Raw genomic sequence first — 288,358 nt, forward strand, 5'->3', positions numbered from 1 at the left:
GATAAGCTGATTTTCTCTTTTTTTACAAATATGTATGCGTTTTACTTTTTTTCTTCTCTTACATTTCTGGCTAAGAACTCTATCCCAAAGTTAAATAGAAGTGGTGAGATCACATATTCCTGTCTTCTGATCTTGGGAGGAAAGCATTCATTTGTTCTCAATTAAGTATGTTGTTAATAGCTATACATTTTTCATGAATACCTTTTCTAGTTTAAGCAAAATCATTTTTCCCCTAATTTGCTGAGATATTTTATCATGAATGAATCTAGATCTTGTCAAATGTTTTTCCCTGTACATATTGAGATGATTATATTGTTTATTTTCTTTATTCTGTTGATATAGTGAATTAAATGGATTTTTTTAAAGTATTAAATCATGGGCCTCCCTGGTGGCGCAGTGGTTGAGAGTCCGCCTGCCGATGCAGGGGATACGGGTTCGTGCCCCGGTCTGGGAGGATCCCATATGCCGCGGAGTGGCTGGGCCCGTGAGCCATGGCCGCTGGGCCTGCGCGTCCGGAGCCTGTGCTCCGCAACGGGAGAGGCCACAACAGTGAGAGGCCCGCATACCGCAAAAAGAAAAAAAGAAAAAAAAAAAAAAGTATTAAATCAAACTCAGATTCCTTGGATAAACTCCACTTGGTCATCATTTATAATCATTTTTATATATTAGTAGATTCAATTCTTTTTTTTGTACTTAAACACTTTCATTTATGTGTTAAAGAGAAATACTGGTTTGTGGTATTGTTATGTATGTATGTGCTTAAATAAAAATTAGGTTGGTCTTATAAAATGAATTAGGAAACATTGCTGTTATTCAACATTCTGAAACATTGTTGCAGGATTGACATTACTTTTATTATTAAATGTTTGAGAGAATTGGTCAGTGGTGGCATCCTGGCTTGGGATTGTTTTATAGGAAGATATTAATTATGAATTCAAAATATTTGATTAGATAATCACATTTATTGGCATATTATTGTTCATATGTTCCCATAGTGTATTTTTAAAGTCTGAATTATTTCTAGTATTGCTTCTTTTTAATCCTGATCTTTTAAATGTGTGTTTTTATACTTTTTAAATAATTAGCTTAGCTAGAATTTTGTAAATTATGTTGATCTAGTAAAAGAACCATCTTTTGTTTTTATGAATATTTCCATTTAACTTTTTTCATTAATTTTGACTCATCTTTATTTTACCTTCCTTCTACTTTCTTTGAGTTTTATTTGCTCTGCTTTATTCTAGTTTTCTTAAGTAGAATCCTACATATTGATTTGAGATTGTTTTTCTATTTAAATTTTAGAGCTGTAATTTCCTTCTAAGCACTGCTTATTTCAATTGTTTTTCTATTTTTACTTCAGATTTATTCTTTGACCCATGATAGTTAATGATGTATTTTTTATTCTGCAAACATTTGAATATTTTTAATATATTTTTCTGTGTTTAAATTCTAGTTTAATTTCACGGTCATCTGAGATACTTTGTATGATTCCAGTTCTTTAAAATGTGCTGAAACATATTCTGAGCCTGTTAATAAATAAGGGGAATTTTAAAAATGTATTTAGGGATGCAGATGTGGAAAACAGACATGTAGACATGGGGGGAAGGGGGTGGGATGAATTGGGAGATTAGGATTGACATATACACACTACAATGTGTAAAACTGATAACTAGTGGGAACCTGCTGTATAGCACAGGGAGCTCAGCTCACTCCTCTGTGATGGCCTAGATAGGTGGGATGGAGGTGGGGGTGGGAGGGAGGTCCAAGAGGGAGGGGATATATGTATACATATAGCTGATTCACTTCGTTGTACAGCAGAAACTAACACAACATTGTAAAGCAACTATACTCCAATAAAATAAAAAATGTATATTGGCCAACATATTTGTGATTTACATCACTCTCCTTTCTTTTGTGTAGATCCGTGTTTTCATCTGACATTTTTTTATTCTATTACATTTCTTGTAGTGCTTGTCTGCTAGAAGTAAAGTCTATTACCTTTTTGTTGTTGAAAAAGTCTTTAATTTGACTTAATTTTAGCAGAGAATTTTCTGTGGACATAGAATTGTAGAGTGACATTGTTCTTCTTTTAATTCTTTAACAATTTCATTCCTTCATTGCCTTGGTTATGATTGTATTAGTGAGATGTATGTGGTATTTTTCTCATGCAATGTGACTTTTTCTTAGACTATTTTTAGGTATCACTTTTATACTGAATTAGTAGTCAAAAACCCCCTAATAAATGAGAAGCCCAAGACCATATGGTTTCACTGATAAATTCTACTAAACATTTAAAGATATAATGCCAATCCTCCTCAGACTCTTTCAGAAAACTGAGGAGGGGGAAACACTTCCAATTTCATTTTATGAAGCCAGCATTATCATGGTACCAAAACCAGAAAAAGACATCAGAAGAAAACTAAAAAACAATATTCCTGATTAATGCAGATGCAAAACTCCTCAATGAAATACTAAGAAACAAATTCAACAGCACATTAAAAAGATCATATATTATGATCTAGTGGGTTTTATCCATGGGATGAAAGGATGGTTCAAGGATATGCAGATCAATCAATGTGATGACACCATATTAAGAGTACTAGGTTTAAAACCACAGTACATCTCAATAGATGCAGAAAAAGCATCTAACTAGATTCAATACCCTTTTATTATAAAAATACTCACTGGATTAGAAGTAAGTTTTCTCAACATAATAAAGAATATAAAACACCCCACAGCTATTATCACACTCAATAATTAAAGACTAGAAGCTTTTCCTCTAAGAACAGAAAGAAAAAAAAAATTTATTCACACTAGCATCTAAGAATGAAATACTTAGGAATAAACTTAACCAAAGAAGTGAAAGATTTATACACTGAAAACTCTAAAATACTGCTGAAACACAAATAAATTGAAACATCCCATGTTCATGGACTAGAAGATTTAACATTGTTAAAATTTCCAAAGTGATCTATAGATTCAATGCAATCCCTGTCAAAATCCCAGTGGGATTTTTACAAACATGTAAAAGACAATTCTAAAATTCATATGTAACCAAGAATGACCTCAAGAGTCAAAACAGCCTTGAGAAAGAACAAAGTTTTTTGAAGTCTCACACTTCCTGATTTCAAAACTTATTACAAAGCTATAATAAGCAAGACAGTATAGTACTAGCATAAAGATAGGCCTATAGACCAATGGAACAGAATAGAGAGCCCAGAAAAAAATCCATGCATTCACAGTCAAGTAATCTTCAACAAAATTGCCAAGAATACACAATGGGAAATTCATGGTCTCTTTAACAAATAGTGTTGGGAAAACTGGATATACATATATGAAAGAATGGAATTTGAATCCTTATCTTACATCATACAAAAAATTCTCAAAATGAATCAAAGACTTAACCATAAGGTCTGAAAAGATAAAATTCCTTGGAGAAATCATAGGCGCAAAACTTCATGTCATTGGTCTTGTCAATGAAACCAAAAGCACAGTCAACAGAAGCAAAAATGGACAGGTGGGGTTACATCACACTAAAAACATCTGCCCAGCAAAGTAAACAAGCAACAGAGTGAAAAGGCAACCTCAGAATGGGAGAAATATTTGCAAACCACATATCTGATAAAAGAAAATATTTGCAAACCACATATCTAATACGATGTTAATGTTCAAAATATACAAGACACTCCAACTCTATAGCAAAAAAGCAAATATCCCATTAAAATGGGCAAAGGACTTGAAAAGACACTTTTCCAAATAAGACGCACAAATGGCTAATAGGTTTATGAAAAGTTGCTCAGAATTACTAATCATCAAGAAAATGAAAATTAAAGCCACAATGTGATATCACCTCACACCTGTTAGGATAGCCAATATCAAAAACAAAAAGGAAAACAAAATAAATTTTGGAGAGGATGTGGGGAAATTAGAATCCTAATATGTGATTTGTGGGAATATATGGAAATTTTCCCCAAAATTAAGATAGAACTACCATGTGATTCAGCAATCTAACTTCTGAGTATATATCCAAAAGAACTGAAATCAGGATCTTCAAAAGATATTTGCTCTCCCAGGTTAATTGCAGCATTATTCATACTAGCCAAGAGGTGAAACAACCTAAATGTCCACTGACAGATGAATGGATAAACAGTATGTGGTATGGGCATACATACAGCAGAGTATTTTTAGGCCTTTAAAAAGAGAGAAATCCTGCAATATGCAGCAACATGGATGACATGGAAGATGTTATGCTAAATTATATTAACTTGTCACAAGAAGGACAAATACTGCATGATTTCACTTATAAGAGGTATCTAAATTAGCTAAATTCATGGAAGCAGAAAGTAAAATGGTGGTTGCCAGGGGTGGATGTGGGGAAAATGGGAGTTGTTCACTGGGTATAATGGGAGTTGCTGTTCAATGGGTATAATGTCTTGTCGTGCAAGATGAAAAAGTTCTAGAGATCTGCTGTACAACATTTTGTGCTTATAGTTAACAATATTGAACCATTCACTTAGAAATTTTTAAGAGGGTAGTCTCATGTGTTTTTTATCACAATTTAAAAAAATGTACTTACACACAGACTCGATTGTCACTTTATCACTGTGTTTTAGTAATTTGATTAATATATGCCTTGTGTGAGTTTCTTTGTATTTATGCAGTAGATACGGATTATACTTCTTGGATCTGTGGTTTTATTGTGCTTCACACATTTGAAAAAAAAATGCTGGTCATTTCTCTTTTTTTTTTTTTTTTTTTTTTTTTTTTTGCGGTACGCAGGCCACTCACTGTTGTGGCCTCTCCCATTGCGGAGCACAGGCTCTGGACGTGCAGGCTCAGCGGCCATGGCTCATGGGCCCAGCTGCTCCATGGCATGTGGGATCCTCCCGTACCGTGGCACAAACCCGCATCCCCTGCATCGGCAGGTGGACTCTCAACCACTGCACCACCAGGGAAGCCCCTGATCATTATTTCTTTAAATATTTTTCTCTGTCTCCTTCCCCCCTCCCTTTTCTGAGATACCAGTTACATGTATGTTAGATTGCTTGCTAATAGCACAGGTCAGTTGGTTCTGGATATTCTTCCCCTTGTGCCTTTGTTTGCTATGTCTTAAATTTAGTGAATTAGAGTTTCTAATCCACTGTAACTAAAATAAGTTATTTCCCCTATTTTATCTATTTCACTTTTCATATCTAGAAGTATTATTTATTTTATTTCATTTCTTTTCACACTAAATTAATAATATACTTTAAATATATGGACATATTTAAAATAAATGTATTGAAGTCCATTTCTAAGTCTTTTCTAATTCTTTTTAAATTGGAGATTCATTTTATTTTTTCATTTCTCCTAGTCATATATTTCTGTTTATTTGAATGTACAATTATTTTTAATAAGATGGTCAGTTTTATTGTTGTATATTTTATATTTTCAAGTGCCATATTATAAGTATTCCTTTAAAGATTGTTGACTTTGTTTTGGGAGTTAATTAACTAATGATTGACAGACTTGATCCTTCTGAGGCTGTTTTTAAGCCTTTTGTTTTTCTGGGGAAACAAAAACTTTTCTTTATTCTAGGGCTAGCTTAATTCTATATTAAGGTATGAATCTTCTGGAATCTCTGTTGAATGCTCCGGGTTTTCAAAAGGACCCTTAAATCTGGTTAGTTGGAACTTCAGTGCCTCCCAGCCCTGTGTGAACTCAGGATTACTCACCTTACTTCTCCAAAGTCATTTCTCAATATTGTGAAATTTCATTCTACATATGCCTATTTGTATTCTGCTAAGGACCCAAAGTGATCCATGTCAAGATTTATTTCATGCTTCCTCTGCATAGCTTCCTTTTCTCCAGTAGTCTGTCCTGCAAGATCTAGCTGCCTTAGCTTCTCAAAACTCCCATATTTGTTTTCTCAACTTAGTGAGATAACTGGCTCATCATCGCTATAAATAAGTATGTATGTATGTACCTATGTATATGTGTTGTACACACACACGTGCACACACACATGTGCACACATACACACACTCAAGGGATGTAGACCTCAGTATCTTCCTTTGTTTTGATACAGGAGTAAAACTTTTTTTTTTTTTTTAGGAGTAAAGCATTTGACTTCTGTATGTCACAGTTTGTGATTGGGAACATGGCTTGTGCTAGACAGCATGTGACATAGCTCCCAGTGGTTCTCACATCCAGGTTTTCCAGCTCCTGTGTAATCCCCTCTTTCTGAGTGTGCACTGGGTGTATACTTGCTTCTAAAAATAGAATATGACAAAGGTGGTAGAATTTACCTCTATGATTACTCTATCAACATACTTTTTATGTTGCTAGCACTATTTCTTGCTAGCACACACTCTGTCTTGCTGGCACTCTCTTACCCTTTCATTTGGTCACTCTGATGAAGCTAGGTGTCATGTAAAATAATCTATAAGGAGGCAAGCCTAAATAGACATTTCTCCAAAGAAGACACACAGATGACCAAGAGGCACAGGAAAATATGTTCAACATTGCTAATTATTAGAGAAATGCAAATCAAAACTACAATGAGATACCATCTCATAGCAGTCAAAATGGCTATCATCAAAAAATCCACAAACAATAAATGTTGGAGAGGGTGTGAGAGAAAGGAACCCTCCTACATTGTTGGTGGGAATGTAAATTGGTACAGCCACTATGGAGAACAGTATGGAGGTTTCTTTAAAAATTAAAAATAGAGCTTCCATATGGTCCTGCAATCCCACTCCTGGGCATATATCTGGAGAAAATCATGGTCCAAAAGGATACATGCACCCCAATGTTCATTGCAGCACTGTTTACAATAGCCAAGACATGGAAGCAACCTAAATGTCCATTGACAGAGGAATGGATAAAGAGGACGTGGCACATATATACAATGGATTATTACTCAGCTATTAAAAAGAATGAAGTAATGCCATTTGCAGCAACATGGAAGGACCTAGAGATTGTCATACTGAGTGAAGTAAGTCAACAGAGAAAGAGAAATATCATTTATAAGCGGAGTCTAAAAGAAATGATACAAATGAACTTACTTACAAACGAGAAACTCACAGAGTTAGAGAACGAACTTATGGTTGCAGGGCAGGGAGGGTGAAGTTGGGGGAAGGGATAGTTAGGGAGTTTGGGATTGACATGTACACACTGCTATGTTTAAAACGGATAAACAACAAGGACCTACTGTATAGAACAGGGAACTCTGCTCAATATTATGGGAGAATTTGAAGAATACATACATGTATATATATAACTGAATCATTTTGCTGTACACCTGAAACTATCACATTATTAATCAACTATACTCCAATGTAAAATAAAAAGTTTTTAAAAAAGAGGCAAGGAATTAGGGGAGGCCTCCAGAAAATGGCTCTTGAAGAATTGAGGCCTCCGTTTAAAAGCCTGTGAGAAACTGAATTCTGCCAACTATCTCTGAATGAATTTGGAAAGAGATCATGTGAACCTTGAGACAACTATTTCCGTGGCCTACATTTTGTGCAGTCTTGTGAGAGATCTTGAAGAAATGAACCCAGCTATGCTATGTCTGGATCCTTGACCGCAGAAACTATGAGGTAATAAGTGCTTGTTATTTTAAGCTACTAAACGTTGGACTAATGGGTTATATAGTAAGAGATAGCTAATATAGGACTACACCTTTGTTCTTGGAATGTGGAATTAATTTTTCTGATTTTATTGTTTCTATGTAGTGTTCTTAATTTTTGGAGAGGGCAATGTATATGAATACCATTTTTACATCTTCTTTAACTGGAAACAAGTCTTTTTTTAGTTTCAAATAATTAGAAAATTATTATTTGCATATCAACAAATGCAAACATTCTTTAGTTAATCACAGTAAAATGTTATGGTATGATGGAATCAAAATTAAAAGTTTCTAAAATTCAATTTTATTTATAAGGACTTAAAATATCAATAATAGCTACTCTTTCCATGTTTAGTACACATGATATACAAATAAATTATAGAAAGCCAATTTTTATAGAAGTGTATTTATACCATATCATTGACCAGACCATTTATCAAAAGAACAAAGTGTAGAAACAGGAAATATTCCCTTCACAGTATATTAATTTGACTAGAATAATAAATTCTACAAAATATCTTTTTGTATGATAACCATGTCCAGCATTATTGTGATCTTTGTCCTTTCTTTAAAATTAAGAAGCCAGATATGTACCTTATGAGAAGATTTTAATCACAAAGCATTTTTTAAATTAATTTTTATTGGGCTATAGTTGCTTTACTATGTTGTGTTAGCTTCTACTGCACAACAAAATGAATCAGCCATACATATATATACATCCCCTCTCTTTTGAATTTCCCTCCCATTTAGGATACCACAGTGCATTAGGTAGAGTTCCCTTGTGACAAAACATTTTTTTATTCTCATGGGGATTTAAAACTGATGCTTGCCTTGGTTAAATTATCAACAGCTCTATATTTACATTTAGGAGATACATAATTATTTAAGCACTATTAGCAATTAAACACAGAAGGTGTTTTTCAGAATTATTCATGTTATCCAAAACTTTCCTTTTGCTCTTTATAGAATTTTTTATGAAACTGCCTTTGGCTACATAGGAAACAGGAAGAATTGACATTTTAACAATTAGAAGTATTCAAATATTTGATGAGATTAGTATTTTATTAACTAGAAAGTTTTAAATTCTACATAACATTTTCAAATATATTTTTGCTAACTTTACAATGTACATATTAAACCATTTCCTTTTCAGAGAAGTGGCTAAAACCTATAGTCAAAAAGGAAGTTATTAAGATTTATGTGTGAGTGTTAGGAATTAAAAGGCTCTGTCACTATAGCAAATGCTTTAGAAATTTGCTTCAAGCATAGAGTTTATCAAGAGTCTCTTTTTAGGGCCTCCCTGGTGGCGCAAGTGGTTAAGAGTCCGCCTGCCGATGCAGGGGATACGGGTTCGTGCCCCGGTCTGGGAGGATCCCATATGCCGCGGAGCGGCTGGGCCCGTGAGCCATGGCCGCTGGGCCTGCGCATCCGGAGCCTGTGCTCCGCAACGGGAGAGGCCACAACAGTGAGAGGCCCACATACCGCAAAAAAAAGAAAAAAAAAAAAAAAAAAAAAAAAAAGAGTCTCTTTTTATTAAAAAATAGATTTCCTGTTGGATATAGAATCCCATAGCTCTCATCCAGACTCTTGGCAGCACTTTACTTTTAATAAAGAAAGCAAAAAAAAGATCTTCAATCTGGGATTTTTATTGCACTTGATTAAATTTCTTTAGTAAAACTTAAAAGACATTAAAATTGTGCATAAGTAATATTAAAACTCACTAAGGCACAAACATACATGAGAAGAGAAATGAAATAATCTTATTGAAACAAATGACTGATATGCAATTTCAATGAGGATCTTGAGAATCTTTGAAAAACTTATAAATTTTAACATTTATTTGCTATTGATAAATTTATTCTTATGAACTTAAAATGCAATTTTACATTAAATCTCTATTATTTAGAAATGATTGTGTCCAGGTGTTAGCACGATAACTGCTCTCAGGCTGTCACATAAAGTAGATTATAAAAAGAACATCAGGGGAATTCCCTGGCAGTCCAGTGGTTAGGACTCTGTGCTCTCACTGCCAAGGGCCTGGGGTTCAATCCCTGGTCAGGGAGCTAAGATCCCACAAACTGCACACTGTGGCCAAAAAATAAATAAATAAATAAAGACTATCAGTTTACAGTAAAGAGTACCTATTTTTACAAGATGCAGTCTTTTTGTAAAAGAATGTTTATGGAGCTTTATTTGAAAAGTTTAAGGTAAATTTAAAACTTTAAAATTTTAAGATAAAAATTCAAATTTTTGTAACAAATGAACTTAGAAAATAACAACTCTTGGGCTTTTAATATCAGGATATCAGGATTATGATGTAGACATTTGAAATGTACACATATACCACCCTGAAGTGGCTCCCAATGGCCAAATCTGGAACAATTTTCACTCTATAATAAATAAATAAAATGAATAATGATAAATAATGGATTATAACCTAACCCATAGAATTATATAAATATCTATGTAATTAGCTAAATAGGGTAAATAATTTAATAAATAAATGGGGAAGATAGACAAACTTTTCCTAAAACTAGAATTACACTTAACACATGAAAAAGAGAAACAAATGCATAAAGAATGAAGGAAATAGAAAAACCACTATGGCATATATTGGAATAGTAATGGCTTCAGAAAAAAAAAATCATCAATAGATGAGAAAAGTAGTGGGTGAAAGTATCATGAGGAATAGGATACTTATTTTGTCCCATAATATCTCAAAATATACTTAGCAATTACAAAAAGCTCTGGCAGATTTATGGATCCTGGGATCAACGGGAAGCTGAGACATAGGACTAGGAGTGAAGTACTGAGTCAGAGTGGGGAAAAGTGTCCAAATCTTCTCTCTCTTCTTCTTGATAAGGAGGTCTTGGCAGAGGTACCTGAAAGAAGACAAGGCCTCAGATAAAGAGACTTAAGAATGAAGCTGCCAAGGCCAGGAATGCAAATATGTGAAGAGCATAACTGGCCAGAGATGCTGAGACCTTGACTATAACTCTCTTCAGATACTGCAGTGCGCTGACTGTGCACTTGGTCTGCTGTGTGGAGGGCAGCTTTTCCCTGAGCCCTGGAAAAGCCTTTGTAATTGTCTATAGACAGGCCTGAAAAATTGCAAATAGGTTTTTAACCAGAAGATGGACTGCTCACCTAGGAATAGAAGTACTTGCATGTAGAGCAGGGAAAGCATTTTCAATATTTCACTGTTACTTATGCTATCAGATGTAGATTTTTGTAGGTGATCTTTTTCAAATTGAGAAAATTCTCTTCTGTTCCTAGTTTACTATAAGTTTTTACCATGAATGGTGTATAATTTTGCCAAATACATTTTCTTTTTCGGTTGCAATGATCAAATTATTTTTCCTTTATTTTGGTAATATGGTTAATTATAATACATTGATTTATAGCTGAGCACCAGATATCCTTGCATTCTTGTATAAACTTTTTGTTCATGATGTATGCTATGTTTTATATATTTTTCTATTCACTTGCTAATATTTGGTTAGTGATTTTTGCATCACTGTTCATGGGGAATACTTGGTCCATAATTTTCTCTTCTAGTAATGTCTTTGATTAGATTTGGACAGAGTGAGACTGTCCTTATAAATAATTTGAGAATTGTTCTTTCTTATTCTACTTTATAAAATATTTTTTATTGATTTGGTATTTGTTTTTCATTAGGTGTTATAAAATATTCACAGGTGAATTCCTCAAGTCTTGGAGTTTACTTTGTGGGAGATTTTCATTTACAAGTCTAATTTCTCTATTAGTTAATAGGCTATTAAGATCTATTTCTTCTTGTGGCATATTTGATAACATTTGTCTTTCAAGTCATTTACCATTTTATCTAAGTTGTCAAATATGTTACAATAAAGTTTATACACACACACCTTTTTCTTTATAATATCTGTACAGTCTGTACTAATATAGCATTTCTTTTCCTTTTCTTATCCATATAATGTATAGTAGTGACCCCTTTTTCATTTCTAATTTGGGCAATTTGTGTTCTCTCTCCCTCTCTTTAGGATCAATCTACCTACAGATTAAAAAAAAAAAAAACTTCACTGTGGTAAGAACACTTAAAATGGGATCTATCAGGCTTCCCTGGTGATGCAGTGGTTGAGAGTCCATCTGCTGATGCAGGGGACACGGGTTTGTGCCCCGGTCCGGGAAGATCCCACATGCTGTGGAGCAGCTGGGCCCGTGAGCCATGGCCCCTGGGCCTGCACGTCCAGAGCCTGTGCTCCTCAACGGGAGAGGCCACAACAGTGAGAGGCCCGCGTACCGAAGGAAAAAAAAAAAAAAGATCTATCATCTTAGCAAATGTTCTAAGTGTATAATATAGCATTGTTAATTATAGACCCAATTTGTAGAGCAGATGTCTAGAATTTATTGATCTTGCATGATTGAAACTTTATGTCCACTGATTGGCAGTTTCTCCTTCCACATACCAAATTCCTGATATCCACTGTTTTACTCTAATTCTATGAGTTTGACTATTTTAGATACCTCATATAAGTAGAACCATGTATTTGTTCTGTGACAGACTTATTCTATTTAGCCTAATGTGTTCCACGTTCATCCATGTTATTGCGTATTGTAGGATTTCCTTCTTTTTTAGCATGGAATAATATTCCAGCATATGTATAGATCTCATTTTCTTTACCTGTTTGTGTGTTCATGGACAGTAAGGTTGTTTCCACTTCTTGACTGTTGTGAATAGTGTTGTAATGAGCACTGAAGTACTGGTATTTCTTCAAGGTGCTAATTTCAGTTCTTCCTGAATAAATACTCAGAAGTGAGATTGCTCAGTCATGTGGTACTTATATTTTTAAGTTTTGGTGATCCTCCATACTGTCTTTCACAGTGGCTGCATCATTTTACATTGCTACTAACAGTGTGAAAGGGTCCCAATTTCTCCACATTCTCTCAAACACTTGTTATTTTTGTTGTTGATGTTGTTTTTCTTTCTGTTTTTGTTATTTTGATAATGGCTTTCCTAACAGGTTTGAGGTGGTATCTCATTGAGGTTTTGATTTGCATATTCCTACTGATTAGTGACATTTAACATCTTTGAAAATACCTATTGGAATATTTTCTTAGAATAAGACATTCCTATTCATGTTTTAGTCTATTTTTTAGCTGGGTTATTAATTATTTTGCTGTTGAGTTATAGGAGTTCCTTATGTATTTTGGATATTAACCCCTTGTCAGATAAGTGGCAAATATTTTCTGCCATTTCATAGGTTCCCTTTTCACTCTGTTTATTATTTCCTTTTCTGTGCAAAACTTTTTAGTTTGATCAAGTCCCATTTGTCTATTTTCACTTTTGTTGGCTGTGTTTTTGGTGTCATCTCAATGAAATTATCTAAGTCCAATGTCATGAAGCTTTTCCTCTATGTTTTCTTCTAGGAGTTTACAGCTTCAGGTCTTATGTTTAAGTGTTTAATCTATTTTCAGCTGATTTTTCTCTATGGTGTAAAATATGGGTCTAAATTCATTCTTTCACATGTGGCTATCCAGTTTTCCCAACATTTGTTGAAAAGACTGTCTTCCCCATTGTGCATTCTTGGCACCCTTGTAGAAGATCATTTGACCTTATAGGTAAGGATTTATTTCTGGGTTCTCTATTCTATTCCATTGCTCTGTGTGTCTGCCTTTATGCCAAAACTATAATGTTTTATTTACTATTGCTTTGAAGTATGTTTGGTCAGGAAGTGTGAGGTCTCCAACTTTGTTCCTTCTAAAGATTATTTTGGCTATTTGGGTTATTGTGTGCTTCCACAAGAATTTTAGAATTTTTTTCTATTTCTGTAAAAATATGCCATTTGGTTTTTGATAGAAATTGCATTGAATCTATAGATCACTTTGAGTAGTATGGACACCTCAGTAGTAATGTTTTCTTTTTTTTTAAATTTATTTTGGCTGCATTAGGTCTTCATTGCTGCATGCATGCTTTCTTTAGTTGCATCGAGGAGGGGCTACTCTTTGTTACAGTGTGCTGATGGCTCATTGCGGTGGCTTCTCTTGTTGCAGAGCACGGGCTCTAGGCATGCAGGCTTCAGTAGTTGTGGCACATGGGCTCAGTAGTTGTGGCACGTGGGCTTTAGAGTGCAGGTTCAGTAGTTGTGCATAGGCTTAGTTGCTCCACAGCATGTGGGATATTCCTGGACCAGGGCTCGTACCTGTGTCCCCTGTATTGGCAGGTGGATTCTTAACCACTATGCCAACAGGGAAGCCCAGTAGTAATGTCTTCTAATCCATGAACATGGGATGTCTTTCCATTTGTGTCTTCTTTTATTTCTTTCATCAATTTTTAATTTTTCAGTTTATAAGTCTTTCACCTCCTTAGTTAAGTTTATTACTAAGTATTCTATTCTTTTTGATGCTATTGTAAGGGAATTTTCCCCTTAATTTTTTTTTCACACAGTACATAGTTGGTGTATAGAAATGCAAATAATTTGTGTATGTTGATATTTTTGTCCTGCCACTTTACTGAATTCATTTATTAGTCTAACAGTTTGTGTATGTCTGTCTCTGTGTGTGTGTGTGTGTGTGTGTGTGTAACCTTTAGGGTTTTCTAAGTATAAGATGAGGTCATCTACAAACAGAGGTAATTTTACTTCTTTCTTTCTGATTTGGATGCTCTTTATTTCTATTTCTTGCCTAATTGCTCTAGCTAGGACTTGCAGTACTATGTTGAATAGAAGTGCAAGAGTAGGAGCCCTTGCCTTTTGCCTTATCTTAGAAGAAAAGCTTTTAGTTTTTCACTGCTGAGTATGATGTTAGCTGTGGCATTTTCATATATGATCTTTATTATGTTAAGGTTATGTTAATTTATTTAATGTTAATTTATTTTTATTCCTAGTGTTTTGGAATGAAAACGTGTTGAATTTTGTCAGATGCTTCTTTTGTATTTATTACGATAATATTTTGATTTTAACCTTGTTCTGTTAATGTGGTGTACCACACTGAGTGATTTAGGTATGCTGAACCTTCCTTTCGTCCCACAGATAAAGTTCACTTGATCATGGTGTATGATCCTTTTAATGTCTTATTGAATTTGTTCATAATATATTGTTGAGGAATTTTGCCTCTATATTTATCTGTAATATTGATTTTTAGTTTGCTTATCTGGTTTGGATATGAGATGAGGGTAACACTGACCTCATAAAATGAGTTTGCAGTTGTTGCCTCCTTTTAAATTTTTTGGAAAAGTTTGATAAGGATTGGCATTATTTCTTTTTTAAATGTTTGGTGTAACTCATTAGTGAAGACATCTGATCCTGGGCTTTTCTTTGTTGGGAGGTTTTTGATTATTTTTCAATCTTCTTGTTAGTTGTAAGTGTGTTCAGACTTTCTCTTTCTTCATGATTCAGTCTTGATAAGTTGTAGTTTTCTAGAAATGTATGCATTTTTTTCTAGTTTATCCAGTTTCTTGGCAAATAATTGTTCATAGCAATATCTTATGATTCCTTCTACTTCTGTGACATCAACTGTCTCCTTTTTCATTTCTGATTTTATTTATTTGTGTCTTGTTTCTTTTCTTCCTTTGTTAATCTAGCTAAAGGTTTGTCAATTTTGTTTATTTTCTTCAAAAAACCAACTCCTGTGCTTCCCTGGTGGTACAGTGGTTAAGAATCTGCCTGTCGGAGCTTCCCTTGTGGTGCAGTGGTTGAGAGTCCACCTGATGATGCAGGGAACACGGGTTCGTGCCCCACTCCGGGAGAAACCCACATGCCTTGGAGCAACTAAGCCCATGTGCCACAACTACTGAGCCTGAGCTCTACAGCCCACGAGCCACGACTACTGAGCCTGTGTGCTGTAACTACTGAAGCCCATGTGCCTAGAGCCCATGCTCCACAACAAGAGAAGCCACCACAATGAGAAACCTACACACCACAATGAAGAGTAGCCCCCACTCATGGCAACTAGAGAAAGTCCGTGTGCAGCAATGAAGACCCAATGCAGCCAAAAATAAATAAATAAAATAAATAAATTAAAAACAAAACAATAGGTTTAAAAAAAACTCCTAGTTTTAGTGATTTTTCTATTTATTTTGTTTATTTCTGCTCTAATTTTTATTGTTTCTGTTCCTCTGATAATACTTGATTTAGCTTTTCTTTTTGTAGCTCCTTGTGGTGTAAAGTTAGATTGTTTATTAGAGTTTTTTTTCTTTTTTAATGTAAGTGTTTATTGCTATACACTTCCCTCTTAGTACTGCTTTTGCTGCATCTCATAAGTTTTGGTGTGTTGTATTTTCATTCATCTGAAGATATTCTTTAATTTGTCTTTTAATTTCTTCTTTGACCTATTATTCATTCAAACTGTACTATTTAATCTCCAAATATTTATTAATTTTCTAGTTTTCCTTCTGTTGTTGGTCTCTAGTTTCATTCCATAGTAGTCAGAAAAGACACTTGGTATGACTTCAGTCTTCTTGTTTGTTAAGGCTTGTTTTGTGTCTTAACATGTGAGCTATCCTGGATAAGGTTCAATGTGCAACTGAGAAGAACATATATTCTGCTCCTGTTGCGTAGAATGTTCTGTATATGTCTGTTAGATTCATGTGGTCTGTAGTGTTGTTCAAGTTCCCTGTTTGCTGATTTTCTGTCTGGTTAATCTGTCCATTATTGAAAATGGGATATTGAAATCCCCTATTATTAATGTACTTCTGTCTTTTTTTCTTCAGTTCTGTCAATGTTTGCTTTATATATTTAAGTGTTCTATTGTTGGATGCACATATATTTGTAATTATATATTACTGTTAAATTGATTTCTTTATCATTATATACTGTTCTTTTTTCTCTTGTGATGATTTTTGGCTTAAAATGTATTTTGTCTCATATCTCATATAAGTATAGCTGCTTCTGCTCTCTTTTGGCTGCCATTGCATAGAATATATTTTTCTACCCTTTCACTTTCAGCTTGTGTCTGTCCTTAAATATGAAGTGAGGTTTTTTGTTTATTTGTTTGTTTATTTTGTAGACAGCATATATTCATATCTTTGGGTTAAATTTTTACCATTCTTCTAGCTTCCCACAGTGGAAGCCTATTTTTTTATTTCAAAACTTTCTTAATGTACACTAAAGCTTTAAATTTTCTTCTAAATGCAGCTTAAGATATGTCCCAAAATTTTTAGTAAGTTGTGCTTTCATTGTCATTAAATTTCTACAATTTTCTAATATCCTTTGCAACTTCTTCCTTAACATTTGGTGGTTTAGAATTAAATTGTTTAATTTGCAGATACTCGTTGCCTTTATAGATGCTTTATTGATGTTTATTTCTAATTTAATTACATGCTAATCAAAGAACATATCTATGATATTTCAATCTTTTAAAATAAATTTCGTTTCATTTTATGTCAATTTTATAAGAAATTTGAGAATAAATGTTACTTGTTAAGTCTGGCAAACCTACCATTAAGAAACATGCATTATATTTCATATGAAAAACCAATTCCCACCAAGCCTGCCCAGCAAACCTATGTGATGTCTGTCTAATGTTTTAGAAGGCTCAAATGTTTCAAGTAGTCAGGAAGGTCACTTTCTGCCAGGCCAGGAATCTTACATGTTTTGTGAGACATCAAAGAGAGGAATTCAGCCTCATTTATAAGTAGAGCAGGTGAAATCCACTGGAGATAAATTTCTTAGTTACTTTTCAATTTCCAAAAAAAACAAAGCAAACAATAATAACAGCAATAATAAAGGGAAGATCCCTGGACATTCACAATGTATTTATAAAAGCTCCAAAGTGAAGTTAATGGAATGAAGATGAGGAGGCATATATATGTATTAAAACCTCTTGTTGCACTTATTAAAAACAAAAACAAGAACAGGCTAACCATAATGAAAATAGCCTGTCTTTGTGTGATCAAGAATAACCTTTGCAGACTATTTATGATCACAAGAATTACTATTAGGGAAAAGTTGCCCAAGAATTGGTGATAGACAAGAAGAATTACGGGGTGTTCCTTCGGGGTCTATTGGGTGTGTCTAGCAGGCTCATCTGGGATTATCTGATTCTGTAGATGTGTGAGTATCTTTGACTTACTCTTTGCTACTGATTAGTGCATTTTACGATGCTGTAAGGATAGATATTATCCTGTAGAAAACGGATATTTACAAATAGTTTTTGTGTGAAAGCAAAGAAACTTAATTTTGTCTAGTAGAGATGTTAGGAGTTTCTGGGTTTTGTCCAGTTTAGAAAATTACAACCTCCAACCTATGGTTTTATTTTGAATGTAAATTAGAACTCTTACTTGAATATTCTTTTCCTCATCCTTTATATAGGCATACCTTGGAGATATTTCGGGCTCAGTTGCAGACCACCACAATAAAGCAAATTCACAATAAAGTGAGTCACACAATTTTGTTTTTGTTTTCCAGTGCATATAAAAGTTATGTTTACACTATAGTCTATTAAGTATGTAATAGCTATGTCTAAAACAAGTACATACCTTAATTAAAAAATACTTTATTGCTAAAAAATGCTAACCATCATCTGAGCCTTTAGTAAGTCATAGTAGTAACATCAAAGATCACTGATCACAGGTTACCATACAAATGTAATAATAATAAAAAAGTTTGAGATATTGTTAGAATTACCAATATGTGATACAGACATTAAAAGTGAGCAAATGCTGTTGGAAAAAATGGTTCCAATAAATTTGCTCTAAGCAGGGTTGCTGCAAACCTTCAATATGTAAAAAATGCAGTATTTTCAAAGTGCAGTAAAGCAGAGCACAATAAAATGAGGTATGCCTGTAAATACTTCCATTTATCTAACTCCCTTTGAAGGGAGTTTACTATCCTCCTGGTTCCTTTATACACTAGTTAAGCAAACTTTTTGATGGAGCTTTATTCTAAACAAACAAAAAATGTGGTATTTGACAAGCAACTGATGGAGAATCCTAAAAGTAATTTTTTTTAAAAAAAGAATAGAAAATAGATTTTAGGCAAATGGAAAAAAATAATTTTACTAGATAACAATTAAAATATCAGAACAAATTACAATACTTTTAAATATAATAAAGTTTAAAACTCAAGCTTTTAAAAGGAAAATGATGTTCATAATTTCTATTGTGGATGTATGTTTTTGGATGCTTGTTATTTTCAATTTTTTTCTTTTATGGAGTTTCTAAATTTCCTATTATGAGAATTTATTCTGTACATACTCAGAGAATATTGTTTTAAATCAAATAAATATGGGGAAATGGACAAAATGAAACAGAATGTAATGGAAAGTCTTTATCTTTGACATTTTTGTCCATGATGTCATATGTTTATTTAAATAGCAACATAGAAAAGTAATACAAGTCTATAGTTTATAGGACTTACAGAGTAATCTACTATAATTACTATTGATCAGGTCTTTATTGAAATTTTATTGTCATGATGGACAACTTAGAAACCTAAGAGTGAAAACAATTGATTAAAAGTTAGGGGAAATAGCTCTCTGAGGAGACATTATAGTTTGTAGTTTGACATGATGGAATGTTTTAAATAAATACTTCCTTTCATCAACATCACAGCTGTCTATTTTATCCATGTGCTTATACTGAGCCTATTTCACAGATGAAAAGATTGTAGATTGGAGGAGTCTTGTGCTAAAGTCATATAGTAAATGAATCGCCTGTTAGTTTCTTTCAGCTTCATGAAGGATATTCTCATTCTTTTATAATTTTTATACCCATTATGCCTTTGAATATAATAGAAATATGTTTATATTGACATCTGACTTCAAATGGAAGCTATATTTTCCATGATTCTGAACCATTTTGCTGGCCACCAAGTCTCTAATGAAATCAAGGTTATCTTTGGAAAGTCCAATAAGCACAGCGGCTCCCACCCTCACCTGTCTCTGTCAGCCTAATTGTTGGACAAGAGTGGGTCAGGCTGTGAAACCATTTCAGCTGCTTTGCTTTTGCTGCTAGGAGAGGCTCAATCGATGTAGAGCACTGTCAGTTAAGGTGTGATCTTAGTGACAAGCAAACAGTATAACTGTAGGCTCCACTAGCCTGAGGTTGTGGTTTTGTTTGGCGAAAGCAGTGGACATGTGGATTTGTTGGGGAACTCAAAGGGAGTTCTAGGTGTGAGATAGCCATATCTTAGCCAAAATTGATGTTATTCCCATATCCTGAGCTGACCAAAAATTGTGTATATACACAACATAGACTATAGTGGGCCCAAGCTACCCACATGTTCTTGGCCAACAGAGACTGTGTGCTCACACAAAGATGTAAGAAAACTCCGTGGGAAATAAAATCTCAAGCAGACTTGAGAATGACATGTTGGTCCTTTCTACAACTATATAAAGTGAAATGTTTTTATAATGTTTATAGCTATTGTGAAATTCGGTTGAGAATATTTTGCTTTCCTAAAGGGTTACATTTGGAATAATTATGTATAAAAAAGTTGATCCTTACTAAGAAGATATCTGTTTCTCCTGAACTTGAAGTGAAAGTGATGGGTGTGTTAATTATATATAATAAAAATATGTTGAAAATGTATTAAAATAAGCCTAATCCCTACTTAAACATTAGCTTCATTTATTTCACTTTAACTTCTTATGTTGAATTTTAAGCAGTTATGGCAGACTGACATTACCATTGGTGGACAGTTCAAAAACTGCTGCTCGGGCCTCCCTGGTGGCGCAGTGGTTAAGAGTCCGCCTGCCGATGCAGGGGATACGGGTTCGTGCCCCGGTCTGGGAGGATCCCATATGCCGCGGAGCGGCTGGGCCCGTGAGCCATGGCTGCTGGGCCTGCGAATCCGGAGCCTGTGCTCCGCAACGGGAGAGGCCACAACAGTGAGAGGCCCGCATACCGCAAAAAGAAAAAAAAAAAAAACAAAAAAAAACAAAAAAACTGCTGCTCACGTGATTTCATTACCTCTGACAAGACAAAATGTCTGTTGTAAATAGTTATACCATTCATTCATTACGTTGTTAAACATTTAATATAAAGACTATCGATGTATCAAATTGTGGCTAGAATTCTCTGGTTTTAAAGAAAAACTGAGACTGGGAGAACCCAACAAGTGTCAAGAATCAGTAGTAAAGTAAATAGCCAATTATGGAGGCATGGTTGGATTTCAAGTAACCCAAACATGAAAATAATGCATTTTTCACATTTACATTTGTACTAACTCCTAGTGACTAGGACAGTGTCTTCTCAGATAGGTGTTGTCTTTCTGAGGTCTAAATTTAGAAACTTTCACTGCCTCATCGTGTTTATTTGCATAGGTAGAATAGGTGAAACACCTTATAGGGCTATTCAATTTTCATTCCTATTACCTAGACATTTTTACCTGGATTTTCTTTAATTAGTTTCATTGTTTTGGTGTTTCAGTATAAAATTGCAATAATCATTTAAAGTGATAAAATAGGAGAACAAAATTAAATACAACAGAAAAACAGTAGACAGTGAGAAATACTATGACAAATAACCAGATACTTTTTGCCATGCACACATATTGCATAAGTGAAAAATGACTCAGATTACTCTTAATGTGGATCAAATCATAAATTGCCACCGTAAGCAGCATCACTTCTAATATTTGTCCAAATCATCATACTGATTTCTCAATTAACTGTAATGAATGTATGCCCTCCTGTGGTACACAGTTGAGGAACACCAGATGAATATTAACTATGATGTTGATTAGAAAGTAGTAACAGCAGAAGCAGGGCCTGTCAGTTTGTCAGCACACTAGTATAACAAGCTTTCCTATGTCAAAGCAGATCAGATAATGAAATTTAGCAAGAAGTGCAGTACAGATACCCAAACTATCAACCATGTGTGCTGTGAGCTAATGAAAAACATGCATGCTTATGCTTGGATGAAGAATTGCCAAGAAAAACCACTGTTGCAATTACTCTTCTGTTTATAACAAATCAATTATTGGTAAATAGATACAAAATGTGGACTGAAAAACTAAGGTAATGAGATAAATGTACTGAGGAATTATTCTAGACTGTAGTTTGAATACAACTATGTACTTTTCTGGAACTGAAAAGCTATGTTTTCTTAATAGGATAACTATAAAAATATTTGAAGAGATTTACAAGTATTTTAGACTTCAATCAGTATACTGCTGGAATGCTTTGACAGGTAGATTTTGCTTGTTTTTAATCAAAGGAAATACGTACATAGTTGGATCTTCGATTATGAATGCCAGAAGCATTTTGCCACATAGCAGAATATGTTGAAGAGACATTATGTTAATCTATCAAGGAAGCCTTAACAGACATATAGTACACATATGTAATGCAAGCAGTAATCATATTCTAAAGTTGTTAAGGAATTTGCATGGTATTTTTTCTCATGCTAAAATGAAATAGGATGAGGTTACCTGTGGTATCAGCTTTGTATTGGAATAGTTAGGTCTTCCATAATTTGTGTATAATATGAAACTAAGCATTGAAAACCAGTATGTAGCTTTTATTTAATTATTGCCAAATATATTACTTTACAATGAGTTTGTGTTGCATTTAATTATCTATGGGTATAGTGTTCCTAAACTCCTAAAAAATAAATTCTAAGTAACACTTAAAAGGATTTTTCTTTTAAGACCCCATCAATTATTTTTACTCTATTATAAAAATTTTTCAAAGTCTATATAATTTTAACTATTCTATTAAATCATCATACTTCTTAAAGATCACAGTCCCTTAATTCTTCTCTAACATACAGTTATAACTATCTCAGCTTGCTGCTTTGTTGAACCTCTGGAACTAGATGTCATCTGTCTCCTAGGTTCAATCCTGTTTCCACTATCAGGTTTACTTCCCTGTAAGCCTAGTAAAGGTCATTTAGACTGTAAGATTTTGCATCCTAGAAACTTTATTCTGTTGTCATACTTGATAATTTATTTGAGAATAGGATTCAAAGGTGAAAATAATTTTTTAGATTTACATGTTATTCAGAGATCCCTCTCTATGTGAAGATGTGTTTCCTCTGGCTATAAGAAACTTGCATATTGTCCATTTAAAATTTTTCTTTGCTCTATTTTCTCTATTCTCTTTTTTAGATAGGTGCTCTATCTTTTAATTCTCTTAAATAGTTCTGGGCTTTTTTGTCTATTCTGTGAGATTATTTTTGGATTTTATATCAGTCTGATTTTTTAATGTAAGCAACAATTAGTAATATCTAAATTTATTTATTTCAAGTTAATTTTTATAAAATTTGGGGGGTTTTTGCTGGTTGCAATATTTTCTTTAAGATGTCAGATAATATATTTTAAATTGCCTTCTGTTGTCAAAATATCTCTTTCCTTGATGTTTTTGTTCTTTCTTTTTTTAAAACCACATTCCTTATCTTTTATGTTGTAGGTTTCCTCAGATTTCTGGTGCTCTTTCTCTATTTCCCTATAAAAATAAAATGATACCATAAAAAGTTTAGAGTTCTGTGTGTGTATGGGGACTGTTGACCAAAGAACTTGACTTCTTTAAACTGTGAGGGCTGAAGGCTCTGACCTTTAAACTGTGGGATTCCTGCATGCTTCTATGCAGATTCCTTTCCTCTGTCACTTTCAGTCTTAAGTTTCATAGAGCAAATCATTCCAATATTTTGATAGTAACCCTCAAACTTTGAGTCTAGGGCAAGGTTCATCACACTGTGAAAAACAGGCAAAATCTGGCCAAACACCTCTTTTTGTCTGTTATTGCTTTCATGCTACCATGGCAAAGTTAAGTAGTTGTGGACTGTGTGTAAGGCTCACAAAGCCTAAAATATTTATTATTTCGCCTTTTGTTTCTGCTCCTCCATGTCTAAAGGAAAAAATGCCTCAGCGCTATGTTTTTTATGCTTAGTTTATAAAGGACAAAGATAGTGGGAAGCAATGTTTTACAAATTAGAGATCAAGCTAACTCTCTCTGATCCTATATCTAACTCTCCCTTCTTTGAGTATCCTTTAGTATCCTTATCCTGAGTCAGATTTTCAGAGAAGATTGATTCCCTTATTAGTTAGAATTCACTCAAGGTAGTAAGTTTTTCTTGTATTCTACAAGTTCAAGGTTCATCAGCTATGACACAAACCACTGGAAGCATAGCATGCATTAGGGCCCCTCTATATTGTCTCGCTGGCTTGGGAGACAAGTAGAACTCATGGGAAAATGCTGATGTTCATGCTGCTTATTGTGCAAAGAGTAATAAAAAGCCGTTTGCCCAAGTCTTGTGTCTTCTGCAAGCATCTATAAAACAATAACAGGTTAACATTAGCTTTTAAGTAGAGTAAAATCTCTGACCTTAACAGTTGTGGTGAGGAGAATAGGAAGCTGACAGAGAGAGGGCTTTATGGATGAGAAAATACAAAGAACCCCACAGGGCAGATGAGGGGAATATAAGAAGACTCTCTAGGATCCAGTAGTGAATACTTCTACTCACGTAGTGTGGAAAGTGGGTAGGATAAGTAACCACTTTCCTACCTTATAATGAGACTGAACAAACAAGAGATAGAGTTGAATCAAGCTGTCAGAATAATGCTTTGATTGTTTTTCAGTCTCCTCTGTGTAGGAGGAGGAAGATATATTATCATGACAGTGGGTCAGAAAGCCCCACATTCCCATCTGAAAGGCAATATAGCTGTGGCTTCTGAGTAAAGACGTTCCTAATGACAAATGGTGTCAGCAACAAAGACTTTGGTATATGGTATAGAACTTTGTGTGGACCAGAAACATTGGAAATTCATTTAGTTGAAGCCAGTCATATGCTGCTGGAAACCGAAAGTAAATTCATAGCCTTGCTTACTGGTGTGGAACTAATCTCTTCTTTCACATATCTGCTTGTTTTTGTTTTTTGTTTATTTTCCGATTCTACATTAAATGTGAACTCCATGAGGTCAAGGATTTGTGTCTGTTATATTCACTGCTGTATTTCCAGGACGTAAAATACTATCAGGAACAAAGTAAAAGATCTATATATATTTGATGAACAAATCAAAATAGTATGCTGCATAAAAACAACTGTTAAGACAATATGGCAGACTTAGCCAACATGAAAACTACTCACCTCCTCTTTCCCCACCCTTGCTATGCTACCACAGACTAAACAGTTATATATTTTCCAAAAAATAAACTAGTTTAAAATGCATTGCCAAGGAAGCAAAATCATTAATGCCAAAGAAAAAAAGGAAAGAATATAAAAATTCAGAGCAGTGAATCAGAACTAGAGATAAAAGAGCTCAGGGGATTATTATAAACAAATGAAAGTGTAAACATCTGGGGCTTGTGTTTAAGGTCCATGTGAGAAGGGAACTTTAGCATGGAGGTTCTATGTATTTAGGTAGTTGGAAGTAAGTCTACTACTACACAAAGCAAACAGTCATAAAATCTCTTAAAACATGGGCTATTTGACGTAGAGGTACAGTAAAAAGGGGTCACCTACAAAAATTGGAATCCTGGTCTTTCATTGTACATAGAAATGAGTTAGAGGTTCACACTAACTGTTTGGTGTTTGGATGCTACTCTGAAAAAGCATCATAAATGCTGGTTTAGAACCAGTGAAATCCACTGGATCCAGGCAGAGGCAAATGTACTGTTGCCTGTGGAAGTATACCCAAAATGTAGAGTCCTCTAAGTTAAAGTAAGCTTCCCTCAACTGCAAAGTAGCTTTCTGTAAAGAAGTACATGAGGAAATAAGTTCTCCTAGAAGAAATACATAAGGTATTCTCTGAAGGAATATTTAAAACAAATAGGATTAAAAGTTCAAAAATAAAGTAGTAAAGAAAGAACAATATGAAATAAGGCCACATATATTTAGTAAAGAATTCTGGGAATGAAAGGTATATACAATTTATTGTACAGCTGGTGGTTGAGCAACACTGCCAAAGAGAGAATTAATATACAGGAATTTAAGTGTGAAGATTTATCCCTTAATGGAGGGCATGGAATAAAAGGAATGAAGGTAGGACAACAAGAAGGCAGGAAGGAAAGAAGAAAGAAAAAGGAAAGAAACATAGTTTAAAAGCCATCGGGCTTCCCTGGTGGCGCAGTGGTTGAGAGTCCGCCTGCCGATGCAGGGGACGCAGGTTCGTGCCCCGGTCTGGGAAGATCCCACATGCCGCGGAGCGGCTGGGCCCGTGAGCCATGGCCGCTGAGCCTGCGCGTCCGGAGCCTGCATGTCCGGAGCCTGTGCTCCGCCACGGGAGAGGCCACAACAGTGAGAGGCCCGCATATCGCAAAAAAAAAAAAAAAAAAAAAAAGAAAATCCATGAAGTATAAAAAAACAAGATGCAGTATTTATCTAATACAAATTGCAAGAAGAAAAAATAGTAGATTAAGGGAAGGGAGTGAGGCCGAGTTCAATATTCAGAGAATTAATATTTATAAAAATGACAAAATTGGGCTTCCCTGGTGGCGCAGTGATTGAGAGTCCTCCTGCCGATGCAGGGGACACGGGTTCGTGCCCCGGTCTGGGAAGATCCCACATGCCACAGAGTGGCTGGGCCCGTGAGCCATGGCTGCTGAGCCTGTGTGTCCAGAGGCTGTGCTCCACAATGGGAGAGGCCACAACAGTGAGAGGCCCGCGTACTGCAAAAAAAAAAAAAAAAAAAAAAAAAATGACAAAATTGAAGAAGGTATGACTCTTCAGATAGAAAGAACTTATACAGTCTTGAGCAGCATAGATAGAAATATTTCTATACTTACATTGTAGTGCAAATGCAGAACATAAAAGCAAATAGAAAATGTAGACAGTTGTGAGGGACAAAATATATTGTTTACAAAGGTATGACACAATTACAGTAAACTTCCCATCAGTCACAATATGTGACAGACGAAATCAGTCAATTTAACCTTCTGTACCCAGGTAAACTCAAATTATTTAAGATTGAAAGTGCTATATGTATGCATATGGCTGATTCACTTTGTTGTACAACAGAAACTAACATAACATTGTGAAGCAATTTTACGCCAATAAAGATGTATAAAAAATAAATAAAGTGAAATAAAATGTATTGACATATAAATACTAAAAATATAACCTGAAAGAAGTATGAAATGATGAATTTGAAAACAAAATGTGGACACTGGCAGGAAGGAGTTGATTAAAGATATCAGTGAAACTGTCATTAAATCTAAATGCATATTGACTCTAAACAATATTATTAATAATTAGGACTAATGAAAGTTTATTTTAAAAAAGAAGATTAGACTCAAATTGAAGATCACAGTAACAGAAAATTGGTGGGGATCAGGAAGAAAATGGGTTCAGGTGGGCTTAATCAGCTGAGGAGGGTGATAGGGGTATTAATTATGGGCTTTGGTAATCTAAGTCTTCAAGTAAAAATTAAGAGAGGATTACTAAATCATAAAAATAAGGGGTAAAACTCCCAGAGCAGAAGAAATAAAGAAAATAGATAAATCCTAAAGAAGTAAGGAAAGAAGATTTTAAAAAACAAATAAATAGTATGATATCAATACATAGAAAACAAAATTATATAATTATGTAAATAAGTCCAAATATATCTATAATCATAATATATGCAAACTGAATGAGTAAATAAGTTATGTAAATAAGTTTAAATATATTTGTAATCATAATATATACAAACTGAATGAGTTATCATATTAAAAGATAACTATAACTTTGTATAAATGAAAATTTTAAAAGAGAACAAGAGGAGCAGCAGCAGCAACAAACATAATGAAGCCAAGTTTTATGCTATTTACATGAGGCACTAAATGACACAAAAAGGTTGAAGAGAGATAAATCAGGGAAATATAACTAAAATGTAGCTTAGATGCTAGTATTTCTATCAACTAAATTTGAATATAGAACAAAAACTCGTATAAAGGTAATATTATTCACTGAATAATAAAAATGTGGCTACCCTATTAAAATGTGCACCAATTCTGAATTTGTAACCCCCTAATAATATAGCAATATATAGTTAATAACTAACTTAAAGGAAAATCTAACGTATTTCATAAGGCTACTGTGACATACAAACTACAATATGAAGATGTCTTTATTGGAAAATAAAATTATAGACCAATCCAATAAGTGCAAAAGTCCCAAATAAATTATTAGCAATTGGAATAATAACTATCACAAATAAGTACAGCTTGACCAAGAAATTAAAATAAGGATTATCATAGTAACTTTATCAATGCAATTCGTTACCTTAACAAATAATATAAGAAAAGATAAAACCTTACACATATCCCTCAATACATGCAGAAAAAATGTATTTAATTAACTTCACACCTTAGCACAAGAAATGGACAATGAAATGTATTGAAATATTATAGCTAACTCTGATTAAACTTGTATAATTAAGAATTTCATTTAATTTTACAAACATATCTGAGAACACATGCTTTGCTCATTATAGGATGATGATTGGTTTTAAGATAGCATCTTTATTGGTTTCATTCAACCAAGTACACAAAAAGTGCTCATTTATGGTATTTTGGAATATGATTTTATGATAAAGAGAATGGCATGTTCCGTAAAGTTTAACAATTTTTTTTTTTAGTTTCAGTTTGTATGCTTGTTTTTATATAAATAGAACGTTACAGTTATGTTTAGCCAGAGTAAGTTAGAGCATTTGATTCTACAGTAGCCCCCTTTTATCCATGGGGTATATTTTCCAAGAGCCCCAGTGGATGCCTGAAATCTCGAATAGTACCAGATGCTATATGTACTATGTTTTTTCTGTACGTACAACCTATAGTAAAGTTTAATTAGGCAGAGTAAGAAAATATCTGAATTGCCAGCATCACTGTTCTTGTACTTTGGGGCCATTATTAAGTAAAATAAGGGTCACTTGAACACAAGCACTGTGATACGGAGACAGTTGATTGTCTGATAACCGAGACGGCTACTAGGTGAATAATAGGCAGGTAATGTATACAGTGGGGATATGCTGGACAAAGGGTTGATTCACTTCCCAGTTGGGACATATTTCATCAAGCTACTCAGAACAGTGCACAATTTTAAAACTTATGGATTGTTTATTTCCAGAATTTTCCATTTAGTATTTTCGGCACGGTTAACCACAGGTAATTGAAATCGTGTTTTTTAAAAATTACTCTTAAGTGGAAATATTTTCTATGAGTAATCAACCATTTTTTAATTGAAATTTTATATAACATTACTTTAAAATGTGGGCAAGATACATACCTCTATCTCAGATATATATATATATATATATATATATATATATATATATATATATATATATATCCCTAGGCTACATGATTTTATTGGCTAATGTTATGAGTATTTGGTCAGATAATCATATACTTCTCAATTTTTAAGGTGTGATATAAAGATATTTATTTCATTCTTAATGTAATATTTGTTTTATTATAGTGGAACTGTCAATCAAACTCTAATGAATTATCAATTCCAGTGTCAGTCAAGATCTATCTTAGGTCAAGCTGCCATAACAAAAATAAAATAGACTGGGTGGCTTAAGCAACTGAAATTTATTTCTCACTGTTCTGGAAGCTGGGAACTTCAGAGTCAAGGTGCTAGCATGGTCAGTTTCTTGTGATAATTAATTAATAAATCAAACTCTAACGGTTATATTTTAAAACTATAGCTACAAGTGCTTTACTCTTTTAGTGCATGGTACCATTATGCATTCAATTGCCTGTAAGAAAAATTGAGTCATTATTGAATCTTTCTCTTCCTCCACCCATATATTGGCAGTGAACCAAGCCATATTGCTTCCATCTACTCCTTTCCATCCCCACTGCTACTGCTTACTGGATCATTGAAATAAGATCTGAATTGGTCTTTCCTCTTTTGCTCTTAATGCCATCCCTTCTTCTGCATAGTTGTCAGAATAATAATTCTCAAATCGTATCAGATCATGTCAGCCATCAGGTTTAAAATACTTTTGTAAGTTGTCTTACATAACATTATAAAATTCAAAAATCAAAATTCTTTAGAATGACAAATATAATTTATGCCCACTTCCAGCCTTTTTTTCCTCTCCTTATCTGTAACATGACTCTGCCTTTTTATGTGCTTTTCTCTATATGTAATATTATTTACTCCCTCCCCTACTGTGAAAATTATGTTCGTTCTTCTTGTCTTCTTAAATATCATTTTTTACCATGACGCTTTCATTAAGCAGGTTAATTCATAATCTACTTTCTCTTTAGGGCCAGTCAGTGATATATGTTTAAATGTATTTTTTTTTCTATTAGGATCAGTTTAGTTAGTCTAACAAAATGCACTTGAGTTGTTGATTACCAAAACAGAATGATGCTACTCATTTAAATATCAAAACAAATAACTGTCATACTTATCTGTCAAGTTTAAAATATTGTCAAAAACATCTGTCAGATATTGCTATTGGTACCAAATGTAGCATAGAAATTATATTTCCTCTAGGATTCTAAAAACATCCAATCATTTTTCTTATATCCTAATTATTTGATATATTATTATATTCCTAAAATGTTCGGTAAATCATATCTTAAAGTAATTTTTAAAAACTGCATTTAAGAAATATTTTTGAGTTTATGACATAAACCTAATTTACAGTTTAAAATCTCTTAAAATGAGGTATTCTAGATAATAAATTTATTTCAACTAGATTTTCAAACAGTACAGCTTTTCTTTATGTCTTTTCTGCCTGATGTTACAATAAGATCAAAACTACTCAGTTAATTGTAGAATGGATTAAGAAATTTCTCTTAAGTAGTCCAAGATTTTGATGATTGTAATGAACATGAATTTTCAGGTTTATTCTCTTATTCATTTATTCAGGATCATTTTTGATCATCTACCTTGTGCTGGGAACTGAGTGAGTTGCTAATGATACAAGGATTAATATGTTCTCTAAAATCAAATAAACATACATGTGAAAGAGAAACAATGTGGGGTGGGAGGTTGTATGATGATGGTAAAAATAAGACAGTATGCAAATCTGCCCATATAAGTTACCAAGAAATTTATACGTAACATGATATGTAGAGTGGACCTTGACTGTATTAATGTATTGTATATGTAAAGGAAAGATTAAAGTTTCCTAAGTAGAAAGACACACACCCACCACACTTAAATACGACTTCCAGTTTTGCCTATGATGAAGTAGCTTACATTGGGTTAACGCTTCTTCTGAAGCAATTATAAGTGTTGGACAGAATTTTAACAAAATATTGTTTAAAGACATTGAAAGAGCATCAATTTAAAGCAGTCTTGAGGGATTACAATACTTGAAAAAGGGAAACATCAGTAAAGACCACACTCATTTTGGATTTTTTACTGAGGGCAATTTTTTACAGTTCCAAGTTAACTGAAAGAGACCAGGGATGCAATGTTTTTAGACTGAGGGTGCCCAGGTCAGAGTTCGGGCTGAAAAGTGGTAGGAACTCAGAAACGTGAGTCACACAATTTCCAAAATATTTCCCTCAACTTTTTGGCCAACTCCTAAGCTGCCCATGCATGGGGGAGGCACCAAGAAACACAGCAGAAAATAGTAGCTGGGAGGCTGAATACCATATTTGAAAAAAACATTTAAAGGTTAGATTTTCAAATTTTGTAAGAATTTCTGAACATGCCTATTAATTGCTAAAAGGAAGCCCTATCTGATTTTAAATTAAATGAGTAAATTATAGCAAGTAATTTCAAAAGCAATATTATAATCCTGTTTAAGTTTACAAAAAACATTTAATTTAATATGGGATCCATAAGAATCTTCATGCTTGGTATGAAGCAAGGTGAAATCTCTAAAAGAAAGAATGTCTTGAACCTTGAGAGTTCTCAAGAATTCTCATTAGTCATCCCTAATCTTTCTCTGCTAAATTAAAAGATGTATGAGGGAAAATGTAGGCTTTGCTCCTTGGGATTGTAACAATATTGATCTCAAGGAGAATAACCTGTGCTCAGTGAAGGAAAGGTTATGGAGAAAATATAAAGTGGAGGCCAAATTTGTTTATACAAGAAAGAATATTCCAATGGAATTAAAAGGGCAGAAAGATATTATGGTGAAGAAGATGCATATGATAATTAGGACAAGGAGATAACATTCTGAGACTGTTGCCTGTATTTTGGGCAAAGATGAAAGGCACAGACAGAATGAATTGTCACTCTGTACATTCTTGTTCTGTTCTAGAATGTCAGAAGGATGCCAAGCAGGGCCAGGGCTAGGATTCCACAGTTTATAATTTTCTAGGGACTTCCTCTATCAATTTTGTGCTTCCTATTCTGGTATTTTTCATTACATATAGAATGAGGTTATATCAATAAATCAGTTCCAAATGACTATACACTCCTTTACCTATAAATTAGAATATGCATATATATATATATATATATATATATATATATATATATATATATATATAATATATATACACGCATTTGTAATTTAATTCAATTTTGACTTCAGTGACATTGCTTGTTTTATTTTGGATGCCACATAGCCCCAGATCATTCAAATAAATATGTATATCTCAGCTGTCAGGGAACAAATGATGGGCATCAGCCATCAATGTTCATTAAGTTGAAGCTTTGGCATGCCTTGTATTAGATAAAGCCAAATTTAATAAATGTCATGTAGCCTTCCAGATGTTTCATTGGAAAATATGATAGATTTTACCAGAATAATGTTTCATAAGCAAGGTCAGTTGTATTCAATTAAATTGTCTTCATATGTTCTTAATATCAATTTATGAGAATGACACATTGATAATTTTGAAACTATAATTTCATTTTTCTGTATGTAATTTTCAACTTCCAATTGCTCAAAGACAATTTTAGTAGTAAAATGGAGGTTTAGTCTAAGCAATCTAAGAAATAAATGTACTTTAGTATTAGTTAGTTTTTAAAGAAAGTTACCCTAGAATACAGGAATACTTTTCTTCTCTCACCACATTATATTGTTAGTTCCTATGTTCTCTACTCCTTCTAAACATACAAACAAATGAAAGAAAATATCATTTTTATCTGCTTTAGGTAGCTTTGTTAAGAGCTCAGACAAAAATTGGTCATTGACTTGATTCTTTTTTTTCCAAAAATCTACTTGTTAACTGTATAAATAACCACTATCAAATTAGGTCTTAAACAGTTATGTAGGAATGCAAAATAGGTTTAAAAAGTGTCATAGTTTTATATATACATATATGCTATACACACATATTCTACATACTTAATATAAAGTATTTCACAGAGGCATACTCAATTAACTATTTGTTGACTGAAAGAGTGAGTGAATGGGACAGATATTTTGACTCTATCAATATATTAACTGGTTATTTAGAAACTGAAACTAAAAATTTCAAGAAATAATGAAAAATATATGTGAGGAGGGTAAAATTATTAAGAAAGGAAAATCATTTTCCTAAAAAAGAGAAAGAACTACAATATGTTGATTTATGAAACAACAGATTCCATTCAAGAATCACTTGAAGTTAGGTACTTTTGCACTCAATTTTTCATCATTTATTTTGTTGGAAATAATTTTGTGAACTAGTCAACAATAAAATCAGGAAAACAAATAAACAAAAACAACAATAGCAACAAAAAAAGCAACAGGTTAGTGCTTAAATTCACAAGATTCTGGAATCAGATGGTATGACATTCCTGGCTTGTTTGCTTACTATCTTTCTGATATTAAGCAAGTTACCTAATGCCTCTGTTCCTCAGTTCACTTATCTGATAGTGTTAATAATAACTCTATAGGAGGAATGAATAAGTTAACATGCATAAAGTGCTATGAGCCACACTTGGAAAACTGATGTCAGTATGTATAAATTATTGTTAAGATTCAGCATTACCAATTTTTTAAAAGTCTTTTGTGTATTCTTGGATTTGAATTAGTTTCAAGAATCATCACCATTGTTAGGCTTAGGAGGTTATGAAACAATAAGATGTTAAGCAGGTTAAACAGGAGTTGGTCATTATATTGTCACCTCTTAATCACTTATTCTCTGACTTCACACTTTTATAAATCAACCATGCTCTCCTAATTATCAAAACCCGGAAACGTATTACTCAACCTTGCTTCAGCGTTTGACTGTGCAGTCTACCTTGAACTGCTTGTATCCATCCAATGACATTTCAGTCTCCAGATTTTCCCCTTCTTTTTCTGATTGATTGGGTTGCCTTCCATCAGTCAGCTTTCTCTCCATGTTCACTGAAAGGTCTTCCCAAAGACTAAATTTTATCTCTACATTTTCTTGTTTCTAGTATACTTTCTTCTCACCTCTTTTGTTAGCATCTCATACTGATACCTCTCAATCTCTAAGATCCAGGCTTAGATGTCAGTTTCCTAATTCACATAATTTTCTGAATATTCTGGAAGTACATATAAACTCAATCTGTATAAAACCCAAACCAGCTCTCGTCTTTCCTCATTACCTCTTAAAAACATGTCTGTTCTTTTGGCCCAGTTCACCTTTGTAAGCCTATCCTGGCCACTATACTCAGAATAAATATTTTTCTAAATTCATATCTTTTTTATGTCAAGATTGTTCTGCTATTATGGCAATTACTCAACACTTATTTGAATTCTAACTATTCTAGCTCATGCTCTACTTTTCATATTAAGATATTTTTAAAGGCATGAGCCGTGCCTTATATGAACTTACACATATCAAATATTTAACACAGTGTCTGGAATATAATGAGTATTATTATTTTTTTAATTTTAACATGATCAAATGCAGATAAATAAATAGTCAAGTGGAGAAAGATTTATAAGACTCATCGTTTAAACATTCACAAAATAAATATTTATGTGTTATTGTATATAACAGAAAATCCACTAGTGAAATGTTTAGGTCCTACTTGTGCGTAAAATAACAAAGCAATAAGTCCATGAGGTAGTGTCCTGAATAAAATGTAAGCCAAGGGGAGTTGCCAGTTGTAGTAATCACCATTTCCTTTCCAATAAGTTGAGTCTCTAAGTGGCCAGACAATAATTAAACTAATAACATAGCTCATTAGTCAGTCATGAAAGGCTTTGTTGTTGCTGTAATATGACAGTTGTGCAGATAGATGAACCGAGGCAGTATTGAGTGGTACAGGAAGTATTATAGCACTGAGATTTAACTTCTGGATGTATACTTCTGTACATTATGATTCCATCCAATACTTTAATGTCTTGCATACGTTATTCCTTAGGTTTCCCTGTGCCACTTCAAAATTAGTCTCTAAACACCCACCCTGGCTTTGGACTCACTCTCTAAATTAAAATGACTATTATTAATAAAATATATACTTTTGCTTTTGTACACTATGAGTCTAACCCTTAAAATAAAACAAAATTATCAGTAGGTTATATCAGAATTTTAAACTAAAAGCCCAAGAAAAAATGGGTCATTAAAAGTTAATAGGATTTTTCTTACTCTGTAGGAATATAATTCTCTATACTCTTGTCACCTTCATTCTAATCTTGAGATCCAGCTGTTGAATAAATAGACTTGAGATTATCACACAGTATACGTTCATGTGTAAAATAGAATTCCTCTTAAAGTTCATTGCTTCAATTGAAATACGCTTTGTAGCATTTCCTGTGAAGAACCCTGCTGTGGTCTGTCATGATACACTGAAAACACACTTTACTCTTTCAACTTACTCTTTAGTGCCTGGGGAATGTGTTATTTTATTTTGTTTATTTATTTTTGGTTATGTTTTGCAACATATTGACAGAAATGATACTAATTTTAGCACTACTCAGTGATTACACTAAAGGGCAACATATAATATTTCTACACTATTTAAATGTGTAAAACCATAGCACAGGCAAATCAATGTGTTTGTGCTGCTGCAAGGAATATTTATGCTTATAAGAATAATTTTCTGAAGCTTCCCCTCTGTCCTGGCTGATCTCCCTGGGGGTGAGGGGGTTTCCCAGGGTGCAGGATAATTTCCTCTTTCACAACTTCCTCCCAGGGGGCAGGTCCTGTTCCCGATTCCGTTCTCACTTTCTTTTTTTCTTTATTCTTTTGTCCTACCTGGTTAAATGGAGATTTTCTTGCCCTCCCAAAAGTCTGAGGTCTTCTGCCTGGGTTCAGTAGGTATTCTGTGAGAATCGTTATACATGTAGATACATTTTTGATGTATTTGTGGGAAGAGTTGAGCTTCATGTCCTGTTACTCTGCCACCATCTTGATCCACTCCTCCAAGCATACTTTTCTATTCTATATTCTTATAGTAAGAATTTCATTGAGAATAATTTTGATTTTAAGAATTTACCCTAGACAAATTTTAATCATAGTATGGAACAAAGAGACTGTATCCTCATCACAAGGAATAAAGGATTGTTTTAAATTCAGATCAACATATAAGTTCATATTTTTTCCCTGATTCCTCTTCTACCATCCCCTTAAATTTAGACCTCTATCAGTACTTACCTGACTAGTGAGAAATATTTTAAGTGTTTTCACTGACTTCGGTGATTAACACAACTTTTTCCCTCAATGTTACCAGTAAGGTATTCTTTTTAAGATGTAATACTAAGAATATCATCCTACTGCTGAAAACGTTCATTATTTTTTCAATATCCATGGTCACAATTTACCCATATATTAAACTTGTACCAGTGATGGGTTATTGTAAAAAAAATATTCAGAAGAAAGAAGAGTTGCCAAAAGAACAATTCCAAAGATTCTTTGAGAAAGAAGTGAGGATTTTTTTTTCATAAAATTTACCTCCTGAGGAAACAAGTAGGAGAGCTGTAGAAAATATTCTTAAAAATCTCTAAGATTTCAGAGGCAATATTTGAAGAGAATAGGGCTTACAATACACCCAAGCTGAGAAAAGATATCAAAGCCACTACAAAGATTCTAGGATCCTTACAAATTTTAAGAGAGAAATACAAGAACAAGTACACTAAGCATATAATAACACTGTTAACAACCAGAGTAACAAGAATCATATTACAGTTTAACTTCAGAGGAATTACAGTAAGAATGTTCCCTCTTTAAAAAAAAAAAAAAAAAGAATGTTCCCTCTTTCAAAAAAGCAATGGGAGCCAAAAGACAATGAAATGTTATAAAGTTGGCCCAAATGTGAAAGATAAAATAATAAAACTTTTAGGGAAAAAAATTGAATATAGCTTCATGATTTGGGATAAACAATGATACTTTAATCAGAAATAAGAATTTAAAATGTTAAAGATAAAATATACAATTGAAATTAAGAAATTCTACTCAAAGGGCTAAAGATTCAAATCTAAAATATAAAATTCCTAAAATTAGTAATAAAAAGACACAAAATCCAATGAAAGAGTAAGTGCCTTTAAAAAAGGATATCTAAATGGTTTAAAATTTTTGAAAGAAAATGCTAAATTTTTAATAGTCATCAGAAATATTGAGTAAAACTAAAATTTAATATTATAAACCTAACATAAAGGTTAAAATGAAGAAAAGGCTGATAAGGATTTTGAACAATTTGGATTTTTATACATTGCTGGTAGGAATATAAATTGGTAAAACATAAAGGAAAACCATTTGTGTTTGCTAAAGCTACATGTAGTACTACCCTTAGACCTGTGGAAGCAGTACCCCTGCTATGGTCCCTGCATCCCAGGGACCACAGTTTAGAGTACGTACTTTATATTTCCAAGTATGCCTTCTGTTCTTGGGACTTGACGTGATTCAGCATTGCTGTCTGCCTCAGCAGCTGCAATGAGGACCCAATCACTAGCTGGTTAAAAGTATAATAGAACACAGACAGACAATGGCAAAAGGTGACAGTGCAATTGTTAAAACTTTCACCAGTGAGGAACTGGGATAGTATGGTGTACTGGTTAAAGGAAATGCATTGGCAAGTACAAGATTTCAGACTTCTGAGAGGTCCAGAAGAAATAGTAATTATGGAAAAAGGAATATGAGGGCTATTTTTGAAAGACAAGAATCACTGAAGGTGACTAATTACCTAAGTAAATTAAGGTGTGAAAAACAATATATAAAGACCCTCATCTCCTTTAGACAGAGAACAGAAAGAGCTGAGGATAAGGCCTGGAGCATATTATAATAGCAGTGCTCTGTTTGAAGGTTGAGTTATCATTCCCAGCAAGTCTGCTATGCCAAGTATGCCATTTCTGATTGGGAAGGAATAAGACCCTAAGACTTGGCATGTGGACATCTGGGAATTATACACTCAAATACCTTGAATCCCGTATTTTTTCTCAGTCCTATGAATCCTCTGAAGTGACCCACTTCTAAAGACTTGTGCTTTCTTCCTTGCTTGAAATTGATTCAGATATCTGTCTTGCAAGAGAACACTGCCTGCTCAGAATCTAAGTCCTATTCCCCTACTGGCCACTAGATCAATAAGTATTGTTAAGTTATAACACAACCCAGCCAGACAAGTTCTGGAACTGCTAAGAGAAGAGATTATAGGTCAAAGGAGCTGAGTTGGAACTATATTCATTTCCAAGAAAAAATACTATGCATACAGTTGAACCTTTAACAATATGGGTTTGAACTAGGCAGTTTCACTTATACATGGATTTTTTTTTCTTCAGTAAATAGATGCTGTAGTACTAACTGCACAATCCTTGGTTGAATCAGCTGATATAGAACTGCGGATATGGAGAGTATTGATATATAACTGTAAACTTGTACATGTATTTTCAACTGTGCAGAGGGTCAGCACCCCAACCCCCATGCTGTTCAAGGTTCAAATGTATATATAAATATTTTTTTCTTGGAAGTAAATATATATATATACACACATATGTGTGTGTGTGTGTGTATAGCAAATATATATATTTATCAGGATCTTTGAGTGTGAAGGAAAGATATGTGTGTGGGGGGAGAGGTGAAACACAAATGTGTTTAATCACATATTGTGTCACTCCCTTGTAAACAGTTTTGTTATGAAATGAGCAAGTACAGAAGTTTCAAAGTCTAGGAAGGGATTGTGACCACAGACACAGATTCCTTTGAGGGGAAGGTCTGGTTACCCCACCAACGATAAGAGGAATCTCAAGTGGTGGTGAAAGATGAAGATGATGAATAATCACTTGCAGCTCCAAGATCCCAGGCTCCCCCGCCCCCACTTGAGAACCAAAGCACACATTCTCTCAGCTGCAGAGATTGCTAGGTAGCCGATTGCTCATAATCTTGTTCCTTTCTGTGAAAGCCTTCTGCCAATGGTGCTGCCTCACCCAAAACCATTTTTCCTCCCTGGGAGCATCTTTCTTTTAAAAACTGATAGATGCAGGGACACAAAGGCATAATCTACCCCAATTTGTGACACTTCCGAAGGGCCATCCCTGCTTTGGAGCCCTTGGTGAGAGCTTAGGCTTCTGTCACAGAAGTGTTAAAGTGCAATTTCTCCCTCTACCTAACCCTGCATTACTCACTTCGTTATGGTCTGGTTCCTGAGAACTGTCTCCAATAAACTACATGCATGAAAATCGAGACTAGACTTTCTCCTACAATTTTTTATATACTTTTAAATAAGTATGCTTTATTTATCTTTATAAGACAAGTGGCTAGTGTGATGTTGAGTATATAGTGAGCACACAGAATATTTTTTAATGACTACATTGATAAGAAAATACCTCTTTAAAAATAGATTTATGGAGCATTTCTATAGACTTCTAAAGAAGTATTGATCTTATGAAATAATTTTAAATCAGTACCTATACAAAGGATTTATATAAGATTGTTTAAATTCCCCTGTGAAAAGAAGTCCATTTCCATCCTTTCCAGTTTCATGATTTATATCATTACTTGACAATAATGCCATTCTACAGAACAGTGGGAAAAGGGGATTTTTCTTTCAAAAGGAACTGCTCAATTGTAATTTGTTATTGAAGGAACAAATATATCTTTTCCTGACTGTAGACAGCATAAGAGCAACATTGAAGACCTTTTAAAATATGAAGCAACTTGGCTGATCTTTGATGAAATAGGTGATATCAGAGGTGACTATTTTGTTACGTTATGTTACTGTGTTTTGAGTGGTCTGAGGATTTTCCTAACTTGGATGGTTAGGATTATAACTTATTAAAATAAACGTTTATGTATTTTATGTTATTTTTAATGTAATTTTGGAGTCAAATTGATAAACCTTAAAATATCATAAATTATAACAGTTTTTCTACCTATGACTAGTATGCAGCTTGCATCATATGCAGTATACCTTGTGAGTTTTTCTACACCTGAATTGGTCTATATCCTGTTCACCAAGATGGTTCCAGTAATTGTGTGCTGGGATGCCCTGGTAACAGTTCACAGACCTGAAGTAATAAACCTGCACCACACTTTGTGTAGCACTGTCCTAAAGAAAGCAGACATAGAATCAATCACAATCTCCACCAAAATGAAAGTGTCCCTGCTGTTGATTCAACATTTCCTCTAGTCACCACAGTTGTCAAAACTCTCTGTACTGAGCCTTGAAAAACCATGGTCTATTCATCCTCAAATACTGTATAAAAGGAGGATCATCTTACTTATAGTATCCCTAAAAATTAGCAGATGCTGTGTGCAGGATGAAGGGGAACTCTGTGTTCTCTCTGCAACCTTTATCCAAGTTTAAAATTATTTCAAAATAAAATATTTTATAATTATTTTTCAAAAAATTAAGCTCCAAGAATAATAAGAATTTACTACATGTACAGTACATAATTCCCCATAAGAAGGCTCCATTTGTTCCTGGTTTACAACCACCTCAGATGAAAAAAAGGAATTGTTATGAATCAAATTATTAATTTCATTTTAATATCATTTTGAGTGTTATCCTAAAATGCATTGAATCTCTGGTTTCTTCCCAATATTTTTCTAGTTAAATTTTCTTTAGTTGTTTTGAATCATTGTGACTTTCTGCTGGACAAACATAGCTTTGTCAAGTTAGCTAATAGTAAACTATACATAAAAATTTTCCCTGCAGAAATTCATTGTCAGCTAATGAACCAGCCAAAGTGACATCAAGTTGACTGATGTTCATTTTCAAACACAAGTCAGGGTAGTTTATCAAAGCCATTGCAGTTGTAGTATTTATGGTTGAGAACAATCAGAAGCCTTGCTTATCTGGCTGTAAATCACAGAGAATCAATATACCCTTTCTACCACTGTGTACTCTCTGCAAATTTCTTATTGTATATTAAGGAATAGAATAATATATCAAAAAATTGACTGACTTTAAGTTAACATTAGTAATATACTATACTTGACATTGCAGAGCAGCAACATCCTGAGTAACAATTTTTAGTGTGCCTTGTTTTAATTTGTTTAGGCATTTGTACGTTGATAGAGAATTTAAGGAAATAAGTTATTTATTTTATTCTTTACAAGATGAGTACCAAATGTATAGATTCTCAATAAATAGTTTGTAAATACAGTGTATTAGTCTGATTGCTCAGGATTGTGATTTATTTTCATGTTCTATAATTGCCAATAAATTGAACTCAAAATCTTGGATGCTCTTTAAGTATTAAATAATGCTGAGCCTAGAAAAATTTTGAGAAAATTAGAGAAGGAAGCTTTCTGGTCAAATATATATAACATACATATTTCCTTTCCATTAGGGTTTTCATTCTTTCCCCCTAACACTCAGCCCAAGATATGCCAGGTGTTTATTATATGCATACCTATAGACTCTTTTTAAAAAAAATCTTTATTGGAGTATAATTGCTTCACAATACTTTGTTAGTTTCTGTTGTACACCAAAAAGAATCAGCCGTATGCATACACATGTCACCATATCCCCTCCCTCTTGAACCTCCTTCCCATCCTCCCTTTCCCACCCCGAGCTGATCTCCCTGTGCTATGGTGCTGCTTCTCACTAGCTAACTATTTTACATTCGGTAGTGTATATATGTCGATGTTACTATCACTTCACACCAGCTTCCCCATCCCACCCCGTGTCCTCAAGTCCATTCTCTCAAGTCCACATCTTTATTACTGCCCTACAACTAGGTTCATCAGTATCTTTTTTTTTTTTTTTAGATTCCATATATATGCATTAGCATATGGTATTTGTTTTTCTCTTTCTGACTTACTTCACTCTGAATGACAGACTCTAGGTTCATCCGCCTCACTACAAATAACTCAATTTCATTTCTTTTTATGGCTAAGTAATACTCCATTATATATATGTGCCACATCTTCTTCATCCATTCATCTGTCGATGGACATTTAGGTTGGTTCCATGTCCTGGCCATTGTAAATAGTGCTGAAATGAACATTGTGGTACATGTCTCTTTTTGAATTATGGTTTTCTCAGGGTATATGCCCAGTAGTGGGATGGCTAGGTCATATGGCAGTTCTATTTTTAGTTTTTTAAGGAACCTCCATACTGTTTTCCATAGTGGTTGTATCAATTTACATTCCCACCAACAGTGCAGGAGGGTTCTGTTTTCACCACACCCTTTCCTGAATTTATTGTTTCTAGATTTTTTGATAATAGCCATTCTGACTGGTGTGAAGTGATACCTCATTGTAGTTTTGATTTGCATTTCTCTGATAATTAGTGATGTTGAGCACCTTTTCATGTGCCTCTTGGCCATCTGTACGTCTTCCTTGGTGAAATGTCTATTTAGGTCTTCCGCCCATTTTTAATTGGATTGTTTGTTTTTATGGTATTGAGCTCCATGAGCTGATTGTATATTTTGGAGATTAATTCTTTGTCTGTGTTTCATTAGCAAATATTTTCTCCCACTCTGAGGGTTGTCTTTTATATGCTTTCCTTTGCTGTGCAAAAGCTTTTAAGTTTCATTAGGCACCATTTGTTTATTTTTGTTTTTATTTCTGTTACTCTAGGAGGTGGGTCAAAAATGATCTTGCTGTGGTTTATTTCAAAGAGTGTTTTCCCTATGTTTTCCTCTAAGAGTTTTATAGTGTCTGGTCTTACATTTAGGTCTTTAATCCATTTGTAGTTTATTTTTGTGTATGATGTTAGGTAGTATTCTAATTTCATTCTTTCACGTTTCCCCATGTCCAGTTTTCCCAGCACCACGTATTGAAGAGGCTGTCTTTTCTGCATTGTATGTTCTTGCCTCCTTTGTTGTAAATTAGATGACCATATGTGTGTGGGCTTATCTCTGGGCATTCTATCCTGTTCCATTGATCTATATTTCTCTTTTGTGCCAGTACCATACTGTCTTGATTACTGTAGCTTTGTGGTATAGTGTGAAATCAGGGAGCCTGATTCCTCCAACACCATTTTTCTTTCTCAAGATTGCTTCAGCTGTTTGGGGTCCTTTGTGTTTCCATACAAATTGTAAAATTTTTTGTTCTAATTCTGTGAAGAATGCCTATGGTAGTTTGATAGGGATTGCATTGAATCTGTAGATTGCTTTGGGTAGTATAGTCATTTTCACAATATTGATTCTTCCAATTCAAGAACATGGTATATCTCTCCATCTCTTGGTATCATCTTTAATTTCTTTCATCAGTGTCTTAGAGTTTTCTGCATACAGGTATTTGTCTCCCTAGGTAGGTTTATTCCTAGGCATTTTATTCTTTTTGTTGCAATGGTAAATGGGAGTGTTTCCTTAATTTCTCTTTCAAATTTTTCATCATTAGTGTATAGGAATGCAAGAGATTTCTGTGCATTAATTTTGTATCCTGCAACTTTACCAATTCATTGATTAGCTCTAGTAATTTTCTGATGGCATCTTTAGGATTCTCTATGTATAGTATCATGTCATCTGTAAACAGTGACAGTTTTACTTCTTCTTTTCCAATTTAAATTCCTTTTATTTCCTTTTCTTCTCTGATTGCCGTGGCTAGGACTTCCACAACTATGTTGAATAATAGTGGTGAGAGTGGACATCCTTGTCTTGTTCCTGATCTTAGAGGAAATGCTTTTAGTTTTTAACCACTGAGAAGGAAGTTTCCTGTGGACTTGTCATATATGGCCTTTATTATGTTGAGGTAGGTTCCCTCTATGCCCATTTTATGGAGAATTTTTGTATAAGTGGGTGTTGAATTTTGTCAAAAGCTTTTTCTGCACCTATCGAGACGATCATATGGTTTTTATTCCTTAATTTGTTAACGTGCTGTATCACATTGATTGATTTGCATATACTGAAGAATCGTGCATCCCCGGGATAAATCCCACTTGATCATGGTGTATGATCCTTTTACTGTGTTGTTGGATTCTGATTGCTAGTATTTTGTTGAGGATTTTTGCATTTATATTTATCAGTGATATAGGTCTGTAATTTTCTTTTTTTTGTAGTATCTTTGTCTGATTTTGGTATCAGGGTGATGGTGGCCTCATAGAATGAGTTTGGGAGTGTTCCTTCCTGTGCAGTTTTTTGGAAGAGTTTGAGTAGGGTGGCTGTTAACTCTTCTCCAAATGTTTGATAGAATACACCTGTGAAGCCATCTGGTCTGGAACTTTTGTTTGTTGGAAGATTTTTAATCACAGTTTCAATTTCATTACTTGTGATTGGTCTGTTCATATTTTCTATTTCTTCCTGGTTCAGTCTTGAAAGGTTATACCTTTCTAAGAATTTGTCCATTTTTTCCAGGTTGTCCATTTTATTGTCGTAGAGTTGCTTGTAGTAGTCTCTTAGGATGCTTTGTATTTCTGCAGTGTCTGTTGTAACTTCTCCTTTTTCATTTCTAATTTTATTGATTTGAGTCCTCTCCCTCTTTTTCTTGATGAGTCTGGCTAAAGGTTTATCAATTTTGTTTATCTTCTCAAAGAAACAGCTTTTAGTTTTATTGATCTTTGCTCTTGTTTTCTTTGTTTCTATTTCATTTATTTCTGCTCTGATTTTTATGATTTCTTTCCTTCTACTAACTTCGGGTTTTGTTTATTCTTCTTTCTTTAGTTCCTTTAGGTGTAAGGTTAGATTGCTTATTTGAGGTTTTTCTTGTTTATTGAGGTAGGCTTCTATTGCTATGAACTTCCCTCTAAGAACTGCTTTTGCTGCATCCCATTGGTTTTGGATAATCGTGTTTTCATTATAATTTGTCTGTAGGTATTTTTTTATTTCCTCTTTGATTTCTTCAGTTATCTCTTGGTTATTTAGTAACATATTGTTTAGCCTCCATGTGTTTGTATTTTTTACCCTGTAATTGATTTCTAATCTCATAGCATTGTGGTCAGAAAAGATGTTTGATATGACTTCAACTTTCTTAAATTTACTGAGGCTTGATTTGTGACCCAAGATGTGATCTGTCCTGGAGAATGTTCTGTGTCCACTAGAGAAGAAAGTGTAATTTGCTGGTTTTTGATGGAACATCCTATAAATATCAATTAAATCTCTCTGATCTGTTGTGTCATTTAAAGCTTGTGTTTCCTTATTAGTTTTCTGTTTGGATGATCTGTCCATTGGTGTTAGTGAGGTGTTAAAGTTCCCCACTATTATTGTGTTAATGTTGATTTCCTCTTTTATAGCTATTAGCAGTTGCCTTATCTATTGAGGTGCTCCTACGTTGGGTGCATATATATTTATAATTGTTATATCTTCCTTTTGGATTGATCCCTTGATCATTATGTAGTGTCCTTCTTGTCTCTTGTAACATTCTTTATTTAAAGTCTATTTCATCTGATATGAGTATTCCTACTCCAGCTTTCTTTTGGTTTCCATTTGCATGGAATATCTTTTTCCATCCCCTCACTTTCAGTCTGTATGTATCCCTAGGTCTGAAGTGGGTCTCTTGTAGACAACATATATATGAGTCTTGTTTGTGTATCCATTCAGTGAGCCTGTGTCTTTTGTTTGGAGCATTTAATCCATTCACGTTTAAGGTAAATATCAATATGCATGTTTTTATTACCATTTTCTTAATTGTTATGGGTTTGTTTTTGTAGCTCCTTTTCTTCTCTTGTGTTTCCCACTTAGAGAAGTTCCTTTAGCATTTGTTGTAGAGCTGGTTTGGTAGTGCTGAATTTTCGTAGCTTTTGCTTATCTGTAAAGCTTTTGAATTCTCTGACAAATCTGAATGAGAACCTTGCCAGGTAGAGTAATCTTGGTTGTAGGTTCTTCCCTTTCATCACTTTAAATATATCATGTCACTCTCTTCTGGCATGTAGAGTTTCTGCTGAGAAATTAGCTGTTAACCTTATGGGAGTTCCCTTGTATGTTATTTGTCATTTTTCCCTTGTTGCTTCCAATAATTTTTGTCTTTAATTTTTACCAATTTGATTACTATGTGCCTCGACATGTTTCTCCTTGGGTTTATGCTCTTTGGGACTCTCTGTGCTTCCTGGACTTAGGTGGCTATTTCCTTTCCCATGTTAGGGAAGTTTTCGACTATAATCTCTTCAAATATTTTCTTGGGTCCTTTCTCTCTTCTCCTTCTGGGACCCCTATAATGCGAAAGTTGTTTCATTTAATGTTGTCCCAGAGGTTTCTTAGGCTGTCTTAATTTCTTTTCATTCTTTTTCGTTTATTCTGTTCCACGGCAGTGAATTCCACCATTCTGTCTTCTGGGTCACTTATCCGTTCTTCTGACTTAGTTATTCTGCTATTGATTTCTTCTAGTGTGTTTTCATTTCAGTTATTTTATTCTTTATCTCTGTTTGTTTGTTCTTTAATTCTTCTAGGTGTTTGTTCTTTAATTCTGCTAGGTGTTTGTTAAACATTTCTTTCATCCTCTCGATCTTTGCCTCCATTCTTTTTCTGAGGTCCTGGATCATCTTCACTATCATTATTCTGAATTCTTTATCTGGAAGGTTGCCTATCTCCACTTCATTTAGTTGTTTTTCTGGGGGTTTTATCTTGTTCCTTCATCTGGTACATAGCCCTCTGCCTTTTCATCTTGTCTATCTTTCTATGAATGTGGTTTTTGTTCCACAGGCTGCAGGATTGTAGTTCTTCTTGCTTCTGTTGTCTGCCCTCTGGTGGATGAGTCTATCTAAGAGGATTTTGCAAGTTTCCTGATAGGAGGGACTGGTGGTGGGTAGAGCTGGGTGTTGCTCTGGCGAGCAGAGCTCAGTAAAATTTTAATCCGCTTCTCTGCTGATCACGGGGCTGGGTTCCCTCCCTGTTTGTTGTTTGGCCTGAGATGACCAACACTAGAGCCTACCTGGCTCTTTGGTGGGGTTAATGGTGGACTCTGGGTGGGCTACGCCAAGGAGTACTTCCCAGAACTTCTGCTGCCAGTTTCCTTGTCCTCAAGGTGAGCCGCAGCCACCCCCCACCACTGCAGGAGACCCTCTAACACTAGCAGATAGGTCTGGCTCAGTTTTTTATGGTGTCACTCCTCCTTCCCCTGAGTCCCGATGAGCACACTACTTTGTGTGTGCCCTCCAAGAGTGGAGTCTCTGTTTCCCCCAGTCCTGTCAAAGTCCCGCATTCAAATCCCACTAACCTTCAAAGTCTGATTCTCTAGGAATTCCTCTTCCTTTTGCCAGACCACCAGGTTGGGAAGCCTGAGGTGGGGCTCAGAACCTTCACTCCAGTGGGTGGACTTCTGTGATAATAGTGTTGTCCAGTTTGTGAGTCACCCACCCAGCAGTTATGGGATTTGACTTTATTGTGATTGCGCCCCTCCTACCATCTCATTATGGCTTCTCCTTTGTCTTTCTATGTGGGATATCTTTTCTGGTGAGTTCCAGTGTCCTCCTGTTGATGACTGCTCAGCAGTTAGTTGTTATTCCGGTGCTCTCTCAAGAGGGAGTGAGCACACATCCTTCTACTCCACCATCCTGAGCCAATCAATCTCCCCATGTATCTTGTTGCCTTCTAGATTCCAAGCAATATGCCAGAAATTGCCAGAATTCCCTATGGACTTTTAATTCTTTATTCTTTAATTTATTATTATTACTTTTGGTCAGCTTGTCCTTTGGTCATCTTGTTATTTTTTTTTCTGGCCTCACTTTATTTTATTTAGTTATTAAAAAATACTCTTTCCTTTTATAGAGAGCCCTTAGGATTTACCATCTTGACAACTTTACTATATAACGTACACAGTATTAATTATATTAACTGTGTTGTACATTATATCCCTACTACTTATTTATCTTATAACTGGAAGTTTGTACTGTTTGACCACCTTTATCCAATTTCCCCCTCCCTCCCTACCCCCTACCTCTACTGACTACAAATCCGATCTCTTTTTCTCTGAGTTTGCTTGCTTTTTGAAGTATTATTGCCTACAACACTATGCAAGTTCTTGGTGCACAACATGATGATTTGATATTTCTATACATTACAAAATAATCACCACAAAAAATCTAGTTAATATCCCTTGCCATACAAAGTTATTAACTTATTACTGATTATATTACCCACACTGTACATTTCATCCCTGTCACACATCCATTTGCAACTGGATGCTTGTACCCCTTAATTTTCGTCACCTATTTCACTCATTCCCCTCCCCCCTCCCCTCTAGCAACCACCCATTTGTTCTCTGTATGTGTGAATCTATTTCTGTTTTGTTATACTTGTTCATTTGTTTTGTTTTTTAGATTTCACATATATGTAAAATCAGATGGCATTTGTCTTTCTCTGTTTGACTTATTTCACTTTGCATAATACACTCTAGGTCCATCCATGGTATCACAAATGGCAAGATTTCATTCTTTTCTATACCTGAGTAATATTCCATTGTGTGTGTGTGTGTACACATACATTCACATACCCCACACCTTCTTTATCCATTCATCTAATCATGGACACTTAGGTTGCTTCCATAACTTGGCTATTATGGGTGCAATGAACATTGGGGTGCATATATCTTTTCAAATTAGTGCTTTTGTTCTCTTTGGAAAAGTACCCAGAAGTGGGATTGCTGGATTATATGGTAGTTCTATTTTTAATTTTTTGAGGAATCTCCACACTGTTTTTCATAGTGGCTGCATCAATTTACATTCCTACCAACATGGCACAAGGGTTTCCTTTTCCCACATCCTCACCAACACTTATTATTTGTTGTGTTTTTGATAATAACCATTTTGACAGGTGTGAGGTGATATCAAATATGGTTTTGACTTGCATTTCCCTGATAATTAGTGATGTTGAACATCTTTTCATATGTGTGTTGTCCATCTGTATGTCTTCTTTGGAAAAATGTTTATTCAGGTCCTATGCACATTTTTAAAATCAGGTTGTTTGTGTTTTTGATGTTGAGTTGTATGAGTTCTTTGTATATTTTGGATATTAACCCCTCATGAGATATATGATTTGCAAATATTTTCTCCCATTCAGTAGGTTGCCTTTTGTTTTGTTAGTTTCCTTTGCTGTGCAAAAGATTTTTATTTTCATGAATTTTGACAGATAACAAGAAGATAATCTGTTATGTTCAAAGCAACTCTGAATCAGGTCAGCTAATGAAAACCATGGGATTGGAGCTTTCTAGTGAGCAAGGACATCAGATATTTACAATTCCTTGGGAATGGGGCTTTTGTGGACCTCCAAATCTGTTTTTCCTTCTCCAGTGGCTGCAAAGACTGTTTCCACACATGCATCAGTTTAGGGAGAGGGGGAATAAGAATAGTGTAAATAAATTTTAAAAGCTTGTTGTTCTTACTGAGATTTGGCTATTTTTCTTACATAAGTACTATTCAGATTTATTAAAGTGTGTAATTCATTTTCAGCGTTCTGAAAAAGTTGATTTTGACAGTTTTGGCAGAGTGTTCATTGCTTTTATAGAGGAGTGGCTTTTCCAGGTCTTACTATGCAGTTCTGGTAAAATTCCCTCCTAAATGTACTTTAAAAGTAAATGTTTATTATGCACCTGCTACATTAGAGATTATATTTTAGTAGAGTTAAAAGCAAGCTAAGACTTGAATTTATGATAGTTAGCAATTACTAAGTGGCAATGGAGTTTCTGGTAAAATGCTAAGTGTATTATTGAATGGTCTCATTGAATTTACACAATTAATGTGTAAGGTAGTTTTTATTATCTCCCTTATCTGGATAAGGGGGCTCAGGTTTAGTGATGTTAAATTACTTGGCCAAGGTGTTATAGTAGGTTTGGGGCTAAGACACTGCTTGATACTAACTAAGATTAATACTCTTTAAAATATTATGTAATAAGGGTAACTTCAAATGCATACATTATATTGTTTAAGTAACAGATTTATATACACTAAACATTTATATTTCATAAGCTGCTTTCATAAGAATTTTCGTGAAAACACTTACATAGGGATACCCTAGATCAGGTAAAATTTTGAAATCTTCATTTAAATAACTCTTAACACTGTCACGCTAGACATACATCAAGCTGTTATCCTCCTGATCTCATTCAAAACAGCTGTTTTGAATGTTTAAAATGTGTTGAAAATGAGTTTAAAATGTGACCTAAAATCTTTTCCTTCATCAATAGGGAAAGATCAAAATTATCTTCTAGAATTTAACCAGGGAATAAAGGTGGGTGCCCTTCATAATCTCTCTTCTGTCTCAACAAGGAAGACTAGAAACTTCATTGTCTGAATTTCAGTTGTCTTGGAATTTTTCATTTGCCAATGTTTTATTTTATATATGTGCTTTTAAATTTTCCCCAGATTTTTAATATCAATTTTAATCTAAGGAGCCACAGTTCAGAAACATTTAATACTTATGCCTTTCATGATACATGATAGATATCAAAAGAGTGGTATCTTTGGGTAGGGGAGGAAAGTCCTGGGAAGTGGCATGTGACAGCTTTCTGAGATGCTGAAAATACTTTTTGTCTTGACAGGTGATGGTTACATAAAAGCATCATATGTAAAAATAAGGCCCAGTAAATTTAAGATTTATATCATGCATTTTATTGTATAGTATTGAACGATATTTCAAATAAAATAAGTATAACAAAAATATAATTTGTTTTGTGCACAAAACAATAATCTAATTTTCCTCTGTTTCTTTTTGTAAAAGTTCTAAACATCATTTTAAAATTACCTTCATTCTTCAAATGTCATATATTCTTTTAGCATAAATCCTGATTTGAAATTCATTGTGTGACCACCATGTCCTGCCTGCCGTCTGCCGCACATGGTGGGGTGTTACTACAGGATCTTGCTTCAGACAGGTCTGGACTCAAAGAGGGCTAAAAATTCTCAACAGAAACTCTCTGGTAATTAAGCAGCATGCAGCAACAAATGAACACAGCCATGTGGTTGACAGGGTCTTGGTGCTCTGGCCGGGTGTCAGACCTGAGCCTCTGAGGTGGGAGAGCCAAGTTCTGGACATTGGACCACCAGAGACCTCCCAGCCCCACATAATAACAAATGGGAAAAGATCTCCAAGAGATCTCCATCTCAATGCTAAGACCCAGCTCCACTGAATGACCAGCAAGCGACAGTGCTGGACACCCTATGCCAAACAATTAGCAAGATAGGAATACAAATCCACCCATTAGCAGAGAGGCTGGCTAAAATCATAATAAGTTCACAGACACCCCAAAACACACCACGAGATGTGGTCCTGTCCACCATAAAAAAAAAATCCAGCCTCAACCACCAAAACACAGGCATGAGTCCCCTCCACCAGGAAGCCTACACAAACCACTGAGCCAAACTTAGCCACTGGGATCATACACCAAAAACAACAGGAAACACAAACCTGCAGCCTGAAAAACGGACACCCAAATGCAGTAAGTTAAGCAAAATGAGAAGACAGAGAAATACACAGCAGATGAAGGAGCAAGGTAAAAAACCCACCAGACCAAACAAATAAAGAGGAAATAGGCAGTCTACCTGAAGAAGAAGTTGGACTAATGAAAGGAAAGATGATCCAAAATCTTGGAAATAGAATGGAGAAAATACAAGAAACTTTTAACAAGGACCTAGAAATACTAAAGAGCAAACAAACAATGATGAACAACACAATAAATGAAATTAAAAATTCTCTAGAAGGAGTCAATAGAAGAATAACTGAGGTAAAAGAACAGATAAGTGACCTGGAAAATAAAACATTGGAATAACTACCAGAGAGCAAAATAAAGAAAAAAGAATGAAAAGAATTAAGAAAACACTCAGAGACCTCTGGGATAATAATAAATACATCAACATTCGAATTATTGGGGTCCCAGAAAAAGAAGAGAAAATAAAGGGGGCTGAGAAACTATTTGAAGAGATTATATTTGAAAACTTCCCTTATATGGGTAAGGAAATAGTCAAGTCCAGGAAGCTCAGAGGGTCCCATAAATGATAAATCCAAGGAGAAACACGCCAAGACAGATGTTAATCAAACTACCAAAAATTAAATATTAAAAGCAACAATTAACATACAAGGGAATCCTCGTAAGGTTAAGAGCTGATCTTTCAGCAAAAACTCTGCAAGCCAGAAGGGAGTGGCAGAACATATTTAAAGTGATAAAAGGGAAAAACCTACAACCCATATTACTCTACCCAGCAAGGATCTCATTCAGGTTCGATGGAGAAATTAAAACGTTTATAGACAGCCAAAGTTAAGAGAAATCAGCACCACCAAACCAGCTTTACAAAAAATTCTAAAGGAATTTGTCTAGGCAGGAAACAAGGGAAGGAAAAGACCTATGACAACAAACGCAAAACAATTAACAAAATGGTAATAGGAACATACATATCAATAACTACCTTAAATGTAAGTGGATTAAATGCTCCAACCAAAAGACATAGACTGGCTGAATGGATACAAAAACAAGACCCGTATATATGCTGACAACAAGAGAACCACTACAGCCCTAGGGGCACATACAGACTGAAAGTGAGAGGATGGAAAAGGATATTCCATTCAAATGGAAATCAGAAGAAAGCCGGAGTAGCAATTCTCGTATCAGACAAAATAGACTTTAAAATAAAGACTATTATAAGAGACAAAGAAGGACACTACATAATGATCAAGGGATCAATCCAAGAAGAAGATATTACAATTGTAAATATTTAAGCACCCAACATAGGAGCACCTCAATACATAAGACAAATACTAACAGCCATAAAAAGGGAAACTGACAATAACACAATAATAGTAGGGGACTTCAACACCCCACTTTCACCAATGGACAGATCATCAGACATGAAAATAAATAAGGAAACACAGCTTTAAATGATACATTAAACAGGATGGACTTAATTGATATTTATAGGACATTCCATCCAAAAACAACAGAATACACATTCTTCTCAAGTGCTCATGGAACATTCTCCAGGATAGATCATATCTTGGGTCACAAATCAAGCCTTGGTAAATTTAAGAAAATTGAAGTCATATCAAGTATCTTTTCCTACCACAACACTATGAGACTAGATATCAATTACAGGAAAAAACCTGTAAGAAATACAAACATACAGAGGCTAAACAACACACTACTTAATAAACAAGAGAGCACCGAAGAAATCAAAGAGGAAATCAAAACATACCTAGAAATAAATGATAATTAAAACACAACGACTCAAAACCTATGGGATGTAGCAAAAGCAGTTCTAAGGGGAAAGTTTACAGCTATACAAGCCTACCTTAAGAAACAGGAGACATCTCAAAAAAAAAAAAACCTAACCTTACACCTAAAGCAATTAGAGAAACAACAAAAAAAACCCCAAAGTTAGCAGAAAGAAAGAAATCATAAAGATCAGATCAGAAATAAATGAAAAAGAACTGAAGGAAACGATAGCAAAGGTCAATAAAACTAAAAGCTGGTTCTTTGAGAAGATAAACAAAATTGATAAACCATGAGCCAGACTTATCAAGAAAAAAAGGGAGAAGATTCAAATCAATAGAATTAGAAATGAAAAAGGAGAAGTAACAGCTGACACTGCAGAAATACAAAAGATCATGAGAGATTACTACAGGCAACTATATGCCAATAAAATGTACAACCTGGAAGAAATGGACAAATTCTTAGGAATGCACAACCTTCCAAGACTGAACCAGGAAGAAACAGAAAATATGAACAGACCAATCACAAGTCCTGAAATTGAAACTGTGATTAAAAATCTTCCAACAAACAAAAGCCCAGGACAAGATGGCTTCACAGGGGAATTATATCAAACATTGAGAGAAGAGCTAACACCTATCCTTCTCAAACTCTCCCAAAATATAGCAGAGGGAGGAACACTCCCAAATGCATTCTAAAAGGCCACCATCGCTCTGATACCAAAACCAGACAAAGATGTCACAAAGAAAGAAAACTACAGGCCAATATCACTGATGAACATTGATGCAAAAATCCTCAACAAAATACTAGCAAACAGAATCCAACAGCACTTTAAAAGGACCATACACCATGATCAAGTGGGGTATATCCCAGGAATGCAAGGATTCTTCAATATATGCAAATCAATCAATGTGATACACCATATTAACAAATTGAAGGAGAAAAACCATATGATCATCTCAATAGATGCAGAGAAAGCTTTTAACAACATTCAACACCTATTTATAATAAAAACCCTGCAGAAAGTAGGCATAGAGGGAACTTTCCTCAACATAATAAAGGCCATATATGACAAACCCACAGCCAACATTATCCTCAATGGTGAAAAACTGAAACTGTTTCCACTAAGAACAGGAACAAGACAAGATTGCCCACTCTCACCACTATTATTCAACATAGTTTTGGCCCAGCAATCAGAGAAAAAAATAAAATAAAAGGAATCCAAATTGGAAAAGAAGAAGTAAAGCTGTCACTGTTTGCAGATGACATGATACTATACATAGAGAATCCTAAAGATGCTACCAGAAAGCTACTAGAGCTAATCAATGAATTTGGTAAAGTAGAAGGATACAAAATTATTGCAGAGAAATCTCTTGCATTCCTATACACTAATGATGAAAAATATGAAAGTGAAATTAAGAAAACACTTCCATTTACCATTGCAACAAAAAGAATAAAATATCTAGGAATAAACCTACCTAAGGAGACAAAAGACCTGTATGCAGAAAATTATAAGACACTGATGAAAGAAATTAAAGATGATACAAACAGATGGAGAGATATACCATGTTCTTGGATTGGAATAATCAATATTGTGAAAATGACTACTACCCAAAGCAATCTACAGATTCAATGCAATCCCTATCAAACTACCACTGGCATTTTTCACAGAACTAGAACAAAAATTTTCACAATTTGTATGGAAACACAAAAGACCCCGAATAGCCAAAGCAATCTTGAGAAAGAAAATGGAGCGGGAGGAATCAGGCTCCCTGACTTCAGACTATACTACAAACTACAGTAACCAAGACAGTATGGTACTGGCACAAAAACAGAAGTACAGATCAATGGAACAGGATAGAAAGCCCAGAGATAAATCCACGCACATATGGTCACCTTAACTTTGATAAAGGATGCAATATACAGTGGAGAAAAGACAGCCTCTTCAATAAGTGGTGCTGGGAAAACTGGCCAGCTACATGTAAAAGAATGAAATTAGAACACTCCCTAGCACCATATACAAAAATAAACTCAGAATGGATTAAAGACCTAAATGTAAGGCCATTCACCATCAAGTTCTTAGAGGAAAACATAGGCCGAACACTCTATGACATAAGTCACAGCAAGATCCTTTTTGACCCACCTCCTAGAGGAATGGAAACAAAAGCAAAAATAAACAAATGGGACCTAATGAAACTTAAAAGCTTTTGCACAGCAAAGGAAACCATAAAAAAGATGAAAAGACAACCCTCAGAATGGAAGAAAATATTTGCAAATGAAGCAACTGACAAAGGATTAATCTCCAAAACATACAAGCAGCCCATTCAGCTCAATATCAAAAATGCAAGCAACCCAATCCAAAAATGGGCAGAAGACCTAAATAGACATTTCTCCAAAGAAGATGTACAAATTGCCAACAAATACATGAAAGGATGCTCAGCATCATTAATCATTAGAGAAATACAATTCAAAAGTACAATGAGATATCTCACACGGGTCAGAATTACCATCATCAAAAAATCTGCAAACAGGTCTTCCCTGGTGGCACAGTGGTTGAGAGTCCGCCTGCCGATGCAGGGGACGCGGGTTCGTGCTCCAGTCTGGGAAGATCCCACATGCCGCAGAGCAGCTGGGCCCGTGAGCCATGGCCGCTGAGCCTGCGCATCCGGAGCCTGCGCTCCACAATGGGAGAGGCCACAACAGTGAGGGGCCCACGTACCACACACACACACAAAAATCTACAAACATTAAATGCTGGAGAGGGTGTGGAGGAAAGGGAACCCTCTTGCACTGTTGGTCGGAATGTAAATTGAGACAGCCACTATGGAGAATAGTATGGAGGTTCCTTAAAAAACTACAAATAGAACTACCGTATGACCCAGTAATCCCACTACTGGGTATATACCCTGAGAAAACCATAATTCAAAAAGAGTCATGTACCAAAATGTTCATTGCAGCTCTATTTACAATAGCCAGAACATGAAAGCAACCTAATTGTACATCAACAGATGAATGGATAAAGAAAATGTGGCACATATATACAATGGAATATTACTCAGCCATAAAAAGGAATGAAACTGAGTTATTTGTAGTGAGGTGGATGGACCTAGAGACTGTCATACAGAGTGAAGTAAGTCAGAAAGAGAAAAATAAATACCGTATATTAACACATATATATGGAATCTAAAAAACAACAAAACAACAAAAAAATAAAATGGTCAGAAGAACCTAGGGGCAAGACGGGAATAAAGATGCAGAGCTACTAGAGAATGGACTTGAGGATATGTGGAGGGGGAAGGGTAAGCTGGGACCAAGTGAGAGAGTGGCTTGGACATATATACACTACCAAACGTAAAATAGTTAGCTAGTAGGAAGCAGCCGCATAGCACAGAGATATCAGCTTGGTGCTCTGTGACCACCTAGAGGGCTGGGATAGGGAGTGTGGGAGGGAGGGAGATACAAGAGTGAAGAGACATGGGGACATATGTATATGTATAACTGATTCACTTTGTTATAAAGCAGAAACTGACACACCATTGTAAAACAATTATACTCTAATAAAGATGTTTAAAAAAATTGTCAAGATCACCATTATGTATAATTTTCATAGCAGTTAATGTCTTTCTTTCAGTGTTTTAATATATTTGATTAGGTTTCTACTATTAAATGCATTCCAATTTATTCTGACTTTCAGGGAAGGAATATATATATATATATATATCCATATATGTACAATACCTATCATCTTTCAGTCTATCTAGCTATCTACAGAGAGACAGAGAGACAGAGACAGAGACAGAGAATAGTATGAGGGGAAAAAAAACCCAGGTCATATATGAGAGAAAAAGCATAGGCATAGTAACAATGCATTATACAAAAGAATTAAAAGTGAAAAGTTGAAAGATACAGGAAAATAGAAAGGAGAGTTTAATACACATCATGAAAGATAGAAGAAAGATAAATATGGAATAAAAGGGAGTTAGGATGTTTTACAAACAAGATAGAAAATCCTTCAATATATGTACTCCTTGGAATAGTCAGACATTTGCCTCCAGGACTACTTTATCTAATGAATTATATCTTATTTTTTTGAAAAAATCTTCATGTCTGATAATTGTTCCGGCTTTTTTCAATGTTCAGACTAGTCAGATATTGATTTTTTATTATCTCAAATAAAACAAGGAATGAAACATACCTGCAAGAAGACTAAAATTATTCAAACCTTTTATTGTAATTACTTCGATGCATTCTTGAACATTTAATAAGTATGACATTGTTTATTAGGGTAAAATGTCCAAAGAAACTGGGTTTTTGTACAAAAAATTATCTCAAATTAACAAATATACCTTTTCTTGAGTTGATAAGCCCCCTAGTTGAAGAAATATTCAAGATTGATGATGAGCAGAAACATTTATATGTATATACATGTGTATGTATACACACATACATATGGGCTGAGCTAGATTGCATATTGTAGTAAAGTATTGAAATATAGTTGCCTGCAAGATTTTATTCTAAATAAGAATGTGATAGGAAAGAAATGCCCTTCACTAACAAAATACCAAAATACCACTGTTCTATTCTGGGCATTAACAGACACCATTTTCCATATCAAGAATAAAATTAGTACAAAGTACCATATTTTCCAAGTATAAAAGATAACTAGGATGACTCCAGAGCAAGACTAGCTTCTTTGCCATCAGCGGAATCAACAGGGGTGTCAGCCAAGAGCACTGTAGCTAGTTAAAAGCATACATGTTTCTAGAAAAGAACATATTCTGAAGTGAGATATTTTAGTTCATCCTGCAAAATTTAACTTCTAAATATGGACTTGAGTAAGTTTGGCTTCAGAGATTACTAAATAAAATATGGCAAGGGGATTTGAGACTCTCCATATGTAGGAAAGTTATTAATGACAACAATTAAAATCATTCTATCAAGGGAGTAATATCTCAGATGTAGCGCAGAAATTACACTTAAAGGTATGTTGTGTCTTGCTCTAAATTAGAGTTAGCCTTTTGAGTATAAACAAGTTTATTTTATCTGAGGAATCCTGCTTGAAAATGAAGATATATGTGCATACGTATATTTGGACATACATTAATATGCATACATATGTAGATATACACATATGTAAATGTATACTGTATTCAGTATAGTGTTTTATGGAATAACCCACATTTTAATAATTATCTAATCTTATTTTACAATTCATGAATCATCACAAAATTTATAAAAGTCAGTAGGACAATTAAAATACTTGCCTTATGTAGTTATTTTTAAATATCATAATTATCATAGAGGAAAATATTTCATACAAAGGGAAGAAAATTTTTCAGCAAGACTGATTACTATCATCTTAAGGAGATGGAAAAGCACACAATACTCCCTATTTTAAATTTGTGTTAAGGCAATTTAAACATTAGTAAAATATCATTATGATTATAAGTAATAATATGTAAGCATCTATAAAAATTGGCTAAGGACAATAAAAGTGAAGGGAGTGGGAAATTTTGCAGAGTCTAAAATAATTTGGGAAATTAAATGTAAATCTGTACACCCAGATGATGAATTACTTTTCATGAAAAAAAAAACTGGTTGTCTACTTCATACAGCAAATATTTCCAATGTCATAAAGCAATATTTTTAGATTTCTGTCATTTATACTCTTATTTACTTTTGTGACAGGTCAGTATCTCCAAATTTTTCAAACCTGTTCATAAATTATACCAAAATAATGGTATAAATATTATAAGTCATTTACTGTTCACTTTCTCCTTACATGACAGTACTTCTTAGTATTTAGTACCAATAAATATTATCTCATTACTACTATCATCAGTACTATAAAATAGGCATTTTATGAGGTGCAGAGGGAGGTTAGTGTAAGGAACACATGAATCTGAAGAAGTGGGGAGGAGTGCAATAAGTATATATATGTGTACATGTGTGTGATATATATGTGTATGCATAAGTATTTATGTGGAGAAATTGGTCAGGGATATTTATAGAGGGGAAAGATCACTTGGACTTGATGTTATACAGTAATTTCAGAGAGGAATTATAACTATGATAATACATAAAATCACAAAAATATGTTAAGGCATTGTAGATCTTACTCTCCAACCCTCCCCCACCCTCACGACACACACCAGCTATAAAGTTTCAGGTTAATTATGGCAAAGATACAGAATGTACAGACTCTAGGTTGTTATACAGAGCAGAGGCTGCCATAGATTATATTTGTGAGACTCCCTTGACCTGTTTCCATCTAAGTTACTGTGCTGCAGATTACACTTCCTGCTAGAGTTAAGAAGGAAGCTAATTTTTGCCTTGCCCTGACCTTTTAGACTCTAGGTGATTTATACACTATTGGAATACTTCACAAAATTCCTCCTTGGACTTGCTCTACCAATATGAACCGTTACTGGCTTATCAAAGCAACATCTTCATGATTGAGAGGATAGGAAGACATATGGACATAGTCAGTGACCAGGACTCCTGAACCATACCTCAGCCTCCACTCTCTAACAGACTCAAAGCTGATTTCCTCACACACAGTGTGCTGCTGAAATGTACAGAATTAGGGGTTGTAATAGCTGAATAGGCCAAATGAGTAATTAAAAGGGCTTAAGGAGTTGTGTTTGGGAGCTACTGTATGTTTTTGAGAAAAGGAAGGGCAGGATAAAGTATTCAAAATTAAAAAAACAAAACAAAACAAAAACACTTTCTCTCATTGTAGTATAGAGGATAAAATGAAAGGAGAGATTAGAAGTAGGGAGAGATTTTAAATCTGTTGATGCTGTTCAGTGTGAGATGGTAATAGTCTGAACTAAGGAAAATGTGATAAAGAGAAGGTTATGAATTTGTCAAATTAACACTCATTAAGTGCAGCACAAGGTGCCGGATGGTGAGCAGTGGTTAAACAAGAGACCACAAGAGAAGCTGAAATAGAGAAGTTTATTACAGATCCTGGAGGAAGTACCTGGCATGCCTTGAGGGGTCACACAGGGAAGTCAAGGCAGAGTGCAGACAGAGAGACAGACAGGACCTCAGGTACATGCCTTTATTAGGTTCCATGGGTGGAGTACTTGGGGGTTCCTGGGCTAAGGACAGATTGGTCAACTCAAACCCAAAGGTTCTGGTAAGCCCCATGGGCGTCTTAATCAAAGGAGCTCGTGAGGGGAGGGGAAGGCATTGATGGCCAGGGAGACTACTCATCACAAGACTGTTGGGGAAGTCATATCAGGAACTTACATTTCCTTGTGACTGTGGGTTGCTATCTACGGCATTCATAAGCAGCTAGTGTCAGTTTAAAGTCACTGCAGGCCAGTTGACCAAACAAAATGAATGCTGAGACAACAATACTGTGGAGTAATTTAGCTAAACTCTCTTCAAGGGCAGGGAAATATGTCTGGGTGGGTGTGGAGACAAAATGGGATAGGCAGTGGTTGGAGAGACATTGGCGAGAGATTTCATTGATCATATAACACATTGGAAAGGCTATGGTGAAAGATGGGGTAAAGCTGATGATAAAACTTGGTTAAAATTTCAGAGTCTATACTGAGGTCTACATGTAATGTACATAATTCTGGCCAAATTAAGCCTTCTTGAAACTGAAGTTCACAATCCGAAGTCCATTTATTAGGATCAGTGTCAATTTTGTTTTATTCCTTTTATGAACAGAGTTTTCTTATGTATGGGAATCCAGAAGCTTGTAGTTTTTTTTGATGCAAGAGTGGATTTGCTGGAATTTTATCTTCTGGTACCCATTTATTCAGCTCTGGACAAATATCAGAGAGCTGGACAGCTTTCAACAGCAGTTACTGGGACCATCAAATTCTCCCATGAAAATGACCCCAGAAATTGACTTGGCTTGTCAAAGACATATAATCAGAAAAAAAGATGTAAAATATAAGACAGTCAAGTTGCTCAATTGGCTTGTGTGCAAAATCTTGGAATAGTCCCAGAATACTTATGTTATAACTTCCCTAGTCCTTTACCTTCTGGCATGTGTCTTTGTATTTTACTATTTATTTAACAAAGTCATATCCTTCATATTTACTTATGGAGGCTCACGGAATGTGTGTGTGTGTGTGTGTGTGTGTGTATATTTGCTCACTTAGAGTATCAGAAATATAAAAGATCCTGAAATTGAAACTAGGAATAAAATGGGAAATCTTACTTAGATATCTAACCTATATAATTTTCACTGTAAATCTGTGTTTAGAACACTGGGCTCTGGTACACGATTGTCTCCCATTCTACTCTTACTTATTGTTTGTACCATTTGTTGAGACGCCTACCTTAGTTGTTTCTAATTTGGTCTTTATTCACTCTAATTCTCATACTTTGCTTTTCTATTGCACTTTTAATTTTTGTAATGTTTAATAGTTAAGAATTCTCTCCACAGACTATTTGATCATCCCAGACTTATGGTAATTTTAAAAAATCTGTATTATATTGATGGATCCAAAATTTATTTCTCTAGCCTTGAGTTTCATGTTAATATATCTAATTATATAACTGAGTATTCAAAACTTTTTTGTTAAAAAATTATCTCATCATTTAATCCTACAAGAGTTCTGATGGTCATATATGCCCCTAATACTGTACTTTGTCCTTTAATACTAATTGCTCAAATCAGATTTCAGAATACAGTTGACCCTTGAACAATGTTAATGGGTTAATCCACATGTAATTTATAGTTGGACATCCGTATCTGCAGTTCTTCCAAATCCTCAGTTTCAACCAACCACAGACCCTGTAGTACTGAAGTATTTACTATCGAAAACTGTCTTCATATAAGTAGCCCTGTACACTTCAAACCCGTGTTGTTCAAGGGTCAACTGCTGTTCTAGACTCTACTGGCATATGTCACTTTATTCAATCAAAAATTTCTGTTTTTAGCTTTAAAAAAATTTTTTTTGATGTGGACCATTTTTAAAGTCCTTACTGAATTTGTTACAATATTGCTTCTGTTTTATGTTTTGGTTCTTTGGCCATGAGGCAGGTGGGATCTTAGCTCCTGCACCAGGGATCGAAGCCACACCCCCTGCATTGGAAGGGGAAGTCTTAGCCACTGGACCTCCAAGGAAGTCCATGTTTTAAGCTTTTATATTGCTTTAATGTCATTAGTTTTACTGTAGTAACTACCACTTTATTTGTCCTTTAACTGTTTTATTAAGAAAAAATCCAAAATGTATAATAATGTGAAATATAATAAAACTTCTTTCCTAGATAAAAAATTAAAATAGTTGTTGTGGATTAACACATTTTTTCTCGAGGTTCTAATTTGAGCTTCCAAGTTCCTTACATTTTTTTCTCTCCACAATTTACATCTGGCTTTCATGGTGATTGTTTTCATCTACATCATGGAAGTGGAAAGAGTATGAAGAATCATTTTTGAACATTTTTAATGGTATGATTGGAAATGGTACACACCATATCAGTTCACATATAAAAAGTGATAGGTAACTAAATATATATGTCTGGGTTTGAAAAGCATAACTACTTACCTGTATGTTTGAAGCATGAAAGAAATATAAAATGTTAAACCAGAGTTGATGCAATAAACTAGCTAGATGTTGTATAGGAAACTGGTATTCATGGCCAGAAGTAAGGCTTATTCTGGATAAAGAGAACTACAAACTTTTTTTTAGACAGCAAACCTGAGCAAGCTTCATTGATAATGCTAGGGGTATAGATGAGGTTCTCCCACTCATTAAAGTGTTTATTTATTTATTACCTTTTAGTATTATTGTTATTTTCTAACTGAGATTTCATTTTAATTCAAAATTGTTGCCTTCAGAAGGCAGGGGGAAAAATCAGCTTCATTACTAGAAATTAAATAAAACCACTTATTATCACTGCCTCCCTGAATGTTTCTCCATGCCCTTAACAAGGGGAGAGTAATTCTTAACTGTTATAAAGGCATAATTCTGGATCCAGAGTCCAGAACGACAGGTGATAGCAATGGCAAAATGAGTGAAAAATGAAGAATGAGTGAAAGGAAGATGGGGTGAGAGCAAAAAGTTGAGAGAACTTTTGACTCAAATAAGCAACTCAAATATACAAAATATAGGAATGTATCTAATAAATACTGAGCCAGTAAAATCAACAATTAGAACAGTAACTACTCTTAGAGAGAATACACTTTGCATAACATTTGAAAAGATTTTATTTCATTTTTATGGTGTAATTGATATATAGCATTGTGTAAGTTTAAGTATACCTTGTGTTGACTTGATGCACTTATATATTGCAAAATTATTACTGCTACAGTGTTAGTTAACACCTCCATCATTTCACATAATTACCATTTCTTTTTTGTGGTGAGAACATTTAAGATCTACTCTTTTAGCAATTTTCGAGTATATAATACACTATCGGTAACTATAGTCACCATTTTGAACACTAGATCTCCAAAACATATTCATCTTACAACTGAAAGTTTGTACGTTTTGACCAACGTCTCCCCATTTCTCCTACCCCACAGCCCCTGATAACCATCATTTAACTCTCTGTGTCTATGAGTTAGGCTCTTTTAGTTTCCACATGTAAGTGATAACATACAGTGTTTGTCTTTCTTTATCTGACTTATTTCACTTACCATAATGCCCTCAAGGTTCATCCATGTTGTCACAAATTGAAGAATTTCCTTCAGTCTCAAGGCTGAATAATATACCACATATTCTTTATTTATATCCATTTAATATAAATAGATGGTCTTTATCCATTTATCCATAGACCGATACTTAGGTGTTTCCATAGCTTGGCTATCCTGAATAATGCTGCAATAAACATGGGAGTGCAGATATCTCTTTGAGGTCCTGATTTCATTTCCTTTGGATATATATTCAGAAGTGGGATTGCTGGATCAAAATATTTTAAAAATTAAATGTGGAAAATATTTGAAGCATTAAAAGAAGCTAATTGTAAGACTTAGAAAACAGTGGTTCCTGAAATTAAAAATGCAATATATGGAACAAAGTATAGCTTGGAAAGAATTAGAACTGAAACTTTCACTTATAATTCCTTGTAGTTATGGGGTAAAGAAATAATGAATGAGCAGTTAATATAATTTTTTTTGAGTCTCCAGTGATTTGTGTTGTTTTCATTCTTTTGCAGTAACAATGCTGATGTGAACGTTCGTATGCATATCTCGCTGTTTACTTGTGTGAGAATTTCTCAAGGATTTATATTTAGAAATAAAATCAGTGTGTTGTAATATATACTTTTCCCCAAAATTTATAGTATGCTTCTAAACTGATCTTTAATATGTACACACCAAATTTACATCACCATAGAGAGTGAGATTTTTTCCTACATTTTAACAGCAATCTGTAATATGAGGGTCTTTTCCTAACTTTAGCAATTTGATGGGTTTAAAGTGGAAGCTCAAGGCTTTATTTTACATAGTCTACATAGGGACCATTGACAAGAATGTGCCATGAATCAAAAAAATATGATTGTTGCAATTCGGTGTGCTTAAGGTCCAAAAAATAAATGAGTGAGTTACATTTTCAGCAGCAGAATCTAGGAAAAACAACCAGGTAAATCTGAATATATTGAAGGAAATAAATAAAGGTAAGTAAAGACACTAATTAAAAGGAGCAAAGACACAATAAAGTAGTATAAGCAATCCAGAAAACCAAGAGTTGACTCATTGAAAAGCTAATAAAAAGTAATAACCATTAGAGGTTGATAATTTTAAAAGAATATAAAAAAACAATGTAATTAATATTATAAACAAAATACTGGAAAACAATAGAGATTTTCAAAATTTCTTTGTAAAGATTTACAGCAAATTCATGCAGATGAATTTGCAATAAATGGATAATTAAAGTTACTAGACCCAAGCTAAGTTTTACCAGACTTTCACAGAATAGATGATCACTCCATTTAAAACTGTCTCAGAAAGTAGACAAGAAAAAATATCATTATATTATAGAGCTATTATAAAGTTGATTATAATATTTTCTTCACAAGGAAAGCACAAAGGATATTGCAGACAAATCTTGTGAACATAAATTTAAAAATTAGCCAGTTGAACCCAGTAGTGTTTAAAAACAAACTATCTGGGGCCTCCCTGGTGGCGCAGTGGTTGAGAGTCCGCCTGCCGATGCAGGGGATATGGGTTCGTGCCCCGGTCTGGGAGGATCCCATATGCTGCGGAGCGGCTGGGCCCGTGAGCCATGGCCGCTGAGCCTGCGCGTCCGGAGCCTGTGCTCCGCAACGGGAGAGGCCACAACAGTGAGAGGCCCGCGTACCACACACACAAAAAAAAAAAAAAAAAAAAAAGAAATCATTAAAAACAAACTATCTCATGTTCAGGAAAGGAAGAAGTAAACTGTCACTATTTGCAGATGACATGATATTAAATATAGAAAACCTTAACCAATATCAAATCACTGGACCAAATCAAGGTGGAGTGGGGGGGAGGGGGAATACATGCAGATTCATAGAAGCCTGTGAAAACATGGGACTTTCAAGAAACTTCATCAAGTAAAAGACTGATTAACCCTTGAGAATAAATAGAAATAACCTCTGACTAGCTATCATATCTCAGGTCTTCCTTCTTAGTATTTCTGTAGCAAATAAAAAAGACAAGTGTGGGCACATCTGCCACCTTTACTTAAATCCTCAAGATACCTATTTCTCATTTAGCTATGTTTCTTTTAACGTTTGGAGTTCCAAAAAATACAGGTAGCATGAATTAATTGATGCTATCAGACAAAGCAATTACAAATAATACGAATTACAACTTATATAAGCTTTTTCAGGAATTTTGCTCAGTTTGGCATTTTCTATAGGGCCACCCTGACAGTACCATTTAAAATTTTAAGCAAGACATGAGTGGTGGGTACACAGGTATAATCAATTGTTAGATTTAATTGAAAAGAACCCTGGTGAATTTTACTTTATGTTAACTATGCCTCAATATAAAAATAATTAAGAACAGATCGCTATGTCTAGGCCAGATTTTTGTACCCTAAAATACAATATGCAACATGTGTTGGATGTGAGGAACTCTGGACTGCATGAAGAAAGATGTGACTTTACACAGACCTGTTAGCATTTTTTAGTTCCGTTATGTAAAAAAGCTAAAGTTTGGAATCACATCCTTTGCAGTTTGAGAATTGTAATTTTGCCTATGCTTTGAAAGAATATATCAAATTCTGGTTCTGACCATTTTGTTGCTGGTTCAGCAAAGCCACTTGTTAATATTGAGCACTGGTCTGAGAGGTGTCAGGGAAGCAAGGACCTGAGTCAGCTCTCATATAGGTATTTCTGGCTATGCAGAAATGCAGCTCTGAGATGTCTTGCTCACGCTTGATTTTGAATACAAGTACATAAATCTAGAAGGGAAAATATGCTGTGACTTATTTCTCTTTTTAAATCCACAAAAAATGCTTAATAAAAGTGCTAGTTGACATTTTAATTATCTTGTAGTTTTAGACATTTACTGAAAGCATTTGATGACTTGAAAAGCAGTGACTTTTCTTAGCTGTGTATGAGAGCTGATTGATTTTCAACACTGTTTTTCTTTGATGAAATCAACACTACTTTTCTCTTCATAGACTATTTACCTGTCAGAGGGAACAAACATTCCATCAAATGATTGCATCACTTTTCATTTCACTCTTAGTAGAAATAATACATTGTTGAGTGATAAGTTGGGAAAATATTCTAAAAAACAACTGTCTTCAACTAAGAGTGATTGAATATATAACTCCATTACCTGCTTTATCCTCTCAATCATATATAAAACTACAATTTCATTCAAACCAGCACTTTAAGTTCTTTATCCCATGTCCTGTTTTTGGAATGAGTTAAAGAATAATGAATATTTGAGAGAGGAAAATAATCAGTTGAAATCATTTGCATAGCTAACAGCACAGTGACTGACACATAGTAAGCATTACAGGTTTTAAAATATATCCAAAAATACGCATGCATATAGGAATTTATGCATATACAAATGCATTTTTATATAGGAACATGTATGTACATATAGATATAGATATAATCCACATCTGTAGTCCACATCACTGTATTTACACACACATACACATAGTGTACACAATATATATTCGTGCACCATATACATGTGTGTATATATACATAGTGCATATCAGTGTGTTTATAGATATGGTGCATATTAACATGTGTATATGTACATACATACTCTATACACACATTATATGCACACACACTTTCAGAAATGCTAATAACTAGATTTTTATTTTTTAATCAATTAAAAATTGCTATTAACTGTCATTTAAATATAAACAATGTTATTTTTATTAAGGATGATTTTAAACATTTTAAATCCATAACTGATATTCTTTCTGAACATTGAAAATTACCTGTATAAATTTATAAATTTCTTGGGAGAAATGTGTCACTCACACTATTTGGAATGTGTGTGACAATTACATATTTAACTTAATTCCCTGAAACACAGTATTCTCCAATCTATTTAAATAAAAAAGTTTAATGTGCCCACAAATTAAATGCATACATACTACACACTTCTTTGGTCGAATTTAATGTGGAGCTAGTCATGACTAGTTGCTCCAGAAATAGCAACTGAGTAAATATATATAATGTTGCAAGAGTTAGTGGTTGGAAAAATTACATTTGGGAATGGAAATTTGATTTTAAAGTAAATGCTAAAACCCTTGCTATGACAGATGGACTCAGCAGCTATAGAGTGGGCCCCTGCCATCTCTGTCACACTCTTGGCTGCCTCGTCTAGGCTCCAGCCCTTAAAGCAATAATGATTCCTGTGGAGGCAAAAGGATAACGCACACCTCAAATAGCTATAAATAGTATGAGCCCAACTAATTAATATGTACTCTCAGATTCTTAACAACTGTGAATTCACCTGAAAGTTGTGTCAGCTGCTTAAAAAAAAAGAGACTACAGTAGAATGTCACAAGAGAAAAAAAAAATTCTGTAGCTTTTATACATATATTACATCTTTAAGTAGACTTCCTCTCTCTGGTTTTCCATTTTTATCTGTAGTACTTCCATTCCTGATAAATAATAGTTCTTGAAAACAATGGAATGTGTGTGTTGCTGTTACAGTGCCAGAATAAAACCATAGTTAACATTTTGGGAAATAAGAGTGATTGTATATGTATATTTCTGGGGGGAAAAGGATTAGAATATAGAAAATAGATTTGTGTTTTGGAGGAATTTAAACCTTTTTTCATATTTTCTATCATATTTACCATCTATAACATAGATACACTACCTCTGTATATATGATAACTGAAATTGTATCTATACAATGTCAAAACAACTTGCTGATGAATAGAAAAGGGAAAACTAAAATAAGACAGAACAGAATTCTTGGCATGTTTGTAGACAAAATAACTGGGTACCTAGATAGAATTTATCTTTTTACAAATAGTCGTCTACCATTAAGTAGACATTATCTAAGATATGAGAGACAAAGTTTAGGGAGAAAAAATTAGCCTCTCTCTGATATAAGTATTTAATAGTACTTTAATTGATCTTTCTTTACTTTTGCTATTTTAATCAATTATGATACAATATGGTCAGAGCAGATACCTAGAATGTGACACAAAATGATAGATACACATAATAGATAAATATTAGTCACGAATCAGATATAATGGTCTAAGCACTCATACTTTGTACAAAGGTAGAGGTCCCTCAATTCTCCCAGCATCTCACAGAGAAGTGTGCTGAGGGTGTGCAGTGAGAGGACGTGTTCCAGTGGCAGATTCTGTGCTCTCTTCCTCTCCTTCTTATAGGGCATTCATATATTTCTATAGGTCATTAATAAGAACCATATTACCAGTGGAGAGAGAAGTGCCCTCATGGGTATCAGGCAATGTGGGTTAGATAGCAACTGTTTATAGTAGTTGCCTGAAAAATATCAGACAACTACTGATATTTTGTCAATCCTCTAACCACCTGGAGGATTTGATGTATGTGAAAAGCTGAGTTCAAATGAAATTCCTTCACAAGGAGAAGTCAGAAGCCTCTTGCACCAGTTAGCTTATTGTCCAGGTACCCAGAGTGAGCTTCCTGGGTCAATTTCAGGCAACACTGACACCCCTGGAGTAATTAACTTAAACAGTTTAAGCAATGACATCTTTACCATTTATAATTCTACACTACTGATTAAATAAAACATTTGAAATATATAAATATATATAATATATGTAGTAAATATAAATTTATTTTATCCTAAGGATGTTTGTTTATTTTAACTGCAAGCAAGCCTAAGGCCAACTTGGAAAAGTAATATAAAACCCCACGATTCATAAAGCTGAGAACACAACAGTACTCTCAGGGAAAAAGTTAAATAGAAATAGCCCCTTTTCCACCCAGAAGAAAGCAGTGAAAGTTTCCTTCTCACTGAGCAGAGGAAGGGGGAAATTAACTCACCCCTGAGAATTTTTAGTCAGAAGCCAGCCTTAACACAGAGATGCACCCTAAATTCAAATCCCCTAAGTGACCCTCCTCTTTCACCCAAAATCTCAAACTATGAATTTTGTTTAAAGGTGATAGGGAGTGGTAGGTTCCTCAAGTCTCTGGAAGAAGTAAACCAAATGTTTTCTGGAGGAAGATTGTAATAAGCATAATGATAGACTAAAATAATTTCTTCAAATAAATCTACAAGGTATATGAGCAGTATGAGTGTATAAATTAAAGACAACACACAAAAAAATAAGGCATATGAGCAAGAACCATCAAAAACATTCTTAACTATACCTCTACAAATATCTTATATGCTAGAATTTTAAGATACAAAAAATAATGCATTCAATATTTTAAAAAATAAATAATAAACATGAAAGAAATGGTTGTACAGTTAATAAGAAATAAGATGATATAATGAATTAACCAGGATCCTGGAAAATAGATAGATTTATAACTATATAATCTATTTAAATATAATATTTCTATATAATATAAATATATATATATGTGTGTGTGTGTGTGTGTGTGTGTGTGTGTGTGTAAATAACTAAATAGACTCCACAGTAGGAAAACATAAGAATAACTATTAAAAATTCTGGATTTAAGAGCACATTAAATTGAGAATTGCTGCACTGAGAGTAGATGTTAAGAAACTTCACCAAATTCAGCACAGAGAGATTGATAGAGTATAGAAAAATGTAAAGAGAAAGCACAGAGTGAAAAATTCTATCTTCAAACTAATCAAAATTCTGTAAAGAGAAAGGAGAAAGAGAAAGAGACAAGACAATGCTCACTCCTGAGTTGGCAGCACTTACGGTGATAGCAAAGTATACTCAAGGGACTACTTGTAAAATAATTTTAATTGCACAGTTTTAAAGTTAAGAATATCTAACATGGCCTGGAATGGAAAGAGATAATTTTTTTAAGGAATACATTTATTAATATGGTAAATGAGAGAGCTAAAATACTTTTAACTTGAGCTGACTGAATAGTTATTTTATGATCTTGAATAGGAAAGTTAATGGAATGGAAGTCAGTGGGTCCTGCCTTGAGGGCATTATGCTAAATGAAATAAGTCAGAGAAAGACACTCTATCTCTTATATGTGGAATCTAAAAAAAGTCAAACTCAGAGAAACAGAGAGTAGAGTGGTAATTACTAGGGTTTCAGGGTGTGGGGGAAAATGGGGAGATACTGGTCCAAAGGTACAAACTTCTAGCTAAAACAGTAACAAGTTTGGGGATCTAATGTACAGCATGGTATACATGATGATTAACAAGGTGATTTTAGCTAGTAATACTGTATCATATAATTGAATGTTGCTAAGAAAGTACATCTTAAATGTTATAATCATTTTGTAATTTATAAATGTATCAAATTAACACACTGTACACCTTAAACTTACACAGTGCTATGTATCAATTATATCTCAATAAACCTGGGCAGGGGTAGGGAGGAGTCAGAGTACTCAAGGTATGGGTAGCTCTTGATTTCTTCTGAGAGTATGTTCATGCTAATGAATTTATCATCATTTTGTAATTTTTAATATTAATCTCAGTTTGTATCCTGAAAATATCCTCCTTGGTTTTAGAAGTTAGATTTATATCAAATTTATCTAATATGTTAATATATATTATGATAATGTACATAATGTTTGCTTTCTTTCCTTTTTCATATTGTTAAAATGCAGAGATTAATAGTTGATATTTTATATATTAATCTATGTATCAGTAGTACAGATATATTTAGTTGATTAATAATTCTTCTAACCATACTGAGACAGCTATTTTGTTCATGATTTTAAAAGTAACAAAATAAGTAAAACTTAATATCAGATTTAGCTTTTTTCAGAAATATATTCAGCAGTGTTCAGGTTGTGTTTGAAAAGCAACCAATCTAAAACATATTTTGTGATAATTTTCCCCAGTGTGTGCAATTATAGGGTTTTGAGAACTTTGTACAATAACTGACACTCATTAATTTATGCAACAATAACAATTTTGGCATGAGATTAGTACTGCAGGCAGATGAAACAGATGAGCAGGCAAATTTTCACTGACTGTAAAGGCAATAAGCCTCAGAGGATTTAAGGGAAAGACTATACTGATAATTATTTAAACAGAGTGATTTTGACTACAGTTTGTTTATCTGTCATTTAGGTCGTTTGTGCTGGAAGATTCTCCAAAATAGAATTAACAACTTGTAAAAATGAAAAAGTTTATATAAAATCATATTTTATGCACCTCCTTTCATTCAGTTTGAGTTGTTTTTTTCTCTCTCTAATAATATCAAAATTTCAGTAGAATTGAGTAGTAAATACCAGAGGAACAAAACTTCATTATAAAAATGTTACTTTTAAACAGTTTCTTCCTTTCTTCTCACCAGGAGGCATATATGGAATTAACAAGTACTATAGAAAATTAACAGTTAAATAAGAATGTATGTGGAGGCAGAGTCAAGATGGTGGTGTGGGAGACGTGGAGTTTGCATCTCCCAACAACTAGGGCACTGGCTGGCCACTGGTGGGGGACTCTGATGCCCAAGGAGATGGGAGGAACCCCAAAGTGAGCTGGTAAGATGGAGGGGGACATAGTGGGGAGGAGAAGTGCAGGCCAGACAGGATTAGCACCTCTGAGGCCGGGGAGATCAGGATAGGCAGGCGGGAGACTCTCCGAGAAGAGTGGGAGAGGAGAGGAGGGCGATCACATGGCCCACTCGGGCTGGGGAGCCCACTGAGCTCCCAGGCCGCTACCCCACCTCCAAAGACCCATCCAGGCCGTGTGGGTCCTGGGGGCATAGGAGGGAGGCCGAGGAGATCAGGAGAGGCAGGCGAGAGGGGCCCTCCCAGACTGGAGGAGCAGGAGAGGAGAGCAGGGCATTAACCCCACTCATTCAAGCCCAGGAAACCTGCTGAGCTCCCAGGTGAGGTCCCCTGCCCTCTAAGGCCAGGGGTGGGGGGAACACCTGGGACCCTTCTGTTCCTTGACCCTAAGCTCCACACCCCACAGCCACAAGGGCCTTTTCCAGCCCTGTGGGTGCTGAGCATTGGCCCCACCCACTGCCCAAACCTCAGCCCCTACTTAGGCCCTGCCCAGCACAGCCAAGGCCTTTCCCCCCAACTTTTTCTTTTTTTATTCCCGCCTTCTCTTTTTTACTATTGTGGCACTGATGTACCTTCCAGTTGTTGATTCATTTATATTTTAATTTTTGTATTCTGCATAACATATCTGTTAGTTTCCTAGTCTAATTTTATATTTTACTTTCTTTGGGGGGGTTTCCTTTTTGCCGCCTCAGGAGGCTTGCAGGATCTTGGTTCACAAGCCAGGGTCCTGCTGAAGCTCCTGCTTTGGGAGCTATGGGTCCAAACCATTGGGCTTAACAGAGAACCTCAGACCCAAAGGAATATTCATTGAAGTGAGGTCTCCAGAGTTCCTCATCTCAGGACCAAGACCCAGCTCTACCCAATAGCCAACAAACCCCAGTGTTGGAAGCCTCAGGCCAAACAACCAGTAAGACAGGAACACAATCCAACTTATAAAAAGAAAATTAAAAAGAGATGGCAAAAAAATATGTCACAGATGAAAGAGCAAAGTAAACACCTACAAGACCAAATAAATGAAGAGGAAATAGGCAATCTACCTAAAAAAGAATTCAGAGTAATGATAATAAAGATGATCCAGAATCTCAGAAATAGAATGGACACACAGATTCAGAAAGTACAAGAAATGTTTAACAGAGATCTAGAAGAAATAAAGAAAAAACAGAGATGAACATCACAATAACTGAAATGAAAAATACACTGGAAGGAATCAATAACAGAATGACGGAGGCAAAAGGACGAATAAGTGAGCTGGAAGACAAAATGCTGGAAATAACTGCCGAGGAGCAGGATAAAGCAAAAAGAAGACAATCTCAGAGACCTCTGGGATAACACTAAACATACCAATATTCAAATTATAGGGGTCCCAGAAGAAGAGAAGAAGAAAGGGTCTGAGAAAATATTTGAAGAGATTATAGTGAAAAACTTCCCTAACATGAGAAAGGAAATAGTCACCCAAGTCCAGGAAGCACAGAGAGTCCCATACAAGATAAATCCTAGGAAAAACACACCAAGACACATATTAATCAAACTAACAAAAATTAAATGCAAAGAAAAAATATTAAAAGCAGCAAGGGAAAAACAAAAAATAGCATATAAAGGAATCCCCATAAGGTTATCAGCTGATTTTTCAGGGGAAACTCTGCAAGCCGAAAGGGAGTGGCAGTATATATTTAAAGTGATGAAAGAGGAAAACCTACAACCAAGATTACTTTACCCAGTAAGGATCTCATTGAGATTGGATGGAGAAGTCAAAAGCTTTTCAGACAAGCAAAAGCTCAGAGAATTCAGCACCACCAAACCAGCTTTACAACAAATGGTAAAGAAACTTCTCTAGGTGGGAATCACAAGAGAAGAAAAAGACCCACAATAACAAACCGAAAAGAATTAAGAAAATGGTAATAGGAACATACATATCGATAATAACCTTGAATGTAAATGGATTAAATGTCCCAACCAAAAGAAACAGACTGGCTGAATGGATACAAAAGCAAACCCATATATACGCTGTCTGCAAGAGACCCACTTCAGACCTAGGGACACATACAGACTGAAAGTGAAGGGATGGAAAAAGATATTGCATGGAAATGAAAATCAAAAGAAAGCTGGAGTAGCAATACTCATATCAGATAAAATAGACTTTAAAATAAAGAATGTTACAAGAGACAAGGAAGGACACTACATAATGATCAAGGGATCAATCCAAGAAGATATAACAATTATAAATATTTATGCACCCAACATAGGAGCACTTGAATACATAAGGCAAATTCTAACAACCGCGAAAGGAGAAATTGACAGTAACACAATAATAGTATGGGAATTTAACACCCCACATACACCAATGGACAGATCATCCAAACATAAAATAAATAAGGAAACACAAGCTTTAAATGACACAATAAACCAGAGAGATGTAATTGATATTTATAGAGCATTCCACTCAAAAGTGGAATTCCACTTCTCAAGTGCACATGGAACATTCTCCAGGATATATTACACCTTGGCTCACAAATCAAGCCTCAGTAAATTTAAGAAAATTGAAATTGTATCAAGCATCTTTTCTGACCACAATGCTATGAGATTGGAAATCAATTAGAGGAAAAAACTGTAGAAAACCCAAATACATGGAGGCTAAATAGTGTGCTACTAAATAACCAAGAGATCACTGAAGAAATCAAAGAAGAAATTTAAAAAATACATAGAAACAAATGACAATGAAAACACGATGACCCAAAACCTATGGGGCACAGCAAAAGCAGTTCTAAGAGGAAAGTTTATAGCAATACAATCTCAACTCTAGAAACAAGAAAAATCTCAAATAATCTAACCCTACACTTAAAACAACTAGAGAAAGAGGAACAAAGAAAACCCAGTCAGTAGAAGTAAAGAAAACATAAAAATCAGAGCAGAAATAAATGAAATAGAAACAAAGAAAACAATAGCAAAGATCAATAAAACTAAAAGGTGGTTCTTTGAAAAGATAAGCAAAAGTGATAAACCCTTAGCCAGCCTCATGAAGAAAAAAAGGAGAGGATGCAAATCAATGAAATTAGAAATGAAAAAGGAGAAATAACAACTGACACTAGAGAAATACAAAGGATTGTAAGAGACTTCTACAAGCAACTATATGCCAATAAAATGGACAACCACGAAGAAATGGACAAATTCTTGGAAAGGTACAACTTTCCAAGACTGAACCAGGAAGAATTAGAAAATATTAAATAAATCCTATCATAAGTAATGAAATTCAAACCGTAATTAAAAATCTTCCATCTAACAAAAATCCAGGACCAGATGGCTTCACAGGTGAATTGTGTCAAACATTTAGAGAAGAGTTAACACCTTTCCTTCTCAAACTCTTCCAGAACATAGCAGCGTGAGGAACACTCCCAAACTCATTCTGCAGGCCACCATCACCATGATACCAAAACCAGACAAAGATGTCACAGAAAAACAAAACTACAGATCAATATCACTGATGAACATAGATGCAAAAATCCTAATTTACAACAAAGGAGGCAAGAACATACAGTGGAGAAAGGAGAGCCTCTTCAATAAGTGGTGCTGAGAAAACTGGACAGCTACATGTAAAAGAATGAAATTAGAACACTACCTAACACCATACACAAAAATAAACTCCAAATGGATTAAAGACTTAGATGTAAGACCAGACACTATACAACTCTTAGAGGAAAACATAGGGAAAACACTCTTTGACCTAAACCACAGCAACATCTTTTTTGACCCATCTCCTAGAGTAAGAGAAATACAACAAAAATAAACAAATGGGACTTGATTAAACTTAAAAGCCTTTGCACAAGGAAACCATAAACAAGACGAAAAGACAGCCCTCAGAATGGGAAAAAATATTTGCAAATGAAACAACAGACAAAGGATTAATCTCCAAAATTTGCAAAGAGCTCATGGAGCTCATTATCAAAAAAACAAACAATCCAGTTAAAAATGTGCGAAGACCTAAATATACATTTCACCAAGTAAGACATACAGATGGCCAAGAGGCACATGAGAAGATGCTCAACATCACTAATTATTAGAGAAATGCAAATCAAAACTACAATGAGGTATCACCTCATGCTGGTCAGAATGGCCATTATCAAAAAATCTAGAAACATTAAATGCTGGAAAGGGTGTGATGAAAAGGGAACCCTCTTGCACTGTTGGTGGGAATTTAAATTGATACAACCACTATGGAAAATAGTATGGAGGTTCCATAAAAAACTGAAAATAGAACTACCATACGACCCAGTAATCCCACTACTGGGCATATAAACCTGAGAAAAGCATAATTCAAAAAGAGACATGTACCACAGTGTTCATTGCAGCAGTTTTTACAATAACCAGGACATGGAATCAACCTAAATGTCCATAGAGAGATGAATGGCTAAAGAAGATGTGGCACATATATACAATGGAGTATTACTCAGCCATAAAAAGAAGCAAAATTGAGTTATTTATAGTGAGGCGGATGGACCTAGAGACTGTCATTCAGAGTGAAGTAAGTCAGAAAGAGAAAAACAAATACCGTATACTAACACATATACATGGAATCTTAAAAAAATATGGTACTGATGAACGTAGTTGCAGGTCAGGAATAAAGAGGTAGACAGAAAATGGACTTGAGGACATAGGGTGGGAGGGCGAAGCTGGGGCAAAGTGATAGAAGCAACAACATATATACATACAGAATGTAAAATAGTTGGCTGGTGGGAAGCAGCAGCCTGGCACAGGGAAATCAGCTTGGTGCTTTGCAGTGATCTAGAGGGGTGGGATAGGGAGGATGGAAGGGTGTTTCAAGAAGGAGGGGTTATGGGGACATGTGTATGCATATGGCTGATTTGCTTTGTTTGCAACAGAAACTAACACAGTATTGTGAAGCAATTATACTCCAATAAGGACCTATTAACAAAAAAACTAATATAATGTTATATGTCAATTATATCTCAGTTAAAAAATAAATTAAAACCTAAAAAAAAAAAATGAGGTCCCAGAGAGCTTCCTCCACCCTTCTACTATGTGAGAACACAGCAAAAAGACAGCCATCTATGAAACAGGAATTTTGCCCCCACCAGACACCGAATCTGTTGGCTCCTTAATCTTGGACTTGCCAGCCTCCAAAACTATGAGAAATAAGTTTCTGTTGTTTATAAGCTGCCTAGTTTATGACATTTTGTTATAGCAGCCTTAACGGACTTAATACAATATTCAACCACTTAGAAAACAGTGACAATTTCTTAAAAAGTTAAACTACACCTACCATAAAATTCAGCTATTCCACTTCTAGGTATTTATTGAAGAAAATGAAAGCATATGTCTGTACAAAGTCTTGTACATGAATGTTCAGTACAACTTTATTTGTAATAGCCAAAAACTGGAAACAACCCCAATGTTTCTCAACAGGTGAATGAATAAATAAATTGTGTTATAGTCATTGAAAAAAAATGTATGTGATACACACACACACACACACACACACACACACACACACACACACATATATATATATATATATATATATATATATATATTTAATAAAGATGGGTGATAAGCCCAGAGGTTTTTATTATATTTTATTCTATGATTTTTCATATAGTAAATATATTTTTTATATTCTTCCAGCTTTATTGAGGTACAGTTGACAAATAATGTATATATTTAAGGTTTACAATATGATAATTTGATATATGTATACATTGTTAAATGATTACCACAATCGAGCTAATTAATATATCCATCACCTCACATAGTTACTTTTCTTGTGTGTGTGGTAGGCACACTTAAGATCTACCCTCTTAGTATATTTCTAGCATACAATACAATATATTTACTATGCTGTACTTCAGTACATAAGTTCCCAGAACTTAGAACTTATTTATCTTACACGTGAAAGTGTGTACCGTTTGACCAACATTTCCCCATTACCCCCATCCCCTCACCCCCAGTAATCACCATTGTACTCTTTCCTTGTCCCTTTTCCAGTGAAACACTGATGAGGTAACAAATATCAACTGACTGAATATAACATTTTGTTTCTCCCACAACTTTCTCTGTGCTCAGAAAATCATTTATATCCAACTGTTTACCTTCTTACCTATGTATCCATAATATATTTATATTAACAGTTAATTATTTTCTTTTATAATAAAATATATTTGCATGCAGTCTTTGAGAAAATGTCTCTTCAGGTCCTTTGCCCATTAAAACATTTTGTAGCTATTAATTGCAAATTAGTTAAATGAGTTATCTCTACAACTAGGTATAAATGCAAAGTCACCTCTGCAGAATTTTGGTCATTCATTCATTGGGAGAGTATTTGTTAAACCATGTGTTGACCCTTTATTAAGTACAGGCAGTATGGCCACTCACTTTAATAGGCTTACACCATAATATATTTATATTAACAGTTAATTATTTTCTTTTATAATAAAATATATTTGCATGCAGTCTTTGAGAAAATGTCTCTTCAGGTCCTTTGCCCATTAAAACATTTTGTAGCTATTAATTGCAAATTAGTTAAATGAGTTATCTCTACAACTAGGTATAAATGCAAAGTCACCTCTGCAGAATTTTGGTCATTCATTCATTGGGAGAGTATTTGTTAAACCATGTGTTGACCCTTTATTAAGTACAGGCAGTATGGCCACTCACTTTAATAGGCTTACATCTGAATAGGAACTAAAAATTCATTAACACATACTTACAATAAAATGTAGTAAATGCAATGATAGAAATATGTAAAGGTCAGTTAAGGTAATGTAAAACAAACTTCTGGAAGAAATTGAATAAGTGAAGAGAATAGTGGAATTCATACATTCCAAATGGAAAAAAATATTGAGTTGGCCAAAAGGTTTGTTCAGGTTTTTCTGTATCTTAGGCAAAATTATTAAAGGCACAGTAGTTTGTTCCTGCAAGATAGTATGTAGTATGAAGTGAGTCAAGAACTCATATTGCTGGGGTTGGCATACAGAGGTTGCCATGATACAACCTACCTATATTTTCTAGGCTGGCAAAGACTGCCTTCAAAATCTGAAGCTAAAATTTCTAGATTTTCACTCCCCAGTCATCCCTTGCTTCCAAGATACTCATGAGATTTGGAGCAATGAGAAGCAAAAATTCTTTGAGCAGGGTAGGGGGACTCCTGGTAAAAATTTTCCTTCCAGATAAAATTGAAAGATACCTGAGAAGTGCTGTCTCACCAGTTAGGCTGTCCTTGTTCTTTCATTCCTTTGTATATTATTATGTAGGGGCATTATTTGTAGGTTTTGTAGCCATGTTAAGACCATGAGTTTGGAAACCATGCTGTAGATGGCAAAGCTAAAAGAACACTGTCCTTAATAATAACATTGAGCCTCACACCCAACCTTGCAACTGTCTTCCTGCAGACTTCTTGCTACATAGGAAAACTAAATGTCATTCGTGTTTAAGCCACTGTGAGTCAGACATTCTTTCATTTCTTACTGAAAGCATTCTAGTTAATACAGAAAGTAAATGTAACTACCAACAGTCTTAACTCAGTGGAGTATAAGGAAAAGATAATTGAAATGGTTTGTTAATACTACATTTAAACATACCTGTGTTTAATCTCCATTTCATATCACTCAGGAATATTTTGGGTTAACCCATTCTATTGTCAATTAGATATTTATAAAGTCCAGTTCAATTTAGTCCAATTTAAAATGTCAATTTTCTATTTATTTTAGCCCTATTTTTCCCCATTCTACCCTCATCTCCCTCACCTACCACCCCAAACACAGGCCAGACTTTGAGAATCAGTACTAGTCTGGGGAGTTGGGCAGTGGGGATTCATCTTTCACTCCTCCTCTCCTTCCAGCAACTCTGGAGGTGAGTCCTGGACAACCAGCTTTGTTACAGGGACAAAGTCCTTTTCACTTCAGAGTGCCCTGAGAAGCTTCACTTCATTGCAAGGGGAAGAAGCTTTACCAACAGCAATTTCTGGGTGTGTCAAATAAAATCAGGTCCAGGCATAGTTAAGTTGGAAAGACTATTGCAATAGAGACAATCCTCAGAATTCAGGAAGTATCTCAAAATCAAACAGAAAAATCTTTTCTTTTATAGAAAAGAGTAAGCATAAAGTAATGCTAAGTTGGGAAAACGAGGGGAAATGACCAACAGAGTCTGAAAAATTGTGTCTGGCCCTATCAGCCAGTTCTCAGGATAGGTAATAAGGAAACATGCTCTGCTTTGAGTGTTAAGTTAGGCTTTGAGGTAAGCAGAATTCAGGGGCCTATGGGGAGGAGAGAGGCCTGACTAAAGTTTGGTCGAGAGAAAGCAGAAGTTACCAAATAGGCAACTGTGAACACTTGGTCAGGTAGGATAGCAGTTGGGGAATCACACATAATAGTTTGCTTAGTTCTCTCCCAGCTTATGCCTTTTGTGTGAATTTTTAATAGTGACCCATTTTGCTCTCAAAACTGTCCCTTGTAGGACAATAAATTGTACAGTCATCCAAATATCAGCAAGTTTGCCAATGCCTTGCTACTAGGCCCTCTGCCTACTTGATTTGCAGGAAACACACAATGGTACAAAAGTAGATGCTGTGAATGGACTCAGATTCATTGACGCCCTTTTTCTCACCCTGCCTTTTCTCCCTAAATTGCCATTTCCTTTATCAAATAGGCACATGGCCAGTCAGTAATTTTGCTTCCTAAGAAGGCAGACATCTAACTCAAGAATAACATACTATGTTTCCTTTGTGTCACTCTCCCCAATTCTTATTAGTAGATTTTTGTTGTTTTTGTCTCTTGTTTTTGTTTTTATGTCATTCTTTGGAGAATTCTAAAAGTTCACTTCTCTTTCTTTTCTACAATTCTGCATATACAACTTCAGGGGGCTTTGTGGAGATGGGGATAAACTTTCTGGGTAACAGAGCTAATATAACTGCTTTTCATTTAGCCCCATTTAGGAAGTCTGCCTTCCAGTTTTTTAATCCTCTTTTTGGTGTATATAGTGTTTTTTGCCCTGATTCAGGCCCTTGTTTTCAATCCAAATTAATGAAAAAATACGATTCAAAATTATATGGAAATATACTAGTTATTAGATTATGGATTTTTCAAATAACTTATTTTAACATTATTTTTGAGGATTATTTTTAGGATCCATAAGAAGTTGAAAATATAGCATATTATCAGTAACAAATAAAAAGCATTAAATGTATTAAACTAAAATCTATATGAATTATTTTAGTTAGAAAATTAAACCAATGAAAATAATTATGTGATTGTGTATGTGACTGTGTGTATGTGCATTAGTGTTTTTGTACTTTAAGGGAAAATCATTAATAGCTATTAAACCAAGTATATATCCAAGTATCATCATTTTCATTGCATGCTTAAAAACGAATGCAGTTTAGTGACTAGTACTAATATAATCAACTATAATATTTGATTACTAAAACACAATCAATGTTTGCAACACATTATTCCAGTTGCTTTAAAAAATGTAAACCAAGAATAAACAATTGGAATAACATTATAATTGTAACTCTTGAAACATGTGCTATTTTCCTGGCAGGTTCAAAACACACCCTCAAATAAGCAGGATGAGTTAAGAGAGAAGCAAAGCAAATAGTATCTTCTAGGGGAGCCCATTCATCAGCCATTAGCAAGAGACAACCAGCTAAAACCCAGATTCTTCCTTGTATTCTTCAAGAACCCACAAAGGAAGGAGTGAAGAAAATGATTAAAGAAGCAAAGAGCAGACTCAGCACCAACAGCTGAGTTAGGCAACTTCTCAGGTAACTAGGAAAATCCTGAGTGGTATAAATTTACAAAAGGTTTCTAAATTCATTGTGCTGAGTAGAAAAGATCCCAGTGGCCAAATCCAATCCAATGAGGATAAAAACATTTTCCTCCTTAACTGCCAGTCTTTGTATGAAAAATTACTTCTTCTCAAACTCAGTCAATTTAAAAATATCTACTAGCTGGGTTTGCCCAGCAGGAGGCTAAAGCATCTATTATGCTGACAGATGCTCCCTGCTTTAAGAGTGTACAGAATTTAAATAACTTTTACTCTCTGTTTATAGCCATTTCAATTAAATTAATATGAAACTAAAACTTTGCCAATTAAAACATCCCTTTTTAGACTGTACTTTAAATGATTGCAGACATCACTAATAATCTATATTTTTGTTAATATGCCAAATTATATTTTTCTGTTTTATATTAGTAAAATGCTTTTAAAAATGTTAATTGCTAATATTTGTTACAGCTTTGTATTTTACAGTTTTGAAAAAAATTTGTGTATTATTGTTAGGACAATCAGATGAAGTGGATAGGTGGGTATAATTATATCCAAATAATTATTGAGGAAAAATAATTTTGTTTGTAGTTCACTATTATTGTTAAGATGTTGAGTGATAGAACTAGGACTATTACCCAGAATCTTTTCTGTCTAGCTCAGATTACATCATATTAAGCTCCCTGCCATTGTAAAAATTCAAGTGAAAACGTATTCATTATGTTGCATATTCATAAAATGGATAAAAAATAAATAAAATGAAATATTTGAAGCAATTGTCCACATACCTAGGAAAAACATTTAGCCTTTTTGGGGGTGGGAAGGAAAAACGTTGGACATTTTCATAAATTACTTAAACACAATCTTTTAATTTATTGTTTTTTACCTATGTATTATTATTTCTCTGTATTAGTTTGCTAGGACTGCCTTAACAAAGTACCACAAACTTCAACAGTAGAAAATTCTTTTCTCACAGTCTGGAGGATAGAAGTCCAAAATCGACAGGGTTGGTTCCTCCTGAGGATTGAGGGCAGCATCATTCCAGGGCTCTCTCCTTGTCTTGTAGATGGCCATCTTCTCCCTTTGTCTGTTTACATCATCTTCCCTCTATGCATATGTCTCTGTGTCCAGATTTCCTCCTTTTATAAGGACACCAGTCGTATTGGATTAAAGACCACCCTAATGAGCTCACTTTAACTTGATTTCCTCTGTAAAGACCCTGTTCCAAATCAGGTCATATTCCAAGGTACTGAGGATTAGAAAATATAAAGGAATAAATGATTTAACCCTATCATCTGTTCCCTAAAATATCATTTTTTTCTCTTTTCCTCGTACATGATCAGTTGTCCCTACTCTTACTGAAAGCCATCTTTACAGTGACCTTGATTTTGTCACTCAACTCTGCTTTTTTTTAATCTGCAAATTTCCCTTTGCAAACTTCATATGTTTTAATATTTTCTTGGTTATTATTATTTTGGGGGATTGTTAACCTCTAATTATTCACTAGTCTCTGTCCTATCATCTCTGTCATTCTTAACAGTTGAGCTTCTTGAAAGTAGTTTCTTATCCCTCATCTCATTGCCATTTAGTTTGTACCCTCACAGTTTCACCAAAACTACTCTGAATAGTCAGCCACTAAAAAAGAAAAAAAATAATGTAAATTTTTATTTTTCTTCTCACTTTAACCTTTCTTTGATATTTGTTATTTTTGGGGGGAGGGATAGGAGTTTTTATTAATTTATTTATGCTGTGTTGGGTCTTCATTTCTGTGCGAGGGCTTTCTCTAGTTGCGGCAAGCGGGGGCCACTCTTCATCACGGTGCGTGGGCCTCTCACTATCATGGCCTCTCTTGTTGCGGAGCACAGGCTCCAGATGCACAGGCTCAGTAGTTGTGGCTCACAGGCCCAGTTGCTCCACGGCATGTGGGATTCTCCCAGACCAAGGCTCGAACCCGTGTCCCCTGCATTAGCAGGCAGATTCTCAACCACTGAGCCACCAGGGAAGCCCCAATATTTGTTATTATTGATCCTACTTTTTTGAAATTTTTCTCCTCTATCTTCTACTTTTCTCTTTTTACCTTTCACTTATCAAATTATCTTCTTTCAATCATCCAGTTACATTGGTTTTCACCCTATCTCCTTGGCATCATGTTATTTTCCTTCTAAACAGATATTTTATTTAACTTAATTCAAACCTTTGTTTGAAGTGGTATCTATGGGCTTCTCACTCCCAAAGTGATATCACCAAATTTATATATCCAATAACCTAGTACTAGATATCCACATTTGAAGTTGCAACAATTTCTCAAAATCAGTGTAAAAAAAAGAATCAATCATCTTCCATGCTCCTTTCCAAATCTTTTTCATTTGTTTTTCTTATCTCAGATGTGTGTATAATCTTCCATGTTGCATGACTCATAACTCTTGCTTCTTATATCTCCCAAGATAGTAGAAACCAAAGTTATTTGATATTCTAAATTTCTTATTCTATCTACCTAGCAGCTATTAAGACATGACCTTTAGTACTGATCCTACTGATAAGGATCTTTTACACTCACCATTTCAAAACCCATAGGAGTCACTTGAAGAGTAGATAAAGCGCATTTTGGAGGTGCAGTATGGGTAAAGATAATTACATAAAGGAAACGTGAGCTCTCATGGATGATAAAGAAGTAGTGCTCTTCCTCTGCCTCATCAAAATATAGTTTTGCCGATCCATATGTCCAAAATATAAAATATATTAAATTATGCTATAGTAAGAGAATAAAGAATGAAATAATCATGTCAAAACTGACCAAAGAAACTTGATAATAAACATTTGGCATTTTAAAGTTGATATTAGGAAGGATTTATATAAAAGTATTGATAAAAACACTCTAGCAAGTAGAATTAGATGGCATATAATTGCTATTTTAAGATTCTGATATATCCTAAAATAACCATGTATCATGTATATAATTTTGAAATCACGTAAAATACTCTATATTGCAGTGAAAAGTGATTTTATTTTTACTTCCCAATCCAAATATGAAAAAATGCTACAACAAAAGCTACGTATTTTAAAACTGGTCTATATAGCATCATTTATATCTTAAATACTGTTCTTTGCTCTCAATTCTTTTAAGAATAGCAAGCTTGACTCAATACTAGACATAAAATCCTTTTTTAAATTCCATGTTTTATTTTTTTAAATCATGCAATTTAATTGACAGTCACATAAAATTAATGCTGAATAGAAACTATTTACTGATCTGTTGTGTATACCTTTATTTGGTCCTAGTATTTTTTTTTCTATAAAGTGGCAATATTCCTTATCTTTTACTTTGACCCCAAAACATTACCCTGCTTTTCATAATAGATGATGACTAAATGAATTTCAGTACCTGCAGTATAAGTTAAAACTAATAAGAACCTGCTGTATAAATAAATTAATTTAATTTAAAAAAAGAAAAACTTGTGGTTGCCAGTGGGGAGAGGAAAAGGGAGAGGAGACCAAGATAAGGGAAGGGGATCAAGAGGTACACACTATTAGGTATAAAATAAGCTACAAGGATATATTGTACAACATGGGGAATATAGCTAATATTTTATAATAACTATAAATGGAGTATAACCTTTAAAAATTGTGAATCACTGTAGTGCACAAAAAAACTTAACAGCATTAATCTGTGTTTACAGACTAAAATGTTAAATTAAAATTCTTATTTTGATAAATCCAAGTGGCAAAAGAGCATAGCATTATTTAGTATCTTAGATATAAAGTTGATTATCCTGGAAATTATTCTATTTTTTTCAGTAATCTTTGCATAATTTGGGAAGCAATATTCAAAATCCAGTGCTTTACTCTATGGTCATGTCTATTCTTCAGGTATGTCCTCTAAGTCAAAAATATACTTTGCAATTAAAATTTTATTTTATGATATTTTCACAGAAGTGTTTAGATTTGGAAATACATAATTGTTCACTTAGGGGTAAATATTTACTTGGCAGAATTAGGATTTTCAATTCTGGAAGAACAAGAAAAAAAAGATTACTCTGGTTACTCAAAGCAATTTGGCAGAAGAATTTTTAATATTTATAATTTCCAGTAACTCTTGAGAACCAACTGCCTCTTGGTTAACTTTTTTGTAAATTAATTAATTATTTATTTATTTAATAGATCCTTATTGGAGTATAATTGCTTCACAATACTGTGTTAGTTTCTGTGGCACAACAAAGCGAATCAGCTATATGCATACACATGTCCCCATATCCCCTCCCTTTTGAGCCTTCCTCCCATCCTCCCTATCCCACATCTCTAGGTCATCACAGAGTACCAAGCTAATTTCCCTGTGCTATGCTGCTGCTACTTAGTAGCTAACTGTTTTACGTTCAGTAGTGTATGTATGTCAGTGCTACTCTCACTTTGACCCAGCTTCCCCCTCCCCTCCCCCCGTATCCTCAAGTCCATTCTCTATGTCTGTGTCTTCATTCCTGCCCTGCCATTAGGTTCATCAGTACCTTTTTTTTTTTTTTTAGATTCCATATATATGTGTTAGCATACAGTATTTGTTTTTCTCTTTCTGACTTACTTGACTCTGTATAGCAGACTCTAGGTCCATCCACCACACTACAAATAACTCAATTTCGTTTCTTTTTATGGCTGAGTAATATTCCATTGTATATATGTGCCACATCTTCTTTAGCCATTCATCTGTTGATGGGCATTTAGGTTGGTTCCATGTCCTGGCTATTGTAAATAGAGCTGAAATGAACATTGTGATACATGTCTCTTTTTGAATTATGGTTTTCTCAGAGTATATGCCCAGTAGTGGGATTGCTGAGTCATATGGTAGTTCTGTTTTTAGTTTTTTAGGAGTAAATACTCCATACTGTTCTCCATAGTGGTTGTATCAATTTACATTCCCACCAACAGTGCAGGAGGGTACCTTTTTCACCACACCCTTTCCAGCATTTATTGTTTCTAGATTTTTTGATAATGGCCATTCTGACCAGTGTGAGGTGATACCTCATTGTAGTTTTGATTTGCATTTCTCTAATAATTAGTGGTGTTAAACATCTTTTCATGTGCCTCCTGGCCATCAGTATGTCTTTTTTTTTTTTTTTTTTTTTTTGTGGTATGCAGGCCTCTCACTGTTGTGGCCTCTCCCGTTGTGGAGCACAGGCTCCGGACGTGCAGGCTCAGCAGCCATGGCTCATGGGCCCAGCTGCTCCACGGCATGTGGGATCTTCCCAGACCAGGGCACGAACCCACGTCCCCTGCATCGGCAGGCAGACTCTCAACCACTGGACCACCAGGGAAGCCCAGTATGTCTTCTTTGGAGAAATATCTATTTAGGTCTTCTGCCCATTTTTTAATTGAATTGTTTGTTTTTTTGATATTGAGCTTCATGAGCTGTTTGCAGATTTTGAAGATTAATCCATTGTCAGTTGTTGCATTTGCAAATATTTTCTCCCATTGTGAGGGTTGTCTTTTCATCTTGATTATGGTTTCCTTTGCTGTGCAAAAGCTTTTAAGTTTATTAGGTCCATTTGTTTATTTTGTTTTTATTTCCATTACTCTAGGAAGTGGGTCAGAAAACATCTTGCAGTGGTTTATGTCAAAGAGTGGTTTTCCTATGTTGTCCTCTAAGAATTCTATAGTGTCTGGCCTTACATTTAGGTCTTTAATCCATTTGGAGTTTATTTTTGTGTATGTGTTAGGTAGTGTTCTAACTTCATTCTTTTACGTGTAGCTGACCAGTTTTCCCAGCACCACTTATTGAAGAGGCTGTCTTTTCTCCATTGTATGTTCTTGCCTCTTTTGTCATATATTAGGTAACCATATATCCATTCAAGTGCATCTCTGGGCTTCCTATCCTTTACCATTGAACTATATTTCTCTTTTTGTGCCAGTACTATACTGTATTGATTACTGTAGCTTTGTAGTATAATTTGAAGTTGGGGAGCCTAATTCCTCCAGCTCCGTTTTTCTTTCTAAAGATTGCTTTGACTATTCAGGGTTTTTGTATTTCCATACAAATTGTAAAATTTTTTTGTCCTAATTCTGTAAAGAATGCCATTGGTAGTTTGAAAGGGATTGCATTGAATCTGTAGATTGCTTTGGGTAATATAGTCATTTTCACAATATTGATTCTTCCAATCCAAGAACATGGTATATCTCTCCATCTCTTGGTATCATCTTTAATTTCTTTCATCCGTGTTTAATAGTTTTCTAAGTCCTTTGCCTCCTTAGTTAAGTTTATCCCTAGGTATTTTATTCTTTTTGTTTTGATGGTAAATGGGATTGTTTACTTAAATTTTCTTTCTGATTTTTCGTTTTTAATGTATAGGAATGCCAGATATTTCTGTGCATTAATTTTGTATCCTGCAACCTTACCATATTCACTGATTAGTTCTAGTAGTTTTCTGGTGACATCATTAGGATTTTCTATGTATAGTATCATGCCATCTGCAAACAGTGACAGGTTAACTTCTACTTTTCCAATTTGTATTCCTTTTATTTCTTTTTCTTCTCTGATTGCTGTGGCTAAGGCTTCCAAAACTATGTTGACTAAGAGTGGCAAGAGTGGACATCCTTTTCTTGTTCCTGATCTTAGTGGAAATGTTTTCAGTTTTTCACCATTGAGTATGAGGTTGCTGTGGGTTTGTCATACATAGCCTTTATTATGTTGAGGTAGGTTACCTCTGTGCTCATTGTCTGGAGAGTTATTATCATAAATGGGTGTTGAATTTTCTCAAAAGCTTTTTCTGCATCTATTGATATGATTATATAGTTTTTATACCTTAATTTGTTAATATGGTGTATAACATTGATTGATTTGTGTATATTGAAGAATTCTTACATCCCTGGGATAAAACCCACTTCATCATGGTGTCTGCTCCTTTTAATATGCTGTTGGATTCTGTTTGCTAGTATTTTATTCAGGATTTTTGCATCTATGTTCATCAGTGATATTGGTCTATAATTTTCTTTTCTTGTGATATCTTTTTCTGGTTTGGTATCAGGGTGATGATGGCTTCATAGAATGAATTTGGGAGTGTTTCTCCTTCTGCAATTTTTTGGAAGAGTTTGAGAAGGATCAGTGTTAGCTCTTCTCTAAATGTTTGATACTATTTGCCTGTGAAGCCATCTGTTCTTGGACTTTTGATTGTTGGAAGATTTTTAATTACAGTTTCAATTTCATTACTTGCGATAGGTCTGTTTATATATTCTAATTCTTCCTGGTTCAGTCTTGGAAAATTGGACCTTTCCAAGAATTTGCCCATATCTTTGTGGTTGTCCATTTTAGTTGTTTGTAGTAGTCTCTCTTAATCCTTTGTATTTCTATGGTGTCAGTTGCAATTTCTCTGTTTTCATTTCTAATTTTATTGATTTGCATCCTCTTTTTTTTTCTTGGTGAGTCTGACTAAGGGTTTATCACTTCTGTTTATCTTCTAAAAGAACCAGCTTTTAGTTTTATTGATCTTTGCTATTTTCTTCATTTCTATTTCATTTATTTCAGCTCTGATCTTTATGGTTTCTTTCTTTCAACTGACTTTAGGTTTTCTTTGTTTTTCTTTCTCCAGTTGCTTTAGGTGTAGGGTTAGATTGTTTATTTGAGATTTTTCTTGTTTCTTGAGGTGAGATTGAATGGCTATAAACTTCCCTCTTAGAACTGCTTTTGCTGTATCCCATAGGTTTTGGGTAAACGTGTTTTCATTGTCACTTGTTTCTATGAATTTTTTTTATTTCTTCTTTGATTTCTTCAGTGATCTCTTGGTTATTTAGTAGCACACTGTTTAGACTCCATGTATTTGTGGTTCTTACAATTTTTTTTCCTGTAATTGATTTCCTATCTCATTGTGTTGTGGTCAGAAAAGATGCTTGATATGATTACAATATTCTTAAATTTTCCAAGGCTTTATTTATGACCCAAGATGTTATCTGTACTGGAGAATGTTCCATGTGCACTTGAGAAGAAAGTGTATTCCTCCAATTTCGGGTGGAATATTCTATAAATATCAATTAAATCTCTGTGGTCTATTGCATCATTTAAAGCTTGTGTTTCCATATTTATTTCCTGTTTGGATAACCTGTCCATTTATGTATGTAGGGTGTTAAAGTCCCCAGTACTATTTTGTTACTGTCAATTTCTCCTTTCATTCTTGTTAGAATTTGCCTTATGTATTGAGGTGCTCCTATGTTGGGTGCATAAATATTTATAATTGTTATATCTTCTTCTTGATTGATTGATTGATCCCTTGATCATTATGTAGTGTCCTTCCTTATCTATTGTAAATCTTTATTTTAAAGTCTATTTTATCTGACATGAGTATTGCTACTCCAGCTTTCTTTTGATTTCCATTTGCATGCAATATCTTTTTTCCATCCCTTCACTTTCAATCTCTATGTGTCCCTAGGTGTGAAATGGGTCTCTTGTAGACAGCATGTATATGGGTCTTGTTTTTGTATCCATTCAGCCGGTCTGTGTCTTTTGGTTGGGACATTTAATCCATTTACATTCAAGGCTATTATCAACATGTATGTTCCATTACCATTTTCTTAATTCTTCTGGGTTTGTTTTTGTGGGTCTTTTTCTTCTCTTGTGTTTCCCACCTAGAGAAGTTTCTTTACCATTTGTTGTAAAGCTGGTTTGTTGGTGCTGAATTCTCTGAGCTTTTGCTTGTCTGAAAAGCTTTTGACTTCTCCATCCAATCTCAATGAGATCCTTACTGGGTAAAGTAATCTTGGTTGTAGGTTTTACTCTTTCATCTCTTTAAGTATATCCTGCCACTCCCTTCTGGCCTGCAGAGTTTCCCCTGAAAAATCAGCTGATAACCTTATGGGGATTCCTTTATATGCTATTTTTTGTTTTTCCCTTGCTGCTTTTAATATTTTTTCTTTGCATTTAATTTTTGTTAGTTTGATTAATATGTGTCTTGGTGTGTTTTCCCTAGGGTTTCTTCTGTATGGGACTCCTTGTGCTTCCTGGACTTTGGTGACTATTTCCTTCCCATGTTAGGGAAGTTTTGCACTATAATCTCTTCAAATATCTTCTCAGACCCTTTCTTTTTCTCTTCTTCTGGGACCCCTATAATTTGAATGTTGGTATGTTTAGTGTTGTCCCAGAGATCTCTGAGATTGTCTTCAATTCTTTTCATTCTTTTTGCTTTATCCTGCTCCTCGGCAGTTATTTCCACCATTTTGTCTTCCAGCTCACTTATTCGTTCTTTTGCCTCAGTCATTCTGTTATTGATTCCTTCCAGTGTATTTTTCATTTCAGTTATTCTGTTGTTAATCTCTGTTTGTTTGTTCTTTATTTCTTCTAGATATTTGTTAAACATTTCTTGTATTTTCTCAATCCATGTCTCCATTCTATTTCCGAGATTCTGGATCAACTTTATTATCATTACTCTGAATTCTTTTTTAGGTAGATTGCCTATTTCCTCTTCATTTATTTAGTCTTGTAGGTGTTTACCTTGCTCCTTCATCTGTGACATTTTTTTGTCATCTCTTTTTTTTTTTTTTATGAGTGGGATTGTTTTCCTGTCTTACTGGTTGTTTGGCCTGAACCTTCCAACATTGGAGTTTGTAGGCTGTTGGGTAGAGCTGGGTCTTGGTGGTGAGATGAGGATGTCCATGAGAATTCTTTCTGATGAATATTCCCTGGGGTCTGATGTTCTCTGTTAGTCCAGTGGTTTGGATTTGGAGCTCCCACCACAGGAGCTTCGGCCTGACCCCCAGCTCATGAACCAAGATCCCGCAAGCCATATGGAGCATCAAGAAAATAAAAAAAGAAGAAAGGAGAACAATAACAATGTAAAAAGTATAATTAGACTTGGAAACTAACAGCTATGTTAGCAAAAATATAAAAATAAAAATATAGATGAAACAACAATCGGAAGGTAAAACAGAACCACAATATTAAAAAAGTTGAGGACAAAAAAAAAAGAAAAAAGGAGAACAATAAGAAAGTAAAAAATAAAATTAGCAAACTAACATATACATTAGAAAAAATACAACATAAAAATATAGATGAAACAACACCTGGAATGTAAACAGAGCCACAATAGTAAAAAAAGAGGAGAAAAAAATAAAGAGGTGGAAAAGGCCTTGCCTGTGGAGAGCAGGGCCTAAGCAGGGGCAAGGTTTGGCGGCTGGCAGGGCCTATGTTTAGGACCCACAGGGCTGGAAAAGGCCCTGGGGGGGGGGGCTTAGGCTCAACAGAACAGAAGGGGCCCAGGCGTGCCTCTGCTCTGAGAGGGTGGGAGACCCCACTTGGGAGCCCAGCAGGCTTCCTGAGTTCAAGTGGGTGGGGAAAATGCCCTCCACTCCTCTCCTGCTCCTCCAGTCCTTGAGGTGCCCTCTCACCTGCCTCTCCTGTTCTCTCCCGGCTTCCCTCCTACATCCCCAGGACCAACCCAGCCTGGAGGCCACCTCTGAAGGTGTAGGACCCAGTCTGAGAGCCAGGTAGACTTCCTTGGCCAATTGGGCAGTGGAAATGCTGGGCCCGCATCCCCTCAGTACCCCCACATCCTACCGATTTGCTTGGGGTTTCTTCCCATCTCCTTGGTCATTGGGGTCCCCACCAGTGTCCAGCAGGCACCCTAGTTGTGGAGAGATGCGCCACCTCTTGGTTAACTGTATCTTTTAGAAATGAACAGGTTGGAGAAAGTGATGTAAGGGAATAGAATTTTTCCTTGTTGGATGGTTCTAATTTTATGGTGATAAATGCCAATGAAAAATGTGGGCAAGGAAGAAGTGTGTTCTGTTGTGGAGGTTTAAGATTTTAAAAAAGATCCTGAAGCAGAAAATAACTGCTAGAGAATAGTAGAAGAGGAAGCAGAAGTATTGTTTGGGGGTATAAATGAAATTGTCTTTATTATTTACTGAGGAAATATCAGAATTCTTTAAATATGTATTTTTGGAATAGGTTAGTTTAAGTCCAATATTATTTAAACAGAGGATCCTTAGATTACACACATTACTTATGAATATATAGTAGAAGTCACTAACCAAAAGATTAGTACTGGTGAACTGCAGATAAATAAGATTATCCTGTGAAAACGCAGTTTTTCTGCCTTTAGAGTAGCGAAACTATAGTGCAGACCTAATATTCTACTTTGTAAATAGTTATCAAGACTTTTTCAGCCTGAAAATTTCTATTTGATGGAGAAATTCTGCATTAAGTGTTCCAATATGCCTATTACCTTTGATTTTTGCATAACTAGATTAAGGAATGTGGTATATCTATGTTCAAGGAACTATATGGGATACATGGATACATTTGCATAAATATGTGAGCATTATCAGTACTTGGATGTTGCAATGAAAACTTTCCAAAAGTTTTGAGTAAGGAGAACTGGAAGGCCACCATAAAGGTGCAATTTGCTGTATTTGATGATAGGCTTATTGAACGTATTTGCATAGCTAGAGACATGGTGTTCTAATCAGATATAAAAGGTAATTTCAAAAGTAGCTTCACCCACAGAAACAGTATCCATCCAAGCCTTAATCAGGGGATATGAGGTCTTTGCCAATAGTCTTCAATTATGCTAGTCCAATATTCCGAAACCAAAGAGTATTGTTGTATGGATACCATCAGATATATATTGATCTACTTAGTTTTATTTACTTTTATCCTATGCCCACTTAAAACTTTAGGAGTAGGAACTGTCTTTTCATGTAATCAGCTATGGGAAGTGATTGAACTGCCTATGGTGAGAAGAATATACTGATCAATTTTGGTTACATTTATAATAATAAGTCTAGTAATTAAGCAACTTCATGAATTTTAGTTATGTTAATCTATGCCAACAGGTCTTAACAATGTCAGGCTTCTGAGTGTGCAAGCTGGAACAACAAAAATCAGTTACGGTAATTCAATAAAACAATGAGTTTCAGTTTCTGAGATCTCCTGACAAACAGCCTCCCTAAGTGATCCTCATGTTAAGAAAGCTTTATTTTTAAAAAAATTTCTTTAAATTTTGTAGAAAAATACTGGAATATTTAGTTCAAGATTTTACAAACCACTGAAAGTTCATTTTGCAATGACAGGATTTCCTCTAGATGCTATATTTTGGGATGTTGAACTCTTTTTTATCATTCTTATCTAGATAACAATAGTAGAGTTTCCATAAAACAAAGCAAATCAATGAAAAATAAAAAGAGAAAAAGTAAACAGAGGACCTTGATATAGGACCATTCGATGACTCATCCTTTTCTTTTGTGCTTTTATGAACTCACAATTTTTATCTCTCTTGAGCTGGTGGTTTTAACTTGTCTTGTTTTTGGACAGCACCTTAAAATGTTTCCTAAAAAAAGTTTGTCAAGTGTCTGTGATTTAGGAAAAAAATTGTCTAACAACTATTTCCCCTTCAAAACACACTAAATTGAGATACCAATCCCCAAATTCCATAAGTACTCAAACCTAACAGTTAGCTTACATTTACAATAGTGTAAGTTAACATCATATATTGATAATGTAAAAAGATCTGAAATATGAATACTTTCTAAAGAAATTATAATGTGAGTGTATATGTTTGATCTCCTTGAATGAAACCATATATAAATCCATTTATTCTTGCAACATATATTGATATTTATTCATTGAAAGTTTGTCTATCAATGTATCTATCTATCTGTTGATATCTATGTATAATTATCTACCTATCACATTCAAATAGCATGAACAGCTGAATCAGAGAAACCAATGATGTAATATTTTTGTTTCACTGTCTATTCAGTCTTTTAAAGTTTAAAAGGGTAGTGATCAGAAAGTATTTGTTGTCATCATATGGATAATTTTCATAAGACTATCTAAATACTCTATGCAATCCTGCTGTAATGCAGGTCATAAATCCTATATTGGATTTGTATAGGATTATTTGTTCTATGTTCAGTATGTTTCCTTGTTTAGAACTAGTGATATTTTTTAAATAACTGATATAAACAATAAATAGTAAACTTGATTTGAGGGTAATATTGGCCAGGGAATTTCCTTTTCATCCTTAGCCACAGATGACATCTCTAAAACTCCACAATATCTTACAAATGTGAAATAGCCTGCACAATAAAAACTGGAAAAGATAATACAAATTGATTAATAGAAGTCCACTGTAATCTTTGAAAAAATATATTAAAGTATATACTTTATTGAGTGAATAAAATGCTATAATTTTTTCTTACAAGAAAGTTACTTTATAGTCCTTATATAGTCATTGAATTCTCATGTTATCATTAAAACTTGATAAAAGTCATAAGTTCAAATAATAAAAATTTTGTAACAAGGTCAAAAATATTTCACAACTGTGTTCCCAAGTTTTCTTGGGAAACTTTATTTCTTGGTAAGAAAACGCTAACATTTAAATGCCAAGTTTTGCTATAATCATTGAAAATTGATATTTAAAAGTCACTCGAGAATTAGATCTAAAGATCAGAGTAGTATCAAATTGTAACATTAAAAATAACTTTTCCCTACTGACCTTCTACAAGATATTAGGTAATAACAGAAGCACAAACAAAGAGAATATGTGTCATTGAATGATTTCAAACCCTCAAAAGGGTGCTAGTTTTTACTACTAGTAAGTACTACTAGCTTTTAAATTAAAGTTTCTCACAAAATTCTCAGTTGTTTTAAATGTCCCAAGCTACCATATTACCCATTATTCTTATCAATATAATGAAGTGTAAGTATGATATGACTTTTAAATACTAACCATCTGGTTTAGCGTATTTTTTTTTAAATATGAGAATTAATCTCTTGCTTTTCTAATCTGGCAAATTCTTCTTTACTGTAATTCCATGTTGCACATGTAAAATTATTTTCTATGGGCTTCTTCTAGGTATTGGAATCCATTTAAGTTCTCTAGGACAAGAGTAGTTTCTCTTACTTGTCCACCTCACTGAAGCTGTCACATGCATATAATATAGAAATTGCACACAAAAGTGGCATACCTGCTGCCGACAGCTGTGAATATCTGTGCAGCATTCATAGTGACATCTTCACAATTGCTACCTCATCTAGTCTTCAATTAATGTAATCAGGAAGGTGTACAATTCCCAGTGCACAAATCATTGAGAACTGTAACTTTTACCTGTCTTTTCATTGCCTAAAATTAGTAGTGTGCTCTTCACATATTCAATACATCTGCATATATTTCCATATTATACCCCTCTGGCGTTGCTTTCCTAACATCTTCCCTAAGGGGGTGAATATAAATGCCTTTTCTTTATTGAGATTAGCCATAAGTGTTAGTTAAAAAATTTTTTTTATTCTAGAATAAATTAATTTCAGCACCTAGTAGTATCATTCACATTACATGTACTTAATGAAAATTCCAGTAATTAGTAACATATAACAAAGCAATAAGTGCTATTATGTATGTGTAAACTGTAAGTTTTATACTTATTCACCTAGGTTTGCCCTATCTTTTAGTTTCCTTACCTTTTCACATTACACTTCATCTTAAAACATGAAGAATGAGTTTTGTATATTCTGAAATATCTGGTAATTATTCTAAGACTCATCCAAATCAACTCACTTTTAGAGACAAAAACACTGGAAATCTGCTTCAATCTCTGAAAAAATATTACCTCTCTAATAAATTGATTTGAGTTTTAAGAATATTTATATTTTCAATCCCATAACTAAGAGATTAGCATTATAATGATTTTAAATCTTATGTAAGATGGTACTCTATTTTATTTAAGACACTGTAATTTGTATAAAGACTGGGTTGCTCAATGTAGATCAATAGACCAAGACTGAAGTATAATCGACTTATGTGAACATTTTTTCTTAATTGTTTCATTTTCAAGTAAAAAAAACTTGTCAAAAAACACTGCTGCTAGAATTCACTATACATTCTAATTCGGAGATTACATTTAACTCATATTTTTATTATTATTTGCAAAGTCTTTGGAAAATCTTAATTCTAAGCTATTAAAACAAATCTTTGTTCATTGTTCTTAATATTAGCAATAAAAAGTTGTGTCCAAAAATAGGCCATTCAATTAGCTTTCCTTTTTGTATTTGATCTGTTAGGTGTCAGTTGGAGGTGACACCTAACAGGTGTCACCTGTTAAGTGAGGAAACAAGGATATAACACGAGTAGAAGATTTTTTAAGTACAGTTTGAGGGTTAGAAAAATAAAATAACAGAATATCTTTTTGTTGAATTTAATCTCCTTTTATCCCTTGCTTCTTTGGTGGGTGGAAAGTGAAGGGCAGGGAATTAAGGTGAAAATAAAAGAAGACATCTGGAAATGAAGGAGGGAATATAAGAGAAATCTTTGGAAAGTGGAAATAAAGCCACCAAAAAAAGAAATTTTATATCATATCCCCATGAATATTTCTATCTCAAGAAATGGAAGAAAAAGAAACTTAAAGTAATTTGCATATAGTAGTGTCCTATAGGTTTAAAACATGATAACATGGTTAACAGAGAAGAGTCAACTGAAAATGCCTACAATTTCAAATTAATTAGTTATTAAATGTACCTTTGAAGAATTGCAAGCAATTTTTTGAAAATAATAAATATAAAAGACTGTATTTTTAAAAGTACCTTCTTAGAAAAAACAGTTTTGTATCAGAGAAAGATGGCTAATAAACAAACTGAATTACCTCCAAATATACCCAAAATAATTATTCCATGTATTCATTTTTGATATTCAGATATTCAATAATCTGTTTTAATGTTGCTTTTTTATGCTGAGATACATGTTATGTTTATCCTTGAAAAAAAGAAAAAAACAACACTTTACATTCTGGAATGATTTAGACTTACAGAAAAATTCCAGACACTATAGACAGTTTCTGTACATTCCTCACCTATTGTAATGGTTAATTTTATGTGTTAATTTGACTAGTCCATGGTGTCTAGTTGTTTGGTCAAACATTAGTCTAGATGTTGCTATGAAGGCATTAGGTAGATGTGATTAACATGTAGAGTCAGTTGACTTTACTCTGAGTAAAGTAGATTACCCTCTATAATGTGTGTGGGACTTACCCAATCAGTTGATGGTCTTAATAGTAAAAACTGAATTTTCCCATGTTGAAGGAATTCTGCCTTAATATCTATCGTAAAATAAAAGTTGTGCATTAGTGTGATATAAACAATCACCTGCACATTTTGTGTGGGCATGAGTTTTCAACTAATTTGTATAAACACCTAGTAGTGTGATTGCTGAATGACATATAAGACTGTATGTGTAAGAAACTGACTATTCAGTGTGTAGTATTATCTCGTTTTAATTTGCAATTCTCCAATACATATGACATTGAGCATTTTTTCATATGCTTATTTACCATCTATACATCTTCTATGGTGAGGTGTCTGTTCTAATCTTTTGCCCACTTTTAAATTTTTAATATTATTATTATTGAATCTTAAGAGTTCTTTGTATATTTTGGATACAAGTTCTTTGTGAGATATATATTTTGCAAATATTTTCCCCAGTTTTCTCATTCTTTCAATAGCGGCTTTCTCAGAGAAGAAGTTTTGTTTTTAATGAAGTTCTACTTATCAACTTTTTTCTTTCATGGATCATGCTTTTTTGGTTGTATCTAAAAATTCACCCCCATCATTAGGGAATCCAAATTAAAACAACAGTGAGATATCATTGCATGACTATTAGATTGGTAAAAATCCAAAACACTGACAACAGCAAATGCTGGTGAAGATGTGGAGCAACAGGAACTCTCATTCATTGCTGGGGGAGTGCAAAATGGTACAGCCACTTTGGAAGACTGTTTGGCTGTTTCTTACAAAACTAAGCATACTCTTACTATAATGAGCCAGCTGTCACACCCCTTGGTATTTACCCAAATGAGCTTTTAAAACCTGCACTTGAATGTTTAAGTGGCTTTATTCATAACTGCAAAAATGTGGAAGCAACCAAGATACCTTTCAGTAGGTTAATGTATAAATAAACTGTAGTACATCTATAAAATAGAATATTATTCAGTGCTAACATGGAAATGAGCTATTGAATCATGAAAAGACATGGAAGAACCTTAAATGCATATTACTAAGTGAAAGATGTCAATCTTAAAAGACTACATAGTGTATGATTCCAACCCTATGATGTTCTGAAAAAAAAATAGCCCCAGTAAAAAGATCAGTGGTTACAGGTGGTTGGGTGAAGGGAGAGTTGAATGGACAGAGCACAGAGACGTTTAGGGCAATGAAACTATTCTGTATGATACTTATTATAAAGTGGATACATATTATTATATATTTGTCCAAATCCATCGAATGTATAATACCAAGAGTTAACCTTAATGTAAACCTTGGACTTTGAGTGATGATGTGTATATAGTTTTATTAATTGTAACAAATGTACCAGTTTGATACAGGATATTGATAGTGGTGGAGGCTGTTCATGTGTGGAATCAGAGGTTATGTAGGATCTCTCTATATTTTACATCCAATTTTACTGTGAATCTACAACTTTACCAAAAATAAGCCTATTTGGGAAAAAAAAAAAAGGCACTACAAAACCCTAGGCCGCCTAGGTTTTCTCTTATGTTATCTTCTAGAAATTTTATAGTTTTGTGTTTTACTTTTAGGTATATGGTCCCTATTGAGTGAAAGATGTGAAGTCTGTATCGAGATACCTTTTTTTTTTTTTTGGCATGTGGATAGCCAGGTGTCCTATTACCATTTGTTGAAAAGAATATTCTTTCTATATCAAAATGCCTTTTGTTCTTTTGTCAAAGTCAGTTATCATGTGGGTCTATATTGTGTGGGTCTATTTCTAGGCACTCAATCCTGTTACAAGGACGTATCTGTCTGTTCTTTTGCCAGTACCATGCTGTCTCGATTACTATGGCTATATAGTAAGTTTTGAAGTTGTCAGTCCTCTTTGTTCTTTTTCAATTTTGTTTTGACTTTTCTGAGTTTTTTGCTTTTCCATTTAAACTTCAAAATCACTTATTCAATAACTAGAAAGTAACTTGTTGGGATTTTGATTGGAATTACATTGGATCTTTATAACAAGAAAAATTGACCTTTTAATATTGAGAGTCCCTATCCACAAATATGGAATATCTTTCCATTTAGATCTTTTATTTCTTTTATCAGAGGTTTCTAGGTTTCCTCATACAGTTCTAATACATTTTATATTAGACTTATACCTAAGTATTTAATTTTGGAGGTGTTAATGTATATGGCTTTAATTTAAAATGTCAGTTGTTCGTTGCTGGCATATAGGAAATCAATTAAATTTTGTACATTAACTTTGCATCCTGGGATCTTGCTAAACTTCCATATTAGTTCCAGGAATTTTTTTATTGTTCTTTGGAATTTTCTACATATATAATCATGCAATCTGGAAACAAAGACAGTTTCATTTATTCATCTCAATTAATGTGTTTTATTTTCTTATTACTTTATACTTCCAGTATGATGTTCAATAAGAGTGGTTGGTGGAGGGCACATCCTTGCCTACTTCCCATTCTAAGGGGGAATGATTTGTTTCTCACCATTAAGTATGACATTAGCCAGTAAGTAGGATTTTGTAGATGTTCTTTATCAAGTTGAGGAAGTTATTCTTTATTTCCAATTTGTAGAGTTGTTTTTTTTTGTTTTGTTTTGTTTTTTGCATTATGCGGGCCTCTCACTGTTGTGGCCTCTCCCGTTGTGGAGCACAGGCTCCGGACGCGCAGGCCCAGTGGCCATGGCTCACGGGCCCAGCCGCTCCACGGCATGTGGGATCTTCCCAGACTGGGGCACGAACCCGTGTCCCCTGCATTGGCAGGCGGACTCTCAAACACTGCGCCACCAGGGAAGCCCCTAGAGTTGTTTTTTTTAAACATGAATTGGTGTGTTTTGTAAAATGCTTTCTCTGTGTCTATTGATATGATTATATGACTTTCCTACTTTACCCTGTTGATGTGGTCAATGTAGTTATGGATTTTTGAATATTTTTGCATTTTACATCTTTTATACTAATATATTTAAAATTTTAAAACATACACTAAAATTATGCTAAAATTTAAATGTATCAGATTAAAAAATAGAAATGAAAAGTAATTTCTTTTTCCTACACATTTTCTTCCTTTTTTAAAATATAATTGACCTGCACCACTATGTTAGTTTCAGGTGCACAACATAGTGATTAAGTATTTTTATACATTACAAAATGATTACAAACATAAGTCTAGTTACCATCTGTCACCATACAAAGGTATTACAGTATTGTTGACTATATTCCCCATGCTGTACACTTCATTTCCATGATTCATTTATTTTGTAGCTGGAAGTTTGTACCTCTTAATTTCTCTCATCTATTTCATTGATTCCACTCCCAAACCCACCCCATTACCCATGGCAACCACCTGTTTATGCTCTGTATCAGTGAGTCTGTTTTAGTTCATTTGTTTTGTTTTTTAGATTCCACAACTAAGTGAAATGATACAGTATTTGTCTTTCTCTTTCTGACTTATTTCACTTAACATAATACCCTCTGTGTCCATGCCTCTTGTCACAAATGGCAAAATTCAGTACTGCATTTTGAATTAAGCTATTACTTGAATGGAAATTTATTTAGGGCTTATTTCTATTGAGGTGTATCATTCAGTAAGAAGAAATTTCTCAGAACAATTATTGGGCTTCTCTAATAGCTATACAGCAAGTCTTTCTACTACTAAAGTTAATACTTTTTGCTAAAATTCTTCATTAAACAGTATTTTATTAGTATTATAATCCTCACAGAGCAATCTAATTATTTTTCAAAAATAATCCAAACAAGTTGCTCAATGCCCTAATGAATCACACTGAAGCTCTTGAAATATTTAGGCTTTTAAGATTTTGATGTGTAATCAATTATGTAAATAGCGTGTATCTTGGGTATTCTTCAGTATTAAGTTTTATTACATATAAAAACGTTTCTTTAGATTTAATTTATTAGTGCAAAAATGAAAAACAACATCTGCTTTAGTTGTGACAGAAATTTGGCCTAAAATGGATTTAAAAAACCTTCATATTACATGTCATAGTAAGAACCCACATGTTTCTAATTTCAACCTCAATTACTCAGTTCCTCAAGAAGAGAACAGTAGCTTATAAAAACATTTTCTGGTAGTGAAAAACTAATAAACAATAAAAAATGTACCTCAAAAGCATGGTAAATAATAATTGGACCTGGCAGAAAATTATACACTCTTTGTGTCATGACTACATTTAGACATTTAGATCCAGGATAAGGTGAGATATTTAAAAGTTGTGAATTTAATTTGTCTTTGAATAAGATATAATTTACCTTAGTATATTTAAAATAATATGTCAGACAATTTTAGGGTCAAGCAATACCCCATTGATTATCATTTGAAGATATAAATAAAACCAATTTCCAAAAATACCCAGGATTTGGGAAATAGTAATTTCTGACCTAAGAAACAATGTTCAAAATGTAATGGAGAAGAGAGAATAAGAGTAGAATGTTAAACTTGGAAATTTTCAAAGGTCTGTAGACTGATATAAAATTCAATATCAGATCAAGTCAGATTACTTTTTCTAAAAATCAAGTGAGAGCTCATGAGGTTTAATGTGATTAGAAATATACATACTATTAAAAGTTATAGTTATATAGTCATTCATTCAACAAATATCACTGAGAATTAACTCTGTCCTGGGTTTGGCTCTCTGACCTGAACAAGAGAACAAGAACAGAGAACAAGACAGGCAATTCCTGTCTTCATGAACCATATATTATGACTGAGGATAAATAAACATAAAATATAACAAATAACTAAAAACAATAGAGGCTGTTATTATGGAGAACAAAAATAAACTCAATACCTTAATGCTGTGTAAAACAATAAAAGTTAAAAGACCATTTAGATCACAGAATGGTTTAGATAATCAAAGATTTGAGAAACCTTTGTTTCAATTGTGGAAGAGAAAACATGAAGGTTGTGAGATGAAAAATGGTCTGCTGTGTTGGAAGGACTGACAGGAGACTCAGGTAAGGAGCTTAGTCACAAGTGAAATGGGGAGACTTGCAAAGATGCCACATAGAACTGTACTGACTGGTCTGCCTGGATTACAAGTATAAAATTTATTTTGATTAACTTAAAGATACATGTGTACCAATTTGGGATGATTTTCTTACTATAGTTGCTTAATGAAATAATGTACTTGATATATCCTATATTTGATATATCCTGTATATGAATCTCAAACAAAAGTTTGATAAATAAATATTGTTTATGCTGCTTAAATATATTACTTCATGGACTATAAACATCTGTGATTTAGTGAATACAATAAGGAGGATAAATAGAAGTCATAGGTCATTATCACAGTAATTAAGTACATGTAAAAAGAATAATAAATTCTCTTCCTCACAGTATCATTTATCTCTAACTATTTAGGGATCCCTAAAATTCAAAATGGTGAGAAAAAGGAAACAAAACAAATCCACTCCAGATTCTATTCAGGATGAGTCTATGTAATATATGAAATTCTTCTGTTCATGAACTCCTCAACAGTAGTATTAGCTTTTAATTCAAACTGATGATTAGAGATAAGACAACTAAATGAGTCTAATTCTGCTACTCACAGATGCCAAAGTCTTCTGTCACTGCAGATCCAAATTTACTTGGTTGGGATTTTCTAAAGATTGAATTTTAAAATTAAGATATAACTTAAGTTATATAAACCCCAGCTGTGGCAAAGGAACCTTTAATTCAAGTTGCACTCAGCATGCAACAGGAGTCTGCCCTAAAGAGTGAAAATTTGAATTTCACTAATGGGCAAGATAGCGAACCATGTAGTTTGTAGCGTTGGACTACATATCCCCTTATCAAATTAAAGACTTGTGTCAAGAAAGGTACAACTAGGCCTTTCCTGGTGGCGCAGTGGTTGAGAGTCCCCCTGCCCATGCAGGGGACATGGGTTCATGACCCGGTCCGGGAAGATCCCACATGGCGTGGAGCGGCTAGGCCCATGAGCCATGGCCGCTGAGCCTGCGCATCCAGAGCCTGTGCTCCACAATGGGAGAGGCCACAACAGTGAGAGGCCCACATACCACACACACAAAAAAAGTGCAACTATTATTAGTCTGAAAATGCATGCTGTATTATTAATACTGAAAAATTTAATTCTATATTTATAGATATAAAGCCCACACCAGAATTATTGTAAAACAAATTTCTAGATTAGTTAATAAAAATAGTAGTCACATAGTTAACAATATGATGATGTGAAATGAATACATACCTGTAAGAGAATAAATATGGCTTATAGGTAGAAATACTGTAAAAATTTATATTACTGATCTAATTATCTAAGCAAAATTAATGAATATTCCACCCAAATATCCTCATTAAAAATTTTTTTTTCCTACCTTTGTGGTTAGTAAAGCACTCTTATTTTCCTGAAATCTGGTACATTCAGTACTGTCTATGTTTTGGTATGGGAATCTGCTTTAAACCTACTGTTGATTTCTTTGTTCCCAACTATGAGTCATATGCCTAGCCCTTCCACAATTGTTTACACATCATACCAGCTTTGCTTTAATTTATTTTCTTATATCAACTCACTATTCTATGTACCATTTTAGCTTAAAAGGTAACAGTTATCACTATGGTTAAAAATACAATGTCACAGTATATAAAAGCTAATTCTAAAAAAGCATAGTGGAAAAATTATGTTATTAAATTCTCCTTAGATATTGCTGTCTGCCAAAGCTTTGAACTTAAAACCTATTTTTTTTTGTTAAAACCGTGTTTAGAAAACATTAGAAATTTCTCCTTGGTTCAATGTAAAGGACAGAAAAATAGTAGAAATGGATTAAATAGAATTTTGATTCATTACACACTACATTTAAAAATACATAAATATCTGTGAATACAACTGTCAATATAAGTAGAATACTGAAAATAATTTACCTGTATGCATCCCTGATCCCAGTGCTCCTCTCCATATAGAAGGACAAATAAGAAAGAGGGGAAGAGAGAGAGAGAGAGAGAGAGAGAGAGAGAGAGAGAGAGAGAGAGATTGAGATTGAGATTATCATCAATAAAAAATTATACTAAGGTATTTTTCAAATTTGGTTGTACTGATTTATATCCCAACCAGTGAATTATGAGGACAGCTATTGATATACATCTGCAACATCTGGTATCATCAGGACTCTAATGTGTTTTAATCAAATGCTTGAAAAATATGGTTTAATTTTGGCTTGAATTTGTCCATATTTCTATTGGGTTGTCTTTGTAAATTGATTTAGAAATGTGCATGTGTGTGTGTGTGTACATATGTGTATGTGTGTATAGATGCTATTCTTCATATTATACCTTTTGTCTGTTATGTGTGTTGTGAATATATTAACAGAAATTTTAATTTTAAATTTAAATTTTTTCTCCAAAATTAACAAAAATTTTTAGAGGTGGTACTTCTGGGTCTAGTTTAAGAAATTATTTCCTCCATGTACGTCAAAAATATATTCACATTTCTTTTTTCGCTGCAAATTTTCAAATTTTATAACAAAATTTAAATAATTGATATCATATGTCTTATACAATGTTAATTTAAATGCTGATAATAAAAATGATATTTTGAAATTTTAAGAAAACTATCACTTTTCACACTTATGAGTCAAATCAATAATAATGGTATTTTAATAATGCAACTGGGTATTAAAAATAGCACATATCAAAATACGTGGAATGTAGTACAAATGAAAATTTAAGAAAAATGACATTAATTATTTACATAAGAAAAAAGAATGATAATAAATCAAATGATTGTCCATAGATCCAAGTACCTCTGAAAACATCACTCATAATTCATACCAAAACAAAGTGTGTCAGCACACAGACATACTCACACACTCCTTAGATATATTATATTCAAATTGCTGACACCAAAGACAAAGGAAAATCTTAAGCCAGAGAAAATTGCGTGTTACCTACAGAGCAAAAAGGATAAGAATTACAGTAAATTTTTCTCAGGAAAAAATGCAAGTAAGAACAAACTGGATGATATTTTTAAACAACTGAAAGAAAAATATTGTCAACTCAAATATAAATAATAGTAGAAATCATCCTCAACAGTAAATGAGAATTAAAGACTCTGAGAAGCAAACAAAAACTGAGTAGTCCATTGCCTGCAGAACTAATCTACAAACAATGTTAAAGAAGTTCTTCAGGCAAAAGGGGTATGATAATAAAAATCTTGGATCTTTAAAGTATAATGAAGAACATTTAAAATGGAATAAATAAAAATAAATGAACTTCTAAATTTTTAATAACTCTAAAAGGTAACTGTTTACAGCAAAATTAATAATAATGTACTGTATATTTAGGCAGGGAGTTATAAACTGTATTTCTAACAGATCAGATAGTAAATATTTAGTCATATGGTCTCTGTTGCAACAAGTAAGCCTTCCATTGTAGCACAAAAGCAGTCATGGATAATATGTAACATGAGTGTGGCTTTATTCTAATAAAGCAAAGCCTTGTTTCTGAAAATAGGTGGCAGGCTGGTTTAAGAACTTCTCTTTGAAAGACACTACTGGACTTCCCTGGTGGCGCAGTGGTTGAGAGTCCGCCTGCCGGTGCAGGGGACATGGGTTCATGCCCTGGTCCGGGAAGATCCCACATGCCGCGGAGCGGCTGGGCCCATGAGCCGTGGCCACTGAGCCTGCGCATCCGGAGCCTGTACTCTACAACAGGAGAGAGTGAGAGGCCCACGTACCACAAAAAAAAAAAAAAGAAAAAGAAAGAGACTGCTAAGAGAATGACTGGGAGTTAATACCTAATAAAGAACTTTTATCTGATAAAGGACTTATATCCAAAATATATAATGAAATTTCTGTATTTATTTTTCTGTATGTTATTATTTCTCAGGAGTTGGCTTTGATATTCTGTGATAACAAAAGATTTTAAGGCAAGTGTGTGCTTTGAAGAGATAACTGCCATTAGTTTCAAATATAATCTTGGTTTGGAAAAGACCTTATAGCATGATGTAATATGTTAGCCCTTTGTCATTAAATTAGTTAGCAGATTTGGGCAAATCCCACATTACAGTTGGTTGAGAGGTAACTAGAAGGTAGGGAAATATAGGAAATGTGTGTAAACAATTCAAGCATAACCTTTGGCTGTGAAGAAGAGGGAAAAAAGGCAGTAAATGATGGGGAAGATGAGTAGAACAAAATGTCTTGAAATATGAAATAAAATTAACAATATGAGAGGGAGGAGGTGAAGATATAAGTGAGTAGGAGAAAAATTGATAATGAAATTTCCTTTGGGAAGAAACAGAGGTTGAGATAGAGTGTACAGTTAGAATATCAGCATGTAGACTATGATGGAATTTTTCTTATAAAATGAGGGAAAACACAGCATGTATAAAACATATATATATAGTATTCATATATAAATAAAACATATGTGTGTAATGAGTTTGTGTGTCTAGGTGCAGATATAATTTTTTTAGATTTGATGTAAGGAAGTTGATTTAGTAAACATCTGATGGCATTTTTTCTGTGAAGTGAAAGACAAGGTCTTGCTAAAAACCATAGGAGTATTGGGGCTTTGCGGAAGTTTTCAGAAAGGGAAAATATTTTAAAACGATTATTATGAAAACTGGAAAATGCTTGAGTGGGACAATAGTAAAAGATTTCTGGGCATTGTTTAGTCACCAGATGAGATTTCTGACAGTAGTTTCATGTAGTGTCACTAAAGACTTCTGGGTGATTTTATCCAAAACATTCAGCAGTTTTATTATGGGGTAGGGAAAGTAGATATTTAGATTTGTGAAGTGTTTGAGATTTAAGGAGGGAAATGTTAAAATATAGATATGAACAGGGTGAAAGAATGGACCATGTTTCAGAGATGAGCAGAAAGAAGAGGCAACGGATGGCTTATGCATGAGGAGAAAGAAAAGAGATTGGCGGCAGAGGAAGGATCACTGTATAAAGAAAGAATTTTCTGGGGGGAAAAAAAGGAAGAACATTTGAACACTGGAGATTTTAAATTGAGCTCCCCACTTCCACCCTCAGAGTGAGGGGAAAACACTTGTTAAGTATAAATTAAGGAAAATTCTTGGACATTGGAGCAAAATCAATCCAATAATAAGGGTACCAATTACAGATTTAATAAAATACTTGAAAAATTAAATAAATTTCTATTAAATAAGGTTTTAACAGCAGAATTCACTCTGGTCAGAGAAAGTATAGTTTAAAATTCTGTGTGTCTTAGTAAGCAATATGCTATATTAATAAACTTAATTTAGCTGAGATTGCTGTCTAATAAATATAAAGAAACCAAAGACTGAGAATTTTGCCCAGAGTTTTTGGTGAGATATTCAGCTGTGTGAAAAAGACAAGGTTAACACTGAGACATCTTTTACTTCTGTCCGGTTGTTCCCACAACTCCAGTAATTCTTTTGTGCTCTTTTCTGTAGTTGGTCTAAGAGAACCTTCAAGGGGCTTTACTTACAGCTTTCTCCTTAAGCTCACCTCCAGCCTTTTATTTCCCCCCCGTGGCTGAATGGTAGGAGTGAATGCTCAAATTTCCCCGTTGACTCCCAGTCGTGATGATCTGCCTAAGTAGCTTACCAATGGTGGGGAGGTGAGAACAGTCAGTTCCTGATGCCGCCAATAAAGGAATGCATTTTCTGCAAAGAATTTAAAAACAATTTAAAAATTCAAATAAAATGCCTGCTTTGGCAATTCTAAATAAAGCGATGATAAACCATTCCTCCCTGAAAAATAATTGATGACCTAAGTTCTAAACAGTTGATGCAGTTACTGATTTCTAATACAAGCAGTCCTCATTTTGTATGTTTCTAATACACACAAATTTCTGTTACCATGTTCTAGTAAAATGATACCAGTGTCCCAACAATGCAATTCAAAGTTTAGTTATCACACTACATTAAGTCTGAGTAGTTGCATAAAGTATAACTTCACTGGTAGCTCTTCAGTCCACAAATCATTATGTAAATATCAGATGCACATCATGATCAATGACAGTTATGTTATTTCTTTCAAAGTCTGTCAGTGATTGATCATTGTGCAGCTATCATTCAGTTCATGCACAGACGGCAAGGCCTGTAGATGTGATGACTCCTTGTCTCACAGAGACAGGCCAGGTGGCATTTGCAAAATTGGATATTAAAATGAAGCCACTGGCCAACAAAGATGAAAGTTCAGCAAGAAATGAAAAGAGATAATGCTGAAAAAAAGTGAAATCTGAATCAAATTTAAATGCATATATTGAAAACATAACTGACCATAAGAATGTTGATACTGCCGTCATTCTTGAGACTAGATATACAGCCCGAAGATCTCAGTAAAGGCACATTTAGGGATATAAGGAAGAAAGTGATTGCAACCAAAAAGATAAAGAGGTCCCACAGGAAGAAACTCTGTCAGAAAACTTCATTTAAAGGAAACCTTGAAGATATTTAACAATATTGAAAACAAAAATATGAAAATATTTGAAACTGATCCAAAACTAGAATGGACGATGATAATTCCTCTATCTATAGAAAACATGCTCACTTCATATCATAAATTATATAAGGCAAGTAATTTTACTAAGAAATAAAATACTTTGTTCTCAATGTGTTACATTATAGTTAAACAATTTTCTTCTTTTTCTCTACCTTATACATTTATCACCAACTGTAAGAGAGCTTTTAATGTTTTGACAAAGATTTTAAAGGTCATGGAATAATTTAAAAATTTTCCCATTGAGTATTAACATCACTTTTCACAATTTCAGCTTGCAAGGTCTTTTTTTTTTTTTTTTTTTGTCTCCACTACTATGCAAAGTGAGGACTGGCTTTGTTATACCCACAAGTGTTAAATTAAGGCAATACCATTACTTATTTTGTAGTAGACATTATAGTTTATATGGAAGTTAATATGGGGAACCCCCAGTTATACACAGTTACATGTGTTCATTTAAACAAAAAATTCATAAAAGTTTAGAATAATTCAAGCAATATTTTGGGTTAAATTTGTTTCTTCTACCCCTATGGTACTACATATTCCTGCACTTAAACAGTAGATTTGAATTTAACAATAATAGCACTATATTACTTCAACTTTGTCCTGCTTTGTGATCACTTTTAGTTTCTATTTGTGTTTAAAATGTTTTAATTGCAGAAATTAAGTATCAGATTTTAACTTTTTATTGTTGTAACAGAATATTATACAGGCATAAATTTTTATCTATATTTCAAAAATATATTAGTTCGTTTAACATCTGTTATACCTTTTTTTGTCTCTCTCTATAATATTAATTATATTGTATTCTCTCTGTCACAATTGCTTCCAGTCACCTCACTTCTGGAAAATGTTTCAGATCATTTTTCTAACATCCATCCTGTCTCTGCATCTGGACATTTTTCTAGATAACTTTCCTGATATCTGTTTCACTCTTATAAAATATTCCATTCAAAAAGTAGAGTGTGGTTCTTTGTATCAAATCTTATTTGCAAGATACCTTTATTTTCACAGACATCTGAAATGCCCCCAATTGGCAATTATATTTCTGTATATTTACATCTCTTAAATGACTAATTATCTTTTTCTTCTTATACACATCAGCCTTCTCTATACCTGCTATTACTATCATTTTTATACATTTTTCCCACTCAGCAGAATTGTCCCTTTGTATCGTCTAATATAAATATTATCCAATAGCACATTTTGGGGATAATACATTGTCACTGACAGACTGTGCTTCCTTCCAAGAACTATGACTGTGTTTGGGCCTCGTTCCCTTCTACTAGTGTCTCCATCCTAGCCTGAAGCTGGCTCAGTCTCTCTGTTCTTATTGTAGTGTAATAAGAACATGCCTTGCTGGGTCCTGAAAAATGGGGATGCCTATTTAAAATAAATGTAGTATTAGGAATAATAAACTTATTTTATAAGTCTGCATAATAGATACATATTGTCATAGGATGTCACATCAATTGTGACTGAGCACTCATAGATTAATAATAATGAAAGCCAAAAATCAAATATACATTACAGTAAACCGAAATATTTTAATTAATTCAATTAATTTTGTATTATACTTTTACATTAATAACTGGTACTCATATTAGAAATTTAGGAAATAAATAAAACATAAAAGAGAAATTATTCCTTAAACCAAAACTTTAGTAAATTACTGTTTAAAAATACACATACATGCATATACACATGCACATATGTATTTTTATGTAACATCTTATAGTTTTAATTTCAATAAAATTTAATGTCGATAAATGTGATTGATATCACTTTTGTTAATTTCTGCATAGTATCATATATTATGAATATAGAACATTTTATGTTAAAATGTTTCTATTATTGGACATTTAAATTGTGTTCAATTAGAAAAGTCCCAATCTTCAAATTAAAAAATTAATTTCAACTCTAAATAGCAAAACTAGCTACTTTAAAGTTTACTACCACTTCCATTTCTGTGCTCCTTTAGTTTCTCCTATAATAAATAATAACTAATAAAAATTAAAATACAAAAGTATTGTGCAATTTATAAACAAACCAGCAAGTGAAGCATTAACGTATATTAAAGGCAGGGAATTTTATTCAAAGGATCTTATTATAAAGAGACTGTGGGTTTAATGCCTTTACCGGTGTTTTCTAAGTGAGTAAATTGACATAATAAGAGAGTCTCCATAACTGTCAAACAATGAATTAATTGTCACACACAAAAAAAAACCCACAAAAAGGGTATTTCCCAAAGTATCTCAGTTTTCCTAAATATCAAAAATAAAATCAAATTTTATAGAGAGTATATTAGTGTAAGACCACTAGTATATGAACATATATGTAATGACTGTATAAAGGTGAAGCAGGAAAGAAGGGGTCTACTGTGGTGTTGCTCTTGTGAGGTTGAGAGAGAGTATATTTATAGTAGAGTAGACTTTTAAAGTTTGTATTAGTTGCTTGTGGTTTGGGAGTGTCATTTATTTTCTAGTGTGACAGATATGAATTTGTTTCAGATCAAATTATATAATGTAGCCTGGGAAACGTAATTTTTCTATAACACACTGGAGCAATATAGAGAGGTTAATGAGGAATTAAAAATAAACTGCAACCAGAGGAGAGAACATTATCAGGGAAGAAGTGAGATTAACTCCACTGTAATATCCATTTAGGACTGGATTGGATGGCTCTCAGTCCTTTTTATAACTTTTCACATGATTGATGCCTCTAAAAGTTTTACTCCAGTACAAGATTTAGTTACCAGTAGCAAGTTATACTCAGACAGGTATTGAATGTGTTGTATTCTATCGTCAGTTGGACTCTGGTGATAAAGAACATATAAGAAGGCAAGATTTAGTCTCAGATCATATATGTATAAGTTTTTTGTATAAGCAACTTTATCTTTAATAGCATAGAAATAATTAATATAACTTAGTAGAGGGACATAAGAAATGTGGAAGAATAGGAAACTAACTACAAATGATTATTAACATAAAAAAGAAGAACCTAGAGGTGATTTCTGTCATGTCAGTAGAGCTCATATCCAATAAGATAAAAGCAGTTGGCAGGTGGACTTGTATGTGTACAGATGGAATTCTATGTGATTTGATTAGTAAGGTATCACCAGATCTCTGCTTCCTAAACATATCCTATTTTGGCCTAGAACTATAATAAAAAATTTATCTAAATCACAGGGTTTGCTACATTACACATAAATTATTTTGAATATTCTAAACATGGTGATATATTTACTATTTATATTTATTAAAAAATTATATACAAACATAAATTGTGAAATGATTCATAATCAAGTCTCAGGATGAAAGATCTGAAAAGTGGGTCATTATGTTAAGCACTTTAATGACTAGATCATGTTAAAAAAAGGATTAATTAGCATTCTGCTATTTAAATAATGCAAGGAATCAAGTTTATAAGAATTGGCACTGTCTAATTGGAATTAGTAATGCTGATTCATTTATTAAGTATATCTTTTACACAGTCCTTATTTTACAAAAACAAATATGTCAGTGTTAAAATTGACAAAACAAGTTACTAACCAATAAACTATTTATATCATTATTTATTTTCCATTTTTCACTATAAGATTAAGACCCACAACTTCACATAGACTCACATATTATAACTTCATGTTTCCTATTTTATCTTTTTTTTCTGTGGATCATTTTTTAAAAGTCTTTATTGAATTTGTTAAAATATTGCTTCTGGTTGTTTTCTTTTTAATATCTTTGTTGGAGTATAATTGCTTTACAATGGTGTGTTAGTTTCTGCTGTATAACAAAGTGAATCAGCTTTACATATACATATATCCCCATATCTCCTCCCTCTTGTGTCTCCCTCCCACCCTCCCTAATGCACCCATCTAGGTGGTCACAAAGCACCAAGCTGATCTCCCTGTGCTATGCAGCTGCTTCTCACTATCTGTTTTACATTTAGTAGTGTATATATGTCCAGGCCACTCTCTCACTTCGTCCCAGCTTACCCTTCCCCCTCCCCATGACCTCAACTCCATTCTCTACATCTGTGTCTTTATTCCTGTCCTTCCCCTAGGTCCTTCAGAACCTTTTTTTTTTTTTTAGATTCCATATATATGTGTTAGCATACAATATGTTTTTCTCTTTCTGACTTACTTCACTCTGTATGACAGACTCTAGGTCCATCCACCTCACTACAAATAACTCAATTTCGTTTCTTTTTATGGCTGAGTAATATTCCATGGTATATATGTGCCACATCTTCTTTATCCATTCATCTCTCGATGGACATTTAGGTTGGTTCCATGTCCTGGTTATTATAAATAGAGCTGCAGTGAACACTGTGTTACATGACTTTTTTTGAAATATGGTTTTCTCAGGGTATATGCCCAGTAGTAGGATTTCTGCGTCATATGGTAGTTCTATTTTTAGGTTTTAAGGAACATCTATACTGTTCTCCATAGTGGCTGTATCAATTTACATTCCCAGCAGTAGTGCAGGGGGTTCCCTTTTCTCCACACCCTCTCCACAATTTATTGTTTGTATATATTTTGATGATGGCCATTCTGACTGGGGTGAGGTGATACCTCATTGTAGTTTTGATTTGCATTTCTCTAATGATTAGTGATGTTGAGCATCCTTTCATGTATTTGTTGGCAATCTGTATATCTTCATTGGAGAAATGTCTGTTTAGGTCTTCTACCCATTTTTGGATTGGGTTGTTTGTTTTTTTTTATATTGAGCTGCATGAGCTGTTTGTAAATTTTGGAGATTAATCCTTTGTCCATTGCTTCATTTGCAAATATTTTCTTCCATTCTGAGGTTGTCTTTTCGTCTTGTTGAAGTTTCCTTTGCTGTGCAAAAGCTTTTAAGTTTCATTAGGTCCCATTTGTTTATTTTTGTTTTTATTTCCATTTCTATAGGAGGTGGGTCAAAAGGGATCTTGCTGTGATTTATGTCATAGAATGTTTTGCCTATGTTTTTCTCTAAGAGTTTTATAGTGTCTGGCCTTAAATACATTTAGGTCTTTAATCCGTTTTGAGTTTATGTTTGTGTATGCTGTTAAGGAGTGTTCTAATTTCATTCTTTTACATATAACTGTCCAGTTTTCCCAGCACCACTTACTGAAGAGGCTGTCTTTTCTCCATTGTATATGCTTGCCTCCTTTATCAAATATAAGATGACCGTATGTGTGTGGGTTTATCTCTGGGCTTTCTGTCCTGTTCCATTGATCTATATTTCTGTTCTTATGTGCCAGTACCATACTGTCTTGATTACTGTAGTTTGGTACTATAGTCAGAAGTCTGGGAGCCTGATTCCTCCAGCTCCATTTTTCTTTCTTTCTCAAGATTGCTTTGGCTGTTTGGGGTCTTTTGTGTTACCATACAAATTGTGAAATTTTTTGTTCTACTTCTGTGAAAAATGCCATTGGTAGTTTGGTAGGGATTGCATTGAATCTGTAGATCACTTTCGGTAGTATAGTCATTTTCACAATGTTGATTCTTCCAATACAGGGTCATGGTGTATCTCTCCATCTGTTTGTATCATCTTAATTTCTTTCATCAGTGTCTTATAGTTTTCTGCATACAGTTCTTTTGTCTCCTTAGGTAGGTTTATTCCTAGGTATTTTATTCTTTTTGTTGCAATGGTAAATGTGAGTGTTTCCTTAATTTCTCTTTCAGATATTTCATTATTAGTGTACAGAAATGCAAGAGATGTCTGTGCATTAATTTTGTATCCTGCTGCTTTACCAAATTCACTGATTAGCTCTAGTAGTTTTCTGGTAGCATCTTTAGGATTCTCTATGTATAGTATCATGTCATCTGCAAACAATGACAGCTTTACATCTTCTTTTCCAATTTTGATTCCTTTTATTTCTTTTTCTTCTCTGATTGCTGTGGCTAAAACTTCCAAAATTCTGTTAAATAATAGTGGTGAGAGTGGGCAACCTTGTCTTGTTCCTGATCTTAGAGGAAATGGTTTCAATTTTTCACCATTGAGAATGATGTTGGCTGTGGACTTGTCATATATGGCCTTTATTACATTGAGATAAGTTCCCTCTATGCCTACTTTCTAGAGGGTTTTTAACATAAATGGGTGTTGAATTTTGTCAAAAGCTTTTTCTGCATCTATTGAGATGATCATATGGTTTTTATCCTTAAATTTGTGAAGATGGTTTATCACATTGATTGATTGGTGTCAATTGAAGAATCCTCACATTCCTAGGATAAACCCCACTTGATCATGGTGTATGATCCTTTTAATGTGCCGTTGGATTCTTTTTCCTAGTATTTTGTTGAGGATTTTTGCATCTGTGTTCATCAGTGATATTGGCCTGTAGTTTTCTTTTTTTGTGTGTGTGACATCTTTGTCTGGTTTTGGTACCAAGGTGATGGTGGCCTTGTAAAATTAGTTTGGGGGTGTGCCTCCCTCTGCTATATTTTGGAAGAGTTTGAGAAGGATAGGTGTTAGCTCTTCTCTAAATGTTTGATAGAATTCACCTGTGGAGCCATCTGGTCCTGGGCTTTTGTTTGTTGGACGATTTTTAATTACAGTGTCAATTTCAGTGCTTGTGATTGGTCTGTTTATATTTTCTGTTTCTTCCTGCTTCAGCCTCAGAAGGTTGTCCTTTCCTGAGAATTTGTCCATTTCTTCCAGGTTGTCCATTTTATTGGCATAGAGTTTCTTGTAGTAGTCTCTCATGATCTTTTGTATTTCTGCAGTGTCAGTTGTTACTTCCCCTTTTTCATTTCTAATTCTACTAATTTGAGTCTTCTCCCTTTTCTTCTTGATGAGTCTGGCTAATGTTTTATCAATTTTGTTTATCTTCTCAAAGAACCTGCTTTTAGTTTTATTGATCTTTGCTATTGTTTTCTTCATTTCTTTTTCATTTATTTCTGATCTGATATATATGATTTGTTTCCTTCTGCTAACTTTGGGGTTTTTTTTGTTCTTTTTTCTCTAATTGCTTTAGGTGTAAGGTTAGGTTGTTTATTTGAGATGTTCTTGTTTTTTTGAGGTAGGATTGTATTGCTATACACTTCCCTCTTAGAACTGCTTTTGCTGAATCCCATAGGTTTTGGGTCATGGTGTTCTTATTGTCATTTGTTTCTAGGTATTTTTTGATTTCCACTTTGATTTCTTCAATGGTCTCTTGGTTATTTAGTAGTGTATTGTTTAGACTCCATGTGTTTGTATTTTTTATTGACTTTTTCCTGTAATTCACATCTAGTCTCATAGCGATGTGGTCAGAAAAGATACCTGATAGATTTCAATTTTCTTAAATTTACCAAGGCTTGATTTGTGACCCAAGATATGATCTATCCTGGAGAATGTTCCGTGAGCACTTAAGAAGAAAGTGTATTCAGTTGTTTTTGGATGGAATGCCCTATAAATATCAATTAAGTCCATCTTGTTTAATGTATCATTTAAAGCTTGTGTTTATTTATTTATTTTCATTTTGAATGATCTGTCCTTTGGTGAAAGTGGGGTGTTAAAGTCCCCTACTATTATTGTGTTACTGTCAATTTTCCCTTTTATGGCTCTTAGCATTTGTATTGAGGTGTATTAAGGTTCTCCTATGTTGGTTGCATAGATATTTACAATTGTTTTATCTTCTTGGATTGATCCCTTGATGATTTTGTAGTGTCCTTCTTTGTCTCTTGTAATAGTCTTTATTTGAAAGTCTATTTTGTCTGATATGAGAATTGCTACTCCAGCTTTCTTTTGATTTCCATTTGCATGGAATATCTTTTTCCATCCCCTCACTTTCAGTCTGTATGTGTCCCTAGGTCTGAAGTGGGTCTCTTGCAGACAGCATATATACAGGTCTTGTTTTTATATCCATTCAGCCAGTCTATGTCTTTTGGTTGGAGCATTAAATCCATTTACATTTAAGGTTATTATTGATATGTGTGTTCATATTACCATTTTCTTAATTATTTTGTGTTTGTTTTTCTAGGTCTTTTCCTTCTCTTGTATTTCCTGCCTAGAGAAGTTTCTTTAGCATTTGTTGTAAAGGTGGTTTTGTGGTGCTGAATTCTTTAGCTTTTGCTCATCTGTAAAGTTTTTAATATCTCCATCGAATCTGAATGAGATACTTTCTGTGTAGAGTAATCTTGGTTTCAGGTTTTTCCCTTTCATTACTTTAAATATGTCCTGCCACTCCCTTCTGGCTTGCAGAGTTTCTGCTGAAAGATCAGCTGTTAACCTTATGGGGATTCCCTTGTGTGCTATTTGTTTCTTTTCCCTTGCTGCTTTTAATAATTTTTCTTGGTATTTAATTTTTGATAGTTTCATTAATATGAGTCTTGGTGTGTTTCTCCTTGGATTTATCCTGTATGGGACTCATTTCTTCCTGGACTTGATTAACTATTTCCTTACCCATATTAGGGAAGTTTTCAACTATAATCTCTTCAAATATTTTCTTAGTTCCTTTCTTTTTCTCTTCTTCTTCTGGGACCCCTATAATTTGTATGTTGGTGAATTCAGTGTTGTCCCAGAGGTCTCTGAGTGTGTCCTCCATTCTTTTCATTGTTTTTTCTCTATTTTTCTCTGTGTAGTTATTTCCACTGTTTTATCTTCCAGGTCACTTATATGTTCTCCTGCCTCAGTTATTCTGCTATTGATCCCTTCTAGAGAATTTTTAATTTCATTTATTGTGTTGTTCATGATTGTTTGTTTGCTCTTTAGTTCTTCCATGTCCTTGTTAAACGTTTCTTGTATTTTCTCCATTCTATTTCCAAGATTTTGGATCATCTTTACTATCATTACTCTGAATTCTTTTTCAGGTAGACTGCCTATTTCCTCTTTATTTGTTAGGTCTGGTGGGTTTTTACCTTGTCCTTTCATCTGCTGTGTGCTTCTCTGTCTTCTCATTTTGTCTCACTTACTGTGTTTTGGGTCTCCTTTTTGCAAGCTGCAGGTTTGTAGTCCCCATTGTTTTTGGTGTCTGCCCTCAGTGGGTTAGGTTGGTTCAGTGGGTTGTATAGGCTTCCTGGTGGAGGGGACTGGTGCCTGTGTTCTGGTGGATGTGGCTTGATCTTCTTTTTCTGGTGGACAGGTCCATGACCGGTGGTGTGTTTCAGGTGTCTGTGAACTTATTATGATTTTAGGCAGCCTCTCAGCTAATGGGTGGGTTTGTGTTCCTGTCTTGCTAGTTGTTTGGCAAAGGGTGCCCAGCACTGTAGTTTGCTTATTGTTGAGTGGAGATTGGTCTTAGCCTTGAGCTGGAGATCTCTGGGAATGCTTTCGCCATTTGATATTATCTGGAGCCAGGAGGTCTCTGGTGGACCAATGTCCTGAACTCAGCTCTCCCACCTCAGAGTCACAGGCTTGACCCCTGCCTGGAGCACAAAGACCCTGTCAGCCACATGGCTCTCTTTGGGCTTAAGCCATGTGTTTTTATCATTTCCCAGAATCTCTCTGTGAGATTATGTTTCAGTAGCTAGCTATGGTAGATTTTTCATCTCCTTCCATTTTCTATATTACCTCACCATTTATTTGCCAGTTTTACTCTAATCCTTGTCTCAGAGGGTGTTTCTTTGGAAAGGCAAAATAAGATGGACATACATGTAAATCAAAATGAGATTCCAAATATGACAAGGATGAAATCAACCATTGGCAGAAAGAACATTATTCTGAAAAAAGCTTCTTCATGGATACTCCTAAAGTGGGCAGTGGATGATGTATAAAAACACATCTATGGTGTCACTGCTCAGGCAATGTCTCTGACTCTTATGTCCATAACAGCTTCTCACTTTTCGAATAACACTTGTCATACATGATCCCTGTGGAAATGAGCAGCCTTTCCTTTGTTTTTGCCTAACATGGGGCATTAAGCCCATTGCTTTTCATGATGTTTTGTAATCATTCAAAGATTGTTTCAAATCTCAGCTTTAATTTGACCATGTAGGTAAGAACAGAACAACAACAGAAAATAGCTTTCTTTTGCTATGTAATCCAGGTAGATGGAAAAAGTATCCAGGAATCAAAACCACAGCACATAAAGTGGTACACGCATTCCAGCATTGGAGGAGGAAGTTGCCACCCAGGGCAGAGCTCTTCTGAAATGGCCCAGTTCTGTTCAGGGGCAGCACAAATGGTTCCTCTTCCTAGTGGTGTGGCGGCCTCTGGCATGGCGTGCACATGGGTGTGGGCACAGGGGCCACCTGCCTCCTCACAGCACAGCAGGCAAGGCTTCACCCACTCCTGGGCCTGGGAACCCCAGACCACTGAGCTGGGTGCTAGGCAGGACCCCCTTGGGTTGGGGCAGATGCGCATGGCCCTCAGGGGCAGTAGCCATGACCTCCCAGGTCTCGTGGCCTCCAGGGCCAGCAAAGCACACCCTCTAAAACCCTTGGCTTAATGGGCCTTTTACAGAAGGGTTTGGATACAGAAAAATGATTGCTTCTGTTGTATGTTTTGGTTTTTTGGCTGTGAGGCATGTGGGATCTTAGTTCCCCGACCAGGGATCAAAACCACACCCCATGCACTGGAAGGCAAAGTCCCAACCACTGCACCACCAGGGAAGTCCTTCCTATTTTATCTTATATTTTATTTTTTCCGGCCTTATCTTTGATCCTGGTGCATGCTCAGTGATGTCTGTTGATATAGGAGGATTCCATGTTAAGTTAACTTGAGTTAAAAGATACAGCTGTCTACCAAATAACCTGTTACTAAATCAGAAGAAATGTCACTGAATACAAGGCTAGAGAAAAGAGTAAAGTACTGTCCTGAAAATATTTTTCTGTCTCTAGAAAAGTGCATTTTTTGAGGCTTTTCCATCATGAACTAACCTTACATTTCTATGGGAATATTATTTTCTTAATGGAAATTGGAGCTATACACATTTAAATGTCCGAGGACTTTATAAAATGTGTATTATCATATTTGCAGTGTTTTTGTTTTTAAGAGGGATTAGACTCTGAACTGCAAGGGACTGAAAGAAAATAAAAAGGTATAACAATGCAGTCAATGCTGAAAATTAGTAATTGATTAAGAAAAGAAAATGAATCATAATGATTTTTAACAGCATAAACCTACCATTTCAGAAATGACCCAACAATACTTGGAAGGGGAAAGGGTCAGACTACGTTCATATTTGGAAAATTTATTTTCTTTGTTCTCTACATTCATAAAATTTCTTGTGTCCTTTCTTCAACTTTGAGCACTTTTAGCACTGTTTGGCATTAAAAAAATTTCCCTGGGACTTTCTCCAAATAACTTATTTTCTTTAAATCCTTTCTTTAAATCCCTCTGATCTGAAAATCATTTTCATATGATGTTCTTGATTCTTAGTTTTTTTAAAAATTTAAATATACCAGATTAAAATCTGATGATATCTGAGTTAATATTTAATACCTTGCTGTGGGTCTGACATCAGACTAGTGTTTAGAGATATAATCCATGAATATATTTAATGTTATATGTAGTTTGCTCTCATACATCTCTCTATCACACATTCTATATATCAATCCTCTCTTCTACCATTTTAAAACCACACTTCAGAAAGTGCATTCAGTTAACCCAGGAATCCCCTGGATGTAACTCAATCATGTCTCCCTTCTTACAGCAATGATCCTCACATGAATAATTAATATTCTCATCCCTAGCCCCTTTTTTGTTTTCTGTAGCTGGCATTCTAACCTCTACCATTAAGATACTCCTCTTAAATATCTCTACTGGTTTTCTACTAGCTAAGTTCAAAAGAAATTCTTCTCAAGCTTTCAAATTTATTTAAAAGATTAATTATCCCTCCTTCATTAAACTATGTATTTTATCTTCTGAATTTCCTAACTTATTTGTCTTGTTTATTTGTCATTTTGCATTACTCCTCTGTCCTTTGACTGTAGACAATCCACCAACACTCCCAGTTATTTTTTTATAATTTATTTTTTGGAAAGATTCAAGTCTCAACTAAGTGTAAAATAGTATCATTCCCTAACAGTCTCCATTTGAAAATATCTTGCTTATATCAATACTAGCACAGTATTCATAGCTTCCCATTTTCTCTATCTTGAAGTGATTTTTGATGAATTTCTCTCATTTATCCACTGTATGCATCCAAGTATAATTTTCTCATATTCATGCCTCTATTTAGTTCTGTTTATGTCACCGCCTAAATGCTATTTAAGACCTTCATCATCTTATACTTGCTGACTGGATCTTTTTTTCTCCCCACTTCTGTCTATTCTATTTGTCACTATACAGGATACTGATTATGAAACATGCTTATGATGCTTAAAAATAGGCAATTTCTTTAATCTGAGTCTTGATTTCCCCAAGTAGGGATAATAGTATCTACCTCATAAACTTGTTTTTGTGTTAAATAATTTATATATGTAAAATACTTCAGAAGTTGCCTAACATATATTAAGTATTCAATAAATATTCACTTTTAAAATTACCTTTGAAACTTTAAAAGAAATAGCATACTTTCTAAGATGCCCATTCTACTTTAGCATAACCACATTTTTCTGGAATATTCCCAAGTTCCTAAACTGACAAGGGAAACCTATGATACTGCGACAGCTTTGTGGCATGACAACATGGTTAAGCTTCACTATGGTCCACAATTATTCAAGCAAACAGTAATCCAGGTGCTGCTGAGAAGGCATTTTGCAAATGTGATTAAACTCCCTTATCCTGGATGGCCTGACCTAATCAGGTGAAGTCTGTTGAAGAGGGCTTAGGCAGTTCCTGTGCCAAAGAGTCAGATTACAGCCTACTCATGATCATCTCTTCCTGACTGCTTTCCCTATGATTTTATATTCCCTTAGCCAGCCTCCACAGCCCATTCTTTGTAATACATTTTTAAATGTATACATAGACATATATACACATTTTCGAACAGCTAGCATATTAACACAAATAAATCATTCTCTAATGATATATACTTAATTAAGGGCCTGGCATGCAGTAGACACTCAATTAATATGTTTTAATGAACTAATGCCAGTTATATTTCTCTAATCAGCCTGCAAACTAATGTGAGTCTGTTTTTTTTTAATGTGGCACTGTATCTCCAACAGTCTTAACACAGTAATCATATTTATATATATAATAATTTGTTGTCTGTTGGTTATAATAAAATATCACTGACAGAGCTGGTTGGCTAATTAAAACTGAAATAAATTTTTCACTGGAAATTTTATATGTGGGGCTTCTTTCCCCTTCTTTAACTGTTAACATTTTATCTCAAAAACCTCTAGTTACCCATGAATTAAAAACCAGGATTGACAACTGCAAACCTTTAATTGAAAATGTCCTATTACATGTCAGTATTTTAAACTTCTACACAATCTGATAACATGTGACTAAATTAACTTAATTAGGGCATTAGAAATTAGTCATTCAAGAATATAAAGGAAGAAAATTGAATCCTTCAGGAGAATGTTCACATTCTAGTATTATCAGTACATTCTCTGAAATAAACTGGTAGTGCTTAAAAAAAAAGAAATAAAATTATTGGTGATTTTGTATATGAGATATTTAAATCCACTAAGTATTGTTTTAGCTTTTTTAAATATCATTTTAGAAATACTCTAAGCCTATGAATTTTTAAAGTAAAATCATAATTTTATTAACATTTATAAACTATTTAAGATACATGCTTTGATAACTTACATTTATAATATAAGTTAAATCTATACTGTACCTTTATTTCTCTAGGATCTTTAATTCTGCACACCAAGACTCCTAGTTCTATCAGAAATAAACTGTTTTTCTTTTTCTTTAGGCTATTTCATTCTCAGGAGTTACAGTGTATTAGAGAGTGACTAAGCTCTGAAACACAGACATGTAGGTCACAAGGGAGAAAAAATATTAATGGAGAGAGATTGAGAAATGCCATTTCCTCAGAACTAAAACCAATCAAACACAAAAGAACAGTTTCTCCAATTTATGAAAAGACCTACCAACCATAATTTTATAAAAAGGACAGGATACAGAGGTACCAAATGATAATTTTTCTCTCATTGTTGATGCAAATGAATATGAAAATTTCATAAAGATGACACATATTTTATTTCCCTTTTGCCTATTTCACCTATTGATTGTCAAAACATCAAGCTAATGACATATTTTAGTGAGTATTTAGCGGCCTATATACGCTGTCATAATCTTGGTAACCTGACTTGACTGTCCCACTTATTTCTAGTATGTATGCTTTTTGAATAAATGTATAAAAACATATTGAAATAAAGAAAATCTGCTTTCATCTAATTATAAGAATGTTAACTATAAGAAGTGTAAATGTGAATGGAGATTGCATAAATGAATCTAATTTGTAATTACATTATCCTGTATTATTAGAATTTTGAGCATATTCTTACAATTTAACACTGTGTTAATTTGCAGTGTGTTATTTTGCTAAACATCAAAAAAGTATATGTAGGTATCTTACCAAATCTTATTTTTGTTTACTGCATTCTTATCTTGTTTTTTGTTGTTTTTTTTTTTTATTTTTTACTGCATTCTTAAAATTCAACAATGTATTATTTTACTAAAGCACTAAGATTCTATACTTAGAAATAGGGATGTTTGTCTCCATTATTATAGAATGGCTTCTACAGGTAAGTTAAAATATAATTCTACCTAACCCATGATTATGTTTCCAGTGAATGAAACAATAAACATAGATGATTAAAAAAGAAAAAGAGTACAAATTTGTTGTAGTCAAATAAGAAACTTTAAGAATGTCACCAATTCCATTTAATCTTAAACTCCTGTCCCCAAAGTACAAGATGCTTACCATAGATTTTTCTCCTTATGATTGCATTAATTGTATATGAATATGATACTAGGCCCTATTTCTAGTTGCTTTTCATTGTCATAGAGTATGTTGACAGGGCAATATTCATGGCAGTGAAAATGAGTGCAGGATTTGCACGTAACATTGGAAATCATCAAGGTTAGTTAGTAGAAATATATGCATAAAAATCAATGAATTCATGAAATTTGGAGAGTATATCAAGACCTGATGAGAAACTGACATAAATAAAGGAGGAGAAATTACAGAATGTGTACATATTTGCCAACACCACTGTGAGATGAGAGAAACAAAGGAGGAGTTTGTCCAAAGTGGAGGTTATTTTTAAGGAGGGAAGTGGGGCTTTCATATTATGCTACTGACATTATACTGAAAAACATACTTGTAAATGAAATAAAAATATTTCCAATTGTGATCCCAGAAATAGTACTAGGAATGAAACTGGGAGGGGTTTCTCTAATGTAGAATAAGATTTAGTGAATGAAAAAGAGCATTTGATTTAGGTATAAAAAATTACTGAGTACTGACAATTTCTTCAGGCACTGACTCTTCCCAATTCACTGTCAGTAATATAATTTTTAAACTTATTGAAGTATAATTGATGAAAAACACTATGTTAGTTTCAGGTGCATAACATACTCATTCAGTATTTCTATACATTACAGAATGATCACCACAATAAGTCTACCTACCTCATCCATCACCTTACAAAACTATTTGTTAGTGATTATATTCTCTATGCTGTAAATTTCATCCCCATGACTCATTTATTAAGTAACTGGAAGTTTGTACCACTCAATCTCCCTCACCTATTTCATTCATCCTCCTACCCCTCTCCCCTCTGACAAATACCTGTTCTCTGCATCTGTGAGTTTGTGTATGCTTTGTTTTGTTTGTTGTTTGTTGTTTGTTTTGTTTTTTAGATTCCACTTATAAGTGAAATCATACAGTATTTGTCTTTGTCTGATTTATTTCACTTAGCATAACACCCTCTAAACCTATCCATGGTGTTGAAAATGGCAAGATTTTATACTTTGTTATGGCTGAAGAATAGTCCATTGCATGTACACCACATCTTCTTTATCCATTCATCTGTTGATGGACATGTAGGTTGTTTCCATGTCTTGGCAATTATAAATAATCCTGCTGTGAACATTGGGGTGAATGTATATTTTTGAATTAGTGTTTTTGTTTTTTTTCCAGATATATACCCACAAGTGGAATTGCTGGATCATATGGCAGTTACATTTTTAGTTTTTTGAGGAACCTACATATTGTTTTCCATAGTGGTTGCACCAATTTGTATTCCCACTAACAGTGTACTAGGGTTCCCTTTTCTCCATATCCTTGCCAACATTTGTTATTTGTAGACTTTTGGATGATAGCCATTCTGACAGTTGTGAGGTAATAGCTCATTGTATTTTTGATTTGTGATTCTCTGATGATTAGTGATGTTGAGCATCTTTTCATGTGTCTGTTGACCATCCATATATCTTCTTTGAAAAAATGTCTATTCAGGTCCTTGGCCCATTTTTAAATCAAATTATGTGGTTTTTTTGATGTTGAGTTGTATGAGGTCTTTGTATATTTTGTATATCAACCCTTTATAAGATAGACCATTTGCAAAATTCTCCCATTCAGGAGTCGGCCTTTTCGTCTGTTGATGGTGACTTTTGCTGTGTAAGGCTTGATATAGTATCATTTGTTTGTTTTTGCTCTTGTTTCCCTTGCCTGAGGAGACATAGCTTTAAACAAAGCATTGCGAAAGACCAATGTCAAAGAGCATACTGCCTATGTTCTCTGCTAGGAGGTTTATGGTTTCAGGTCTGAAATTTAAGCCTTCAATCAATTTTGAGTTTATATCTGTATAGAGTGAGAAAGTTTGATTCTTTTGCATATAGCTATTCAGTTTTCCCAACACTGTTTATTGAAGAGGCTGTCTTTTCCCCATTATATAATCTTGCCTCCTTTGTTGTAGTTTCATTGACTATATAAATGTGGGTTCATTTCTAGATTCTCTATTCTGTGCCACTGATCTATGTGTCTGTTTTTGTGCCAGCCCCGTACTGATTACAGTAGTATAGTTTTTATTATAGTTTGAAATCAGGGAGTGTGATACCTCTAGCTTTGTTCTTTCTTAAGATTGTTTTGGCTATTCAATATATATTGTGTTTCCATACAAAGTTTAGAATTATTTGTCCTAGTTCTGTGAAAAATGCCATTGGTATTTTGATAAGGATTGCATTGAATCTGTAGATTACCTTTGGCATTATGGTCATTTTAACAATATTAATTCTTACAATCCATGAGTGTGGTATATATTTCCATTTGTTTGGGTTGTCTTCAATTTCTTTCATCAATATCTTATAGTTTTCAGAGCACACGTCTTCTACCTCCTTGGTTAGATTTATTCCTAGCTATTTTATTCTTTTGTTATGATTATAGATGGGATTGTTTCCTTAATTTCTCTTTCTGCTAGTTTATTATTAGTTTATAGAAACAACAAATTTTTGTGTATTGATTTGTATCCTGCAACTTTGTTGAATTCATCTATTAGTTCTAATAACTTTTGATGGAGTGTTTAGGGCTTTCTATATATCGCATTATGTCACCTGCAAACGGTGACAGTTTTACTTCTTCCATTAATTTTTTTTTTTTTCAGTATGTGGGCCTCTCACTGTTGTGGCCTCTCCCGTTGCGGAGCACAGGCTCCAGATGCGCAGGCTCAGTGGTTATGGCTCATGGGCCTAGCCACTTCGTGGCATGTGGGATCTTCCCAGACTGGGGCACGAACCCGTGTCCCCTGCATCGGCAGGCGGACTCTCAACCACTGCGCCACCAGGGAAGCCCTTCCTTTAAATTTTGAATTTCTTTTCCTTGTCTGATTGCTGTGGCAAGGACTTCCAATACTATGTTGAATGAAGTGGTGAGAGTGGGCATCCTCTTCTTGTTCCTGATCTTAGGGGAAATACTTTTTTTTTACCATCGAGCATGTTGTTGCTTATAGGTTTGTCATATATGGCCTTTATTATGTTAAGGTATATTCACTCTGTGCTCACTTTGTTGAGATTTTTTTTTATCATAAATGGATGTTGAATTTTGTCAAATGCTTATTTTTGTATCTATTGAGATGATAATATGATTTTTATTCTTCAGTTTGTTAATATGGTGTATCACATTGATTGATTAGTGGACATTGAACCATTCTTGCATCTCTGGGATAAATCCCACTTGATCCTAGTTTTCCACTCTTTTAATGTATTGTTGAATTTGGTCTGCTGATGTCCTGTTGAGGATTTTTGCATCTGTTCATCAGTGATATTAGCCTGTAATTTTCTTTTTTGTGGTGCCGTTGTCTGGTTTCGATATCAGGGTAATGCAGGCCTTATAGAAGGAGTTCAGAAGCATTCTTTACTCTGCAATTTTCTGGAATAGTTTGAGAAGGACAGGTGTTAAATAATTTAAAGATATTTGGTAGAGTTACCTGTTAAGCCATCTTGTCCAAGGCTTTTGTCGGTTGGGAGTTTTTGGGTTACTGATTCAATTTTGTTGCTGGTGATTTGTCTGTTCATATTTTCTATTTCTTTCAGATTCAGTCCTGGGAGATTGTACATTTCTAGGAATTTGTCCATTTGTTCTAGGTTGTCCATTTTATTGGTGTATAATTTTTCTTAGTAATGTCATAATTCTTTGTATTTCTGTGATGTTGGTGTTGGTTCTATCTTCTGCTGTTTGTGGATGAAAAGTACTGTAGATATCTATTAAGTCATCTGGTCTAATGTGCTGCTTAAGATCAGTGTTTCTTTATTGATTTTCTGTCTGGATGATCTGTCCATTGATGTAAGTGGATGTTAGAATCCCCTACTATTATTGTGTTACAGTCAATTTTTCCCTTTTTGTCTATTAATATTTGCTTTATGTATTTAGATGCTCCTTTGTTGGGTGCATGTATATTTACAATCATTATCCCTTCTTGTTGGATTGATCCCTTTATAATTATGTAATGTCCTTCTTTGTCTCTTATTAAAGTCTTTGTTTTAAATTCTATTTTGTCTGACATAGGTATTGCTACTCCAGCTTTTGTTTTCATTTCCATGGAATAACATTTTCTATCCCCTAACTCTCAGGGTGTGTATGTCTTAGATATGAAGTGAACCATTTGTAGGCAGCATATATATGGGCCTTGTTTTTCTATGCATTCAGCCACTCTATGTCTTTTGATTGGAGCATTTAGTCCATTTACACTTTTAAAAATTATTAATATATATGTACTCATTGTCATTTTGTTAATTGTTCTGGAGTTGTTTTTATTGTTCTTTTTTGTTTATTTTTCTTTTGGGCTCTTCCTTTGCGATGTGATGACTATCCTTAGTGTTATGTTTGGATTCATTTCTCTTTTCATGTGTGTATCTTTTATAGATCTTTGGTTTGTGGTAACCATGAAGTTTATATATAGCAACTCATATATATATGTGATTATTTTAAGTTGATGAGCTCTTAAATTCAAATGCATTCTAACAATCCTGCATTTTTACTACCCCAACCACATTCAAAGTTTTTTTCATTATATTTTACATCTTTTTGTTTCGTGTATCCCTTAACTATATATTGTGGGGATGTTTTTACTACTTTTGTCTTTTAGCAAAAGTTTTGTAAGTGGTTGATCTACTACATATACTGTATATTTACCAGTGAGATTTTTCCTTTCATAATTTCCATATTTCTACTTATGGTCTTTTCTTTTCCACTTAAAGAAATTACTTTAATATTTTTTGTAAAAGTCGTTTGGTGATGCTGAACTCTTTTAGCTTTTGCTCTTTTGTAAAACTCTTTATCTCTCCTTCAGTTCTGAACGTTAGCCTTGCTGGGTAGAGTATTCTTGGTTGTAGGTGTTTTTCTTTCATCAAGTTGAAAATATCATGCCACTCCATTCTGTTCTGGTCAGACTTTTGCTGAAAAGTCAGCTGATTATCTTATGGGAGCTCCCTTTTACATAACTAGTTGCTTTTCCCTTGATGCTTTTAAGATTTTCTCTGTTTTTAATTTTTGCCATTTTAATTATAATGAGTCTTAATGTGGATGCTTTGGGATTGATTTCACTTGGACACTCTGTGCTTCCTGGACCTGGATGTCTGTTCCATTTCCCAGGTTAGGGAAGTTTTCAGCTATTATTTTTTCAAATAAGTTCTCTGCCCCTTTCTCTCCTCTCCTTCTGGAACCCTTATTATATGAATGTTAGTACATTTGATGTTATCTGAGAGCTCTCTAAAATGGTCTTCATCTTTTAAAATTCCTTTTTCTTTTTTTTTATGTTCAGCTTAGGTGATTTCTACTACTCTATCTTCCAGTTCACTGATCCATTCCTCTCTATCATATAACTTGCTGTTATATTCTTCAGCTGTTTGATTCTTCTTTATATTTTCTAACTAACTCTTTATTAAACTTCACATTGTGTTCATCCATTCTTCTCCTGAATTCATTAAGCATCTTTATGATCATTATCTTGAACACATTATTGGGTAGATTGCTATCTCTACTTCCCTTAGTTCTTCTTCTGGGGTTTTATCTTGGTTCTTCATTTGGAACATATTCCTCTGTCTCCTCATTTTACCTAATTCTCTTTTTTTATTTTCTATGTATTAGGTAGATTGGTTACATTTCCCAGTTTTGGAGAGGTGGCCTTATACAGGAGAATTTGGGGGGACCCAGCAGCACACTCCCCACTGATCACCAGAGCTACATGTTCTAGGGGTGCCTCCTACATGGGCTGCATGGACCCTTCTGTTGTGGCAGGGTCAACTATGTTGGCATGCTTGTAGGCAGAACTGGTCCCCAGCTTGGTTGGCTTCCAGTCCTTGCTGCATGGGAAGGTTGTTGGCCACTGACGGGTGAAACTGGCTCCTGGTATGGCTTGCTGTGTGGCCCAGGGAGTCCTGGGGCTGGGTCTCCAAGTGGTTGGCTGCTTGGCATGTGGGGGTCATAGGACTGGTGCCAACTGACTGGGGGCAGGTAAGCCCCCTGGCTCTATCATGCTAAAAGGAGAACTCCAGAATGGTGTTTGCCAGCGCCAGTGTCCTCATAGTAGATGAGCTCTTGAATATGGCTGCCTCTAATGTCTGTGTCCCCATGGGGAGTTTCCATTGCCTCCTGCCTCTCTGGGAGGCTCTTCTACATCAGCAAGAGGGTCTGACCCAGACCCCTTTCAAATTACTGCCTCTGTCCTAGGATATGGAGCATGTGAGATTTTGTGTGAGTCCTTTAAGAGTGGAGTCTCTCTATCTAACAGCCCTTGGGCTGTCCCATACACAATCTCCACTGGCCTCAGAGCTACACATTTGTGGGCTCATATTCCTGGTGTAGGACTCCCAAGCTGGGGAGCCTGGTGTGGAGCTGAAACCCCTTGCCCCTTGAGGAGAACCTCTGCAACTGTGACTATCCTCCCTTTAGTGGGCTACCTACCCAGGGGTGTAGGTCTTGACTATACTGTGTCTCCACCTCTCCCCACATCTGGCTGTGTTCTTTCTGTATGTGTTTAGTTGCAGAAAATATTTTCTTCTAGTCTTCAGTTCATTCTCATCAATATGTGCTCTGTAAATAGTTGTAATCTTTGTGTGCCCATAAGAAGAGGTAAGCTCAGGATCTTCCTACTCTGCCATCTTGGCCACTCCTCAGGTAATAAATCTTATAGTTGAATATTCATGTTATTTTGTATGTTCTGCTAGCTTCTATCTCTAACTGAAAGAAACCAGATTCTCAGAAAATTATAGCTCCCTCTCTTGGTTCCCTATTTAACTCAGCCTTAGAACTGCAGTTTAAAGGGCTCTTCACCCAGGTTTGTGCATTTGCACATGGAGAAGTAGAATAGGGTGAGCAGAGGGGATCAAAGAAATCCTAGTGGAGAACAAAATATCATCTGTAAATGCAAGATGTACACATGGAAACGGAAGAAATTACTCTCCTGTCAACAACTCCTACTCATCAGTACAGGATTGGAAGGGATAAGGACATTTCTTTTAAGATATGGAAAGTGAAATAAAAAATCAAATATCAATTAATCAGTTAAGACCATCTTTACTTTTTGGTACGAGGATACTAAGAACCAAAACATTTTTCTTTGGATTCTTCTGACCAAAACCAAAATTTCCCTGACCTGTTGTGTGTTTTAAATCAAAATATACTTAACTGTCTGAATCTTGAGAAAAAAAGTATTCATTCTATTTCAATTATCCTTTATAGTGGAGTGGTGTGCATGACAACATATATCATCCAACAGATGTAATAGCTTTCCTTATTACAACTGAGGTTAAATAAATATGCAGGTTACTTTAAGAAATTTCCTCTACCTACATATATTTCAAAGACAATATTTGAGATGAACTAAGGTAGTTATTTTCTAATGATTATTCACAACACAGTGTCATCTAGGAATTTATTTGTGACAATATGAAAATTCAAAAGTAAATTAAAAATACAAATACAAGAATCTATTGAATGAGAGTGATCAAACAATCTGTTGGTAGAATTTTCCACTTTTCATTTCAGTGGAGGCATGATCTTTTCTGAATCTTCAGGTTCTCTAGTCTAGTACTCTGTAGTTCAAGTCAGTTGGGAGCTATTGTGGATCAGTAGCTAAGCAACAGATTTAAAGTCCAGAGGCTATTCTATATTTCCTCTGCCAATAACTTTGCGTGAGATGGTGAGCAAACCATTTAACCTTCCACTTTCATTATCCCTCATCTTTTCAACAGAGAGATAATATAGCTTACTTCTCACAGCTTGGTGAAATATCTCTTAAATAATTCCTCAAATATGGTGGAAAATGTGCTCTACTGTATTGTCATAAAGTAAAAGCAGATCCTTCCTGCTTTTTCCGCATTATGTGTTAACCATTACAGCCAATATTTTCTAATAGAGAAATATTTCCTCACCATGACTTGAGGTTTCTTAAATAACCCTCTATAATATTTCTGATGTTTCAATCACTACCAAATCATGGACGCATTTATACATAGGCTACACTTATTTAATTCTCTTAATATTTATGGTTATATATAGACTCTATTTAACTGTCCTTAATATTTGAAGATTATTTCTTACTAGGGTGAATTCAGGGGAATAGTGCATTTGAATTCTATAGCATGTTGATATAGACATAGAATAAGTGTCTTTTTTTACCTCCTATTAAAAACTTAGATTTGCCTGTGATCCTAGTTTTACACTGAAGTGCCTGCTTAAAATGAAAAAATAAAAAGAAACAGATATGAGATTAAATGTCAGGGAAAAAATTCTACCTCAGTGTTTTTTCAGTAAAAGCACCCTTTACTTCTTTCTGTTCTTAGAGCTGCTTCTAAAATACACAACATGAGCTGAGCAAGTTGGGAGGTGAGAGAATGATATTGGTAGCAGGGGATATGCTTCCAGGATCCAAATGACGAAGTCTTTGGGTATATAGAAGTGATGATTTTACATAATGCCTAATTCATTCTGTGTGTACGTGTGTGTTTTTCTTCAAGTCTTAGTAGAAGAATGTACAAAGAGAGCTGTTTATAAATTTACTCATTGAACCCCAATTTCCCTATTTGAAAAAAATCAGAAATGTTTTAAGACTATCGGAATAACCTCCTCACACACCTTTCATTAAGATGCACATATTCAGCAGAGGCTTACACATCTGTTGTAGGGCCAAAGATAATAGCATAAAAAAGTGTTCTGTGCATTTCCATTCCATGACAAGTTTGTAGTTTGTGTTTTATTTGTTTTTATTTCATTTTTAAAGCACTTGCCAAACAAGTGAAAAAACTAGGAAATATAGATAGACAGAATGTAATTTTCCATTTGAAATTTAGCCAGACTATCCTGAAGGCCTGAGAAAGTTGGTGTCCCTTTAATTATTAAAAATTCTTTAGAATCATATTACTGTACAGATATTCTAGAGTTTGGACATATTTTAATAACTACCGTTAGTTGCTGATGTGGCTTGTGTGTCACCAGTAGTTTAGAGAAGATCTAAACAGGTTAAGACAATGGAGAAGAAACATCCTTGCATAAACCAAGGTTTTAAAGATTAGCACCAAAGGAAAAATGTAAAGTTCCTTTGCACTCAAAATGTAGTTACATTTTTCTATAATGACACTGAAACCACCTTTCAAAAACTGACCAATGTTTCTTTTATAATTTATATCACTTCCTCCTTTCTTGTTCAGAATTTCTGTCACTATAAGGCACAACATGTGTCTTAAGGCATATCATTGTTTTCAAAATTTAAATATGTATCTTGCTTCAATCTCTGCTCCTGAAAGACTGAAAGTATGTAATAAGTTTCTTCTTTTTTGCCCTGAGATATAAAATAGCTGTTAATTTATTTTGATATAATTGACAACATAACAGCTTTAAGATTTCTATATAAATTTACCTTTTATAACAGTGGCAGATTATTTTCTTAAAGAAAAGACCATATACCCCAATTGTAGAAAATTATACACCATCATCCTGAAACTTAAAGTGCTCTATCAATCTGTCAAAATAACCTCTCTCCTTAAAACAAAATAAAGAGTAAACAAGCAATTTGGTGACTCTTGATATCTCCAGTCCTATTTCAAAAAAGTTCAGATATCTAAGATATCTAAGATATTAAAAGATCTTAGATTCTGAGTAAATTGTCTCAATTTAGAATTTACGTGTGACTGGATACATCAGTAGAACTAGAATTTGTTTTTAACACCAGGGAAACTTCTAGAGATAGAAGTCATCCGTAGAATAGAGAAAGTACATTTAAGTTTGATTAGAGGCAATTTGCCTATATCTGAGGGGGGAATAATTCTAAATAAAATGCAATTTCTGTCACTCATATTATGCTCTGACTACCCATTTTGGATTATGGTTTTCAGTTCTAGAGTAGAGTGGCTTCCGTAAGAAATAGAGAATAAGCAAATATACAAACAATACTTTAACACACAACATCAGCATCATTGATTAACTAGTGTCTAAAGTGTGATAGGAGACGGTACTATGGTTGCTTTAGCAGTGGCAGGACAATGCCCTAGGAGCAAACACCAGCATTATTGAATCAGCCTATGTGGTACTAATAACATGCACTAGCCCTGTGGCAGTAGATTAGTCATTGGCTTCATACATCCCACTTTTGTCATTTAATCCAGTTCTTTGCAAACTTTAACATACCTATGAATCACCTGGGGATCTTATCGAAATTGAAGATTCTAACTCAGTAGGTCTGAGGTAGGGTTTGAGATTCTGAATTTGAAAAATGTTTGTTTCTACATAATATTGACACTGTTAGTCCATAGATCAAACTTTAAATTGCAAGCCTCTGAAGCTTCTAGAGTTAACCAAAGTGAACTGGAGCAGGAAAAGAGAAAACTGGTATGTGTTATTGAGACAGAAATCCCTGGTGAACAACCAAATGATTTAGAAGAAATTTAAAGTGGTCTCAAGTTCCAATAAGCAGGAGGATGCAGCTTATCTGATAATGTTCTTACTTCTGTAAGGCTAGTTAGACTAGGAACATCTGTTATATGTGGTAAATATCTAATCTTAACATGTAACACTTCTCCCACTTGAGTTTGATATATAAAAAGGGTGCTTTAAATTGCAGATGCAAAATTATTATATTGCTTTCTTCTCTTTTTGTACTATTTCAGTGGGTTTCAATATTTACTGAAACTATTCAAGAAAGAATACAAATTACCAAATATATGTTTTGTGGTCCAAATACTCTTAGAGGTTGTAGAACTTGTAACAACTTATCACAACTTAATCACAGTTCACATGAGCTAAGTTAGTTAAATTATATCACATAATGGTACAGTTAGGAAAAGATTAATGGGGGAAAGATGTGGCTAAATCTAGAAAGCACAATAGCCCAAAAGCACCTTAACAAACCCTGTCTCTGTTTTTGCTTTGATCAGATTTTTGTCAGAATACTCTATCATGTAGTGAGAAGATTCTTGGAATGGGTTAGAATCTAAGCCCTCCCTAGAATTACTTGATGGAGACCATAAGCCTGGTGGAGAAAGTGACATCCAGCATGGCACCAAAGCAATAGAGAAGCATTGGCTATTGGGGTATATGGGAAGAAGGGATCTGAGAAGACTAACATGCCTGTGTTCCACTGGGTTGTGTGGGGTGGTCAGCCAACATTTCCAGTGTTCTAAGAAGTTTTAAAAGGCTTAACTAAAGGTAGTTGGACCAAAACAGTCCTTGAGCTTCTGACAGGAAGAACTCAAGGTTTAAAGATGTACTGAGAAGGTGCAATAGCTGGACCAGTATCTTGGCTCCCAAGGATTGATGCCAACTGAGGGCCAGTGAGGATTACACACCACAGTGAAAGAAATCATGCGCAAATTACAACTGAGCATTGGATACCCCTATGCCATATGCAAACAGCCCTCCCCAGTGAACATAGATGTTATTCCAAGGAAATAGAGGGTAAAGGAACTGAATCTTCAGTAGATGAAGTTTAAACCTTGAATTGATCTAGTAAATCTAAAAATAACCAAGGAAACACAGAAATGATGAGTTAATCATAAAATGGCTAGCCTCGTTTGTTTGCATCTATTGAATGGAAGTGTAGGACTAAGCATAAATGAAGGAAAATTATTTACTGTTTTGTTCACCTGCATACACCTTCTTTTCCATCCTCTAATCTCATCTCAGTTTAAAATTTCAAGTTGCAACCTCACTCATTACATGTAAGGCTTATGCAGAGACTGTAAATAAGTCAAAGTTTTATTTCTTTGTTTATTTCAGAAAAATTTAAAAGTTGGCACTTTAAAGACATTTAAAGAAATTACACATATAAGTCCTGTGAGAAGGGCTTAATACTTCAGAGGTTAAGCAAACCAGTAGTTGGTCAGTGTTTAAAACATACCCCTCAGGACAGAATTTAAATTATTCTGTTGTACACATCAGACACTCGTCACAATTTTAAGTTCTTCATCTTTTATAAGAAGAGGTTAAATATATCTGTATGAATTGGCTATCCATATAAAACATGAAAATTATCTTAAGGCTAAAATGCTGATGGTAATAAGTTAGAATATGCCAGTAATATTGTGTTTTCTTATACACTAAGTGGCTGAACTGTGAAAATCTATATCCCAGCCTCTACCATATTAGTTCTGACAGCTAAGCTTCAGGGCTTCTCCTGCAATTTATATAATCCAGTTGCTCTCAAAATAAAATAATCTTATAAAGTACGAACATAATACATTTGTGTGTGGCATATTCAGTAGTCCACATAAGATTTTTGTCTTGGTTATCTTTGAAAATTACAAATACTCCTAGAGAAGTGACAATTTACCATTTCACATTTTATGTACCTGGACCCTTGGCAGTGCCCCTGCCAAATATAGTCTTAATATCCTTAAAACTAATATATCACCTCAGCAATATACTCACCTCATAAAATCAAGGATTTTCAAATTGAGACAGACACGTAGCTTTAGGCAGCAAGATATGAGAACCTCAACTTTTTATTAATGTTTCTGACCATCACATGGAACATACTGCTGTATAGACAGTATAGGCATACACATATGAGTTCTAAGTGGTCACAGTAAACATGCAAATCCAGCAGACCAATCATGTATCCCCTCCATAACTTTTTCTTCAAGGGACTGTTCAACAGTCCTTTGCTGACTAAGAAGTGTGCAAGTTATATACACTGCCATTCAAGTCCTTTTGTAATATGATTCTCAAACTATATTAACCAGGCTTTCTCCTATTGTATTACTATTAGATCCAATATTCTGGAGCAGGGGCCTGCAAACTTTTTCTGTAAAGGGCCAGATAGTAAAATTTTTAGGATTTGCAGGCCACAAACACCCTCTTCCTCCTTCTCTCCCTCCTCCTTCTTGAAATTTCTTTAAAGATGTGAGAAAGAAAAAAAAAATTCTTAGCTCAGAAGTCATACAAAAACAGACCAAAGGCCAAATTTTGCCCTTTCAATATTGTGAAATATCTCCAAGTGTTCCTTTAATGTGAAGATTTTTGTTGGTGTTGCCTGTACTGGGACATTATAATCTTTTTTATTGCAACGACTTTTCTCATTATGTCTCTAAATTTGCCTTTACTAAGATCTTCTGGCTGCATATACAGTCTTTAGAATGGTGGCAGCAGCAACATCCCCATATTTCTTCTATATTTCCATTTCCATTCAATTCATATTTCCCCTTTTTTCAGTATTAGCACTTTGCATTTCTTTGTGGCATTTTCATTTTTGTTAGCCAATTACCTCATTCTATTATCGATTTTTCTAAATTCTCCATGGGCTTGTCACTGTGAGACAGGGAGTCAGCACAACTATAGGCTTTGCTGTCTGAATAACAGATTTATAGTGACCAACCGTTGACAGACTTTGAAAGAAGTGGCATAATTAGTCACTGATCATGATGTGCATCTATTACTTACATACTGATTTGTCGACTGAAAAGCTAGCAGTGAAGTTCGTACTTTATGCAACTATTCACACTTAATAAAACATGGTAACTAAAACTTGAACTATGTTGTTGGAACACTGCTATTATTTTACTAAAACATGGTAACTGATCTTTGAAATGGAAAATTGACAGTTAAAAAAATTATACAATAGAGATACACAATTTTATTTGGTCTATCACTACGATCCCACTCTTCCTCCTTCTCAAAAGTAATTTTTCTTTGCTTCCTTCCGGATCCTTTCAATTTAAAACATGAACATAAATAGATTTTAAAAATTAATTTAAAAAAAAAATTTCTTTTCCAAAATAAATATGACACTGGAGCCTAGAACAGTATCCGGGACATAGTATAGGTGCAATAGATACCTGTTGGACAAATGTCTGCTATTTGCTACCACCTCTTTCACTGGACATTAATTTGTAAAGATTTTTTCCCAAAAGCACTTATAGAGTTGCTCCATTCATTATAATGGCTGCATAATATTACATTGTATCAATGAAATTATATTTAATGTATATTTCTCTGTTAATAGACAATCATTTTAATATTTTTGCTATTATAAAATAAATCAGCAAACACCCTTGCTTATATCTTTTGTGTATGTATTGAATATTTCCCTAAAATGGTTAATTGCTGCAGTTTTCTTTCTTTTTCCTAAACCCAACTTAACTTTTTATTTTATATGGTGTTAATGTTTTGAAACGTTTGTCTCTTATCATTTAACCTGGTTTAAAGTGTAGATTTGCATAAATGAATTTTTAGCCTATGAAGTTACACATAACATATCAAATTTGAAAATCTTTTCTTCTCAATAAATTGATGATCATAACAAAATATACTGCATATCCTGATTGTGAGTCCTAGATAAAATCGTTGTTTAATTTACAGTAAGATGTTATGCAGATCTTTGTTAAGAGCTACAATTTTAAGAGAAATTATATGATGAAATATATTCTTGTCAAAATAAACCACCTTTGATTTTTTGTTTTGTAACTCATGCAGTCAGTATTTCTATTTGCAGTAATATAATAACTCCAAAATTTTATCTCTTTAATTAATAATAGTTTTTAATATCTTTTGGTATAGTAAATATCATTGTATCACATTTATATTCTTTTTTTTGAATTTCATGTTATTTATTTTTTTATGTAGCACGTTCTTATTATTTATCCATTTTATACATATTAGTGTATATATGTCAATCCCAATCTCCCAATTCATCACACCACCACCACTCCCCCCCCACACCAATTTCCCCCCATGGTGTCCATACATTTGTTCTCTTCATCTGTGTCTCAATTTCTGCCCTGCAAACCGGTTCATCTGTACCATTTTCCCACATATATGTGTTAATATATTTATTAATATATTTGTTTTTCTCTTTCTGATTTACTTCACTCTGTATGACAGTCTCTAGATCCATCCACATCTCTACAAATGACCCAATTTCATTCCTTTTTATGGCTGAGCAATATTCCATCATATATATGTACCACATCTTCTTTATCCATTTGTCTGTTGGTGGGCATTTAGGTTGCTTCCATGACCTGGCTATTGTAAATAGTACTGCAGTGAACATTGGGGTGCATGTGTCTTTTTGAATTATGGTTTTCTCTGGGTATATGCCCAGTAGTAAGATTGCTGGGCCATATGGTAATTCTATTTTTAGTTTTTTAAGGAACCTCCATACTCTTCTCCATAGTGGCTGTATTAATTTACATTCCCACCAACAGTGTAAGAGGGTTCCCTTTTCTCCACACCCTCTCCAGCATTTGTTGTTTGTAGATTTTCTGATGATGCCCATTCTAACTGCTGTGATTTGATACCTCATTGTAGTTTTGATTTGCATTTCTCTAATAATTAGTGACGTTGAGCAGCTTTTCATGTGCTTCTTGGCCATCTGTATGTCCTCTTTGGATAAATATCTATTTAAGTCTTCTGCCCATTTTCTGATTGGCTCGTTTGTTTTTTTAACATTGAGCTGCATGGGTTGTTTATATATTTTGGAGATTAATCCTTTGTCCACTGATTCGTTTGCAAATATTTTCTCCCAGTCTGAGGGTTGTCTTTTCATCTTGTTTGTAGTTTCCTTTGCTTTGCAAAAGCTTTTAAGTTTCATTAGGTCCCATTTGTTTATTTTTGTTTTATTTCCATTACTCTAGGAGGTGGATCAAAAAAGATCACTGTGATTTATGTCTAAGAGTGTTCTTCCTATGTTTTCCTCTAAGAGCTTTATAGTGTCCAGACTTATATTTAGGTCTCTAATCGATTTTGAGTTTATTTTTGTGTATGGTGTTAGGGAGTGTTCTAATTTCATTCTTTTACATTTAACTGTCCAGTTTTCCCAGCACCACTTATTGAAGAGACTCTCTTTTCTCCATTGTATATCCTTGCCTCCTTTATCATAGATTAGTTGACCATAGGTGCGTGGGTTTATCTCTGGGCTTTCTATCCTGTTCCATTGTTCTATATTTCTGTTTTTGTGCCAGTACCATACTGTCTTGATTACTGTAGCTTTGTAGTAGTCTGAAGTCAGAGAGTCTGATTTCTCCAGCTCTGTTTTTTTCTTTCAAGACTGCTTTGGCTATTTGGAGTCTTTTGTGCCTCCATACAAATTTTAAGATTTTAATATTAAGATTTTAAGATGTCATTCAGGAACTTCCTTGGTGGTCCAGTTGTTAAGACTTTGCCTTCCAATGCAGGGGATGAGGGTTTGATCCCTGGCCTGGTCAGGGAGCTAAGATCCCACATGCCTCACAGCCAAAAAACCAAAACATAAAAAAGAAACAGTATTGTAACAAATTCAATAAAGACTTTAAAAATGGTCCACATCAAATAAAATCTTTAAAAATAAAGATATAATCATTCAAATTTTATTTTTATTATTTAAAAATTTCACTCTACATTTTCATTCTTTTTGTTCAATGATATTCTAGAATGATGATTCCATGTTTTTGAAGAAATGAATTATAAAATAAAGTCTGTCAAAAGCAACATATAGGGTTCTAACAGGTTTCATAAACTTTCCTCAGGATAAACATTTTGAATGTTTAGTAAAGTATAATTTAAAATGATAAGAAGAAATATTTACTTATTTAATATTTACAATTAGTCTTTGTTTAAGATTTTGAAAGCCATTTTAGTTGAGCTATAAAATGAAAGAAAATAAAAGGCACAACTATAAATAATACATATCTTAACTTTTTTGAAAATAATGTATTTTTGCTCTTGAACTGTCATCCTATCTAACACTGGGAAGGAAGAACTCTCCTAAACAAATACTGCTTCACCTCTTTGCTCCCAAAGGCCTGTTCAGTTCAGACTAAGCTGTGGTTTTGAAGACCTGTGTCTGGGAACGTACAAAGATTATGATCCCCGCTGAAGTAGCCACAAGAGTCCAAATAGTTTTATCTTTCAGCAGACAAGGTCTAAGACTGATTTGCCCCATACACGAATGTTTTAGCAACAAATTCACAAATACCTACAGTAAATAACTATTATTTGAGTTTAGGTGAAAAATATATTACCAGAACATTAGACAAAACAGAATTATAGTCATTTTATATGTTTACATGATATATTAATCATTAGATTAATCCATATAATATTGCTACTTTTCAGGGTAAAAATTGTTGAACATTAATGTCTTCATATGGTTCAAATCAGCATAAGTGAAATTAACCTTTATGTTTTCCTTTATAAATTGAAATCAGTCCTTAGGATTTCTTTAAGGAAAATGTTTTTAAAGAAAAATCTTGCCCTAACCTATTCTCCATATTATCCAAATAATAATAATCAATAAAATTGAAACAACAAATTATAAGAGTAATTGTTATGTATCATAAAACAGTTATTAATTCAAATCTTCTCTCCAATATTGAGATTTAACGACTTGAAAGTATCACTTTTGTTCCAAAAAAATTACTTAGTAAGCTCTAAAAAAGTATTTAATCATGAAAATTAATTTAATTTTGATTTTCTTTCCCTCATCTTCCCAAGGTCCACTGGGGAATGATTACAGAGAAACCTGTTTAGAGATTTTCCATTTTCCAAATGTCCCTTTTTCTGATTCTTCTTTGGTCATTACTTCTACCTGGCTAGTTTAAGGATTAAGAGTTTGAGTGGTGCATGTATATGTGCATGTGCTGTGTGTGTGTGTTCAGTTTTGAGCACATATCATGACAATTGTTAAAATTTAATATTCTTTTCCCCCCAAATCTTCATGCTGTATAATTGCTTAACTAAGTGCCACAATAAAATCTTAATATTTCATTTTATCTTTTTTCTTGTTTAAAAATTCCAGAACCTGCACTAATGTACTTTTATGATCAAAGTATTTTTATATATTCCTTTACTCAATCTTTATTCTCAGATCCTTTAAACAATAGCTTCTAAATCATCATGGTTTTTCTTTAAAAATGCACTTATTGATCTAAAAATGAAAAGTGGCTATAGGCTTTTTTGTATGAAAGCACTCCACTGCATGATTATCTGTTTATATGCAAGAAATGAATAGCCATTTCCTTCAGGTAATAAGTCTACATTCTTTTTTTTAAAATAAATTTTTTTTTTATTGTTGGCTGCATTGGGTCTTCGTTGCTGTGCATGGGCTTTCTCTAGTTGCGGTGAGTAGGAGCTACACTTCGTTGTGGTGTGTGGGCTTCTCATTGCAGTGGCTTCTCTTGTTGTGGAGCATGGGCTCTAGGCGCGTGGGCTTCAGTAGTTGTAGCACATGGGCTCAGTAGTTGTGGCTCATGGGCTCTAGAGCACAGGCTCAGTAGTTGTGACACACGGGCTTAGTTGCTCCACAGCCTGTGGGATCTTCCTGGACCACGGCTTGAACCCGTGTCCCCTGCATTGGCAGGTGGATTCTTAACCACTGCGCCACCAGAGAAGTCCTCTGCATTCTTAGGAATGCTTAATTTCCTCTGACAACCAGTTTGCTTTTGAAATATTACCCTACATAATAGCAGCAAAATGTCATTGTTATAGTAAACTACAATTAGCTGAGCATATTAACTGGTAAACTACTTTGACGCTGTTAGGATTTTTGTTTTCCAAAATAAGGATCTCAAGACCAATGTTCTTTGACTCTCACAATAAATTAAGAAAACGGTTTCTTGTTGGAATGTGTCTGTCTGTTTTCTGGTCCCAAATGTGCATATCTTGTATATTATTTGATTTTCCTTGTGCTAGTATATATAGGAGAATCAGTGTGAACTCAAGAGCAATAACTTAATACTGAAGTAGAAAAATATTTTATTATGTATTAGCTGTAGCATCTAGGTGGTGTTGAGGATGTCCCAATGTGCACAATTAGAATTTCAGGCTTCATGCCAGAAATAATAGGAATTCTACTTAATCCAGATGATTCCTGACAGCAACTTACTTAGTGCGATATTACACTTCACTTAATTTTTTTTTCTTTCTGTACCTGCATTTTCATTGACTTTGGCAAAGATATGCAAGTATTTGTGTATGTTTGCAACGTGCTATGATAGTTTTAATGTCAGTTAAATCAATAACCATGACAGAATTTTGGAATAAGAACCACTTTAAAGTCTGATTCTTCCATCAATATAAAGTTTTAACTGACATGCACATGAATAGTAATTCCTGAAACAAGGAATAGATTGCTATGGATTGCACCATAGCTAAGAAATATTTATAATCAGCATGTTTAATCATTTCACCCAGGTAATCGTTGTTTGATTGCATGCTTGGAAATATTAAAACAAACAGAGTATAGAGAAATGGTAATCATTAAAGAGACAGGTGATATTGTTCATTTTATTTGATGGTTTTATTGATAATGTACACTAGAGGGTACTGGCAGTTTGCAGAGACTGCTGTAATAATATTATCATACCAATATGTCAAACTCCTGCTGCAGAACAAGCTTTGAAACCTGGGATTCTTATTGGAAGACTAAAATTGAAGTTATGAACCTGTTTTTTGTAATATTGTATAATCAGATTTGAGCTAATACCTGTTATCAATTCTGACACAATGTAGATTTTTTCATACTATTTATGTATTTAAAATTAGAATGTGAATGGGAGTTAAGAAAGTGTGTATTTTCTTACCACATTGGATTGCATCCAAATAAATTTGAATACTGTTTTCTGATTAATGAAGTTGTTTATACCTTATTGATTGTGTGTGGAAATTAGGCACTTCAAACAAATGCACAAATACAACTAAATTGAAGATATTTCCTCTAAAAACAAGACAGAAGTAATGGTTTAACAAAAAATTGGAAGTAAACTATACGTGAACTAAAAGGGAAATATTTGGTGGATTTACTGTAGTGAATATTACAGAGCATTAAATGTACAAGTGTAAATACTCTATAGTCAGGAACCAGAAAGTATAGGGAAATTAGAAGACACAGTTTTTTTCTTTTTTTGATAGTGTTGTTTCTTGTTTTTTGCTGTCTTTCAATGTGTTTTGATCCTAAAGAACTGATAATGTTTTTAAGAGTATTTTCTTCCCATGAGTGTTTCCCTTGTCTTCTAGCATTTCTAGGTTTCTAAAATTTAAATTAAAAAAAAAAAAACCAGTAACCCCATGTGCAAAATAGAATGTCATTGCCATATCATTAACTTAGTCTTAAACAACTAGGACAAAAAAACCCTAATCAAAGTAAAAAATAGACATTGAATATCCTAGAATTAAGGAAGAAGTTAGGTATCAGCCTCAATGTACCACCAAATCTGAAAATAGCATGGTAGGAAGATCACAAATATAGACATTCAAAGATGAAAAAATATAGGAGTGATAAGTTAATCAAATGTTTTTAGAGATGAGACATATCAATTTGGTTTTGTCACTAAATAGATGGCCTACTCAAAAGGGATGATTGAGGAAAGTTTAATGAAGGATCCATTTGCAAAAGTACAAACAGGAAAAATGAAGCATCTGGGTTTAGTAATAACCACTAAACACCTAGACCTGAAGGAGAAGGAGGACCTGAAGGAAGTTGCTGTTAACTCTGATTTATATTTTATACATTTTAATCATTTTTAGTTATTAATACTTGCTGTATTAAAAAATTGAAATATTTTATAAATTTACTATGCTCTGGAAAAATTATGTGGCATAACATTATCTGGTCTTGCTGGACCTAGCAAGACCTGCAGCTCAAGGAGGCAACTCAGAGATTAGTTATTCTCTCCTCTATCCCTTTCCCATTCCTACCCACCCCTCTAGGTAACAATTCATAAGTTTCTGATTTGCCCTTTCTGTGGTTTTATTTTACAAAAATTAGAAGACACCTGGATATTTTCTTATGTCCCCCCCTTTTTTACACAGAAAATAACATAGTATGGATACTATTTGTTCCTTGTTTTTTTCATGTGACAAACTATCCAAGAAATTATAACATATCAATTTTTAATATCTACTTTTTATTTTTATATAGTTACTTATTACACAGTTGTGAGGATGAACTACATTTTATTCAATCTGTGCAAAGGCATTTAAATCATTTTCAAACTGTACTGATCAGAAATAATGCTGCAATGAATAATACTGTGTAGATGTATTTTCACATTGTTAGAAATGTACCTTCAAGGTATATTCTTAGAAAATGAATTTCCTTGGCCAAAAGGTAAATTTTGTAATTTCTTAAGGTATTGACTGACTACCCTTCTTAAAAGTTGTACAATCTCAACATCAATGATATGATATGATAGCCCTGTGAAGAGAATATATTATCAAGCTTTTTAGATTTTACCAAATTAATAGTTGAGATATTGTATCTCTGTCTAGTTTTATTTGCATTTCTCTTATTCTCTTATACTAAGTGAAAATGAACACTTTAAAAAATACATTTACAGGTTATTTTTTTTAATCTTTATGAAGTTTTTCTATCAGATTTTTGTCTCATGTTTCCCAATTTTGAGATGCTAATATATTAGGAGTGTTTGCTCTTTACCCCTGATTTATATCACAATTTTTTCCAGTTTTCACCTGTCTTTTATTTTGCTTCTGATGATATAGAGAAACACACCCATGTTATCTTCTAGTGTTTGTATGGTTTCATTTTTTACATTTAGATCTCCAATGTGGTTGAAGTTCATTCCTGCATGTGATGATGGTATGGATCCACTTTGTTTATTTTTATATTTATTTTTTGGCTATACAGTTACCTCTTCACCCTTTATTTTGAAAGAAAGTTATTCTTACCGGTGTGAGTTGATACCTCATTTTAGTTCTGAATTGCATTTCTCTAATGATTAGTGATGTTCACCATACTTTCATGTGTTTGTTGGCAATCTGTATAGCTTCTTTGGAGAAATGTCTATTTATGTCTTCTGCCCATTTTTGGATTGGATTGTTTGGGTTTTTTTTTTTTTTGGATATTGAGCTGCATGAGCTGCTTATAAATTTTGGAGATTAATCCTTTGTCAGTTGCTTCATTTGCAAATATTTTCTCCCATTCTGAGAGTTGTCTTTTCGTCTTTTTTATCGTTTCCTTTGCTGTGCAAAACATTTTAAGTTTCATTAGGTCCCATTTGTTTATTTTTGTTTTTATTTCTATTTCTCTAGGAGGTGGGTCAATATCAAAAAATCTACAAACAATAAATGCTGGAGAGAGTGTGGAGAAAAGGGAACCCTCTTGCACTATTGGTGAGAATGTGAATTGGTACAGCCACTATGGAGAACAGTATGAAGTTTCCTTAAAAAACTAAAAATAGAACTACCATATGACACAACAATCCCATTACTGGGCATGTACTCTGAGAAAATCATAATTCAAAAAGAGTCATGTACCAATGTTCATTGCAGTTCTATTTATATTACCCAGGACATGAAGCAACCTAAGTGTCCATCAGCAGATGAAAGGATAAAGAAGATGTGGTACATATATACAATGGAATATTACTCAGCCATAAAAAGAAATGAAATTGAGTTATTTGTAGTGAGTTGGATGGACCTAGAGACTGTCAAACAGAGTGAAGTAAGTCAGAAAGAGAAAAACAAATACCATATGCTAACACATATATATGGAATCTAAAAAAAAAAAAAAAGGTTCTGAAGAACCTCAGGGCAGGACAGGAATAAAGATGCAGTAGTAGAGAATGGACTTGAGGACACGGGGAGGGGGAAGGGTAAGCTGGGATGAAGTGAGAGAGTGGTATGGACATTTATACACTACCAAATGTAAAATAGATAGCTAGTGGGCAGCAGCCTCATAGTACAAGGAGATCAGCTTGGTACTTTGTGTCCACCTAGAGAGGTGTGATAGGGAGGGTGGGAGGGAGACACAAGAGGGAGGAGATATGGGGATGTATGTATATGTATAGCTGATTCACTTTGTTATAAAGCAGAAACTAACACATCATTGTAAAGAAATTACAATCCAAAAAGATCTTAAAAAAAAAAAAAGAAAGTTATTCTATTTCCTAGTGATTTGAAATGCCAGTTTGGGTCATATACTAGAAACTCCTATGGACTTGGATCTACCTATTGACTTTTTATGCTAAGCATTGTTCTATTTGCCTATTTTCTGTGCTTGGACCACATTTAATTATGGTTTAATTATGCTTATGTGTGTTTTAATACCTGTTAGGGAATTACCCATCTTCATAACCTTCAGTGATTTCCTAGTGAATTTTCATATTCTTTTTTCATCATGAACTTTAGTACTGATATGTCTAGCTCCATTGAATAAGTAAAAAAAAAAACAAAACCCTAACCCAATATATTTTTTATTTGGTTTATGTAAAATTGATAAATATTAACTTAGAAACTTAGAAAGAATTGACCTGTATAATGTTCATTTGTTTTACCTGATAATAAGAGACATCTTTCTATTTTGTTCAGTTGAATTTTAGTATACTTAGTAGTGTTTTCCTCATATAGACTTTGCACATACCTTTATTATTATTATTATTGAATCTTACCTTTATTGTTGTTATTATTAAATCTTTTTTATTTTATTTATACATTTTAATCATTTTTAATTATTAATATGATACTTGCTGCATTAAAGAATTGAACTATTTTCTAATTTAACATGCTTTGGAAAAAATTTGTGGCATAAGATTATCTGGGCTTTCCAAACTACAGAGACTTTTTTTGGAGGGAACTAGAGATAAATTCTGTAGATTCTTATTTTGTGTGCTATTAGATTAAGTGACTTAAGGTCCCATCCAATTAAAAAGTGCAAACATTCTGTAATTCTTTTAAAATTCGTAAATATAGTTAAACTGTACTTACATATCCATGAATGTTTTTGAATATTCTCTTTAGTCAGTTGTATGAAACTATCATTGACTTCATTACTCTTTTCCATTTTTATCGTGCTTTTCCTCTGAAGATTTCTCTGTATTTTCTGGAATCAACACTGTCAGTCTTCCTGAAATCCTGATAAATTCCCTGTGAAATATAATAAGCTTTGAAGACATTTTAGGGAATCAGATGCTGCTTATGATACAGTTTAGTAGAGTTGTCATATTTGGGCACAGAGTTTTAGAATGCTGTGGGGGGCTAATTTTCAGTTCAGAAAGAGGAACTGTCAGCAGTCTGTATAGTCTTTTATTTGTAATTGTTTATGTGATTTCAGAAGTAATGTGCTTAATCTAATGGTTTTAAAGCTAGAGAGTCTGAAAAAAGGATGCCTGAAGGAAAAGTGTTTAAATTGACCTCTCTTGAATTTCAAAATGTATATTAAATAAAACCAGAACATAAAATGAAGAATTTTAATCCTCATCTTATTGAGAGAATTATGCATGTAATAGCTGTCATTACCTATAGCAATTCATATTTTAATTTAATATGGAACATAATCTCTTCTGTGAGATGTATTGAGAGGTTAGATTTTAGGTTCTGGGAAGTTAAGGATAAACTCCTGTAACTTTCTTGAGGTCAACTTAAGTGTAGTAAGTGACACTGCTTGAGACAATGTATTTGTTGCATTTAGACTTAAAACTCATTTTCTATAGAAGAGCCATAGGAATAAATCATTTAGTTTAATAAACTCCTTCATGCTCTTTAATAATTTCTAGAAATCTTAGAATAATTTAGAGGAATGGTGTTATGAAGTAGGAGAAGAAGTATGGTACAGAAGAAAAAGCACATTGATAATTGGAATTCAAGTGTAGTCCGAACTTTGCCATTAACTAGCTGGGTGACTTTGGGCAAGTTGCTTATCTCTCTGCTTCAATTTCATAAAATGAGAATTACAGAGCTGAAAGGGACATTGGAAGCAATTGGGTCCAAACCTCTTATTTTACAGATGAGGAAACTTAGATAATTTGCCCAGGCTTTTACTATAGGAGAGCTGTAACCAAGATTCAGTTTTCTGACTTTCAACTTAGTGCTTTTTCCATTATACTTTGTGGCTCCTTTTCATCTGTAAAATGAGGGAGTTGAATTCGAAACCCTCAGAGTTCTCTAACAGCTCAAAAGTATTATTCTTTTGACATTAGTCCTAATTATAATTTACTGGACAAAAGTTTGTAGCTTTTATTTATTGGTGAAAGAAATGTTTCTTGAAGAAGCAATGTGACCTTTTCAAGATTATGTTATAATTTGTTAAGAGAAGATACTCATCCTCATTATTACCAAAAGGTTTTAAAGTTTTTTTATGAGCATGGTAAGCAGTAGTGTGCTAGGTGATCTTGTCTTTTTAATGATCTACATTCTAAAACACTTATGAATATATTTTAAAAAAAGATTATCTGGGCTTTCAAAGTTTGGTTGAACTCCCTTGTGAAAACGTTGAGGCAAGCTGCCTTGTTTTAGGAGTTCATCTAGTGAGGATGAATTCTGACTCTCTGGTGTGCAGTGTTAATAGGATAGGTCACTTTTTATTCAGTCTAGGATTGTGTTGACTTGAGACTGGATTTAATATTTCCTAAGGATTGTTTCTTTACCTCACTCAAGGGTGTAGCTCTTCTGGAATTCTAACTGCAAGTTTGGAATGTTTACTAAGTCCCTCTTTCTTTTTTTTCCTCATTTTTCAAACACTGGCTTCTGCCTCTTTCTGCTTGAATTCTAAAACTCTCTATTCTGTGCCATTTATAGAAAAGTGCTGTAGGAATCAGACTTGTATTTTCCTTTATCCCGGGACATTGTTTCTGAAGTCTTCAGTTCTGTGATAACTTTATAATGTCTTCAAACAAATTTTTATTTGGAATACACTCCAGATTTTTTGAGGTGATCTTGGTGAGAACAGCAGGAATAGCAACATGCTATTTTTTCATTAGCAGATACAGAAAAATGACCTTTGGTATTAATAAAGTGTTTATATGAGAACATTCTTGCAATTCCCATTATGAAGGTTTTGTCAAAACATTATTAGCTGTCCTTTATTTTTAGTATGATCTATGAAAATATCTAGAATACAGTAACTGGAAAAATATCTACAGTATTCTTATTTTTCTTCTGACAAGAGATGAGATTTTTTTTTTTTTTTTGCCTTAACTACTTGAAAGGTCAGAGACTGGCTTAGTGGAAATATTTTATCACTTTTTAGAAGTGTATTAGTTTCCTAGGGCTGCTGTAACAGAGAATGACAAACTAGAATGCTTAAACAATAGAAATTTATTGTCTCACAGTTCTGGAAGCTAGAAGAAGTTCATAACCAAGGTGTCAGCAGTATTGGTTTCTTCTGAGGACTCTGAGGAAAAAATCTATTCCAGGCCTGTCTCCTTGGCTTGTGATTGGCTTTCTTCTTCCTTTATCTCTTCACATCATCTTCCCTGTATGTGTCTATCTCTGTGTCCAAATTTCCCCTTTTATTATAAGGGTACCAATCATGTTGGATTACGGCCCACCCTAATGACTTCATTTTAACTTGATTACTGCCAAAAAGACCCATATCTCCAAATAAGGTAGCATTCTTAGGTTTTGGGGATTAGGACTCCAACAAACCATTTGGAGGGGACAACTTCAATCAATAACAAAAAGTAAATGCAGTATAAATGAAAATACATATACATATGCATTAATCATTTTAAAAAGTTATATTTACAAAATAATAGCTTATGGATTTCTAGTATGTGAAAAGATTAACTTCTGGGAACTTCAGTTTACAGTGAGCAGCCTAAAGCAACAGAGCTATTGGTTAAAAGCTGAGATCAGCCTTTTAGATTCTCCTAACAGCTAGAACAAACAAACAGGCTATATTATTAGCTCTTCCTAGGCAACGTTTTTCACAATTGGATTAATAATGTGGGAACATTGTTGAGCCTATTGAGTCTACTTTTGTGAGGATTTTGATAAATACCTTCGAATCTCTTACCATAAAACCATAAAACCCATACCATCATGGGTTATTCAGACTAAAACCCATACCGTCATGGGTTATTCAGACTATTCTATAGTTCATGATGGAAACATAAGATTAAACCACATAGAAAATTTTAATAATATCAGAATACTACTGGAAAATCTACCTACAAAAGAATATCAAAAACTCTCATTAATCAAGCATCCTCTGCAGTGACAAGGTCACTTCATGAGCTGAATGAAGCAATTTTTACATTTCCTATTCTGCAGTTAAATCTCAACTAAATAACAAATCAAGTTTGTGCAGTCATCATTTTAACACCAAATTAGATATAAAACTTTTTCACATTTAATTTATCAATCACTTCTGGATGTATATATTGTTAATAATCTGTTATTAAGAGCTAAAATAATCATGTTCATATACCATTTACTGAATAATTATTAAGTATAATTCATATTTTATAATGATCTATATCTGTCAAGGTCACAACAGGAAAGAGATGGCATAATCATACTCAAGTGAGGTTATTCACAAGATGAATGTGTCACTTATTGTCCAATCCCTGCCAATCTACTATTAATAAGTACAGAGAACAAGTGGCATAAAGTGGAACTTTACTGAGCAAATCATGGTGCATTGTCACTCTAGTAATTGAAAAAATTTAATAAAGAAAAACTTTTAATAAATGTGTACCCTTTCCTGTAGAACTTTATAGAAATTCTGGGTTTTGTGTCGATAGATAAGAAGACATATGGATGTGAATAAATGGATCAAACTAGGCAGATCTCTCTGCATGTACTTGGCTGGCATAGAGGAGGTTCAATTTAGTCAACATGTAGACACTTATGTTATCCTTCTACTGCAGTCTGTCTTGATCTCTGTGATACAGGATGTTGGGGGGGTGCTTCAGCCTCACCCCATGTTCTAGGATTCTCTCAATTGTGTCTTGTTCTTGAATAGTTGTTAGTTGTTTTTCTTGTGAGGGTGAGTAAAGTCAGGAATGACCTATTTGGCCATCTTGGTCATGTCATACTCCCCACAATCTACAATTCTTGAAGAAATTTTTAGAATGAGAGAAACCAATTGATACTGGTGTTTTGACAATTTTCTTTACTTTTATGAGTTTTTAAAAAGATTTTTTGGAGCATTTTTAAGTTTACAACAAAATTGAGAAAAAGGTACAGAGATTTCTTATACAGACGCTACCCCTACAGCCTCCATTATCAACATTCCCAATCACACTGGTACATTTGTTACATTTGGGTGCTTCCAAGCTTTGGTAATTGTGAATAAAGCTACTATAAATATCTTTGTGCAGGTTTTTGTGTGGACATAAGTTTGCAACTTCTTTAGGTAAATACCAGGGAGCACTATTTCTGGATCATATGGTAAGAGTATGTTTAGTTTTGTAAGAAACTGCCAAGCTGTCTTCCAAAGTGGCTGTAACGTTTTGCATTATCACCAGCAATCTATGAAAGTTCCTGTTGCTTCACATCCTCACCAACATTTAGTGTTGTCAGTGTTCTGGATTTTGGCCATTCTACTTGGTGTGTAGTAGTATTTCATCATTATTTTAATTTGCATTTCCATGATGATTGAAATGTGGAGCATTTTTTCATATGATTATTTGTCATCAATATATATCTTCTTTGATGAGGTTTCTGTTAAGCTCTTTGGCCCATTTTTTAATCAGGTTGTTTGTTATCTTATTGTTGAGTTTTAAGAGCTCTTTCTAGGGCTTCCCTGGTGGTGCAGTGGTTGAGAGTCTGCCTGCCAATGCAGGGGACATGGGTTCGTGCCCCGGTCTGGGAAGATTCCACATGCCGTGGAGCGGCTGGGCCCATAAGCCATGGCCGCTGAGCCTGTGCGTCCAGAGCAAGAGTTCTTTGTATATTTTGGGATACCATTCCTTTATCAGATGTGTCTTTTGCAAATATGTTTTCCCAATCTGTGGCTTGTCTTCTCATTCTCCTGATATTGTCTCTCACAGAACAGAAACTTTTATTTTTAATGAAGTACAGATTATCAATTATTTCTTTCATGGATTGTCTTTGGTGTTGTACCTAAAAAGGCATCACCATCTAGGTTTTTTGTTACATTATCTTCTGGGGTTTTACCTTTAGATCTATGTCCATTTTGAGTTAATTTTTATGAAAAGTGTAAGTTATGCATCTGGATTTATTTTTTTGCATGTGGATGTCCAGTTGTTCCAGCTCCATTTGTTGAAGAGTCTCTCTTTTCTCCATTGCATTGCCTTTGCACCTTTGTCAAAGGTCAGTTGACTATATTTATGCAGGTCTATTTCTGGGCTCTCTATTCTGTTCATCAATACAGCACTGTTTTTTTTTTAATTTTTTATTTATTTTATTTATTTATTTTTGGCTGTGTTGGGTCTTCATTGCTGTGCGCGGGCTTTCTCTAGTTGCAGCAAGCAGGGCCTACTCTTCCTTGTGGTACACACACTTCTCACTGCAGTGGCTTCTCTTGTGGAGCACGGGCTCTAGGTGCACGGACTTCAGTAGTTGTGGCGTGTGGGCTCAGCAGTTGTGCCTCATGGGCTCTAGAGCGCAGGCTCAGTAGTTGTAGCACACGGATTTAGTTGCTCCACGGCATGTAGGATCTTCCCAGACCGGGGCTCGAACCCTAGTCCTCTGAATTGGCAGCTGGATTCTTAACCACTGCACCACCAGGGAAGCCCAATACAGCACTGTTTTGATTACTGTAGCTTTATAGTAACTCTTGAAGTTGGGGACTGTCAGAGTCCTACAACTTTGTTCTTCTCCTTCAATCTGTGTTGGCTATTGTGGGTATTTTGCCTCTCTATATAAAGTTTAGTATTGGTTTGTCAATATCCATGAAATAATTTTCTGGATTTTTGATTGGAATTGTATTGAATCTATAGATCAAGTTGGGAAGATCTGACATCTTGACAATACTGTGTCTTCCTTTCTATGAACACAGGCTATCTTTCCATTTTATTACTTCCTACTTGATTTCATTCATCAGCATTTTGGAGTTTTCCTCATATAAATCATGCACATATTTTGTTAGATTTACACTTACGTATTTCATTCCTGGTGTGCCAATATAAAAGATATTATGCTTTTAATTTTAAATTCTACTTGTTTATTATTGGTATATAGGAAAGCAACTGACTTTTGTATATTAACCTTGTATCCTGCAATCTTGCTATAATTACTTATTAGTTCCAGGAGTTTATTTGTCAGTCTTTCAAATTTTCTCCATAGACAATTATTTCATCTGTGAACAAAGACAGTTTTGTCTTCCTTCCCCATCTGTTTAGCTTTTATTTCCTTTTTTTTTTTTGCCTTATTACATTATCAAGGACTTCCAGTACAATGGTTAAAAGGAGTGGTGAGAGGAGACATCCTTGCCTTGTACCTGATCTTAGTGGGAAAGCTTTGAGTTTCTCACCATTAAGTATGATGTTAGCTGTAGGGTTTTAGTAGATAGTGTTTATCAAACTGAGAAAGTTCCCCTCTACCCCTAGTGTGATGGGAATTTTTATCATAAATAGATGTTAGGTTTTGTAAAGTGCTTTTTATGCATCTATTGGTATGATCATGTAATTTTTCATGTTTTAGTCTGTTGATGTGATGGACTACATGAATTGATTATCAAATGTTGAACCAGCATGGTATACCTGGGATAAATCTCTTGGCTGTGATGTGTAATTCTTTTTATACTTTTTTGATTCATTTTGCTAATATTTTATTGAGAATTTTTTTTTTTCCCGATACGCAGGCCTCTCACTGTTGTGGCCTCTCCCACTGTGGAGCACGGGCTCTGGATGTGCAGGCTCAGTGGCCGTGACTCACGGGCCCAGCCGCTCCGCGGCATGTGGGATCTTCTCGGACAGGGGCACGAACCCGTGTCTCCTGCATCGGCAGGCAGACTCTCAACCACTGTGCCACCAGGGAAGCCCTATTGAGAATTTTTACATCTATGTTCATGAGAGATATTTATCTTAGGGACTTTTTTTTCCTTGTAATATCTTTGGTTTTGGTAATAGTGTAATGCTGACCTCATAGAATGAGTCTGAAAGTATTCCTTCTGCTTTTAGCCTCTGAAAGGGATTATAGGGTATTGGTATAATTTCTTTCTTAAATGTTAGGGAGAATTCACCAGTGAACCCATCTGGACCTGATGTTTTCTATTTTGAAAGGTAATTAATTATGGATTCAATTTCTTTAATAGAAATAGACCTATTCAGACTGTCTATTTCTCCCTATGTGCATTTTGGCAGAGTTTTTCAAGGAATTCGATCTAAAAACCTTTTTAAATATTGCATCTTGCTTTTATATAAAATTTGTATATTATTTCTATGAATAGTTTAATAATGATACTTTTTGTGCTTATGACCAACCAAATCTATTATTAGAGTTATTTACAGTCAAAGGCCCCGAAACAAAATTGTGATGTGATTAGGGTCACTTAGTGCTGCTAATGCTCATTACTATGTAACATTGCCCAATTTCCAGTTCCTATTTTCCTGTCTTTTAAAACTCATGCAACTTGAGTTGCAAAAGCATCTTATAAAAATACTGATTTAAGCTAAATGCCCCATTGAGCAGGAGCTCCAGAGGTACTACGCAGAGAATGACTCAAACATGGATATTTGTGTGGAAAGGATTACTGTTTCAAAATGATAGATGCAACACCAGCCCCCTTCCCTGCCCCCACCAGCCATTCCCTCCCATAACAAATACCCAAAAATCACAGGAGAAGTGTTAATAACATAATATATGGAGTACAGTTGAACAGTGACAAGCAGATGAGATGTAATTGAAGAAGCAAAGTTACCTCAGCATGGGAATGAAAGAGCACTGCCATAGAAGGTAGGAGCACTATGAAGTGTGTTCTGTATCACAAAGTGATTACAAGGGAAGGAGGGGTCTAGAGAAAACCAAAAGATTGAGAGCTTTGGTATTGCAATAGTAGTTTCTAGGCAATTCATTCTCAAATATTCACCACTGCTCCTATATTATTGGAAGTAACAATGGGAATTGATATCTTCCTATTAAAAGAGAGGTTAGATTGGCAGTAAAGGGCAGTGCAATCTCAGATCACTAGAGATGCTTGGGAGAAACCAAAAACAGTTGGTTGGGTTCATAAGACAACTGCTGAGATTGCTTTCTTTAGCAATATATCTCCTCCCACTTTTGTAGGAAAACAGATTATTAAGAAGGTTAATTTATCATACCTAATTTAACAAAGCATATTTATGATTTCTTCTAGGTTCCTTCTTAATAATGTAAGAATGTTTGAACTCTTTAAATCTGATCTCCTTTTTCTCCATTTTCAAAGTTAGAGATGTCTAAATTTTTATTTTTACCCTGTTTATTTTTTAGTAAACTTACTATTTTAGGAGAGTTTTAGATTTGCAGAAAAGCAGAAACAATTGTATAAACTTCCTACACACAGTTTCCCCTAGTGTTTACATCTTATGTTAGCCTGGTACATGTGTCTCCACTAATGAACCGATATCAATAAATTGTTAGTAAATAAAGGACACACTCTTTAATTTTTATCTAACATCTTTTTTTTTTTTTAGGGTACCAGCATGGTCTGGTTCTTTTTATTTATTTATTTTTAACATCCTTATTGGAATAAGGATCCCAGTAGTGGGATTGCTGGGTCATATGGTAGTTCTATTTTTAGTTTTGTAAGGAACCTCCATACTGTTCTCCATAGTGGCTGTATCAATTTACATTCCCAACAACAATGCAAGATGGCTCCCTTTTCTCCACACCTTCTCCAGCATTTATTGTTTTTAAACTTTTTGATGATGGCCATTCTGTCCTGTGTGAGGTGATACTTCATGGTAGTTTTGATTTAAATTTCACTAATGATTAGTCATGTTGAGCATCCTTTCATGTGTTTGTTGGCAATCTGTATACCTTCTTTGGAGAAATGTCTATTTAGGTCTTCTTCCCATTTTTGGATTGGATTGTTTGTTTTCTTGATATTGAGCTGCATGAGCTGTTTGTATATTTTGGAGATTAATCCTTTGTCAGTTGCTTCATTTGCAAATAGTTTCTCCCACTCTGAGAGCTGTCTTCTCATCTTGTTTATGGTTTCCTTTGCTGTGCAAAAGCTTTTAGGTTTCATTAGGTCCCATTTGCTTATTTTTGGGTTTTTTTCCTTTTCTCTAGGAGGTGGGTCAAAAAGGATCTCTCTGTGATTTATGTCATAGGGTGTTCTTCCAGTGTTTTCCTCTAAGAGATTTATAGTGTCTGGCCTTACATTTAGGTCTTTAACCTATTTTCACTTTATGTTTGTGTATGGCATTAGGGAGTATTCTAATTTCATTCTTTTACATGTAGCTGGCCAGTTTCCCCAGCACCACTTATTGAAGAGGCTGTCTTTTCTCCATTGTATATTCTTGCATCCTTTATCAAAGATAAGATGACCATGTGCCTGGGTTTATCTCTGGACTTTGTATCCTGTTCCATTGATCTCTATTTCTGTTTCTGTGGCAGTACCATGCTGTCTCCATTACTATAGCTTTGTAGTATAGTCTGAAGTCAGGAAGCCTGATACCTCCAGCTCTGTTTTTCTTCCCCAAGTTTGCTTTGGCTATTCGGGGTCTTTTGTGTTTCCATACAAATTGTGAAATTTTTTGTTCTAGTTCTGTGAAAAATTCCATTGGTAGTTTGATAGGGATTACGTTGAATCTGTAGATTGCTTTTGGTAGCATAGTTGTTTTCACAACGTTGATTCTTCCAATCTAAGAACATGGTATATCTCTCCGTTTGTATCACCTTTAATTCCTTTCATCTGTGTCTTATAGTTTTCTGCACACAGGTCTTTTGTCTCCTTAGGTAACTTTATTCCTAGGTATTTTATTCTTTTTGTTGTAGTGGTAAATGGGAGTATTTCCTTAATTTCTCTTTCAGATTTTTCATCATTAGTGTATAGGAATACAAGAGATTTCTGTGCATTAATTTTGTATCCTTCTACTTTACCAAATTCGTTGATTAGCTCTAGTAGATTTGTGGTAGCATCTTTGGGGTCCTCTATGTATAGTACCATGTCATCTGCAAACAGTGACAGTTCTACTACTTCTTTTCCAATTTGTATTCCTTTTATTTCTTTTTCTTCTCTAATTTCTGTGGCTAAAATTTCCAAAACTATGTTGAATGATAGTGGTGAGAGTGGGCAACCTTGTCTTGTTCCTGATCTTAGTGGAAATGGTTTCAGTTTTTCACCATTGAAGACGATGTTGGCTGTGGGTTTGTCATATATGGCCTTTATTATGTTAAGGTAAGTTCCCTCTATGCCTACTTTCTAGAAGGTTTTTATCATAAAAGGGTGTTGAAATTTGTCAAAAGCTTTTTGTGCATCTATTGAGATGATCATATGGTTTTTATCCTTCAGTTTGTTAACATGGTGTATCACATTGATTGATTTGTGTATATTGAAGAATCCTTGCATTCCTAAGATAAGCCCCAGTTGATCATGGTGTATGATCCTTTTAATGTGCTGTTGAATTCTGTTTGCTAGTATTTTGTTGAGGATTTTTGCATCTATGTTCATCAGTGATATTGACCTGTAGTTTTCTTTTTTTCTGACATCTTTGTCTGGTTTTGGTATCAGGGTGATCGTGGCCTCGTAGAATGAGTTTGGGAGTGTTCCTCACCCTGCTATATTTTGGAAGACTTTGAGAAGGATAGGGGTTAGTTCTTCTCTAAATGTTTGATAGAATTCACCAGTGAAGCCATCTGGTCCTGGGTTTTTGTTTGTTGGAAGGTTTTTAATCACAGTCTCAATTTCAGTGCTTGTGATTGGTCTGTTTATATTTTCTATTTCTTTCTGGTTCAGTCTCAGGTTTTCCTTTCCTAAGAATTTGTCCATTTCTTCCAGGTTGTCCATTTTATTGGCATATAGTTGCTTGTAGTAATCTCTCATTATCCTTTGTATTTCTGCAGTGTCAGTTGTTGCTTCTCCTTTTCCATTTCTAATGCTATGGATTTGAGTCTTCTCCCTTCTTTTCTTGAGGAATCTCACTAAGGGTTTATCAATTTTGTTTATCTTCTCAAAGAACCATCTTTTAGTTTTATTGATATTTGCTGTCATTTCCTTCATTTCTTTTTCATTTACTTCTGATTGGGTGTTTATGTTTTCTTTCCTTTTGCTAACTTTGGGGGTTTTTTTGTTCTTCTTTCTCTGACTGCTTTAGGTGTAAGGTTAGGTTGTTTATTTGAGTTGCTTCTTGTTTCCTGAGGTAGGATTGTATAGCTATAACCCTCCGTCTTTTAACTGCTTTTGCTGCATCCCAAAGGTTTGGGCTGCCGTGTTTTCATTGTCATTTGTTTCTAGGTATTCTTTGATTTCCTCTTTGATTTCTTCAGTGATCTCTTTATTATTTGTAGTATACTGTTTAGCCTCCATGTGTTTGTATTTTTTACAGTTTTTTTTCCTGTAATTGATATCTGGTCTTATAGCATTGAGGTTGGAAAAGATATTTGATACGATTTCAATTTTCTTAAGTTTACCAAGGCTTGATTCTTTGACACAAGATATGATCTATCCTGCAGAATATTCCATGAGCACTTGAGAAGAAAGTGTATTCTATTGTTTTTGGATGAAATGTCCTATAAATATCAATTAAGCCCATGTTACTTAATGTGTCATTTAAAGCTTGCATTTCCTTATTTATTTTCATTTTGGATGATCTGTCCTTTGGTGAAAGTGGGGTGTTAAAGTCCCCTACTATTATTGTGTTACTGTCAATTTTCCCTTTTATGGCTGTTAGCATTTGCCTTATGTATTGAGGTGCTCCTGTGTTGGGTGCATAAATATATACAATTGTTATATCCTCTTCTTGGATTGATCCCTTGATCATTATGTAGTGTCCTTCTTTGTCTCTTGTAATAGCCTTTATTTGAAAGTCTATTTTGTCTGATATGAGAATTGCTACTCCAGATTTCTTTTGATTTTCATTTGCATGGAATCTTTTTCCATCCCCTCACTTTCAGTCTGTATGTGTCCCTAGGGCTGAAGTGGGTCTCTTGTAGACAGCATATATATGGGTCAATTCAGCTAGTCTATGTCTTTTGGTTGGAGCTTTTAATCCATTTATATTTAAGGTAATTATTGATATATAAGTTCCTATTACCATTTTCTTAATTGTTTTGTATTTGTTTTTCTAAGTCTTTTCCTTCTCTTGAGTTTCCTGCCCAGAGAAGTTTCTTTAGCATTTGTTGTAAAGCTGGTTAGGTGGTGCTGAATTCTCTTAACTTTTGCTTGACTGTAAAGGTTTTAATTTCTCTGTTGAATCTGAATGTGATCCTTGCTCAATAGAGTAATCCTGGTTGTAGGTTTTTCCCTTTCATCACTTTAAATATGTCCTGCCACTCCCTTCTGGCTTGCAGAGTTTCTGCTGAAAGATCAGCTGTTAACCTTATGGGGATTCCTTTGTATGTTATTTGTTGTTTTTCCCTTGCTGCTTTTAGTACTTTTTCTTTGTATTTAATTTTTGATAGTTTGTTTGGTATGTGTCTTGGTGTGTTTCTCCTTGGATTTATCCTGTATGGGAATCTCTATGCTTTCTGGAGTTGATTGACTATTTCCTTTCCCATATTAGGGAAGTTTTCAGGTATAATCTCTTCAAATATTTTCCCAGTCCCTTTTTTTTTCTCCTCTTCTTCTGGGACCCCTATAATTCGAATGTTGGTGTGTTTAATGTTGTCCCAGAGGTCTCTGAGACTGTCCTCAATTCTTTCCATTCATTTTTCTTTATTCTGCTCTGTGCTAGTTTTTTCCACTATTTTATCTTCCAGGTCACTTATCTGTTCTTCTGCTTCAGTTATTCTGCTATTGATTCCTTCTAGAGAATTTTAAATTTCATTTATTGCTTTATTCATCATTGTTTGTTTGCTCTTTAGTTCTTCTAGGTCCTTCTTTAACATTTCTTGTATTTTCTCCATTCTATTTCCAAGATTTTGGATCATCTTTATTATCATTACTCTGAATTCTTTTTCAGGTAGACTGCCTATTTCCTCCTCATTTGTTTGGTGTGGTGAGTTTTTACCTTCCTCCTTCATCTGCTATTTCTCTGTCTTCTCATTTTGCTTAGCTTACTGTGTTTGAGGTCTCCTTTTCTCAGGCTGCAGGTTTGTAGTTCTTGCTGTTTTTGGTATCTGCCTCCAGTGAGTAAGGTTGGTTCAGTGGCTTGTGTAGCCTTCCTGTTGGAGGGGACTGGTGTCTGTTTTCTGATGGATGAGGCTGAATCTTCTTTTTGGTTGGCAGGACCACTTCCGGTGGTGTTTTTTGGCATGTCTGTGAACTTAATATGATTTTAGGCAGCCTCTCTGCTAATGTGTGGTGTTGTGTTCCTGTCTTGCTAGCAGCTGTTTGCCATGGGGTGTCCAACACTGGAGGTTGCTGGTCATTGAGTGGAGCTGAGTCTTAGCGTTGAGATGGAGATCTCTGGGCGAGCTCTCACCCACTGATATTATGAGGTGCCAGGAGGTCTCTGGTTTACCAATGTCCTTAACTCAGCTCTCCCACCTCAGAGGCTCAGGCCTGACACCCAGCCAGAGCACCAAGACCCTGTCAGCCACATGGCTTAGGCTTCTAAAAAATGCATCAAGCATCCAATGCATAGAAGTCTGATTTTTCTCCTGTTGTAATTCACTCAGGAAAGTTGCTAGAGGTCCAGTGGTATGGGCCTGTCAAGCTCTCCCTTTTATAGCCATGAATAAATTGCTGTATCTGGCCCTTCCTTTCCAGTCCTTGCAGATTAGCTCTATTAGGTCACTCTTCTGACGCTCAGCAAGGCTGCTCACTGCTCCAATTGACAGCTCATTTCTCACCTTCTCCTCTGCAGTCAGGATGGCCAGTGCCTCACAGGGCCTATCTAATGTCTTTTTTGTGTTCCAGGGTCCCATCCAGTCTACCACATTAGAGTTAGTCATACTTAGGCAACTTTTGATTGTGAATGTTTCTCTGACTTGTCTTGTTTTTGATGATTTTGATGGTTTTGAGAAGTACTGACAAAGGCGTTAAAGTCTCCAGTTATTAGATTTATCTGTTTCTCCTGTCTGTTCATCAGTTTTTCTTCATGTATTTCAACACTCTGTTAGATGCCTACACAGTTATGATTGTTATGTCTTGTTGGAGAATTAACTCATTTGTGTTTACTTAACAGCCTTTGTCCTCCCTCATAACTGTCCCATTCTGCTTTGTCTGAAATCAACATAACTACTCCAGCCTTATTTTGATTAGTGTTTTCATGTATTATCTTCTCCCATCTTTTAACTTATGTTGAGTCTTTATATTGAAACTGAGTTTGTGGACACATATATCTGGGTCTTGGTTTTTTATCTACTCTGACAATTTTTGTCTTTTAATTGATGTGTTCACTCAGTTCACATTTAAAATGATAATTAGTATAGTTGGAATAATATTTTCAATTCTTTTGTTATTTATTTAGGAGTGAAATTTCTAGGTCATATGATAATTATATGTTTAACTTTGTGAGGTACCACCAAACATTTTCCCAAAGTGACTGTGTCATTTTACATTCCCACAAGCAATGAATGGGTTTTCCAGTCTCTCCATGTTTTTGCCAATATTTGTTGTCATTTTAGTCTTTTTGATTATGGTCATTCTAACCGGTGTGAATTGTTATCTAATTATGGTTTTGACTGGCGTTCCCCTAGTAGATAATTAGGTTGAATACATTTTCAGGTGCTTACTGGTTATATACCTTCTATGGAGAAATGCCTAGTTTGCCTGCTTTTTAAAAAATTAGGCTGCTTACATTTTTATTATTAAGTTGTAAGAGTTATTCATATATTCTAGATACAAGTTCCTCATCAGATATGTTTTGCAAATAGTACTGTTTTTTAGGCTATCTTTTCACTTTCTTGATGGTGCCCTTTGAATCACAAAAATTTTCAGTTTGATGAAGTTTAATTTATCTTTTTATTTCTTTTGTTGTTTTTGCCTTTGATGTCATGTCTAAGAAGGCTTGCCTAATAAATGTCACAGATATTTACTCCTGTGTTTTCTTCTAAGTGTTTTATAGCTCTTGCTCTTATATTTTGCTGTATCATCCATTGTAGCTTAGTTTTCATATATGGTGTAATGGAAGGGTCAACTCTATTCCTTTGCATATTGACATCCCCTTGTCCTAACATTATTTGTCAGGAAATAAAGAGTGATTTTTCCCTCATTTGTCATAGAATCCTTGTCAAAAGCAATTGACTATAAATGTAATGGTGTGTTTCTGGACTCTCAGTCCTTTTTCATTGATCTTTATTTCTATCCTATGCCAGTACCACATTATCTTGCTGATTGCATCTTTGTAGTGATTTTGAAATGGGGAAGGGTGAGTCCTTCAACTTTATTGTTCTTTTTCATGATTGTTTTGACTATTCTTTCATTGTTTCATATATGCAACATTTTTCTTCCTGGTTCAGTCTTAGCATATCATTAAGTGGCTCTTTCAGGAAAACCTGAAAATAGAAGTTTACATCTTATTATCTGAAGACCTCAAAGCTATATGTGTTTCTTTTGAATTTAGGAGCCTTTAGACCTTATGTAACACTCCCAGCAGAGTCTGAATCAACATACACACTCAAAATGGTAACTTTTTCCTGTAATATGTGTAAATATTCATACTAAGTGAGATAAATAAAGGCTATGAATAGTTTATATCATTTCAGATAAAATTTTGCTGCCAAATGATTTGCTTAAAATCTTTGGAATTCATGAACACTCTCATCTAGAGCCCTTCAGCTTCTGAAGTTGCATCTGATGTTCCTCATCACTTGTTCCTTCCTCAGACTGTCAGGTACTACCAAACAATATGATCTCTCACAGCACCTAATTATCTTATAAGTGTAATTAAAATACTAATTGCATAATGAATTGTCTAATGTCCGTCACAACCAGTAGATTTCAACTCTGTGAGTTCAGAAGCTAGCCTTTCTTGTCTACTATAGTCCTTTCTTGTTCAGGGCCTTGTAGAGTATCCCTCAGACAGTTATTTCTCACCACAGGAACCTTGTACTTACTAGTTCCTCTGTTAGGACAGTCTTGGGCCAGTTCTTGATATGACTGGTTCCTTTTTACCCTAGTGTCTCAGTTTAAACACTATTCCTGCAAGAGTATGTGTGTGTGTGTGTGTGTGTGTGTGTATGATTATTATGACGTTTCTAAAATATTTAATATAATGCGTCTAATTTACCTTCTTAATAAAGTATATTGCAAAAGCAAATAATAAAATAAAAACTAAACACTGAATTATTTTCTCTATACAGTTCCTCAATAATAATCCTAAACAACCTTATAACAATAGATGCCTCCATGGGCCTCCCTGGTGGCGCAGTGGTTGAGAGTCCGCCTGCCGATGCAGGGGATACGGGTTCGTGCCCCGGTCTGGGAGGATCCCATATGCCGCGGAGTGGCTGGGCCCGTGAGCCATGGCCGCTGGGCCTGCGCATCCGGAGCCTGTGCTCCGCAACGGGAGAGGCCACGACAGTGAGAGGCCCGCATACCGCAAAAAGAAAAAAAAAAAAAATTAGATGCCTCCAACTAGTAAGCACTTAATATCAAGATCAATAAAAAGGTGGTAGGTATCACTGATTAAGTCTTTAAGATATTTTACCATCATATATTTTCAAGTAAGCCAATACATTTCTTATTATAAACTGTGAATAAATGAATCATAGAAGCCTCAAATATACAAAAGTTAAATATGTAATAAAAACAGATATTAATATTGTTAAACCACTTAAAATGTGCTGCCTTCTTTTAAACAAAGTAGTCAGGATCTCTAAAATAATACATGCTCAGTATGCAACTTCAACTAATTACAATAATATAATACGGAAGAAAATATTTAGGTCAATTTATGTGTCTATGTGGATGCTCTCAGATGTTCTGGAATTTTAAAAATACATTTATGAAATTATAAGAGAAAGTAGGTAACCACATAAACTATATAAAAAACAATGGTCATTGACTTCCAAAAAGTGTCAACCATAAAATTACTTTAAGAAAATTAAAGTTATTAGGCTGCTGATTCTGGCAGGTAACTTAATGTTAATGTTAGAGAGTTTGTGAATTTGAGAATTTGTGACATATGATATTAGACTTTTTGTTAAGAAGACAGCTATTAACTTGGAAATAATTCAGCTTATTTGGAATATAGAGACAAAAAATATAAGTTAACAATAAAGTGAGAGCAGCTATTTTTTTTCTACTACTGTGTTCAGAATAAAGATGAATGAGTCATTATTTCAGCCCTCAAAGGGGTTTTGACTTACCTCAGGAAGTAAATGTGTAAAAAATTAACACAGAACATTGATTACTCTAAAGAATATGATAGAAGTGAGGAGATCTTAGTTTGCTTATATCTAGAAATAATGAGAATCAAGTTTCCAAAGTTAAATATTAGTATTGTGCCTATGCAGTTTTTTGACGTTGTCAGTTTTTGAATGATGACCTGCTAGGGACAGGTGAGGAGCCTGTACTTTGGGAACCACATATGTAGGCTAGAAGGAATTCACTTTTAATTCCTATTCCAATGGCATAGTTGATCTTGTTATTTCTCATTGGTCTGTGGATATGCAAGGGGATAGAAGCAGGAACCCTTGAGTTCCCCCAAATAACCCTAACTTCCTTGCCAAGGTTGTTATTTATAAGAAATGTGTGTGAAGCTTAGTATGGTATAATTTGGGGGGGAAAAAAGAAGGCTTGAAGATCACAGTGGCCAAATGCTTCCAAAATTTATAAAGATGTTCCAAACTCTAGCATGTGGTCTTGATAAAAATAATAATGTGGAACCCTTGGAAGCATTATGAAGGAAAAAATATAATAATAGTTTCTTTGAGAACAAATTACTATGCCTGGTGAGCAGGGAATGTTAAAAACATGGTGTTTAATTTTTCAACACTATCCATGAAGAAATTGCAATATATGGGCTCAATGAAAACAGTCATGCAAATTCTAAAGTTTTAATAGTTGATGACAACTTGTGTGAAGGCATGTCTTTAAATATATATCACAGAGCACATTGTTTGTATTATCAGTATGTTGGAGAAACCTTAGAGGTAATGGTTGTCACATTTTCCAACGACAAGATTCTAGAAGGGATGCAAACACAATAATTCATATGATATCCAGAGATAGAAATGATGAGCTGAATCTATCCATACTGCATGTAAAATATGTAAATATTTTTGATAAGGAGAATTTGAACTAACAGTGGGCCAAGTTTGAAATCTAATACAGCTAACACAGTAAAAATTAAACAAAAAATTTTTAATAATATAAAAGTAACACAGGTACAGATAGAGAGGTTAACTTAGACATTGAAAGGAATTAGAAAGTCCATTTCATGTTATATTTTAATTTTGTTTATTCCACAACTACATGAATCTATGAATTGGAGTATTTCATAAAGGAACATCAACTGAGAAACAACTAATAAAACCTATCTTGCTTTTCCTGAAAAGTTCATTAAACGTAATTTTTATAGGTCATTTTATTTTATATTTCAGATGCAATAGAGAACTGATTGTGACAAGCTATCTCTCATTGTCATTCACAGCTCAAATTAAAAGTCTACACAACATTAAGATGAGAAAATTAAATGTTCCAGAGAAATATTTGAGGATTTAATTTTAACATTATATAAAAATTTGTTTGTTTCTTAGCACTCTAAAAAGAAAAATTCAGTTACAATTTATGGAAGATTTGTATCCTTCTTGAAATGATTGCACAACTATACCTTTTAAGCAGCAAGATCAAAGGGGAAGAGAGGAGTATGTGTTTTCTAGAATGGAAAATCCCAGCCTTCATATTTTTGTCAAATATTGCAACACATTTGACTTGAAAACTAAAGAATGTTAGAAACCAGGATTTATCCATTTTTTTGAAGACTATTATACTATAATACCTCTGAATTATAGTTATAGTAAGAACTAGTCTACTAGCCAAATGACATACAAAACAGTACCCAAACCTTAAAAAAAATACGTTTCATTGAAATCAGAAATGTACATTTTAGCTGTTTCCATCACTGCTAGTTTTCGTGAAAAACATTTATGTACTGTCATTGTATTTTTCTTTCTTTTCATATTTCAGTATCTAAACAATTACTTTTTATTCTTTCAGACTCCTGCTACCATAAATTTTATGATCCCATACTGACCAAACAAAAAGAGAATTATGAAGATAGTTTGTTTGGTATATTAATATATGGTAAAACTTTATAAATTATTTATATGTATTAATTTTTAACTATATTTTCTATGTAACATATAATTTGAAATAATTTTATTTTACTGATTCTTTAGTGGAAAAACAGAAGTTTTATTAGAGTCTTTGCCCCTTATTTCATTTTTGAGCCTTTTAACTCAGTTATTTTGCACTTGATAAAATTGGGGTTCAGAGAACTTTACATATTTTTTTTTCCCCAGAATGCAGCATGGCAGCACTAAAAATGTGCTCACCTACAATTTAGGTAACTGTGTAAAAATGTTTCCTGAAGGTCCCATCAAAAGTATCAACCCCTATTCCCTGAGTCTGAGCATCCATATATGTGTTTTAGCAATATAAAGATCATTAGTCAGGGTTCTCATGAGGAACAGAACAAATGTGATATACATTTAAATGGAGAAAGATTTATCTTATGGAATTGGCTTACATGATTGCATGGGCTGGCAGCTTCAAAATCCTCAGAACAAGCTGCCAGGCTGTAGACCCAAGGATAAGTTGATGATGTAGTCTTGAGTCTAAAAAACAGCCTGGAGACAGAATTCCTTCTTCCTCCAGGGACCTTAGTCTTTTCTCTTAAGCCCCTCAACTGATCAGATGAGACCCATCCACATTATGGAAGGAAATCTGCTATACTCAAAGTCTACCAATTTAAATGTTAATCATGTTTTTAAAAATGCTTTCACAGCAAACTCTAGGCTGGTGTTTGATCAAAAATACGGACATCGTACGCTAGACAAGTTGACACATAAAATTAACCATCACAAAGACAAATCCATTTCCCTGGGCAGGAGAAGGTCCTGATTACCCCTGTAGCATATTGTATTATTAAATTGATTTACTTAGTAAAGAAGATAGCTCCTCAAGTTTAAATATACATAGGACCTTCTTTGCAGTCAGAGACTAACCCACTTTGGGTGTTCTCATCAGGTTTTTATGATGAGAGTTGTCTGAATCTAATAAATTTTTATTCTATACAATTAAAAAACTGTTACTTAATAAACTGAACTATATTGGATGATGCAAAAAAGAACAATAGACAGCATGTGGGCAAAGAAGTTTTTGAAGTGCCTGTGGCAACTAATATCTATTGCTATTATGTTTCAAGAAACACTTGGGTTTTTACAATATAAAACTATTATTAAACTTCAAATCCCTATATTCTTGAGGCTAAAAGAAATCATTTCTATTAAATTTATTTTTTGAATCTTCTTCCAAACCATTGTGATTATTCTCCAAATACATGTTACGCATTAAATTTAGGTGTCCAAAATTCTAATAAAATTCTGGTGGATAGTTGGTAAAACTTTGTATATCAGTTTGCAAACATTTTCTTTGCTGACTTCAATATAGGTCTAGTATGTTTTAAATGTGAGAATATATGGTCAACTACCCTTCCTAGGAAATAACCCAGCAGGTATGTGTGTGTTTGCATGTGTGTGTGTATGTATGTATGTATGTGTGTGTGTTGGGGTATTGTCCATCAATTCCGAAACTATGTGAATTAGTCTACAATACATTACAAAATTCAAAAATTCCCTTTTTTTCAATATAAGAAGTTGTGGAAACATAGTACATTTCTAGATTACCTTTGCCTATATATTATTAATGCTTCCAGAGGCTATAGCACCAGAGGCTGAAAGCACATTTACACACACACACACACGCATGCACACACATCCTCATACAAACAGCCACATCATATAGCTGTGATGTTGGAATGATGTTATACTCTCTCTGACTTGACCTGAAATGACTTAAAAAGGCTCAGTTAGAGGACAACAAAATAAAGCCAAAGTCTAATTGTCAATATTGTGACTTATAAATAAAATCTGGTGGAGTGTTTTAGATAAAATCTCAAAAGCCAGTGACTCCATGTATTTTTCCTTTCATTACTCTTTGCTATTAAGCCTAAGAGAAAAAACACCTATTGTTCCCTCTCTTTCTCTCTAATAGCCAATACTGATGTTTTGATGGTCCTGGGGTTATATAGACAATCAATTCCAAAAGGGAAGAAGCTGGAAAAGTAGCTGATATATATAATAAAACATTATTTCCATTTTATTGTATATGTATATATTCTTGATTCATGATAATAATAATTACCACAGTGAATTCAGAAAGATTAAATTAATCAATATTTATAAAGCACGTACAACTATTCATGGCACTTTGGGGTTTTAAAAGAACAAAAGGCAGGTTGTCTTTAAAGAGGGCAGCCAGCAACCCCTTCCCTCTTTGTACAGACATGCTGTTCTAACCATCTATGAGGTAGAGTCTGTTTTCCTCTTTGAAGGTATATATGTTCCTAACTGAACCACTGGGCTCTTTTACTCATTTATTGATGTTAAGAAATAATTAGGAATTATTCCATTTACTTGGATATAACATAAACACACGAGATCATTTTTCAATAAAAGAGCATGTTACATTCTACTGCCACCGACTCTAGGTCACAAATCTGTGTTGACATAGAGTAGCAAAAAAAAGGAGGGGAAGATAAATTGGATCTAGCTATGTTTATGGTGGTGAAACAATAGAAGTCATTGAGCTTCTGTAATTAGAATTGGAAGTACACCTCCTTCTGGCTTAGGAATGACCAGATGTTAGGATTACTCTTAGGAAACATTTGATTTGGGGTAAGCATCTCTTTTATAGTGTACCCAAATAATGCACTAGGTGTCTGTCAATTAATCACAGTTGGTGTCAATCTGAAGCAGAAGTAAAATCAATGGAGATACATCATTAGCACACATCCAAAACCAATGCAGTTAGAATATTTCATTTCTCAATATTGTTTCGTCTGTAAGACACCTCAAACCCAAACAAAGCAAATTCAACTCTACGAATTGTTACAGAAAGCTGAATTTACCCATGACATTGCCACTCAGTTGTGAGCAAATTGACACCAAAGGAATTTTCAAAGATTGCAGTGGAAGGGTATGATAAATATTGGACAGAAAGACAGCAAAATCTTTACAGTGGTTTGATTGTGGATGATTAGTTTTTCTCAATCTCTCTATTTTCCTCAGAGAATATAAAATACATTTACTTTTTTTTTAATTAAAAAAAAACACAAGAAGAAGCTGAAAATAAAGCAATGTAACTACAGGTGCAAAATTATAAGCTGAATGGAGTCTCTGTTGGTTTTATTTTTATTTTGGCTTTCTTGTACTATTACATATAGTTATATATAATTTATGTGTATATATTTATGTATGTATACATACATTTGCTTACAGTTGTCTATTTTTGTTACGTGATATCATTTTATTGTCATTACTCAAAATATTGCTTAGGAAAAAACAAAGCTGAATAAGAATGAGCTTGAGGGATAATTTTGAGTAACAGTAAGATAAAGACAAATTTAATTATTCTTTCTTGGTCTTAAGTCAAAGAGAAATTTGGTGTAGTGGCAGGTGGTGAGGTGGCAGAAAAGTGGGTATTCAGGAGAAAAACATATCTGCTATAGCAATACAAACTACTATAATAATAAAAACTACTGTAGCAGTAAAAAAAACTAGCCTTTGTTCATCAACAATTCAAAATTCCAAAGTTGTAAACTTTCTTTCTTCATGAAATGTTAATTAATATATTCATTTTTCTGACTCTGACCAAATAACTGGAGAAGATGGAAGTTTTAAAAAATATACTAATAATATAATAAAATTTACTGCTAACTGTAAACTTATTAAGATCTCTTCCACAGTTGAGAAACAAAATAATCTCTACATTTTCTGAGTTTGTCAATTTAATCATTTGTTTAAATAGCATTTACAGAAATACATAAATTATGAATATCTTTATATTTTGCTTTATACTTTTTTTAGTTTATAACACTCTACTTCTGACAATTTTATAAATTGTTGACAGGAAGCAGAAATAAATCTATAACATTAATTCTTTTTTCTTAGCTTTGCTGATTTCATTCTGATATATGTGCTAGGGATTGTGATGTCTATTTGTGTTGCCACTGAGTGACAACCTAACTTTGACCTACTTATAATGAAACATCGTGTTGTCACTCAGGCTCAAGAACCCATTAAAATTTGACAGCATTCCCTCCTGTCAGGTTTTCCTAAATTCCACTGAACAAAACATCTACCAGAATCACAACTTTGTTTCACATTTTTTTAAAATGACGTCTTAACTAATGAAAAGTAACCTGTTGAATTTCAGTTCTGTCCCTCCACAAACTACAGGTCAGCCTATTAAGAATTTTCTTATTGACAAGGCAGCTTTGCTTCTTAAGGATACATCATCATAGCAAAATAGGGTAGTTTGGAAAAAGAAAAAAATCAGTTCATCATAAGGCCTGAACTTTGGCTTAGTTTAGTTTTTTTCTAGGCTTGTGGTTTTCTGTCCAATAATCCATTAAATCTGAAAAGGAAAGCAAATGCAAGTCATAACATGAAGCTAGAAAGAAGTTTTCAAGTAATTTAATTATGTTTATAACACAGATCCTAAAATTGCATGTATTCATAATTACAATCTAAACACAATACTGCAAGCTTGATCTTGTTCATTTTAGAAGATATTTAAGGATATAAACAAGGTCGGTATATCAAAGAAGAAGAGATGTGTCAAATGGATAAAATGAGTTTAAAAAAGAGCAATTTAAATAAATTTGCCTTTTTTTTTTTTTTTTTTTTTTTGTGGTACACGGGCCTCTCACTGTTGTGGCCTCTCCCATTGCGGAGCACAGGCTCCGGACGCGCAGGCTCAGCAGCCATGGCTCACGGGCCCAGCCGCTCCGCGGCATGTGGGATCCTCCTGGACCGGGGCACGAACCCGCATCCCCTGCATCGGCAGGCGGACTGTCAACCACTGCACCACCAGGGAAGCCCTAAATTTGCCATTCTTAAGGATCAAAGAAAGATGAAGGAAGTCACAATGAGTGTCTGGTAATCATAAACTAAACTACAGTTTTTATTCATTCATTAGTCTCATATTTTTAAAAATAAAAGAACTAGAGAGAGAAACAAAGTGTATCTGAATTAATTCCTCAAGTAGCATTTTAAAATGCTTTTCCCATTGAGACTTCAAATTTAACTTAATATTTTCTGGGATTTGCCTATGAATATGGCTAAATGGCACAAAATAAAATATAAGGAAATAAAAGAAAAAAATGAAAAAGCTATCAAAATTTTAAAATGTATTCTTTCTAACAATAGCTATAAATAGAATATATTAATGAGCTATAAATTTAAAAATCCACCATCAAACTATTGTACTGTTTTAGCAACCAATTTAAATTTAGTGGGGAGAAGGTATGTTAAATCATGCCATATTTAACAAAAGATGATTGCATTACTAAACAAAAACTAATTTGAATTTAGAATTAAAAAGAGAAAACATTTCTTTGATGACAAATATGCAATTATTATAGCCTTGGCAACTGGGTGGGAAAATAATTATACTTTTGTTGAAGTATAGTTCACTTGCAATATAATATTAGTTTTAATTGCACAATATAGTGATTCAATATTTTAATATGTTATGCATTATACAGAGTTATTACAATATTATTGACTATATTCCCTGGGCTGAACATGACTTACCTGTGGCTTATTTTATAACTAGTAGTTTGTATCTCTTAATCCCCTTAACCTATTTTGACCATCCCCACAAACCACTCTCCTTTGGCAAGCACAAGTTTGTTCTTAGTATCTGTAAGTCTATTTCTGTTTTGTTATATTTATTGGTTGTATTTTTAGGTTACACATATAAGTGAAAACATAGTATTTGTCTTTTTTTGTATGTATTTGTCTTTATTTCACTTAGCACAATACCCTCTAGGTCCATCCATTGTTGAAAATGGCAACATTTCATGCTTTTTTATGGCTGAGTACACACACACACACACACACACACACACACACACCGCTTCTTCTTTATCCATTTATTTATCAATGGATACTTAGGTGGTTTCCATATCTTGGCTATTGTAAATAATCCTTCAATGAACATGAAGGTGAATATATCTTTTCACATTAGTGTTTTCATTTTCTTTGGATAAATACCCAGAAGTGGAATTGCTGGATCATATGGTAGTTCTATTTTGAACTTTTTGAGGAACCCCCATAATTTTTTCCAGAAGCTGCACCCATTTACATTCCCAACAACAGGAAGTTTCCCCTTTCTCCACATCTTCACAAACACTTTTTAGTTGTTGTCTTGATGATGATAATTCTGGCAGGTGTAAGGTAATATATGATTTGCATTTCCATGATGATTAGTGATGTTGAAGATATTTTCATGTGTTTGTTGGCCATCTTTATATCTTCTTTGGCAAGTGCCTATTCAGGTCCTCAGTCCATTTTTAAATTAGATTATTTATGGGTTGTTTTCATATTGAGTTATATGAGTTCTTTATATATTTTGAGTATCAACCTCATCAAAAATATCATTTGCAAATATCTTCTCCTCTTCAGTAGAATGCCTTTTTATTTTGTTGATGGTTTCCTTTGCCGTTCCAAATCTTTTTCATTTGATGTCGTCCCTTTTGTTTATTTTTGCTTTTGTTGTCTTTGCCCAAGAAGAGGGATCCAAAAAATTTTTGCTATCATCAATGTCAAAGAGTGTAAAACCTGTGTTTTTTGTTTATTTCTGAAAGTTGTATGGCTTCATGTCTTACATTGATGTATTTATCCACTTCAGCTTTGTTTTTCTATATGGTGTGAGAAAATGGTCCAGTTTCATTCTTTTACATGTAGCTGTCCAGTTTTCCCAACACCACTTATTGAAGCGATGGTCTTTTCCCCACTGTATGTTCTTGCCTACTTTGTCATTGATTAATTTACCATATATAAGTGGGTTTATTTCTGGGCTCTCTATTCTGTTCCATTGATTTATGTGTCTATTTTTATGTTCCAGTATCATATTGTTTTGATTACCATAGCTTTGTATGGATAGTATAGTTTGAAGTCAGGGAGCATGATAGTATTCTCTTATTGTTTGTATTCTGTGATATCAGTTGTAACTTCTCTCTAATTTCTAAGTTTATATATTTGGGTGCTCTCTCTTTTTTTCTTGATGAGTCTGGCTATATGTTTGTTAATTTTGTTTATCTTTTCAAAAAATCAGCTCTTAGTGCCATTGATCTTTTCTGTTGTTTTTTGGGTCTCTATTTCATTTATTCCCTCTCTTATCTTTATTAATTCTTTACTTCTACTAACTTTGGGCTTTGTTTGTTCTTTTTCTAATTCCTTTAGGTATAAAGTTAGGCTGTTTATTTGACTTTTTTTTTGTTTGTTTCTTGAGTTAGGCCTGTATCTCTATAATCTTCCCTCTTAGAACTGCATTTGCTGCATCCCATAGATTTTAGAAAGTTGTGTTTCTATTTTCATTCGCCTCAGTATGTTTTTTGTTTCCTCTTTGATTTCTTCATTAACCCATTTTTTGGGTAGTATGTTGTTTAGTCTCCAAATGTATTGTTTCTAGTTTTCTACTTGTAGTTGATTTCTAGTTTCATACCATTGTGCTCAGAAAAGATGCTTTGATATGATTTCAATCTTCTTAAATTTACTGAGATTTGTTTTGGGGCTTAGTGTGTGATTTGTTGTGGAGAATGTTCCATGTACACTTGAAAATAATGTATATTCTGCTCTTTTTGGATGAAATGTTTTGTAGATATCTGTTAAGTTCACTTGGTCTAATATGGTATTTAAGGCCAATGTTTCTTTATTGATTTTCTGTCTGGATGATCTATCCATTAATGTAAGTAGGGCATTAAGTCCCCTACTATTATTGTATTACTGTCAATTTCTCTCTTTATTAATATTTCCTTTATATATTTATGTGCTCCTATGTTAAATGCATATATGCTTAAGAATGTTCTATCCTCTTCCTGGTTTGACTTATTGTTATGTAATGCCCTTCTTTGTCTTTTGTTATAGTGTCCATTTTAAAGTCTATTTTGTCTGATATGAGTATTGCTATCTCATCTTTCTTTTTGTTTCCATTTGCATGGAACATCGTTTTGTGTCCCTTCACTTTCAGTCTGTGTGTGTCTTTTGCTCTGAAGTAGGCAGCATAAAAATGGGTCTGTTTTTTTTCCCATTCATCCACCCTGTGTCTTTTGATTGAGGCATTCAGTCCATTTACATTTAAAGTTATTGTTGATATGTATGTACTCAATGCCATTTTGTTACTTTTTATCTGGTCATTTCTGTAGTTCTTTGGTCTTTTTTCTTCCTTTTTTAGTCTCTTCCCTTGTGGTTTGATGATTTTCTTTGCATTATTTTTGAGTTCCTTTCCCTTGTTTTTCTGTGTATGGATGGTAGGTTTTTGATTTGTGGTTGTGGTTACCATGAGAAACATAGATAGATAGATAGATAGATAGATAGATGATAGATTTGCTTTAAGTTGATAGTCATTTACACTTAAACCTGTCTTAAATCTCCACATTTTTTACCCTACCCTCCACATTTTGTTTTTGATGTCATATTGTGCATCTTTTTGTGGATCCCTTAACTACTTAATGTAGTTATAATTGAATTTATCACTTTTGTCTTTTTACCTTCGTATTATCTTTTTAAGTGGTTGATCCAATGCCTTTACTATATAATTGCTTTTAGCAGTGAGATTTTTTTCTTTTATATATTTTCATATTTCTAGTTGTGGTCTTTTATTTCCTCTTGGAGAAGTCTCTTTAACATTTCTTGTAAGGCTGGTTTAGTTTTTAGTTTTTGCTTGTCTGGGAAACTCTTTATAGCTCCTTCAATTCTGAATGATAAACTTGCTGAGTATCCTTGAGACGTGTTCTGTGGGCTTGCATGTGATCTACATGGACAATATTCCATGTGTCCTTGGTTTTTCCTTCAGGACTTCAAATATATTTTGCCATTCCCTTTGGCCAGAGTTTCTGCTGAAAAATCAGCTGATAACCTTATGGGAGTTCCCTTGTATGTGACTTTTTGTTTTTCTCTTGCCATTTTAAAATACTCTCTTTATCCCTAACTTCTACCGCTTTAAACATGATGTGTCTTTGTGTGGATCTCTTTGGTTTTATCTTATATAGGACTCTCTGTGCTTTCTGGACTGGGGATCTGTTTTCTTCCACAGACTAGGAAAGTTTTCAACTATTATTTCATCAAATATGCTTTCTACTTTCTCTCTCTCTTGTCCTCTTGGGACCCTATAATGTGAATATTAATACATTTGATGTTTTCCCATAGGTTCCTTAAACTATTCTCAAATTTTTAAAATTCTTTTTTTCTTTTTGCTCTTCTGACTGGGTGATTTCCACTATTCTGTATTCCAAGTTGCTTATACGATCTTCTATATCATCTAATCTGCTATTGATTCACTCTGGTGTATTTTTCATTTCAGTTATTGTATTCTTCAGCTCTGATTAGTTCTTTCTTATATTTTCTAATTTGTTGTTGATGTTCTCATTCTGTTCCTTCATTCTTCTCCTGAGTTCAGTAAGCATTTTTCTGACTGTTGGTTTGAACTCTTTATCAGGTTAATTACTTACCTCCATTTCATTAAGGTTTTATTTATGGGGTTTTATCTTGTTCTTTCCTTTGGAACAAGTTCCTCTGTTTTCTCATTTTGTTTGACTTTCTGTGTTTTTTTCTATGAATTAGGCAAAACAACTTCAGTCTTGAAGGTGAATTCTTATGTAAGACTGTACCTATGCACCACGTGTGCTCAATGGTTTTGGTGGGAGGGCTGGACCTGAAGCAAATGTGGGTCAGGACCTCTTCCAGGGTATGCTGGGGGCCATCACCTTGGGGTGGGGACTGGAGCCAGAGCTTGGTATGGGCTGGCAGGTATATTAGGGTGGTCTTTGCAGGCTAGCTAGATTATGAGGTGTTTTTCAATCTGTTTCCTCTGTGCTGGAACTCAGGAAAGTAAGTTTGTGTGCAAGCCCTTTCAGAGAATTGTCTCTGGTCCTATAGCTCTCCAGCTCTCCCAGTCATAAGCCCCACTAGTTTTCAAAATCTGTTAAGGGGGCTTATCTTTCCAGTGCCAGTCCCAAAGCCTCGGGTACTCAATGTGTGCTCGATCCCCTCACTCCTTAGGTAGGACCTCCAAATGTGTGATATCCCCTCTGCTTATGTGTTATCTGCTAGAGGTGTAGGTCTTTACTAGATTGTGTTTCTGCCCCTCCTACTCATCTCAATATGTTTTTCTCTTTATATTCTTAATTGTAGAAAAGTTGTTCTGCTAGACTTCAGGTTGTTCTCAGAGAATTGTTCTGTATGTAGTTGTAGTTTTGGTGTTTCTTGGGCAGGAAGTGCAGTCAGGATCTTCCTACTCCACCACCTTTGTCCCACCTCTGGGAATGTGATTTGAAATCCTCACCAAACATAACACTGAGAGAAGATTTTTGGATAATTGCTTACTGTAAGTTGTATTTTTCTTAATAGTCAAGATTTTTCAGAGGTTCCCCACAGTCCATGCTGGTTCTTAATATTCATAAAATGTTTGTCTTATGCAATTACACTTCTAAAGTGTACTTTTCTGATACTAAGTATACCTCCAATGCCCCTTGTAAACTCTTCCTATATTACAGGTGTTCTTCTGAGTATAGAGAGTATCCAGATGGGAAAGACCTAGTCCTGACAGCCACCACAGGATTAAGAAGAACTGGTAGGGCAAGTCATTTAGGAAAGCAATTCTGGTTACTCAGAGGAAATTTATGTAAGGGTGCAGGGTTTAAAGCAGAGAAAACAATTAGAAGGATACTACTGGAGAAAATGTAAAGATTTGGTGATTATTTGATTGTGTTGTATAAGATGAGAGGGAGGGAAAATGGGTCAAATATAAGTAACTTTCAAGATTTCAAGATTTGGTGTCTAAGGGTAAATGATGTTGTTATTCATGATGTCAAACACAAAAGAGAAAAGAAGTAGTTGGAGATTTAAAATGACTAGATTCAATTTGGGGTATGTTGAATTTGAAGTATCTCCAGAATATTCAGCAAATAAGACATTATGAAGAAAATAAGCATATAAGTATGTGGTCTGCCTATCAACATATAAAGAGAGATTGTGTGGGAACATAGGCTTAAGTACATTCTTGAGGTATAGAATTTTCATGAGAAATTGCAGTCATTGTTTATGAGAAACTTAGATTTTAAACATAGGCTAATATCAACCAAACTTTTTTCTATAGAATTGGTGAACTTAGCCAGTATCTACATTTACATTCATGAAAGAAGTGAATCAACTTAATGGAGGCCAGATATATATTAAGTTCACTTATACTTTGAAAAGAATACCTCATAAGGAAAGTAAGGGTCAACTGATTTTGGAAATTGTCATGCTCCATGTATGCCATTGACAATATATTATAATTACCTTCAGTTTTTTATATCTTTTAGCAAAATACTGCACATATAGCATGGTGTGCTAAACAAATATTAGTTGATATCTTAAAGGGAATAGGCACTAGTTAAGGATAGAAAAGGGTCACTATTGGTTTTAACAAAAGGGGTGAAATTTTATTTGGGTTTGAAAGATGAGTAGCCTTTTGCAAGCAGAAAAGAAAGCTATAAATGGGGAGTAGTAGACATTTTAAGCAGGGAAGACAATGTCCAAAAACATGGAGTAGCATTTGCACATTTTGGAATGATATTATATGTATCATGATTGCTATATAGGGTACAAAAATTAAATAATATTCACCAGAGAGGTAATTGAATGATCATATTGTGAAGGACCTTACATCCCATGTTAAGAGGTAAGCACTTTGGGTATTTATTCTTTGGCTAATGAAGAGCCAATGGTGATATTACATTTTCCCCAGAGGAGTTAAGTGATCTGATTTGATTTTCTAGAAGTTAACCCTCCTAACAGTGTGAAAAATCAACATGTGTATAAACAGATTTGCAGCAAGAGAGCAGTTGGCATATTAGCAATGGGAAATGATGAGAAGAAGATCTAATGTAGGAATAGTGGATTGAAGAAAACAGAAGCAATAGAGGAAATATTTGTAAGGTATCAAAATTATAGAAAATAAAGTTTGAAAACCCAAACATTGATGTCCCTGCTATGCCAGACACTAAAAGCATTCCAATAGATTAAATATTTAATAAAAATATATAAAATTAATTAACTTTGAAGGTAGAGGATACTTTTAGTGAAAATTTAACTAAATATAGAATAAGAAATTATAAGGATTAAAAAATACTCCAAACTAAAAAATGATGGGTTAGCTATGTAAAGTGAAAACATCTCTAGATTAAGCACCATATAAATGATTAAAACGGTAAATGATAAATAGTAAAGTGGCAAATGGAAAGGTACCTAGAAATATTTATAACAATTACAAGAAAAGTATCATTAATGATCTTAGTATTATAAGAGACATGGTAAAACAATTAAATACTCTTCAGTTACCCCAACAAAATAAATTTTAAAATATATAAAGACCATTCTTGAAAGAACAAAACATAACCAATGAAAAGGAAAAAAAAATCATTGCTAACTGATCAAAATTTTAAAATACAATTTTGATTTATTCTTTAAACTATTAGTCTATCATAATTTAATAAGATAATATCTCATGGTAAGAGTGTAGTATACATACCTTCAAATAAGTAGTATTAAATCACTATTTAGTAATATTCATATAAATATTATTATATTTTTTCAAACTGCATTAAAATAATTTAAACTGCAATTTCTTTTCATGTATATCAGAATGTTTAATGAGAAAGTTATTTTTAAGGCTTTTAAAGTCTATACAAATGAAAAGTTGTCATTATAATGCAAACTAATCAGAAACAACCTCTATATTTGATATATGCTAAATAAATTAACATAAATTGATAAATTGCACAGTACATATTTTCAGTCAAATGCTTTCAGATATCACTCAAGGAACTTCTTTCACAAAAAGACAATTACCCTATAAATTTTTTAGTTTAAAGAGAACTTACACTAATTACCTCTCTTGGCTTCTGCCAAATGATTTTTTAGCTTTAACAAAACAACAGTATCTTGATTGTGTCATTCTATAAAGATACCAAAATTACCAGCCACATTAAAAAAACAGAATCACTTTACTATACACCTGAAACTAACACAACATTGTTAATCAACTATACTCCAATATAAAATAAAAAGTTAAAAAAAAAAGTCCTTTCTCTTTGGACTTAAAAATTCTCCTATTTTTCTAAGTTGTGCATCGAAAAAACAGATTCTTATTCTAATGAAGTCATCCAAATACTCAAAATAAATACTTCCTTTTAAGTCCACGTTTCCACCTAGATTTCAGGAACAGACAGAGAATTAAGTGTAACTTATCTTGCTAACTAGGATTTATAAGAGAGTTAGAGAAAATGAGTCAGGATTAATAAGAAATGCTGTATTTATAAACTCAATATTTGTCCAGTAGTTTTAAACATTTTCTATATTTATCAGATATTTTATTTATCAGTTGAATTCCAGGTGGAATGAGAGGTAGTGGGGGAACTTGTACGTGTGTAGCATTTCATTGAAAATTGATGCCAATTTATTTGTTAAAAAATTAAACTTAACTTTCTGTTCTCCAGCAGATGTTGTTAGCTACTCATCTATTTGTGTTTATTCTTTGATGGTTCTCATCACACTTCATTATAATTATATATTAACATTTCTAATTCCTCTAGAATAGAAGCTAATACTCTTCTGTTTCCTTTAGTATATCATGATAAATTGGGTAAAATATAAAATTAAATGAATGCATAAACACTGAACATTGAATTCATAAATGTTTTCTATAGATTCACTGACTCACAAATGAAATGCTTACAAAGAGTATCCAGTTTTACACGTACTTAACTGAATACAAGTTTGGATGAAACATTCCAATAAATGCACTACTTCTAGATCAACTAAACCTTTTGTCTGTAGTACATCCTATTGATAAAATGGTTTATTCATACAAGATCAAAAATATTCTCTTCTGGTGAAAACATGATGGAAAAAATAAATGATCTAGGAGGAGATAATTAAATCAGTTAACATGTATTGTCTAATGAACCATAAAATTTGTTGTATGGCACTCATTCAATTGGAAACACTGTTGGAAATGCCTCCCCTTTCACTTGTTCAGTACTCACTGTTCATAAAGGTTTCCCAGGTTTGTTCCTAGTATCTGAAACTATGCTCTGTCTTGTCTAATAGGAGAGAACACAATAAGGTTACCAGTTTTGCAGGCTCTGAAGGTAAATTGCCTGAATTAGAAACTTGACTCCACTACGTTCTAAAAGAGTGATCTGTGGAAAGTTTCTCAACCTGAAAGCTTCAATTTCCTCAAATTAAAACCTAAATATAAATAATACATTTACTATATCAATTATTCTTACAATAATATAAATGTCGAGTGTTTAACACAGAGCCTAGCTACTTAGTTAAGTGCTTGTTAACTATTGTCATTTTTGTTTAGTGTGTACATTTTGTTTTTGTAAATTTTATTGATTTCCTTACTAAAAGCAAAGCTGACCACAACAAAACTGTTAAGATAAACTTCTTTATGGGAGGTGTGCAGGAGATATGTATGTGTATTTACTTTCATGTCCCATGGAACTTTGCAATTGAAAAACCCTATTTTGAATATCAGATTTTCATGTTAACTGGATTCCAAATCAGTTTTGATAACAGAGATTCTCCAAGACAAGAGACAAAGATACAGTAGAATCAAGAAGACACCTACCCCTCCTCTAGATTTAAAATGCTTTCCGCTGCCTTGAGGATCACCACATTCTATATAATCATGTGCATACACACACACACACACACACAAACACAAACACACACATCAAGGTAGAAGGTGGCATTTCAAAATACACACAGATTTAATTTTCACAGTATTGGTTTTCTTATATATAGTATATATCCTAGTACCTGAAACCAGTATGAACAAATGTGTAATTAAAGAGATGAATCAAAGAATCAAATTCCTCTCAAATGTATTCCTTAGTCCATGCAATGAAAATTGATTGACATTGAACCCCAACTTAAGATTTTATTTATAATTATAGTTGCTATTGTTGTTATGGAGAGAAATAAAAATGGAAACAAGAAATTATAATTAATGCAGGGTTAGGGCTACTACAGGCTTCTATGGAAACATATGCTTTAAGTCAGATATATAACAATGTTGATTCCAATTCCAATGTGTGGGGTTTTTTCCCCACACCACCAAGCAATTCTCCAACACCAGCTGGGTGCTCTACAATTCAACTCAATTTGGACACTATCTACCTGGAAATAGCATCAGATTTCAGAGGTTAAGAGCTCAGTAACACAGGACTGTCCTCCACTTCAGATACTGTTACCCAAAATCTGGGTTTACCTCTTGGTGGATGTTGAGCCAAAAGACATAACCAAGCCAAAGATCAGGATAAGGAAGGATGTATTACTTGAAGTAAGTAAGGAGAACCCTGGGAAACTTTCCTAAAGCAGTGTCTCCCTGAACAGCAAAATTGTGGAAGTTTTAAGCTAAGGGTACATGCATATTCATGGAGGGACTTGGGCTGTCGACAGAGTCCAAGCTTTAGTTGACTGAAGTCAGGAGGGTCAGAAAAGGTCAATATCATCATCCCTTAAGTTCCAGTTGATCTGGTGGTTGAGTGCTTCAGGCTAATCTTTACAACTGAAACAGAACTGAGAATCTTTACAACTGATATATTATCTTTGCTATTGTTACTTCTCTTGCCTGACAACAGTTGTTTGTTTCTGCATTCTTTTGTTCTCTTCAGATCATTCGTTACTGAGACCTGTCCAAGGACAAGCATTGTAGGCAGGCTTAGATCACAAAATGGCTTAGGCCAAAAATGGCTTCTCTTCTGTCAAGAAAGCCATGCCTGCTTCTCCTTCTATGGAGACCCCCTACCCTACCCTATCTGCTTACAATACCAATCTCAAGTCCAGGTTGTTACCTGTGTTTCTGACTTACTGGCTATAAATCAGAGGTTCCCATGACTGATGCTGAAAACTCGGCCTCTGTGCAATGGTGCCTAATCAAATCTCAGAGACAGAGTTTTGGGTGAAGTGGAAAAAAAATCTTTATTTCTTTGCCAGGCAAAGAGGGACACAGCGAGCTCATGCCTCTCAAAACTGTGCGTCCCAACCCAGGAGGATGTGGTGAGGAGTTTTATAGCAATGGTTCAAGGGTGAGGTTGCTTATAAGGATCAGGGTGTGTTCAGGGCCTGTACTCCTTTAATCTGGTCTCAAGTAGTCTCCTGATGAGCTTTTCTGGTTCCTTTAATCTTTCCTCAGGTAGTCTCTTGATGAGCTTCTTTGGTTCTTGAGGCTATCAAACTGTGACCTTTTCTCTGGAATGAAGAATGCTAACACCCTCCATTTGATAGGGGTTTTAGTTCTGCAGAAGAGCTTAAAGATATTGTTATGGGCATCACTTGAGGAGGAACCAGGACCCTGCCCCAAGGCTGCACTTGTTGTTTCTTGGCTGCTCCTCCCTTGTCTCTGCATCCCTCCCTTCCCTGATTAGCAACTGTTCACATCTGCCCTTCAGAACTCAGGGAAGGTCATGGAGGCTGGCGTCTATTCCCTACAAACAAGAAACAGAGAACACAGAAAGGCTTCCATGTCCAGGAGCCCCACAGGGTCCTGCTTGGTTTCATGACCACCCCCTTAGGTTTGATTAATCTGCTAGAGCATCTCACAGAACTCAGGAAGGCAAATTACTCACTAAATTACTGGTTTATTACAAATGATATTAAAAGATACAAATCAACAGAGAGATGGAAAAGATGCACAGGACAAATTATATAGGAAGGGATGCAGAGCTTCCATGCTCTCAGAATATGCCACTCTCCCCAAATCTCCACTTGTTCATCAACCCAAAAGCTCTCAGAACCCCATTTTTTTTTTGGGGGGGGGGTTATGGAGGATTCATTACACAGACATGATTTACTAAGTCATTGGCCACTAGTGATCGATTCAACCTTCAGTCTCTCTCCTCTCCTCAGAAATTAGAGAGTGGAACTGAAAATTCCAATCCTCTAATCACTGTAACCAACCCCTATCCTTAGGTGCATACCAAGAGTCACCTCATTAACATAAACTCAGATGTGGTTGAAAGGGGTTAGTTGTAAATATCAAGATACCTTCATAGCTGTTATCACTTAGGAAATACAAGGGATTTAGGAGCTCTGCAAAAAATGGGGATGAAGATCAAAGATATATTTCTTATTATACATTTCAATATATAAATTGTAACTTTAGGGACAAGTAGGAATTACAGAAATTAAGCATGATGGCAGAGAATGTAATAAGGTTAGCATTCGAAATGTATGGCAGGTGGTTGTTTATAGCAAGTTCATAGAACAGTTGAAAGAATGGGAAGACATTGATTTTGATATATATTTTGGGCAGCAAAGTTTAAGAGCATTGAAGTGTCATTTTTAAAAGTTTGGTTTTAATCTTAAAATTAATGGGAGTCATTGAAGTATTTTAATACTTGAACAATATAAAGTTTTTCAGATGAGTGGTGTAATTAATTCCTAATCCTTAAATTTAGTCTTTTTGTTTTCAGTTAAACTGAGTTCAAGAGAAAATAGGAGAAGATGTATCAGGAACAGTGAATGCAGACAATTATTTCAAAAAATATTTATATAAAGGGGAGCAGAAAAAGGGAGCTATATTTGAAGTGTGGTGGGATTAAGAAAGTAAGAATAAATATGTTGAACAACTCCAGCCCTTAGACTAAGGAGTATTATTATGTGAAGAGCCAAGAATATGAAGCTACATCTCTACCAAAATTTAAACTAAAAATTTATTATATTCTGGGAGTGGGGATGGAGAGAAGCAGATTGGGAATCACAAATACTAGTGCCAGCATTAAAGATTCCAGATCTTCAGGGATGAGGATCCTTAGAGCATCCCTATTTAAAATCCAGTTTGGATTTTGGTTTTGAGCAAAATGATACCCTCTTTTTTTTTTTTTTTTTTTTTTTTTTTTTTTTTTTTTTGCGGTACGCGGGCCTCTCACTGTTGTGGCCTCTTCCGTTGCGAAGCACAGGCTCCGGATGCGCAGGCTCAGCGGCCATGGCTCACGGGCCCAGCCGCTCCGCGGCACGTGGGATTTTCCGGGACCAGGACACGAACCCGCGTCCCCTGCGTCGGCAAGCAGACTCTCAACCACTGCGCCACCAGGGAAGCCCATGATACCCTCTTTGACAATTTACTGCTTCACCTCTGAGGAATGTTCTTCCTCTGTTTCCAGTTAAACAACAAAGATCTGATTAGGGAAATTCAGGTGACCGTATAATCCAAGTTTCTATTATAAACTAGTGCTTTTTTATCATCAAGCCACAAAGTTGGGCACACAAGCAGATTCCATTATCACAAAGTGCCATGCAAAAGAAGGTGCACAGACATTGGGCTTAACTGTTGGTATGCCTACATCTGCTATACTGCTACTGCGTTTTCAGCATTTATCTATAGTCACATGGGATGTTCCCTCTATGAATATGTGTTAGAGAAGAAAAAAATTCAAGCCTGCTTTACAGAGAATTCTGTAAATATGCTGGCATACTCAGATGTGGAGAGATATGTTATTGTGGCGGTGTTATGGCTAACCTCAAGAGTGGCCTTGAGGGACAATTGAAGAGGAAAATTACTAGTACTACCTACAGCCTCCTGACAAATACATAAAAACAAGGACAGCTTTATCTGAATGTATTTCCTTCCAAAGTGTGTAATAAAAATATATATATTTAAAATAAATTTCACTTTTCTTTCCTCCCATTTTTATACACAGTTTTATATAAAATATGTTCATGGTATATAAATTACCAATTTTGCCTTCCTATTCTGCACCCAGTGCCAATGAGCGTGGGCAGGGGTAGAGAGGAAAGGGGGTGGGGCCGTTCTAGCACATCCAACAAGCAATTCTCTGACACCAGCTGGGTATCCTACAGTTCACCCCAGTTCTGATGTCATCTGCCAAGAGATAGCATCAGATTCCACAGGTTAAGGGCTCAATTATACAGGACTGCCACTACTCCTCCCTTCAGGTGCCAGTTGCAAGTGCAGGTTGTCACCTGTGCTCCTGACCAACCCACCTTGGGTTCTATTAGTTTGCTGGAGCAGCTCACAGAGCTCAGAGAAATATTTACTTACTAGATTACCAGTTTCTTATAAAAGGATATAACTCAGGAATAGCCAGATGGAAGAGATGCACAGGGCAAGGCATGGGGAAAGGACTCAGAGCTTTCATGCCCTGTCAGGGGCACCACTCTCCCCAAATCTCCATGTGTTCACCAAATCCCCAAGTCTGGAAGTTTTCCAAACTCTCTTTGGGGTTTTATGAAAGCTTCATTATATTTGCATGATAGATTAAATCATGGACCATTGGAGATTGATTCAATCTCCCTGTCTTCTTCCCTCTCCTCCCCAGAGGTCGGAGGGTGGAACTGAAAGATCCAAGTTTCTAATCATGTGCTTGGTTCTCCTGGCAACCAGCCCCCAACATTTAGTCACCTCATTAACATAAAAAAAGATACCTTTGTCTCTCTTAGTGCTCAGGAAATTATAAGGGATTTAGGAGCTTGGTGCCAGAAAAGGGAACAAAGACCAAATATGTATTTCTTATTATAAATCACAATATCACATGGCTACAGTTTGCAGATAATCCAGTTGAAATCACGACAGAATGGGAAAAGGACTTTCCTTTACCTAAAAATCTGAGATTTGTTTCTAGATACTGAAACTAAGGGAATTTTGAATATATTTTGTTGGGAAACATATTTTCTGTTAGATAATGAAGCGTAGATGTGAGATTCAAGGAAAAACTATTTTTTGATAAGGTGGGAGGCAGAGCCTCTTTCATTTACTATTGATATTGAAAATTCCAGGTACTTCGTTTTCAGTCTTGCTTGCCCCTCCTTCATGTGAACCTAGTGAAGCCTCATCCAATCAATAGCATTAATTGTAGGTTATGAATAAGGAGCCAGAAAGCCAAGGAAGTAAATTAAGCAAAGGATTCATTCTCCAAATGATTCATTTTAGGGGCTTTAGCAGTTGTGCCAGTATCTTGGACTGGCACCAGTGGTACGAGCTATAGCTGTTTGGGTTTAGTGTTGACAACAGCAGAATCGAATCTGTGGGCCTGCCTGCTATCTGGACTCTTCTATCCCATTCATTTCCAAGTCTTGTTCTTTTGTGCTTTAAGTAAATTCTGTGAACTCTCCCATATTTTTCAATGTATATTTAATTAATTCATTGTTAATTTATGATCCTTGCAAAAACAAACAAAAAAGGCAACTCTGACACATGATTATTTCCTCTTTTTTCATTATCAGTCTTGCCAAAGATTTATTAGATTTTAAAGAAAAAATGTTTTATCACATAATCATGTTTTAAATTATTCTATTTCATTTCTTCTTATTTATTTGAATATGATATACTAATCTTTTAAAGTTTTTTTTAATGTGCACTATTACTGCCTTTATTTTCATTCTTCCTTTTCTCATGAAAGCATTAAAATCAATTTCTCTCTCTCTCTCTCTCCCTCCCTTTCTGTCTCTCAGTATTCTTCAATTACCCCTTTGGATTCAGTCTGGAAATTTGGAATTTATTACTTTTAATATTTTTTGTTTTAAATATTTTATAATTTCTCTTGCTTTCCTGTATAAGCTATGAGTTATTTAAAAACATGACACTAGCATATTTATACATTAACATATATTGCAAGCTATTATGTTTCTGCTTATGAGTTCAATTTCTTTGTAATCATTGATTATAATGATTTTGTGGGATTTATTGAGACTTTCTGTGTTTCTTATACAATGTTTTTATTTTTAATGTCAATGTTAATAATCTATGTGTCCAAGTCAGTACATATCTTATTTAAAAAAAGTTCTTTTATTTTTATTCTTTTAGTCACATTTTTAACACCTTGATTATTCTGATCAGATACATCTATCAGTTCTCAAGATAATTATGATGAAACCACTATTTTAGGATTACTAATTTCTTTCTGTATTTCTAACAAATTTTGTCTTACAGATATCAAGGCTATGTAATAAATGTAATATATTCTTATTAAATTATTCTTTTAGCTATTTATTTTTAATCTTCTATGCTATTCTTAATCTTGAGTTATATTTTATCTGATATGAAATTGCCCACTTGGGGTATCTGCTCCACATTTGCCTTATATCTCTGTATATATCTTTTCAAGCTTAATTTTTTTTCTTTTGCCTTGTGTCCCTTCCAGACAACACATTGTTGAATGCTTTTTGAAATCCAATCTGAGAATTATCTTAAACTTAAATATGTGTTCTGTCAATTTAGATAAAAGTAAATCTAAATAAAATCTTTGTTAATCTTGCTTCCCATATAATGGCTTCCTCCTACATTAATTTTACTTCAGCTGAAGTACTTTTTGCAATTTTTTTCAGAGCATGTTTCTATGAGATAATGTATTTGAGTCTTGTGCACTTTAAAGAAAGTATATATCCAGTTTAACATAAGATTTATTATAGAAACTTATGTTCAAAGTTGTTTTTCTTCAACATTTGGTTTATATAATAATCTTCTTTCATCCAGTATTTTAGATAGATGATTGGGCTTCCCTGGTGGCACAGTGGTTGAGAGTCCGCCTGCCGATGCAGGGGACACGGGTTCGTGCCCCAGTCCAGGAAGATCCCACATGCCGCGGAGCGGCTAGGCCCATGAGCCATGGCCGCTGAGCCTGTGCGTCCAGAGCCTGTGCTCCGCAACGGGAGAGGCCACAACAGTGAGAGGCCCGCATACCACACACACACACAAAAAAAATAGATAGATGATTGATGAAGTATATATAATTCTTGATTTTTATAGAATATACATTTTGCCTCTAGGACAGTTATTTTCAAGTTTGAATCTTTAGAATCATCACTAGGGGACATTTAAAATATGTTTAGTCCTCATTCTCATGGAATCAATGTATTTGATTTTCAGTGCATCCTTTGAAGCAGTATTTCTAAAATTCCCTAGATGATTCTGATATAAAGCTATGCATGTAAAACAATGCATGGAAGCCATTAACATTGTGTCTCCCTCTTACACTAGCTGTGTGTTTTTTTTTTTTTCTTATGTAATCTGTTGAGACCATTTTATGCTCTTTCATGTGAGGTCTTTGGACTTTCCTCCGACCCATAAAAATGTCATTATTTCTGTGTTCTTATGATATGCCAAGTATAGAGTTAATTTCTTCACCTGCAATTTTATTTTCATAAAATTAATTGTTAAGTGCTGGCATGCCTACAAAGATGTATTTGTTTGCCAACAATAAAATATTGGTACATTATCTAACATGAATGAATACATACTGCCACCAATTCTTTGCATCAATTGAGTGTCCTGCAAGTCAATTCAGTTCTGACACTAAATACCTTGGAATTAGTGTCAGGTCCTACAAGTTAAATGGCAAAGCATCCAACAAGACTACACTTACTTTAGACTACAAATTCTTGGGTTCCCATGACCCTGCTTCAGGTGATAAAATTTATTAGAAAAATTCACTAAAAGTGCTACACTTATGACTATAGTTTTATTATAAAGGATACACCCAGGAACACCCAAATGGAAGAAATCAGTAAGGCAAGTTCTCAAGGGAGGAAGGTGGTGCAGAACTTCCATCCCCTCTGCTTGTAGCATCCAGGTATGCCACCCTTGCAGCACATCAATGTGTTCAGCAACCCAGAACCTACTGACCTTCAGTATTCAGAGATTTTATTTGGGTTTCATTAATTAGAAGTGATTGATGAAATCATTGACCATGTGATTGAACTTAATCTCTAGTCTCACTCCCCTATTTACAGTTTGAGGAATAAAAGTGAAAGTTTCAACCCTCTAATGAAGTGCTTGGTCTTTCTGGCATGGCCAACCTTTCCCTCAAAACTATTGAAACTAAGTTTCACCATGAGTCATCTCTTAGCATAAATTCAAGTATGATCTAAAGGGGCTCATTATGAAAAACAAAAGAACTATCACTTAGGAAGTTCCAAGGGATTTTGAAGCTCTGTGTTAGGAACTAGGGACAAAGAACACATATATTATCAATATTTATTATATCACAATGAATAACATAATAACCCAAGAAATTCCGGCTTTTCTTTATACTCTGCTTTTGAATAGTGCTTGTATGAAAATATCAAATAATTGCAATTAATCAACCATTATAATGTTATTAAGTCTTTGTTCTACTGTTCTGAATACAGAACATAAAAGATATTATATGACTAGGCATTCATTTCCTTCATAATCCTCCACTTTAAGGAAAATGGATTGCATAGATATAATTGAGCCTTGTTCATTTTACTTTGCCTATATATAAAAACACAAATTTGAGTAAAATGTCCCTTTTACTGAGAGCAGCTGACAATTCACTTTTTAAAATGGCATGGATTGATGGGAATGTTGTTCTATTTAAATGACTAGTAAGTTATACCTTATGAAGAATGGAGCATATCTAAGAAAGTATCTTAACTTTTTATCAAAAGGAAATTTATCATCACATATTCAATTGGTAAAAATGTTAGATGACAACCTGAGTCCTTTATATTTATTGATGTTGGAAGTTCTTAGGCTAAGTCAGGATATAAAAATAACTCAAAAGCTATTTTAATGTAGCCAAAGGTTTTTATTTTTAAGAAGTCATTTCTTGCCTTCTCTAGACTTCAATTCACAATGATTTTCTTTTAACTTGGAGTCAGTCCTGCATAATGCAAGAATTGAATATGCCCTTTAAAGACATTTCCAAACCTGAAGTTCTTTGATTTAAAAATATAAATGTGTTATTTAGTGTCAAAGATGCTTGTTTTCTTCTCCTTGCCCTATCTTACAAAGGATACCAATTTAACTCTTAAACAAAACCCTAGCTCCACAAAAATATGGTCAAAATTTTGGCTCTTGGAAAGGAGCTTTTCTTTATACTTCACTGACTCTGAATCAACTCAAATTTGCTGTTTATCTGATCTGGCTCTTGTGTTGTAAACTATCAGAGGTTGGGTTTGTGACATTTGTAATCTCATGTATAAATTCCTAGTTCATTAACTGCATTGTCCAGATTCTATGTTTTCTAATTTCTCTTGCATGCTAAAATCACCACCCTGCTCAGATTACAATGAAATTACTAATCCATCAGGACATTTATTTTATCATCATTTAGGAACTCACCATCACACTAATAGTTCATATGTACTCTGTATGTCAAGTTTACCTCTTTCTTTAAGTCCTCCCTATCTTCCTCTTCTACCCATGACTGGATTGATATAATGAACTTGAGTTTTGCTTTGATCTTGGTTTATGATACTAATGTTCTACCAATTCTTTCTCTTGTGTCTCATTTCCTGTTTCACTCAGCTATTTAATATATATTAGTATGTTTTACTTCACTTTGTGTTGCTGATCTGATTCTTACAGATATGAAGTGACTTGAAAATTCCCATATTTTAATAGATGGTGTGCTTATTCCCCAATTCTGCATTTTCCTAACTTGAAGAGTATTCTATTCAGGGCATCTTTTTTAGAGGAGAAGGAACAACTTTTCTGACTGGTGAATGTGGGAGAACTCAGCCTGCATTGTCAGCCCATTTTCCCCATTCCTCTCTTTATTTGGAGCAGGGATTATCTAACTTTCTCCAGTAAGGACATTCTCTAGGCTACTTTAGTTCTTTGGGGAGAAGGTAGAGATAGTTTCCTTTGTCTAGACTTGACTATGACTAGCTATTTAATGAGCTATTAACATTTTTCACATTCAATGTCTGTACAAATTCCAGTCCTCCATTTGCTTGATGTAAAGGTTTCTCATCTCACCAATAAATTTTTTTTTAAAACAGTGACCACCTCTATACTCTCTGAAGTCTTTCATAAATAAAAACACTCTGATAAATTTTTTTTTCATTTAATCTTCACAACATGATTTTGTAAAAGGATTATATCATCTTCAATTTGTAAATAAGATTCAAAGAGTATATATAGTTAAGTGGGCTATCTAGGGTATTATACCAGATATGAAAACTCCATAGCATGCTGTTCCCACCTATGGCAAGGAATTCTTCTGCTAACCTGGATCTATGCCAGCTTCCTGCACTTGTTAGACCAGTCATTTTAGACAAGTGTTGAATTTGTTTGCTACCTTTTCCTCCCTCTGTAAATAATGAACAGCAAAACCTGTCCTATGTAACTTTTAAAGTCGTATATACTTAAGAAAATATGTAGCTGCACTTTGTATATATGATTAATGTTATTAAAAAGATGAACCAGAGTCCTTTAAAAATTACTTACATAATAAAAATTGCCTTAGAGTGAGCGATGTTAAGTTCTTTAATAGTATTAAAGTTTATATCAACTCATGAGTTGGTTTGTTATGAAAATCAAATAGTTATTATACCAGGAGTTTTTAACTTAGGGTTCCACAGATGGAATTCAGTGAGTCCATGAAACTGGATGGGAGTAAAATATTTTTAGTTTTTCTTAACCTTGATCTTAAATTTAGCATTTCCTTCAATTACAAAAGTAGGTAACAAACCACAGTAGCATGAACAGCAACTGTCACATTTTCCCCTATATAATCACAAAATTTTCCTATTTATATATTTGTTTACATGCTTATCTTTTGATTTTTTTTAAGCCTAGATTCCCATCAGAAAGTGGCATATAAGACAAGGGCTTCCCATGCAGGTTTGTTTTGGAAATTGATCCTAGGGAACAAGAGTGGGGGTTTGGGAAGAGTGAAACAAGGAGTGACGGGAAGAATACACACAGCTATGGGCAGTGATGCTCAATTCCTCCAGGGTGTTCTGAAGATACATCTAGTAGCACTCAAACCCTACTGGTCAAGCAGTTGCTTCCGGGTGTGTTAACTGTTAACCTCTGAACACTTCCAGATTTTCAATGAGTGAGAGTCCTGTGACTTCTCAGGAGTCCCAGCCTGTTGAGAGTTTAGTTAAACTACTCTATAATATTGTTGCCTTGGCATCCACTCTGTGTGGCCAAGAGGCATGCAGGGGCCTTGATGGGAATGTGGGACCTTCCCACATGCCCTAGATATCAGTTGGCAGAGCCACAGGTAAATGTAAATTCCTGATGTGAGCTCCCCAGCACAGCTGGTGATAAACAGTCTCTCCTACCTCTGACTCCTTCCTCTTGTGCACCCCTTAAAGAAGACCCCCACTCACAAAATAGATTTGAGATAAAAAGATCTACAAGAATATCTAGTTTAAGTTTAAAAAATGAATGTGAATTAAAACACAAGTAATTGTCAATGTTCCTTTCTGAACATTCTTGAAAACACCCAACAGATACTTAAAAGAAAAAAAAGACCCCCACTGAGCTTACCAAAACCCCACTCTTTGGGGCTTGAATTAACCAATTCACTCCTAGTCAGGAAACTCCAAATCACTCCACCTAGGGATCCTAATAAAGGTGTGTGTCTTAGGTACAGCTGCTAGCTCTCTGTCTGCACCCTGCCTTTACCTTCTGTGTGGTCCTTTGAGGCCATGGACCTCCTCCAGGACCTGTGAGTAATAAAGTTTTCTACGTTACTTTCCCTTGTGTTGAAACTTGGCTCACCATCCACCACCTCAGAGTTCTACTTAATAAATGTTAGTTTAACAAAAAATCACAACACAACTGTAGATTTCAGAGACAGTGCTGGAACAGAAAGAAAGAAATAGTTGTAAAACTGAGGAAAAGGCCCTATCTGGTTACAACGGCATTAAACTAGTTGTCATAGCAATAATTAGAGTAAAATATAGGCTCAGAAAGTGTGAGACAGGGCAAGACAGAAGTCTTCCATAACTTTGGACTTAGGATTTTATATATCTACTTTCTTCCTTTTTATTTACAGTAGCTATCAGATCCTTGCTACAAGAAAAATAAAATTAGCTTCATCTCCTAATTTTTGTCACTAGTATTATCTTTCTTAGAGTTTACTTCTGTATTCTTGAATAAGTTTAGATTTCTACTACTTGTTTTGTCAGCTTTGGCTCTCAGTTATTATAAATGAGACATGCATTAAGCATTTTTATTTTTTCCTATATATTTTTCTAATTTTTGTCCCTCTTTCTTTTAGATGTATCATTTCCACATTGTCAATGTGTGTAATGTATGCATTTCATTCTTTCTCCTATCCCATTTTAGTTTTAGAACCTAGGATCTTTTTTTTTAATAGATCTTTATTGGAGTATAATTGCTTCACAATACTGTGTTAGTTTCTGTTGCACAACAAAGCGAATCAGCCATATGCATACACATGTCCCCATATCCCCTCCCTCTTGAACCTCCCTCCCACCCTCCCTATCCCACCCCTCTAGGTCATCGCAAAGCACTGAGCGGATCTCCCTGTGCTATGCTGCTGCTTCCCACCAGCCAACTATTTTACATTTGGAATGGGACTTGAACTTAAAAGCTTTTGCACAGCAAAGGAAACCATAAACAAGATAAAAAGACAACCCTCAGAATGGGAGAAAGTATTTGCAAATGAAACAACAGATAAAGGATTAATCTCCAAAATATACAAACAGCTCATGGAGCTCAGTATCAAAAAAAACAAACAATCCAGTTAAAAAGTGGGAGGAAGGCCTAAATAAACATTTCACCAAGGAAGACATACAGATGGACAAAAGACACATGAAAAGATGTTCAACATCACTAATTATTAGAGAAATGCAAATCAAAACTACAATGAAGTATCACCTCACACCATCAGAATAGCTATTACCAAAAAATCTAGAAACAATAAATGCTGGAAAGGGTGTGGTAAAAAAGGAACCCTCCTGCACTGTTGGTAGGAATATAAATTGATACAACCGCTATGGAAAACAGTATGGAGGTTCCTTAAAAAACTAAAAAAAGAACCTAGGATCTTTAATTAAATATATTAAATAACCTGTGGCATTTATTTTGCTAAAATTTCCAAAGTTTTACTTGAATGACAAGAAATACGCATTTTGTCTTTTCTTAGAAGTCTCATATTAACAAGATTCTCTTTGATATTGCATGTTCAAGTAATTTGTCTGTAGTGATTTTATGTAAAAGACAAATAGCTTGGATATTAATTTCTTTATTCCCATGAGAATGTTGTAGATGTCACTCCACTAATTCTGGTCATTAAATGTTGCTGAATTCATTAGCTTTTGCTTTGTAACAAATCACCTCAAAATCTCAGTGGCATACAAGATTAAATCATAATTTTTCATGCCTCTGCTGATAGGTGGAGAGTCTACTGATCTAGTCTGAACTCAGCTGGGCAGCTCTGATGATTTTGCTTAAGATAATTTTCATACCCACAGCTGGCTTAGGTTACCTGATCTAGGGTGATCCTGGATGTCTCTTTCATCCACATGTCTCATTCTACATGTCTTTATTCCACGGAGGATCCATCCATACCGGGAGAGGCCAGGCTGCTAGCCCAGCCATGTTCTTCTCATGGTGATGGTATAAGTGCAAGAGCAAATAAGTGCGATTGTTACCAACCCTTTCGAGTCAGGCCCCAAAAAGTATCCCCCTGATTGGTGTCTTTAGAACCGATAGAATGAGAAAGAGTTTGGTTCAGAAGGAAAGCTTTATTCTTTGATCAAAGAATGGAGAGGTGCAAGCCTGAGCTCTAGAGGACACACTCTCCCCGAAAGGCTGTGAGCAGGCTGCTTTACAGGGTTCTTGTCAGAGGGGAGAGGAGGGAGTGGAGTTCTCTCCGGATGGGCACAGCTGCACTGCTCACATTCCACGTGGCAGTGCCAGCACAGCATCTCTGACATGGCCTGCCACCGCCATCTTGAATTGCCGTGCTGTGCTCAGCACTTTTGTACAAGGTCCCAGCCTGAGCTGACGTGTCAGCATAGTCGTTTCACACTAGGAACCCTGTCTGAAGTGCCAGGTGTGAGGCCTCTGCATGTGGCCCACTATGAGCAAGTAAAACTGGATGAAACGCAAAGGAAAAGGAAAAAAAGTTAGATTTTATTACCCAGATTCTATTTTTATTTCCCAGGAATTTTTAATGGGCTTTGTTGGTGAAAAGTCTCTCCTGTGTCTTTTGTCCTGCTCCTCATTCTTGAGGAGCTCTGAGGGAGCGAAGTCTGTCTTCTGTATCTGCTTCTTGCTGATCTGGGGCGTCCTCATACCCTCAGGCAGAGAAGCAGAACTTCTCTCCAGCTACTTTTAGATATGTTTGATTGTCACCAGGCCTCAGCCCTAACTGTTCTTACCCCTGAGGGACTACCATTTGTCTAACCTTTTGGAGACAAAGGACACCAGACAATTTAAGACACATGGCCCAAATAATAGCAAGAGAATAATGGTCATATGTCAAATTTTTCCTAAAAATGAGGGTATCTAGATCTTTTGCCTGTAGGCAAAACTATGCGCTGATGTTGAGGCTCACTGCCAAGGACTGAATATCTCTGGTGACACTTTTGTTGTTTTTTGAAAAAGAAGCTTCAGGCCAGAGAGAGGTTCACATGAGTAGTCAAGGGAGTCCATTGCCCCAGGTTGTTACTCTGGAGTTTGGGGCTCAGGGGCCCCCTTCACTTGAGTGTGATGTGCCCATGGAATAATCCCCTGCAACTTCAGGGCAGAATGGGTGGTTAGGATCGCTAAGTGTGGTCTGTTCCACTTAGGAGTGAGCTGATTATGGGCTGCCGGTTTTCCAGGTTTTATGGTACACCCAGTCTCCTGGCCAGAAGGGGTGTTGGGCCAGGTCAGTGGGTGCAGGCAGCACTAAGTTACCATATTCTATGAGAGATTTCATGGTTTCATCTACCTGGTAGGCAAATTTGAGGTATAGGGGGCTCAAGAGAGTTAAGGTGTCCCTTAGGCCTGGGGAATGGGTCTACCATACATGAGTTCAAATTCACTTAAATTTAACTTATCTCTTGGGGCTAACTGCATGCAGATTAGGGCAATTGGAAGCAACTTAATCCAATTTTCTTGAAGTTCCTAACATAGCTTGGCTAAGGCCCATTTGAAGATCTCATTGCATCGCTCTACATTCCCTGATGATTGGGGTCTTCGGGCTGAGTGAAAGTTCCATTTTATTCCCAGGACACTCATTATCTCTTTCATCACTTGAGACAGAAATGCTGGACCATTATCATTTTGTAGGGACTCTGGGAGCTCAAACCTGGAGATTATTTCTCTTAGTAATGCCTTAGCCAGCTGCCATTTCAGTTCTAGCAGGGAATGCTTCTATCCACCCAGAAAATGTGTCTACTAGCACCAAGAGATACCTGAAATTGACTGGTACTCTCAGCATGATGGTGAAATATGTCTGCCAATGTTCTCCAGGAAATGTCCTCTGGTTTGAATGGGCCTTATCTGAGAGCTTCTGAGGGGGTGGGGGTGGGGGTCTGGTGTTGGAGTTGCTCATTATGCAGATGAAGCACGTCTCAACTATGCAACTAATTATACTTTTCATGACAGGAGTTACCATGACCTCAGCTAACTAGTTGTTAAGGGCTTGCCTCCTATACTGAGTTCCTTGATGAGCTTCCCTCATGGTTTGACAAGCTTCAGTTTGGGGAAAGAATCATGGCCCATGTTCTTAACTAGCCATCCATGGCCTTTGGGGGCTTTGTCTAATTCTTCCTTTGTGTAGATTAGGGAATAATTGAATGGATCCGGCCTTCGAGGTATGAGGGTAGTTGACAAGTTACTGACTGGTTCTAGGGCCACTTTTTTGGCAGTTGCTTCTGCCTTGTTTTTTCCCTTTAATAACTCTGCATCCCCCTTTTGAGACTCCTACAATGAATCACTGCCACCTTTTTTTGCTGTGCTGCATCTAAGAGCTTAAACTTAAGCTTAAGCCACATTATACCTGTTTATTCTCTGCAGTAAGCATACCTCTTTTCTTCCAAATAACCCAGTATACGTGTAAGGTGGCATAGGTCTACCGAGAACCTGTGTAAACAGTTAAGATTTTCTTGGTCCAGAGATGAGACCTCTCATTAAATGAAGGCTATGAGCTCTGCCTTTTGGGCAGAAGTCCCTTGGGTTAGGCTTCTTGCCTCTGTGACTTGGGTCTGGGAGGTCACTATGTATCCCACCAACCTTTTTTCCTCTCTCATAAAACTGCTCCCATCTGTGAACCATTGTTCTTAGGCATTCAGGAGAGGCTCACTTCCTAGCTTGGGCAACTGGAATAGATCATGTCTGTGGTCTCTATACAGTTATGCTCCAGGGGCTCTGTTTCCATGGGTAGCAGGGTGGCAGGATTTATCATGTGACATATTTTTATTGTAGCCACTGGGTTGTCTATAAGCATAGTCTGAACTTGAATAGACCTTCCAGGGGATGGCTTTCTGCTCCCTTAGAACTTACTCGAACCTGGTGGGGAGTCCATATAGTGACTGCCTGACCAAACATTAACTTTTCAGCTTCCTTTAGCAGGGTTGGAGTAACAGCTACTTCTCGTAGGCAAGGAGGCCATCCATTAGTGGTTCAAACTAACTGTTTAGAAAAATAAACACCACCCAAGTTAAGAGGTCCTAGTTTATGAGCTAATGTTCCATGGGCGATTCCCCTTCTCTCATGAAAGTAAAGGTCAAAGGGTTTAGCTAAATCTGGGAGGGCCAGGGCAGGGGCCTGAAATAATTGCTTTTTTAATTCTTGAAAGACCCCTTTGCATTCTGAATTCCATTCAAAAGGATCATCATCCTTCCTTTTCAACTTTTCATATAGAGGCCTAGCTATTATACCATAGTTAGGGATCCAGATATGGCAAAGCCTGGCCATCCCCAAGAAACCTCTAAGCTGTCTTCTAGTTTTAGGAGGGATGAGGCTGCAAATGGCTTCTTCTCTTCTCTGGGGTAGGCTTCTCTGACCTTCTGTGAGAATGAAGCCTAGGTAGGTCACCCAAGTCTGTGATATTTGAGCCTTTTTCTTGGACACCTTAGATCTTTTATGGGCTAGGTGGCTCAGAGCAGTTAGAGCATTTTTGTCAAAGACCTCCTTAGTAAGGCTGACGATCAGGATGCCATCTACATACTGATGGAGGGTTCCGTCTTCCAGATGTACCTCTTTTAGGTCTTTAGCTAAAGTTTCCCCAAAGATGGTAGAGGAATTTTTGAAACTTGGGGCAGGACTGTCCAGCAGTATTGTTGTTTTTATTGCATGTAGGGTTCTGCCACTCAAAAGCAAAAATCTTTTTTGCCTCTAGGGCTAATGAAATACAGAAGAAGGCATCTTTTATTTTTATTTTTTAAATTTTGTTGAAGTATAGTTGATTTACAATGTGTGAGTTTCTGATGTACAGCAAAGTGATTCAGTTATACATATGTATATTCTTTTTCATATTCTTTTCCATTATAGTTATCACAGGATATTGGATATAGTTTCCTGTGCTATACAGTAGGACCTTGTTGTTTATCCATCCTATATATAATAGCTTGCGTCTGCTAATCCCAAACTCCCAATCCTCCCTCCCCCACCCCTCTCCCCCTTGGTAATCACAAGTCTGTTCTCTATGTCTATGAGTTTGTTCCTGTTTTGTGGATATGTTCATTTGTGTCATATTTTAGATTCCATGTATAAGTGATATCATATGGTATTTGTCTTTCTCTTTCTGACTTACTTCACTTAGTATAATCATCTCTAGGTCCATTCATGTTGCTGCAAATGGCATTATTTCATTCTTTTTTATGGCTGAGTAATATTCCATTGTATATATGTATATAACACCTTTTTTATCCATTCATCTGTTGATGGACATTTAGGTTGTTTGCATGTCTTGGCTATTGTAAATAGTGCTGCTATGAACATAGGAGTATATATGTATCTTTTCAAATTATGGTTTTGTCTGTATATGTGCCCAGAACTGGGATTGCTGGATCATATGGCAATTTTATTTTTAGTTTTTTGAGGAACCTCCATACTATTTTCCATAGTGACTGCACCAATTTACATTCACACCAACAGTGTAGGAATGTTCCCATTTCTCCACACCCCCTCCAGCATTTTTTATTTGTAGACTTTTGATGATGGCCATTCTGTCTGGAGTGAGTTGATATGTCATTATAGTTTTGACTTGCATTTCTCTAATGATTAGTGATGTTGAGCATCTTTTCATGTGCCTACTGGCCATCTGTATGTCTTCTTTAGAGAAATTTATATTTAGGTTTTCTGCCCATTTTTTGATTGGATTGTTTATTTTTTTTGTTATTGAGTTGTATAAGCTGTTTGTATATTTTGGAAATTAAGCCCTTGTTGGTCACATCATTTGCAAATCAATTCTCCCAGTCCATAGGTTGTTTTTTCATTTTGTTTATGGATTCCTTGGCTGTGCAAAAGCTTATAAGTTTGATTAGGTCCCATTTGTTTATTTTTGCTTTTATTTCTATTGCCTTGGGAGACTGACCTAAGAAAACATTGATATGATTTATGTCAGAGAATGTTTTGCCTATGTTCTCTTCTAGGAATTTTATGGTGTCCCTATGTTCTCTTCTAAGAGTTTTATGGTGTCATGTTTTACAGTTAAGTCTGTAAGAAAAAGGCGTATTTTATATTTAATACAGAATACCAGATCCTCATGGATGGTAAAGTGGCCCACAGTGTGTAGGGATTAGGGACTAGTGGATGTATATCCTTAGTGGCTTCATTGACTGCTTCATTCGGCTTCTTTATGGAGAGAATGGGAGTATTAAAGGCTGATTGGCATGCTCTAATAAGGCCTTGGTCAATTAGGCCCTGTATAACAGGGTCAGTGCCCAACAAGGCCTCCCAACAGAGAAAGGGTACTGGTTTTTTGGGGGCCAGGTAAGTCTGGGTTTTAGATGGATGATCATGGGATTGGCTCCTACAGCTTGTCCCACCCATCCCTGTGCCCAGACTTCAGGATTTACTCCAGGGAGGTCAACTTGCTCTCTAGGGAGGTTTGGCCTCAGCCATTAATATTGCCATCTTTTGCCCTTTGTCTGAGAGGAGACCAATCTCCAGTTTGTCTCCCATTAGGTGGATAGTAGCCCCAGTTTATATAAGATGTATCTTCCTAGCAGGGGTATAGGGCATTCGGGGAGTTTCAGGAAGGGATGGGCGAGCATGTGTTCATCCAATTTACATTCAAATGGCTCTATGAATGCCTGTACTTGGGCCTTCCCTGATAGCCCCATTATTTTACAACTCTTGTGACTGAGTTTGCCTAATCTGGTGTTCAGAACCGAGTATGTGGCACTGGTGTTGACTAGAAATTTGACAGGCTTTCCCGCTATGTCCAATGTCACCCGGAGTCAATTGGAGTGCCAGCTTAGGAGCCCTCTTGCCCCATCATTCTTCATCTATTTGGACCATCTGCCTTCAAGGGTAGTGGCCATTTCTACCCCCTTTCAGGGACAGGAAGGGCATTCTCTCTTCCATTGTCCCTCTTATTTACATATAGTGTACCAATTGGGTCCCAGTTTCCTTGCTTGCTGTCCCTCAGTGGAGACCAGGCATCACTCACCAGAGTCGAGAGTCTCCATGGGTGGTTAGTCCAGTTTCCTGTGCTGACCAATTGACATTGGAGGGCAACAGCCAGAGCTGGGCTTGCCTCTGGGCCTTTAATTCTCTGACTTTTCCTCCTCTATATTTAGATTATTAAACACCCAGTAAGCAACCTTGACCAGGTGAGAGATAGGGGTATCTGGTTCTATTTCCAGCTTCTGAAGTTTACGCCTAATGTTGGGGGCACTTTGGGAAATGAAATGCGACCTCAGGATTGCATTCCCTTCCACTGACTCAGGATCAGTGGTAGTATAGATTTGGGTTTTCCATTGGCTCATGATTGATTTCCTTTATCTTATTCCAATTGGTAGGTTTATTTCCTGCTGCCTGGATTCCCTTTAGGATTGTATTTTTGTAATGAGTCAACCTTTGTCTTCCACCCATTTCTCCATTGTCTTGGTGGTCCCAACTGGGTTAGTTATCTTGAGCTGCTTGACTCTCTGGTCTGAAAATAGCATAACTTGCATCATTTCTGTTCCCTTTGTCTGCTTCCTCTTGGACTTTTGAAAAGACTGTGGCCTTTTCTTCCCCACTTTAGGAGTGCATTGAGTCTCTGTCAGCCCAGGTAAGGTCATGGATCTGAAAGTTTCCCCTAATCAGATTCAGGAGCCCCTCTGGCTCTTCCCTCTATCCCTTACTATGACTTTTCCAGTAATACAAATCAGAGGTAGTAAATGGGACTATACCAAACTAAAAATGACTATGGAGATGCTACTGTTGACCTGTGGAGGTTGGCAAGAAGGGCAGAAAGCCCTAGTGTGGCCACTACTGCCTTGTACAGGGATCAAGAGGACAGCACTACTGGCAAGACAGCAAGCAAGAATACCGTGGCTTCTTCTTGTCCGCAGGTCCTCACCATCCCTAGGTGCCCAGTACCATGAGAAGGCCAGCCAGAGGCAGTAGGCAGACACATGTGAGTTTCAGACTCTGATCCCCAACAACGCCTCAAGGGAGCACAGCCCAGATTCCTCTGGGAATGTTATGTGAGTACCACACCTGGGTTTTGGGTTGCTGGGCAGAGTTGCTCCGAATTTGGCCAAAGGCTCCCACCATTCTACTCCTTCAGAGTGTACTCAAAGATCAGTCAATCATCCTTACCCGAAAACCTCCCAAAGCCTCTGCCATCCTACCCCTGGAGCCCAGGTGAGCCCGGAGCCTAGTGGATAGGTGCAGGCAAAAAGGCCATGGTTTGTCCCACCCAGGTGCCAAAATTTGTTACCAACCCTTTGGAGTTGGGCCACCACAAGGGTCCTCCTGCCTGGTGTCTTTCAAGCCAATAGAACAAGAGTGAGTTTTGTTCAGAAGCAAAGGAAAGCTTTATTCTTTAATCAAAGGATGGAGAGGTGCGAGCTCACGCTAATGTTCTAGGGCACTCGCTCTCCCCACAGCTCTCCCTGAAAGGCAGTCAACAGGACTCCTTTATAGGGTTCTTCTCTGGGAGGAGGGGGACAGAGTTTTTGCAGGTCAGTTACAACTTTGTTGCTCAGGGACCTCCAGGTGCAAGTCCCAGGCACAATATCTCTGCAAACGTCTGGCCAAGCTGAAGTGTCAGGTGCAACCATTTTGCACTAGGAGCTCTGGTCTGGAGAGCCAGGTGCAAGGCCTCTGCATGCTGCACTCTATGAGCAAGTGAAACTAGACTAAGTGCAAAGGAAAGGGGAAAAAAAAGGTTAGACTTTATTTTATTACCCAGATTCTATTTTTGTTTCCTAGGAATTATTAATGGGCTTTGCTGGTAACATAATCATAGGAACACTTTTGAAGCCTTTAATCACATCACATCAGAAACATTCCTTTAGCAAAAGTAAGACATGTGGCTCACCCAAATTGAAGTGTTGGGGAAATATATATCAGTATTTTGTTTTTAGAAATTGCAAATTAGATATTCTTGAACCAATACTGAAATCTACCTCAATGCAATACATAAGCCTGATTTTATTTTCTCAATGAAATAACTTGATCTCATATTTGGCTGCCCAAAGTATTATTCCTTTGTCTTTAAAATCCAAAATTATACTAAAATGTGTACCATCTGGGTCAACTTTCCCTGGAGGACTATGTTCTTTTCATGTGTAACTTATCTCATTTGATTTCAGGAAAATATTCTTGAATTTGTCAAAGTAAAAATTGGTCAAAGTTAAACAGGCAAGGGAGACTTTTCAAGGGAGACTTTTCTTGACTTAAGAAAGAGTTCCAAAGTTGTAAAACATATTTTGTCAACCATGAAGGAAAGTTAATCAGACTTTTTATGATTTACTTTTATTATACAATACTGTGATAACTTTGAGGAAGACATATTTTTGGAATTAACATTTGAAATCAAGGCTATCTGCTTAAGAATAGAATTTTAAAATTGGATTTTGGATCAGTAGTTTTCAATACAACTGTATACATCTTGCAGCATGAAGGATGCTCTGAGTGACAAGGGTCCATATCCTCCTAAAAACTCTTTTGATGTGAGTCATCAAAAGTCATGTTTGTAGTGGGATGTCCTAATTTCACCTCATATTGTGACTGCTAATTCAAAAAGTAAATTATCACTTGAAGCACAATTCATAATTGAAATTGCAAAGTAGTATGCATGAAAATATTTCAGGCTGGGAGCCAAACTTTCCGTGTGTTAGTATATGCTATGTAGAAGAGTAAGGTGTGTGGGTATGCATATGTATTATTTTTCAAACATCTGTTCACAGGAAATTTGGAACCGAGACCATAAAAAGTGTAGGAAAGAGGTTAATGCATGACTTTTCATTCAGAATAATCTATGAAGAGGAATTGGATTGGGAAGAACTTTTGATGTCCCACATGTTATATTCAAAGTTAACAACTCTTATATTAGAAAAATAAATTAAGTTTGGACTATTGTGTTTTGATGTAACCCTAATTGTCAATCATATTGCTACTGGAATCCTCCTCTCAGATTATAAAGGGGGGGGTGGTCATATTACTGACATTAACAGTTCAGTCAGTCAAGAGCCTGAAAGGCTCTTGTAGGTACAGAACGAATTGCATGTAGAAAACCTACAGAAGAGAGATAAGCTTTACCTGGGGTACTTTTCAGTGAATTGATTTTATTTTTTTACAACATTCAATGTAGTCACAACTGCAAAGGTTTCTAGACTCCTTCTTGGGCCATTGTCCTGTTCTTGGGAACAATCCTCAGTTATACATAGATTTCACACTTACCCATAGGAAACCATGAATAGCTTACTACTTTAATATGTTGTTAATTCACCACTAAGAAATTGTTGGCAAAGTTGTACTCTGTTAGGCTTTGTCACTCCAAATTATGGTATTTTTTTAAGTTTCATTCTCATCAACTTACCAATGATGCTGTTGTTTTGTAGAAGGGAATTTTCAGCCCTTGATGCCTTCCTTTAATCCAGTACCACTGGCAATAGAGGTAGAGAAATTATCTAGAATATTCAAGGATATTCTAGAAGGATTGCATGATTTTGTCATTTTTTATAGTATATAGATATATATCTATAGCTTGTGCTCACATCAAGATCATATCCAGATCTTCCATGCCCATCTCAAAGTTTTTAGCCTTTGACACATTATTGGTTGCTGTTGATGGTTAATTGGTTAATGCTAATTGCACTGTTAACAGTGCTCAGAATAAATTTAAAATACAGAGAATGAAAACACATTTGTGGTTGTATTGGTATAGTTCTTGCTAACCAGCATAGATTTCCAGCTACAGACATAATATTTCAGAGGTCAAGCTCAAGAAAAATGTAATCTTCCCCCTATATACACAAAAATTCGTTTGCAAATGAGTGAGAATATCTAATACAGTTTGATTTCCTTGATAAATTATAAAGAAGAATAATTTTCTTTAGAAGAACGTTATGTGCCATATGGGTACTTAGGTACTTTATATCTCACAACACTGAAAGAGAGAATTTTCATAGGTATCACATCCCCTCATGGGTTATACTTTATACTTCACCTTCTGGAACATGTTTGGTCTACACTCTAGTTATAGGTCAAGAAGAACAGAGAGGAGGTGGAAATATATTCTAAGGAAGATCAGCAATCATATGTAAGCCAGATACCTCAAGAGAGGCCATTAAAGTCTTGAAAAGGAGACTAAACTCCTCAGGCAGGGGTAAAAGACCCTCTTCTAAAGGTAAAGAAGGAATTTAGTGATTAATTTTCCCCAGTTTCATTAGAATACGCCTTATGCCCAATCTAATTTTCAGGATTCCGTTTCTTATCAATCAATAACATTTTTTTTTTACTTTTTTAAACCATTTTTTAAATTGAAGTATAGTTAATTTACAATGTTGTGCTAGCTTCAGGTGTACAGCAAAGTAATTCAGTAATATATATATATATATATATATATATATATATATATATATATACTCTTTTTCAGATTCTTTTCCATTATAGGTTATTAAAAGATATTGAGTATAGTTCCCTGTGCTATAGAGTAGGTCCTTGTTGTTTATCTATTTTATATATAGTAGTTTGTATATGCTAATCCCAACCTCCTGATTTATCCAACCCCCTGCCCCCGCTATCCCCTCTGGTAACCATAAGTTTGTTTTCTACGTCTGTGAGTCTATATCTGTTTTGTGAATAAGTCCACTTATATCATTTTTTTAAGATTTCATGTATGTGATATCATATTTGTCTTTCTCTGTCTGACTTACTTCACTTAATATGATAATCTCTAGGTCCATCCATGTTGCTGCACATGGCATTATTTCATTCTTTTTTATGGCTGAGAAATAGTCCATTGTGTATGTATACCACATCTTCTTTAGCCATTCATCTGTTGATGTATGCAACTTAGGTTGCTTCCGTGTCTATTGTAAATAGTGCTGCTATGAACATAGCGGTGCATGTATCTTTTTGAATTAGAGTTTTCTCCACATATATGCCCAGAACTGGGATTGCAGGATCATACAGTTACTCTATTTTTAACTTTTTAAGGAACATCCATGTTGTTCTCCATTGTAGCTGCACCAATTTACATTCCCACCAACAAAGTAGGAGGGTTCCCTTTTCTCCACACCCTCTCTAGCATTTGTTATTTATAGACTTTTTGATGATGGCCATTCTGACTGGTGTGAGGTGATACATCACTGTAGTTTTGATTAGCATTTTCTAATAATTAGCGATGTTGAGCATCTTTTCATGTGCTTATTGGCCACCTGTATGCCTTCTTTAGAGAAATGTCTATTTAGTTCTTCTGCCTATTTTTTGATTGGGTTTTTTTTTTTTTTTTGGATATTAAGTTTGTAAATATTTTCTCCCAGTTTGTAGGTTGTCTTTGTTTTGTCTATGGGTTTCATTTCTGTGCAAAATCTTTTAAGTTAGTTAGGTCTCATTTGTTTATTTTTGTTTTTATTTCCCTTACTTTAGGAGATGGATCCAAAAAAATAAGTGGCAGTTTATTCAAAAAGTGTTCAGCCTATGTTTTCCTCTAGGACTTTTATAGTATCCAGTCTTACATTAGGTCTTTAATCCATTTTGAGTTTATTTTTGTATATGGTATTAGAGAAGGTTCTAATTTCATTCTCTTACATGTAGCTGTCCAGTTTTCACAGCACCACTTATGGAAGAGACTGTCTTTTCTCCATTGTATATTCTTGCCTCCTCTATCATAGGTTAATTGCCTGTAAGTGCATGGGTTTATTTCTGGGCTTTCTGTCCTGTTCCATTGGTCTATATGTCTGTTTTTGTGCCAGTACCACACTGTTTTGATGACCGTAGCTTTGTAGTATAGCTGGAAGTCAGGGAGCCTGATTCTTCCAACTTCATTCTTCTTTCTCAAGATTTTTTTGACTATTTGGGGTCTTTTGTGCTTCCATATAAATTTTCAAAATTTTTGTTTTAGCTCCATGAAAAATACCACTGGTAATTTGATAGGGATTGCATTGTAGATTGCCTTGTAGATTGCACTGGAGGTTGCCTTGGGTACTTTGGTCATTTTAACAATATTGACTCGTCCAGTCCAAAAACATGACATATCTTTCCATCTGTTTGTGTCATTTTCAATTTCTTTCATCATTGTCATTTAGTTTTCAGAGTACAGATTTTTGCCTCCCTAGATAAGTTTATTCTTAGATATTTTATTCTTTTTGAAGTTATGGTAAATGGGATTGTTTCCTTAATTTCTCTTTCTGATATTTTGTTGTTATTGTATAGAAATGCAACAGATATCTGTATATTAATTTTGTATCCAGAAACTTTACTGAATTCATTGATGAGCTCTAGTAGTTTTCCGGTAGTATCTTTAGAATTTTCTATGTACAGCATCATGGCATCTGCAAACAGTGACAGTTTTACTTCTTTTCCAATTCAGATTCCTTTTATTTCTTCTTTTCCTCTGATTGCTGTGATTAGGTCTTCCAAAATTATGTTGAATAAAAGTGGTGAGACTGAGCAACTTTGTCTTGTTCCTGATCTTAGAGGAAATGTTTTCAGCTTTTCACCATTGAGTATGATATTAGCTGTGGGTTCGTCATATATGACCTTTATTATGTCAGGATATTTTTCCTCTATGCCCACTCTCTGAAGATTTTTTTATCATAAATGGATGTCGAATTTTTATCGAAAGCTTTTCCTGCCTCTATTGAGATCATCATATAGTTTTTATTCTTCAGTTTGTTAATGTGGTGTATCACATTGATTGATTTGTGGACATTGAAAAATCCTTGCATCCCTGGGATAAATCCCACTTGATCGTAGTGTATGATCCTTTTAATGTCTTGTTGCATTCAGTTTGCCAGTATTTTGTTGAGGATTTGTGCATCTATGTTCATCAGTGTTATTGGCCTGTAATTATTTTTTTTTTTTTGAGATATCTGTGTCTGGTTTTGGCATCAGGGTAATGGTGGCCTCATAGAATATATTCAGAAGTGTTCCTTCCTCTGCAATTTTTTGGAGTAGTTTCAGAAGGATAGGTGTTAACTCTTCTTATCTTCCTTCTTCCTGCCAGTTATGCAGCCTGCAATGAGTGGTATGTGCATGAGAGCTCTCCCTTCAGGGGTCTCCTGACTCCATTTTAAATGAGGCTTTCCTTTATTTATTTTCACATTTTCCCTCTTTTATCAAGCATTTTCCTGGAAAGCATTGCTTGTCAAGAGTCAGGTTGTACATATTTAATGGGTTTTATCCCTTGGTGCCAGGAATGACCTTTCTTGGTTGTCATGTCTCCCATCTGAGGGAAAGTGCATTGTGATTTGAAACCATTTTAGTAACAAGGAGGGACAGGAGGGAGAACTTTCAGCCGTTTCCCATTTAAAGTCTATATCCTTTCAAGGTCATAAACATTGGAGATCATCTTGAAGTGTGAAGCTAGCATCAATCTAATGAGTATGTCATTTCTACAAAGGATAGATAGGCAACAGGTACAGAACTGAAAAATAATTATGCAAAGCAGAGTTAAAATTAGCATGACTAGTCCAATTTGTATTGTGCTTGTTTCTTTATCATGTGTAATTAAATTTTACCTCTCCAGAGGTATTTATTCATGTGCAACTTGTGGTATTTGCTATTGTATAAATGCCTCCTTGTTCAGCAAGTAGGTAATCAAGGGCTACACAATTATCCAAAACTACTTTAGCCAATGAATTAAGTGATTGTTGTTGGGCTGCTCCTGCTTTGGCTCTGAAATCGTCCAGCTCTCCTGGTGTCAAAAAGAGATTTCTGATCATGTGTTCATTGGCACTTATTCTGACCCAAAGGAGAAAGTCTCTCCCCATGGAGGCAAACTCAGGGTCATATATTCCCTGGGTAGTTCCCATTTAAGGGGCTGTGGAGGCTTAATGGGGTGGATCGATGGGAGGTTTCAAAAGCTTTACTTTGTAGCTGATATCAAGGGGATGCCAGGTGAAATTAGGAAGCACTTGAGACAAGTGAAAAATTTTATTACACGGTGGACTGAAGGGTCACCACTGTTGTTAATGGATGGGAGTTTCTGGTGGCAAACCCACCAATTAGATAAGTATCCTCCTTTTGTAATAGATTGAGAAATGCAAATGAGAGCATTATCTGTGCGAGAAAAGGAAGGAGAGAGACTAGGGTAGGAAGTAACCATGGGAAAAAATAAACAGGCCTGGTAAGGTCATCTTGAGAAAGCTATCTCATTCAGCCGTCATGTGCTTCGGTTCCCGGTAAATTTGATTTGAAGGTCCCCAGTGCACATAGGACTGGATATCAGATGGAGCCTTCTTTAACTATATGCTGTGTACCTAAGGCTTGAGTGTCTGATGTTTGGGTGCCATCTGGGTAGTGAGGAGGACCTTGTATAGTCCCTCCCAAGGAGATATAAGGAAGCATTTTTTCTTATTGATTCCAAAACAGAAAGGTGTGAGAAAATGGGAACTGTTTAGTTTGGGAATCTGTAGTCAGATACTTGAGGAAACTGAAAAATTTAGGGTCTAGTTCAGCTTACAGGTGTATAACAAAACCTTAAAGACAATTAACAGGACAAGAATCTAATATTTACAAACATGCAAACAATTTTTCTCTCCATAATTATTCCTCCTTTTGTCAAAGATAATCATAGTAAAACTAATTTGTTTGAATTAATTTTGGCCTGATTATTTACCCAAATGCAGCAAGAATAGTGAGTGACCACATAAGCTGTTTTAAAGAATACTTTCCTGGAATCTTGTAAGCAAGGTACTAGAGTGATTTTTCCAGGCAGTTTCTTAAAATTGGTCATATCTGAGTGTATGTATATCTTTCTCAAATATGACATTCCAGTCAAAGGCCTGATAATATAGCCAATATTTCCAATTGTTTCCTGTTTTAAGGAGAACAGATTCTTATTAAACTCATGCAAACAACTATATTGACATTAAAAGAAAAATACTCATTGACAGTTTCTGAATTTTGAAGGGATCAGGCAGAGAGAAAAAGTAAATGCTTCATCTTTGTTTACAAAGGTACATTTTATCAAATTGCTGAAAGTCATAGATAGCTTAAGAGAAAAAGCTTTCTTAAATCTGAAAATCAAAACATTAAAAAATCAGCAGTTTCAAATAAAAAGTCATACAAAGAATTATAACCATTTTCCTCAGTTTATTTAGTTCCATGTAACTAATTCTTGTTGATTTTGATCTTTTGTTGGAAGTTTTATGAAGCCATCAGTTTCTCCATGAGAGTTCCAAAAATTTTTACCTAGTTCAGTGGTATGCTCAGAAAAGTTATCAGAAACCTCTATTCCAGAATACCTGTCAGAGCCCTTTCCATGAATTTCTCTGTAGATGAAGCATTTGTGCAAGGACACTTTTGTAAAAGCACCAGAGTAAAACAATAACTGTAAGGAACAAATAACTTAAAAATAGCCACAGTTAAAGATCTGATGAGAATTGCAATTTATGAAGAAATTTGGTTATTTCTGTGACACATAACATTTTAAGATAACAACTAGAATTACAAGTGATAATGGAACATAGATTTCTAGGAATTTCATACAATTCTGGAATACTTATATTAATAACATATCCACACAGATATAATCTAATAAAGGTTTAGCATCACTTATTTGACAATGTTTCCCACATAACTTAACAAATGAATTAAGCCTAATTCGTGTAACATCTCTCCTTTTATAAGGAGAGAGAACACATCTTTTGGGATGTTCCAGAGGCCCTCTGGAACATCCCAAAGTTAGTTTGAGCTCAAAAAGACTTCATTTAGAACTTGATTTTTTTTGGGGGGGACAGGTATTTGTCAAATACCAAAAGGTTTCAAAACACCTGGTCAAATAGGATCATAGGTCACTGTGAAACTATCCTTAGTTATCTAGGTGACCAAAGCAACAAAGACTTCACAGGAAAACATAGAAGGTTGCTCCACAGAAATATAGAGCAAAACTTAGCTCTTTTATTATCAAGATGACTAGTTTCCTTAAGTAATCAAAGACCTGTGTAAACAGTGTGAAGCACAGCTGGTAAAACATAAAATCTTTGCTTTTAATCAGATTACTTATAAAGGTAGGGAAAAATCTTTCATAAGATTTTCTTATATCAGGAGCAGATCAATAATAGTCCAACGAAACTTTGTTCTTTTAGCAGATGAAAGAAAATTAAGTTCCAGTTTTATCTAAGTATACTATTGATATTAAAGCTTAATTAAAAAACCCTTATAACCAATTTATTCAATCTTATTCAGCTTGATCATACATAAAATTCCCTTCCCAGTACTCTTTTTCCACAAACCTTCTACAACTTTCTATATCCATTTAGCTTTTGTCCTATCTTTTTTTCTTTTCTTATTCTGGAGCAATCATTTTACTTTAGGACATTTTTTTTTCACGTATCAAAAAAGCATCTCCATTATTTATACTTTCTTTCACTGAAAGCTCATATCCTACTTTTCATATACAGTCATTTTCTTTCATCCTTATTATTTCTAGTAGTTTTGTAAAAGCAAACAAACAAAACAAAAATCGTTTAGCTCTTTTACAAATCAGGTTTGTATTTAAATTTTTTTCTTTCTTTGTTTTTTGCTGACAATTTCAATTTCATTAGTTCAAATGTTATCTTCTCAATTTCAAAAACTTACAAAGCTTATCTAGGAAAGAAATGATGCAAGGTAGTTGTTATAGAATAATTACAGATTTACTCTTATAGGAGAGAATAACTATTCACTATATTAAATGAATGTAAATTCCTTCTACATAATATAGTTAAAATAAAGCATATACTTCTGGAAATTACAGTATGAGATTCACTGTCTTACCTGTGTCTACAGTTTCATCCTGACATTGTTCTGATAGAGTGTGAATGAATGAACAGACAGAGGCAACAGGATCCCCACATTACTGCCGAAGAGGGTTATTCTAAATTGAGTAGACAGAATAAATATTTGAAAAATGGGAAAACAACTTCTAAATAGATGGCAGATCTATAAATATCTGGGAAACCACTACCAGAATTCCCAGCCTTGCAAGTAATTATACGAAATGGGAGAATTTCTTTTATACAAAGGTTGCTGCCTGGCTACAAATCTGAAAAGACCAGGTAACAAGTATGCGCATATTAAACAATTATTGCAGTCTGACCTTGAGGAATTATCACTGAGTTTGAACAGGGCAGAAAGGGTGGTTGTTTTTGAACTGACCTTTTCAGCTGGCTGCACAAACCATTTTGTGGCTCAGTTCATTGTGGTATAAGAGCAGTAGCTTTCAATCATGCTGAATCATTCCTTAGTAAGAAATATAGTGTATATTATGTATATACTTACATATGTGTATATATACTTACATATATAAAACCATCTAAGTAACAAAAATAAAAGTTTACCCTCTTGCACTGTTGGTGGGAATGTAAACTGATACAGCCACTATGGAGAACAGTATGGAGGTTCCTTAAAAAACTAAAACTAGAATTACCATACGACCCAGCAATCCCACTACCAGGCATACCCAGAGAAAACCATAATTCAAAAAGAGTCAAGCACCACAATGTTCACTGCAGCTCTATTTACAATAGCCAGGACATGGAAGCAAACTAAGTGTCCATCAATAGATGAATGGTTAAAGAAGATGTGGCACATATATACAATGGAATATTACTCAGCCATAAAAAGAAATAAAATTGAGTTATTTGTAGTGAGGTGGATGGACCTAGAGTCTGTCATACAGAGTGAAGTAAGTCAAAAAGAGAAAAACAAATACCACATGCTAACACATATATATGGAATTAAAAAAATGGTTCTGAAGAACCTAGGGGCAGGACAGGAATAAAGACACAGTCATAGAGAAAGGACTTGAGGACATGGGGAGGGGGAAGGGTAAGCTGGGACGAAGTGAGAGAGTGGCATGGACATATATACACTACCAAATGTAAAATAGGTAGGGGGAAGCAGCCACATAGCACAGGGAGATCAGCTCAGTGCTTTGTGACCACCTAGAGGGGTAGGATAGGGAGGGTGGGAGGAAGACTCAAGAGGGAGGAGATATGGGGATATATATATATATATATATGTATAGCTGATTCACTTTGTTATAAAATGGAAAATAGCACACCATTGTAAAGCAATTATACTCCAATAAAGATGTTTAAAAAAAACACAAACCGAAAACAGTTTAATAAATTGACATGTATTTCCTATTTTTAGTGTATGCCATGTATGTATTCTTTTTTGCACCTTATGAAATTGCTCTTTTATTTATATATAGATAATAAATCTATAACAGGGCCTCCCTGGTGGCGCAGTGGTTGAGAGTCCACCTGCCGATGCAGGGGATACGGGTTTGTGCCCCGGTCTGGGAGGATCCCATATGCCGCGGAGCGGCTGGGCCCGTGAGCCATGGCCGCTGGGCCTGCGCATCCGGAGCCTGTGCTCCGCAACGGGAGAGGCCACGACAGTGAGAGGCCCGCATACCGCAAAAAGAAAAAAATAAATAAATAAATAAAATAAATCTATAACAAATCTATTTATAAATTATAGATAAAGTTTAAGATACATATTATCAATTTTTCTATATAGACAAATACAGGTAATATGTGTATCATAATTAACCAGTAGAATGTGAACACAGTTTGAAAAACAAGCTATAGTAAGTCCTCTCACAGGAAAATGCTTTCATTGGAGTTCCACTGTTTCTCATCTTCCAAATCGGCACTAGCTGCTTTCTTTGAATTCTCTCATCATCAGTACATACAGTTTATGTGGAGTTAATTTACGCTTATTACTCTATATGTTTTGACACTTTCTCTTTGGTCTATTTTGTATTCTGAGCTCTTTTCTCAACCTTTTAAATTATTTGTAATTTTTGCTTTCCAGTGACAATTAGGAAGCAGGCAACTGTGAACTATCTCTCATATATTAGGATGCTGCAGTAGATTAGAAAAATTATAAATACATTAAAAAATTTTTAGAAGTATGTTCTTCCTCATAATAATCTTTTTTTCAATGTGGCATAAAACATGTTTATTAAGAACCCCAAATAACCCTTGTCTCTGCAAAAATTAAAAAGCCAAAACTAGACAAATTTATGTTTAGCAATCAGTATCTCAGTATACCATCCTATCTGGAAATGATTTAGATATTCAATGAATATCCATTATTTAATTTAACTTAGTATAAACTTTTATCTTATTTATAACTATTTAAAACACTTGTTTTTAGCGACTATGCTTCGGTTAGATATTAAATAGTTAACCATCATCTTAAGTTGTTTTTCTTGTTGACAAATTCTGTGACAGGAATAGCACAACCTAATTTTATCAGTAAACCCAGGGAGAAAAAGTTGTATATTTGCATTATATTCAATATCGATAACTCTGAAGACATGCCTTTTTCATTAAACCAACAAATTTAAACTAACTTTTATTTCTCAAAGATTAACTCAGATCGTATGAACTCAAAAAGCATTTGGGTTAGTTTCTATATTTCTGAGAGTATACTTGATTTATATAAACACTTAATGTTTCTTTAGGCCAATTAAATAGTGTTCTTTACAAATTAATTTTGACAATGCCACCTAGAGGTAGAAAAATATTATATACTTATACACATATAGACTTACATAATATACAGACAGACGCATACATCTTACAGGTTTTGTTTTTAATAATTTTAGCCATGTCTCAGGTGGAAAACTCAAAGGAATAGTTGCATCCAAATTGTGTTTCTGGCAGATTCAGTAAGTTGAGTTTACTTGCTCATATGGCCAAAGTTTTTTACTAAAGATTTTTTATTTGCATGCTGTAAGTCATTTTGTTTTAGAAGTTTCTGTGTACCAATCAAAGAATGTATTCCATTGTCTCTGAGAGGTTTGGGATCCTCTTTTTTAAGGGTGCCCCTTATAAATCTTATATAAAATAAAGATTCCCCAGAATGGCCATTATAATGCCAAATTATCCAAAAGTTCATCCATTTTTTCAGAAAGGCACAAGATCCTGGTCCAAGGACTAGGTGGATCCTATCTTGCCTTTGGATTCCCTAAAACACCTTAATTATGATGGGTCCCGTTTTCCAACAACTGTTCTAAAATACCAGGAATCACATGTTTTTCCCTCTTTTGAACAGAATGAATGACTTACCAAGAAGGTTCATAAAAACAGATCCCAAATAAAGCTGGAAAGCTCAAAATGCAAAGAGAGTGGGGCTCAGATCCAGGAGAGACCCTCAAACTCCAGGATTAGGGAGAAAGCACTGAGCTCAATGAGCTTTGTGGTTACTAGCATGTGTTTGCTCACGTGCCTAGGAGTTGTTGGGGTCTTCTTTGGCTCTCACTTCTGATTACCAAATAATATCAACCACAGAAATAAAGTAGCCCATTATTTTACCAGCAAAATGGGCTTATTCAGAAATAGCAGAGAATTGCAACTCAAGACAGGCAAGCTGGTGAATCAGGTAAATCTGAAGAGACAGAGGGAAGGTCTACTTTTATTAGGTTTTGGAAGGAAATTGGGGAGGGTTGTTTTGAATGAAATTTCACTGAAGAAGAACAAGAGTTCAAGATAGCAGCAGTTTCTTATTGGCTGCAAGTGGTGGTTACTGCATTCCTGCTGGGGCAGGAAATGCTGCTGGGGCATTTCCTTCTTTTTCTTAAAAGCGGGAGATTAAATTCCCTTGTGAAAAATGTTTTCCCTTGTACCAGAAGAAAAGTAACATTCTTATCATCACAGATAAGAAGTTGAGACTGAGAAAACTTTATACAAAGAATTCTATATGAAGAGACCTTGTTAAAGTCTTATTTTCCTTCTTCCTACTGGTTACGCAGGCTGCAATGAGTGGTATGTGCATGAGAGCTCTTCCTTCAGGGGCTTCCTGACTCCATTTTAAATGAGGTTTACTTTTATTTATTTTCACAATATCTACAAATGATAATTTACAGGACTGTTTTGCCTCTGAATATTGTGGACTCTAAATGTCCCTTCTGAAATTAAAACTGACATATACACACTACTATATATAAAATAGATAACTAATAAGGACCTACTATATAGCACAGGGAACTCTTCTCAATACTCTGTAATGACCTATATGAGAAAAGAATCTAAAAAAGAGTGGATATATGTATATGTATAACTGTTTCACTTTGCTGTGCAGCAGAAACTAACACAACATTAAATCAACTATACAACAATAAATTTTTTTTTAAAAATCTACACAACCAGAGGGGAAAATAATAAAATTCAATTCAATTAAAATTGAAAGCATAGGTATTAATATATTTAAATCTAATAAGATCAGAGACCCAGTGACAGGTAACATAGAATGAATTAAGATTATGTTTCTTTGGAACCACTCTTGATACCAAATTCTGTACTGGTCAGTGTTCAATCAGAGAAATAGAATCACTTGTGTTGTTACTTAAATGCATACATATTTGAAGGAATTTGTTTCAGAGATTTGACCTCACACAATTCTGTGAGCTGTTTCAACAGTGTGATACTTTCCTATTTTATATTGCTTAAAGTTCACAAGGTAGGCAGTTAGGAATTAAAAATTAATGTAATGTGGGTGAAAGCTGGGATAAGCTGGAACCCACAAACAGAAGAAGAACCCAAGAGAACAGACTGGAACCAAAGTCAGTTCACACGGCCTTCATCCTTGATGAAGAGAGTATCTTAGAGAAGAAGCTGATATCTTTTATCATATACATAAATGCACATATGACCCAGAAGTAGAGAAACTAAAGGAGGATTCTGGGAAAAGTGGATTTAATTTCAGGCCAGGCAGCTGCCACAAGCCAATGAGGAAAGTCGACAAATAGTCTCTGTCCTGACCTCTTGAGTACAAAAACAAAACGGCTGCTGCTTCGCTTCTGCCCTTCAGATCCTGTGGAGAAATACCTTTGGTGGCTCATCCATTTTTTTCTTTTAAACTGCTCTTCTTCTTTTGTTTTGTTTTTTGTTTGTTTGTTTGTTTTTCTAATTTGGCTGCACTGCACGGCATGAGGGATCTTAGTTCCCCAACCAAGGATCAAACCTGGGCCCACACAGTGAAAGGGCCGAGTCCTAGCCACTGGTGGGAATTCTGGGAAACATAGGTCAGTCAAGCCAAGGTGACAATTTGCAAAGTTAGCACAAACACATTACTATTTGTGTAGCAAAACATTAATATCTACAAGTGACAACAAAAACACTAAATAGGTTCACATTAAATACACGTCAGGCTTTGCCATCCAAAGATCTTTGCATTAATCTGACAAATACATTCAGTTTTAAAAGATTTTTGGATTTTGTAATTGTCAAGAGATTCAAGATTTACTTTATGTTTCCAGGTAGAACAAAATTAAAGTGATGGTTTTGGGAAAAAAAGAAGGTGAATAAAAAATGATAATCAAGAAAACTGTTGTTCTGCAACAGCATCCAATAAAGCAGATACTTTCCTTGACTCTAAATAGTGACTTACAGGACTTCCCTGGTGACACAGTGGTTAAGAATCTGCCTGTAAAAGCAGGGGACACGGGTTCGAGCCCTGGTCCAGGAAGATCCCACATGCTGCAGACCAGCTAAGACTGTACATCACAACTACTGAGTCTGTACTCTTAGCCTGAAGCCACAACTACTGAGCCTGCATGCCACAACTACTGAAGCCCACATGCCTAGAGGCTATGCTCCGCAACAAAAGAAGCCACCGCAATAAGAAGCCCGTGCACCACAATGAAGAGTAGCCCCCCCTCGCCGCAACTAGAGAAAACCCACGTGCAGAAAGGAAAACCCAACACAGCCAAAAATAAATAATTAATTTATTTTTTAAATAAATAAATTGTGACTTTCAAGTAACTCTTCTCAGTAGACAAGGGCTTCCCTGGTGGCGCAGTGGTTGAGGGTCCGCCTGCCGATGCAGGGGACGCGTGTTCGTGCCCCGGTCTGGGAGGATCCCACATGCCGCGGAGCGGCTGGGCCCGTGAGCCATGGCTGCTGAGCCTGTGCGTCCGGAGCCTGTGCTCTGCAATGGGAGAGGCCACAACAGTGAGAGGCCCGCGTACCGGAAAAAAAAAAAAAAAAAAGACTTCTACTCTCACTAGACATATAACATATAAATGATAAACTAAATATCTTCAGGGCACAAGTATTCTTTCAACTATCATTTTTTGGACTAATCAGATTTAAAATTCTGGCAATGAGAATAACCTCTATCATGGAATCCAGATTCCCAAACCTAAAAAATATAAAAATGTTCAAAGGATTTTCCAAAATGGTATGAAAAATGAATATATGAATGCTGTGGCCATGAGAATATGCCTCTCGGATCTCTGACCACAGCAAACATCATTGAGCAACTTTCCAAACTATTGCATTCTGAAATCCATTACCATGTTTGTGCCTAAACTAGATTTCTGATGAGCTATTCCAAGCCAGTGCCTGAGCATGGTAGGAATATTATGGTAGGCCTGTCCAGGAAATCCTGTGACCTCATAAATGACTTTAACTCCAAGATTCCATGACAATTCTTTAGCACTTGAGATCAGTCTAAGATGCTTGCACCCAAATTTTCTTCCATCTTTCACTCACTCCTGCACTTGAGATCAGACTTGCATCTCAGAATCATGGCTCTCCAAGCTCCTTCCTTTTTTTTCTCACATTCATTTTTTCTAATAAATTTTTACACACTTAATCTTATCTTGGTGTCTGTTTCTTGAAGGAACTAGTGTAACACAATGTTATGTTTTGGTCTATGTGTTTGTGTGTGCATGTGTGTGTGCCACAAGAGCAAATACAAATAAAAATGAAATGCTCAATTCTCCTGTTATAAATAAGAGACTTCTCCCCTCTTTTTTCTGAGCTCATTTACTTTAGAAAATGTGTAAACTCTTCACTGTCTCTTTGAAATATATATAAATCTTGTAAAAGCTAATTAAGCTTATTGGCAGTTTTAAGATCCAGGAATGCCTTCTCAAGGACCTGGGAGCCATCTGTTTGAAGTGTAATCTTCAAGGAAGCTAGCCCCACTATCTCCAAGTTTCTATGAGAAGGAAGGAGCCTAATTTGGGTAGATGCCTCTCTCCAAGTTGCAAAACTACTTAGGTATGACATTAGTGTCATAAAGATATGAAACATTTATTTTTCCTTTGGATAAAGCCAATTTCCTAACACAGATGGTCATTCCAATTACCAGATGAATTATGTGTGACCTATAGTGCTATTAAATCCTTTTACTTGAGGACTATTTATTATTTATCTTGAGAACATATATGTGATGGTTGGCCATTTGGCTATATAAAAATTGTCTCTAAAATCTCTAAGTGGATTGCCTATGATGTACATCACATTCTGATTTAATTCTTTTTCAACAGTAAAATTGTTTTCTTTCTCTTCTACCTATATGGAAGAAGTTTTCTAGGTTGGGAAGAGATTTTTTAAAAATTATATGTCCCAACAATATGTATATGTATATATACACACACATATACATGTATATATGTATGTGTGTGTGTGTATATATATATATGCCCCCAACAGAAGTATATATATAAATATATATATATATGTATATACATATCTGTGTGTATGTATATATATACATACATTTCCTTAACATGTATATGTACATGTGTATGTATATATTTATATACATATATGTTTATATGTATACACATACTTTTCAAAACATTGTGTTTCAGAAATGAAATTAATTATTAATTTAAAATTAAATTATTAATTTTAATTGCTTTAAAAATATTCTATGGTAATATTTTCTTCAAAATATTAAGCGAATTCAGAGGTATTCAACAAGTCATTAGATATTTCTTGCCCTTGTAAGACACAAACTTGTGACAAAAATATTTAGAAAAATAAGAGCTGGGATATATTTTAGAATACAATATGAAACAAGTGTTATAGATGTGTGCATGTATAGATTTTGGGAAAATTTCATAGAAGAAATCTTCTTGGCTTTATTGTCCAAATATGTACAGTAACACTATTCTTCATCTTCCCCATTATATCCAAGATATCTCTCTTCTTGTGGGGGTGATGGGACTTCTTGATTATGTCAATAACTTCCTAGCTCCTCATACCTTACTGCTTCTACCTGCCTTCCTTTCCCTAAAGAATTACATAGAAGCCTACATGATCCCTTAAATATATAACTCAGATAACTTCATTCCCTTGATAGATCTGTGCATTTGTCCCCATTTCACTCATTGGTCTGTAGGATTTGCACTGTGTGGCTTGTGGGTAATATTTTCTTTAAAAATCAACAGCTAATTCAGAGGTATTCAACAAGTCCCTGACCAGAGATTGAACCCAGGGCCCCATCAGTGAGAGTGCCAAGTAATAACCACTAGACTGCCAGGGAATTTCTATAGAATTGTTTCACCTTCTTAATAATTATGATTTACTTGTTTATCATACCTGTTGTTTATTCTCTGTTTACTCTAGCCTGAATATCAGCTGTTCAAATCCAGGTATCTTTGGCAATTTTGCTCACTGATGCATCTAAATCCTAACCATTTAGGATGGTTATGGTGCCTGACATATAGCTGGCACTCAGTAAGCATTTGTGTGATAAATGAATGCATGCATGCATAGAAGAAGCCATGTAAGATGGCAAGTGAAGGCAAAATGGATTTCAGTTGGCCAATGTAGGATTTTATGTAAATTACTGTGTGCTGAAGGAAAGTAGCAAGTCTGAGAATTGATGGGTATGTTTGTGGACTTTGAATAATGCAGAGGAGAAGAACTGGGTTCAAGGAAATTGAAGAAATATGTCTGGAAAAGTAAGTTGTTGCTATATATTTTTTCCTTACTGGTTCTTTGTACTTAGGTTTCCAGTCACTAGAAAACTACTCAGCATCTACAGTAGTCAGTGGTATAATGAGCACTGTTTCAGAAGATAGTATATAAAACAGACTGTAGGGGGAAAAGCCATTTGAAAACTGCTTCAGTTGTCCCTCAGTAATCTTAAGGGGATAGGTTTGAATGAAATGCCTTAAAATTCAAATATCACTAGTCCTAACATTTTTGTGATAACTGCCAATTTCTGTATCACCAGTATGATTGATTCTCTTTGTCCAGCAGTACTGTAGTTCTGTTATCTGAGTTTTTTTCAATAACCTTTTACAAAACTTTCATATAAGTCATATGCTTTACATACCCTCCACAGAATTTATGTTCTATAATCATAATCAGCGGAGAGAAACAGAACAGAATTTAGACAAGTTAAAGCTTAAAACTTGATTTAAAAAATTTTGTATTAGTTAAGGCTTTGTAAATTATTTAAACATAATATTTATAAAATTACTGTTCAATTTTATTTAAATGTCTGTTTAAGTTAAGTACACTGTAACAATATGTGGATAACTTTGAAGAGACATAAATATAGAACAGATATGCTGAGACTATCTGCTGTGTATACATGCTAAAATAGACATATTAGAGTCAAAGCTCAACTGCTCATATTAATAAAAGGAAAAAATGTGTCTTCATCTGATAGGAGGTGATAAAAACTCATTTTTATACTCGAGCATGATTTGAAGTCTAAAAAATAATGTATTTATTTCATGAAGACCAAACTAATGAATTCCTGGAATTTCTTTACTGGTATTTGCTTATCTGTAAAAGCCATTTCAAGTGAATATTAGAGGGAATAATCTCTAAGATTGATGCAGAGCTCACACCCAAGAGAACTGAGCTAGCCATCATCTCTCCTCAAATAGATATGGTTAAGTCCTTTGGTTTAAAGTATCTTCCACTTAGATTGTAGGATGGAAGAAATGATTAAACAAACTAATAAAGAAAGTACTTAAACTCAGTAAAATTGAAGGACAAATTATTTGGAAAATAGAATGTGCTAAAAATAATTTCCCTGTAGAAAACTTGGAAGAAATAATTGCTCAGAAATAAGACACTACGTTGTGCTTCAGTAATCTAATTTACAATGAGCATTTAAATGCTGAAACCTCTTTAAGCACATAATTTAAGGCCAAGGTCAATCGAAAAAGGATCCAGTAATGAATTTTTTTTTTCTAGAATTGATGGATTAACTTAAGAAACTCAAACTCATAATTCAGAAACCATATAATATTTGGAATAAAAATATTGATGTTAACTTCTTAAAATAATTTTTAGTTTAAAAATGTATTCTGTGCTACTTGAGCTATAATTAGCAATTTGCATTTGAAATTACTCATTCCATAAACACTGACTGATAACCTCAAATTTTATCCATGATATTACTTACTGAATTTCTGAATATTTAATGTTAAAATATACCTACATACCAATATTTCAACAAATTTAACACCACTGAGTCTGATAATGAAAATAGAAGGTTTTTTACATGTGCTGTCAGATTGATAGTAATTTTTAAATACCTTAACTTGTAAGATGCATTGCTATTTTAAGTAAAATAAATGTGAAAAAAATGGATACCTCTAAAGATGATAAACTGGAGAAATACATAGACAAAAGTAAATACGGGAAACAGCCTTCTGAAGACAAGATCTATATTTAAAAATAATTAATATCACAAAATTTATAAAATGTTGGAAAGAGAAAATGATGAAAATCATTACAAGGACCACTTTGGTAAAATTATTTTGTGCTTTTTCATTACATGTACTTAGTACTACTTTTATGCTTTTAACTATTAAATTATTTGATTTTTTCACATTATTGACTAAGTTACTATTTTATATAGTTCTCAGCATCTCAAACATGTGGCATTTCTAGGAAGGACTATGCCATATTACTAGTGGTAAGTTTGAGCATTTTTAATAATTGGTGAAGCTATTTCTCTGTATAGATTTCTTTAAAATCCTTGAGAACTGAAAGCTGAGTATCTGTATTAACATTACTGTCCAACAGTCTGCATTAACATTATTTTGCTCTTCCAGGAAACTCTTACCCAGGAAGGTTAAGTTACAGATAAGTTTGTTCTAAGTACTTCATGAAAATCCATGTACCCAAAGCATAGAATATTTCACTAGCTCTCCTTAAGTACAATTCTCTTCTCACAGCCATCGACGTCTCAAATGGGCTCATCAAGGCTCACTTCGACAATCCCAACTGAGTCCCTTACTAATAAATTATTATTTTACAAATTTAACCCAATTTCAAGTATACCCTCTCACTGAAAGGACCCCCTTTAATTGGATACCCCAAATCTTATAAATATCCTGTCCTGACCTTTCTGTTCCTAGTACTACTAAAACTGTCAAGATAGTTCACTACCTTTCTGCAGTAAGCAATAAATCTATCTTTATTCAGTCAATGGGTTATTTTGGTAGTCTTTCTGGAGAGGTGACAGGAGACACCCCTTCTACTTAAAGAATGCCTAAGATTATTATTGACTTATTTACTGTCAGATTTCTATAAAATAAAAGAGCATTAGCATCACTGTTTTGTTATACTCAGCAGCTTGCCATATGGTAAGCATACATTAGGACACAATTAAGGGTGAAAAGGACTGCTTTTCTCACATAACACAATTACGTAGTGTGAAAACATTCAGGTGGTGTTTATGAACTCAGTGGATGCTGAAACATAAGGTATTTCTTCAAGAGACATAAGGAATTTTGCAAGAAAAATATAACCAGTATTTTAGTTCTTTTTTAGAGATCTAATTAGTATGTCTTTTAAAGAAAAACTGTCTAAAATTTAAATTATTTTTAAGGGAATTTTAGTCACTTGAAATCTTCAGATTATAAATCAGGCAAAAATCTTTTAACTCTTGATACTCTTATGTAAGATCATGCAGCTTTAATTTAGGTTAACAGTAGTTTGCTGTTTATATTAAAATCTAACCCTTGAGTTAGTTAAACATACAGTTCCACGAGTCTGTTATAATGCCTGGAAGATTTGAGTCTTTATTCATAAATATGTCAAAAATACTTTTGTATAGAAAACAACTGCACAAAAATAGACATTAAGATTCAAGTAAAGAAAGCATAGGGGATGAAGACAAGTCAGAGCATAATTTTTGAAAATTGAAATATAACATATACTACAAAAAAGTGCACAAATCATCAGTATTCAGTTCAGTGAAACTCTACAAAGGCAAATATGCAGTCAACACTGGATGAAGAAACAGAATAATATCCATATCTTGGAATTTCCCTGCATATTCCTTCTCTATCACTATCTCCCCTCAAAGATGATGTTTTCATGGAGAAGTTTTGGCGTTTTCATAGGTGTATACCTATGTCAAAATTATACTTTGAATATGTGAAATTTATTTTGCTAATTAATTAATTAATTATACCTCAATAAATTATTTATAAAAAGTAAGTATACAAAATGATTTCCAATAACAGTAAGTACTGTAAAGTAGTCAAATGGAAGGAGGAGGATGAATATCAAAACATCTCCTTTGAAATCACATCTTTTCATGATAGACCTGAATGATAAGAATGAGTCAAGCATGAAAAGACTAAGGCAAAAATAAACAAACAAACAAAACATTCGACATAGAGAGAACAGTGACTACACTTAAAAATATGGATGGGGCCTCACAAACATAATCTTGAGTTAAAAGGCCAGGTACAAAAGACAATTTATTAATAATTATTTATTTATAATGTACAAAAAGTGCTGTAATTAATCTCTAAGAATTCAGAAGTGATTAACCCTGGAGAGTTATTGGATAAGTATGTTGACTTAAAGAAAGACACACAGCATAAGAGTTTAAATTCTATTCAGGGTGTAACTGAGGACTATAGCCCAGGAGAAAGCCACTAAATTGGCTCTGATGTGTTTGTGAAAATTCTGTGAGTCACACAGTTATATGAACACTATGTATTCACACATATGCTATGGTATGCAGACTTGAAATTTAATTTAAACTAAAAAATTATATTAAACATATGAAGTAGATATATTATATCCCAGCTAGACACTTACCCAAGAGTTAACTTTTGTTAAAAAATGATGCCACTCTTCTGATCCAGAACTATAAATGGCACACTTTAAATATATAAAATATATCAACCTATCTAAATTTCATATCATCTGTTATAATAATTAAAGCCCTTCTTTTTTATCTCCAGGATTATATTTCTATTTATATTGCTTTGCATCTTTCTAATATGTACTTAAACATGAATCAAACATTTTAAAGCTATATTTGAAGATTTTAATGCTTTTTCCCACTTTTTTAAACATAGCATGCAAAGAAGACATTGAAATTCACTCTCAGTTTAAATCTAAAGCACTATGAAACTTTATTCCTAAAAACAAAACAACACACATTACCAAAATGTGAAGTATCTACACTGAGAATACTGTCTACAATCCAGCAACTATACCTTGAAACAACAGAGTGGAGACGCTAGAAATTATTGAGGTGAGACCAAGGTGAGAAAGAAGGAACTAATATGGTGCATTTACAGTGAGATTCATGGTACCCCATAATTAAAATTTAATTGTGGACTAGTTATTCTCATTTTAGGTTTAGAAAGTATAAGTTGAGTTTAAGTAACTTATTCAAGACTACAGGACCGAGTGGTAAAATCATGTCTTTCTAACATATCATGTTTTCCTAAGACTAAAGATAAAACATTTAAAAAACAATAATATAAAAAAGTTTGAATACAGCAGAAATACAGCAGATACTATCTTCCTTATAATTTCCTTTAATTAACCAATAATTTATCTCTAAAATCTACAAAGAGCTAAAAAATAAGTTTAAAACATTATAAATATACTTTTATTATGTTGGAAGAAAACTGGTTAAGCAGCAGGTCAGGAATCTCTTCTATCCCTTTGCTGGTGGGAAAAGCTTTATCAAACCTTGTAAACATGCTAATGACAGATCTGCAGACAAACTATTTAATGGTTTTGCCAGTAGGAAAGTTGTTATCTATGGAATCGTTTTAGCAGGATTTACCTAGTTTGTCTAGTGTGCCTGAAGTAAATACACTTGGAATCATGAATTTATGTGGCATGGATCCCTGGAAAAATCACATTAGCTCTTTAAATATTTAAGTATAAAATGGAGATGACTGAGGGGCTCCCTTCTCTATTATGAATGTGGCTCCATATATTTCTTAGATACTTCTATATTAATCTGGTCAAAGTGTGTCTGATATGGAAAGAAAAGACCTGGAGTGCTACAGTACCTGACCTGGAGTTATCTCTGTTTGCCTGTGCCTTGTGATTACTAGGATACTTGAATTCTTAAATATAGCCTGCTACTAAGTATATTAGTTTCCTAGGGCTGCCGAAGTACCACAAATTGAGTGGTTTAAAACAACAGAAACATATTCCGAAGGTAGATGTCTAAAATCAAGGTGTTGGTAGAGACATAACGGAATCATTCCTTGCTTCATCCTAGCTTCTTATGGTTTGTGGGCAGTTCTTGGCATTCATTAGCTTGTAGCTTTATTGTCTTCCTTTATTACTACATGGCGTTTTCTGTGTGTGTGTCTTCACATGCCGTCTTTTATAAGGACACTCATTATGTTTGATTAAGGGCCTCCCTACTCTGGTATAACCAAATCTCAATTAATTACATTTGCAATGACACTGTTTCTACATTTTGAGGTACTAGAGGTCAGGATTTCAACATATTTTTTTTGGGGGGGGACACAATTCAACTCATAACATCAGGTAAAGTCTCTGATATTGTGTGAGTATGACTGACAATCAGATCCCTTTCATTATCTGATTATAGACGAATGGGGTGAAAATAATCTGGTACAACTTTAATTTAATTTTTAAGCTGCTAAGAGGAAATACTAAAAATCTTTCAACAAAACGTATATAAATAATTAATAAGATACCAAGAATATACTTGTTTAAATTAATAAGATACCATGTATGAGATACATGGTATCTTATTAATTTAAACAAGTATATTCCAACTATTCTAACCTCTTGAGGCAGAGGTCAAAATAGTAAAGTACCTAGTACTAGGTAACAATTTAGACTACATGAACTATAAATATGATCAATCTGGGGAACAAATCCTTATGTTTCATCTTAATTTGGGTTCTTCCATAGATACTAACACAGGAATTTAGATACAAGAAATCTCTTTGTGAGTTGAGCCCTGGAACCACTTGAGAAAGAAGGGAAGTGAGAAATGGAGTAAAGTCAATAGAAGATGAGTTAATGAGCAAGTTACCCCTGTTGGCAATTGGGATTAATATCACCAGAAGCTGTTAAAAGACTGTGCAAAACATGCCACAGAATTTGACTACTGAGGGGCAGGGAATTGAAGAACTTATATATAACCCCTTGCCTTGCAAATAAAAATTGGAGAAATTACCTACAACCCCTGGGACTCCAGGAGCTCCAGTGAATTATCTTGCATGCACTTTAAGTTTGTCTTGTGTAACTGCCTAGCATCTTCCCATGGCCAGAGATATCTCCAGAGCGGAGATGCAGGAAGTTGTTGGTATATTTAAGTCCTCTATGTAAACTACCTGAGGTATAGGCCAAAGAGATAGAGTGTGAAATTGACAGATTGTGCTACATACATTGCCCCTTTTTTGTGAACAGTATCCCTGACATTCTTAATGGAACTCTGGCTTTGTAATTAAGACCTATGGTGAACTCAATGTTGGTTGAGAGTGTTCCTTCATAGAGGCAGCATAAACCTAAAATTGTTCTCCTCTTTTGGGTATGCTCCATGGTGTTTCATGGTCTTTTCAGACTCCACATTTTACCCTACGAATTGTAATCTACAACATTTCTTGTGAAATATAGATAAAAATCAACCACATTAAAAAAAGTGGACCTTGGCAGTAAGTAAGGGTGAATGGAACTGATCATGCCAGGATAAAGTAAATAATTCAAGTAAATAATCAAGTAAATACTCCAAACTAGTCCAAGTAAATAAGATTGTCACAAGTTGGGTGTAGTGAACTAGGATGTCAAGTGACTTAGGCCACTTAATATCTGACAACAGAGCAAGAACAAGTATAGAGATAGATTACATAAGCTGTGTCAAATAAATAGAAGATAACTCACAAGGGGAAAATAGACAGCTAAGAAAGAAACTAAGACATGAGGATATTTTCAGGAAACTATGGCATAATGGTCTACTATAGGGGTACTTGGCAATTGTTACTCTGACATCTAATAAGAGCTCTTCTGTTAATATTCCTGGCTCTACACGTCTAATATCCATGGGTATAAATGGTGTTCATTTAACTCAGATGATGTACATATTACCCATATTATTTAAAAGGTATACATCCCCCTATAGTGCCTTACAAACAACCTGGAATTTAATGGCAAGGGTCTTAGTCTTTCTCATGGCTGACATTTTAATTCTTATTGAGTGATTGAGTAGAACTCCTAGTGGTAGAATCTCTGCCTCAAGCACAAGGAGCAGTATTTGCAGGATGAAGTCTCTGGTATATGCACAGGAGTGATGCTTGTGAAAGTCACTGGGGGAGTGTATAGGAAAAAACAGTTTAGCAGATGTAAAAAATAAATCTAACTTTCACACTGTTAAAGATATGATCCAACCACTTTTGATCAAAGTCTCTTTTGAGTCCTATATATAAATAGATTATGAGAGAAAGCTTAGATGAATAAGCCTTTAAAGAGAAGCTTTGACTTGTCAGAAGAGTCACCAGATCTAATGTTTACCTACCTAGTAACCTATATGTGTTCTGAGAGCCTGCTAATGTGTCAGAACTAGCTTAGTCTCCAATATATTAATAAGGTAGGGAGAGCGAGGCTGGTAGATGGTATATCATCTTCCACTGCCATATAATCTGTTCACCATGACTATAAAATGTGGATGATAGCAGGGTTTCTGGTGGGCGTTGAAGTATATGTAATGATGAAAGAAAAGACAGTTTAACAACAATTTCAATGAGAAAACATTTGAGTATGACTTTATTAATGATATCAAGAAATCACAGAATTTTTAGGGCATGGTTAACTATCTTCTAAGTTGAATGTACATGTCATTAAAAATTGAAACTCAATTTACTCTTTTATTTTTAACTCTGTGTATTATTTTGTGGAATTGACTTGTTTAGACTTCTGCTAATGAGTAAATATATTCAACAATCTGTTTCTGTGAAGCAACTTGAAAATAAGTCATAGGAACCATGAGTTCTAGGAGAACTATGTCCCTATAATTTATGGCAAGGAATAGCTCCATTTCGCCCTAGATTTCATTTGGAGATGTATCTAGTTAAAGCAATAATTATCCTTCTTACTTAACTTCAAAGCTGTGGATACTTCTGCACATAAGAATGGCTTTCCCATATGGGAAATTTCAGAGTCTGCCATGGGTCTTGTTTGCACTATTTGTTGACCTTTTCCAAAATGATCAGTTTCTTCTTTGGCTTTTTTTCCCTCTTCAGAATTTTCCTTTTTTTTCTCATTTTTAAAGCAAAATATTGTTTAAATCTAGCAGCCCTATGTCTGATGCTTTGTGTTAATACAGTTCCCCACATATTAATGTTTTCCACATATCAATATTTATTTCAAATTATTTTCTATATGCCCTTTAAGCAAAACCTAGTGCATGTAGTGTTCAGATTTTCTTCACTACTCTTATTTTTCATGCCAGTTTGACATTCATTTTTCATTCTATCAGACTGGGCTACTGCACAGAGGGATTTTGAGGAACATGGCCTAGATATCATTCATAAGGAAGAGGCTATCATACGACTGAAAACACACATAGTTGATGTCACAAGAGATATTATAGTTTCTACTGAAATTTACCTCTTCATTGATATGAACTTTACTTAATGGGGAAATTACTTACTTTTTCTTTTCCCCACTGCTACATTTATCACTTCCTAGCATAGAGAAATGTTGTGAAGCAATATGTTTAAAAATACAGTTTCATCATATTACTACACAGACTATACTAGTAAACATTTCCCCAACCTAACACAGTGTCTAATTTCCATTAAAAATATGTTAGCCTTTATTCGCAACAAACCCAGTGCTAAGTAGTTTATGTATTTTTTTTTTTTTTTTTTTTTTTTTTTTTGTGGTACGCGGGCCTCACAGTGTTGTGGCCTCTCCCGTTGCGGAGCACAGGCTCCGGACGCGCAGGCTCAGCGGCCATGGATCACGGGCCTAGCCGCTCCGCGGCATATGGGATCTTCCCGGACCAGGGCACGAACCCATGTCCCCTGCATCGGCAAGCGGACTCTCAACCACTGCGCCACCAGGGAAGCCCCAGTTTATGTATTTTTTTACTTTGACTCTTCACCACAAATCCCAAAAGTACATATTGCTGTTTTTCCCATATTATAAATAAAAATCCTGAGGCTTAGAGAGATTAAATAATTTGTCCAAAATCACAGAGCTAGGGAATTTGGGGCAAATATTTAAAGCTAAGTCACCAGACCTTAGACACCTTGTTCTTAATCATTGTATTATGCTGAGTTCAGAAATTATAACACTATTTTTATTCGATTCTGTCAACTGCTAATAATGAGTACCTAGTAAATATGTGGATTCACTTCTTTTTTTTTTTTTTTTTTTTTTTTTTTTTGCGGTATGCGGGCCTCTCACTGTTGTGGCCTCCCCCGTTGCGGAGCACAGGCTCCGGACGCGCAGGCTCCGGATGCGCAGGCTCAGCGGCCATGGCTCACGGGCCCAGCCGCTCCGCGGCATATGGGATCCTCCCAGACCGGGGCACGAACCCGTATCCCCTGCATCGGCAGGCGGACTCTCAACCACTTGCGCCACCAGGGAGGCCCAACTTCTTTTTAAGTAAAATAAAAGTTTAATTAAACATTTCTATTATCCTCTGTAAATCTCCTTACCCTCACATATATATAATCCTATCTTTCATTTGCTTTAATGTCTTGTGGAAGACTCCTTTGTCTTTGAAACTCCTTTTTTTTAAAAAAAAATTTCTACCTGATATTAGTCTTCCAAGTTTATACTACACAGCGATTTTTTAACAATTAGTATATTATTATTTTTAATTTCATTTAGTTAGTTTTCCAGTAATTTCATATAGTATTTTTTCTTATCAGTTTTATTGAGCTATAATTAGCATAAAATAAAATGCACAACAGTAAAGTATGCAATGTGTGTGTATACATATATATATAAGTATTTCTAGTTGAGTAATTGAACAATTCTATTACTGGCACAAGATGACTAAGTGTTCAATTTAACTTTAGACAATGAAACTATTAAAAATGTTTCCTGGCATATTATTTTTTTAATGGCCTTGCAGCCACACCTGATGCTGTTTTTGTGATAGTATTTCCTTAATGACATTACAAAATCAGATTCATATTTTTCATAGGACTTACAACATTTCATCTTTATTGGACTTGTGTAAATTTAGCATTTTCCATGGTTTTAAATTTCAGTGAACGTGCTGTTTTGAAGAGAGAAATTTCTTATATATTTTCAAATAAAAGCAGTAAATGTCTTAGTAGCTAGAGAGGTTGGTATCTACTTAAGCTATATTCTAGGTCAAATATGTAGCAAGCAATAAAAGGATTTAAAAACAAGGTACATGAGAAAAAAAAGATAAGATGATGTAGAATAGATGGACAATCTTAGATATCATGGTACAGTTCTTAAAGATTAAGAACCAAAATCTTCAACCAAAGATTATAGAAAAGAAAAAATCTTGAAGATTAATGAAGATTTCAAAGTAGTACATAAGGGGGGAGAAATGCAAAATTTGGAGAAAGATGGGAGGGAATAGCCAAGCATGCAAATTAATTATATAGACTTATCTAGTCAATATTAATACTATTAATAAAACATGCATTTATGACCTAAGGTTGCAGTTCAATGGAGGGAAAATATATGTATACCAGTAATTTTCCTATAGCCTAATATGAAGCAAATTTTCTAAAATGTAGAGGCTAATATTTCCCCTTTTATTCCTAAGAAGTTTATTATCAAGGATCTCAGAACCTCACAATGCCTTAAACAATAAGAATAGCTCAGATGATTAAATGTAGCTTTGGATTTTGGTTGATTATACTCCATTTTAATAAGAACCAAGAAATTACAGTAAAGTTTATATTCCTATGGATCATAATAGAAAAAACCTTAACTAAGTTCATCTAATATGATTCTTGTCTAAAGATAGTAAACTTAAAATTTCAGATTAGTTATTTTGACCTATGTTAACCTACCTTTCAAGCCTGTCACAATGCATTCATTTGTTTATAAACAGCTCTTTTATTTATACTTATAAAACTTTCACCAATGCTTCACAATTCATTTAATATTATTTTGGAATTATAAGCTGACAATGTGCAGAAACTTCTCCATGTAACATTATCACATATGCTGTATACTATGGTGTTGATAAGTTACATTCTTTGAATCTGTTTATGAAGTGTGTTAAAACATAAGGGTTATATTTTTATGGTCAACTCAAAAATAAATTTAAAGCTAAAAAATATAGACCATTTGCCATAATCTCATTTTACAGCAGGAAACTAAAGTCCTGAGAAATTAAATGTGCAGGAACTTACACAACTAGTTAGATGATGATCAGGGAGCTGAACGCAGATTTTCCTGCCTCCCAGTCCAGGGCTTATGCCACCATGTACCACCTGTGCATGTGCACAGATTACAGTGTTCTCTGCAGAACACCTGGATTCCTGGATTCTTTCTCTTTTTCTCTGTCTCCATCCAACCTGGAAAGGCAGAGCCACAGAAGAAGATTTGGAATAAATGTTCCCTGCTGAGACCACAACTATCCTGACTTTCAAAAGAGCTAGCAGTTAGTCAACAGCGTGAGAAGGAAGGGGTCACTGAGAGATTGGGAACCACATCAATATTATTCTAAATACTTCACTTCCTTTGGCCCCTGGATCAGGGAATGAGTCTTACTGTGAATATGGGTGTATAACTCCTACTCATAGGCTTCTGTCCATAATTTTTATTTCATATAATTAGAAATTAGTCATTTGTATAGAACAACATAGTAAAGTGAATCTGAAATTCAGTGGGATTATTGGTTTTAAGGGGAAGTAACTCCATACCTCAAATACCAGTACATGTGATTGCAGTCCCTGGGAATTATCAAAATTTACAAATTATGAGTAAAAATGAATGACAAGTACTGACTGCTTCAACAATATTAAATAAGTCTTGAGACATATATCCTATTCATTTCTCTCAGTACAATTTTTGGAATACAGTAGTTGCTCAAGAAATCTATATATTTACACAAACTGTAAATTTATCCTTTTGTGTTTATTATTTTAAAATTAACCATTAACATTCCAAGAACTTGTGTAATAATGTTATAACTGAATTCTTCTTTTTAAAATTTGCTGTCTTGTTTCAAGTCTCACAATTAAATTTATCTGATTATTTTTAAAATCCACATATACTTATAGATACTCCCCAAAGTATTATTTTACCTTTTCCTTCATTTTCCTGCCAAGTACTTACTGTCTAATTCATGGTTTAAAAATTGTTTTTTTCTATAAAAGAACAGATAGTGAATATTAGGTTTTACAGGCTGTGCATTCTCTGTTACAATAACGCAGCTTGGCCACTGTAATGCAAAAACTGCCATAGACAGTACGTAAATAAAGGAGCCTTATTGCATTCCAACAAAACTTTATTTATGGAATCTAAAACTTGAATTTCTTATAATTTTCACGTGTCATGAATATTATTCCTTTTTTGTGTTTTGATTTTTGTGCCAGCCAGGATATAACAATGATTTTCAAATGTTTTTTATTTTGACCCCACAATGAAAAAGATATTTTACTTTATGACCACGTGTACATTTGTATCCATATATATAAATATCTATATAGACCTAGATATATATATCTTTATCTGTATGTATTGGTGTAAGAATTTCATCCATATTGTAGTTTGTATAAGTACTTCATTCCTTTTTATGACTGGATAATATTCCATTGCCTCAATATACTACATTGTGTTTATATATTCTTCAAGAGATGAATATTTGGATAGCTTCCAGCTTTTGGCTATTATTAATAAAGCTGTTATGAACTTTCGTTTACATGATTTTTTGTGGCTATATGTTTTCAGTTCTCTTGGGTGTATACCTAGGTGTGGAATTGTTAGGTCATTTAGTAACCCTATGCATAAATTTTTTTAGGAACTATCAAACTGTTGAAAAGTGGCTGTTCCATTTAAAATTCCCACTAGCATATATGAGGGTTCTGATTTCTTCATATTTTAGCAAACATTTTTTATTTCTGACCTTTTGATTAGAGCTATAGTAGTAGGTGTAAAATGGTGCTTGTTGTGGTTTTAATTTACATTGCCCTTATAACTAAAGATATTGAGTAACTTTTCATGTGCCCATTGTTTATCTTCTTTGGAGAAATGTCTATTCAAATCCTTTGTATATTATCTTTTTATTGTTTTGTTTTAAGAGTACTTTATATACTCAATACAAATCCCTTATCAGATATATGACTGGCATATATTTTCTTTCATTTTGTGGGTTAACTTTATACTTTCTTGACAGTATAATCTAAAGCACATGTTAAAACTTTTTTTGATGTGGTCCAGTTTATCTATTTTGTTCTTTTGTTGTTCTGCTTTTGGTTTCTTATCTATGAAATCATTGCCTAACTCAAGGTCACAAAGATCTTCATTTACATTTTCTACAAATCGTATAGTTTTAGATCTCACATTTATGTCTTTGATCTGTTTGATGTATTTTTGGTAAATGCTGTGAGGTATGGGTCCAAATCCATTCTTTTTGTATGTGGAGATCTGGTTTGCACAGAGACATTTATTAAAAATTCTATGCTTTCCCTTGAATTGTCTTTATACTGTTGTTAAAAATCAGTTGACTATAAATGTAAGGGTCTATATCTGAAATCTCAATTACATTCCATTAATCTATATGTCTATCTATATAAAAATATCACATCCTATTGATTACTGTATGTTTGTAGTAATGTTTTAAAATCAGGAAATGTGAATTCTACAACTCTGTTCTTTTCAAACTTGCTTTGGCTTCTCAGTGTTCCCAGCAATTCCATACGAATTTTAGGAACAGTTTGTCAATTTCAGAAAAAAGGAAGCTTGGATTTTGATATGGATTGTGTTGAATCTGTAGATAAATTTGGGGATTATTGACATCTTAACAAAACTAAGTCTTCAAGTCCATGAATACAGGATGTCTTTCCATTGACTTAGGTCTTCTTTAGTTTCTTTGAACAATGTTTTATAGTTTTCGATGTATAAACCTTGGATTTCTTTTATTAAATTTATTCCTGAGGATTTTATTGGTTTTGATTCTATTGTAAATGGAACTGTTTTCTTAATTTCAATTTTGATTGTTTATTGCCAATGTAAGGAATACAGTTGATATTTGTATCTTGATCTTGTATCCTGCAGCCTTGTTAAATTCTTTTATCAAATAGTTTTTTCCTGTGGATTACTTAGGATTTACTATATGCAACTCACGCCTCTTTGAATAGAGTGTTTTAATTTCTTCTGTCCTATCAGGTGCCATTTATTTCTTTTTTTCTGGCTAATTTCCCTGTCTAGAACCTTCAGTACAATGTTGAGTAGAAGTGGCAAGAATGGACATACTTGTCTTGTTCTTGACGTTAGGAGGAAATCCTTAAGTCTTTCCTCATTAAATATGATGTTAGCTATGGATTTTTCATAAATGTTTTTGTCAGGTTGAAAAGTTCCCTTCTATTCCTGGCTTAGTTTTAGTGTTTTTATCATGAAAATGTGTTGGATTTTGTCAAATACTTTTTATTTCCATCAAATCGAGATGATCATTTGTTGTTTTTTTCCTTCATTCTGTTAATATGGTACATTACATTGATCAGTTTTCTTAGGTTGAACCAATCTTGAAACTTTTATATACTGTAAGCTCTTTTGGTCATGGTGTTCAATTCATTTATACATTGCTGGATCTGTTTTGGTAGTACTTTGATGAATTTTTTTGTTTTTGTTTATTGGTTTTTTTCATTTTTGTTATTTTTTTGTGTCTATAATCCTAAGGGATATTGGTCTGTAATTGTAGTTTTGTTACATCTGTTGTTTTTCTCTGCTTTTGTTATTAGGATAACACCGACCTCATAGCACAACTTTAGAGTGAGCCTTTATGCAAATCATGAACTTTAGTTAATACTAATGTATCATTATTAGTTCTTCAGTTATAACAAATGTACCATACTATTATAAGATATTAATGATAGGAAAAACTATGTGGTATGGGGAGGGTGGAGAGCATATTGGAATTCTCTGTACTATCTGGTTACTTTTTCTATAAATCTAAATTGTTCTAAAAGTAAAGTTTATTAATTAGAAAAAGTCAATTGATCATTGTTGGGAGTACTCCTGAAATTTATATTTTGTTCCACTGATTTACATATCTATGCTTCACCAATATTACCCTATCTTGATTAGTAGCTTTATAGTAATATTGAAATAAACTAGTGTGAGTTCTTAAACTTTCTTCTTTTTCAAAATTGTTCTGTCTATTCTAGTTTCTTCACCCTTTGAGAAAAATTGTAGATTCAGCTTGTCAACTTCTGCCAAATAAGCCTATGGGGTTTTGGGGTTTTTTGAGAGTTTCAGTTTCAATGAAAATAGGAAAAGTTAAGTTTATTTTTTTTACCAAAGTTATATATACATTATCAGCATGCAGTTTTGAAAAAGTATTGACATTCATTCATTTACAGATGTCACACAAATTTACATACCTATCTAAGAAACAGTATAGATAAAACTCAGAATTTTAGTATATGCATATTTCTCTTTGCTTGATGCACACAGTAAATACTTTATGAATGGGTAGAGTGGAACAGTCATTTAATCATTGCTCAACTATATACATTTGTATTGAAATAGTATGTTATTGCATCCTTTTCAAAAGCAATTGTGGCCAGCTGCAACAAATTTGTCTGTTAGTACAATAGAAATAGAAATGAATAAAGTTTTCAGCTAGCTAAATTAATGTGCCAAAGCCCATCCTTACACACACACACACACACACTCACAGGCATACACAGCTCAAATACAAAACGCAGATGTCAAGGATTAAATATGTAGATATTATATGTGATAAAGATGGTTCATACCTCGGAAGTAAAGAAGACCAATTTGAAGTCAAGTACAAGTTCTCCCTGAATAATCAAAATGCTGATGTGATCTGGTAGCTGAACAATTACTTTATTCCTGTCTTTAAATTTTTATTCTACTTTTGTTGAATGAAGTATGAATCAGTCATTGGGAAATTTGCATCACTACAGCTTTTTAGTTAGTTTTAATCCCAGTTCTTAATTGACTATATTTCTAACATTGATGCTTATAACAGTTCATATCTATTGGGACCTGACCAGTTAAAACCAGTTCTTCAAGTTTTGCCAATGAAGGAATACAAAATTTGGGGTGCATACTCCAAATATTATAAGATAGCAGTTGAAAATAGGAAACCTAAAAGCTTAGTCCATGTCATCTCAAAAATCCTTATACTCTAGTGTTCCTTTATAATTGGCAGTTACATAAAATTTTCATTCCCTAAATTATTTCTGTGGAGAAATGTATCTTTAAGATAAATTTATCTTAAGAATGTATTTGATATGTAAAGTTAAAGTAGACTGCCAAATAGTTATGAAGTTCCCAGTGAACGAATATAATTTTTGGAGATTGTTATTCTTTACAATGAAAATAAAATATTTAGATATTACTTTGAATCTTTTAGATGCAGGGTCTATAAAGTTTCACAGATGAAGGAATGTGAGTGACAGACACATTTACTTTTTGAGATCCAATTTATGTAGACTAACTTGCACAGACCTTATATATTCATAGGAACCTATCAAGATGCATAATATTTCCATCATCCAAAAGAGTCCTTTCTGTGCCTTTCCTGTCAATCTGAACCTCACTCACCATAGGCAAGTAATGTTCTTTTTTCACTCACCAAAGATTATGTTTGCCAGATCGAGAACTGTACATCAATGAAATGTTATATCGTGTATTCTTTGGTGTCTTGATTTTTTCTCTCAGCATAATTTTTAAAAAGATTCTTTCAAGTTGTATGTATTGGTCTTTTTTTAAATGCTAAATAGTATTCCATTACATATATTATACCACAGTTTTTTTATACATCCTCGAGTTAATGGAAATCTGAGCTTTTCTTTTTTCAAGTTTTAGGCTTCTATGAAACTTTTTGTACAAGTCTTTTTATTAGCTTGTTTGTACAAGTCTTTTTATTAGCTTGTGTTTTCATTTCTCTTGTGCAAATACTTAGATATGTAATTGTTAGATAGAGTGTAGGCAAATGTTTAACATTATAAAAGACTTGTAAACCATTTTCTAAACTGGTGATACCATTTTGCAATCCACCAGCAGCATATAAAAGTTCTTATTGTTACCAATCCTCACCAGGTTTTGATGTTGTTGTTAATGTCGTTTTTGCCTTTCTACTATGTATGTAGAGCTCAGGACCTCAGCTAGACTTAGAGAGAGAGAGAGAGAGAGAGAGAGAGAGAGAGAGAGAGAGAGAGAGAGGGAGAGAGGGAGAGAGAGGAGCTCTCAGGTGCTGGAGTAGCCCATTAAAGCAACACGCCAAAGTCGCAAGAGGGAAGGAATGTGGGAACAGATGTATACGTATGACTGATTCACTTTGGTATAAAGCAGAAACTAATAAAAATAAATAATTTTTTTTTAAAAAAAGAATTAACGCCTTTACTCGCTGTGATGGTGTTTTTAGCAAGAGGCTAAAACCAGAGAAAGCACCCTGACTCTCCCTGTTACATTTCCCTACCTGAAACTGCCCAACGCCTGAGGGTCCCTCAGCTCAGCATAGCTGTGGAGATTTTGTCACTATTGAGGGAGCCAGAACAAAAGGCTCTGGTATTTTTATGGACTCTGAGGAGGAGGGGTGAGGAGGACAAAGGGGAAGGGCTAGGAGTGGAAAACACTGGGTTCTGAGTCAGAGCGGAGAAAAGTGTCTTCTCAGTTTCCCCTGGTCTCCCAACCGTCCCCACCACCCCCACCATAAGTAGGTCTCAGCAAGTGTACCTGAGGAAGACCTCTGCCCAAGACATCAGATAAAGAGATCTAGGAACGAGGGTACCAGGGCTAGGAATGCAAATATATGAAGAGCATGACTTACCGGAGGGGTTTGAGTCCTTGCCTGTTTCTCCCTTCATAGACTGCGATGCATGGGCTGTACACCAAGTCTGAAGGCAGCTTTCCCCCTGAGGCCTGCCAGATAAAGCCTTTGTAACTGCCTATGCTCAGACGTGGAAAATCACACATGGATTTTTAACCAGGAGCCAGACTCTGGACCTAATGGTATCACACTGATGTATTAATTTGCATTTCTCTCATGACTAATGTTGAGTATGATTTCCTGTCTTTACTGACTATTTCTTCTTTTACAAACTGTCTCTTGAAGATCTTGCCCATTTTTTTGTTTGTTTTTCTTTTTTTCTTTTTCGGTACTTGGTCCTCTCACTGTTGTGGCCTCTCCCGTTGCGGAGCACAGGCTCCGGACACGCAGGATCAGCGGCCATGGCTCACAGGCCCAGCCACTCCACGGCATGTGGGATCTTCCCAGACCGGGACACGAAGCCGTGTCCCCTGCATCGGCAGGTGGACTCTCAACCACTGTGCCGCCAGGGAAGCTCCTTGCCCATTTTTAATTGAATTAATCTTTTAACTTTATTATTGAGTTGTAGGAGTTCTTTACATATGAAAAGTACAAGTTCTTATCAAATATAGTAGTATTGTGTATTGTATTGTAGTATTGTGAATACTACATGGTCTATGCTTTTCCTATTCATATTCTTAATGTTATCTCTTTCTCTTGAGGAGATACAATTTGATAAAAGTTTGTGGCTTCTCTTTCTGTATTCTACTATGAAATATTTGCCTCTTCTTTAATATTTATAGTGTATCTTTTGAAAATAATAAATAGCTGCATCTTAGTTTTTTTAATCCAATTGACAATATCTGTTTACATATAATCCAGTTGCAGTCAGTTTCAAATGCCATTTTAATAGATGCTTTCTCTTTACCTCATCTGATTTGAGTTCCTTTTTTCTCTCTTTTCTTTCCACTTTGGAATTGAGTAGTTTTAAAATATCTATTGGCTTTTTAGGTATGGCTTTTTCTTTAGTGATTGCAATTTATATACTAATCTTACACAATATCTCTTGAATTAGTATTATACAATTTAGTTTATAATATAAGAATAATACCACAATATAAATCCATTTAGTCTTGTTATAATTTTTGTGTTTTTGCTGCTTATACCTCTGTTTATATACAAACTCTTAAATATCCTGTGATTATCTTTGCTTTCAACTTTCAATTATCTTTTAAAGAAATAAGAAAAAAATAAAAGAATTTTAAAAATATTTATCTACATATTTACTATTTCCAGAATATTTTTTTCTTTCTAGTGGTTTTCAGTTTCCACTGGGTGTCATCTTACCTTTGCTTGAAGGATAGCTTTTAATGTTTCTTGTAGTCCCAAACTATTACTGTCAAATTCTCTGAGTTTTAATTTATTTTCAGATGCCTTTATTTCATCTTTATTTTTAACAAACATTTTCACCTGGTAATGAATTATAGTCTGACAGATTTCTCTTTCAGCACTGTAAGGATGCTGTTCCATTGTGTTCTCTCAGGCACCAAATCATGCACTTCTTGCTTTCCAACATGTGAAAAAAGTTTCTTCCTCTGATTTATCCATTTTTATAGTTTTACACAAGAGTTTAGTCTGATAAGAGATACTGTACATTGTTGTGGTCAAATGCCTAAATTTAGCCTTACTGACAGCAAATATTAGTCTTTCTTTAAGTGGATTCATTTTTCTTTCTATCAGTGAAAAGTCTAGTACATATAACACTATACTTGGCTTACTAGTAATATTGGAGCAATGTTGTCAAATGTATTTCTCCTGCCTATCTCAACAATATAATTGTATTTTGTTCTATACTTCTCAATATTGGACAATTATAATCTTTGATAATTATTAGTTACTGAAGAAGAACAGTTACATTTTATGAGTATTGTTCAATTGTCATCACCAATAGAATGATATTCAGATGTGTTCTTTCTGGAAAGCTTTATAAGTAATAAAAGCAACATGCCTAGGTGATTTAACTTTTTCTAGAGTAATTGCTTTTTGGCATCATTATTGTGGGATAGTATGTTATTATACTGTCAGTACAATAGGTGTTGTTTCCAGGTGTATTAGCAACAGCTTCAGTTAAACTTGTGGTAACTAGTTCCTGATCATTTTGAAAAAAATAAAAATTAATAAACATCTTATATTTCTTAATGTTCTGAATATTATGATATTGAGCTCAACTTAGTTAATACTACTTTTTTGAATATTAAAAATTCCTCTGAGTTTTGTTGGCCTGTAGAACATTTGCTGACTACATATTGAGTAAGACCTATGGAAGTAATATTCTGGAGTTGAAAATGATCAGTTCTTTACCCTCTGAAAGATATCTTCCGGAGATCAGAGCAGCTTTTGCCATAGTAATAATATTTTAGATATTGTTTATTTTCAAGAGAAATCTTATTGGAGATTTATATGAGCTAAATAATTGATGGGCTTGATTGTGTCAGTTTCCCCAGGATATTATAGACTTATTTGCATTCTTAATTTCCAATCACACAGCATACTTCTTTTAATACTGAACTGTTCACAATTCCCTAAAATTATCTAATTCTTTCAAATCTGTGAAATTTGTCCTATTAATACATCTCTTTGGAATTACCCCAACTACTTACTACTGTTATATACCAATGGACCTTTCAAGGCTTAACTCAAGTATTACTCCCTCTATGGAGTGTTCCAGTCTCTGAAGTAGAGTTGACCAGTCCTTACTTTTTGCCATCAAAGCAATTATGACGTGCTCATGATTTTTAAAATATTTTTCTATTTCTCTTTAAAGACATAAAGTTTGAGGGGTCTGGAAAAAAAGAATCTATGTAAAATAATTTAAGTGCTGGGGTCTGTGTAAGCATTCAGTCTCTAGCCATGACCTTGCCAACTTACTATATCTCTGCAAGTCTTAGTTCCCTCATCTGAAAATGAACACTAACTTCCATGACTTCTTTTGGAGTTGTTGGTAAGATAACCTGACCGAAAGAAAATAAAGCACCTAAATAAATAGTAGGAATACAAGCCCATGGTAAAATGTCATTGCAATGTTTCAGAAACACACTAGGTGTCCCTACTTTCCAACACAGATTTTTCCAAAGTACAATTAAGCAGACTCTAGCATTTACCTCAATAATTAGTCAAAAAAAAATACTCAAAAGATATTTAAGAGACATTTGATTACATCTGCAGTGACCAAAATAAAGCATTCAGTCTTCATGAGCTATTGCTGGATTGTCAAATATAAATTATTTCAAACAAACAGGGCTCAGGTTGGAACTCATAAACATCAATCATTTTGTCATGATTTCTGAATATATCCAACAATTGATTCAAGGAGCAAGGTGAAATACTGCTAATGCAAACATATAAATAAGGTTGGGAAAACAATCATCATGGAAATTTAATTGCATTTTCACATTTATTTATAAAATATTTCAAAACTTATTATGTGAGATTATTTTTAAGTAATTCTGTTCCATAAATGTTGCCATAATTATAATTATTAAAGAAATAGTTGAGGAAACTGGATTTAGGTTAGTTACTTATGCTAAGTTAAGAAAAACTGCCATACTTGTTGAATGATGAGCAGGAAAAAGAGAAAACTCTTTAAAGAAACTTCCTAAATAAAATTTTACCTCAATGTACATATAAACGTCACTTTGATTTATAAAATTGTTTAATGCTTCTTGGAAAGTAACGGGACTAATGCTTTTTTTAAGTGACACAAAAGATCTATTAAGTAAATATTAGTGTTATTATTTGAAGGTTTGGACTGATTGATATTTGCTTTATTTAAAAACCAGTGTTAATTTTCTAAAGGCACAAAAACATAATATTTCTTCACTTTAAAAAACAGAGTTATCACATTTAATTATTTTGTGAGTCATCACATTTAATTATTAGGTTCATAATGAAAGGCAAAAGGTAAAGCTCAATTACAAGTAAGATTTTCCCCCCAAGTAGAGATCTTCATTGGCAAACATTCCTTTGGAGTAAAATGGTAGCCAGTGTCTACTGAGTTATACCAAAGCACAGTTCAGAGGATAGTTACAGCACTTTTCAGCTTGAATAGATTATTTTAGACTGCTTCCTTCCTCTCAAGTGAATGTGATTAACAAGATGAAAGACAACAACACTAAACATTTTTCAAAGGGCTTTAAAAGTCAATAGTGAGAACAAATTAACTGATTATATAAAGTAGCTAATTTCTGCCACCATAAGAATCACTCCTCTTAAGTGGGATCTATTGATTTATCAGGCATATATTTGGAGATTATCTTTAAAAGTAGATTAGAGGAAGTAATTGAGTAAATTTGAGCTTTTTATGGGAAAATATATTATTATTAATAATCTCCTTATAGATGTATTTTTAGGCTTACTTTTCTTATAATTTAACTAATGAGCAGAAGGATATGTAATTTAGAGCAATAATTTTTAGTCAGAATGTATTTTCTAATCTCTTAAGTCATGTTTTCTCAAGTGGATTTCTAAAATAGCTAAAATATGAATAAAATCAAAGGCATTGTAAAAGATCTGGGCATAGTTAAAAATAATCAATGCACTTTCTTAAGTCCAAATATTGATTCTAGCTGTTTACCAGGACAAGATCATTTTTTCGTTCTGTTCTTACAATTCCATCTCAAGGCCCTGGGTAGAATACCATTTCTCACAATGATTATACTGATTTATTTCCCCCACATTCCACTTCGTGTATTTGACAAAACTGACAGGATACAAGTATAAATGAATATAATCAAAATTGACCTAATTAACCTGGTCCTCAGAAATTTTTCACCATGTATGACATTATTATATTGATTCTTAATTACATTAACGTTATCTCTAGTGAAGTTACCTTTGCTACTATTTAACTTATCCTTGAATATTTTGATTCCCTGGTATAGAATGTAGGTTAGCTTACTCAGCGTCTGTAACATATGATGTCATTCCTCTGCCAGTAGCCCCTTGGACGTCTTTACCATTTCATGTCCACAGGCTCTTGGTATGCTTTCATTCTCAATAGCTAGCACTTGTATCTCTTTTTCATAGGGCTTCCCTCAAACTGGCAGAACTCAGAGATGAAGTATGGGAATTGCTTGAACAATTACTCTCTCCAGGAAGCTGCCCTGAACCAATGACCTGTGGGTGTGGGAATATAAATATTTCTGCTCTCCTCTCTCAAACAAGGCAGTGATGTGGCCCTGCCACTGACTCTAAAACTCCTTTGTGAGACCGAGTCAAAATCATCCACTGGGATATCTGACTTGATGTTTTATCTTTGCTTGGCTTTCTTCCTTTCTTTGTCTCACCCGTTTATCTCTATTAGATTTTCCTGTAAATAAATCACTTTCACACAAAACTTCCAGGTCTGATTCTGTGGAACATAATTTAAAGCAATATCCAATTCCTACTTTCTTCTCCTTTTCTTGATTTTACTAACAGAGTTTGTAAAAGCTAAATTCTCAATTTCCCTACCTTCTTTATAACTCAGCTAACCTAGAGACTCTGAGAATCCTGGCCCTGACTTCATCGAGCCTCTGAAATAAAGGAAGCAGCAACCTAACTATAGTTCTTGTTATATGAGACAAATAAACTTTCATTTGTGTTATTTTAGCTGTATATTCCAATATTTCCTAACAGATTATGGTTTTTAGAGGAAAGGCACCATACTTTCTACCTTTTTAGATCTTTCTATTGCTCTCTGTAATGTAAAAAAATGTTATGTGTGTATACAGAGAATATTATGTACAATTTTTATATATTGTATGTTGATAATTTAAAAGGCATGCACTCATATAAAAATTATTTGTTGACTTTATACATGTGTAATTTTTTTCCCTTCTCATCAGAATATAGCTTAATGAGGGCAAGGAAATAGATTTCCATCAATTTATCCCTAATGCCTAGAAAAATGTCAAATGCATAGAATAAGTTCAATAAAAAACTTGCATAATTAACTTAATTAAAAATAAAATATATGCAAAAACAATGTAAATGATGGGCTTCCCTGGTGGAGCAGTGGTTGAGAGTCCGCCTGCCGATGCAGGGGATGTGGGTTCGTGCCCTGGTCCGGGAGGATCCCACATGCTGCAGAGTGGCTGGGCCCGTGAGCCATGGTCGCTGAGCCTGCGCATCCGGAGCCTGTGCTCCACACCGGGAGACGCCACAACAGTGAGAGGCCTGCATACCGCAAAAAAAAAAAAAAAAAACCCAATGTAAATGATACAGTATTTTTAGGGTTTTTAAGGTAACATTGCATTTACTGTTTTGTTCCTCAAAGAAAACTTAGAAAATATATTGGTAGATTATTATATCAAATATGTTGTCAATATATTTTATGGATGCTACAATATCTGTTGTAGTGGTTAGATAAGGATATAGGTGAATGGATGGATATAAGAATGAATAAAAAACAATAATTTTTACTGCAGTTTTATAAAGGATTAATTCTGAGTTCATGAAAAGCATGTATATTATATTTTAGTTCAAAATTCAAGTTTTCTTTTTTTTAACTTTCAAGAACTGGTTGGATAACAAGCAGCAAATGAGTAGCAATGTGGCAGATAAATGAATGTGCCCTGGACCCAAATCAGAGAATCTCAGTTTACCATTCATTAGTTACATACCTTAAATATATTTTCAGACTCTTATAAAGTAAGGGTAAGCATGACCTTACAAAACTGCGTTGTCATCCAACACTATCTATTCTATGCTACCCATGCCATATTACTACCAGTTACACTACCAATGGATATTTATAAGACATCTGCTATTAGATTGAACAATATGAATTTACTGTTTTTATAATTTTAAAAACCTGGCAGAATATTGGCAATTTACAGTTCAACCTAATTTAGAGGAGAGATATTTTAGAGGGTATAAAAATTAACAAGACTCTGCCCTGCTGTCAACTTTCTATTAAAGGACCTGGTGAGCAAATGTGATTTTATGTAAAGTGACCTAAATGGTAAAGTTAATCACACAGTTGACTCAAGTTTGTTTACAGTCACTTATTACTGTTGAAGCTGGCTTACAGTATATACTGCTCAATGCCACAATGTAGGACCTGGTCCTATTTTTATTATTTATATAATTGATATCTTTCCTCTAGTTTGATGATTTTTAGATTAGTGTTTGTTCATATGCTCTTATGCATGTGTTAAATGTGCCTACCTCTAATACAAAATATGTTGACCACTTAGTTTTTATAATAATCTTATGACAACAGTGGGAATTGAGCAATTAAGCCCTATGTCTTAGAACCAACAGGTGACCAAGAGGTCTTTGGAATGAATTGAAGACTCTAGGTCACATCTTTATCCCATTACTAACCTAATGAGATGCACTGTCTTTCCTTAATTAAATGAAAATTTCTTTGAGGCATTTTTAGTCATAATTTCAACTAACTTCATAATTTCAATATATTGCTATTTAATTGCTTTAGGATACTTTATCAAATGAACTAATTCAGCAGGAAACACATCCTTGAGAGAACACATTGTCCATGACTTACTGAATATTCTCTGACCTAACATGGTTAAATTATCAGTGAATTTTTTTAGTAAAAAAATCCTTACATTTGTATTTTAATTATATCAAATATCTAAAATAATGCATATGTACCATACATGATTAATTCATAAGAGCTAAAGGGAATAAAAAATCCCTTTTAAGTTCCCTTGTGGAAAGGGCAGTTGCCAGTTTAATTACCTTTTTTTTTTTTTACATTCACAAACTAGATCCATAAAATTAGACAATCTTTATTACAATGGTTCAACTGAACTTTATATTTATATCAGCTTCTAGAATCAGGCAAAATTAGTGCTGGAAGAGAACTTAAAGGTCATGTACTCCAAACAGATAAGGAATTAGTTCTGTGAGGTTATGACTAATCGAAGACTGCATGGTTATTTAAAGGTAGACACAATATTTGAATACAGGGGAATGAGTAAGAGAGAATAGCCAAAGAAGAGTAGGTGTTGGGCTATAAATTCCAGAAAAAGGAGTCAGGAGGCAAAGACGATTTTTTAAGAGAATGAAGAGCTAGCTTTTTGTATGTGTTTGAATTTTAAATAGAAATGCCCAGCAGGCAATGAAGGAATACAGGATTGAAATTTAAAGTAGAGAGATTAGAGTTTGAGATGTGGATTTTAGGATCAATTTCAGAAAGGTGATTGTTAAGCACTAAACTCTATGAACTCTCTGGGGAGGGTTAAGACTGAAGACTAAAATTTGAAATTAGAGTGTATAAAGGGTGAAAGAATGAAAAGATATAAAGTGATTCAAGGGACGTTCTCTCATCTCTCTTGACTATTTATTCAATTGCTCCTTGTATTCTGGTTCATTACCAACACTATTTGAAGATTATTAAGAATCTGCCATCTTAAATACAAAAAAGAAATTACGCACCATCTTTCTCTCCAACAAGCTTACATAAGCCTGTCTCTACCCATTGTTTCACAAACACCTTTCTTGAAAGTTTATGTATTCACTGTCTCCATTCCCTTCTTTCCCATTTTTTTCCAACTCATACAATCTGGCTTTAGCTCCCACTGCTCTACTCACTCAGCTTAATAAGGTCATCCATCCATGTCCCCTTATAGTAACAACAATGGACTTCTTACTTCAGTACTTGTTGTGGTTGACTTCTTGGAATAAAGTGATTATGTTAACCACTTTTTCCCATAATATTATCTTTTTAGGTACTATGTCAACCTCTTTGTCCTATCTTTGTCCTTTGTCCTTTGTCCTATCTTTTTCAGTCACCATTTTACTGATTTTTCTCCCTCTTCCATAAGTTTTAGTGTTCCCTGAATTCTGTAAGAGTTGTACCTCATTTCTTACCCAAGAACCATACACTGATAATTTTACTCACAGTCTTTTGTTTAAATGAGTTAACATCCATGGGGGCATTTAGAACAATGCCTAATACAGAGTAAGTTCTATACAGTTAAAAAAAATTATCACCTGTGTGTTAATCACATACTATATCTCTGTTTTCCTTGGGATTTTGTACTTGAGCAAACTCAAATTTCCAACAATACAAAAGCCCTAAAAATTACACTTAGAAAAGGTGGAAGCCCTAAGTATACTGCATTAAACCCACAGGCAAGTCACTTGGCACTTAAGACACAACATGCTTAAAACTGTCCTGAGTGCCAAGCCCATTCCCTCAGCCTACTCTCTATGGAATGCCAATATCTATGTGTAGACACTTAGGCTATGTGTAATTACATGGCCTTTTGCATTGTGAAGTGCTTACAAAATAAAATAAACTTCCTATCAGTTTGTAAATAAGGCTCACATTATGAATGCTTCAGCTGAAGTTGATATATTAAAGGTAATTGCCATTTTCCAAATCAAGCCATGAATATCAATATAAAAACAATAGTGTGTAAAGTGTAGAGAATGAAGAGCAAATATAAATTTAGAATGTAGTCTTTTTCATTTGCTTGTGTGTGGTTGAGGAGAGAAATATACATTTACATCGATCAGGATTATTATCATCATATTCAAGTCAGTGTTGATATTTTTCTCTTTCACAATAACATAACCCAAAGGAGAAGATGTTTCAAGTTGAAAACCAGTTGTATCTCCATACATGTCTATTTTTGCCACTGTGTAGTAAAGTCCCAAAGAGGCTTTAAAGTGTTTGGGGCACTCAATAAGTTTCTGTTAAGAAGAACTAGAAATTACAATATTATGGATATAAAAGAGAAATAACTTCTGGAAGGGTAGTCAATGATTCAAAGAACAATTAGGAAGTAATCAGTGACCTTTAAATTAAATGGTGGGATAACGGAATTAGAGTAGGATAAATGAAAGGATAATAGTACAAAATTATGCTGAAGAGAGGGTATGATTAGGATAGGTATGATATTAATCATGATAGGCTAGGTAATACAAAAAATAATAAAACTCTGTATGACTTCTTACATCAAAGGTTGAATTTCTTCTTATAGTTGGCAGAGTTCTGCTACACACATCACACAGTCACTAAGGAATCTAGCTGACATAGCTTTACCCATTTTGTAGCTGCAATATACCTTGCATTTTTATATTGGAACATTGTAACATACAGTCTCCTTAATACTGGTAGCAGGAGAAGAAAGCTGAGGGGCCACACGTGGACTTTTTCTGCATCACTTTGGAAGGTTTTAGACTTAGATCACTATAGTCAGAACTAGTCGTGTGGATCTGCCTCACCAGGTGTTGGTCTGGGAAATCATGAGCTGCTAACAGAATGTTTGGTGAGAACTACTGTGATTTCCATGGTACTGAATTGCAGAGAAACTTAACACAGTTAAATTCAGTTTTACCCTCTGACAAGATATCACAAATCCAAAATAAGAATAGTTAAAAAAATATGTTACAATGGCTAAAGAGAGACAGATTACATACAATATACAAGATTTGACTAAATTTTTGGCCTAGCCACTGCTTGCTATTTTCTCTTTTCTTTACTCTTTTATTATTTTTTCCTTTTCTTTTCTTTTCTTTTTTTTTCTTCTCTTCAGTTTTTATTCATCTCTTCAATTTCTGGCTGCTCCAATCATAAAAGTTTACTGTCATGACAATCCTGATTTTCTACTTTTTTTAAAAAAACACTTTGTCCTCTATTCAGTAATGAACCACTTCTTTCTTGGGACCAGACTAGCTTTCAATTACCCTTCTGACAAAAAACTTCTTAAACTTTTAAACTTTTTTTTCCTTTATAAACAACATCAGTAAGCACCCCCAAGTGGACTATAAGTAAATGCAAAAAATAAGAAATAAATATCTTGCTGGAAATAGCAGGATCAGACTACACAGAAACACTCTTCATTAGATTTTTAACCCGATGTGTTAATTTGATCTGGGTCTACATATAGTCATGCCTATTATATGATATACTCTTTTTAAACTCTGGGAAATTGATATGAAATAGTAAGGTTGCTTCAAAAATCTTGCTTTTATGTTATTCTAGTTTCCTAAGACAACAAACTTACTTATTATCCATTTTAAAAATTGTCTTTTTTGTTTGTTTGTTCTTTTGCTTTGTTTTGATACAAACTGAAGTCAGAAAAAACAAACAAGAAGCATTCACAGTATTATTTATATTTAAAAAACACACAGAGAAATGGAATTCAAAGAAAAAAAGCAAAAACATAAACAGTATGTAATCACTCATAAAACGGTTGCCTCTGTGTAAGAAAGATAGGAGGAAAATATGATTGAAGATTAGGATTTAACTCAATCTTTATTTTCTGTAGTAAAGAGATGAGATATGATTTTGATAAAATTATATTTGTTACTTCTAATTAGTATATACATACTTTTCAAAACTGAAGTATAGTTGATCTACAGGTTTCAGGTGTACAGCAAAGTGATTCAGTTATATATATATATTTTTTTCTTTTTCAGATTCTTTCCATTATAGGTTATTACAAGATATTGAGTATAGTTCCCTGTACTATAAAGTAGGTCCTTGTTGCTTATCTATTTTATATATAGTAGTGTGTATCTGTTAATCACAAATTCAGTATATACATACATTTTTGTCATTATGTTTTCATTTGTGTTTTATAGTGTAGTTTAAAAATAGCAAATATAATTTTTAAAAGAACTTTCAGTACTTTAACCTATCACTAACTCTTCTTGTCAAGTAATGTTCTTTACAACTTTGAAAGGATAGTCTATTTTAGGTAATTTGTTAAAGTAATAAAAGCAAGTCTTAACTCAGACTATGAATGGTTGACAAGAGATTCTGGAAAAGTTGATTTTGAAAAGTGAAATAGTGCAAATCATGCACATTTGGTTTATTACATTTTCCTCTTACCTTATGCAAAATAATTAAAATCTATGGCAATATAATGTACATAAATAATATAACAACAGGGGCTTTGTTATTCTCTAGAGAATGTATTCATATAACCACTTTAAAAATATTTCTCATGCTTTATTTGCATATATGAGATGTTTTAAAATATTATAACCAAGTTTAAAAGATCATGTAGAATATTTGATAAGCCACCGATTTTCCCACTTTAAAATATTTATCCAAACACCTAAGAGAGAGGGGCTATTTATTGTCCTTTTAAGTAAAATTTGGTGTACTATGCTGAGAATTCAATGGATCTAGTTGTTAAATTCTCATTCTCGTGTAGAACAAAATAACATTTACTTATAAGATATTAGATCAGTCATGTTTTGGTGAGGTCACAGGTTTTCCATTTGGTTTTACACATATTAGAAAGCAAAAACACTTTTTTGTTATTATTGATTTGATTGGTTGACTTTTGCAAATTTCAGAGACATTTGGAAGGGAAAGATACCATGAGAATTAAGTTACAATAAAATCAATATAATAGAAATTAGGAATGAAAGGGAACCCCAGATGTGACTATTTCATTCTCTTATTCAGTAGAATATTTTTCACAACTTTCCTAACAAGTGGTACTTCATTTGTTTTCAGCCCTTCCAGAAAAAAAAGGTGTAATATTCCTATGAAACAGAGTATTTGTTCAATGCATCCATATGTCACAAAGCACTCGTAGTCAGCAAAATATGCCTTCTCTAAATTTCCATTTATTGATCCAACCAAATCTTGAAATTAGTTGTGCAACAAACAACCCATGATTTTGTATGGAGCAGCTTAATATCTACCATTGAGAACCATCTGGCCAAATTTATGAAATGCTTAATCTAAATGATTCTTAACTTTACCCCTTTCCTCAGTCATATCAAGACTCTAGAATCTAATGCTGAGCATTATATGTTTGAACAAGGGAAGTAGAAGAATGTGTGTCATTAATCTACTGGAAATTGCTTTCCTAGCATGCTTGGGAAAAGTTAACTGCTGAGGCTGGTCATTCCATGCTAAGTCTCTTCCACACTAGAGGATCTTCTCTGGAATCCCTCCACTTCCCAGATATGATGCCAACCAGTAGGGTGCAGGTCCTCATTACTCCAAGACTCACAAATTTCTCTCTCTCTCACCTATATTTCCCCAAAATTATTGGATGAGAAAGTATTGTTAGGCCCCATGATTTTCCAAGACCATTTTCTCTTTCTTTTTTGAAAACCCTCTAATGTCACCAAGTGTTTAAGATTTTGGAATACAAAAGCTAGAAAAATAGTGAAATCTACTTGTGTTTTCTGCCCATCCACATACTTCCTCTAAGGTTATAAGAAACATTGAATTTGTGGAAATTTAAGAGAAGAGTCATGGAGGAATAAAAGCAAAAACCATAAATCAGTATCCCAATTTTGTATCAACTACATGAACAATCCACATATTCTCTGTTCCTAACACATAAAGATATCACTCATATCTACTCCACAGTCCTTTTCTTTTACCACCTTAGATATTTCAGCATATGATGTAATTTTCTGTTCTCCTACTTCCTAATTTATATTCTGATACATTCCCATGAGTCAGTTTTAAAAGAGCCCTCTTCCCTGAACATAACCCTCCTGATAAGATGTGACAGTGGAACATTACCTAGGGCTAGATGCCACATTTGTGCATGATTGTACTGTCATAATGACAAAATTTTTTCTTAAGTTTCTCATTACTGAAACAAAATAATCTCTTTCTATATTATCAAATTCTAGGACTTATATTCAATAATCTATACATGTACTGTTGTGTGTGTGTAAGTATTTTAAGCATGAAACTTTCAATTTGTGTCTATTAAATTCATTGGTATTTTGTTATTCATTTTAATATCTCAGTATTAATATTTTAGAAAGTAGTAGAAGAGACTTTTAGTTTATCACACCTTGTGTTGTTCTCATGTAAGAAAAATTCACCAATTTGGGCTCTACTATTTTCTGAATAATTTTTCCATTAATGTATCAGAAAAGAATCTGTCAAAAATAGTTTTGAAAATCCATGGATTTGACTTAGTCTGTCAGTTGAGCAGACACATATATTAAATATACATTATAACATATGTTTTTCTTAGTTAATTTGTACTAATCTTTCACTAATTCATTTTCCAAGGACCTATAGAAATAACCATATTTTACAATAATATGGGATAAGTTTTAAGTTATTAATCTATAATTTTGAAAATGTATCTTTATATAAATTAGGTAATATATATCAGTCTCAAGACTTAATTACCTCTCTCATTATTCATTTATGACTATTTTAATGTACATAGTACATAACAAAATTCCTAATATATAACATTTGCACAAACATTTTTCAGATGGAAGGAGAGAGGAAGAAAGAAATTATATTCAAATAACTGAGTTGGCAGGAATCCTTCAAATAATGTATTCTTTCCTCTTTCTGGAATTAAAAAATATAATCAACAGAATACTTGAAAGATAGTCACAGAGACTCTGTTTAAGACTTAAATAATGAAGAATTAAATATCTCATTGCAAAAGAACTTGGAATGTTTACAAGTAAAAGAACAATGTAGCATGCTACTCCTCACTGATTTAGTTATAAAAATGTCACTTTTCTATCACCATCATTTGTGTTCTGTTTATTTAAATAAATTTAATACAGTTCAAAATTATTTAACTTTTTCATTCAATGGTTTCAATTTTATGAGTATTGGTATATGCAATTGTAAAGGCCTATAAACATGCAGCTTGGAACTGATTAGACAACTAAAACATATTTATAATATAAATGAACACAGAGTCTACAAACGGGCTTTTCAGAAAATCAACACTGTAAACTAAAGCAAGTCACTTAATATATTAATGACTACTTTGCTGAAAAGGGAATATAAAAACACCTATTTCATATAATTTTTGTGAGAATATAAATAAGTATGTGAAAGTACTTAGAAACAAGTTTAAAAGAACATTTTTCAGGATTTTTTTTATATTACCGCTCTATATATTTTATAGCCAAACTTCTTGAAGGAATTGTCTAAATTTGTTGTCCTTTACAACTCAAACCACTCAAATCTATTCTTTCCTTTTAAGTTATTTTGCTCAATTTCTTTGTAAGCTGCTTATCATCATGCTATCTGTTAAATGATGGTATCCATTAGGCTCTCATTTTGGCCCCATTCTTGCTTCATATTTTAAAAAATCCTAAAATAAAAATAATGCCATAGGTCGGGCAAGTCTGAAGAATATTGGAGTTGCAGATCAGTCTGATGTTAGAGACTGTATAGAGCAATTTATTCATTCAGTTGATATCTCAGAAACCATGCCACATGAGGTACTCCCTAAACTGAGTCATGGTCTGCAACAAAGGACAAAAGCCAAATATCCTAGCCTTTACAAAGAATCCAAAGTTTTGGAAAAACATAATTTATGTCTTCCTTTTAATTCTTCTATTAAAATTATTTTGTTCTTTAAACATCATATTCAGCAATTGAAGCGAATCATCCAAATGTTAAGAAATGTTTTATTGTTAATCACTGTGTTTACAAGCAGGTGTACTTAATGTAAAGACCTCCCAGTAATCAAATAACAAAATTATCTTCAAAATAAATATGTTGAAAATCAACACTTTCATATATATTTTTCTGAGTTACTAGTCTTCTAACACACTTTTCACATCATTTGCCAATTTTTTTTAATCCAACTTTTATATGCTAGTATCCCTGATGCCTATTTTGGATGACTAATATGTATTGTTTGTCTTTCTTATTTTTGGGTAGAAGTAGTTTTTAACACACCAAAGAGGATGTTAATGTGGTGGGTATTCATAATATAAGTTTTCATTGTCAGCTTTATTTCCAAATATAAGCTACTGTAGGGAAGCAAAACTTATCATAACACAAAAAATATTTGCTAATGAACTTGCCACAATAAAAGCTGGTTTTTATTAAAAGACACTTATTATTTAACATTTGTACCTTTTTAAATCTCTCTAGAGAATTTAAAAAAATTAGTATTCTGTCAATTGAAAAAATGCAGATCAATTACAGACTGAAATAATTTATTTTTTAGCAGGTGAAACATTCATTTTATAAAGTCAGTTAACAGTGTTTTTGAAAATATACCATGTGCAAACCCATGACTGATAATCAGTTGATATGTACTGGTTCAATACCTGATCAGATGGTGTGTCTTCATGTCATACCAGTTGTAAATATTTTGCATAAAAAAAATAAAAAACTTTGGCATCTAGAGATCTGTCAGAGATAGATCAGTTATCAATTGAAAAAGAAATAATGGACAAAGATGATGATATACTTCAAAAAAATGATTATCATATCAATGTAAGTCGTCCTTACAAAAAGTGATAAAGCCTTGGGTAGTTTGACAAAAATGACCCTTTTATTTAATCGTGTTTTGATAGCCTCCTAAAAAGTGAAGATGCTTTATTTTATAATGATACAATTTTGTCTGAAAAATTATCCACAAAAAAATCAACTCAGTTCATTTTTATTCATTCATTCATTTACTCAGTATCCAATTATAATTGGAAGAAACGTTATATTAAGTATGTACATTTCTGAAATGATACTCATCACATTTAATTTCATTCTGTTTGTTTGCTTTATTATTTATTATAAAATTTTGACCCCATGCTAAATGATTTATTTTAAGTAGACTTTTGAAATAACAATTTTCCATAATTGGTAAGAACCTCCAGCTGACAAACTGATAAATAAGATGAAGGAAATTTAAGAATTCATGGAGAAGATTCTTAGGGCAGTGAAGCTACTCTGTATGATACTGTAATGGTAAATAAACATCATAAATTTGTCCAAACCCACAGAACATACAACACCAAAAGTGAACCATAATGTAAACTTTGGACTTACATCATTGTATGATGATGTGTCAATGTAGGTTTATCAATTGTGACAAATGTACGACCTCTGGTGGGAGATGCTGCTAATAGGGGAGCCTATGCATGTGTGGGGCTGGAAAGTATATGGGAAATCTCTGTACATTCAGCTCAATTTTGCTGTGAACCTAAAACAGCCATAAAAAAAAATTCAGTTTTAAAAAAGAAAAAGAATCCATGAAAACTTCAAACAGAGTAACCACTCTTTTTTTTTTTTTTTTTTGCGGTACGTGGGCCTCTCACTGTTGTGGCCTCTCCCATTGCAGAGCACAGGCCCCGGACGTGCAGGCTCAGCGGCCATGGCTCACGGGCCCAGCCGTTCCGTGGCATGTGGGATCTTCCCAGACCGGGGCATGAACCCACGTCCCCTGCATCGGCAGGTGGACGCTCAACCACTGCGCCACTAGGGAAGCCCCCAGAGTAACCACTCTTAATCATGTGGGATTGGGAGATCTTACTAAGAACGTCTTCATTAGGCTAAGATATGTATGTTGAACAAAGCAGAACCGGCATTCAGGAAGATGCAGTGTGCTCCACCTATATCTATAGGAGCTTGTTAGAAAGCCTGTTGATAGGACTAGATACAAACACATTTAGGAAATGGAAAGAAAACAACAACTTGGCTATAGTACATAAAACAAGAAGTATATAATAGAGGGAATCAAGAGATATAAGAGAAACCAGGTTTAAAGGGGATTTGTAATTTATATTTTAAAAGTTGGTGTATCGGTTTGATTCTCCTGAGAAAACACAATCAAATATAGATACTGATATCAATAGCTATAGATATAAATAGAGATTTTAAGGAATTGACTCAACAGGATCATGGGGGCTGACAAGACTAAATTGTGCAGGGCAGGCTGGTAGACTGGATCCAGGAAAGATATGATGTTTCAGCCTCAAGTCTGAGGCAGTCTGGAGGAAGAAGGGTAATCTGCCAGATTATCTCATTCTTTTCCTCTAAGGCCTTCAACTGGTTGGACGAAGTTCCCTATCCACATTAGGGGAGATAATTTCTTTACTCTAAGTCTACCGATTTAAATGTTAATCACAGCTAAAAAAAAAAAAAACACCTTCACAGCAACATCTAGACTGGTGTTTGACCCAACAACTGGGCATGATAGTCTAAGTAAATTGACAAATAAAATCAACATCATAATAGTAATGGAGAGCAGGGGCTATAACATGATACTGTATGTCTGCAATCTGCAATCAGAATCCGTGGGTCATATATGTTTAGGAATTCAGAATGAGGGGGAGGTGGTGATTTAGAGAGATAATAAGTTGCACATATTGCATATTTTATTACATTTGAAAGAGTCTAGGCATGGAAACTCGTAAATATTCAAATTAAATTGGATAAATAAATATCATCACATCAGTTAAAATAGTTTCATTGCTCATGGGTTTGGCAATAAACTTATAAAAGATGTGCCAGATCAAGATCACAAACAAAAACTCACAGTATTAGGCCAACTTTTTTGCTTCCCTCTCTCTTTTCCCTTCAAATGTATTTCTTCTCTTTGTCCCATATTATGACCGTAAATATTAAATTTTACATAGCCACTTCTCTACTCCTTTGGACTCTTGACACCAGTTGGCATTTGTCAACTCAGTCCTTTCTAACTACTGCCAATGTATATCTTGCTTTGCCCAGTGGAATTCTCGTTTAAAATTGTGCCCTCTTTCACCCTCAGTGTTATATAGTGACACCATTACTAAGTCAAGCAATTAATCAAAACATTTTTCCCAAGTAATGTCATTTTTTTTCTAAGTGGAATTCTGGTTCTACTGATATGTTAATTCAGTTTTCTCTTCTTTATTAAAGTGGCTGGAGTAGCTGTTAATGGAGATTGAATTAGAGGTGTATTTGCAGTGTGAAACAGAAGGACCTAGTTAAAGCTGAAGGTGTTGCAGTCAGTAGGGAAGGAGATCCTTTTTCTTTTTAAAGTATCATTGAGGACAACTTGGGGATCTGCCCCTGCTGAGAGGCCTGAAGCTCTATTGTGCTTTCAACATAACTCCAGCAGATCTTTTCATAATCTTAGTGCACTCAGCCTGCTCTGCCAAAGCTGCTTCTATTGACCAAAAAATAGATAATGTTGCTTCAGATACAAAGAATATCTGCTCCAGCAGTCTAACAGTAATGGGACACAAGAGTTGCTCTCTTTGTCAACCTAGCAATAAAAGGAGATGTGTTCTTAGTATATCAAATTGGAATTCTGAATCCAATTTCCCAGTTATTTATTCAACAAATATTTTAAATGCCTATTTATATGTTAAATCCTATTCTAGGACATAGGGGTACTTTCTCGCCCATGTACTACTTATATCATAGTAGGAGGAAACAGACAATATATGCACAATAAATATTAAACTGTATAGTACCTAAGAAGCTAATAAGTGCAATAAGAATGAAAAGTTAGAAAGGAATATATTACTCCAGGTGCCAACAGAAAAATAATTAACATGTTCAGAAATGTGATTAAAAATAAATTAATAAATGGACTATTATAAAAGAGTAGACATGGATTTGGAAGCATGCAGGGACTAGCAGTACTGGAAAGCCTTCACCACATCCAGACCTGAGCTGGCAAGGGAAGGGAGCCATAAAGCAGTACATGGTGAGTGCTGTACCCATAGGAATATGATTGCCCCACAGAACCTGTAGCCTTAAACAAAGAAAGCACCACTGACAAACTAGGGCTTAAGCCAGGAAGGAAATGCTGGAATGAATATTCTGATCTCTCTCTTCTATTTTTTAATCTTCTGAGAGTGCCACACAATAGCCAGTCTCAACATGGAGCCACAGAGCAAGAGAGCCTGAAATGCAGGCTATAAAGACCAGCTTTCCAGAGCACAAGGCAGAGAAGCATGGAAAATAGAAGAGGAGGCCACCACAGGGTTAGAATTATTGAGAGACTTAGTCACTGTGGTATGGGAAGATTGCAAATTTAAATAAGTTAGTACAGCTGCATCTTACTATTGAATATGTTGGTCATGTTCTAAAGTGTTGGTAAAATATTATATATTTATGCACTATATATTATATCATCTACCATAAAACTTAGTAAACATGAAAAAATATTTCTATTGAGTAATAATTTCTGTTTATCATACAACCTGTTTGTACATAAATTTCTTATCATAAGCCATTGATAAGTTGGGTATTTACTATACTTAAGCAATAGAAATCAGATCATAAATTCTTATTTTTGGCAAACTATCAAACAATGTTTTTTCTTTCTTTTTCTTCTTGTTTGTTTATCCTTAGTGTAATTATGTAGTTCTGTGAAAGTTCTGCTCATTTCAAGAATTAATATATAGAGCAAGAAATATTGACAAAGAATTGACCTAAATTAGACGTTACTATGTAGCCCATCATAGCCACTCTGATTAAAAAATATATATATTTATATATATCTTTCTTCCTCATTTCAGGCTTTACTAGCTTAAATTTTTAAAAATTGGTTTTTTTTGGATCTCAGTATATTAGTTAAACTATAATTATGACCAATTAAATACACTATATTTTTGTGATACAATGAAGCACATCTATAAAATTAAACTAATTTTTTTTCATACAGCATGTTCTATGTTTATTCAGTAAATATTGGAATCCTGAGGCAACACATTTAATACCAAAATGCCAAGGATGGTAGAGTGGGACTAGGTAATGAGGCTCCCTCTTCAGTGATTTGAATTAATGCTCTGAAACCAACTCTGAATCTCCTACTTCCAGAATATTACATGAGACTATTAAGTACCATTTTCATTCAGGCATTTTAGGTATTCTTCTACTTTCAGTTGATGACAATACTAATGGATACAACAAACTTGGTCCAGTAGGAAAGATAAAGATAAAATACATACAGTGATTTAACATGTAAGGGCATGGTATATGAATATGCTTAAGATGGTACTAAAGCTTAATTTTTTAGAAGAAAGAGAATTTTGTGTTCAAGCTACCTCAGAGCTGAGTTAGTGAGAAAAACTAAGGAAAACAATATTAGCAACAACATTTTGGGGAAAGAGAACGATTTGAGTGATGCCAGAAAGGTGAAACACAACTGCGTGTAGGGCACCCAATAAATGGTTTAAGTGCTGGAGATTAATGTGAATTAAAAGAGATAAGGCTAGAGTGCTAAACAAAGGTAAGATCACAGGGTGCATTTTATGCTCTGTTAAATGGCACAAACTTTATCCTGTGGAACTTGGGAACCACTGATTACATATATTTAAAATTTAAATGGAATAAGAAGACCTCAGAAAAGAAAAAGAAAACATTTCAAGAAATAAGAGTTTAGAGATACACCAGAAATACAGCTACACGTGGAACAACTCCTACAGAACACCTACTGAACGCTGGCAGAAGACCCCAGACCTCCCAAAAGGCAAGAAACTCCCCACATACCTGGGTAGGGCAAAGCAGAGAGATTCCCGCACAGAGGAGCGGTGCCGAGCGGCACTCACCAGCCTGAGAGGCTTGTCTGCTCCCCCGCCGGGGCGGGCGGCGCTGGAGCTGAGGCTCGGGCTTCGGTCAGAGCGCAGGGAGAGGACTGGGGCTGGCGGCGAGAACTCAGCCTGAAGGGGGCTAATGTGCCACAGCTAGCCGGGAGGGAGTCCGGGAAAACTCTGGAGCTGCCGAAGAGGCAGGAGACTTTTTCTTCCCTCTTGGTTTCCTGGTGCGCGAGGAGAGGGGATTAAGAGCACCACGTAAAGGAGCTCCAGAGACGGGCGCGAGTCGCGGCTGAAAGCGCGGAGCCCAGAGACGGGCGTGGGACGCTGGGGCTGCTGCTGCCACTGCCAAGAAGCCTGTGTGCGAGCGCAGGTCACTGTCCACACCGCCCTTCCGGGAGCCTGTGCAGCCTGCCACTGCCGGGGTCCCGGGATCCAGGGGCGGCTTCCCCGGGAGAACGCACGGCGCGCCTCGGGCTGGTGCAACGTCACGCCGACCTCTGCCGCTGCAGGCTCACCCCGCACTCCGTGCCCCTCCCTCCCGCCCGGCCTGAGTGAGCCAGAGTCCCCGAAGAGGCTGCTCCTTTAACCCTGTCCTGTCTGAGCGAAGAACAGACGCCCTCCGGCGACCTACACGCAGAGGCGGGGCCAAATCCAAAGCTGAGAGCCAGGAGCTGTGAGAACAAAGAAGAGAAAGGGAAACCTCTCCCAGCAGCCTCAGAAGCAGCGGATTAAAGCTCCACAATCAACTTCATGTACCCTGCATCTGTGGAATACATGAATAGACAACAAATCATCCCAAATTGAGGAGCCAGGAGTCAGTGCTGTGCCTCTGAGGTGGGAGAGCCAACTTCAGGACACTGGTCCACAAGAGACCTCCCAGCTCCACATAATATCAAACGGCGAAAATCTTCCAGAGATCTCCATCTCAACACCAGCACCCAGCTTCACTCAACGACCAGCAAGCTACAGTGCTGGACACCCTATGCCAAACAACTAGCAAGACAGGAACACGACGCCACCCATTAGCAGAGAGGCTGCCTCAAATCATAAAAAGACCGCAAACACCCCAAAACACACCACCAGACGTGGACCTGCCCACCAGAAAGACAAGATCCAGCCTCATCCACCAGAACACAGGCAGTAGTCCCCTCCACCAAGAAGCCTACACAACCCACTAAACCAACCTTAGCCACTGGGGACAGACACCAAAAACAACGGGAACTACGAACCTGCAGCCTGCAAAAAGGAGACCCCAAACACAGTAACATAAGCAAAATGAGAAGACAGAAAAACACACAGCAGGAGAAGGAGCAAGATAAAAACCCACCAGACCTAACAAATGAAGAGGTAATAGGCAGTCTATCTGAAAAAGAATTCAGAATAATGATGGTAAAGATGATCCAAAATCTTGGAAATAGAATAGACAAAATGCAAGAAACAGTTAACAAGGACCTAGAAGAACTAAAGACGAATCAAGCATCGATTAAAAACACAATAAATGAAATAAAAAATAATCTAGATGGGATCAATAGCAGAATAACTGAGGCAGAAGAATGGATAAGTGAGGTGGAAGGTAAAATAGTGGAAATAACTGCTGCACAGCAAAATAAAGAAAAAGAATGAAAAGAACAGAGGACAGTCTCAGAGACCTCTGGGACAACATTAAACGCACCAACATTCGAATTATAGGGGTTCCAGAAGAAGAAGAGAAAAAGAAAGGGACTGAGAAAATATTTGAAGAGATTATAGTTGAAAACTTCCCTAATATGGGAAAGGAAATAGTTAATCAAGTCCAGGAGGCACAGAGAGTCCCATACAGAATAAATCCAAGGAGAAATACACCAAGACACATATTAATCAAACTGTCAAAAATTAAACACAAAGAAATCATATTAAAAGCAGCAAGGCAAAAACAACAAATAACACACAAGGGAATCCCCATCAGGATAACAGCTGATCTCTCAGCAGAAACTCTACAAGCCAGAAGGGAGTGGCAGGACATACTTAAAGTGATGAAGGAGAAAAACCTGCAACCAAGATTACTCTACCCAGCAAGGATCTCATTCAGATTTGATGGAGAAATTAAAACCTTTACAGACAAGCAAAAGCTGAGAGAGTTCAGCACCACCAAACCAGCTTTACAACAAATGCTAAAGGAACTTCTCTAGGCAAGAAACACAACAGAAGGAAAAGAACTACAATAACGAACCCAAAACAATTAAGAAAATGGGAATAGGAACATACATATCAATAATTACCTTAAATGTAAATGGACTAAATGCTCCCACCAAAAGACACAGACTGGCTGAATGGATACAAAAACAAGACCCATATATATGCTGTCTACAAGAGACCCACTTCAGACCTAGAGACACATACAGACTGAAAGTAAGGGGATGGAAAAAGATATTCCATGCAAATGGAAACCAAAAGAAAGCTGGAGTAGCAATTCTCATATCAGACAAAATAGACTTTAAAATAAAGACTACTAGAAGAGACAAAGAAGGACACTACATAATGATCAAGGGATCAATCCAAGAAGAAGATATAACAATTGTAAATATTTATGCACCAAACATAGGAGCACCTCAATACATAAGGGAAATATTAACAGCCATAAAAGGAGAAATCGACAGTAACACAATCATAGTAGGGGACTTTAACACCCCACTTTCACCAATGGACAGGTCATCCAAAATGAAAATAAATAAGGAAACACAAGCTTTAAATGATACATTAAACAAGATGGACTTAATTGATATTTATAGGACATTCCATGCAAAAACAACAGAATACACATTGTTCTCAAGTGCTCATGGAACATTCTCCAGGATAGATCATATCTTGGGTCACAAATCAAGCCTTGGTAAATTTAAGAAAATTGAAATTGTATCAAGTATCTTTTCCGACCACAATGCTATGAGACTAGATATCAATTACAGGAAAAGAGCTGTAAAACATACAAACACATGGAGGCTAAACAATACACTACTTAATAACGAAGTGATCACTGAAGAAATCAAAGAGGAAATTAAAAAATACCTAGAAACAAATGACAATGGAGACACGACGACCCAAAACCTATGGGATGCAGCAAAAGCAGTTCTAAGAGGGAAGTTTATGGCAATACAATCCCACCTTAAGAAACAGGAAATATCTCGAATAAACAACCTAACCTTGCACATAAAGCAATTAGAGAAAGAAGAACAAAAACATCCCAAAGTTAGCAGAAGGAAAGAAATCATAAAAATCAGATCAGAAATAAATGAAAAAGAAATGAAGGAAACGATAGCAAAGATCAATAAAACTAAAAGCTGGTTCTTTGAGAAGATAAACAAAATTGATAAACCATTAGCCAGACTCATCAAGAAAAAAAGGGAGAAGACTCAAATCCATAGAATTAGAAATGAAAAAGGAGAAGTAACAACTGACACTGCAGAAATACAAAAGATCATGAGAGATTACTATAAGCAACTCTATGCCAATAAAATGGACAACCTGGAAGAAATGGACAAATTCTTAGAAATGCACAACCTGCCAAGACTGAATCAGGAAGAAATAGAAAATATGAACAGACCAATCACAAGCACTGAAATTGAAACTGTGATTAAAAATCTTCCAACAAACAAAAGCCCAGGACCAGATGGCTTCACAGGCGAATTCTATCAAGCATTTAGAGAAGAGCTAACACCTATCCTTTTCAAACTCTTCCAAAATATAGCAGAGGGAGGAACACTCCCAAACTCTTTCTACGAGGCCACCATCACCTTGATACCAAAACCAGACAAGGATGTCACAAAGAAAGAAAACTACAGGCCAATATCACTGATGAACATAGATGCAAAAATCCTCAACAAAATACTAGCAAACAGAATCCAACAGCACATTAAAAGGATCATACACCATGATCAACTGGGGTTTATTCCAGGAATGCAAGGATTCTTCAATATACGCAAATCAATCAATGTGATACACCATATTAACAAACTGAAGGAGAAAAACCATATGATCATCTCAATAGATGCAGAGAAAGCTTTTGACAAAATTCAACACCCATTTATGATAAAAACCCTCCAGAAAGTAGGCATAGAGGGAACTTTCCTCAACATAATAAAGGCCATATATGACAAACCCACAGCCAGCATCGTCCTCAATGGTGAAAAACTGAAACCATTTCCACTAAGATCAGGAACAAGACAAGGCTGCCCACTCTCACCACTCTTATTCAACATAGTTTTGGAAGTTTTAGCCACAGCAATCAGAGAAGAAAAGGAAATAAAAGGAATCCAAATGGGAAAAGAAGAAGTAAAGCTGTCACTGTTTGCAGATGACATGATACTATACATAGAGAATCCTAAAGATGCTACCAGAAAACTACTAGAGCTAATCAATGAATTTGGTAAAGTTGCAGGATACAAAATTAATGCACAGAAATCTCTGGCATTCCTATATACTAATGATGAAAAATCTGAAAGTGAAATCAAGGAAACACTCCCATTTACCATTGCAACAAAAAGAATAAAATATCTAGGAATAAACCTACCTAAGGAGACAAAAGACCTGTATGCAGAAAATTATAAGACACTGATGAAAGAAATTAAAGATGATACAAATAGATGGAGAGATGTACCATGTTCTTGGATTGGAAGAATCAACATTGTGAAAATGACTCTACTACCCAAAGCAATCTACAGATTCAATGCAATCCCTATCAAACTAACATTGGCATTTTTCACAGAACTAGAACAAAAAATTTCACAATTTGTATGGAAACACAAAAGACCCCGAATAGCCAAAGCAATCTTGAGAATGAAAAACGGAGCTGGAGGAATCAGGCTCCCTGACTTCAGACTATACTACAAAGCTACAGTAATCAAGACAGTATGGTACTGGCACAAAAACAGAAAGATAGATCAATGGAACAGGATAGAAAGCCCAGAGATAAACCCACGGACATATGGTCACCTTATCTTTGATAAAGGAGGCAGGAATGTACAGTGGAGAAAGTACAGTCTCTTCAATAAGTGGTGCTGGGAAAACTGGACAGGGACATGTAAAAGTATGAGATTAGATCACTCCCTAACACCATACACAAAAATTAGCTCAAAATGGATTAAAGACCTAAATGTAAGGCCAGACACTATCAAACTCCTAGAGGAAAACATAGGCAGAACACTCTATGACATAAATCACAGCAAGATCCTTTTTGACCCACCTCCTAGAGAAATGGAAATAAAGACAAAAATAAACACATGGGACCTAATGAAACTTAAAAGCTTTTGCACAGCAAAGGAAACCATAAACAAGACCAAAAGACAACCCTCAGAATGGGAGAAAATATTTGCAAATGAAGCAACTGACAAAGGATTAATCTCCAAAATTTATAAGCAGCTCATGCAGCTCAATAACAAAAAAACAAACAACCCAATCCAAAAATGGGCAGAAGACCTAAATAGACATTTCTCCACAGAAGATATACAGACAGCTAACAAACACATGAAAGGATGCTCAACATCTTTACTCATTAGAGAAATGCAAATCAAAACTACAATGAGATATCATCTCACACCAGTCAGAATGGCCATCATCAAAAAATCTAGAAACAATAAATGCTGGAGAGGGTGTGGAAAAAAGGGAACACTCTTGCACTGCTGGTGGGAATGTGAATTGGTACAGCCACTATGGAGAACGGTATGGAGGTTCCTTAAAAAACTACAAATAGAACTACCATATGACCCAGCAATCCCACTACTGGGCATATACCCTGAGAAAACCATAATTCAAAAAGAGACATGTACCAAAATGTTCACAGCAGCCCTATTTACAATAGCCCGGAGCTGGAAACAACCTAAGTGTCCATCATCGGATGAATGGATAAAGAAGATGTGGCACATATATACAATGGAATATTACTCAGCCATAAAAAGAAATGAAATTGAGCTATTTGTAATGAGGTGGATGGACCTAGAGTCTGTCATACAGAGTGAAGTAAGTCAGAAAGAGAAAGACAAATACTGTATGCTGACACATATATATGGAATTTAAGAAAAAAATGTCATCAAGAACATAGGGGTAAGACAGGAATAAAGACACAGACCTACTAGAGCATGGACTTGAGGATATGGGGAGGGGGAAGGGTAAGCTGTGACAAAGTGAAAGAGCGGCATGGACATATATACACTACCAAACGTAAGGTAGATAGCTAGTGGGAAGCAGCCGCATAGCACAGGGAGATCAGCTCGGTTCTTTGTGACCGCCTGGAGGGGTGGGATAGGGAGGGTGGGAGGGAGAAGCAAAAGGGAGGGGATATGGGAACATATGTATATGTATAACTGATTAAATTTGTAAAAAAAAAAAAAAAAAGAAATAAGAGTTTAGTTACATAGCAGTCATGAGCAGGGAGTTTCAATAATAATTAATAGGAAAAACATTTTAAGTTTCTGTGTATCCATTTTTAGTTTTATTTTTCTTGTGTACATGCATTTTCTAATATGCATTTTAGAATGTACACTGATTACGTATTTAAAATTGATAGCTATTATCAAAAAATGTAAAAGAAGATCTTTGCAAATAAATAATAGTTACCTAAATATAAAGGGCTAAGTGTAATGATTTCTTTTAGTCCATTTTTATTTACTTGGAATTCAAAAATGGCCTGACATACCCTAAGTGAATGAATTATCTGCCTAATGTTGGTAGATGTGAGGAGTGCTGTCCTTTCTAAACATCATTACACAAATGTATTCTAGTTAGTGTGCTTATAATAAACAATGATTTGGTAGTACAACAGTGCATAAGGAGTTCACTGGCATATTTAATTTAAATGTAGCCTCAATTACATAAAACAAAACTACATGGCAACATGAATATTCATGGATTATTTCCAAAAGAAAAAAGAATGGATGATTCTGCATTTTTTTAGAATAAGCTTAGAAATAAGTGAAAACATTTCATCTTGGAAAGAACATAAGATTTAGAAATATTTGTGCTCAAATCTTATATCAGATATTAGCATTGCAACTTTCAACCTGTCACGGATACATAGTAAAAACATTTTTCTTTAAATATTCTTAGAGAGAAAGCCTCTTAGTTGAGGTGTTTCAATTATTTTTAGCCACTCTGATGAGGATATCTTTAATTGTAGATATATATTCAGGGAATTGCTTTCAATAGCTTTCAAGACATTTTGTTGATTGGTAAGAACTTAACATTGTGAGATGTATTACAGCATCTTGCTGTCATTGATGAATGGCTTTAAATATTTGATTTATACAAATTAATTGTATTCTTCTCATCTTGTACCAAGAAACTGTCTTGTTCAAAAGTAGCTTACTTAAATCCACTAAACATATTTAAGGTTGTTAAGAAAATGACCTTATTTAAGATTTTAGAGATATTGAAAACAATACTGTCAGATATGAAACCATTTTCCTCTATGTTATGCAAGTATCATGCTCTATTAATGAATTTTTAATTCAATTCTGCCTAATTTCAAATGTGCAATGTTTGAAATTTATCATGATGTCTCCTGGGAGATAATCAACTGGATTTCAACAGGTAAAGAACAGATAGCATGAAAAACATCATTTTTTTCAACATTCTATTTTTTTTTACTGGATAAATTTGATGTGTAACTTTGTGTAAGTTTAAGGTGTACAGTGTGTTACTTTTATAATTTATATATTCTAAAGTGATTGTTAATGTAGCAATATTTATCACATTACATAATTACAGTACAATAGTGTTGTCTACATTCTTTATACTGTACATTAGAGCTCTATGGCTTATTTACTACTTGTTACAAGTTTGTACCCATAAACGTCATTTCTCTGATTTACCACTCCTCTTCCCCTGACATCACCCCTGGTAACTGCCATTTTACTCTCTGTTTTTTACAGGTTTTACTTTTTTAGATTCCACATACAAGTGATATCATATAGTACTCATCTTTGTCCAACTTACCTCGCTTAGCATAATGTGCTCAAGTTCTATCCATGTTGTTTCAAAAGGGAAGATACCTTCCTTTCTCATGGCTGAAAAATAGTCCATTGTGTATATTACTGTATCTTTTTAATGCATTTATCTGTTGATGTCCATTTCGTTGTTTCCATGTCTTAGCTATTGTGAATAATGCTGCAATAAACATAGGAGTACATATATATATGGTCAAAATTCTGTTTTCATTTCCTTTGTGTATATACCCAGAAGTGGAATTGCTGGATTATATGGTAGATCTATTTTTAATTTTTTGAGGAAGCTCCATATCGTTTTCCATAGTGGTTGGACCAATTTACATTTCTACCAACAATATATAAGAGTTCCCTTTCACTACATCCTTGCCAGACCCTGTTGCCTCTTGTCTTTTTGATGGTGGCCATTCTAACAGGTGTGAGGTGATATTTCATTGTGGTTTTGATTTGAATTTTCTTGGTGGTTAGTGATATTGAGCATCTTTTCATGTGTCTGTTGGCCATTTGATGTCCTTTTTGGAGAAATGTCTATTTAGTTCTTCTGTCCATTTATTAATCAGATTGATATTTTGTTGTTGTAATTGAGTTTACTGAGTTCTTTTTATATTTTGGATTGGTATTTTTGATGCTGATTGCATTATATCTGTAAATGGCTCTGGGTAGTTTGGCCATTTTAACAACATTAACTCTTTTGATACATGAACATGGGATGCCTTTTCATGTTTCTGTCTTTGATTTCTATCAGCAATGCCTTGTAGTTTTCATTGTACAGCTCTTTCACTTCCTTGGTTAAATTTAATTCTAAAAATTTTTTTGTTTTTGATGCTATCAAGAGTAGGGTGGTTTTCTTTATTTCTTTTTCTGATGCTTCATCATTAGTTTAAAGCAATGCAATTCATCTCTGTTTGTTAATTTTGTATCCTGCCACATTACTGAAATTTTTTATTAATTCTGACCATTTTTTTTTGGCTGATTCTTTGGGATTTTCTATATGTAGGATGGTATCATCAGCAAAGGATGACAATTTTACTTTTTATTTTCAACTTAGATCACTTTATTTCTTTGTCTTGCTTAATTGCTCTAGCTAGTTCTTCTAGTATTATATTAAATAAGAGTGGTGAAACAGGGTATCCTTGCCTTGTTCCTGATCTAGGGGAAACAATTTCAATTTCTCTCTACTAAGTATAATGTTATCTGTAGGTCTGTTGTGTATGGCCTTTATTATGTTGAGGTATATTCCTTCTATACCCAATCTATTAAGGGTTTTTATCATGAAAAGATGTTGATTTTGTCAAACGTTTTTCTGCATCTATTGAGATGATCATTTGATTTTTACTTTTCATTTTATTAATATGATATATTACATTTATTTATTTGTATATGTTGAATCATCCTTGAGTCCCAGGGGTAAATCCCAGTTGGTCGTGATGTATAATCCTTTCAATATGTTCTTGAATTTAATTCACTAGTATTTTGTTGAGAAATTTTGCATCTATATTCATCATGGATACTAGTGTATAGTTTTCTACTCTTGTGGTATCTTTATCTGGTATCAAGGTAATGCTGGCTTCATAGAATGAGTTTGGAAGTGTTCCCTTCTCAATATTTTATAAGTGTTTGAGGAAAATTGGTGCTAATTCTTTACATTTTTGGTAGAATTCACCAGTGAAGTCATCTGGCCTTGGAGTTTTCTGTGCTGGAAGTTTTTTGATTACTGACTCAATCTCTAGATTCCTTATTAGTCTGTTCAGATTTTCTGTTTCTTCCTGACTCAGTACTGGTTGGGTGTGTGTTTCTAAAAATATATTCACTTTTTCTAGGTTATGTGATTTGTTGGTATATAATTGTTTATAGTAGTCACGTATGATTCTATGTACTTTGGTAGTATCAGTTGTAATGTCACCTCTTTCATTTCTAATTTTATTTATTTGAGTCTTCTCTCTTTTTTTCTTAATCTAACTAAAGGTTGTCAATTCTGTTTATCTTTTCAAAGAATCAGCTCTTAATTTTGTTGATACTTTCTATTGTTTTTCTGGCCTCTGTTTAATTTACAATCCACTCTGATTTTTATTCTTTCCTTTCTTCTGCTAACTTTGAGCTTAGGTAGCTCTTCTTTTTCTAGTTTCTTGAGTTGTAAAGTTGTTTATTTGAGTTATTTCTAATTCATAATATATACATTTGTTTCTATAACTTCTCCCTCAGAAATGCTTTTGCTGCATCCTACAATATTTGGTGCATTTTTTTTTTTCATTTTCATTTGTTTTGAAATAATTTTTTACTTCCCTTTTGATTTCTTCTTTGACCCAGTGGTTGTTTAGAAGTATGTTGTTTAGTTTCCACATATTTGTAGATCTTCTCACTTTCCTCCTGTTGATTTCTATTTTATACCATGTGGTCAGAGAAGACAGTTGGTATGTTTTCAATCTTTTTAAACTTGCTAAAATTTGATTTGTCGCCTATCATATAATCTACCCTGGAGAATGTTCCCTGTGCGCTTGAGAAGAATGTGTATTCTGCTGCTGTTGGATTGGATGTTCTGTGTATGACCTATCCAGCCTCCCTGTGCCTTTTGATTGGTGAATTCAATCCATTTACATTAGGATTTACTATTGCCATTTTATGTTTTGCCTTCTGGTTATTTTGTCTCTCTGTTGTTTCTTTTTCCTTCTGTTTATACCTTTGTAAGTTGGCAATTTTCCATGGTAATTTGCTCAGTCTCACCTTTGTGTTTCATGTCTCTGCTCTAGATTTTTACTTTGTGGTTACCATGAGGTTTACATAAAACATACCAGATGAAATAGTCCTATTTCTGATAGCAATTTTTCATTTGCCTATAAAATTCTGTCTTCTTATTCTTCCCCTTTTATGTTTTTGATGTCACAAATTACGTCTTTTATGCTGTGACTTTTGTTAGCAAGTGGTAGTAGCTATAGTTATTTTTAATGCTTTTTTCCTTTAACATTTATGCTAAGAGTTAAGAGTTTAATATACTATTCTAGGAATGAGTTACAGTATTCTAGTTCTGACTATTTATTACCTTAATTAGAGTTTTATATAGTTTTGTTTTTTGTTTCAACTTGAAGTGCTCCTCTCAACATTTCTTGTAAGGCTGGTCTAATGGTGATAAACTTCCTCAGCTTTTGTTTATCTGAGAAAGCCTTTCTTTCTCCTTCATTTCTGAAGAATAACTTTGCTGGGTAGTGTATCTTGGCTTAGAGTTTTTATCTTTCAATAATTTGAATATGTCCTTCCACTCTCTCCTGGCCTGTAGATTCTGTTCAGAAATCTGCTGATAGCTTAATGGTCATAACTTTGTAGGTTACTGTCTTTTTTTCCCCAGTGGCTGCCTTTAAAATTCTTTCTCTATTGTTGACTTTGACAGTTTTAATATAATGAGTCTTGAAGAAAGTCTTTTTGTGTTGAGATACTAAGATGTGCTATGAGTTTTGTGGACTTGTATAACCAGTCCCTTTTTCAGGTTTGCGAAGTTCCCAGATATTATTTCTTTAAATATTTTCTCTTCCCCCTTCTCCCTCACTTCTACTTCTGGGATACCCATTATTCTTATGTTGGATTTTCTAATGGAATAAGATAGTTCTTATATGGTTTCTTCACTTTTAAAAAATTTTAGTTCTCTCTCCTCTTCTGCCTTAATCATTTCTATATTTCTACCCTTGAGCTCACTAATTCTCTCTTCCACATGATCTGCTCTATTTCCAGTGCATTCTAATGCATTTTTAATCTAATTTATTAAGTAGTTCAGCTCCAGAAATTCTGTTTGGTTCTTTTTTAGAATTTCAGTCACAATGGTAAAGTACTTTTGTTTGTTAAGTATATTCCTGAGATGATTGTATTGTATTTTTGAATTTTTCTTGTAGCTCTTTGAATTTCTTTATAATAGCTATTTAAAATTCTATATCAGTTAGATCACAATATTCCATGTGTTTGGGTTTGATTGCTGGAGAATTGTTACTATAATTTTTACTATGATTTTTCATGATGTTTGATGAGAAGTGCCTCTTCCTCCACATTTGAAGTAGCAAATACCTTTCTTATTTAGTCAAGGACTTGTTTACTTCGATTTTAACAGTTCAACAGGTTGATAGTGAGTAGCCTTCCTTTTGTTTTCCAGAAGGGGACGTTATAGGACATGTTTTTGGTTTCTCTTATGGGTACTGACTTGCCTCCAAGATTAGGGACACACACATTAAAAAATAATATTAAAAAATGCTAAGGATGGTGACTGAGCAGGAGGAAGGTGTGTACTTAGCAGCTGGGGCTTTGGCACACCCACTGGCCTGGTAGAGAGATCCTCGAGTTGTGGGGTCCCAGAGGTCCATGGGCAGTTCTCTTGCTTCCTGGGCAGGCAGCAGGAGACACTTTCCTGCAGTTCTCTGTGTCTGCCTACTTCTCTTCTTTCCCCCACGTCACTTCTGCCTCTCTTCAGAGAGAGAAACTGATCCCTCCAGTGCAGGTGGCTGAGCTGACCCCCACTCACTGCCTTCACCCTCTACCTCTTCTGCTAGAAAGGTCTTCTGGCTCGCTGCTGCCTTTTCTGCAGTCACTGCCTCTGCCACCCCTGGCTTTACTGCAACTTCCCTCATTCTGCTACATCTTCCATAATCTAATCCACCTACTTTTGGGTACATAGCTGGATAGACCTCTCAGATGTCCTGGTATGCTGTGCAGAGGTGCTTTTTTTTTCCCCCCTCCAATTATGGATGTCAGATTAGTTGTAAATCAAAGGGGAGAGGAAAAAAAAAAACAACATAGTAGTGATGTTCACTTAAACATCATTTTTAAAAATTGAGGTTTAAAATCCAATAAACAATTGGATTGACTTTCTTTCAAAGATGGCAAATTAAGCACATATATTTGCCCCAATTTCCTTCTAAAATTTTACTAAAATGACAGTAAAATATTTACATAAATAAATAATCCTTCCTTAAGTGCAAAAATAATAAAAGAGGAATCTATAAGAACACAATTTTGGACACTGAAAAGTGCATGGATTAGTGGAAATTAGCAAATTTGAGAAACATAATCCTTGAGACAGCAGGAGAAGCACAAAAGTAACATGCTTTTCACTGTGGAAGCCATAAAAACCTCAGAAATTGGTAGCTCTAAACATGGTGCAGAATTGGCTCGAAAGCAAAAAGGTTTGTTGAATTCTTGAGCTTAAAAAATAAGAAAACTGTGGAAAATCTTTAAACTAGCAGAAACCTGAAAATTTGGTCTTTGGAGAGAGTGATCCAGCGACATCTATATGGAGTACACCCAGAACCATCTAACTTCAGGAAGGGAGTACTGAAAACAAAAGGATAAGTTGAAAACCCACACAACAACTGACAAAATCCAGGCCTCTTCCCACCTTCATCTCTCACTTTTTTTTTTTAATTTAAGAAACTATTTAGTTTAATGTTTTTTAAAGGCAGTACATTCTGATTTATGTAGAACAATTTATGCCATGGAATAGGACTCATCTCTAAGTGAAAAATAAAGTTGGACTCATTGTCACCATCAAAAGAAACAGTAAGCTCCATTACATAGGAGGGAACTTGGTTTTAACAAGGGAGAAGTTCTTTTCACCCTTAGAGTAGAGTTTGGTGAAATGATAAGGGAGATGCCATGTTACAGTAGAGGAACAATCAGCACCATGGCACATAGATAGCACTCCAGTGCATCCTTTTTGGACCTCATCTCTTATTGGCAGGCAGGTTTATATCCTCTGGGCAGGGAATAGGAAGATTTTTATCTGAGTATTATAACTATCCTGAAATAAATCTCTGAAGATGCTGCCAGATTATCAATTTGAAGTTTTCACTTGATAATCCTTGCCTAAAAATGCCAACTTTCTGCTCAACATTTTAATGCCTCCTTCTTAAACATGAGTGCACAGCCATGAATCCCCAAATATTTGATGAAAACCCATAAAAATGAAATCTGATACTGAAACAAACCTGCAGGAAACAATTAGCTTGGATGACCAAAGACAATTTCCTCAGAGAGATGAGAAAGATATTGCTATGGAGAGGGGTACTCATAGAACAAAACAGGAATTGTTTGAATTAAACATACTATAGCAGAAAAATTTTTTTAATTAATAAAATTTTTGGATGGTAAAGTTGAAAACATTTCCTTAAAAAGGAAGAAAAACATATGGAAAATAAAAGAGATGGGATTTTGAAATTTGAGAAAAACTTTTGGTGTCCAATACTAAATATTAGAAATCCCAGAAATAGAGAAAAAATTAGATCATGGTACATGCAGACTGATTTGCCTGATTAAGATGGAGGATAACAAACATTTTCAGGGTTGTATGTGTTCTATTACTATGTGATTGCAAATTTTCCCCAATTTTATATCTGCATTTCTTGGTGCTGTGACAGTTTGTCTGTGACCCCTCTGCCTGACATGATTTTAATGGTTATGACTTAGAAGCTTCATCATCATCATTTATTCCTCCCCTTTTTTATACATAACATTCATTCACACTTACTCAGTCTTCCTGATTTTACCACCTTCTAAGTATTTTTCCACTCTGTCCACTTTTCCATCACCGTGACGTTTGATTAAGATTTATTCATTCCTTGCCTCATTACAGTGGCCTCCAGAAATGTACAGTCTAATGTGAAATCTTTAAAATGAATAGGCATTGATTCTTGTCTCTGGGTTATTTTGCAGTGACATTTAATTCTTGATTTTTTACAGCTGTTTTTAGCTGTTTGAAATTTTTTGATGTGAGTGAATTTAGTACTCAGAACTCTCTGCCTTCTGGCTCCTTCTACAATAAATTATATGTGTGTGGCTGTTTCTTTTCATTAAGACCAGTAGAAAAGATCAGATTGAGATTAATATTTTAAAAATTAAGCTTCACATAAGTATTCTATGCTTTTTTTAATCATCTTTATTGGAATATAATTGCTTTACATTGTTGTGTTAGTTGCTGCTGTATAACAAAGTGAATCAGCTATACGTATACATATATCCACTCCCTCTTGCATCTCCCTTCCACCCTCCCTATCCCACCCCTCTAGGTGGTCACAAAGCACCGAGCTGATCTTCCTGTGCTATGCAGCTGTTGCCCACTAGCTATCTATTTTACATTTGGTAGTGTATATATGTCCATGCCACTCTCTCACTTCGTCTCAGCTTACCCTTCCCCCTCCACGTGTCCTCAAGTCCATTCTCTATGTCTGAGTCTTTATTCCTGTCCTGCCCCTAGATGCTTTTTATCACATAAACTTACTTCTATCTAGCGCTAAAGCTGGACTTTATCAGTATGTAATGGGGCAACAAAAATAATCTACATTTGGAAGTTGAGGAAAAGGACCTTTCAAAAGTAAATGTTCTATGCTATTTTTCTGCACTAAGTGTTATCAGCATAAATGCAGAGGAAATTTTATTTACAACATAAATTAAAATCAACTCCCTTAAGCAAAGATTTGTTGACTCCCTTAAACAAAGATTTGCTTGACTTCAAGAGAGGAGCAAAAGCACTGGGCTTTTGAAATTGAGTACAGAAGGCATGTAGACATACCCTTTAAAGGATCAATACCTCAACTGGTAATGAGAAGTAGAGTTTATTTCAAGGAGTCCAATACCAAAAATCATAGATTAGGTTTTCTATTATATTTAAACTTTCAAACTCAAACAGGACAGCTAAAGAGTTCGTAAGAGAACAAGAGAGAGTAAGTGGTCTTTATTAAATCACCCTGTGACTTTTTCCACCACCAATAACAGTTCTATTACAAAGACTAAATTAAGATCTAGGTCTCACAGCTTATTTTGAAGGTGTTTCCAGGGGAAGAAGCTGAGAAGTCAATTTTCCTTTTAAAAGAATGACACAGGCAAATACTCATATGCCAAAAAGCTTGAGTATTTTCCTGGATAAAACAAACAGTCCTCGAGGCAAGAAAAATCAAACAAAATCTATCTTGACCTCTGATGAGTCTTGATCTTTTAAAGTTTTATTTCGTAAGCTTGAGCAAGGTTTTGTGAAGTTTGCACTGTATTTAGGGTTATTTTAACTATATGCAATGTATCTTGTGCCTATAAGTGCCACCTAATTTTTACATTTATCTTAATTATTTTATTCTAATAGAGCATTAGATTGTGTTATTATTTTTCTGAACCTGGAATTCCTCGTTTGGATTTTAAGCCATGGGTTGTTCTCCTTGTTCAGTTATAATTATATGTCTTCCCCAAATTCTTGTATTAGTTTCTAAATATGATGAAACATTCTAATCAGCTAAAGATTATCATAAAATTATGTAGGATATAGGAGTTCAATATAAATGTCAGTGATCTAGTCTGTTTCAAGAAAGAAATAGGATACCTTTCTAATTTACATTTTGGGATTATATAATTTTCTTCTTTAAAAATACCCCTTTAAGAAGCTTTCCATCCTATCCCCAGGAAGAATAAAAGCACACCCAACCCCCCAACCGCACCCACACAGAGTTTTAATTTTTTTTAAGCTTAGAAAAAGATAATTTAAAAGTAAGTAATCATTGCTGTATCTATGACTACTGTGCACATAATACCTGCCTAAGAATCACCTTAACTTGAAGTAATAATGCCAACTCACAAGACAATGACTATTTTCCAGACTCATGGATTCAAGTTCAAGAAAGAGATAATCTCATTTTCAATCTTTGTATGCCAAACTGGCTTGTGATAAGAAGTGTATAGATTTATCAAATTTTTGAAATTTGTGGCTGGAAGTTAAAGTTATTACTGTGGTCTTAGCATACTTATTTTCTTACAAATTTCTGCCTATGAATTTCATAAAGGTGCTATCCCTTAATAATTGATTTTCAAAACTTTTGCACTCTTTTCTAGTACTCTGACCTTAGCTAAAGTTATTTATCTCTCCCTCTGACTCAATTTCCTCTTCTGAAAAATTTAAAAGTAGAAATGACTATAACTCCCTGTGCTATTGTCAACTTAAAAAAATGCACAGTGTGAGAGTTGTGAGTCAAGTTTTATTTGGGGCAAAATGAGGACTATAGCCCGGGAGACAGCACTTCAGATAGTTCTGAGAAACTGCTCCAAAAAGGTAGGGGGGAAGGTCAGTATATATGTGATTTTGGTGAAGAGGGAGTACATACAACCAAGCACATATTTTTTTGCAGAAGTTTTCTGCTAGTCACGAGGAGCAGACGTCACCATGAAGGATTTTAGTGCTTTTCTAGATATGAGGAGATAACAAGAATCGGTCTCATAAAATTGGCTCCTGAAAGTATCTAACTATCTGAAGACCTGTTCTGCCAGTTTTTCCCAGAGCACAGAGTACCTCATTTCTGCTCACCACCTGAACTCCTTTCAGGGGGTGTTGAAGGTCAGCAGCTACAGCAGCACATGTTTTATTCCTTGTAGAGGTAGCTGGCGAGTGCCAATGGCAAGTGCCAATTTGTTGTTGTCAGGGCCCCTCATGGTAATAAATTCAACCATGCTTTGGGAGGCGTTTCATGACCATTTCATCCCATGATGCTAAGAAGGCTCATTCTTAGGTCTGGCAAAGATTTCCCTGATAGGCCACTCAATGTGCTATTACTGGACTAGGACTTTTAACAGTAACTAAGGACTCTGGACCACCTGTCTTACTAATTTGTTATGGTCCAGGAAAATTCCCTCTTGTTGTATCTTCCCACAGCTAGAGTTACACTATCACAATCATTGATCTCATATATATTTTGTCAGAGTCTCAGTCACACATTTGGTAATGCAAGAAACAACAATCTTGTAAAACAGGCAAAATACAAATAACATAGCTAGCAGTATTATTAAAGTTGTAAGTAAAAATTAAGCCAAGAACTTCAGTTAGGTGCAGCCCAGTATATCCTCAAGTCATCTGACTTTGTCTGTTCTGTACCAATCCTTATCTTTCAGGGAAATGATATATTGGCACTGTCCATAAGGTTCCCAGCCCAATTTCCTAATGTTATTAGGCTGGTTATCCTTAATATAATTTAATTGTTCACAAGATAAAGGGGTGCCTTAAAACTTAAATGACCATAGCCTAGTGTTAATCACATAAATCCATCCCATAATTGTGGGGGGTTTTATTCCTTGACAGAAATTTTGCTTGTTGCTCTGTTTGAGCGTGAGTAACTTTAGAGGAAAATTCATTTTTATGGCCAGGGTCAGAGCAGGTATTATTAATTGGCTAGGTGAGGGAATCCCATCTAGTAATATCAAGAGTAGCCTGAACAGGACTGAACTATCTTCTAAAACAATTGTGCAATTAGAGCCTTGGAGTGGAGAAATCCACCAAGGTAATCCAGAAGTCCTAGACACAGGTAATTGGCCACAAACCCAACAACTGCATTGATTTTTAAAACTAGCATAGAATCGTGTCCATGATAGAAAAACATTTGATTTATATGCAAAGGTCCAAGAAGTCAAGAGAACATTGTAAATGATCATACGAGTCAGATACAGCATCTTGGGTAAGCTGTCTACTTCTGATGTCATCCTCTAGTCCTGGTGTGAGTGTAGTTTCCTCTGTTTGAGCGTCGTTTTAAGGTGAGTTTGAGGTCAGCAGTCCTCTCTCTAGACCAGTCTGGTACAGGGGCCCCCTGTAATTGTAAATTAATACAAGAGTCAATTCCCTTCTTTTTCTCTGTGCATGAGTGTTAAGAGTACCTGATAAAGATTCTTCCATCTAGGGGACATAGTCCTTTAAATTATGTATTTTCCAGTATGCATAATCCCCTGGTTGCAGGTCATGGAGCATCAGATCTTCATCCAAAGATAGATTACTGAGATAAGCTTCAGAAAAAAAACTTAGAGTATCCTTTTAATAATTCAATTAAACATTACATTAATATAACATAATAGCAAGGAACTATCCGGGAAGTGAGTCTAAGTAAATACAGACCTCCATTAACAAGACTGGGGTTTAACATTCATTGAAACATCTTTTTCTTTCTAGAATTGCCCTCATTTCTACCAAATACAACCAAATTAAGACTAATTTGTTTGCAAAATAAGTCTGGTCTCAATAAACTTGGCTTGATAATTTATATAACTATAATTGGTCATATAGGCTTTTTGCTTTGCTGAAACTTTTATAAGGAGTCTCATAATGAACTTATAAAAGGCTTCTCAAGGCTAGGAAAGTCATGCCAAGGGCTTATCATCACAGATTTCACCTAACAGATCTAGGTGAATTCCTCCCTTTTTAACGTCCCCCAAATACCCCGAGCCTTCTGTACCTGTTAGTGAGTGGCCTTCCTAATTGATCTGATAAAGCTTCTGGGGACCTAAGAGTTTACAATCTCTGGAAGGAGCAGATAGAGAAAAAAGATAAATGTTTCAATTCTGCTTACAAAGGTATAATTTACCAAATTACTGTAAGTCATAATTAGTTTGAAGGAAAGGTTTCCTTATACCTGGAAAACACAGATTTAAACCAGTAATTTTCCAGATAGAAACCATAAAAATTATAACCATATTTACCAGTTCACTCAGTCTTATGTAACTAACTCTTTTAGTTAACAGTTTATGAAGCCATCAGGTTTCTCATTAGGATTCTTTAATTTCTTACCCAGTTCAGCATTATGGTCTGAAAGCCAGAAACTTGTATTTATTCAAAAGTCCTTTTTATAAATTTTCTTGAAGAGGAAGCATTTTTGCAAAGGCAACAGAATAAAACTATAACTGTCTATAATGACAAAAGATTTATGAAGACACATTTAAAAACTGATTACAGTGCAATTGACAAAGAAACTTGGTTACTACTGTGACATACAACACTTTAATATAATAACTAGAATTATGACTGATAACATTTTACCAGGACATATCAGAATTTTAGGAACTCCATATAATTTCTAGGATGTCTATATTAGTAACATTTACCATACAATATAACTTAAGAGGATTTATTACTCATTTGACAATATTTCCATGTAATTTAACATACCTAATGAACCTAATTAGTTTAATATCTCTCTTTGGGATGTTTCAGGTGCCTTTTGAAACATCCCACAGTTAGCTAGAGGTCAAAAGGACTTCATTAGAATTTGATTTAGGAAGTTATGTATAAAAAAATATCAAAAAGGGTTTAGAACACTCAGATAGGATCACAGGTCACTATGAAACAGTAGTTATTCACTTAACAAAGTAACAATAAAAGATTTCAAAGGCAATTACGGAACAGATCACTTAAAAGGTAAAGAAAATTCAGGCTTCCCTGGTGGTGCAGTGGTTGAGAGTCCGCCTGCTGATGCAGGGGACATGTGTTCGTGACCCGGTCCTGTGCTCCGCAATGGGAGAGGTCACAACAGTGAGAGGCCCGCGTACCTCAAAAGAAAAAAAAAAGATAAAAAAAATTGAAATCTGTTATCAAAGGCAATTCAACATTTTAAGACATCTTGTCCTCTTAAGAGAGAGAAAAACCAAATTCAAGTTTTGCACTCACTTACTTTTAAAATTCATTTACTCAATTAAATTTATTTTAGGCATAGTCAATCCTGACCATGCACAAAATTCTTTTCTTGGGGTCCACTTTCCACAAACCTTTCCTCACTTTCTGTATCCATCACTTTATTTTCCCATTCAGAAGCAGCCGCCTATAAGTCAGACCTACTTCGTTTTCCCTTAATAAAATGTGATTCCATTCCTCATACCTTCTTTACTGAAAACACACATCCTACTTTCCTATAGTATACTGAAATGTTTTCTTTATTATTTCTATTAGCTTTAATTACATGTTTAAATTAGAATCCTCAGCTCTGAAAAACCTTAACTTCTTGTGAAAACTAAGAAGTAAGCAATTATGAACTGTCCTTTACGTTAGCATTCTGTAGATTGGTGAACATAAATACCAGTGATATTTTCTAAAAACATTTTCTTTCTTTAGAGATTGTGGCACCAAACGTATTCATCAATAGTCCTAAATACCTTTTGTTTCTCTGTAAAAGGAAGCCAATGTTCAGTAATTAATGTTTCAATATCTTATTTTATTTGGGAATGGCCTAGCTATTCAATAAGCTTCCATCACATAACTTAATTTTAGCTCAACTCTAGAATTTCAAATTACCAGAATCTGGAGAGACTGTTTTAGATAGACATTCCTAAAGCATAATTATCCTTAATAGAGCTTATCTGAAAGCTCTTATTTCCTTTACGTTTTCTTTCCTTAAAAGTTTCTTCACATCAAGTTACTTTCCTTGCTGACAAATAAGTAACAGATATAACAAGATTTTTTATATTAAACCTAAGTGCAATAAAAGTATTATACTTAATGTTGATGACTCTAAAGACTTGTCTATATTAATTAGATCAACAAACAAACATTAATACCAGGTATTAATTTAATACTGACTATTTCCCAGTTCATGTGAAACTGAAGCTAATTCTAGCCAGTTACCTTCTGTATTTTTTTGAGAATTTATATAAGCACTTAATTTCCTTTAATCCAATAGTAGAGCTCACCTATATTAATTTTTGATAATACCATCCAAAAGTAAAAACAAAGATAATGCACACATAAACATACAGACAAAACAAGATGTCTCATAGCTTCATTTTCTAAACTTAGTCATGAATCAAATATCACAATATAAAACACTAGTTGTAAATAACAGTTGGAATAAGTTAAATTTTAAAAAGAATTTTTTTCATCCCCCCCCCTTTTTTTTTCCCTCAGTATCAGGAATTTAGAGATGATCTAGATAAGATAAGTGATCCTGAGAGCTCTGGTCTCAAGGCACAGGGAGAGAAAATCAGGTTTTCCTAGTAGGACTTATTCCCTCAGGGTCAGAATTCTGAAAAGACATTTTTTCCTTGATTTTTCTTCAAACAATCTTTCTCTACTAGTTGGGAATTAAACAGGGGTCTGTTAACCTTCGACTGCCATTGTGTACTTAATTGGCGTAACTGAAGGTTCATAATTTTTGTAGATACCCCTTTTCTTTTTAATGGTTTTGAAAAGTTGGTCTGATGTAGTTTCGAGTAATTAATTATTGGTTTCCTGCAAAGAAGTTACTCTATCATTTCCTTTTTTAGAAGTTTCTAGATACCAAAGTAAGCATTCCATTCAGTCTGTTTGATCTAACGGCTGGCTTTTTCTAACTGTGGGCACAAAAGTATCAATTTTGAAATATCAAAAGAACCCCAATTTGGCCATTTTAGGTTGAGATCTCCTTTAGTATAATTTCCCCAATTAAGTAGGTACTTCTCGTATGCACATAAACTTGGCTGGAGTGTTAGTCATAGGCTGGCTTTCTGATGCTTCTTGTTTCTGTGTTTGAGAAGCTCTATTTCCCATTTTAAAGTTTACTTTGTCAGGGATAAAATTCACCAGTGAAATTGTATTATGGGCCAGTGTGCTGCTTGTGAGCTTAGCTCCTCTAGGTGTCACCCTAGAGTCGTTTCAGCCCTCTTACGTGTCTCAGTTTCTCCCTTTGGTAATCTAAGGCCACCACGGGTGCTCGGATCGCTGAACGGCCAATTCTTAACCGAAACCCCTGGACAAACAGGTGTTTTAATTAATGAGTGGGTTTCCCTATGGGACCACTGCATGGTATGACGACTCTGCCTCCACCACTCCTGTAAATTTCTCAGTCACCTGAGAAAGCTGTAAACCGCCGGGAGGAGTCTTGTCCCTTTTCTTTGGAGCAAAGCTCTCATGTAATATCTTCACTTTGATGCCGACAAATTTTATTAAGGCAGCCGAATTGAGGAAAAGCATCAGATCAGCTTCTTACCTAACCACTCAGTCTCCTACAACTGAGCAAACTCTGGTAGCTTTCAACCAGGTACACCCCCGACCAAATATCTTTCACCTGGGTGAGTATTCCCTGGCATCTTTCAACTGAGCCCCCCTCCCCCACCATTATCTTTCAAGTGGGAGGGGGCAGGTACCTGATATACACTGCCAAATAAAACTCAGGATCATTAACCAATACGGGAGATCCGAGAACCAGGAGTGACTTACCCAATCGTCTGGACGCTCTGAGCAGGTGGATGGGCGCAAGGGGCCTCTGCTGGTGCCAAGGTTCCAGTTCCTCCTACAGGTCAGGCGAAGAGAAGTCCACTCTGGGTCCCTTCTTTTTTTTTTTTTTTTTACGGTACGCGGGCCTCTCACTGTTGTGGTCTCTCCCATTGCGGAGCACAGGCTCCAGAGGCGCAGGCTCAGCGGCCATGGCTCACGGGCCCAGCCGCTCCGTGGCATGTGGGATCTTCCCGGACCGGGGCACGAACCCATGTCCCCTGCATCGGCACGTGGACTCTCAACCACTGTGCCACCAGGGAAGCCCTGGGTCCCGGGTCCCTTCTTCATGGTCGCCATAAAACTGTCAACTTAAAAAAAGATGCACAACGTGAGAGCTGCGAGTTTGATTTGGGGGCAGAATGAGGATTATAGCCCAGGAGACAGCATTTCAGATAGTTCTGAGAAACGGCTCCAAAGAGGCAGCGGGGAAGGTCAGTATATATGTGATTTTGGTGAAGGGGGAGTACATACAATCAAGCACATATTTTTTTGCAGAAGTTTTCTGCTAGTCACAAGGAGCAGTCATCACCACGAAGGATTTTAGTGCTTTTCTAGATATGAGGAGATATATGAGGAGAATTGGGCTCATAAAATCGGTACCTGAAAATATCCAACTATCTGAAGACCTGTTTTGCCAGTTTTTCCCAGAGCACAGAGTGCCTCATTTCTTTCTCTCCGCCCTGAACTCCTTTCAAGGGGTGTTGAAAATTAGTAGCTGCAGCAGCACATGTTTTATTCCTTGTAGAGGTAGCTGGCAAGTGCCATTTTTTTTTGTAGACACTCTACAACTTATATAATAATGTAAATCAACTATATTTCAATTAAAAATTTAGAAATGAATTGTCTCCTTCAATCCATAGCGTTCTAGATTCCATATTCAAATTACTTGTCATCTGATAATATGTTGTAGTAATATGCATAAAAGCTATTATTTTCTAAGTAACTGTCAGACACTGGGTTAAGAACTTTGTATTATCCTATTTTATCTTTACAGCAAGCATATAAGGTATTATACAAATTAGATAGTTCAGGGGAAAAAAGGTTAAGAAATGTCTTCAGTAATGTATACAGTATAAGATTCAGAAGACCTATGTTTAATGCCAAAATTAGGCACTCCAACACTATCCTATACTGAAATTATTACTTGTGTTCTAGGGACAAATTGTGCTTCAAAATTTAAAGTTTACTACTAGAAATCCATTTCCCCCATTTAACCTTCATTATTCTTGGGGTAGAAATACGAGCAAACTGTTTCTTTTCTTTTTGTTTTCTCTACCTGTATCAAGTGTTAACAAGATTCCCAGCCTTTCCTTATAAGTACCTAGCTCCTAACAAAACTGGAAATAATTGGTGACTGGCCATCTGGAGATATCCAGGAAATTCTCTGGATTCCAGACATAGTACTTCCTGTCTCCATTATATGGCAGGCTGAAAGACAATTTCCACTTGGTGCTTGGAATCAATCACTACAGCTGTTACAGAGACCCTTTTCTCTATCATATTTCATTGGCATGAGATGCCCAAAATAGCCAAATAGTAAATTTCACCTTCCAATTCAATGTGAATACTACATTCTTTCGTGGAAACATTCTTCTCAGCCAGATCTAAAGTTTCAGAAAGAGGAATAAAAAAAAAAAAAAAACTATTTCAGTGGATCTTTAGGTATATTAATGAGAAGGGCCACTCCTGCTCCTTGATTCCCAGATCTCTGTATTCTGACTACAGGAAAATGAGGCCCATGTATAGTAGTCACTGCTTCAAAGCTTAAGGCATACTTTGCAAAACAGTACATTAGACTTACAGGGTATTGTCTTCCAGACGGTATCATAAATAAATGTTAGCAAGTATTTTTCAAAATGATAATGATTTATTTAAATGAGTAATTCTAGACTGAATTGTACAATGCCCAAATTACATCTGACTTGGTAGGACTAGTACTATTCAAGCTACCTCATATATTGATGCCATTTGGCATTCATGGCATAGGTACAGGTTAGGTATGCAATAGGAACCAAAATACTGTGTGCTTCATGAAACCATCAGTTGGTCATATTCCACCCCAAAGCTCAATCTGGATGTGCCATTCATCCTCTGACAAGTGTTTTGTCTAAAGTGTCAAAGGACAGTCATTGGTGGAATGAGACAATACCATCCTTGTGTCCATTGCCCTCAAACTAACCAGGTTCCACAGCCACTTTCTTTAAAGGCATTTCATCCAGTTTATGTTCGGTGTAGACGAAGAGCAAGTCAAATAATATTTCAGGTATGTGGTAGCAATCTGCTACCCGTCACACACAGACAGCCGTCTTAGCAATGTGCCATATTGATTCATAGTCACACAAGCTATAGATGACTGGCTGTTCAGCAATTTTCACCCTGTGCAAATAAAAGGTAATCTCTCAGATTATCAGAAAAAGAAACAAATTAGTAAATATAGCCCAGAAATTGTAAACCAAATAATAGGTCTGACTTGCTACCTCTCAGTTGAGTGATCAGGGAATTCTATGTAAAATCTTTTCTCCAAATTATCCAGATTCAGTCTTTAATCTGAGACCATAAATCCTTAGAGGTCCTATTTCTCTTTTGTCAGGATCCGCTGTCCATCAGCAACTGGTGGGGAGAAATAGCTAAGAGTATTCTTTTCTTGCTCTGGGCCACTCTCACTGCATTAAAGTTACTGCATTTCTTCCATTTCCCAGCTGGTTATAATCTAGTATTTCTATCTTCTTCCCACCCACTATAATCTCTTTCCATGTCCACTTATTACCTGTTTTAGCCCATATCCTTCCTCCCCTGTGACATTTGCTTGCTTAGAGAATAGACAGATGCATTAAGTTCATCAGGGCTTCCTCCTTAGCTTAATTTTAGGACTATTTAGAATGTGATAGGAAAGTAACTAGAGGTATGATCCTGCCACTTAGTAACATGGCCGTATTCAAATTTAATTCTAATTTAACTTCATGGAGAAGTTATAATCCACACTTAATCACCTGGAAATACATGCATACAATTAAATTTAGTAGTATGGATACCTGTTCCTTTGGATTGGTATCTCTCTCTAATGGTAATGAATGAAGTGATATCAAATGATAGTTTTCAGGGGTGGAAAAGTTATAAAGTTGTGTTGTATGGTTCTTGCATTCCCCAGCCCCTTATTCTCAAATTCTAAAAACATTTCCAGTGGAACCTCTGCCTTTCATTTGTGAAAACATCCATTTAGTCAATTTGGGCAGCCATTCAAGCCTTTATACCACTTATTTTAAATTGCAAATATTTAATTGCCTATTTCATTTTCAGTGAGACCAATAGAACCAATGTTCTGAAGGTGATAAGGACTGTGAAATTTTTATGTAATATTATGTTACCTTGCCTATGTATACTAATGGCTTTTGTACACTAGTAACAGTAAAGTGCATACTTTGATGACAGGAAATACATGCTTGTTAGTAACTTGATAGACTTTGAAGCTACAGTCCTTTGATTATGCTCACTATGGTTGGTTCTGTTACAGAATAGTTTTCAATTTAAGTCAATGCCCATTTGTATCTACTGTAGGGCTCCTAATAGGGTCCAATGTAGTCTACTTGCCAGCTAGTAACAGATACTTTTCCTCTGGAAATTTTGTCTAAAGCCATCTTCAGGCCATTTCTTTCCTGCTGATAGGGAAGTACAGTCAGTTACCCCACATTTGTTACTTCAACATGTGGAAGCAAATATGTAATCATTTGACCCATCTTTGCATTACTTAAGTCCACTTATTTTAAGAACCCAGATCTGAACCCAGTTCTAAGGATCTGACTTAGTCAATAATTTAAGTATTCCAATCCACTTCTGAGCTGGCTACCAGGTTTTGTTGATGACTCTTCATGATTCACACCAATTTTTCCTTTAAATTTCCACAGATATTTTCAGAATTGAGTGTGTGCATATGGGAATGCTTTTATCGCACAATCATCTAGAACCCATTTACATGACCATACTGCCAGCTTAGTTATGGCTTTAGGACCTATAAATTTCCAGTCCCCCCTCTGAGGGCACTAGCTTAAATTGCATTACTAAATAGTGTCTCTCAGCTTTAGCGATGGTGTAGATTTGTCCTTATTCTCTTCTTATTCTCTTCCGCTAGGCATCTTACCTTCTTTTCCCAGAGATTTACAGTCTATAGGATATTATACATCCCATTTTCAAATAGCAATACTACACTCAATGAATACAAAACAAAACAAAAACCAAAAAGCCTGCACCTTGTTTTCCTTTGGTTTAGAGGGAATCATAGAATTTCAGCCAGCTAGCAATGGGCTGTGGGAAGATCTTTGGAGGGCTCTATAACACACAGGCAGAGAAGCATACTGCATATGTATGGCTTGACCTCACTGAACTCCTCTGAACCCATTATATTGCATCCTCCTGAATATATCAATTTTGCTTTATTGAATGAGATCTGCTAAGCAGCTCCTTTTATTATCTCTATGGTTTACTAGCATTACCAAAGACATGATAGGTATTTTTGGGCCGAGGATTACCTGATGTATGTCTGTAGTATAGCCTCAACTAACACCTGGTAGCAAGTTAACAATAATTGTCTTTAAAGAGGGATCTATTGAGGAACTGCATCAGTTTTGTCCAGAAATTCAATTCTGCTTGTATCCTAACTATAGACACTTCTAAAATCATTTGAGTAATTGAATTAAATGAGTAAATGGTGCAGCCTGAGCAATAGCAGTTTATGAATCCTTTTTTAGTTAAAAAAAAACTTTAGTGAGGTATAATTTACATGCAGCAAACTGCACATGTTGAAAGTGTACAATATGATACATTTTGATACATGTAGACACCTGTGAAACCAACACTGCAATCCATATAATAACCATATCAATTATCCTCAAAAGTTATCTCGTGCTCCTTTCTAAGTTCTCCTTCCCATCCCTCCCCACAACTTCCTGCTCCACACAACAACTGATCTGCTTTCTGGCATGATAGATTAGTTTGAAATATATAGAATTT

Source organism: Mesoplodon densirostris, chromosome 8 (assembly GCF_025265405.1).
Source record: "Mesoplodon densirostris isolate mMesDen1 chromosome 8, mMesDen1 primary haplotype, whole genome shotgun sequence".
NCBI lineage: Eukaryota > Metazoa > Chordata > Mammalia > Artiodactyla > Ziphiidae > Mesoplodon > Mesoplodon densirostris.